The 230,461-nt window shown below is 38.1% G+C and overlaps 8 protein-coding genes across 19 annotated transcripts; 3 read left to right on the top strand and 5 right to left on the bottom strand.

Moving 5' to 3' along the window:
- The first annotated feature begins 8,150 nt into the window (after nucleotides 1-8,150).
- On the top strand, nucleotides 8,151-22,067 carry LOC306860430 (oxysterol-binding protein-related protein 2-like). Of its 3 annotated transcripts, XM_079402147.1 has the most exons (15): nucleotides 8,152-8,237; nucleotides 9,371-9,425; nucleotides 12,986-13,121; nucleotides 14,215-14,338; nucleotides 14,563-14,638; nucleotides 15,405-15,539; nucleotides 15,709-15,806; nucleotides 15,996-16,178; nucleotides 16,991-17,098; nucleotides 17,185-17,274; nucleotides 17,608-17,731; nucleotides 18,613-18,735; nucleotides 19,367-19,490; nucleotides 20,168-20,258; nucleotides 20,336-22,067. In XM_079402147.1, exons 3-15 carry the CDS (start codon nucleotides 13,085-13,087, stop codon nucleotides 20,436-20,438), a joined length of 1,416 nt encoding a protein of 471 aa, XP_079258273.1. In that variant the 5' UTR covers nucleotides 8,152-8,237; nucleotides 9,371-9,425; nucleotides 12,986-13,084; the 3' UTR covers nucleotides 20,439-22,067. The 3 variants fall into 3 exon arrangements, with proteins under 3 accessions (XP_079258272.1, XP_079258273.1, XP_079258274.1); XM_079402146.1 differs by lacking the exon at nucleotides 9,371-9,425 and having other exon boundaries at nucleotides 8,151-8,237; XM_079402148.1 differs by lacking the exons at nucleotides 8,152-8,237; nucleotides 9,371-9,425 and adding an exon at nucleotides 12,834-12,894.
- Nucleotides 22,068-25,477: 3,410 nt separating this feature from the next.
- Nucleotides 25,478-34,832, top strand: LOC306860841 (proteasomal ubiquitin receptor ADRM1). 2 transcript variants are annotated; one of them, XM_079402794.1, is made up of 10 exons: nucleotides 25,478-26,417; nucleotides 26,764-27,008; nucleotides 27,084-27,200; nucleotides 27,369-27,492; nucleotides 32,647-32,730; nucleotides 32,867-32,939; nucleotides 33,030-33,289; nucleotides 33,377-33,534; nucleotides 34,348-34,450; nucleotides 34,599-34,832. In XM_079402794.1, the coding sequence occupies exons 2-10, from the start codon at nucleotides 26,799-26,801 to the stop codon at nucleotides 34,700-34,702; spliced, it is 1,233 nt and encodes a 410-aa protein (XP_079258920.1). In that variant the 5' UTR covers nucleotides 25,478-26,417; nucleotides 26,764-26,798; the 3' UTR covers nucleotides 34,703-34,832. The 2 variants fall into 2 exon arrangements, with proteins under 2 accessions (XP_079258920.1, XP_079258921.1); XM_079402795.1 differs by having other exon boundaries at nucleotides 26,308-26,417; nucleotides 26,825-27,008.
- A 38-nt stretch (nucleotides 34,833-34,870) lies between these two features.
- Nucleotides 34,871-125,531, bottom strand: LOC306860840 (laminin subunit alpha-5-like). 3 transcript variants are annotated; one of them, XM_079402792.1, is made up of 80 exons: nucleotides 125,075-125,531; nucleotides 122,597-122,749; nucleotides 92,878-92,995; nucleotides 92,069-92,187; nucleotides 91,748-91,918; nucleotides 91,534-91,631; nucleotides 86,946-87,061; nucleotides 80,746-80,864; nucleotides 80,463-80,553; nucleotides 78,924-79,058; nucleotides 78,661-78,705; nucleotides 78,409-78,549; nucleotides 77,940-78,077; nucleotides 76,613-76,747; nucleotides 76,368-76,502; nucleotides 76,136-76,273; nucleotides 75,994-76,046; nucleotides 75,596-75,695; nucleotides 75,356-75,408; nucleotides 75,166-75,271; nucleotides 74,988-75,087; nucleotides 74,747-74,903; nucleotides 71,940-72,069; nucleotides 71,335-71,477; nucleotides 71,146-71,249; nucleotides 70,900-71,053; nucleotides 70,083-70,246; nucleotides 69,576-69,684; nucleotides 69,382-69,479; nucleotides 68,743-68,935; nucleotides 68,432-68,558; nucleotides 68,196-68,335; nucleotides 67,998-68,113; nucleotides 66,556-66,767; nucleotides 64,330-64,531; nucleotides 61,798-61,942; nucleotides 61,553-61,693; nucleotides 60,600-60,761; nucleotides 60,084-60,188; nucleotides 59,920-60,003; nucleotides 59,599-59,829; nucleotides 58,616-58,729; nucleotides 58,243-58,373; nucleotides 57,958-58,038; nucleotides 54,565-54,779; nucleotides 54,362-54,462; nucleotides 54,110-54,293; nucleotides 53,876-54,016; nucleotides 53,454-53,605; nucleotides 53,203-53,313; nucleotides 52,967-53,078; nucleotides 52,715-52,885; nucleotides 51,073-51,269; nucleotides 50,807-50,923; nucleotides 50,545-50,699; nucleotides 49,810-49,951; nucleotides 49,632-49,731; nucleotides 49,423-49,536; nucleotides 48,616-48,801; nucleotides 48,385-48,527; nucleotides 48,133-48,315; nucleotides 47,731-47,867; nucleotides 47,467-47,620; nucleotides 46,502-46,644; nucleotides 46,239-46,401; nucleotides 46,023-46,154; nucleotides 45,783-45,925; nucleotides 45,553-45,685; nucleotides 44,257-44,397; nucleotides 44,030-44,160; nucleotides 43,785-43,949; nucleotides 43,526-43,652; nucleotides 38,218-38,366; nucleotides 37,674-37,863; nucleotides 37,435-37,581; nucleotides 37,118-37,265; nucleotides 36,898-37,028; nucleotides 36,609-36,702; nucleotides 35,640-35,759; nucleotides 34,871-35,500 (listed from the first exon to the last, which is right to left on the bottom strand). In XM_079402792.1, exons 1-80 carry the CDS (start codon nucleotides 125,318-125,320, stop codon nucleotides 35,352-35,354), a joined length of 10,974 nt encoding a protein of 3,657 aa, XP_079258918.1. In that variant the 5' UTR covers nucleotides 125,321-125,531; the 3' UTR covers nucleotides 34,871-35,351. The 3 variants fall into 3 exon arrangements, 2 of the variants coding, with proteins under 2 accessions (XP_079258918.1, XP_079258919.1); XM_079402793.1 differs by lacking the exons at nucleotides 91,748-91,918; nucleotides 92,069-92,187; nucleotides 92,878-92,995; nucleotides 122,597-122,749; nucleotides 125,075-125,531 and having other exon boundaries at nucleotides 80,463-80,503; nucleotides 91,534-91,550; XR_013783418.1 differs by lacking the exons at nucleotides 34,871-35,500; nucleotides 35,640-35,759; nucleotides 36,609-36,702; ... (6 more) ...; nucleotides 43,785-43,949; nucleotides 44,030-44,160 and having other exon boundaries at nucleotides 44,259-44,397; nucleotides 45,553-45,678.
- Nucleotides 125,532-133,116: 7,585 nt separating this feature from the next.
- Nucleotides 133,117-141,038, bottom strand: LOC306860332 (microtubule-associated protein RP/EB family member 1-like). Its single transcript, XM_079401980.1, has 7 exons — nucleotides 140,979-141,038; nucleotides 139,869-139,992; nucleotides 139,437-139,582; nucleotides 138,963-139,161; nucleotides 137,038-137,144; nucleotides 136,676-136,828; nucleotides 133,117-135,211 (listed from the first exon to the last, which is right to left on the bottom strand). Exons 2-7 carry the CDS (start codon nucleotides 139,987-139,989, stop codon nucleotides 135,161-135,163), a joined length of 777 nt encoding a protein of 258 aa, XP_079258106.1. The 5' UTR covers nucleotides 139,990-139,992; nucleotides 140,979-141,038; the 3' UTR covers nucleotides 133,117-135,160.
- Nucleotides 141,039-141,473: 435 nt separating this feature from the next.
- LOC306860870 (MYND-type zinc finger-containing chromatin reader ZMYND8-like) lies at nucleotides 141,474-162,171 on the bottom strand. Of its 6 annotated transcripts, none has more exons than XM_079402850.1 (20): nucleotides 162,055-162,171; nucleotides 157,043-157,113; nucleotides 156,463-156,623; nucleotides 154,305-154,526; nucleotides 152,585-152,698; nucleotides 152,346-152,438; nucleotides 152,069-152,156; nucleotides 151,930-151,985; nucleotides 151,206-151,283; nucleotides 150,975-151,090; nucleotides 150,119-150,582; nucleotides 149,920-150,027; nucleotides 149,681-149,827; nucleotides 147,077-147,601; nucleotides 146,566-146,982; nucleotides 145,353-145,483; nucleotides 144,378-144,458; nucleotides 144,111-144,189; nucleotides 143,666-143,905; nucleotides 141,474-142,399 (listed from the first exon to the last, which is right to left on the bottom strand). In XM_079402850.1, exons 1-20 carry the CDS (start codon nucleotides 162,066-162,068, stop codon nucleotides 142,221-142,223), a joined length of 3,384 nt encoding a protein of 1,127 aa, XP_079258976.1. In that variant the 5' UTR covers nucleotides 162,069-162,171; the 3' UTR covers nucleotides 141,474-142,220. The 6 variants fall into 6 exon arrangements, with proteins under 6 accessions (XP_079258976.1, XP_079258979.1, XP_079258980.1 ...); XM_079402853.1 differs by having other exon boundaries at nucleotides 154,305-154,448; XM_079402854.1 differs by lacking the exon at nucleotides 162,055-162,171 and adding an exon at nucleotides 158,890-159,929 and having other exon boundaries at nucleotides 154,305-154,448.
- A 1,899-nt stretch (nucleotides 162,172-164,070) lies between these two features.
- Nucleotides 164,071-166,941, top strand: slc16a7 (solute carrier family 16 member 7; the record flags this gene model as incomplete). Its single annotated transcript, XM_079402233.1, is given in 5 exon segments — nucleotides 164,071-164,287; nucleotides 164,616-164,759; nucleotides 165,760-166,255; nucleotides 166,257-166,591; nucleotides 166,676-166,941. Coding segments are annotated over 5 exon segments (1,458 nt in total).
- A 467-nt stretch (nucleotides 166,942-167,408) lies between these two features.
- On the bottom strand, nucleotides 167,409-174,112 carry LOC306860204 (SRSF protein kinase 3). 2 transcript variants are annotated; one of them, XM_079401776.1, is made up of 13 exons: nucleotides 174,007-174,112; nucleotides 173,563-173,756; nucleotides 172,062-172,165; nucleotides 171,883-171,991; nucleotides 171,362-171,449; nucleotides 171,174-171,261; nucleotides 170,429-170,535; nucleotides 170,168-170,336; nucleotides 170,000-170,073; nucleotides 169,766-169,873; nucleotides 168,670-168,739; nucleotides 168,491-168,583; nucleotides 167,409-168,310 (listed from the first exon to the last, which is right to left on the bottom strand). In XM_079401776.1, exons 2-13 carry the CDS (start codon nucleotides 173,637-173,639, stop codon nucleotides 168,126-168,128), a joined length of 1,272 nt encoding a protein of 423 aa, XP_079257902.1. In that variant the 5' UTR covers nucleotides 173,640-173,756; nucleotides 174,007-174,112; the 3' UTR covers nucleotides 167,409-168,125. The 2 variants fall into 2 exon arrangements, with proteins under 2 accessions (XP_079257902.1, XP_079257903.1); XM_079401777.1 differs by having other exon boundaries at nucleotides 170,036-170,073.
- Nucleotides 174,113-175,759: 1,647 nt separating this feature from the next.
- Nucleotides 175,760-215,922, bottom strand: plxnb1a (plexin b1a; the record flags this gene model as incomplete). The annotated part of the gene is made up of 37 exons (XM_079402870.1): nucleotides 175,760-177,537; nucleotides 178,552-178,626; nucleotides 183,272-183,347; nucleotides 183,430-183,494; nucleotides 183,590-183,737; nucleotides 183,823-183,983; nucleotides 184,059-184,231; nucleotides 184,689-184,773; nucleotides 184,892-184,995; nucleotides 185,181-185,346; nucleotides 185,571-185,717; nucleotides 186,812-186,878; nucleotides 187,668-187,846; nucleotides 187,944-188,161; nucleotides 188,250-188,350; nucleotides 189,072-189,220; nucleotides 189,309-189,485; nucleotides 190,279-190,521; nucleotides 190,642-190,846; nucleotides 192,020-192,199; nucleotides 192,520-192,656; nucleotides 194,134-194,239; nucleotides 194,402-194,553; nucleotides 196,118-196,284; nucleotides 196,360-196,453; nucleotides 197,917-198,039; nucleotides 198,773-198,907; nucleotides 200,729-201,412; nucleotides 202,473-202,581; nucleotides 203,192-203,300; nucleotides 204,793-204,949; nucleotides 206,021-206,153; nucleotides 206,281-206,381; nucleotides 208,022-208,150; nucleotides 209,851-210,033; nucleotides 213,833-214,931; nucleotides 215,909-215,922. The coding sequence occupies 37 exons, from the start codon at nucleotides 215,920-215,922 to the stop codon at nucleotides 177,433-177,435; spliced, it is 6,456 nt and encodes a 2,151-aa protein (XP_079258996.1). The 3' UTR covers nucleotides 175,760-177,432.
- Between the last annotated feature and the right edge of the window lie 14,539 nt (nucleotides 215,923-230,461).

Raw genomic sequence — 230,461 nt, 5'->3', positions numbered from 1 at the left:
TATGCAAAATTTTGTTAACAAGAGAAACTTAATCTCCAGAGATTAATAAATACAATTTGTTTTTCTGTATATGCACTTTTTTTAATTAACAAGTCCAAACAAAACATTTTCCCAAAGTAAAGAAAACTCTTTATCAATATTCTCAATAACTAACAAGGAGAGGTCTTTCAATTTAGGTAATGGCAGTGTGAAAATAAATGCACTATAGTATTAAATGCACTATTAAGTATCAATTTGGAATCAGCCAAACTTTCCTCCAGGCAATATCCGAGACAAAAGCATTCCAATAAACCATAACATTTGGAAGAAATAACAAATGTATTGATTTATTAGAAGAAGAGGCAGAAAAGCACTGCTTTCACTGAAATCGTGGGATCTAAAGAAGGTAAAATAGAAGGATAGGGAGTCATTTGAAAAACAGTCTAATAATTCCAGATAGTATGGCATCAAATCAATAGCAAATTATTTAAGGGTAATGGGAATATTAAAACGACAAAGAAAGAACTAATGGCTCTTATGAGTGGGGTCCTTAAGTGAATGACATAAACATACCGCGGTCCTATGATAGCACATGTAAGAGGACTTCTAATAGACTACATTTACATCTGCAAGACGTATTTTTAGAGTGTTTGCTGCAATACGTCTATAGGACGTTTTCTATCGGATGTCAAATAGACATTTATTAGATGTCTTTTAAGATGTTTATGATTTAGAATGTACAGTATGTAAAACTGACATCTTAAAGATATTTGTCAGATGTTTGTACACAGCAGATGCTTTCCAGATCAAGTGATCTTTAACATACGTTATGTAGATATACGTGTGCGATCTGGGGTGCGTTTCTCAAAAGCATCGTTAGGTAACTATGGTCACGATTGGTTCCATTGAAATCAATTGGTAACGACGGAACTTTTGACCATAGTTGCTTTTGGTAAACGCACCCAGAATGATAAACAGTGTAGTTTGATTCATTAACGAATTATTCAAATGAACTGGCTCTTTTTTAGTGAATCATGAACAGACCGACCAGACCAGTATAGTCGGATTCCCAAACAAATGAGCCATCTCTTTTTAATGATTGAATTAATCTTTTTAATGAATCCAGAAATACAATAGGCTAGTATTTATTTGAGTTTTATAAAACTTTAATAGTAGTGATTATTTTAATCTTTAATCATTTTATGTCCCCATAACACAGTCTGCTTTGTATTTCTTTTGAACTTGTGCAGGAGAGAGTTAGTTGTGATAATTTGGCATCAGTACACATAGGTTAACTTTTAAAAATCAATTAATGTATCCAGTCTTCTTGGCTACAAAAAGCTATTGACACATCATTAGTGCCTTAGAAAAAAGTATCATTAACAGCCTATTTAACACACATTGACCTTTTGACCCCAGTATATTGGATACGTTGCTAGATGTTGTCAGTTAAGTTAACACTGATTTTAACGAATGCCACTTTTTTGAAATATAAAATTCTCTTGAAAAAAAATCTACCACAACTTACTCTATACATTATTTGCATTTGCGTCACTTGATTTTTGGCTGAAACTTTAATAGTTACATGATGATAAATACATTTTTCTGTGCTGAATGCTGCCTCCTGCAGTGGAATGGGAGGCTGAATGATGAGGCAGGAATGTGAGCACAGGTCACATGCTCTATAATTAGTCTGTAACGATGGCTTTATTCAGAGACGGTCCTCCTGGCCGAACACTAGAGCCTTATTAAGAGCCCCTTCTGGCACCATGACAAAGGTGGTGCTCCCCGAACTTCACATAAACACATTGTTAATGGGTTTACCTACGAGAACACCCTGCTGGAGGCAGGGCAGAGAAACCGGTTGCTGTCTGTGTTAACTGAGCCGTTCTCAATGCCACATGAAAGAAAAGGATTGTCCCAATCCTCAAACAGAAGCAGATCAATGAGTCTTTACTTAATCTTTTATTGATTTAAAAAGAGGAACAAGCCTTTTATTCATCTACAGATGATGCATTCCTGTGTAGTGTATGTTTCTTTTTACAACAGAACTGTAGGAAAAGCAAAACTGGCATTGTATGTCAGAAATCAAAATAACACACGTGTGCTGATGGCATTATTTGCTACAAAACTGCTGTGAAACATATAGATATATTTAGAATGGATAATGGAAAATGGACTGCATTTGTTTCCTGTAAGAGCAATTATCTGTGCAGTGTTGAAGCGTTTGGGGATTTTGTTACTGTTATGGCTGTTATGGCTGTCAGCAGCCTTGCCACACTAGACTGAGGAATGCGAAACCCACCGGGAGACACAGAAAATATCCCCTGTGCTGCTGGATATTACATATTCTATTTCATGGTGGGCTTAATTAATGTAAAACAGTATTTTAGTCCCATGTCCTATATACTTGGCCTAAATAACTGTGATAATGATACTAACAGGATGTCTGCTGTTGTTGCTCTGTCTCTGAGGACTGGGACCCCACAGTCCTCTGGTCTCCATGTAATGGTTGTGGTGGCAACAATGACGAAAGTGGGTTCATAAATCCTTTTTGGTCTTGTCTGATGAGAAATACATCTTGTGGGCTCTACATGCACATAGCTTGACTTAAGAATTACTTTAAGAAAGAAATATTTTTGTTTATTAAAAATTATGATTTGAAAAATAATTTTAGATTAATTTAATAATTATTAAAGAAAGAAAGCATATATTTGCATACAAGAAAACACTGGGCAATTGAATAAAAAGTCCATAAAATCACCACAGTGTTGATTATTTTTTCTCTCAGGAAAAGGTCACCAACAGCCACTTTTGATTAATTAAATACTAAAATACTACTAATAAAAATAATACTAAAAACATTAAATAAGATCAATTAAATAAAACTCTTATTTTTTAAAACGGATATTTCCCATAAAATGATTTTTTAATTATTAATTTTATTAAATAAAGCAGTTTGTAAAATACACAAAAACCCATGTTTTTTGTGATAATTGTTATGTATGTTAGATAAACTATAATCTAATGTAAAATTATTTTTGCATGAATATTATTTGCACAATAATAAAGACAAATATGTTTTTATTTTTTTATAATATTTGTTTTAAAGAATGGTGGTTGCAACACTGTTACACATATTTAATGTTAACAATTGACATACATCAGGGTATTAAACTTTATTTAAATATGTGTAGCATATTTTGGTCATGGGGTTTCAGAAATTCAAACCTCACATACAATGAACAGAAAATAAAACATCTCATATAACTTTTTTTGCCCCATGATATCCATGACCATTTTTTTAAATAATAATAATAATAAAAAATAATGATAATAATTGTTGCAACTTTTATAAAGAGTTTCAGGCCCTATGTAATGCCGTCTTTTTCTTTCAGAAGCTTTAAATTTGTACCGATGTGCAAGACCAGTTTCTGTGTCGTTCATGGGTTAAATATAAATTGATTCTAATAAAAACAAGTCTCTTATTTGTATGTCATAGAATAGACATTAATGCTAATTTTACAAACCTTTGGTGTGTTTACAGCTGATGCATCTTGACAAGGGTTGATATTACAACATCATTGTCAGAGACATAAACTCAAAGCAAATCATTCAACAGATGTTTTGTGTGTTTATTTAAGCACTAGTGCCACCTAATGGCCAAATTATGTCATAGAATAGACATTATTCTATGACATAATTTGGCCATTAGGTGGCACTAGTGACACACTGGATCATTGCTACACTCAGTTCAAGGATGCCTACAAAGCCCGCTCACTACCGGCTTTTGGCAAATCGGACCATGCCGCCATCTTTCTAACACCGAGATACAAACAAAGGCTCGTTCAGGAACCTCCGGTGCAGAGAGTAGTGACGCGCTGGTCCTCCGACTCAGAGACTATGCTGCAGGCGGCGCTTGATGACGTCGACTGGGACATGTTCCGGGCGAGTTCTTCTGACGTCAGCGAGTTCACGGATGTAGCATTAAGCTTCGTAAACACGCTAACCGAGCAAGCTACAGAAACAATAACGATAAGGACATTCTCCAATCAGAAACCGTGGGTGGACAGAACAATCCGTGCCGCGGTTAACACACGCACCGCCGCTTACAATGAGGCTCTTCTGTCTGGGAATACGAACGAGTACAAAGCATCGTGCTATGCTCTCCGACGCGCAGTAAGAGCCGCCAAACACAGATACAGAGAGAGAATTGAGTCTCATTTCCAGCTCAACGACTCTCGACGGATGTGGCAGGGACTGAGGACCATCTGTGACTTCGGAAACAAATCCTCCGCGGAGGTGAGAGCAGATCCGTTGCTGGCCGACGAGTTAAACATCTTCTACGGCCGCTTCGATGGCAACGGCGGTGGCGCGTTTCTGCCGACCAGCGCGTCTGGAAGCAGCAGGCAGAGCAGCGATGATCCTGTAATCACCGTGTCGGAGGATGAGGTTCGGAGGGCGCTAAAGAGAGTGAACGTCAGGAAAGCAGCCGGACCTGATGGGATAACCGGCCGTGTTCTGAGGTCCTGCGCCGATCAGCTCGCTGGTTTGTTCACTTCTATCTTTAATGAGTCCCTTGCTACCGCCGTGGTTCCCACCTCATTCAAAAAATCCATCATTATCCCTGTGCCAAAGAACAATAAACCCTCTTGCCTGAATGACTATCGCCCAGTTGCCCTCACATCTATAGTCATGAAGGTTTTTGAGAGACTTGTAAAGAGCCACATTTGCTCCTCCATCCCTGATACTCTGGACCCTCTTCAGTTTGCCTATCGCCCAAACAGATCCACGGACGATGCCATTTCTCACGTTCTCCACTCTTCCCTCACACACTTGGATAGCAACAATGGAAATTATGTAAGGCTGCTATTCATTGACTATAGCTCAGCTTTCAACACTATAGTCCCCATCAAACTGGCATCTAAACTCACAGACCTCGGCCTAAACTCCTCACTCTGTGACTGGATTCAAGACTTCCTCACCGGCAGACCTCAAGTGGTGAAAGTTGGCCAGTTCACCTCAAACTCCATCACTCTGAACATAGGAGCCCCACAGGGCTGTGTCCTGAGTCCCCTGCTCTACTCTCTCTACACGCATGACTGCGTGTCCTCTCACAGCTCCACATCCATTGTTAAATTCGCTGATGATACTGTGGTTCTGGGCCTCATCTCCAACAACGATGAGACCGCATACTTGGATGAGGTAGAGAGACTCACATCATGGTGCCAGGACAACTGTCTCTCTCTGAATGTGAGCAAAACTAAAGAGCTGATCATGGACTTTAGGAAGAGACAGCAGCAGCCCTACTCTCCTCTCAGGATCAGTGGGACCCCTGTGGAGAGGGTGAGTAGCTTCAAGTACCTCGGTGTAAACATCTCCGAGAACCTGACTTGGACTACACACATCCAAACTCAGGTAAAGAAAGCCAGGCAAAGACTGTACCATCTGCGACAGCTGAGGAAATTCAGGGTCTCACCAGCAATCCTGAAAACTTTCTATTCAGGGACCATAGAAAGTGTATTGACTCAGTGCATCTCAGTGTGGTATGGAAACAGCTCCAATCAGGACTGCAAAGCACTACAGAGAGTTGTGCGCTTAGCTGAGCGCATCTCAGGGTCTGCTCTCCCCTCTCTGCAGGACATCTACCTCAAACGCTGCAAAAATAGAGCTGTCAAAATAATCAAGGACTCAAATCACCCTGGTAACCAGCTATTCACTTTGCTTCCTTCTGGTAAGCGCTTCCGTAGCCTGATGACAAAAACTGAGAGACTTAGGAGGAGCTTCTTCCCCCAGGCCATCAGGCTCCTAAACTCTAACTCTGTCATAACATCACTTGACTCCATGTAAATATCACCATATCAATAAGCTATTCATAATTTTTCTCTACCTCATATTGCTGCTATTATATACCCTGTACAACTTTTTTGCACATTATTTTGCACATTCCTCTTAGTACTATTTAAGTCAACAACATACTGACCTGCACATTTATATTTATATTTTTTATCTATCTTTTTATTTTATTCTTTTTATTTTATTTTATTTTTTTCTACTTTTCTTCTCTTAATATTTGTATACTTTATAATTGCACTGTCCTTGGAGCGGACCTGACCTACATTTCACTGCTGGTTATACTCTGTATAATTGTGTATGTGACGAATAAAACTCTTGAATCTTGAATCTTGAATCTTAATAAAACACAACACGGTTATCACTTCCGAGGTTAAATCAAGAGGATTAAAAGATCAAATCTTTACAGAGAAATGACCCTTGCCTGATACCATGAAGTGTATTGTATATATTATTGTTTCACATTTGCTTCCAGATGTCCTATTACTCTTGTCTGACCGTGATATAAAGATTTGCTTTATACACACTGAGTCAAACTCCTGCATCAGCGATGAGAGGGCAATTCTTTCTGTGCAAGGAGAAACAAAGCCATGTTGTACAGGGTCAGTGGGTGTAATTGGCATGTGTAATGCTGGATGAAAGAGTCCTTTTACTGTAGCTGTGCTCAAGTCCCACTCTTTAGTCCTGTGAGATCTGTTGGAACAACAGTGCAGGAATAATTGTACCCTGATGGTGTACAAAACGGCATGGCAGTTTGGTTTTTGATGAAAAGTTTATAATTCGCCTCTACCGCGGTGTTTTATTGCTGACAGCTGACTGGCTGCTCTGTTCTGGATGGATGAATATGTGGCTCTAGGCTCTAGACAGCACAAATTTATCTTATAGCTGGATACTGTATATTTTAGCCATCAAGGCCAGTATGTGAAAGGGACATCTGTTTTCAAGGTGGTTTCCAACACACACATTTCAATAAGTACAATTAAGCAGTGAGGTCAGTGCAGGTCAGCTGTGCTGTACTGAGCTGCTCTGGGAACAGTGGGGTATATCAGTGACGTCTGCCTTCATTATTAATGAGAGACATAAAACAAACAGACCTAATTTGTATCATTAATTCACAAGCTTTTCATTATGCTCAATCGTTTTCGTGCTTTCATAGAGATTGCAGTATTTGTGGATCATAATACACATGCAGATGCAGGTCTCTGTTAACCTGCTTCTCTGTACTATTTTACATTTTCATCAGTGACCTCTAGTAATGACTGCTCAACATTATATGATCACTCATTTCTTGGAATGAACATGTGGCAAAATTGAAACCTGAGTAGCCTGAAAGGTGGTTTAAAGAACAGACTGTAATACATGATAAGCAAGGTTGTGCTGTTCGTTTCAATAATTTGATGTCAAGATAATGTATAATAAATGGCTGGAATGAGAAGCAGTTATGAGTGGGTGTCGCTTAGAGAACTGAATGTTTCAAAAGTAAGTCTTCACCAAGATGTTAAATATATATGCATTCCTGCCATATGGACATCGACTTGATTTTCTGTATTTTAATTTGTATTGTGAAAAGCACTATACAAATAAACTTTAATTGGATTGAATTGAATGATACAATTCAAAATTTAGAAAAATTTATAAAGTTCCAAATTTATATTAGAAATGATATTATATTACAATTTTATATTATAATAAATGCATGCACTCCATGTTCCAATAACAATATGCATGTGAGCAAAAAAGAAAAAACTACCATAACAAACATAACATAAAATAATGTCATGCTAGATATCATAAATAATAAATTACAGTAGTTACATTTTTCTTTTGTCATTGTAATATTAAATTAATGTAGGATTTATTTCATAAATTTTTTTTCTTGAAGCTTCTTTAGATTCCTTCTGCTATTTTTAATTTAATTTAATTAATTTATAATTTAATTTAATTTAGTAACAGTACCAGGTAATAGCTACTTGAAGTTAAAACAATAACGGGAACTACGAAATATTGTGTTACATTTTGTGGAAAATTAGAGTGTCTTTATGGTCCATTTTTGTAAAGATTTTTTAAATGAATTAAAATAAATCAAATCATTAATACGTTCATTCGCTATTATATATGAAACATGTTATTTATTGTTTCCCATATCACGTCATTTAAAAGTAATTGTTATTGAGATTAAGTGAACCAATGCTGCATCATAAACACATTATTGTGCAGCTACAATACAAATGGTCTTGCTCTGACGTAACCCGTCAGGCGACGAAATTCCCGCACTATAATTGGCCAAGAGGCCTGTCAATCATATCGCCCTTCTCGGTCTCTTCCGGCTGTATGTCAGCCCTTCAGCAGCAGCAGCAGCAGCAGCATCCCTGCCCGAGAGAAGCGAAATCCGGCCATCATCACAGGTAACGATTTTCTTATTTAACAGTAACTCTTTGGACTCATTCACGCCAGTATGTAAAGTTTCAACGCAACACTTTCTAGCGGACGAAAAGCCCTCGCGCCGTTGCTTAGTAAGTTTGTCAGTTAGCTGCTGGAGCTTTAGCCCGTTAGCATCTGTTTACAGGCTCTGGCTGTGCCTCCTTAACCTGGGGAGCTGCACAACACTTTTGAGTGAACAGCGATCACTGGAAAAACTCCGTGAGTAAACCAGAATATCTTAGAAATACAGCTCACCGGGTTTTGACACAGCCCAGAGTGATAGTCCTGAATATTTTGGTTTTGTTGTCATTTTTCCACGCAATAATTCACGTTTGACAACAAAGTCATACAAATGAACAACATTATCCAGAAAAGTCTTGTCTTTTGATTCACAGTATTAGTGTTGGAGGTCGAACCCTGTCGTGTTGATTTTGAGGGCTGCTCAGCTGTCATTTCCTCATCTTATTTTCCTATTAGAAGTAAACAGACGTTTTGTAAACGCTATGTTAACATATTCTGCACCGACATGAACAAGTCTGTGTTATTCCCTGGGGCTTTATACACCAGCATGTTACACATTTGAAACAACTTGCTCAGTACATGACTGGGCACTTTATTTACTGTAAGACGATATTTTTAGTCATTCCAAACGTCCTGTTTTAGCAAAACTGTCAGAATGACAGGTTTTGGATTGATTTATTTTTTCAATGGGGTGTGTGTTAGTGTTTGACTTATTTGCATAGTGTCATGTTGACTCATGTAGGTTCCAAGGCTTTTAATTGCAGCAACGGTGTTTATATCTGATAAAAACTAATATAATTTCTGTGTAGCATATAAAAGTTGCGCCAGTCCATTACTGCTGTTAAAGTGGGTGAAAGGGTACAGTATTGTAAAGTGGGTCTGCTACGTGGACCTCTGAACAGTTATTGCTTTATTTCTGTTCCTGAGGTGTCTTGTTGTGTGTAGCTTGGGGCAAGTCTGTAGACAGATATAGATGAGTATCAGGCCACATTCCAGAGAGTAAAGCAAGGTGTCACTGCTTTGTTTTATGTGTACGTTTCATGGAGATTCCCAACACCGCCTTGACTTGCTAACTACTAGTGTGTGTCATTGTCAGGTATGTGCTTGCACCTCACCCAAGCAGACTACATTCTAAAGGCCTCAATCAAACTGTGAGTAACTCAAAAGACTGACTCATTCCACTTCTGAAATCTCGTGGGTGTTTGTGTGTTTCCCTATGGTCACTTTATTATGCAGTCATGCCCCTTCAGGTATCTCCTCTCTGCCACTGGTAGCTATGCGAGAAACCTTCTCAAATATTCACAGATTTGGAATGCCCATCTTGCTTAATAAGCGCTAAATTCTCTTTATGGCTTTATGAAGATTTGTTGAAAATATACTCCCTCTCAGGATATCCAAGATGTAGAGATGAGTTTGTTTCTTCATCAGAACATATTTGGAGAAATTTAGCATTACATCACTTGCTCACCAATGGATGCTCTGCAGTGAATGGGTGCCGTCAGAATGAGAGTCCAAACAGCTGATAATATAATCCACACCACTCCAGTCCATCAGTTAACATCATGTGAACTGAAAAGCTGCGTGTTTGTAAGAAACAAATCTACCATTGTGACCAAGTTTTAACTTTAAACCATCAGTTCTTGCCAAAATACCAGTCTATAATCCATAATGCTTCCTCCTGTGTCAAAGTCCATCTCCTTTTTTACTCGCATCGCCATCCATCAACATATTGGTTTAGGACTTTTTGCTTCTAAATGGTACTTGATCTGTGCATATTTCTCTCCTGATGCCGATGACTTTTTCACTGGAGAAAGCGATATTATGGATTGAGGTGATCAAGATGTTAATTGATGGACTGGAGTCGAGTGGAGTTCTTGTGGATTATATTATCAGCTGTTTGGACTCTCATTCTGACGGCACCCATACACTGCAGTGGATCCATTGGTGAGCAAGTGTAATGTTAAATTCCACCAAATATGTTCCTATATCTGGTATCTACATCTCGGATGCCTTTTAAGCAAATTTTCATATTTGGGTAAACTATTCCTTTAAGAATTTTAGCCAATTTTTTTAAACCATGTTTAAATGCATTTAAATTCATTAAACATAATAAATGCACAATCAATTCTGCAGATTTACCCTCAAATAAGTGCAGAAAGCCCAAGTGATTCTGTCCAGGCCACCTTATGTGCGATATTACGTCAAATCCATTCTGTCTACCCTTTATTTCCCAAATTTCACTTCTATCCCCTGGTTCAATCGAATATGATTTTGTTCAAATGCGACAGGACCTGATTGTGTGCTGGATCTCGTAAGACCCAGCGTTCTCATTACCACGTCTGCACCTGAGTCTTTATTTTTCACACAGACACATTGTGCGTGATGATCAGTTGCCATGGCACCCACAGTCGGTCGTCTCTGATTGTGTTCCTCTCTCTCCTGGGAACCTTGTTCCCAGATCAGACATCATTACTCTAGCACAACACCGTGTCTCAGGGGACGGCTGGGACGTCTGTTATTTTAACTTTTCAGCTGATTGCAGAACACTTGTTTTCTCATGTAGGTGAAAGTGCACCAGAGATAATGTAACAGATTCTGTTGAAAACCTTGAGCAATACTGTCTCTCTCTCTCTCTCTTTGTCCGTCGTCTTTGATTTCAGAGGACTAATGCTGTCTCCAGTTGACCCTTTGCCAATTTTGACATTGGCTGTAATGTGTATTTAAGGGGATAGTTCACCCGAAAATCTAATTTCTGTTATTATTTACTCTTGTGACTTTCTCTCTTGAATGGAACACAAAAGGCTGATCTGATTGCCATTCAAATCAAACTCACAATCTCAAATCTATAATCCGGTCGCCACGGTTAACAGGCCACTGAAGGCGATAATTATCTGTGTGAATAATCTTTTTCTGTCTTTTCATCACACAAAGCTATCAGATGACTTCTATAATACACAAATCAACCAGTAAATTATTCAGGGTTTCTCCTATATATATTTTCATATGCATGCAAACATTTTTCTTCTTACCCAGCTCAATCAACCAATGGAAAAACTCTACATACAGGATACAAATATATTGTTATATTTCATAACTTTTCAAGTATTCATTTATGCTCTGTAATGCCTGTTGCCAAATAAGGTTGTATATGAAAAATGTTCCTATTATGTTCAATAGAGATAAAGTCGTACATGTTTGGAACAACATGAGGGTGAGTTAATGTCAATGACGATGACAGAATTGTTTTTTTTTTTTTTTTTTTTAGATGAACTATCCCTTTAAGATAATATCTCACATCTTCACATCCCTTTTCTTCTTTGAAGCCCAACTGTCTGCATTTTTGGAAAAACAGTTAATGTTAAGAGTTGGTCTAACCTTGACACCGACAGCTGAAAGTTGTCTTTCACGCTGCAGTTAGACTCATTTCCTACTCTCTGATTTACTCATGTGTCATCCGTGTGGCATGACCCCTGACTTTTCCCTCTTTAGATCTCTTAAATAACCTTGACCTGCACTGTTGAAAACAATTCCCAATTGAAAACAAGCATCATGTGGTTTTAGTCATCAGAAACCAATTAGGCCTTGCAAAATGTTGTTTGAAACTCATGCTGAACAATGAGTTGATGCATACGTGCAAGGAAAATATATTTTTAAGATCATCTGAATTTAAAAATCGAGTGATATTTGTTTAATTAGATTTTAACTTCTGGTGGAAATGTCAGACTTCTCCATTCTTTTAGTCCACTTTAACCCCACACCTTTCTTAAAATCGACTGCAAGCTCACATTCATTTTGAGTAAAGCAGCCATATATCAAAATTCAATCAACAGCCGATGGATGACACAATAGAGAAGTCTTAGGTCTGCTTTTTTTCCCTCCAATAATACAATATGCTGGTTGGATTGGTTGGTGGCACTTGTCTAAAGAAAATGTCTGATAAGGTTTATTATTAAAAAGCAATAAACTTTATATAACATATATTTGTACTATGTCACCTAGCTTTGCATATTTGACCTAATAGTGGGTCGGCTCACTGATTTTGATTTTCCTGTGGTACTTAACATTTTCTGAGATGGCCAAGAAGTCTTAATGTAAAAAAAAAAAAAGTGTAGCAGTGAAGGACTCTTCAGTACTGCTTAATTTGTCTTTGCTTTTCGTGTTACTTAAAGACTTCAGAGTTGTCCTGGGGCTGTAATAAAACTGCTAATTGCTCTCCAGTAATTTGTGCTCAGGGAATTCGCCGAGCACAAATGGCAACCTACTAGAACAGACCAGGAAAGATATTTAGTAAGCTTGCTTTAACTCCGCAATAGCTACATAAAATTGCATAGCTGGTTAGTAGACTTTAACTGTGCTAGAAGTGTTCCCTCAGGTCTCGTCTAGACTGAGATGAGGCTGTCCCGTATGCGTCACAGTACAGATCTGTCTGTCAGGTTACACTCTTTGGAAGTAGACAGTCCAAAGTTCAGTTCTATATCAAATGCGTTCCTGCATACAAGCCCATGGGAGGGGACCCATACTTGCTCCACCTTTCAGTTCAAGTGTGGCCGGCTAGTTTCAGTCAAACATGACGGATGAATGAGTGCATGAATGTAGGCTATAAGATCATCGGAGGAACAGGTGAATGATGGGATTTTTGTCCATTTTAGTGTATGTTTTTTAACTGACTCCAAGGTTGAGTTGTTTTCTTGTTTGTTTTGGCTCTCCACAGGTGTCCCTGTTTTGGATGTGGTAACAAGTCTCCCGAGGCAAGAAAGTGAAAGAGAGACCATGTTTTAGAGAGACCCGTGTTGGCAGCCCATAATCTACAATGAACAATGAAGACGAGTTCTATGATGCAGTCACAGGTAAGACATATTAAATGGCACGTCATGGTAGGGCTGTGAAAATAATCAATCGTACATTTAGTATTTAATGAAGTGTCCATTTATGCCGCTTTTTTGCAGCCGAATAGCACAGTAACCAATCACAGACGTTGTGCACATGATTGCAGTGATGATGAATGGATATTTGAGACCAAAAATGTACCTTTAAAATCCTAAAAGAAATATTGATTCATGATCGGAAGTTGTTTGTAACATCACCTCTGTGACACAAGGCCATCCAGAGCTGTCGCATGCCATGAAAACATTGACATTTACACACAGCAGTATTAAACAGCTGTGTTTTTTTTTTTTGAGAACGATCTAATTTGTCCCCTATTGTTAGTGTTTTGGCCACTGTTGACTTTGGCCTTCAGTCTTGTGTGTTTATGACAGAGTGGCTGCGATGTAGCGTGCCGTTCTGGTGTCGGCTTACCGCAGTCTGTTGATGGCTTCAATTATGTAGTGCTGTGTTCAGATGGTCTGATGGCTTCTGTCATTGCTGAGATGAAATGAGATGAAAATAATGTAATGAATAAATAAACAAGGCGATACGGACCTTGACCGGTCATTGTGCTGGGCTCCTGATGTCTGATATCAGCAGAGTCGCTCATATCAGATGGTACAAAATGTGAAGGACCATTTTAGACCATGTTATTAAATAGTGCCATAGTTAATAACTGCATGTTGATATCAGGTGCACAGAAGATGTTTGGTGAGGTGGTCTGCATTAAATAAAAAAAAAAAAAAATTAAAAGTTTTTTACAGACAGAATCCAGGTTTGCTGTGTCTGTTTGCACTATTTCACTGAATCTTTTTTTTTTTTTTTTTTTTTAAGGAAAAAAAACAACAAAATATTAATAAAAAACTATTAATTATTTCGATTCATTATGCAGCCCTGATTTTATATATTTATAATTCATTTTGAAGAGTAAAATATTTATTTTGAACACTTGTTTAAGCAGTATATATTTTTTTTTTAATGTAGTGTTTCAAAAATAATGAACCCTCTTAAGGTTGCAGTCATGCATCTCTGTCTATCTGAATATCTCAAGTAAGACGTGCTTGTGTGTCCCAGGCTTGGATTCAGACGAGTCGTGTGAAGGCACATCAGAAGCCAGTTTTAAAGATGCTGTAGTGTATGGCGGCGCTCAGAAGAACAATGGAGCGGTTCCTCAGGAGAACGGAATTAAGAAGCACAGGTACAGCCAGATTCCAGCGCTGTGACCCATGCTGTGTTTTTTTTTATCATGCTCTTTCTCTGCCTTTAATCTTTCTCACTCTCTCTCTCTGTCTTTTCTTTCTCAAGATTCTTATTGTTCATTTTATCTTTATAGTTAATTTTCGTTCATTTATCATATGCATAGTTCTACATATTAGTACACCTAATGTTTATGAATGGGAAAACATTCTTCTGCCCTCTCAGGTCGTCTCTTCCTGCCCCCATGTTCTCCAGGAATGATTTTAGTGTGTGGAGCATTCTCAAGAAATGTATTGGACTGGTAAGGATAAATAAATAATCATTTTAGCAGCAAGTTTAGCGTGATTTCAATCGTATTTTTGTGAAATATTGGCCTGTTAATTTTTCTGTGAACTTCATTATTTTTTTCATTCATATGCTCTTATAATCTTCAGTCAAAAACTTCCCCTGCCCCTGGAAACGATACCTGTTCTCGCCTCCAGCAGCTGTCACTCACATGAGAACACAGCAATTAGCAAAGGACAGTGACCCAATCAATTCCTGATGGACAAGCCCTGTTTCTTTTTCTCATTTAAGAAGCCGTTTAACTCTGATATACGTCACAGTAGGGAAGAAAAAACGTGTGCACTTTCTTCTTTTTTTTTTTTTTATGCCGCACGAATAGTTATTTAGCTTTTAGTGTTTGTCTTTTTCTTTTGAACAAACAACTTCTCAGAGATGGTGGAATCTTCTAAAGTCCATGACAGATCTCTTAGTCTGTAATTTTCAGTAGTAAATTATGTACATGCAGTCACATTTGACTGACATGTCAAGCTGACATAGTTTAACTTTTAGAAAACATATCTCAGGTCGTTCTCTTCATTTGCACTCAGTCCAGCTGTATTTTTTTCATTCAAGAATGTTGCATTGAGGCCCCTTAAAGAACATGTCTAAACACTGTCTAATGGACATAATCCTGAAGCACTGTACTTATACAGAACTATTAGTAAAGTAGTTTGAAAGCACGACTCGTGAAGTTGTAGTGGTGTTTGGTCCTGCTCAGTCTGTTTGCTGGTGCTGTTCTCTAGGAGCTGTCCAAGATCACCATGCCTATTGTGTTCAATGAGCCCCTGAGCTTTCTACAGAGAATCTCTGAGTATATGGAGCACACATACCTCATCCAGAAAGCCTGCTCACAGTCCGACTCTATAGAGAGGATGCAGGTGAGACCACACACACTTCTTAAAGGCAGATTGTTGTGCTTGGATTTTATAATTCGTTTATCATTTCAATATAAGCTAGGGCTGGGTCAATATCGAGTTGTATCATAATAGACATAAATTGTGAGGCAGTTGATGAATTACAAACCTGTTTGTTTGTCTTTCTTTTAAGACGGTAGCTGCCTTCGCTGTGTCTGCAGTCGCTTCTCAGTGGGATAGAACTGGAAAACCTTTCAACCCGCTTTTAGGAGAAACCTATGAACTCACACGGTAAAGGCATATAAATAAATAAATAAAGTGATTAATAACAAACTATGCTGATAAGATTTGAGGATGTTGTTAAATGTGGGTTAGATCAGAATCGGTCCGGAGGGAAACTGGTCTCTGTCATTTATGTAACTCTACTTCTCCTTCCCCTTAATGCTTCCTTCCTCTGCTCTTGTTGGCTTCTCTTCTCAGAGAGGATCAGGGTTTCAGACTGATCTCAGAGCAGGTGAGTCACCATCCGCCGATCAGTGCGTTTCACACTGAGAGTCTGACTGGTGACTTTGTGTTCCATGGCTCCATCTACCCCAAACTCAAGTTCTGGGGCAAAAGTGTGGAGGCAGAACCTAAAGGGACCATCACGCTAGAGCTTTACAAGTGAGTGTGTCATCTTTAAGTGCACACACATGTACAGAGTAGACCATGATAGAGATATTCCCTGATTTATATTTGTTTTGATCTGGTTTTGCTTTTCATTTGTTATTATTATATTATTTATTTATTCTTTTTTTGGGGGGGGGGGGTTGCTTTTTCTGCCTTTTTTTTGGTTTGGGTTTGCTTTTAATGCATGTTTTTGTTTGGTGGTTTGATATAAAAGTATCCAAATATAAAACAAATAATAATAATAATTATGTAATGGGGTGGGGTGTGTTTGTTTTGGTTTTATTTTTTGTTTTGTTTTTGTTTGTTTAGGGATTTTTTATTATTATTTAGTACTTTGTATTTGTTTTATTATATTTGTTATTTACTTTTTTTTATTTTTTACTTTTTTGGGAGTGAGGAGAATAAGGAGAATTTTATTATCTTTTTTTTTTTTTTTTTGGTTTTGATTTATTTGGCTGCTTTTTCGCTTGTTTTTGTTTGGTTGTTTGATATTATTTGATATTACATTTTAATGTAGCTAATGCTGTTTTTTTTTTTGTTTTTTTTAGAAGGATGCCTTTTTTGGGTTTTTTGTTTTGGTTTTTAATTTGTTTGTTTTTTGAGATTACATTGTTAATGTATAGTGCTTTTTTGTGTACAATTAGCTAACTTTCTTACTACTTTGTTCATGAAAAGGTTTATTGATTGTGTGAGTGAGATTTTTCTTGGATGAGTCAGTGGTTGGATTTGAGAGCAAAGGGTTCTGGGGTTGCCGAGTAACTGCCTGCTCACTTATGCGCGTGTGTGTGTGTGTTTATCCTCACCAGGCATAAAGAGGCATACACATGGACGAACCCTTTCTGCTGTGTACACAATATAATTATTGGTAAACTGTGGATTGAACAGTACGGCACTGTAGAAATTGTCAACCACAGGTAAAGCCAGTTTTTATGATCCATCTATTCTTTTGTGAATTCACATGGATATGTCTGAATGATTAATTTGATGTGTGATTGGTTAGTACTGGAGAGAAGTGTGTACTGAACTTTAAACCCTGTGGGATGTTTGGAAAGGAGCTGCACAGAGTTGAAGGTTACATCCAGGATAAGAGGTGAGATCCTGACTCACTTGATTTAAATGAGGAAATCGTTGCATTGATCAATATATCAGTTGTCTAGGATTTATACTGACGCCTAGCAGCATTACACAAAAGAGCAAATGTTATCTGTTATCAGCTTCATTATAGAAATGCATTATTTGGAATCACTTACCAGAGAACAGATATTAGATATTATGACTGAACATATTACGTAATTGCTTTTTCATGCTAGCTAACAACTAGAATGCCAACATTTCAATGGATTTAAGAAATTCTCCTGTTTCTTTATTGTTCTTTATTTAATGAGTGCATGTTTCCTGTTGTTTTCCTCTGTGTCACATCCAGTAAGAAGAAGCGCTGTGTGATCTATGGGAAATGGACAGAGTGTATGTGGAGCGTCGACCCACAGGTGTTCGAGGCCCATCGGAAGCTCGAGAAGAAAGGAACAACGGACACTAAAAAACAGAAGGTATGAAAGATAATAGTTGACCACTCATGCTGCTTCTGTCCCTGACTGCTAAAGTTTCCGGTAAATCTAATGCAAAAGCTCTCTCTGTGTTCAAGGTAACAGAGAGAGATTTAGACTAGTATCATTAGGAGGTGTAGACATCTTAGACTGTCTGTAGTGATTCTTGCACACGCAGAGAATAATGGAGTTTTGTTTTAGGGTTACTGAACTGTTTTTATTGGTGTGTGTGTGGTTTAAATGTGCTAATTTATGTGAGCTGTGTAGGTGTAGAGAGAGCAGGTGTGTTAAAATACTCATCATGCCTCAGACCTTTGCCTCTGTTCAGGTTTTTGTCAGTTGATTTGTTTATTTAAACACGTGTCTCATTACATGACAACACACCCTGTTGATTTCTATATTTAACAGACGTCTTGTCAATGAGTGTGGGAGCTTCTGTGTGTTTTCTGTATGGATGCATTCATTGTGGCTTAAAAATGGTCACTGTCATTCCAAACATGACTGGCAGTTCCTCTCCTGTGGAACATAAAAGTAGATACTTTGAGAAATGTCTGTGTTTTTATTCACAGGATAGAGGATATAACTTTTTTTGTTGCAAACATTTTCAAAATATCTTCTTTTGTGTTTTGCAGAAGCAACTAAGTAACCATGTGACACTTATTTTAAACAATGCAAGCCCGAGCTGACTTTTCAAGCCAAACATTTTACAAATATAAGTGTTTCATTTTAAACGATAAAATAGTCTATGTACTGGAGGGGGCACTTGGTTTGATATCGTGTCTAATGTGTTTATGCTTTTCCTGAATACCAGGTATTGTGTGACTAATAAAAATTAAAGCATATTAGGGAAAGTTATTGTTTAATTTATGTACTTGCACCAACAGGAGGAGCCAGAAACAGTCAACGAGGATGCCGATGAAATGCCTGAAGTACAGGAGACTGTGGCAGTGATTCCTGGTAGCACATTATTATGGAGAATATCATCAAGACCTCCTCATTCAGCAGAGGTACACACACACACACACACACACAGTTATGTTCATGTGCAGTGGCCTAAATTAGTCAAACAAACGGATGATTTCCGTTGAAGTGAAGTACACTATTGTTTAAAAGTTTGGGTTTGGTGCAGTTATTATTATTTAAGTAAGTCTCTTATGCTCATTAAGACTGCATTTATTTGTTTAAAATACAGTAAGAACAGTTTTATTGTGAAATTGAAATTTAAAATAATTGTTTTCTATTTGAATGCCATTTTAAAATGTAATTAAGATGAATTTTCAGCATCATTACTCCAGTTTTCAGTATCACACGATCCCTCAGAAATCACTCTAATATGCTGATTTGCTCAAATATTTTTCTTATTTCCAATGTTGAAAACTGAATATTGCTGCTTAATATTTTTTGTGGAAACCATGTTTTTTCAGTATTCTTTTAATAGAAATGTCAACAGAACAGCATTTATTTAAAATGAAAATCTTCTGTAACATTATCAATATCTTCAATATGATCAATTTAATACATCCTTACTGAATAAACATAATTTCTTACAGAACATACATTTTACTGACACCAAACTCTTAAACAGTAGTGTAGTAATGGTGGTCTACCTGATTCCAACCCCCCTCTGTTCACTTCTAGATGTATAACTTCACTCATTTTGCCATGACGCTGAATGAGCTGGAGCCTGGCATGGAAGGAGTGCTGGCACCAACAGACTGCCGCCTGCGGCCTGACATCAGAGCCATGGAGAACGGCAACATGGGTAATGAAGTCATTAAAGGAACACTCCACTTTTTTTGAAATAAGCTCATTTTACAACTCCCCTGGAGTTAAACAGTTGAGTTTTACCATTTTTGAATCCATTCAGCCGATCTCCGGGTCTGGCGATAGCACTTTTAGCTTAGCTTAGCATAGATCATTGAATCGGATTAGACCATTAGCATCCCTAGCTGGGGACTACTTTCAGGCGCTGCATATTATCATTGCGCCTGCTGCACCCATGGTACGGCAGCAAAGTTCCTTGATTATTACGCCGGAATGAGAGTATAGTTCTTAGCCATATTGGTCTAGAAAATCGCAACTTTTAATTTTCCATCAGCCTTAGTACACGATGTAACTACAGAAGAGTCAAGCTTTAAATAGGAAAATTATCGAAACTCTTTGGTCATTTTCAAATGCTAATGGTCTACTAATAAGATTCAATGATCTATGCTAAGCTAAGCTAAAAGTGCTATCGCCAAACCCGGAGATCGGCTGAATGGATTCAAAAAACGGTAAAACTCAAGGGGAGTTTAACTCTAGGGGAGTTGTAAAATGAGCCTATTTCCAAAAAAAGTGGACTGTTCCTTTAAAACCCAAAACCAGCCCTACAGCACCCCGTGCTGTTCACGCATGCTAAACCCTAACATTTGATTTCTTTGATTGTGCGTTTTTGTGCAGATGAAGCCAGCAGAGAAAAGGAGAGACTGGAAGAGAAGCAGAGAGCAGCTCGTAAAGAGCGGGCCAAAGATGGTGAAGAGTGGTCAACTAGGTTAGTGCTGCTCCTTTTTTACAGTTTTTTTTTTCTGTTATTTATGCAATATTTTTAACCTCTCCTACTGTTTTTAGGTGGTTTCAGTTAGGCACAAATCCATATACAGGATCACAGGACTGGCTGAACACTGGCGGCTACTTTGATAGGAAATACACAGACTGTCCTAATATCTACTGATGAGGAGGTGCAAGTTCAAAAAGCAGAGGTTTTGTCACTTCCTCCCTCCCTCCCTCTCTCTCTCCCTCCCCCCATCTACAGTAACCCTTTAGACGATGCACCATATCGTATCCAGCCAACAATGATAGCGCTTACTCTCACATTAACATTGAGCTGGCTCCATCTTCAGCACCTGTGTTTATGATTGTGTATTGTCCTTTGGAAGCGTCTTCTCTCACTTCCCATCAACCCTTTAGGTTTTACCAATGAAGGAAAGCATCGAAACTGCAGTAGGAGAACCAATTTGCCTTTTTCTGCCTTTGAACGTACACACACCCTCATCAGAGCTCCAGTTTGTTTGCCGTCTGCAATGCTGGAGCTCAATATAGATGTAGTTATATCACCAATAAAATGTGAGTCTGAAGTGCTTTGGCCGTTTTCATGTACAGTAGGTGTTTAACATATAAAAACTAATTCCGGATGTTTTGACTTGGGCAAGCACCGAGCCACCTCTGATCCAACTGTACGTAGAGCGTGAAGGTGATCAAGCATTAATGAAATAACAACAGTAATAATGTTTAGAGAATGATGAATGTTAATAATGAACTGTGTGTGTGTGCGCACGCTTGAGGCAATTAATGTAAAAAGCCATAGATTTTGTTTTAATTGGTACAATATTTTGGATTTTCTGATTCTGATTCAATTTATGTGAAATAGCCTCATCACGCATTTGTTATGGTGAAGCGTTTTAAAAATGGCCTCAAAGCTCTTTTTCCTTTTTTTTTCCTTTCACTTGGCTGTTTCCACGGAGACTCATTGGATGTAAAATAGGCTTTCAATAAGGCTTTGTTGACATACTGTAAATGTACATATTCATATTTCAGGTTTTCTAATGTATAGGTGTCGCACTAAATTGTTTCTCAAGCACTATCAATTGAATTTGTTTTATGAAAACTAGGTGTCATGGGTTGTTTTAATCGGCAGCATTTGCATCTGTTATCACTGTTCTCAAATATAGACGTGTACGCTGTGTATTTGAGAAACTGGCGAAATCTATGCAACCCATCAAACTGCTCAAAGACCACATAATAATGAACGTACAGAATGGCAGCTTATAGAAGTGTAAATATATAACATGCATCTTGAGAGGATATTTCCTGCCTGTAGATGCCATAAAGTATTTTATACCTTGTCATATATACTCATTCAGACCATAAAAGCGATTATTTTCATGTAGGACGTTCTGAAGCGTGCAGGTCAAATGAGCGGGTTTGAAGCACACCGATGCAACCATTGTTGCTCTTCTCAAGTACACAAACGTGTTTTATTTCCCACAGTGCCTGACTTTCAGTACATCTGTGAGTCATTAGTACTTCATCTTGAGTTGTTTGTTCCCCATTTAAAGGTGATTTATTTGAATATGTTAGACAATTTATTTGATTTTCTAACCACCTTTGCCCTCGTCTGAGTACTAAGTGTCAACAGGGATATCTAACTTTAGTCCGCATCTGTTAGATACACACACAATTCAGTACACTACTTGTTTTGCTTCCTGTATTGTATCGGTTCCTTCATTAAATGTACATTTGATTATTTGAAATCTAGCGTTATAAAACTAATATTCCACAATTAAACTAGATTTTATTTTTATACGGCTTTGTGTCAGTTTATTGTATAAGTGGATGTCATATTTTCCTTGTATGAATGTCTATGTTCCGAGATGTTGCTTCTAGGACCCCTTTTGCCTTCAGATCTGCCTTAATTCTTCGTGGCATAGATGTTGGAAACATTCCTCAGAGATTTTGGTCCATATTGACATGATAGCATCACGCAGTTGCTGCAGATTTGTTGGCTGCACATCCATGATGCGAATCTCCCGTTCCACCACATCCCAAAGGTGCTCTATTGGATTGAGATCTGGTGACTGTGGAGGTCATTTGAGTAAAGTGAACTCATTGTCATGTTCAAGAAACCAGTCTGAGATGATTTGAGCTTTGTGACATGGTGCATTATCCTGCTGGAAGTAGCCATCAGAAGATGGGTACACTGTAGTCATAAAGGGACATGGTCAGCAACAAAACAGGCTGTGGTGTTTAAACGATGCTCAATTGATACTAAGGGGCCCAAAGTGTTTGGCGAGTTGATCGTGCCGGTTCTAAGGCTTAGCAGGAGGAGGAAGAGCAGTCTACCCTCCCGTTGGTCGCCGGCAGATTAATAGCGAGGGCAGACGATAGACCCTGCGGTGACGCCACTGTAGAACCAATCATAGGCGGCGATGTGAGAAATGTGGCGACAGCATTTGACCACTGGATCTACAAAAAATCATTTAAGGTTAAAGAAGGGTTTCAACATTGAAAGACCCTGTGAAAAGGAACACAGGTCTGTTTCCCCAACTGCTCCCCGGGCACCACAGAAATATGGCTGCCCACTGCTCCGGGTGTGTGTTTACGGTGTGTGTGTGTTCACTGCTGTGTGTGTGCACTTGGATGGGTTAAATGCAGAGCACAAATTCCGAGTATGGGTCACCATACTTGGCCACACGTCACTTCACATCACTTTCACTAAAATTGTTTATATCTGGCTGGGCAAATCATGCTCTCTGACGTTTTGTTAAAACGCTAAAGTTCAAGGATGGATCAGTACTTATTATTCATGATCCAGCTGCTCCTCCAGAAGAAGTAAGTCTCACTTTTTATTTTTTATGATTATTTGCTAATTGCGTTTGCTCTTCCACAGAAGAGAGGGGCGGGGTGAGCAGAGCTCATTAGCATGTAAAGGGATATGCACCGAAACGAGTCGCTGTGAACAGAGCTGTTTTTGACTAGGTAAAAAGGGTGTTGTTATACACAACCATTTCAAGAAGACCCTAAAGAATCATACCAACTTGTGGAACATGGGCATCCAATGTCCCCTTTGAAGCACAGCAAAATCAGACTTACTTTAAAATCATTCTGAGGTTAAATACAGATTTAAAATCATAACAAGAAATAGCTTAATAGCTATGATACTGTTTTTTTTATTTTTTTTTATCAAATCTTTGCATAGCCATGACAGGAAAACTGGAATCAAACAATGCCTTAGAAAAAAAACTGTTAATCATGAAAAAAAATAAAGCATATACATAAACCCTATAGGAAATATAAAAGTTATCGGATAAGCATGTTATAAACGTCTGAAACATTGGCGTTTCATATTTTAGAGCAGTCACTGCATATTATATATGCTCCATATTATATATGTATAATATGGACCAAATAGTCGTTTCTCTAAACATCTCCCATACGCACATACCCGCCAATGAATTTGAAAGTGTAAGATCAATAGCTTCTTCTGTTCCTGTTCTTACATTAATCATTGTTCCCTTTCCATCATTTAAACATACTAAATCCTTAATCTCCACTAATTCTTCTATCACTATTCCATTCCCATCATTGCAATTGTCCCATAACGTGCTATGAGCGTTAAAATCTCCATAACATAATTTTCACCCAATACCTCTAGTGATAGTCTTTTGCATGGTTATAAAAGTTAATACATTTTAACATTTCCTTTTTTCTCTACAAAAATTTGATTACTATAGATTACAACTTCCTTTGCTCTAAGACCTTCTTCACTGCTTCTGCATAACTTTTGTTTACCACTTTCACTTGTTCAATTTCCACAGCTCTCTTTCTTTGTTACCCTATGTTGCCCCCCATAATTATAGCACTTGTCTTGTGCATTCTCTTTACAATTTTCAATTCTATGATCACCTCCACACTTTTGTTTTCCTTTGCACACCACTGCTATATGTCCAGATCTCTCACATCTATAACATCGGAGTGGGGGAGGAATATATGGTCTCTGCAAAGCTCATAGACAATTTTGACCCTTTCTGGAAGCACTGAATCCTGAGACTCCAAAAGAACCCTTTCCCCGTTCATTATTTTTTTTTGCAACCTTTTTATTTTACTCCCTTCACCTCCAGAAATACGTTGAGTCTTTCTAGATCTTCTTCGATTGGAATGCTAGTTCTCACTCCCGGTTTCATTCGTATCTCACCCAACATCTTCCTTTCATTCAGTTTTTTCTTGCAAACATTATCAGTTTTTAGTGCTTTGTTTTTTTTTTTTTTGTTCTTCTGTTTTACATATTACTAACAAGCTTCCATCTCTCAAAATCTTAGCCGTATCCACTTCTCCTGACTTTTCCTTCAGATCTCTAGACAATGCTATTGAACTTTATCTTCCTTTCTGAATTTAAGAATTACTTTATATTCCTCCCTTACAATCTTTTTACCCTATTATCTTCATCTGAACTGTTTCCTTCTAATCCCCTTTTGGCTATCTACCCTACTCCCTTCATTTTGCCCACTCTTTCTCTTTTCTTGTCCTTTCCTACTACTTATTAAATTCCAGTCATGTGACTCCATTTCATCTTCATCCATTACCCCAGAAATCACCTCAATCCAGTCACAAACCAGTTTGTCAACTGCTGTAGACTCCAAACACGATGCCAAAATCTCCTGCATTCACTCACTCAGCAAGTCGTCTCAAGTCTCATGTCCGGCAGGGATTGTAGGTGGGGGGAGTGAATGTCCAGCGCTCTCTCCACCCTCAATACCACGACTGAGGTGCCCTTGAGCAAGGCACCGAGCTCCCTGAGCGCCGCAGCATAAATGGCTGCCCACTGCTCCGGGTGTATGTTCACGGTGTGTGTGTGTGCACGGTGTGTGTGTGTGTGTGTTCACTGCTGTGTGTGTTCACGGTGTGTGTGTGTTCACTGCTGTGTGTGTGCACTTTGGATGGGCTAAATGCAGAGCACGAATTCCGAGTATGGGTCACCATACTTGACCGTATGTCACTTCACTTCACTTAAAATATATCAGTGGCCTTGTTTTGTCTCAAGATGCACACCAGTAATGTTTTTTTCTAAGGCACGTTTATAAAATTACTTAAAACTCCTAATTGAACTATGGCCTAATCCTGGTTTAGTCTAAGCCCTGTCTGTGAAACCAGGCCTAGATTTTGTTAGATTTATTGGTATCGATGAGCAATTATATAAAAAGATGTTTTATTTCGATAGCGATACTGAATGTATGTTATAAATGTATTGCATAGCCTACATAGAAATGTGGTTTTGTACTGTTGGTTCTCGTTAATCTCTTTGAACGATTCATCACAACTTTTTCATATACTGCAAATTGGATCTTACTAAAGTACTAAATACTAAAGTCTGAATTAAAATATAGTAAACTTGGTATGCCTATAGGCCTATACAAACAGGCTTCCTGAGGTCAGACTGTCCTCCAGAGGGCCAAATGTAGCATGACACATCATGCTTGGGCTCCCAGAAAACCAAATCACTTTAATTAATAAATAATTCTAGACTTTTAATAAGTCTATAATTTTCCTGCAAATTTGTATCATTTTAATTAGTTTGAGTTTGGAGCCCGAGTTTTAGAAGTGTTCAGCAACAAACACATAAATGGGTATAAATAAACAAATATAAGCAGGTTATCAAAAGTAGGTTAGATATATTTTTTTACAACTTAAACTTATTAATGTTTACATAGAAGAACAACAGAAAGCAGTGCAGTTCTTTACAAATGAATAAATGACTGCTTTCAACCGACTGTTTTCTTAAAGCTCAGTGTTGTATTATTATATCTGCATTATACTGTAATAGATACTGAGCAATAAATGATATCTGATTCCAATTGATGGCCAAGATATCCTCAGGAGAAAGTGCAACAAACGGTGGTTTTTGCATCACTGTAAATCATTAAGTGAGTGTACATAAAAAGAAAGGGGCTCTGTCTGCCCTCAATGACAGCACATGCTGCTGTATGCCAAGAATGACATGTTAATCAGCCAATCAAAAGCTTCCTTACGTACCGACGTGACCAATAGGAACACGGATACAGGAAGTCTCATGCCACTGTTGACTAGTCTCTCTGCGAGTGTCACTAAAGACCCTTATCTGCTACAGAAATCCACGAAAGACTACATTTATCCACCGGTATGATACTCTTTTATTATAATACGTTATTGTCAGATTTATAGCGGCGTGATTCATTTAAATACGCTTCGGAAACAAAATGCTTAGTCACTGTTGAGTTGTTTAAATGGCAGCTAATGCTAATAGAGTTAAGTGCTTCAGAAGCCAAACAATAACAATATGATCATATCTTCAACCTGAGGGTGAAACGGTTAATTATGGTGCTATATTATATCTTAAGATAATATGCAAATGTATATTTGAACAAAAACAAGTCAGTTTTGAAGCTAACTTAGCTAGGTTGCTAATAAATCTTGCTGAGTAACTGTGCTCAAGCTTCATGTTGTTTATCAATCTTGTGATGAAGGTGAGCACTGAGCTCTTTGAGAAACCCGAGTAAGGATGTCATCTGGAGCTCTGTTCCCCAGTCTGGTCTCTGGCTCCCGCAGCTCATCCAGTAAATACCTGGTTGAGTTCAGGGCGGGTAAAATGACCCTGAAGGGCAGCACAGTGACCCCAGACAAGCGCAAAGGCACCGCCTACATCCAGCAGACAGACGACTCGCTCATCCACTTCTGCTGGAAGGACAGGACCTCCGGAAACGTGGAGGATGTGAGGGCTGTTTACTGTTTGCATGCAACCGATGTTGTTTTATATGGATATCAAAGTCTTGATTTTGTGTTTCAGGATCTGATAATATTCCCGGATGACTGTGAGTTCAAGCGGGTGAACCAGTGCACTACAGGACGCGTGTATGTGCTGAAGTTCAAGGCCGGCTCTAAAAGGCTGTTCTTTTGGATTCAGGTGAGTAAAAGATTGCAGAGCAAAGTATTTCTTGATGCTTGCTAATATGCAGCATTTCAGATTTGCTTTGTCAGAATATAACGAAATGATGCACTTAGAGGGAATTGTGGTACCTGATCGGCTCAAGTCACATTTGTGCTTGCTATTCCATCTCCCATCTCTCTAAAGGAGCCGAAAACGGATAAAGATGAGGAGTACTGTCGCAAAGTCAACGAGTACCTGAACAACCCACCCATGCCAGGCACGCTGGGAAGCGGAGGAGGTGGTGGCCATGAACTCTCTGCACTTGGTGGTGAGTGATCGAAGATGGAGAACATGCATCTCACTTTGGGCCTGTCCCAAAACCCACACTTGCATTCTTGGCTACTTGAGAGCATGTGTAGGCTATAAGATTCAGGGATGCATACTTGTCACTTTTCAGTGAAAATCATAATAGGTATTTTTATGGGAGTATGTAGATTTGTTAATCAGTTTTTGAAATTGGGATGGAGTTGGGTTGGTCTTTCTGCACTGCAGGTAGTTAAGACTCAATTCTGTAGCCGCTCTAAGGCCTATATGTGTGTGCACTTTAGTTTCTAATTACATAGGCAAATGTGTCTATTTATAATTTGTTTTCACAGCATCACAGACATGTCAGCTGAAAGCAATGGCCAATAGGCCTGAGGCAGGGTAGCGTCATATTTAATTACTGTCAGGAATGAAAACAAAGCTGTCAGGGATAGAAGTAGTCTGTTTGATGGATTATACTGCTGTTCAATAACATACAGCTGACAAAACATCTTTCTGAAAAACAATTTCAGTAGACAAAAACCTTACGAAACTAAATTGTGAAGTGTGAAAATTTGGGTCTAGGATCTTTATGCAGTCTGTGCAGTTGTAAAGACAGCAAGTCTGTACCTCACAGCCTTGTTTTCAACCACGTGAATTTTAAATATGTTTTCTAAGGTCTATAAGGTGGTTTCTAAGGTATTAAAGTTAGTCAGATTTGCATAATACTGCCCAAAATGCAGAATGATCTCACTGACTGAGTTCTACATGCTTGCAGATCTTTTTGTTAAGATATGATATAAATAAGAGAGAGATTGTGCCGTGTACAGCATGAGCTCACGCTGAAATGAAGTGATTGACAGCTTCTGTGATTTACAGTAGAGTGCTCTTTGCTTTCTTTTCTGTGTATAATGCCTTAGCAATTTATATAAGTTTTGGGAGTGACATCAAAAATTTTTTTTAGATATTATAGTGGGATACTAAAAAAAACTTTAGTCACTCTCATTTTCATTTGTGAATTTACACTGAACAAATTTATAAACGCAACAATTTTGTTTTTGCCGCCATTTTTCATGAGCTGAACTCAAAAATCTAAGACTTTTTCTATGTACACAAAAGGCCTATTTCTCTCACATATTGTTCACAAATCTGTCTAAATCTGTGTTAGTGAGCACTTCTCCTTTGCCGAGATAATCCATCCACCTCACAGGTGTGGCATATGAAGATGCTGATTAGACAGCATGATTATTGCACAGGTGTGCCTTAGGCTGGCCACAATAAAAGGCCACTCTAAAATGTGCAGTTTTGCACATTGCACAAGTGAGTTTTTCCACTTTCCCTTACTTTCCTTTGCTTAAATAGCTTGTTAAAGCACCGTGCACATTTTACTTTCACTTTTAAATTAGCTGCAATTTGGCATGAATTGCTTGAATTCAATTCAAGCAACAACAACAAAATAGCTGCAACGTATAACTTTATTAACAAAACGATATAAATATAAAATAACAAATAACTTACAAATTTTAAATAGGTGTACAAAACTGAAAATCAGTAAAGACTGAGGACCACATTATAAAACGCAGAACGTTTATTAGCAAAATGATTAAGAAAGTTTGGAGGCACGGACTAGTTTTTGCAACTGAAAACTACTGCGTGCGACTATGAGAAAATATTTAGGAGCACCAGTGCGACTGACCCGATCAGCATTTTTGTGTTTGTGCGGAGGGATCTTTAAAGGTTTCTAATGTACTTACGTGTTTTTGCAGCATTGAGTAATGTATCACAGACGTATTCTCTCATTATAACAAAAAAAGTGTAGACGGAGTGTAAATAAGAGATTCATTTTGCAGTGTAAAGAGCTTTGTTGATTATAATGGAGTTTTGTGAGATCACGATGAACTAAGATGAGTGACAGCTTTTAATGATTATTAAGGGAGTTTGCAAATGTGATACTGATTTAATACAACAGTTCATTAAACAAGAATTTAATATTAAGTGACTTATATTGTCTGACTACAACACTATTGCCTTATTTAGCTCTATTTCATCAACTGCGCATATCCATTCAAACACAGCGGTGTTTCATTTATGAATGTACTGTGTTTTTAAATGAATCTAGTGAGTCAATGATTCAATTACGCATTCATAAAGACAGTCACATACTTCATTCCTGAATGAATCAGCCGTTCGAACGAATCAATTAGTTATTAATTATTCAGTGATCAAATCAGCGACATACCGCCACCTACCGGCAGTTTTAGTTTAATTTTTAAAGTATATTTTCTGTTATTTAAATCAATATCTACATTTTTTTACTTTTTACAATTTACTACCAAATTATATGTTGTGTTGGTGCAAAATTGTATATTTAAAACATTAACCTCAACATGAATTTATGGATTTAATTGCACTTATGCAACCTCTGAGCCTCATTAAACATCTGAAAATACAAGCCACTTGTGTTCTTCTGTGCCACCTCTGTAGTACAAATGTATTCCTTAAATACTGATTTCATTCGATTGCTATCTTATTCTACTTCTTATTCTACTTGTTTTTATTCTGCTGTTTTAATTAGAAATGATAAAAAGCTTATAAATATATTTTTTAATTTGAAATAAAAGATTACATACTTTTAATAAAGTTAGAAAAATGCCATTACAAAGGTAAAAACAAAATTCCCTGTAAATAATTTAAGGAGTCAAATATCAGCTCGTAATGGGAAGGTTCATTTTTGATCAGAATTTTTGATTATTGATTTGAAGGTGCTCCTAAATTTTTGACCGTGCTCCTAAAGTTTTTAAATTAGGAGCACAAGCGCTCCTAAAAATAAAAGTAAGCGTAGAGCCCTATAGGCCTTGATGTAAAATAATGGGGAAAAAAATCACACAGTTTAAATAAAATAAAAATCAGCAAATACCGTGGATCCAAATAAATGAGAAACGAATGTAAAAAGAAAAATTTCCGATATCACCTTAGATAAATAGCAGGTCAACAGGTTTTTCAAAATCCAAAATATCTTGCATATCGTCTTGTCTGTCTCACCTCACTCTTCTTGTCAGTCAGCTCGACTCCCTCTCCTCAGGTGATAACTGTGATGTGCGACTGTCGTTCGTTTGGTGTGCTGCATTGAGCAGCCATGTTCAGTTTTAATTGTAGTGTCTGTTCTCTAACTGAACTAAATTATTTGTATTACTATTAAAAAAATCAAAATGACGGTGAGGGACGGTGCCGCGGTGGGCAAGTGACGTAACCGGTGTTGCGGTATCACCGCCAAAACCGTCTATCACAGCAAGCCTACTGGGAACATTGCAGTTGTGTTACTGTCTATGGAGGAATTAATCAAAAATATCTTAATCTGTTTTCCGAAGCCGGGTTTGGAACGGCATCCCATCATTCATTAGGTTCAGGAACTGTTCAGAATGTGCCCTGAGATTTTGAGGAAAATTACATTGAATTAGATATTACATGTAACTTTTTACAATTTACTACCAAATTATATGTTGTGTTGGTGCAGATATGATTGTGTATTTTGTAAAAGACTTGCAACTGCATTTTATCACTTGCAGTATCTCAGAGAAGTGAGTACACCCCTCATTTAAATTTATTATATCTTGTGACAACTGAAGAAATAACACTTTGCTACAATGTAAAGTAGTGAGTGTACAGCTTGTATAACAGTGTAAATCTGCTGTCCCCTCAAAATAACAACACACAGCCATTAATTTCTAAACCGCTGGCCACAAAAGTGAGTACACCCCTAAGTGAAAATGTCCAAATTTGCCCAAAGTGTCAATATTTTGTGTGGCCACCATTATTTTCCAGCACTGCCTTAACCCTCTTGGGCATGGAGTTCACCAGAGCTTCACAGGTTGCCTCTGGAGTCCTCTTCCACTCCTCCATGAAGACATGGATGTTAGAGACCTTGCGCTCCTCCACCTTCCGTTTGAGGATGCCCCACAGATGCTCAATAGGGTTTAGGTCTGGAGACATGCTTGGCCAGTCCATCACCTTTACCCTCAGCTTCTTTAGCAAGGCAGTGGTCGTCTTGGAGGTGTGTTTGGGGTCATTATGTTGGAATACTGCCCTGCGGCCCAGTCTCTGCTTCAGTATGTCACAGTACATGTTGGCATTCATGGTTCCCTCGATGAACTGTAGCTCCCCAGTGCCGGCAGCACTCATGCAGCCCCAGACCATGACACTCCCACCACCATGCTTGACTGTAGGCAAGACACACTTGTCTTTGTACTCCTCGCCTGGTTGTCACCACACACGCTTGACACCATCTGAACCGAATAAGTTTATCTTGGTCTCAACAGACCACAGGACATGGTTCCAGTGATCCATGTCCTTAGTCTGCTTGTCTTCAGCAAACTGTTTGCGGGCTTTCTTGTGCATCATCTTTATAAGAGGCTTCCTTCTGGGACAACAGCCATGCAGACCAATTTGAGACCAGTTTCAGGGTCTTGGCAATCTGCTTATAGCCTAAGCCATCTTTATGTAGAGCAACAATTAATTTTTCAGATCCTCAGAGAGTTCTTTGCCATGAGGTGCCATGTTGAACTTCCAGTTACCAGTATGAGAGAGTGAGAGCGATAACACCAAATTTAACACCTGCTCCCCATTCACACCTGAGACCTTGTAACACTAACGAGTCACATGACACCGGGGAGAGAAATTGGCTAATTGGGCCCAATTTGGACATTTTCGTTTAGGGGTGTGTGTTTAGGGTTTCACATTAATGGCTGTGTGTTGAGTTATTTTGAGGGGACAGCACATTTACACTGTTATACAAGCTGTACACTCACTACTTGACATTGTAGCAAAGTGTCATTTCTTCAGTGTTGTCACGTGAAAAGATATAATAAAATATTTACAAAAATGTGAGGGGTGTACTCACTTCTGTCAGATACTGTAATTAGAAGCTCCGCAGTTACTAAACTGCTGTCTGTTGCATAAGAACTACCAAACAGGCATTGAGAAGTTTACTTTGTTTTTAATTGCTTTTACAACACTGTTTTGTGAGTGTGTCCACTCCCATCAGGTAATCTCTTCTATGCATACTTGTAAGTAGACAAGTGATCAAGTGCAGTGACGGCAAGTGACCGTTTTGGGACAGGCTCTTTGTCAAGAAGAGTACTAAGTGTATTTCCCTTCTGTACATGTAATTCTCTATAAACAGAAGGTGGTCTGCAAAGCCTCTTGGGTAATATGAGTCACAATCAACTCATGCAGCTGATCGGACCAACAGGACTGGGTGGACTTGGTGAGTTATTAGAATATTACTTTAAATAAATTACTATGTCCATGATTGTAAATGCTATTTGAACTGGGCCATATTGCAAATAAATAAATATATAAGTTTGAAGTCAGTAAGTTGGATTTTTATTTTTTAATTAAAGGTGCTCTGACTGGTCCAGGTCTGGCCAGTCTGTTGGGCAGTGGAGGTCCTGCTACCAGCAGCTCAACCTCGAGGTACATCTTTTGATTTCTCCATGCTTATTTCTGGTGCTGTGCTCACACAACTTGCTTATTTTATTTATTATCCACCTTCTGTACGCACAGTTCCCGCAGCCAATCTGCTGCAGCCACTCCCTCCTCTGGATCGGTTGCCCGCATCAGCTCCACCCAGGCACCCACCACACCCGTCACCCCTGCTGCTACCTCCACCAGCTCACCCACGGTGACCCCCACCACCCCTGCAGCCCAGACTCCCTCCATGCCTGCGGGACCCCCCTCCAGCACACAGCCCATCCAGCTGAGTGACCTTCAGAGCATCCTGGCCACCATGAATGTGCCTGCCATTGCCACAGAGGGGCCGGGAGGTGAGACACTGACAGCTGATGTACCTTTGATGTGATCTTTGCCCAGTTTTCCCATTCTCTAATACGCTGTGCATTGCTCCTCTGTAGTGGACTTGGCAAGTGTGTTGACCCCTGATGTCATGGCTCCTATTCTGGCTAACCCTGAAGTGCAGCAGAGACTACTGCCGTACCTGCCGTCAGGAGAATCGCTCCCGCAGAGCACTGAAGAGATCCAGAACACACTGACCTCTCCACAGTTCCAGCAGGTCACACTCATGCTCATAATGCACTCAAATGAATGTCTGTTCATCGCAGTACAGTGTTGATTATAACCGTATTATGTTCAAATTCTGGAAATAATTATGTTGTGGGTCAGACTGAATCTAATGGGATTCAGTATAATTCACCAAAATTACACTATGAAAGAAAAAACTGAAAACCTTTAACCTTGTGGTGCTGTTTGGTCATTTTTGACCAAAAAGTTTCATTTTATTTTATTTGTTTTTGAAGAATTTCTGAATTCATTGGAATGAAAATAAAATAGGTAAATGTTTTGGCACAACACAAAGTAGTATAGACATGATTAAAGGTTTAATCATTAGGTTCAGGAAAAAAAACAAAAAACAAATCACACTTGTACTGTTTATTTACTTCTAAATATTATCACATTGGAAATGAATGTAAAGTGAACTTCATCTAGTGGAAATGTTTGGTACTGCACCCACATAAAATCATACTCATTTTTTTTTATATCAACCTCAAACTTGCTTTGATTTTCACACAGTTTTAGGGTGAAACACTTTTTGGAAAATATATATTTCATATGAAATATTTTGTGCACTTTCCATAATTTTTTTACTTTTTTCACTCCAGCAATAATCTGCCAGCATTTACTCACCCTCATGTCATACCAAACCTGTATAGATTTCTTTCTTCTGTTGAACACAAAAGAAGATATTTTGAAGAACCAGTTGTTGGTCCCCATTGACTTACTTTATGAAACGTAAGCAATTTGTGGGAACCTTGGGCTTGTCCATGTATTCTGCTTTGATGTAAACATGCTGTTTATGTCTGTGCAGGCAATGAGTATGTTCAGTAGTGCTCTGGCCTCTGGTCAGCTCGGCCCTCTCATGAACCAGTTTGGTTTGCCTTCTGAAGCAGTGGACGCAGCTAATAAAGGAGGTGAGATGTGTAACACGTCCATCAATCAACATACGATTTGATTTCAAATTTATATGAACTTCAAGGAAACAGTGTATCTTGAGTATTTGTAATAACTATTTTATGTTCGGTACCCACAAGCACTCATTTGCTTTGCCTTGGTGTTTAGATGTGGAGGCGTTTGCCAAGGCCATGGAGGGCAGTGATAGCAAGACAGATGATGGCGATTCCAAAGACAAGAAAGATGATGACGAGGACATGAGCTTGGATTAGAACAACCTTCTGAACGCAGTCGTCTCTCTGAAGTGTTAGTCTCATGTAGTCTGGGTTGTTTGCCTGTACTCACATTGATTCACGTGTGTTTTGTATGTCCAAAGCTACACTATTAAACAATTGACTGTAATTCCAGCTTGTGCGAAGTTGATCAGCATGAAATCATGGTGACATAAAACAAAGGAAATGTTTATTGCAAATAAAAATACAGCTGAGGGAATCTGACAAAATATAAAAAGTGACAAAAATAATATTTCATGAGTTTTCAACTCCAGTGATTTTAGATAATACACAAATCCCTATGGCGCATGGGACATCCACGTTAAATTGCCATCCGGTGTTTTTATACAACTAAATATTCCCATAAAACCCATTTAATGGTCATATGATTGCATCAATGAAATGTATTAATTAAACCTGGACAATATGATTCTAGTGCCAATCCAGCTCTATATTACTCTGGTCCCTGCCGTTCTGAACATAATAGTTTATCAGTGGCATCTTGGCACTTAGTGCTTTTTAATGAAACTACATACACAGGTGTCATGAAAATAAACAAATATCGGTTTAAATTAAACGCTAAGCAAACCCACCACCTGCTGATTTGATGGTGTGAGTGTAGAGTATGTAGGGTTAATGTAGTTGTGGTCTACAATGCAGGGCAGCCCTGAGTCCCCACAGACCCAGACACTGACAGGGGTTTGGACAGCATGACAGACCTGTGGTTCAGTATGGCTTTCCTCACACATCCGTGGAAAGAGTCTACGGTGGATGGGAGACCTGACACGGCTATAGTATCTGCACACAAGAGAACAACAGGCTTATGTCAATATTGCGCATCACACCTCATTTGTTTATTTCAATGTAACATTTAGCTTTAAAAAATTGACTTGACAGGAATTGTAAATATTGATTTGGTAGCATTAAAATGTCATACCTGGCACGCCGCCCAGATAAACAGTCTCTTTGCCCCCGTTTGATCTGCTCAGTTTGGGACCCCCTCCATGTTCACTCGCCGCATCCACGTGAAGCTGGATGACGTTGCTCGTCTTCACAACTAAAATCATAAAATTGCAAGCGTCAAATACACTGACAAGGTATCTTTATATTTTAACTAGGGCTGTCAGTTGATTAAAATTTTTAATCTAATTAATTACACGGTGTGGCGATTAATTCATCTAATTAATCACAAAATAAAAGTGGCTGTGAAAACACCCACAAAAGATTATTTAAAGCTATTATTGTGTTAAATGAGAAAGAATCAAGTAGACCTTACAAATAGTAGCTTTAAAAATATATACTGTATATTATATTTGATTCAACATAATTTATTAGACATAACGTTTAGGTTACAACAGCCTAACGTAAACTATGAAACAAAAGAAGATAATTTGAGAAACGTCTCAGCATTTTTTGTTCATGCAATATAAGGTTAGTCACCTTGTAACCAAAACAGCTTTGTTACCAATAGTCTTCAAAATACCTTCTATGTTGCACAAAAGAAAAAAAAATTCTTCAGGTTTGAAATGACATGTAGGTGAGTAAATGATAACAGAATTTCCCTTTACTTCCCTTTAATGTTTTCTTATCTATTTGTTTATTTATTACATTCTAAAGAAGAAATATATGTTAAAATATTTTAATTGTATTATTTTTATCTAATAATGCATTAAACTGAGAGCCCTAATTTTAACCCTTCTGTTCTGTGTAGCTTTAGAACCAGATGAAAAGTATGAACAAAATAAGTGATGGGCAACAAGAACCAAGCAAAGTTACTAAAGCTAATAATGATATTAATATTAATAATAATATTAATTCAAATGACTTTGGTTTCCAAATAAAAAAAATAATACAAAGACCACAAGGGTTAAATGCAGTGCGATTGCTTGTGTTTTTAAAGACTCACTTGCAATAGTGTGCCAACCTCCATCACAGAGAGACTCTTCTGGTACGAGACTGACTGAGAACCGTCCACTGCCGCTGTTCACCAACACAGTCACCTGCAAAGAACAAACACACTTCAAACTGGTGTATGGACCCATCCCACTGACCGTCAGGCAGCACCACCGACCCTAAACCACTTCCCTGCCCGCATCTGTTGACACTCCCTGAACTCTCTTTTAAAAATGATTTGACCTGGTAAGAGTTATGGGTAAGTTACTGCGTGTGTATGTGTGAGCGCACAGCTGTGTCACCTGGCCCTGGTTCAGATAGAGACTCAGCTGTTGAGATTTCTTGGCTCCAGTGTGCAGCAGGAGCCCAGAGTCTGAAACCAGACGCACCTCCAGCTGGATCTCGAGGTCCCGCACCAACACCAGCGATTCGTCTAGCATGACAGAGAGGCGCAATAAACCAAGTGTACTGCACACCACCTTTCTGAATTCAATCTGAAGCGTGTTTGATTGATTGGCTCACCGATGGTCAGATATCCTCCCTGACTGGAGAAGTAAACCCCGGGCTGGAGGGACTGCTGATAGCAGGGTGTCACTCCCACACTGTGAGAGGGGCGCTGTGACGGCACCTCGTTCAGTTTCAGATCCCGCACGCAGCCAACGAAACCAGCCTGGAAGAAAGAAACAGAAAGAAAGAAAAGCCAAATCACATCTTTGCAATATTTGTGTGACTCGTTGAGCTGTTTTCCATGTAGAGCATTTAATTTCAGTCACTATATAAAGCAGTAGACAACAAGGCAGTTCACCTGTATTGAACATAATGTGAGTAACAGTGTTTACCATAGCTGCGCTGTGGTCTGAGGGAAGTCCACCGATATAGAGAGGAGCACCAAACACACTCTTCCCTCCACCTGTCACCCTCTTATTCTGGGTGTCGAGGCCATCCACTGTCAGAGAGGCCCTGTCAGCCTCCACTCTCACAAACACCTGCACCAGTTCATTGAGAAAATTAGAGACCAGGAAAATCAAAAACAAAACACAATTGTATATCTAAAAACACGACCCATCCACATACGAACCGTGTGCCACAGGCCGTCGTTGTATTTCTTTTTGCTGCGTATGCTGGTCTTCTTCTTTCCGCCGTTGACCGTCAGCATCAGCTGGTCATCAAACACAGAGAGCGTCATGGTCCTCTGGCCTTTCCCTCCTGCCACGTAGAAAATCAGTCCACTCGAGGAGTTCACACGCACACCGACAGAGATGTGCGGCCTGCAGATGGAGTTATACACAGGTATGTAATTTTGGCATTTTTGGTCAATATTCGTGAAGTTTTTGGTCAGTACTGGGCATATTATAACGATTTTCATGCTAATTTCTCATATTTTTATATTTAGATTACCTTTCTGTCATCTAACACTCACTTAAAAGTTGAATTGTTAGAAACACCAATAATTTAAGAACAATGTTAAATGTAATAGCAAATTGAATTGAATTTTTCATCCATTTTTCATACAAAAATGCAGAATTCTAATATCAGCCATTAATTGGTTATCATCAGCCATAAAAATATAGCAAAAAATTGCTTTGCAGTGTTTTATTACTGTGAGGTTTTTTTATACTCACGCCTTCCTAAACACTTGAGGCAGCGAATCAAATCTCAGACGGCTGTGGGAGGAGCCACTGAAATGATGAGCGTCGACCTCCGGAACGGACATCTCACCCTGACAGGAGTCACGTGCCATTCGACTTCTCGAACTTCCATGAGCCTTAATCTGTATATTCATAAATAGTCCATGATGTGTGCAAAATTTGAGGTGATATGTTCACTTTTTCATAAAAGCATGAAATTTGGTACACATATAGTTTGCGGCCCTAAACATTTTCAGAAATGGAACCACCACAAAAACACCTCGTGGTTGCCATGGCGACCATTTTACTTTCCGCCATAACCAAATTATGTATTTTGTGTCATATCTCCTGAACCAAACATAATAACACAGAAAAGGTGTCTACCCCTATGTTTTGATGGTCAAGGATTACAATGATACCATATACAGCAGCATAAACTGTTCAGGTGAAGAGTTAATGGTGAAATCAGCAATGTCAGAAGGAAATAACAGTATCTGAACATCACAGCATTTACAAAAGTCCATATTATGGCTATTAATTTTTTTCTTTCTTTGATAATTAAATAATATTTTAAAAAAAGTCGTGACGTATTGTCAAGTATGGTGACCCATACTCGAAATTGGTGCTCTGCGTTTAACCCATCCAAGTGCACACACACAGCAGTGAGTAGTGAACAAATGCACACACACACACACACACACACACCGTGAACACACACCCGGAGCAGTGGGCAGCCATGCTGCAGCGCCCGGGGAGCCCGGGGAGGGGGTTCGGTGCCTTGCTCAAGGGCACCTCAGTCGTGGTATTGAGGGTGGAGAGAGCGCTGGACATTCACTCCCCCCACCTACAATCCCTGCCGGCCGGGGACTCGAACCCACAACCGAGTCCAATCGATTACGAGTCCAATTCTCTAACCATTAGGCCACGACTTTCCCCAATATTTTATTCAATAGTACAATAAAGATTGTTTTAATTAATTATTAATCCGTTACATTTATATAGTGCTTTTCTGAGTACTCAAAGCACTTTACACAGAAGGGGGAATCTCAATCTCAACCACCACCAATATGCAGCATCCACCTGGATGATGCGACAGCAGCCATATTGCGCCAGAACGCCTACCACATACCAGCTAAATAATATTTTACTCAATAGTACAATAAAAGATTGTTTTCAAGAATACAATAATTTATTTCAGAGATATAAAAAAATATGATCTTAAGTAAGTGTATTTTTCCTTACCTCTCAGGTAGAGTAAGGTAGGCGGTAGTATGTTTCCAATACATTCTTGTTCTCTCTCAACAACGCTCTAACATCACACACAGACAGCAACACAATCTTGCTAAACTGTGTCTTATCTGCACCTCTTCTGCTGCACCTCTGTCATTTTCTGTGGGTCTCTGGAATTGTCAGTCAGCTGTCAACAAACTTCATTCTGGCCATTGCTTCTCAGTCTACTCTTAGTATCTTGGGCTTGACCGAGACCTGGATTCGTCCAGAAGACTTCGCAACCCCTGCTGTTCTCTCTAACAACTTCCCTTTCACTCACACCCCCCATCAGTTTGGAAGGGTACTGGTCTTCTCATTTCTAATAATTGGAAATACTCAACCCACTCTTCCCTATGCCTTAAAAATGATTTTGAGTTTCATGCTATTATGGTAACAGCTCCTGTTAAACTCCATATTGTAATGATTTATCACCTTCCTGGACATATATAATCCTTTATAGAGGAGCTGGATGGACTGCTGTCCTCATTCTCTGTGGATGGCAGTCCACTTATCGTCTTTGGTGACTTCAAAATCCATCTGGAGAAGCCTTACACTGCAGACTTCCACTTCCACTCCTAGCTTCATTCGATCTCAAATGGCTTACCACCACAAGCACTAACAAATAAGGCAACCAGCTTGACTTCATTTACACATGCAGTTGTATCACAGACAACATTTAATAAAACCTCTAGACATCTCTGCTCATTTCTTTATTACATTTAACCTACATATTACTACCTGTGTGCCACCAATTTCTCTACCAGTTACTTTTAGGCAAAACCGACGCTCCCTTTCACCCTTCCATCTTTCCTCTGTAGTGTCATCCTCTCTGGATGTAAATACAGCAACTGACACTTTATGATCCACTTTAACTTCATTAAGCAAGTGAGGCAAATCAAACACACACCTATAGAGGTGCAAATTGAAGGAAAAAATATGATCTAATTGAACAACTGCACACTCACTTAAGCATAGGCAATTTATTATCCTTAAGTGAGTGTGCAGTTGTTCTCTTTCAATTAGTCCACTTTAACTTCATGTCAAGACAATATCTGTTTAGACAGGCCAGTGCATACTACCCCTTCTAACCTAAAAAGTTGCCCCATGTATCATCATCTTTACTTTATTCTTTATATTAGAGAAATCTATTACATTGGTGAGCCACCCAAAAGACTGCTCAGCAAAAATAAAGTAGGCTTGACCAAAATTTTAGTGGGGAGAAGAATTTATTGAAGATGGTTGTGTAGCAGTTCTTCAATAGCGAGGTTAGCGTGTCTTCCTTCAAACAATCTTAACCCTTGTATGAATCCTAGCTTCTCCCAAAGTTCTGACTGTGGGATATAATTGTATACCTGAACACAAAAGGGCTAGAAACAATACTGTTAGAACTTTCCCGCTGGAGATCCTGCAATCTACAAGACGTTCCCGAGGAATGCTGTTCCTTTGTTATTCTAATGGCATGGACCATTTGGTTCACACCTTTATAGACACAGTTACACTATGTCTTTCACAGAATGACCAACTGAACGTTAACCAATCAGGTTTCAGCAGCGGCCGTTCAACTGAGACTGCTATGCTGTCGGTCACTGTAGCCCTGCAGATAGAGAAAGCTGATTCCAAAATACCAGTTCTTATTCTTCTGGATCTATCTGCCACTTTTGATACTGTGAATCATCAGATTCTCCAGTCTATCATCACTGGATCTGCACTCCTCTGGTTTGAATCTTATCTCACAGGTAGGTCTTTCATGGGTTTCCTGGGGAGGAGAGGTATCCAAAGAACATCAACTGGCCACAGGGTTTCCTCAGGGATCAGTTCTTCACCATATACACTACATCACTGGGACCCATTATACAAGCACATGGTTTCTCCTACCAAATTCAACCATTGATGACACACAACTCTATCATTCATTTCAACCAGACAATCCAATAGTAGCTGCATGGATCTCAAGCTGCCTGTCAAACATCTCGGCATGGATGAAGGAACATCACCTGCAGTTCAACCTGGCAAGGACTGAGCATCTCGTTTTCCCTGTCACTCCGACTCTACAGCATGATTTCATCATCCTGCTAGGTTCATCAAAAATTATTCTTTGGTGACCAGCTGACCTTCAAGGACCATATTGTAAAGAGCTCGATCATGTTTGCATTGTTTGGAAAGGCCTGATCCTCCTGATGTTGTGCAGAGCATGCTGAACAACTTCTTGCCCAGGCCCTTGTCATTTCTAGGCTGGACTATTGCAGTGCTCTTCTAGCTGGACTTCCATCAAGCGCAAACAAATCTCGACAAATGTTTCAGAATGCAGTGGCACGACTGGTCTTCCATGAGCCCAAAAGGGCCCATGTCACACCTCTCTTTATCTCCCCGGACTGGCTACCGGTTGCAGCTCGCATCAAGTTCAAGACATTGATGTTTGCGTACAGAACAGCCACAGGCTCAGCACCCTCCTACTTCCTCCTCACTCTTATGAATCCACATCCCCTCCAGAAGCCTGAGATCTGTAAGTAAGTGATGTCTTGTGGTAACATCAGAGAGAGGTATTTTCGTTCACCTTTCCTGCTGGTGAAATGATTATCCAACACTTGCAGTAATTAACAGAACACCCGACACGTTATCTGACAGCAACACTAATTTAATCCTATACCCGACCCATTTGACATAAAAACTGGGACCTGAACCGCACCTGCATTAAATCTCCTACATGATGTAGAAAAAAATTATTTATTAAAACTTTTATTCAAATTGTGAATAGATTAAATACAGAAAGCAAGCAAAGAGCGCTCCCTTTAATATAATCACTACAGCTGTCAATCAGTGGCAGTGCGATTGGCTACATTGCTCAGCGTGTACTGGACCAAGTCTTGGTTATTGGACCCGCAACCCGCCCATGATTGTCACCGTCCGGCCCGCACCCGCACCACACCATACACATAAATATTATTCCACCCGTTACATCAAATATTAGCAATTCACCTGCGTGTACCCGCCCGCATGCAGGACTCTGGCTTCCCCCTTGTGGACAACATAATAGACAACTCTGGCCCCAAAGAGTGATTGTAAATTAAGTTTACATGAAATATGTCTGAAATGTCATTCTGCATTTTCTGAGATTTCATTGCAATCCTTATCATAAAGTCACTAAATTAACCATTAACTGTTCACCTGATTGCGCTGCCGTCTGTGTGTGATGTTAGAGCATTGTTGAGAGAGAACAAGAATGTATTGGAAATATACTACCACCTACCTGACTCTGCCTGAGAGGTAAGGAAAAATACACTTACCTGAAATTATAATTTTTTTATAGGGCTGTCTCTGAAATATATGATAGTATTATTGAAAACAATCTTTTCATGTATTATTGAAAAAAATATTAGTTAATTATCAAAGAATAAAAAATTAATAGCCATAATATGGACTTTTGTAAATGCTGTGATGTTCAGATACTGTTATTTCCTTCTTACATTGCTGATTTCACCATTAACTCTTCACCTGAACAGTTTATGCTGCTGTATATGGTATCATTGTAATCCTTGACCATCAAAACATAGTTGACATCACCTTTTCTGTGTTATTATGTTTGGTTTAGGAGATATGACACAAAATACATCATTTGGTTGTAGCGGAAAGTAAAATGGTCGCCATGGCAACCACGAGGTGTTTTTGCGATGGCTCCATTTCTGATAATGTTTAGGGCCACAAACTATGTAAATATACCAAGTTTCATGCTTTTATGAAAAAGTGAACATTATTTTCACATATCACCCGGACTAAAACAGATGCATATTTCATGTGTGCTTATTAAAATAATACGATTATCTATTATTAAGATAATAATATTTAATTAAAAAGAAACTGTTTATGTGTCAACGGAAAATGATTTCATACTAGCAAAATAAAATAATATTAAATCAATAAAATATTTAAAATAAAATAAATATTAATGTGTTGTTATACAATTATTTTCCATTTTTAATTGTATGTTTTAATAAAATCAAATAAAATACAATTTCTACATTTTTAAAAATAGTACCTTTGGATTCTTTCGCCGTGGTGAATCCAGTATTTCCAGTGGGACTGAAGAGGAGGGGCAAACGAATGCGTATTTGTGTCCCTCTTGAGCTTTTTTCATATCTTCTACAGTCTGGGGTTCATTATTTCTAAGAACACAATGTAGAAATGATAAAAGCTGATCTAATCGTAGCTTTCATACAGCTTCAAAGCATTCAGGTATAAGATTTATTCGATCATTCATTAGCATTTTGCTCCATGAATCTATTTTTAACACACACCTCTTCATGAAGAAGTTACTGACGCAGCCGGTGAGGTTGGTGAGGCCGTCTGTCTCAGGTGTGCCACCCACATAAGAAATGTCAGATTGCAGAGCCGTCCTACTTTCAGCCGCACTGACATTTATTCCTTGCTTCTCAAGAACATCATCTATATAAACAAGTAACCTAAACAAAGGCAGAAATAGTCACAACCCTGCACACAATTTTTTTTTTATTGTATATTAATATTAAACAGAGTGGCATACCCATCTCCGATGCGGTAAAACGCAACATAGTGACTGTTGTCATCATTGTATGTCTTCTGAGACCTGACTCCATTTTTTTCAGTACTTACTACTACATGGCCTCTGTCTAATACCACCTGACATCTGTCACTCTGAGGGGATGAAAACAAACAAAAATTTGACATAAAATTGACATTGTACGTTCTATACTCAAACAATTATTTGATATGTCAAACTGTAATTTGTACCTGGCCTTGGCGGTAAAACATGAGGCCGTTTTGCTGATCAGTTCTGAAGCCGATGCCAGCATAGAAGTTGTCTGGATTCAGTACATCGTCCATTTTCAAGCCCAGGTAACCTTCACCAGTGAAATGAGCCTCACGAGTAAACTGACACACAACACAAACACACATGAACACGTGTCTTACAGTTTTTCCTCAATCAATTTGACACGTTTCTCCAAACTCAAGTCACTGTTCTCAAAACAGTTAACACAGTGATCTGAACACTTTGTAATTGCATTTTAGCATTTTTACAGTAATAACAATTCTAAAAAAGATCACTTGCTGTAAAAATTAACCATTTAAAAATGATCCTTTGCTTTGTTACATATTTTATCAAAGTGTCTAATCATGTAATATCGACTTGGCCAAAATAATATTCCTACGATTCGGTATAATTAAACAGATGTTACTCGTTGAAAATAAATTTGGTGTAGTGTTTGCAAAAATTCGGACATCTGTGTTGATGGGTGCATTTAAATATAAAATATGGGTACTACTTTAGATTATTAGGGAACACTATTAGTTACTAACTAGTTGCTTATTGGCATGCATATTACTAGCATAATATTGGCTGTTTATTAGTACTTAAAGCACATTTTAATGCCTTATTCTGCATGACCATTTTCTAGACCCCTTACCCAATACCTTAACATAACCGGTACTACAACAACTACCTTACTATGAATAAGCAGCAATTGGGAGGAAAAACTCTTAATTAATAGTAAACGTGTGTTTACTAATCTAATGTGTTACCAAAATATGTGATGGACTAATTATGTTTACATCAAAGTAGGTGGTCAAACCCAACTTCTGAATCATAATTTTGGACCAACAGCAGTTAGAAAGTGTTTAACAGCCAACAAAATAAACTCAAAAGCACCTGTATATTCAGTAGCCCCTCACTGCAGAACACAAGATCCAGGGGGCAAGATTGGATCCACATCTAGGGGGTGAAGATTGGTAGGTTTAGGGGTGGAGATGGGTGGGTTTAGGGATATGTAAGGTGGGAAGAGTTGGATCTGGATACAACCACGCCCCATGGATCGTGTGTTCTGCTGTGAGGACCATCTCTGTATATTGGCTGGACTGGAGGACTGGTTAATTCACACCGCAGATTTTGGAGGCTTTGTTATTTTTTACAATTAACTGAGTGAATGCAAGTATGTTCCCTCATTGCAAAAGAACACAGATGTTCCAGAAACATGAGCAGAACTGAATGTAGATTCCCAACCCTACTGAAACAAGTATGATGATGCTCACCAGCAGGTCATCTGGACAGCCATAGCTGATCCCTGCACTCTTCATGGTCTTCATTTGAACGAAGCTTCTCATGGCCTTAATGGTCCTGAGGCAGCCTTTTATGGAGCTGCGCTTCCCAAACACACTCTTTAAACTGTAATGACATGCACAGACAGTTCATTACACAGCGAGGATCACCAGCCTGTGTACAAGTGGATCTGACTTCTCTGTGGAAATATCTGCATGGTCACCTCTCGGGCATCTGATCATGTGGCACTCCACCCAGGAAATATCGTCCTGTGAAGTTGAGCCCTTTGTTGGAAAGCGTGTAGACCTTCTGACGATCTAGCCTTACTAGCATTTCATTTTTCGAAAGTTGAAAGATAACGTCCAACTTAAAACAACAAACAGAAAACATTAAAATAAATAAAACGTACAGAGATGAGCAGACAGGCAGGAAAATACTGGAATAAATAGAGGGTTTTACTCACAAATTTCGCCTGCGCATTACTGATTTTAATCTTTGACTCTTGTTGTGTGTCATTTAAGCTGGACAACGGTCCATCAAGGTTATGGAGGACTTTCAGAAGACCTCCTTGCACAGCTACGCACACAAACTTATCCTGAGAAGGGAAAAGAAAGACATTAACACATGATAACATGCGTCAAACAATCCCAAATCCTAAGTTTTGCGGTCCACGTCCCACCTCTCTTTGGAACAACATGAGAATGCCATTTTGTGAGATGAGTTTGACATGCTGCTCAAACACACGGTCATCCTTCAGAGTTTCGAACAAAACCTCAACATAGCCCGAACCATCAAAATACACTCCGTCAACTCCCCACTCGGGCGTATTTGCTGGCCTCTTCCTGTTTAAACACATGAAGCGATTTTACAAGGAATGTACTCTCGCTAAGGGGTTAACACCGATTATATGATTTAATAAATAATAAATGAAACCTCTCTGACCGTGAACAAGGGAGGTCAGTTGCGCTGTTCATTTGGAAGGTTTGCTGGAAGTTATAGAGGCTGATTAGTTCTTCATTTAGACTTAATAACTCCAGGCAGCCCTTGAAGAAGTTAGGAGATGTCATGTTCAGATCTACTGGAGGCTGTGTGTGTTTGAGAGAGAGAGAGAGAGAGAAAGAAATTGTGAAATATTCAAATGTATTGAAATGGATGACAAAAAATAGCTGATAATTATTTGAATGTTGTCGCAGATAATCAATACAATTCTATACCAGTTGAGTTTTGGTCACCTTTGGCTTGCTCGGTGGGGTTTGAAAGACAATTAAAATTGAGTAATATTATTGATATGACTGCACTGACACCTTCGGATGAAAACAAAACTTGAACTGAATCGAGCTGGATAATGACACTATTTACCACTGTAAACCTGCTTTAATTTAATCGTATTTGTTTCATAATTGATGAACTTCACAACACTGACAATGCTATTGAACTGAATTGAATCACCACTGAACTGACTCGAGCTGAATAGTCACACTATTGGCTTCTGTAGAGCTGCTTTACAGCTGAAGCTGAATTAGTTTTACAAATAAGGAATTGTACAACATTACTTTTCTATTTATTACTGTGTATCTGCTTTGAAACAGTCTGTTTGTATAATGTGCTATATGTGACTTATTAAATTATTAGTGTTTTTAAAAATCAACATCATGGAAACCATGATACATTTTTTTTCAGGATTCTTTAATGAATAGAAAGAATTTATTTACAATAGCAAATATTTGTAATTATAAAACATCTTTACTAGCACTTTTGATGTATTTAATACATCCTTGCTGAATACATTGTTGTTAGGGTGGTCTAGGTGGTTAGTAGGGTGTTTGCTTATTGGCTCAAGTCAAAAGTGCCCACTCCTAAGTGTTTATTTTATCCTGCTCCATAGATATGGGTTTTGCTTTACTCACAGTGAATGTGCTGGGATAAGATCCAACAAAAAACACAGTCTCGTCAGCTGGTAAATTAAGCAGGCCTTTTCCTTCTCTTGCCGCCATGCTCTGTTTAACTATTTTTGTTTCTTCTGTGTCTGTGGACATTGCCATCTGACCATATTGTAGAGTCCTGCACACAAAGAATACACAAATACAGAGTAAATACAGCTAGAATATAATTTTAGTGAAATCTAAGCTCAACAGATAAATGTCGGTAATGATGGAGTGCACGTTTCCTACCTCTCCAGGACAATTTTGTTGAAGTAATCCTTATTGACGTCCTCAGTCATTAGCACCTGTGCTGTATCTTCTCCCACATTGAAGTACCAGCGCAGCTTTGATTCTTCCAGTGTCATTGCCATATAATCTTTTTTGGACTACAATACACATACAGCACAGACACGGGTTTATATTCACACGTCTTGATCGGAGCCAGAAATTAGACTGCACAACAACAAATGCAAGGCCACAATTTTACATATAAAAATACATTAATCATATTAGAGGAGGTCATAATAGAGAGTACAAGAATGTGCACTAATATAATTAATCATGCACAACTCAAAACAGCTTAATATAATACATGACATACAACATATCATAAAAGTACAAATCACTGTTAGGCTGAGGAGCTTGGCTTACATCCTTGTTTCCAAGGTAGAGGACAAATTGGGGTTTGGTGGTGTCAGTTTGGCGTAGTGTACGTGTGGTACGTGGTAGCTTGATGTACATGTGTAGCGATGAATAGGCTGCCAGGTCGGCCACATTACTGGGCGTCCTCACTTGTACTCCTGAGTTACCATTAAACTGCATTGACACGGTCACCTGAAGAACAGACAGTCGAGTCACTGCCTGCATCACTGGGGATACTTTGAGACTTCTGAAGAGCTGTACCTTGTTGGCAGCATTGCGAGCCTGTTCAATGAGCTGGCGGATTCTCTGGATGCTGTCGGAGATGTTGGACGGCTGAAATGAGGTGTTCTGCAGAAGATCCAACTTCTTCATCAGCTGAGGAAGAGTGTCGCTCAGCGCCACCACTGCAGGAACACAGAAGCACATTGGACTTGATGTGAAAGGCAATTCAAGATCACTCATGCTCACTCAGGAGAGCTTCCTCACACGCACCTGAGGTACTGGCATCATTGAGGGCTTTGTTGATATCGTCGCTGGTGGCGTTAGAGTCTCCGTACTGCTTCTGCCATTCCTCCAGCTGCTTCTGAATTGGAGCCACCGTGTTGCTAACATTAGCCACCGTGTTGTTAGCCTGCTCCACTGCACTCTTAGCTGCGGCGATGTCATTCGCTATGTCTTCTGCATCATTTCAACACATTTGAATGACAGTGTTTAGGTCATGGTTTTTATTCAATTAAGCTTGACAGACAGCATTTATAATAGCAGTGTTTAAAAGTTTGCAGGCAGTCATTTTTTTTTAAAGTAAAATACTTTCATTCAGCAAGGATGCATTAACTTGATAAAAAGTGACAGTAAATGCATTTATATGGTAGCAAAAGATTTCTATTTCAAATAAATTGTTATTTTGAAATTTCTATGCATCCTGAAAAAAAATCTATTTAAATCTCTACAAAAATGTTAAGCGCTGCAACTGTTACATTAATAATTTTAATCAATTTAAACATTAATATTAATAAGAAGAGTTAATAAGACAATTACAATTACAATAAGACAATTACATTTGATTACATTTAATAAGACAATTACATTTGAAAACATTAAAATAGAAAAGTTATTTAAAATTATATTATTATTTTTTACTGTATAAATAAATGATTTTTCATCATTCTTCTTTTCAAAACATAAAAAAAATTGTACCAACCCCAAACTTTTAAACGGTAGTGTATTTATATGCAAGTTTGCTAGCTATTAGTTAGATCTCATTGAATACAATGAAGACTAAGGACTTTGAGCTCTGACCTCGACTGGCATTGAGGCTATTCCGAATGTTCTTTAGGTCTTGGAGCATCTTCTCTTTCTTCTTTTCAGCATCCTGCAAACTTTTCTGTATTGAGTCCACACGTGGCTTTAGACCTGACAAAGATATAGTAATGGCCTGTATTACACCGAGGTTCACAACAACAAAGATATAGGCCTACCTTGAAAGAAGCATGAGTTGCTGTTCTTACTTTGACTGCTGTTATTCAGGTCCTCTGCTTCTCTCACAAGCTCATTACTCTGATTCTTCAGTGCAGCAGCTTGTTGGGGCAGGTCTTTGTCCTTTATGTTCTAGATCAATAAACTTGTGTCACTTACTCATGTTTCCAAAGCCATTAAGATGCATTGATGTGAATGCATTGACTGTACCTCCAGAGCCTCAGTAGCAGCTTCATTGGCTTTCTTAGCTGCAGTCTCTGCTTCCAGCACGCTGTTTATAATGTCAGTGTATGCGCGAGATGCGTTCAGAGCACGCTGTATGAAGCCGTCTTGATTGGAGCCAGATATTAGACTGCACAACAACAAATGCAAGGCCACAATTTTACATATAAACATTCATCATATTAGAGGAGGTCATAATAGAGAGTACGAGAATGTGCACTAATATAGCCAAGCTGACATATTGATTAATTTTCAGGAATTTTAAGATTATCGTATCAGTCAATAACTGTTTCTTCTTGGCTGAGTAACAGACATAGCAGCAAAATTTACCTGTCAATCGATAATAAATGCTTTGCTTTTTTCAGTTTTTCAACTTCCAAATTAATCTTTCTTTTTTTCTTTCCATGGCTATTTGCATGTTATTTTAAAATTGCCTTTACTTTTCTTTGTTTTTATCATGTTTGTGTAAAGCACTTTTGAATTATCATAGTATATGAAATGTGTTAACCATATATAATTGCTTTGCTAATTGCATTTTATTGTGTCCAATAATCACATAAATATTGTGTAAAATCTTTGTTCAGTTCAGCTAGTTTGTGGATTCCTTATGTACAGCCCTTTAATTATGTACACTGGGATACATCAGTCACCCTGCTAGCATCTAGCATCAGAATTGCTCATTAAAAACCAATATAAGTTGACCACAACAAAATAGTCACACACCTGGAAAGATTATTGGCGAGCTGGTCCAGCATTTCAGCGTGTTTCTCTGCAGCCTCCACCAGGGGAATTTTACTGGCGGACGGAGCATATTTCTGTACCTTCTCAGCTAGAGGCTGCCGCGCTCCATCCAACTGAGCAGCCAGACGCTCATAGTCCTGATAGAGATGGCACAACATGCTTGAGTCCAAGAATAAGCTCAATGAGGTTCATTTATAATACACAGAAACGCTATATTTGATTCTGCATACATATGAATGTGTACCTCTTTGGAGTCCTGGAGCATGGAGAGGAGGTCGTTGACCTGCGTCACATCATCCTCTGCCATCTGAAGCTGGTTCTCCACCTCCTTCTGCTTCTTCAGCAGGTTATTTACTATGTTCTAGAAAAACACAACAGAAAAATTCATTTATTCATATTGCAATTCCCAATTCAACTTCCTTTGATGTGTGGCCAACTGAACTCAAATTCTAATACTTAAATTGATATTTTTCCCAATTCTGTGTATGGTGCATGTGTTTATATAAATACCTGCAACTCCTCCATGCGTTTCTCATTAATATTGTTGGCCTCTACGGCGTTTGCGGTGTTTTTGACGGCCTCATTCGTAGCGTCTCTCAGGTCCATCAGCTGCTGATTGAACTGGTTCAATTTGTTTCTGATGTTCTCTGCCACAGCCTCATTATTTAGTGTCCGGTTTGCAATCTCATTTGTCACACGATCTACCACTACAGAGAGAAAAACAACTGTGAAAGACAAGGTCTAGAATCTTAAAACAAACGTAGCACTTTTAAATGGCAATACAAAAGTGCTGGCTTTTTATTTGTATTTGTTCTAGATTGGTGTTCCTTTTAGTATAATGTATTATAACTGGGGTTATATCATATAATGCATTATAATGTGCATTACAAAGCAAAGATAATGCATTAAAAATACTTTTACAATATATGGAGTACAGTATAAAGGCTTCAATCTAACTTTTCCCAATCCAAAATCAAGTATTTATATTAGTGCTGTCAAAATTAGCGCGTTAACGCAGGCGATTAATTTTTTCAGTTTAACGCGTTAAAAATATTTCACACCGTTAACGCGGGGCGGTTTACACAACTGCTGCTTCTGTCTCTTTTTTCGTGACAAGAACAATCATTTATTTAAACACAGAATGTCTTTATGACCACATCAAACAGGAGACTTTTCAGACGCGTTCTCCAACTTCTCTTCAGCTCCAGGAGCGAGTCAAACGAGTGCGGAAACGGTAGCTCTTCAATTGCACGCACAAATGCGCTGTAGCCTGTATCAGTTCATATCAAATCGCGAAAGAAACAACGAGTAAGCAATGTCGTAGTTATGTTGTCAGTTAAGTCACGAAGTTACCAAAAAGGCGATTAAAGCTGCCTAAAAACTGTGCATGAATGTATTTATTTTATTGAGTCACGTTTAAGAACATGTCTCTGAAACGCAGTGGTTTCCCAAACTGTCCTGGAGGAGTACAGCACTGTCTCCCTCATCAAACACACCCAATTCAACTCATCCGAGACTTTAAGACCTGAAGTGGGTCAGAATAGGTAAAGAGATGCGTGTCAGATCAGAGTGATGTTCAGCAGCGGCAGCTCTTAAAGGGACAGCAGACAAAAAACCTAATAACTAGCCGCTGTGATGTCGGGTAATCATAGACCAAAAGAAAAAAAGAGGAAATAAATTTTTTTGCAGCTTTGAGGATTCATCTATATTTAATTTAGAATTTAGCGTTTCATAAATGTATTTAATTTCTGTATATTTCCTACTTGCTGAAGGGCACAGGTAAATATGACATTTATTATAATGGGTTTATGTGAAGATTGTTATAAGTGTTAAAAGATGCCATTATACAAATATTAAAAATATACTGTCTTTATGTTGTTTCTACATTAATTTGAAGATTGAATGTTAAATTATTGCAATGTAAAAGTATTTAAAAAAATGTTAATGTTAGGTGGGATTAATCGTGATTAATTTCAGAAAAAAATTGTGATTAATTAGTTAATTTTTTAATCGATTGACAGCACTAATTTATATAGGGTTATAAGCTTAGAAAGGTTATAAAATGATCAGTTACATGCATGACAGTCCCATGCTGTTACAGAATAAAATGAAAAAGCCTGAGGTTGGTAACTTGGTCAGTCCTGTCACTTACATTTGTTGGCCTGGTCCAGCTCATTTTCTGCTAGTTTCTTCTGGATGCTGAAGCCCCTGAAGCGCATGTCTCTGAGCATGGACTCCACCTCTGCTATATTTTGAGCCAGTTCCTTCTCATCGATTACCTTGGTCCCGTTTTGTGCTGTCCGGTTCACCTGCAGTATAATATCTGAGCAGATGCAGAAATGTTGTCAGTTGAATGTGCGTAAATGGGTAAATGTAATAAGATACTTCTTTATCACACTTGTACCTTGGACATCTCCCATGATGCCTTTGATGAATCCAAGCAGGTCTTGTGCTCTAGTGTGTGTGGAGTTAGTGTTGTCCTCTAAAGCATCGCCTTTCTTTTGTGTGACTAAGGCCTAAAACACAGACACACAAAAGCAAATTATGGTCAAATGGTCCTTTTTACACAATGATGGTTTGAAAACAGCACAAAATTGATTTTTAATCAGACCGAGTTCATCTGATGATATATTCTCATACCTTCTCCTCTAACTCTTTAATATCCAAGTCAATGATTTGCAGCTCTCCCTCCAGCATACTGGCCTGGTTCCTGCTCTTGTCCAGAGTGCTGTTGTAGTTATTTATGGCATTCTGGAGCATAAAGATAGTTATACTTATAATACTACATAACTAAAAGTTAAAGTGAGGCAAATAGTAAAATCTAAAAGTCCTAATAGAGAGTCAGAGAGTGTTTGTGTGTGTGAGAGAGAGAGAGAGAGAGAGAGACTCACAGCAATGTCCAGAATGGATGCATTGAGCCGGTTTAGTTGAGCCCAGGCGACTGAGCTGGCATTGAGGCTGCTCAGCTGATGGGCGATGGACTGATAATGTTCGTTTACCTTGTCCAGATCCTCCAGAAGCACTATCACACAGCTGTCACAGGCTAAAAACAAAGCACAACATCATCATCTGATGTATGAAATGAACTGCAACCCACAAAACATATTGTTCACTTTACCTTTGTATTGACAGAGTGAATGAATGAATTAATGAGTGAGGGAATTAATTATTGACTATAATTAATCCTTTAGTTATTGAGTGAGTGTATATACATTACCATTCAAAAATTTGGTGTTGGTAAAATGTAATGTTTTTGAACATTATTTTTGTTTATATCTGAATGAATTGCGTTGTGCAGTTAAGCAGTACTCACGCTGACAGTGCACATCTGCTCCATGAAGCACAGGGACGCTGTATTTATTAAGACACGTGTCACACTGCTTCCCTGTCATACCTGCTGCACAATGACACTCTCCTGTGCGAGGGTCACAGCGGCCTCCTCTACACTCACACTCTACAGATCACACACAAATACATCAAAATAAATTCAACTGAAAATGTTTCATATTCCATATTCCTGCAGTGTGCTTATGTGTGTTTGACTCACTCTTGCAGCCATTAGGGCTGTAGCCCCAGTAACCTGGAGCACACTGGCGGCAGTTCGGTCCATTAACCCCAGGCTGACAGGCACATGTGCCGTTAACAGGGTCACAAGGCTGAACCAATGCCGCTGCTGCATCACAATCACACGTATGGCAACCAGTGCAGGTATCAAAGCCAAATGCCCCATACTAAACAAAATAAAACATTACCATCAACCTCTGAGACGAAACAATAGAGCAAGACAAAACAGACATACCTCACAGCGGTCACAGTGGGCTCCCACCACACCAGGCTTACAGTGACACTGCCCCGTGTGAGGGTCACAACGTTCAGTGCCACAAGGAGAACAGTTGCATCCTGGGTAATACAGGTGGGAAATAAGGCAATCATGAGAACTCTCTTAAAACAGGAAATACCATCCAGATTGGATAAATTAAATTTTCTCCAAATGTGTCTTACGAGTGCAGTTCTTGGCAGTGATGGCATCTCCGTAGAAACCCGGGGCGCAGATCTCACAGTGTGGCCCGGCAGAGTTGTGCATGCAGCTCTGACACTCGCCCGTCAAAGGGTGGCAGTCGCTGAACAACATGTTGGGGTCTGAGTTTCCATTGCAGTTACACGGCTGGCATGTGCTGCCAATCACCATTGGGTTTCCATAGTGTCCGGGTGCACATCTGTATTAGGTAAAAAAAAAAAAAAAAGGGGTAATTTTCATATATATATATATATATATATATATATATATATATATATATATATATATATATATATATATATATATATATATATATATATATATATATATATATATATATATATATAATTTTCCAATTGACAGTAATTACATTTAATCATTTAGCAGACGCTTTTATCCAAATTAAACATTTAATTATTTATTTAGTAATTCAATAATTTAATTATTTATTAATAATTTCCCTATGGATCCCTTCGACCCCTTCTCCCATCCGGGATATCTCCTCCTCCTGCTGGAGCAGGGGGAGAGGTCGCTCGAGGGCCATACCAGACTGTTTCTGGAAATCGCCCATCTTACCAGCTACCCGGACAACTCGCTCTGTGCATTCTATGACGTCAGCCTGAACCCTGCATGTAGAGCGCCGTCGTCTGAAAATGGCCCTCGAGCGGATTTCGCCGCCTTTGTGGAGTGGATACTGGCGAGAAACAGATAGTTTCAAGGAAGATCTTGCCAGTTCCACTCTGGACCCAGAGCCCAGACCACAATCACCTCGCTGCACGGAGCTAAAGCCCAAGCCCACCAATAACAGAGAGCCCAAGCCCACCGCGACCAACGAGCCATCGCCACATGGAGCGACAGAGCTGAGGATCATCGCGGAGCCGAAGCTGCTGATGATGTCAGACCAGGTGCAAGAGCTGGCTACAAAGCCTGCCATGAGGGAGAATACTGTGGACAGCGAGAGCACAGAGAGGAGCTCCGCCCCCTGCACCATGGCTGAGGGTGAGCTTTTTGAGGAACTGGGACTGTGGAACGCAGAAGGGGATCCCGACTCGTAATTATATGCTGACCTGCCCCCTCTCCTCCCTCCTTCGTCGGAGCCCTCTGTCAGTCCTGTTTCCCTGTCCAGCCAAGTAAGAGACTCTGTTCCCAAGATCGGTGCAGAGAGGGCTCCTGTTCCTGAATTAGGCCCAGAGAGGGCTCCCATTACCGAGTCAAGCCCCGAGAGGGCTCGTGTCCGTTCCCAAGTTCCTGTTTGCAGCCCTGAGAGCCCAGAGGCTCAAAAATGGCCACCCACCCTCCTGCTCCTGCCTCCTCCACCGCTGTCATCTGGCAGCCCCTATACTCACTCTCAGCCCACCATCTGTTCAGTGCGAGCACCGCGGGTCTGCCAGTCTCCATCCTCGGCGTGGCTGGAGAATCCCTTGCCTCCGCCTCCAGCCTCTGAGTCCCAGGCTCCGCCTCGGCCCGTCGACCCACCGGCTCCACCATGGCTCCTAGCTCCCTCCTCTCTGCCATGGCCCATCAGTCCCCTGCGCCTCATCCTTCCAGCTCTGTCAGGCTCCTCCTTCCCTTCGGCTCATCCTCGGTCCTCTGTCGCGCCGGCTCCACCGCGGCCTTCCGTATCCCCACCTCTCCCTTGGTCGCCTGAGCAACCTGTTCCGCCGTGGTCCTCCGGATCCTCTTCGTCACCCTGGCTCATCGGCTCTGCGCCTCAGGCTCCACCACCACCTGCTCCGCCACCGTCGGTCGACCCCTGGAGTCATCAGTCCTTCTTCCACCATGGCTCCTCCCTCCGTCAGCTCCACTGTGGGTCATCGTTATGGCTGTGGCCTAGGTCCTGCTTAGCTCCTCCTGCTGCAAGCCCCTCCTGTGTCCTCCCTGGCTCCTCCCTCCATCGTCTCCACCAAGAACTCTGTCTGCCAACCCCAAGTTCCCACCTGTCCCTCCCTCTGATGTATCTATGGCGCGAGGATGCACCTTTCCGGGAGTGGGGTATATTTCAGGATTAAGGACCTGTTTTGTTGTGTTTTCCCTCCCCATGTGCTCCATGACCCAGTTTCTCCCTTGTTTGATTGTATTCATGCGATTCAGGTGTGTCGTGTTAATTGTCCTCATTACCCCATGTATTTAAGCCCCAGTCTGTGCGTTCTGTCTTTGTCGGGTCTACATTGTGATTTATGTGTGTCTACTCCAGTGCGTGACACATGCTTATATGTATTTCAGAAAAATATGTTATATATATTTAATATATTTATTTATTATAATAAATTATATTAATATAAATATATACTGTATGTGTGTGTATTTATATATACATAATAAATATACACAGAACACACACATATACAAGGGTTAAAGCAAAAACAATTGAGCCTGAACTTTTTTCCGAGGGTTGGGGGGTTGACACATACACAGGGTTATTTGGCGAACAAACAACAACAACAAAAAAGAAAATGATTTTCCTTGAAACTACCTGATAAGTAAACTAATAAAACAAAATGGTACAAATAAAGTGCTGCACAAGAAAAGAACGCAATGACTGTGGCAACTTTAACATTTGAAAGGATACTATGGCAAAGTTACTGCTTTATTCAAACAGATTTTTTTTTCATAAATATATAACTGACCTGAAGAAAGAAAGCTGTGTCATACACTTGGAAAATTATGAACTGAAAAACAGGCTTTAATATGACTATATTTATATATAAAATAATGTGAGATGAACGTAAACTCACCACATATGCAGAGGAAGAGTTTAGCCCCTTTCACACATACAGTCTTTACTGATAAATTAATATCCTTTTAAAAATGACCGGTAAATTTGTTCAGGCAATAATATAGTTCTTATGGAGATGACGTGATTACTTTGAGCTGTTTACAAAGCTCTGCAGCTTTTTTAAATAGCTTTTCTATGTAAATATGGCGCTAGATAGATATCATTGACCATTGCGCCTCGCAGCTTTTCCATTCCTCTGCTATAATGCGCGTCTCGTGTTTATAAGAGCAAAAACTTCTGATGGCTAGTAATGTTAGTTTGGTTGAGAGTGAAAGCTGTGTTCCTCTCATACCATTGGTAGGCGAACTCATGAACGTGATTTCAGCAAGTTTTTTAAAATGTAGGACTTTTATTTTACGCAGCCAAACGCCACACGCAGACATGGTGCTGGAGAACTTTAAGCCCTGCATATATTATGCAAACAAAAACTTTTATTTTGGATGCGATTAATCGTTTGACAGGACTAATAAAATGATAATTGATACATTTTAATTATTTAATTACATTTTTATTTATTATTATGGCAAATCATAATAAATAAATACAAATCTAAAAATTATTAATGATTAAATAACAATAACAATAAGCTTCATAACTGTACCTCTCACACTTGGATCCAGCATAGCCAGGCCTACATAGACACTGCATATGATTGGGCTTCTCCACACAGCGAATGGCAAAACTGATAACAAGATCAAACAGGTGACATCCTTTAATTTGAGAATGAGGCATGCTGGGATATCCAGTACTGAAATCAGCTCTTACTGGGAGTAAAAGCAAAACCAGAAAAGAAACCAGGAAGACAAAATAAACTGGCACATTACATTTCAAGCAAATCAGGAAATAGTAAATTAGTGGTACAGATGATGAAATAAGACAAACTGACTTGTTTGAAGCCACTTGCAGCGGGCAGGGGCAGCTGGAGCAGGACACCGCGTGACCATCAACAGTGTTGTTCCCATGAAAACCGCCCAGGCACTGCTCACAATGATTTCCAGCGGTATTGTGGCGGCAGTTCTGCGTATGAAGAGTTCAACTTTCAGAAAACACTCTAACTGAATCTCCAAGTTGTGTTCCAACATCCATTCTTGGAACTTTGAGAGGTCTTGCCAAGGATCTTAAACCTTAATTAGATTTACGATTTTGTTTTCCATGACGTTTGGCATTTTACTACACCCAGTGGAATCTGAAATAGCAATATATTGCCCATGTTTAAGTCTGTTATGTGAGTTATATACGACTTAGTGAGATGGACTTACTACACATATGCCAGAGCCATCCAGACACTCATCAGAATGACCGTTACAGTTACAAGGGACACACTTCCCGAGGAACAGCCCTTTAGTGTCTCTGTAGTTGCCTGGAGCACATTTCTGAGTGAAGGAGATGAAGGAATGAACATTTTAACAATATCATTTGAACAATTCCACAATATTCTTTTAATAATGCCTTGTTTTCCATTAATCTGTATTTCTGATTTGATGGGTAATAAAATGTAATAAATAAAAAATACCAAATATAATCTTGTATGAGAATTGCTAGTATTCATATACCATTTCCAAAATGTAATTTATAGCACAATTTGCCACACACGGGGTACTTTTTTTAAAAACAATAAAAGCACTTGAGAGAGAAAAATTAGGTAAATAGCCAAGCGTGTTAAATGTAGCTAGTTTTGTCTAGTAACATCTTTTTATAATTTAGAATTGTATAAAAACACAATTGAAATATAAAACAAAAAATATATAACATCTAAAATGAGCATTTTAATTGTGTTAAAACCTTGTATTGAATATTTATAAAATAAATAATGTTAAAATAAATACTATAAAATACTACATTAAAACAAAATGCCCCGAAAGATGCAAAATAAACATTAATACAATATTCTACATTGTTAATCCTACCCAATACTTAAACTTAACAACAACCTTACTAACTATTAATAAGCAGTAACTAGGGATTTATTGAGTCGTAGTTAATAGTTAGTTAATAGTGAGAACAGGACCTTAAAATAAAATGTGACCAATAACTTTTGTGTTTAAACCAGTAATGTTCAAACTCCTACAATACAGCATCAATACAGAACTTTTCCAGCAACGATATTTTATTCCAGCTTTAATAAGCTGACAAATTGGTTTATTTATTAAAATTCACACAGAAGCTCTAAAGAAAAGAGGCATTAAATGATAGTATAGAAAATTGATTTCATAAAATCATTGTTCTTGTTAAAGCACACTACCTGACAGGAGTCTCCTAGATAGTTTCCCGGGCAGAGACAAATTTCAACATTGTTTGCATGGCGACCAGAGGGCAGGTTGTCGGCCTCCTCCAGCACAGCAGCACGCAGCGACACAGACTGGGCAGACTGAGAGTGCAGCGCTCTGATCTGCAGGGACTCCAGCGCCACCAACACCATCATCAGCTCCTCACGGGACACAGAGTTCCCTGTCTGAGCGTGCCTGAAACTCTCCTGCAACAAAGAGGAGACTTGAATTGCAACAACTGTGTATTTGAAGAATTATTTTGTAAAGACATTTTTTTTTGGCAATAAATTCTTCACCTCCACCAAGTGAACGATGCCCTCATGAGGGTCTTCGGGGGAGGAATACTCTCTTTCCATGTACACCAGAGTCATCTGATTCCCCTGCACACAAAGACTTTCAGTGAGGCCTCAAGTAAAAACTCCTGGTAAACTTGACAGAAGGAGACTCTTTGCTCTAGTACCTTGAGTATAACGTCAGGCCGTGTGGTCTCAACTATCAGAAAAGCATCCCCTCTCATGGTCTGCGTATGCAAGCGGTACCGCAAATAGCCTCCGTAGGATGACACCTACACGTACACATAGAAAACACAAAATCAGCTTAAGACAAGATTTCTCAAGCAACACAAGACTGCACTAAGCTTGCGTTTAATCTGATGCTCATCAACAAAATTTAGCACCAGCCTAAACAAGGTGTGCATGAGTTATCAGATTGTTTGTCTCATGTTTCTGTAGCATTAATGTGAGTTATCTGATGGAGATTCAGTTCAGCTGTCTGTCTGGCTCCTTACTGTCTGACCACCGGCTAACCCATAAGCTCGGCAGAAACATATGTCACAGCAGCTGCCATGTTGTCATAATAAGACTCATATAGGATATAAAGTCTAGGTGTAGAAGATCAGAGCACAGAAATGCTATTCACGACTCTGGTTGAGTGACACGTTTGAAATTGTGAATATCACAGATTGTTGTGGACTCACTTTATCGCTGAGGTAAGCGTGAGGAGCGTGCCAGTGGAGGTCCTGTGAGACGTCGGGTACGTCACTCAGATCAGCCTCCACCAGATCTTGATCGAGATACGTGGACATGGGAACTTCCTGTCTGTCACTTCTCATTAGCACCCAGCCAGCCATGTCCATGATCTGTAGAGGTGGCCAGATCAAAGCAGAGACATCAGTTAAATGTTACAGCAGTCGGTTATTAAACTGAATTAATTTTCAGACATCCAGTACACAAATGTTCACTAAAAAGAATGATAACCTGCAGTTCAAGCAAGTCAGATGTTGATTTTGTAACTGCTCTGAAGGATTCAATAGATTCGTTCAGTGAAAGATTTGTAATATGAGGGTCTTAATAATACATTAAAGAGAAAGTTGAAACTGAAAATTCTGTCATTATTTACTCACCCTTATGTTGCTCCAAACCTGTAAGACCTTCGTTCATCTTCCGAACACAAATGAAGATATTTTTGATGAAATCCGAGAGCTTTCTGAAACTGCATAGACAGCAACACAACTACCACGTTCAAAGCCATCGTTAAAATAGTCCATCCATGTGACATTAGTGGTTCAACTGTAATATTATGAAAACTTTTCATATGGATACTTTTTGTGTGACTATTTTAATGATGTCCTTACTACCTTTCTGGGCTTTGAACGCAAGTTGTGTTGCTGTCTATGCAGTTTCAGAAAGCTCTCGGATTTCATCAAAAATATCTTCATTTGTGTTCGGAAGATGAACGAAGGTCTTACAGGTTTGGAGCAACATAAGGGTGAGTAATTAATGACAGAATTTTAATTTTCAACTTGAGAATGAAAAAACATTAAAAAATCTTACCATCCCCAAATTTTGAACAGTAATGTATATGCGCATGTATAAAGGTGAATGATTTCTTTATTTATTAAACAAAATCTCTTTATCTTCAGCAGAGTACCTCACTCCTCCGTTTGTCAGAGCTGTGGCAGCGGTCAGTGGCTCCAAAGCAGAAGCACTTGGTGCAGCCTTTAGCATTCGTGGGGTCCAAATGGAACGTTCCCAGTTTGCACTGGTCACAGCGAGAGCCTTCCACATTTTCCTGAGAGAGAGCAGACACATCACTGATATAGCAGATGAGGGAGATTCCTGAACGTTATATTATAACATTACTGTATATTCACATATAATATATGAGAGGGGCACCTTGCATAAGCAGCGTCCGGTGATAGAATCACAGACATCTTTCTCAGTTCCAGCCTCACTGCAGTCACATGGTCTGCAGTTGGGGTATCCATAAAAACCTGGGGTACACCTGTCACACTGACGGCCAACAATGTTGTTCCTGCACCTGAGGAGGGAGTAATGTGCTTTAGCATGATGCAAATAACACAAACTATATATGTATGTATTGTAGCAGTGTTCCTGTCATGTCTGGACAAAACCAACACGCTTTCATGTGAAAGAGGGAATGTGGTTAAGAAATGTGACAATGTTCAAAAAGCAAAACAACCCTTTTTTCTTGGACCTAATGCATTCTTTCCAACTATACCTAAGCAAACTGCAATAGTTATTGTTAATTTATCCAGTTATAGTTAATGAACGTGACCTCAATGGATGATGCATGAACAGTTATAATTTATGACATCCTCTCTAAGTGCAGAGATGCTGGTGAGATTGTGCACATCACAGTCACAGCAGCTCAAATCCCGCCTCCCTGTGAATTTTAAACAATGCCTAATGAGGGGATGGTGAGGCCAATAGACTGAAATAAAATCTCCTAAAAATAAATACCTCTGGAATTCCTGCACTTAATCCTTATATAGACAGTATTGTCATAACCAGAGACATTGGTTAATAATATCAGTCCTTCAGGCAGTGCTTCACAGAAAAAAGATTGGCTCAGGCGTAAAAGGTCAGTTGTAAAAGGCCAACACTCCATTAACTCCATTCCAATCCAAACGACTTGACTTCAAACAGCAGACACGTTTAGTCTCACAAATTTCAAGAATTTAACAGCATAATTCCCCCCACAATCAAAAGAACAAAATAACAATGCTTCTATTTTCCATTGGACCATTATTTTTATATATATAAAAAGAAGCACATTTTCCCCTAAGTTTAATTGTTCACTATGGTTATGGTTAAAACGGTTTGCCATGCTGACTATAAATGAAAAGAACATGTACAGGATTCGTTTTAAGCTCTAAGATCCCCCTGGACAATTTGACAAAAGAAAGCTACAGATGATAGAGAACAGAGTTATTAACTAAAACTACTTTAACAAAATGTTTTTTAAAATTCTTATTTTTAATCTTAAAGTAAATTAAATTAAAGCTGAAATAAAAAATATATAAATATTAGATTCACAACTTTATTAGAAAAGTTGCCTTGGAAACTAACTGAAATAAAAAAAAGTTTAAGTACTAAAATGACTAAAACATAAATAAATATAGATTAAAGCTAAAAAGAAATACAGATAATGAAGCTAATTCAAATATATTGTGATATAAAGGTGCAGTTAACAGATGTCAGAAGAACTGTCACAGGAGTGAGGTAAATTATAAGGTCGCATATATTATATCCTTGAGACACCATTGAAAAAAAGTGCTTAATTGCCCCCTTAAAAAAATAAAAAAAAATAAAAGAATAACGCGTTAATGCAAATTAATTTTAACGGCACAAATTTTTACGCAGCGCTGATTTTATGTTTGACCCGAGGCCTAGCCCGTAGTTGGACAAATGGAGATGCACAGTGTTGCCAACTTAGCGGCTTTGCAGACCCCTTTAGTGACCCCCCCCCCCTTCAAAAAAAGCACCCAGCGACAAATCTTTAGGGTTTGTCCAAACCTTGTTTAGTTTCTGAGACTCGCCGGTGCTGCCGCGCGAGCACGAGGTCTTGCTGTCCCAGCACACGCACACACCTCTCTCTCTCTGTGCATCTGCATTGTTCAGCGAGCGGCGGAGAGGAGCAGCGCTTTCAGTTAAACACAGATATTATGTTGCTTCTCTAATTTTACATGCAAGCATAGCTGAAATCACAGCACAGCTATTGTCATTATCTTATGTGTATTTGATTTTATTTGTGTATTTGAAAGGAGAGCTGGTTATGTAGCCTAGTCTTAATGGGTCACGTTTCAGTCACTATTTCACATTCATTCTGTTGTCTAACAACAGAAACAGTCAAATATACCAATGAAAACAGTTTTATTGAGAATTTAGCTGCATCAAAATACAGTAGGCCTATGTGGGCACAGAGAGGCAAACAAATGTAATAATAAATAATAAATGTACATTTTGCATTTTCAGAAGAAGTGAGCTGCCCTGTGTGCAAAAATGTAAACAAGTTTGTGTAAGTAAATTGCTCAGTACAAAGAAAGAGAAGTAATTGAAACCTGGAATTTCTTTTTTCATGTGTCTAATAGACATGAACAAGTTCTTTGAAAAACATCTATGACCTTGAAAGTCTAGTCTTCATGCTCTATGTTGACTATGGTTGCAATAATAATAAACAGACATTTGCATAAAGCATCCATAAATGTCCATGCCCATGTTGATTAGAGTATTAAAAACTTGAAAAGTATTAATTTAAGGTACATTTAGGACAAATAAAAATGTGCGATTAAATTGCGATTAATCATGAGTTAACTCATGACAATCATGTGATTAATCGTGATTAAATATTTTAATCGATTGACAGCCCTAATTTATACACATGCGTGTCCTGCTGTACTGTACCTGCACTGGCCATCGTGTGTGTCACAGCCGATTTCCAGTGAAGCCACTCCAGGCCTGGAGCAGTTGCACATCTCACACCCCACCAGAGGATGGCAGCCAAACGTCTGGGGTTCACAGGTGACACAGTCCGGCTGCCGGGTCCGTGGAGGACAGATGCACTCACCCGTCACAGGCTCACACAGACGAGTACCACAGTTACATGCTAGAGAAAAAAAAAATCAGACATCCAATCAATCAATCCATCGTTCCCCCCATGGTTGGTAGGGGTGTAACAGCACACGCATTCGTGGTCTTTCGGTATGTTACGCGTGAAGAGTGAAGAGCATTTTGCAAAATATTAGACTATACTCATATTTTATTTTACCTGTTAGTGATGTCTTAATTATTTAATGTGTGTTAAAATAAATGTTTTATGAAACAAGTTATGACAGCCACTCTGTAAATTATTACAACCCAAATTCCAGAAATGTTGGGACGTTTTTTTAAATTTGAATAAAATGAAAGCTAAAAGAATTTCAAATCACATGAGCCAATATTTTATTCACAATAGAACATAGATAACAAAACAAATGTTTAAACTGAGAAATTTTACAATTTTATGCACAAAATGAGCTCATTTCAAATTTGATGCCTGCTACAGGTCTCAAAATAGTTGGGACGGGGGCATGTTTACCATGGTGTAGCATCTCCTCTTCTTTTCAAAACAGTTTGAACACATCTGGGCATCGAGGCTATGAGTTTCTGGAGTTTTGGTGTTGGAATTTGGTCCCATTCTTGCCTGATATAGGTTTCCAGCTACTGAAGAGTTCGTGGTCGTCTTTGACGTATTTTTCATTTAAAGGGGACCTATTATGCAAAAATCACTTTTATAAGCTTTTCGAACACAGTTGTGGCCGCAGTGTGAAAACAACCAGCCTATAATGTTAAAAATCCACCAACTAATTTTTTATAATAAAACCAATAAATCATAAAGTCTCTCCAAACGAGCTGTTTCAGATTCTCCCTCTGTGCACGTCACTGAGGGGAAAAAGTCCGGCCCATTTGTGACACTCTCTACCCTATTAGCATAAACACAGCCCTGAGTGAGAAGCTGCGGTCCGCTATTATTGGAGTTATATACAATGTCAGCACCAAAGAGGCTTTACAAGTGTTGTGTTTTGGGACACTGTGGTTAAATTTCATTTTCGAACGATATATCCCGGAAAAAAATCGGTAACACCCCCTATATGTTTAGGAATTAATACCAACGCTTTATGCGCGAACGTCAGCTGCAAAGTCAGTATCACGCGTTTGTTTTCCAAATTGCTTTTCTGAAAGAGCTTCTTGGCACTCTGTAAGGCTTATTGCTAAAGCTATCATTGTCTCTGTGTGTTTTCACTGATGCTGCCTTCAAGTGCTAACAGAATGATTGTGAATAGGAATGTGGTAGTTAAAAGTTGCATATGAAAGCAATGTGAGTCGATCACTTGAAGTTGTCGAGCTCATTATCAGAAGTGGGACTTATAAAGTTTGTGATTGCATGAAACCAGCTATGTTGTTATTTTTATCCCGCAGTGCTCCCCGTCTGTGTAATTCATGAACGTGAATGCCCATCTTTACTTCTGAGAGACTCTGCCTCTCTAAGACATCCCTTTTATAGCTAATCATGTTACAGACCTGATGTCAATTAACTTTATGTTATCTATGTTCTATTGTGAATAAAATATTGGCTCATGTGATTTGAAAGTCTTTTAGTTTTCATTTTATTCAAAATTTAAAAAACATCCCAACATTTCCATAATTCGGGTTGTATATTTCAACAACAAATAGAAACTGTATCATTTAGAAGTTAATTTAAAAACAATTTACATGTTTGCATACTATTTTTTTTTTTATTTGAGTGTTGATTATAATAGTTAAAAATAAATAGTAATTGAATTTAAGTTTGGGCTCTGTTGGTAATTGTAACCTATAGTAATGTAAAAGGGCTCCTATAGTTTAGAGAAGAAGCTGAGGTAGATTTGTATCCCTAAGAAAATTGTAATTATAATTGAATTTGTTTTAAAAAAAGAGCAATTTGATCAGTAAACCATTGTTTAATTTAAAAAAAGAAAAAAAAGCAATTTGTGTTTATTTTTTTCTTCCTGCTGTACCAAAACCATGCCGAACCGTGACATCAAAACCGAGGTACGTACCAAACCGTCATGTTTGTGTACCGTTACACCCCTAGTGGTTGGTGATACTCACGTCTACAGTTGGGGAAGCCATAGTATCCTGTGGCACACTGGGAACAGTCTCGGCCAATCACGTTGGGTCTGCACTTACACTGTCCTCCGAAGGCCTCGCAGGTATCGCTCTCAGCGCCCACCTCATGACAGCCGCAGGGCACAGCGCCGTTATTGAAGAACGCTGACAGAGACACGGCAGAATTACGACAGAACGGAGAAGCTGTGGACGGGCTGAAAGGAGAAAGGGAATGTTAAGATGGATGGCACTTAATGTTTAAGTAATGTTTAAATAATCAGGATACGTTTATGAACGATACATATTATCAGACGTATTAGTGATTTTTTATTTATTTATTGGAATCAGCCATATTTAATATTTAATTTTGTGTAATTTCAATTTTTACATTTAAGGTTTTTATTAATTAATTCATTTACTTATTTAAAAACAATCACTTAAAGCTATATTTTAAAAGTATAACACTTAAATGTGATATTTTGCAAATCTCAAATTAAATATACTATACATTACAAAATAATTTTATAAATTTGTATACTATTATAGTATTTATTAATAATTTATAATAGCATTTATATTTATATTATCCGTTTTCATTTTAATTTTAGTTTGTTTTGTATAATTTTGTTTGTGCTTTTGTTATTTTTATTATTATTCTTTCTTAAATATTACAATCAAACTTTAATTCAGTTTTATTTTAGTTTTAGTACTTCAACTAGTAGCCAAGGAAACATTTCTAATTTTCGTTTAAGTTTTTTAAACCTAAGCATTTCATCTCATATGTGACCCTGGACCTGGTCTTAAGTCGCTGGGGTATATTTGTAGCAATAGCCAAAAATACATTGTATGGGTCAAAATTATTGATTTTTCTTTTATGCCAAAAAACATTAGGACTTTAAGTAAAGATCATGCTCCATGAAGATATTTTGAAATTTCCTACTGTAAATATATCAAAACTTAATTTTTGATTAGTAATATGCATTGCTAAGAACTTCATTTGGACAACTATAAAGGCAATTTTCTCAATATTTTTATTTTTTTGCACCCTCAGATTCCAGATGTTCAAATAGCTGTATCTCGGCCAAATATTGTCCTATCATAACAAACCAAACATCAATGGAAAGCTCATTTATTTAGCTTTCAGATTATCCAAATTGACCCTTATGACTGGTTTTGTGGTCCAGGGTCACATATGTATATTTTATGTTATATCAGCTTTATTTCAATTACCGAAAACAATTTTTAATAGTTTTACTATTAAAATAATGGTATGTGTTTTTAGTGTTTTATTTTTATATTTATTTAGACACAATTATATTGAATTTTAATATCTGCAATGTATTTACTTATTTATGGCCTATTTTAGACCTTAACATGAATATAATTATCACCCAGAATTTTTTATATTGTGCATTCCTACGTTTACAAATGTATAAGTATCATACTTTATGTAAAAGCTGTTTTGTCCACAGTTGCTGATGAAGTCGTAGGATTTGTCCAGTGGCTCCTCAGACAAAAAGCTGGGGCTGTAAGTGCTCTCTGGCACCACCAGCACATAGTCCTGGAAAACAAAACAGAGAAATAGAAGTGTCATTGTTATTGTCAATTCTTATTACCTTCAGTAAAACGCCAATGACACTCACCAGCCACAGTGTCTTTCTGTCTGGAACACGCAGGGTCAGGATGACCTCATAGTCTGTCACATCCAGGATAATCTGGTTCTCTGACATAACAACACTACGACAACCATAACCATGGGGACAAAAGGATGCGTTGACGTGGCCTGAAATACAAAAAAAAGACAGTTAATAAAAAAGCATTTTCATTGATAAAAAAAGCATAAGTTGATAAGTGAGTCTGTATTAATCTTTTTGCTCACCCTGCCATATGCGTCCTCCGTTGATGTGGACCTGGACGTTGTAAGTTGGGTGCAGGGGCTGATGGTAATGCAGGATGAACACATAACGACCCAGTGCATGTACACGTGTTGAAAACATTACAGCATTCTGGGAAAGGAAGCAGACAAATAAACAAGAGAAGTGTGCTTTTTGTATTAGCATTTAAATATCAGAAAGAGGAAACTACAAGACAGGAGCAACAGATGGATAAATGGAGGGGAAAATGTTCTTTTAAAGGAAGAAACAGTAAGACATTCAAGACAGCAATGAGAGTGTAATAGCCCTGATGTACCTGATTAGGATCCAGAAGCATGTGTTCACTGTTATCAGCAGCGGTAGGTGGTCTGGAAGTCATTTGTCTGTCTGCATAAAGGCCAGGATCGGGGGCTGAAGCCATAGTCGAATTCAGCACAGAAGAAGCCTGACCCTCTTTTAAGACCAGAGACTGAGGAGGATTCTGGAAACGAGATGGGATGCAGGAGCCGCTGGACAACAGAGAATATAAAACGTGAATAGGATAAACCCTATTGCGATAAATAACACACAAATGTTCTTCACATTGATACCTAAAATAGCTAAAAATCATGTAAATGTCTTATAATCATGGGTACTTATAACTGTAAATATGTAGGATCATCAAATGTCATAATTTAAAAACTAAATGTGATTTCCAGAACAGTCAGCGCTTGCAAGGCAGTGAAAGAATTTTGTTTAGGTAAAATGGTAGTTAGAAAAACTAAATAAATAAAATAAAATAGTACAAATGGTTAGAAAAGTTGAATACCTAACAATAAAAACTAAAAATAATAATAATAATAATAATAATAATAATAATAATAATAAACCTACAAAACAAGTGTTTGAGTGTAATGGCACATGATGCAGCACACAAGACGTAGTTCAAGATTTCCATGTTGTATGTGTTAGTCACCTGTCTGGAGAGAAGCGCCCATGTGTGTTGATGCAGTGAACTCTGGGCTTTAGGTACTCCATGGTGAACTGAGCGCGAGGGATGAGGAACACTTTGTGCTGGAAGGGAAATCAGACACACACTTGTAAATGGCGTGTTTACAGTGGACACAAATAGCTTTTAGGGCAGATTCAAGCAGTAAAAAACTCTCTCACAAAGAAAAAACTGCTTCTGTCTGTGGTAAGCAGGATATCAGCCTCTGTGGAGAGAGTGAAGACTGCCACACGCTTCTTGTCATCTACAGACACTGCACGACACAGGAAACTACATACATACACAGAAAAATGAAGAAAAAAGAAAAAGACCAACTGAAAAATTAAATTGCAATGGCAAAATAGCTCATTTAAACCTCATTGTGGTTGTGATGTTACATTAAATATGACTAATTTAAATGTGCATGCAAAGTGTCTAACCAATCATAAACAATGTCATGTAAAAGTCTTAAATGTACAGTATCAAAAACAGCATGTTTAATTCTATGAGTCAGATAGAGAGTGGAAAATGTAAACTAAATTTGACTGTTCTGATGCAAAACAACCTTGACCAACAGCAGAAAAAAGCTTAGTGTAAAAATCAAAAGTACATATTATGACCCCTTCAGGTTGAGTGTGAATACCTGAAACAAAAGAAAAGGCAAATGTTGCAATGCCACACAAACACACCTGTATTTGCAGTGGAGCAGGGTTATTTGCTCTTGATGAGTGCTTTCACCTGGTGAATTAACAGACACATTGAAAGTTTGAGGGAATTGGTCTTCACTGGCGTACTCGACCACCAACACATACTCTCCAGGAACAGGAACACGACCACGCAGCTGAAGGTTCATCTGAACACACAAATAGGATTTTATTTGTATAAGTTTGATATGGACTCTGCAAGATTATTTATTTATTTATTTTATATATATATATATATATATATATATATATATATATATGACGACAATTCAAGTTGTCGTCACCACATCTAGATGCCTAAATACATTGAGTTACTGCCATGTGATTGGCTGATTAGCAATTTGTGTTACCAAGCAATTAAACAGGTGTACCTAATAAAGTGGCCGGTGAGTGTATAAGCAGGCTACTTTTAAAAAAATTACTTGTTTAAAATAAGTGTTCTTTAAGTATCCGAAAGTTTACAGACAGTAGTTATGTTTTTTTCCTTTTTCCTGTATTTTTAGCTGTATTTTTTAAAGTTTCTGCTAATATAACAGTTTACGTAACAACAAACCAATGATTTTAGAGCGTTCACACTATATTCCTTGATTAGACAGACAGGACAGCTGATTTGGTGGTTACCTAGCAACATAAAAAAACACTGTGCGTCGCTTTTCAAACTTGAAAGACACGTTCTGTCTGGTCGGGGCCTAATGCATCCTTGCTAAATAAAAGCATTCATTTCTTTCAAAAAAGGAAAAAAGTTAACTTATTTTCACTGTCTAAATTTGCAAACATTGTTTCAACGTGTGCACATGCTTACATCATTGCCGCTGCAGATGGCCATGCTGGGATGGCGGGGAGTGATCTTTTCAGTGTGGCAGGGTCTGGGCAGGTGATTATCAGACCTGCAGTTGGCATCATTGCTGGATATGGATGGGAACTCATCCAGAGACAGATACTTGTACTGCAGACAGCTGAACACACCAAAATACAGATTACTTCAGTCACAGTGAATTTAACAGTTATGCACATGACATAATACACAAAAAGTTACTGTACTACCGACTTTTGACTAGCATCCTGTGTGTTGCTGTATGAACAGGGTTCAGTCACTTGAAGTTGCAGGATAGGAGCCTCATAATATGCACTGGGCAACAGCACCAGGTAGTCCTGCAGAGCGAAAGAGACACAGAGTGTGTTTAGGGTTTTTTTATGTAGGAATAATGTTGAAAGCATCTTTAAGAGGGGGTCCTACCAGTAAAATACCCTCTGCCTCAATAATCACAGTCCAGGTTCCTGGGTTCAAGACAAATGGCTCTACAAAACTGTTCTGAGGCACGTTCACAAATGTAGGTTCTGAAGTGGGTGCAAAGACGATCTGCTTGGACTGCTCAGAGCCTGCAGAGAGAAGGATGGAAACCTGTTTTATGGGGATGGAGTCACAGCATTTGATGAATCAATAAAACTACGAAGTTACAGAATTATTGAATATTAAACATATACAACAATGGATCTTATTATCAGCTTTTGGAGTATAGGAGTAAAGGAGTACAGTTATGGAGTCATTTATCAATAGAATTTAAAATATAAACATTTAAAAAAATATAAGAATTTTAAAAAATAAAGCAATTTTATTTCATGTAATAGTTTATTTAGGGTTTACACAATTGGTAAAGTAAATTAAAATCCATATGTCTCGATGAAAAAGTAAATGAAATTGTTGCCCTTTGCTCTAGGTCTTTTTATATGTACAAGAACCAATGGCGTAACCATTATAAGCCATATAGACCAGTCTGTTAAATCTCTCCTTTGGGTTCACTGAAAGAATGAAAGTCTTGCAGATCGAACCATCAGACATACCTCTTCTGCTGTTCTGATAGGCTGTGATTTTACCGTTCGACAAGGTCAATCTTGTGTTTACATATCTGAGGATGAAGCGCGTGAGATACATGTCTGCTTCACGCACGTGCACCATCATTTTAACCGTATTCTGAGATGAAGGACAAGGAAGACAAGGGGAAGAGAAGAGAGGGGCAAAGAGGAGGGGAGGGTGTACAGCACATAACACGGTCTGTGTTAAAGACCTGAACTGTGGCTTTCTGATCAAGATGGGTGTGATCATGTGATAGATCTGAGATGCAGGTTGCGGTGAGAGTCTGTCTTGGACATGGGAGAAGAGGGAGGGTGTGTGAAAAAAGCAGGAAGTCACCAGCTCAGAGAGCAAAGGATTTAAGTGAGGAAGGTAGAAAGATAGAGAAATGTAGATCATTAAAACAGAGGGTGCTCAAAAACTTACAATTCCCACACAGGAAGTGTCTGCCATCCTCGATCACAGAGACCCGCCCCCTCACGTCCATGCCCCCGCGGTTCACATAGTGCAAGACCACATAAAACAGGTCTGGAGAGCCAACCACCACCTCAAACAGAACCCGAGGCTAGAGAGCAAAAGAACGGCCCACAAGAGACAGACACAGACAGAAAGAGAGACAAATGCAAAGCTGTTGCTCAAAACCACCACCAACCAGCACTACAGCCCAACGCAGCAGACACTATATGCAAGCAGCACCAATTCAAAGCCGTGATCAAAGCCCTCAGCCAAGCCAAAGACAGCGCATTTCAATCACACAACGCAACACAACATCTCAGTGTAATTTTACACACAGACATCAACTTGAACATCTTGAATATCTACAAAATGATGATAATGATAACAACATTTTGAAATAACTTGACATTATTATTGAAGACCAGCAATAAAACATAATAATGGCAATATATACATGTCAAAGTCAGACATGCCCCTTTGCCAGCTGTGATGCCTGGTTACTGGTTTAAACTTGGCCCAGTTTTTTTAAATATTTTTGGGTCAGCACACCTTAATACTGTAGCTTCAACAATTGATTGCCAATTCAAAGTCAATGTTTGAATAAACTGACAGCTCGGATGCCCATGTTATGCAGAGCAGTAATAGCTGCTAATGGTGGATATTTTGATGAATCAAAAAGTTTTTTCTATGTATAAACTGTTTATGTAATAAAATATGTTTTCGTATGTCCCTTATCAGTGCAAATTTATCACCAATTTAAACGGATTCATGCCAATATTGTCCAAAACCCCACTTTTTCCAAACTTTTGGAGGGCAGTGTATTTCTGAATGAAAAAACTTTACAAGTGAAATTAATACAAAAACTGCTATAACACATAATATGTAATAATAATAATAGTTATTATACAGTGCCTTGCAAAAGTATTCACACCCCTTCATTTTTTTCACGTTTTATGTTGCAGCCTTATGTTAAACTGCTTTAAATTACTTTTTTTCCACATCAATCTACACTCCATACACCATAGTGACAAAGCACAAAACAGGTTTGTAACATCTTTGCAAATTTATTAGAAATAAAAAACTGAAATGATTCCATCGCATATGTATTCATACTCTTTTCTGGGACACTTGAAATTTAGCTCAGGAGCACTCGTATCACTTGTAAATGTTACTAGAGTTGAGTTAAACTGTGGCAAATTCATTTGAATGAGTATGATTTGGACAGGCACACACCTCTCAGAAAAGGTTTAACAGCTGATAATGCATATCAGAGCAAAGACCAAGCCCTGAGGTCAAAAGAACTGCCTGTAGAGCTCAGAAACAGGTTTGAGTCAAGCCACACATCTGGGGAAGATTTCAGAAAAAAATCTGCTGCATTGAAGGTTCACAGAAGCATGTAGCCTCCATTATCCATAATGGAAGAAGTTTGAAACAACCAGGACTCTTCCTAGAGCTGGCCTCTTGGCCAAACTGAGCAATTGACAGAGAAGGGGCTTGGTTATACTGGTGACCAAGAATCTGATGGTCACTCTAGTTGAGCTCCATGATCATATATGCAGATGGGAGAAACCTACAGAATGACAAACATCACTGCAACACTCCACCGATTTGGGCTTTATGCCGGTGTGACCAAACTCAATCCTCTTCTCAGTGAATACACATGAAAACACACTTGGAATTTGCAGAAAAGCACCTAAAGGACCCTCAGACTCTGAGAAACAAGATTCTCTGGTCTGATGAACCTCAATTCTAAGCATCATGTTTGAAGGAAACCAGCTCTGCTCATCACCTGCAGAGTACCATCCCAAAAGTAAAGTGTGCTGGTAGCAGCCTAATGCTGTGGGGCTGTTTTTCAGTGGCAGGGACTGAGGGACTCAGTTCAAAATGGGAACTGAGGGAAAAGCTCAATGCACAAAAGATATATTGAGATAGCCTTAATGAAAACCCAGTCCAGAGCATTCAGAACCTCAGACTGGGCAAAAGGTTCACTTTCCAACAGGACAATGACCCTAAGCACACAGCAAGAGTGGATTATAGACAACTCTGTGAATGTCCTTGAGTTAAGGGTATGAATACTTATGCAATATACTTATTTCATTTTTTTTTTTTTTTTATAAATTTTCAAAGTTGTCACAAATCTGTTTTTTGCTTTGTGGTGTATGGAGTGTAAATTGATGTGGGGAAAAAAGTAATTTAAAGTAGTTTAACATAAGGTTGCAACATGACAAAACATGAAAAAAATAAAGGTGTATGAATAGTTTCGCAAGGCACTGTAAATAATGTAATTTAAAAAATAGATTTCAGGGTGACAACATAGTCTAATAAGTGTGTGTTTGTGTACCTGTATGGGGGACATCTGGGCATATCCCCTCCAGCTGAAGCTCTCAAACTCCAGAGGATTGTAACCAAACCTCACTGGACGTCCATCCATGGTGGTGCCTTCCTCCACTTCAAATTTCATATGGTGCAGGTCTGGGAAATAATGATCCGGCCGAGGTCTAAACAAACACACCAGAGTCATGACAGAACCCCACACAAACTGCACATTGCTACATCTGTATGTGCTTTTTCCCGTCACTCACTGGTTGCATTTGGGTCCCTCCACATTGGGTCTGCATCGACACCGCCCGTGCCTCTCATCACACGCCTGCCCAACAGAGCCTCCAATGTCACACTGGCAGCCTAGATGCAAAGCGGAAAAGGTTTAACCCATTTCTTCATTTGAGTATTTAGAATGTCTGCATGGAATTGATTTTGTACCTTGGCACCCAAAGTAGTTGTTCTTCTGAAGTTTGGAGTACCCATCTTTGCACACATTACATGTGCCGCTGCACACGTTGGGTTTACAGTAACACTGGCCGGTGCTCTGTTTCAAACACAGATAGAGGTTTGTTAACTATGCCCTTGGAATTGAATTTGTAAGATGGAGTTATCATTGATATTTCCATACCTGAGTGCACTCTGCAACCTCGCTCATAGTTCCTATTTTATTACAGTCACAGCCTGCAACATCAATAAAAATATACATTAGCAGAGATGTATAATGTATTTTATTTTATATACAGCAAACTGCACTGTCACTAGAGTCTGATTTGCCACCAAAGCGAATAAAATGACAGTCTTGTGTTTACATGTTGGCCCAATTACTTAAAATTACATTTTGCTCTGTGTGTCCAAACCTTTCTCTTACTTGAGCATCCATAGACTGTGTCGGGAGAAAGATTCCAGTAGAGAGGCTTGCAGCGATCACACGCCACCCCCTCTACATGCGGCCAACAGTTGCAGGAGCCCTGAGGAATAATAAATAAAAAAAAAGCACTGAGAGTCTGGAATAGGAATGAAAATTTGTAAAAAAAAATACTGTGACTGATCCTCATTTACAGCGGTAGTTTAAAAAAATAATGTAAAAGATACAAAATACTGACTCTGTCTATAGAATTGCTACATACTGCACAATGTTGTTTCACAACATATTGAACATATGTGCAGATATGCACAAATATAACAACATGAATAATTTACAGCACAATATGCATTATCCATTCTAAACGCAGCCATGTTTAATGAAGAAAGCTCAGTTACACTCACCACAGTGGGCAGGATGTCATTATGAACAGAGCCTGCTGGGTTACAGGTCCCGACTAGACCACAGAGAAGGAAAGAAAACCATCCGAACTACTTTAAATGAATGTAATATACAGGACCATGAAGATTGTTTAAGTAAGATCACCTTGGCAGAGTGGAAAGCCATATGACCCAGGACTGCAGCTATCACACCTTTGACCCACAATGTTTGGCAGACAACCACACTGACCAGACACTGGATCACAGGAGCTAAAGCGAGAGCCCTCCATTGAACAACGACATGCTGAAACAGAGAGATTTCAATGTAAAATCGCCTGTTACCACTGACAATCCTTCTCTAGGTAATGTTGGCCTGTGATTAGAGTCATGTGACTTACGTGTGCAGCTGGGATAGGAGTAATATCCGGGTGCACACTGGTCACATTTGGGGCCCCTATAGTTGGGTCTGCAGTTACACTGACCCGACAAGGTACAGCTGGAGTCCAAAGATGTGCGAGGGTCACAAGTGCACACTGGGAAATTGAATCCAAATAGTTATAATCGAGATAATACAGACAGTGAATCTGCAAACATCAGACTGAGCCTTTCTTTAATGTATTAAATCACTGTGTGTGTGTCTTACCCTGGCAGTTTGGATATGAGTGGAACCCTGAGAGACACTGATCACAGCGAGGACCAGTGAACTCCGGCCTGCACAAACACTGACCGGCCGTGTTGCATATCTCAGGCATAGAGCCCACAACACTGCAACCGCAATCTACAGACAAAGAGAGAAATAAAATTGAATCAAATGTTAAGTTTTGAAGTCAACAAGAAATGCTTTCATAATCCATTATACTTCTGTAATGTGACATTTCAAAATGGAAAAGGACATTTAATGAGAAAGTTAATATTCAATATTAACGAACTTGCATAGTAGACACAATTTTGCCTGAATTATTAAGAATTTTTAATCAAATATTTTGAATAAACATTCAGTGACTTGTAAAAAGTTTTGTTCCTCAAAGAGTTTTTGAAGAAATCAATTCGGATAGGTAAATGATTCAAAGACTCGCTTATAAAGACAGTCCCTTTTTTGTTCCTGAATGAATAAATGTTTTTGAACAAATCTATTTAGTTGAGAGAATGGTTCAAATGATTCACTCAAAGACAGTCACTTGTTTCATTTCAGAATGAATCAGTATTTTCAAATAAATCAGCTGAGTGAACAATTCAAACTATTCATGAAGTCCCTTTTTGTTCCCGAACAAATATTTTTGAACAAATCAGTTGACTAAAAGATTAAACGGCTCTTTTGAGGCAGTCACTTGTTTTGTTTCTGAATGAATCAGTGTTTTTGAACAAATCGACCTAGTCGAGTGAATGATTCAATGACTCGCTTATCAAGAGAGTCACTTGTTTTGTTCCTGAATGATTCAGTGTTTTTAAACAAATTTATTTGGTTGAGAGAATGATTCAGTGAACTCGCTCATAAAACAGTCACTTGTTTCACTTTAGAACAAATCAGTGTCTTTGAATGAATTGGACAAGTGAATGATTCAAATGACTCAGTTATACAGACAGTCACTTGTCTCCACCTACTGGTGTAATGATGTAAACTGCAAAGAGAGTCACTGAAAAATCTCCACCACTAATATACACACTTACAGTCTGTAAATGTGCAAACAAACAAGCAGAGTGAAAAGTTACACCACTTAGCCAATCAAACTGGTAATATCAACCAATCAAGTTACTATATTTTATAATGTGCACTGATAAATCAAATGCAATAAGACCAAGAATGTGTGTTAATAAAAGTAAATAGGGTCAATTAAAAATTCAAGTTGACCTTAATCAGAGCAGTAAAAGAAGAGGAAACAGTTATTGAGGCTGCACTGCAAAGTTCATGGTTTGGCAGCACTCATGGGGAATTTTGAAGTTTAGTGAGATTAGAGTTGGCAAGCACTCACATTGGCACAGTGGGTAATTGAAGTAGCCGGGTGCACACTGCTCGCATGAATAACCCTGAAACCCGCTCCGACACACACACTGGCCCGTTAGTGCATCACAGGACCCATCCAGGCAACCCTGGCCTGAACACTGACAGCCTGGGGAGAAGGGAGCGGAACAAGAATGTGGGCATGTTTGCATTGCCTTTGTCATTGGGTGGTGTATTGTGCTCACAAACACTCCAACTATGTGCAAGATCAACAGCAGTTCAGCAGACAGACAAACACTGATGCAACAATCTGCATGTGTTTGCTCAGATGTTACCTGCTGCAGTAGATTACACAGAAAAGACAAAAATGAGCAGAATGGGACAGCTGATCTGATCTGGGACTTAACAATGGACAGGCACACACATATGCTTAATGAAATGACAACGAATTACTGTAATTAACTCAGTGACAATTATAAGAACCATAAAAACCTGCTTACGCTGACAGTTGAGGCTGAAGTGACCAGGAGCACAGGTGTCACAGTGTTCTCCGATGAATTCAGGTTTACACACACATGTATTGGTGCGAGGGTCCGGCCTACAGGAGTTCCCTTCTGTGCCTGCAGCGCTGCACTCACAGTCTGCACAACACAAGAAACATAATAAAATGTTTGAGAAATCAGTGAAGGAGAATAAGAATCAAATCAGATTCAAATCGAGATGAATCAAACTGAATCAATTCAATGTCTTACTAATAATTTCCCCTGCAGGTCTGGCCTCTCCACTGATGTACCCCTCTGACAGAAATAAACACAAGCAACTGTATAATAAACAACAAGAATTTCTTTAAAAATATATATACTAAATATTTGTTTGATAGTTGTTTAGAGATAATTATCCACACTAGATGAATTCAACTGAAAAGCACTGCCTAAAACCTCCATGAAAGCTTCAAAGACACACACACACACACACACACACACACACACACACACACACAGAGAGAGAGACTTACGGTAGCATTCAGGGAAGCCTTCGTATCCTTCAGCACACATGTCACAGTTCTCACCGGTGTAGTTGGGCTTACAGTAACAGCGTCCGGTCAGATCCTCACACGTGCCGTCAGTGAACTCAGACTCACACAGACACTCTGAAAAAAACATGAGAGAATCAGAGAAAACCAAAAAAGAAAGGAACATGCTTCATCAATATCTACAGATCATTTAAAGGTACGGTGGGCAGTTTAAGAGAGGCTAGCAATAGCAAGCTAGCTTTGAAAGCATAAGATCCCACCCTCCCTGCAAATCACTCTCCAAAGTCACGCCTCCTCCAAAACACATGAACGCACTCCGGCAGACCAGAGGCTAATCAGCGACGCAATTAGAGATGGCTATAGCCCCTTTCGCACCACTTTAGTTCCAGAACTAAAAGTACAGTACTAAAGTACTGGGACGATTTTGCGCAAACTATTTCCCAGTACCATTTAAAGGGTTGCATTCGCAGTGGGTAGTAAGGAAGTGGCGTAAGCCGGTCGACTAGGAAGTGACGTAAGCCGGTCGACAGCGACGTCATTTGTGCGCAGCATTCAACAACGAAAACAAAGAACAATGACGTTAACAACAGGAGGATGCTATGATCGGAGCTGTGTTTTTGTTGTGCCTCGCGGGTTTCACAATAATGGACATGGAATGTTTACACAATATGTGTTTACACTGTGTTTTAAATCATGATGGGTGAGGGCGTTTTCGTACGCGTTTAGCCAAACAGCGTACACTTATGTCACGGATAGTGTTTTAGACCCTACTCTGAAGTAGGAGCTAATTTAGTTCCTCCAAACGGAGTTCCGGGAACTAAAAGAGTTCCTTGTACCCGTGGTGCGAACACATCAAAAAGTGGGTAGTTCCACAATTAGTTTGGGTACTATGAAAAGGTTCCTGCGGTACGAAAGGGCCTATTGGTGGAGGGTTGAATGCAGCGTTGTCAGATTACCTCACGTCTCATTCAACAGTGATGAAAAATTACAGTAAAAAGTGCATAATATTACAATAATAAAGCTTTTGAATTTTCGCTCGGTCTGCAATAGCGCAATGGACTGCGCGAACAGGATGCACGGAGTTATGTAAATACATACGTTGACAGGCAGGTAGGAAAGCCTATTGTAATCCTCGGGCCGAGGAATATGATTGGACGAACATTTTATGGTCCTACGCCTTCCACAGACGATATAAATACATATAAATACATTTAGACCACTTAGTGATTGCTTTCAGAATGTGAAGAGACTTTCAACCAGCATAACAAAAAATTTTTTTTAAACCAAATCACCTACCATGTCTTTAAATGCATGCATACAGTTCAATTTTAATTATGTCAATTATGTATGACCAGTGCTGCTTTTACCAAAAATAATTTTCATTAATCGAAATGGGTGAAAAATGTCAACAAACATTAGAAATGTTGCTTCAGCAACTAAAAGAAACCAAATTTTAAGTTGAAGCAATAAAATGACTAAAATAGAAAGAAATTACAGCTAAATAGATCATGGGAGACTCACTTGAACAGGCGAATGGGGACTCAAGAGGATGATCAGGTGATCTGTAATACCCAAGAATGCAGCGCTCACAGTTGATGCCTGTGGTGTGATGCTTTGAAAGAATAAAAATCACCAAAATCATAGAATGTATTTGCTAAAATAATCAACAGTTGTTTCCAAACCTAGTGAGTGTGCAACTGACAACCAAAAATGTTATATGCACTTATGTTGCCCATAAATCTTGAGCCACAGCCAATGCATTCGCACCACTTTCGTGTTAGTGTGTTTGTACACCTGAGCCCACCTGGCATTCAACGCACACTCCTCCACCACTGTATTCTCCCTGCATGCTGAGACTGGCTCTCCGCTGGTCGATCTCTGGATCATAGTAGCACTCTGATGAGTGTCTGTGGCAGTTACATGCTGCAAACACACATACAACACGCTGAGATTAATAACTCATCTGTCAATACAGAGAGAACAATATACAAGCAGGATAGATATAAGCAGGGCAGGACATGCACAAAACACATCAGTGTCCACCGGAAGAGTTCAGACTGTACCGAGAGGAATGACAGCAGAGAAAGGAAAAAAAGAGACAAGAGGACAGTAATCAGCTAGGAGTGAAGTTAGCAAGGGGAAAACATCAGAAAACCATGAGGGAATCAGGATCGCAGCTGGAAATACAAGTTAAAAAATATTTTCAAATAAAATAATTGTGTGTACAATTACAAACATTTACCACGGTGACCAAATTTTATGTTACTACAGTTGTAAATACTAAAATAGAATTAGTCATTTTGGTATTAGATGTGGCATATTTTGGGGAAGGGGAAGTCGTGGCCTAATGGTTAGAGAGTCGGACTCGTAATCCGAAGGTTGCAGGTTCGAGTATCAGGCTGGCAGGGATTGTAGGCGCTCTCTCCTCCCTCAATACCACGACTGAGGTGCCCTTGAGCAAGGCACCAAACCCCCAACTGCTCCCCGGGCGCCGCAGCATAAATGGCTGCCCACTGCTCCGGGTGTATGTTCACAGTGTGTGTGTGTTCACTGCTGTGTGTGTGCACGTTGGATGGGTTAAATGCAGAGCACGAATTCCGAGTATGGGTCACCATACTTGGCAGTATGTCACTTCACATATTTTAAACAAAATCTAATTATGATTTCACAATACTAACAAAAATTGCTGATTTGTATAGATGTATGTGTTTATGATGTGTGATTAGACAATCACAGGGAAACCTGAACGGACAATGTGTGACTAAAGACATTAACATATTGAGATGAGATCAAAATTTGACAACAAATTGTGATTACAAAGTATTTTACATAATGTGACAAATCAAATATTGGAATTATATTAGATATCGGCGTTTGCCTCTTCCAGTATACTCTTCTTAATACTGGTTGATGAATAAAAAGTACTATTTTTATACAGTTACCAATGTTATAAAAAAAAAAAAGTTTACAATTAGTTAAATTATTATATTTATTTCCAACCCGAATTCCGGAAATGTTGGGACGTTTTTTAAATTTGAATAAAAAACTAATAGACTTTCAAATCACATGAGCCAATATTTTATTCACAATAGATAACAAAACAAATGTTTAAACTGAGAAATTTTACAATTTTATGCACAAAATGAGCTCATTTCAAATTTGATGCCTGCTACAGGTCTCAAAATAGTTGGGACGGGGCCATGTTTGCCATGGTGTAGCATCTGGTTATGAGTCTGGGCATTAAGGTTATGAGTTTCTGGAGTTTTGGTGTTGGAATTTGGTCCCATTCTTGCCTGATATAGGTTGCCAGCTGCTGAAGAGTTTGTGGTCATTTTTGACATATTTTTCATATAATGATGAGCAAAATGTTCCCTATAGGTGAAAGATCTGGACTGCAGGCAGGCCAATTCAGCACCCGGACTCTTCTACCACAAAGCCATGCTGTTGTAATAGCTGCAGTATGTGGTTTTGCATTGTCCTGCTAAATACACGTCGTCTGGAGGGGAGCATATGTTAATCTGTTGGCATATGTAAACCTTTATATACCTTTCAGCATTCATAGTGCCTTCCAAAACATTCAAGCTGCCCATAACGTATGCACTTATCCACCCCCATACCATCAGAGATGCTGTCATTTGAACTGACCGCTGATAACACGTTGGAAGGTCTCCCTCCTCTTTAGCCCGGAGGACACAGCGTCCGTGATTTCCAACAAGAATGTCAAATTTGGACTCGTCTGACCATAGAACACTATTCTACTTTGAAACAGTCCATTTTAAATGAGCCTTGGCCCACAGGACACGACGGCGCTTCTGGACCATGTTCACATATGGCTTCCTTTTTGCATGATAGAGCTTTAGTTGGCATCTGCAGATGGCACGGCTGATTGTGTTTACCGACAGTGGTTTCTGGAAGTATTCCTGTGCCAATTTAATAATGTCAATGACAGAATCATGCCAATGAGTGATGCAGTGTCATCTGAGGGCCCGAAGACCACAAGCATCCAACAAAGGTCTTCAGACCGTTACACACAGAGATTTCTCCAGTTTCTCTGAATCTTTTGATCATGTTATGCACTGTAGATGATAAGATTTGCAAATCCTTTGCAATTTGACGTTGAGGAACGTTTATTTTTAAAGTATTCCACAATCTTTTTACGCACTCTTTCACAGATTGGACCGCCTCTGCCCATCTTTACTTCTGAGAGACACTGCCTCTCTAAGACATCCCTTTTATAGCTAATCATGTTACTGACCTGATGTCAATTAACTTAATTAGTTGCTAGATGTTCTCCCAGCAGAATCTTTTTTCAGCTCTTTGTTGCCCCCGTGCCAACTTTTTTGAGACCTGTAGAAGGCATCAAATTTGAAATGAGCTCATTTAGTGGATAAAAGTGTTAAATTTCTCAGTTTAAACATTTATGTTATCTATGTTCTATTGTGAGACAATCTATTGACCCAACATTTCTGGAATTCAGGTTCTATCTCTCTCTCTCTATCTCTCTATCTATCATTTTTGTGCTATGATTATTTATTTTAAAGTCCATCAGGAATTTCCATAGACTTTCCATAAACTTGAATTAGCTGTGATTAGCAAACATTTTTAGGACAAATTTACTATTAAAACATGAACACTTTATTAAATTTACTATTAAAACATGAACACTAGGAGTACTCCTTAAAAAAGCTACAATAAATGATCAATTGAATAAATTAAATTAATTTTAAAGATTAACTAAATATATATATATATATATATATATATATATATTTATTAGGGGTGGCACAGTACATGTATTCGTACCGAGTCACGGAACGGACATCTCGGTTCAGTGCTTGAGGCCTTATGACGAATACAGGCAATTCACCCCCAATCCAGTAGGGGGCGCCCGCAGTGATGCAACGCTGTTTGATAACCGCCAGCAGAGGAAATGCGAATGCCATGTAGCGCCATAGGTATCCATTCACACCAGACGCAATGCAGTCGCAGGATGTCTATTCGCGTCTTTGCATTGACAACATGTAAATCACTTGTGCTTAACGCTTCATTCGCGTCTGGTGTGAACGCAGCATTAGAGTTGCGCATTTGAAAACAAAGCCCACTAGACAGTGACCATGTGCTGATTCTGAACCAAGCAGCAACCTCCTGGTCTCTCTCTTGAAACCAACACGGAAGTGACTTAAACTGTAATCCGTCAACTGGCCGCTAGAGGCTGGCTGCAAAAGGGAGTCAATCCCATAGACTCCACATGCTAAAATGCCCAACTTTACAGCAGAAAAAATACCAACTGCGCTGTCAAGTTAGCAATGCTAGAACTGATGTGTGTTGTTGTTGTTTGTGTGTGTGTGTGTGTGTGTGTGTGTGTGCGCGATCACGTCAACTGTTTCCTTATACCAGCAGAATCAACTTTAAACACTTATTGTCTTATTAATAATCACTGTTTAAAAGGTCTGCTTTTATTTGTGTTCACTCGCAACGAAAACAAAACAGATTTTATATATCACATGTAATAATGTTTAGTATTTTCACATCTTCACACTACTGACTGTTCAAAATAAATTAAATTAAATCGAGCATAGTAGATTTCTTTTTTTTTTTTTTTCTGTTGTACCGAAATAGTATCGAACTGTGACCCCCTGAACCGTGTGGCACGATACACAGATGTCACGGTTCGGTGACATCTGTGTATCGTGATGTCACGATACACAAAAAAAAAAAGGTTGAGCAAATTTAAAATTTTAAGGCAACCAGCTTCAGCAGATTTTTGAGTTTTCTCAAAAATGTTACTCAGCAAATGACGAGTAACAGTTTTTTAGCACAGATTTATCTTGCGCTTTGGACAAGCTCGTGCAGCGCTATTTGAATACATGCAATTCGTGCATGTATTAGAAAACATAACATTCTGCAGTTTATTTACTAATCGTTTGAGGCCATTTCGCGATTTCAATCATCATAGTAACCAGCAACAACCACCTCTTCCTCTTCTCATCGGATATGAGATACAGCACTAAGCAGTCTCTCGCTGTCGGTGCTTCGTGCTTGTAATGATTTTTGCGTCTTTCTCTGACAGTATTAAATACTTTCACACTGCAGACGTGTTTTACTGCATTAGTGCGCGCCTCTATTTGATCACGTCACGTCATTGTTCGGTACAATTTATTCGGTCTTTTCACTTATTCAATTTTGGTAGCCGAACATTCAGTGCATCCCTAATTGTCAGTTGTTTTACTCGTTTTGCTAAAGGTTTTTCTTTATCCACTTGCCAATAGAGTTATAATGTCACTTTACATTTCCCTAGAACTTCAGGAAAAATATATAACTAGGGCTGGGTATCGAGTTCGATACTTTTTAGGCACCGACCGAATTGCCTCGATACCACCGAGTATCGAAAAACGTCTTGTCGTTCGGTACCAAATTTCGATACCTAAGGGGTTAATCTCATCACCGTCAGTGAGCCAATAATCCTGCAGCACTAGGTGTGTTTGACTAGAAAGGGCGCGGCGCTGATTGATCAGTGTTTGACCTCCACAAGAGCGTTTCGAAAGCGCACGAAGCAGTCCGCTCTTTATATCGCGCGGTTTGTTTACTAACGTTACACACAGACTGAAGCGCGCGTGACGCTCGCGGTGATTTCAGCGTCTGCCGTCTCACTAAATGAGGACATAAACACATGAACAACATCTCCAGACCTGCTCTGAGAGTCAATTAATGAGCATTTTACCGTTTGATTCGAGGAAAACTAACGTCATATCATATACACACAGAACTGTAAAGGTATTCCAGGCAACCCGTCAAAATAAAAGTTCGGATTAACTCGGAAGACTGCGGCAGAAATATATTAATATTGTTCAGCAGAGTGTACATACTGCTACTATTAAAATTATTAAAACTTTTTTTTTTTTTTTTTGGAATGATCACACAACAGTTATTCCATGTTTTAATTTTAATAGTAACCCCCCTTTGTTTGCCAAAATAAATAAAACTTTGATTTTCAATAATTTAAAGATAAATTAAATGAATGTTTTATGTCTTCATTTGAAAACCAGATACAGAACACAGAATTTCTGAGGAAAAATAAAACCTTTCATTAGGCTATTTTAAGAATAAATTTAAATAAACGTGTTTTTATGCATTCAAATAATTAGACATACTACACCAGAATTTAATAACAATATAACATATGGTAAAACACCCACTTATGAAAGTGGATGAAGATTTAAAATTTCTTGAAGTCTTTAACAACCTAGAAATGATGATTCTGTCTGAGCTTTGTGTTTTAAAATGAACACGCACTAATGTAAACGTAGCCTAACAGATGTGTAAACTGAAAACTATTTGAACTTTATTAAAATTATTTATTTATTGTGTTGGATATATTTTGTTCCTTTGTGCAGTGGCTCAGGAGATGAGGCTTTGAGTCTGTATAAATATCAACAAGCTAAAAAAATATATTTTTTTAAGATAATGTAATCTTATTAATGGTATCGAAAAAAGTATCGTTCAGGAACCGGTATCGAACTCAAGGTATCGGTATCGAAAATTTTTGAACGATACCCAGCCCTATATATAACACAACAAAAATGTGGACTATGAGTATGATAGTCTCATAGTCTTTTACATTTGTTAGAATGACACGTTGAAACGATAAAAAAGGGAGACTGTAGGTAGAGAAACTTGTGTGATTAAAAGTGTAAAGACAGAGAAAGAGATCGCAGTTCCAGACAGAGATCATTCAAGTTTCTGAGTTTGAGTGAAGATATTCTGAACTTTCTGAAAACGTCACACTCATACTTAGTTAAATGTCACGTCTATTAATCCATAAAAAAGAGCACTGTTAGAAAGAATAAAGAAAATGCTGTTCTGCCATCAAGAAAGGAAAGCAGAAAAAAAATCTCCCACAAGAGAGAAATCATGTTTTGAGAACAATATGTCAAGGAGGGGCCCGGCAGGTGCTAAATCTTTGTTTTGTTGGCTCACTGGATGCAGAGGGAGAGGAAAACTCACATTCACAATCATTGGCACTGTAAGTCGTGGCTGGTTTCCATGGAAACTGGTTGAAGCCGGGGCAACAGTGATCACATGACGGCCCGCAAGTGTTGTGCTGGCAGTCACACTGAAGCCTGAGAGACACAGATATAAAAAACAAATCACAGTTTAACAACCAAACACAATCACACAAGTTCATACCCTAACTCCTAAAACATGCTATATGTGTTTAAGCTATATGAGCAGTTCTCAAATATAACTCTTTTGCTATATTTCTGTGAAGAATATGTGGTTTTTCACGTGAAAAGGCTTTCTAATGGAGTCACGTGACGTGCTCATGAACCTAGTCGCACTTGAGTAGAGCTCCGTACGTTTGGCCTCTTTTTGCTGATTTTTTTTCGTTTTGTTTTAAGTTTTATTCATTGGTGGTGCTTTACCTGATGGTATGCAGTCGTAAACAGCAGGAGTTGTCTCCGTCGGCTTCTCCGATTAAGAAGAAATCCAAGTCACTGAACAAGTGATATGATGGACAAGATGGCGAACACAGTTACACACTTTGAGGACATTCTAAGAACCGAGTTGACGGCGATGCGGAACGAGTTCGCTTCTCTCATGTCAGTTGTTCAGTCGCTATGCTCTAAACTGGATCTTCTTACAGGGGAGATGAGAGAACAAAAGAAAGTTGTCGCAGATCACGATAGGCGAGTAGCCGCGCTCGAGCAACAGGTTGTGGACTTAAAGGATCACAATAGGCGCAGCAATCTGCATCTGGTTGGATTGCCTGAAGGTTCCGAAAAGGACGACCCTATGAGCTTTTTGAGGAGATCGCTACCGACGTGGCTCCCATCTCTGGCGGGCAAAGAGATTGAAGTGGAGCGAGCGCATCGCGTGAACACAAGGCTCTCCTCAGATCGTGCTAAACCACGAGTTTTCATCTTTAAACTGCTGCGGTACACGAACAGGGAGCTCATTCTGCGGGCCGCCAGACTTCAGAAGAAGCAAGAGGTGAATGAATGTTCTCCCACGTATTAATTTATTTTCTTCCATGATTCCTCTCGTTCCACCGGTTGGCTACTGGAATAAACTAGATACATGTGTTTCATGGTATAGCCTATATGGGATGGGAAACGTCCTCGTATTAAATTGACTACCTTACAACGATGTAGATTACATGGAGGTCTTTCTTTCTCTAATTTTAGATATATATTATATACATTTTAGACTGTATGCTCAAGCCTTTTCCCTCCGCCCCTTTAGCAGTTTGGTTTGATCCTGATGCTTCTGTATCTTGGAGAGCAATTGAGGAATCTATCGTTTATCCGTATAAATTGAAGCATCTTGTTTTTTCGGGAGCTCCGCTTAGGCAGTGTAAATCTCGGTTTGGTCCCATTTTAACCCACCTCCTCTCCACATGGAGGGATGTTGAAAGGCGTTCTCAGCTAGCTACAAAATGGCATAGGCATTCGCCTATTTTCCACAATAATAACCTTTTGTCAGGCAGTACTCCATTTCATTGTCTGCAATGGACTCATAATTAAGTAAACACTCTGGGAGATATCTATGATGATAGTGGTTTAAAATCCTTCCAGAATCTTAAAACTCAATATAATCTGCCAGGCACCTCCTTTTTTATGTATTTGTGCATTAGATCGGCCCGACGGGCGTATGGGGTGCCTTGGAACTCTCAACTGCCTGTAAAAAAAACAGTAATGTAAAAACAGTAATGTTGTGAAATATTACTACAATTAAAAATAGCTGTTTACTATTTGAATACATTTTTAAATTTAATTTATTTATGTGATGCAAAGCTGAATTTTGAGCATCATTACTCAACTCAACTATTTTTGTATTTTTAACTGAATACAAACTTTGTTATTAACACTACTGTTAAAAATGTTTACCATTGTATAATGCCTATCGTTTCCCATACTATTTAAAAAAAATATATATTATTGTTATTTTTGTATTCTCATAGCTTCATAATATTACAGTTGAATCACTGATGTCACATGGACTATTTTAACGATGTCCTTACTACCTTTCTGGGCCTTGAACGTGTCAGTTGCGTTGCTGTCTATGCAGGGTCAGAAAGCTCTCGGATTTCATCAAAAATACCTTCATTTGTGTTCCGAAGATGGACAAAGGTCTTACAGGTTTGGAACGACGTGAGGGTGAGTAATTAATGACAACATTTTCATTTTTGGGTGAACTATCCCTTTAACTCCACCCTTTATATAATAAAAGAAAATCACCACAGAAACACTCAGTTAAATTGCCAACACCTAGAAAAAATGTGTGTTGCATGTTGAAATATACAGGTGTGACAGTCTCACAGGAAAGCATCTGGTCTCCTATATCCCCATCGCATGTATATCAGTAAAACGCCACAATATCAGTTACACACGCATGCAATACATTTCATATACCGAGGAAATCACAAAGAACAGCAGATTTAACAGAGATCCATGAAGGTTATGAAAACTCCCCCTCCACTCCAAACGCAATGTTAGCATCTGTTTCTTGTTGCTATGATCTGTATTAACCCTCTGGGTTTTGATAAGTCCCTCACAGGAGAGTTTCTTTTTTCAAACTGACACATTTGACACCTTCCAGGTGGTTTATATTCCTGTTTGCTCACACCGAACGCTGCAGGAACCTCTGGAATGACCAAATACAGTAACAGACTATTTATCACCAGGGACAAAAACTATGACCGGCGGATATATCTTGATTACGACATACAAAGAGTCAGGAAAATCTCTCAAGATTCCTGAAATATTACATAAACAATGTGATCTGCTTTATGTCCAAAGGTCTGCTGCACTAAAGGACCACACACCACATATTTTTGAGGATTTCGCTTAAATGTTTGTAAGATTTCATTACTCTTTAACTTCTGGAACATGATCAAAGTAGCAAAAAACTAAACCCACTGGATACATTCCACAAAAACTTCTGCAAAACGTCCAATAACCTGAGAGAATAAAATCCATCTTTTTTGCGAACTGATACTTTTCAAGGCATTGGTCAATTAGCAGGTTAAGAACAGAGAGATCATTTAGAAGCGCGCTGTCTCATGATACATGGCTATCTTCTGACAAGCTAGTAAGTCCAGACGCCTGCTGGGCCTCAGGACTGAATAATGTCCCTCCCCAGCCACCATCACTCACTGTCCTGAGACACGCGCCTAGAGGAAGCGAGCTGCTCTATGAGCCTTCTAGCCAAAAACCTTAGTGCAAATGTCCTAAAAAACAACCTGATCTGGCATTGGTTGTTTTGTGGCATTAGAGACCATGTGGCTATATTCTAAAATTCTGGATTACGTAATAGCTTGTTAAAATGTTGCGCTTGAGGTAAAATAAGATTGTAAGGTGAAAATATGTGCAAAAATGTGAGAATCAGGCAAGTGAAGACTCCTTGGAGCAGAGCATCAGGGCAGCATGTATGTGCCTGTGCTAGTGGTCTGCTGTGCGATTGAAAACTAAGGGTAATTTTAACACTCTCAGGCTACAGGAAAGAGCAGATTATGAATGCGTATGATTTCAGCCTCCCGCTTTGGCACACACGCACATTTACAGAAAGAAATGGCCCTCAGCTCTTAAGGTCATTGCACACGGAGTCCGAAATTTTCGTCTGAATTTTTCGCACGTTAAAAAATAAATACGACCTCACGTTGTGTCAATCACATTTACACACTGCCTCCGAAACTTTCGTCCGTCATAAGAAAATTCGGATCAGGTTCAATTTTCTGTTTTTTCGCATCCATAATAAGCATTTTGATAGGAAAGGATGACGAATACGATTTTTTTTTTAAAACGCACAGTGTGCAAGGGCCTTTAGTCTTGGAAATATGTGTATAAGGTGTATGGACAAATCTGTGAAATATTTTAATATTAGCGAGAGTGTAGGAATAACATTTGCATATAAGTGTAATTGCATCTTACCACACTTTATAGTTTTAAATGGCATCATTAAGTGGATTGTGTGGCAACAACATGGCAAAATATGTTTAATTGAAGTTTCGGAATGGTCAGATTCAGTCAATATTCAGTCAATATTATTACAATTTAAAATAACTGTTTTCGTTTTGAATTCGTTAAAATGTAATTTATTCCCGTGATGTCAAAGTGATCATTACTCCAGTCTTCAGTGACACATGATCCTTCAGAAATCATTCTAATATGCTGATTCAATGCTCAAGAAACATTTATTATTATTATTATCTTAGTATTCTTATTATAATTTATGTTGAAAACAAAACATTGTTTTTCAGGATTCTTTAAAATGATGGCTCAATTTTCATTTTTGGGTGAACTATCTCTTTAATGAATAGAAAATTCAAAAGAACTGCATTTATTGAAATAGAAATCTTTTGTACGATTATAAATGCCTTCAGTTACGTTTGATCAATTTAATGCATCCTTGCTGCATAGAAGTATACATAAATAAATAATTACTAAAAATTAAAAAACACATGCTGTCCCCAAACTTTTGAACAGTAGTTAAAGTATGAGTACAGGAAATTAAATACTTGTATAACTTCTTGTGGCACATGTAGCCTGGCAGGTGTAACTTCTGACTTCTGATATTCTTAAAAGTCACTTACTTGTATGGGTCGTTGGGATCTTGGGCATTACAGGCCTCAGCGTGGCCATTACACACACATCTCCCTCCAATACTGATGTCCTTAATACTGTAGTAATACTGAAGAAAAACAAATGCAGATAATATGTTACAGTTAGAATAACTGATGGTTTTAAACATGTATCTGATGGAGATTTGTTTGTAACTTCTGTCTATTCAGTAAAACTGAATCGTACTCTTCGTGTGACCGTGGGGTCTCTCAGGGCTTTGCCCATCAGGTGACCCAGCAGTGTGTTGGTGCGCAGGAAGCGCAGGCGGATGTTGGTGGCCTTGGTGAACTCCCTCAGAACTGGAGAGTAGGAGAAGTTCATGGCGCCCGGACGTCCGTTCACCAGAGACACCACAATCTGAACATGCGTGAGAGTGATTTAGGAATCATAAAATGTCAGACATCCCAATAATACCTAAAGTATAAGTACTATAAGTATATATAGGTGCATCTACAGAGATATAAGCAGGAAAATGAGTGTTTGGACAGAGTTTGTCTGTGTCCGTACCTCTCCATTCTCCAAAGGGACAATGCGTGAGTACTCTGTTGTGCAGATGATAGCGTTATCATGGTTGATCCTCTCAATAGTCCTCTGGCCAAACCGCTCAATACAGTCTCTCTTAGAGGCTGGAGCAAAAACAGAGACATGAATAAATCAGCTGAGAGAATGTAAAATCAAAATAACTTTCCCTTGCAATGATAACTCTGTCACTCACATGAGATCCAACGATAAAATCAATTTCCAAGAGAGAAAATCAAGCCCTGCCCTTCACTTTTTCACTTGGATGAATATCTCAATAAGGAAGAAATTATGAGTGATTAGTGGACTTTGATTTGGTTAATATCTTTAAGTCCAGTGTCATGTAGGTTTGTGTAATTAAAAATAATTTAGCATATCAAAGAAAATACTATAAACAAAATTATTATAAATTAAAACATAAACATAGCATAATAATATAATAAATTAATTTAAATTATTATTGTTTATTATATTAATAATAATAATTTCAATTAATACAAATGTAAATTATATTTATATTAAATTATATTTTATAAAATATAAAAATAAATATACCATTCAAATTCATATAAATTAACCTACAGTACCGATGGCCTTTAGTGACAAACAAAACAACTCAATATATGTGTGTTGCAAACACGAATGCCAGAGAACAGAGAGAAATGGCCATACCTGACCTTTCTCACTTAACCCACACTATCATTCCCGTCACTGAAGGCCACACACTCTTCACAAAGTTGGTTACAGTCCATAACACATAAGATCAAAGTTAAAATACTAATTTCAGTATTACTCACAGGCGAAGAACTGCCATGGCTGATATGTTTTCCCAAAGTCAATGGAGCGCTCCAGCACCCACAGGTCCGGCCGGGGCGAGTTGGCAAACTTGATGAGCACATATGCAACATGGAAAAGCTGGAAATAATAAAAAGAATCACAACGGAAGTTGACATATGAATAATGTCTTATTTGCATGAAACTGTAACAGCAATCAGTCAACTTGGTTTATCAGTATCAGCAATAGCCAGTAATAAACCCATATTGATGACATCGCCACCACCTTAAACTTCCTGCAACTTTTCAAATTAAGTCATCAATACAAACTCAAAAACAGCTGAACTCTTCTGTCATATCAGCCCCGTCTCTCACGCTGTCTGATGGGAGTGACCCTGCATTAATAAGCATCAGTTATGACTGTGAGTTCATATTAATGTCAAAGTGATCAAGTTCAAGTTTATTTGTATAGCGCTTTTTACGATACAAATTGTTGCAAAGCAGCTCTACAGGAAATTAAGTTTCCACAATATATTTATATATTGCAGAACCTTAATATATTTAACTTATGGCCAAATTTGGTAATTCTGTATGTTGTCTGAGCATTGGCATCCTCCGAAGTCCTCTGTGGGGTTGGCATTATCTTTTCTCAGGTGTTCGGTCATCTCAGATCATTTAAGGTTTGGATCCAGACTGAAGCTTCTGTAATTCCTAGGTACTACCAAAAGTCCAGAGTTTTGCGACCTTAGGGAGCGGGTTGGATTGTAGCGTGGTAGAAGACAAGTTAGGTACGCAGGAGCTAAACCATTTAGGGCCTTATAGGCAAGTAATAATATTTTGTAAATGATACGGAACTTAATGGGTAGTCAGTGCAGAGACTGTAAAATTGGGGTAATATGATCATATTTTCTTGACCTAGTAAAAACTCTAGCCGCTGCATTTTGGACTATCTGTAGCTTGTTTACTGAAGATGCAGGACAACCACCTAGCAGTGCATTACAATAGTCCAGTCTAGAGGTCATGAATGCATGAACTAGCTTTTCTGCATCAGAAACAGGTAGCATGTTTCGAAGCTTGGCAATGGAACAATGCTGTTTTTGTAACATGGGTAATATGATTTTCAAAGGACAAGTTGCTGTCTAATATAACACCCAGATTTTTGACTTTAGAGGACGTAACAGTACATCCGTCTAGTTGCAAATTGTAATCCAAGAGATTCTGTGTACTGTTTTTTGGTCCAATAAGTAATATCTCTGTCTTATCTGAACTTAATATGAGGAAATTATTGCTCATCCAATCTTTTACATTTTTTACATAATCTATTAGCTTAGATAGTTGAGAAGTTTCATCTGGTCTTGTTGAGATATACAGTTGAGTATCATCAGCATAACAATGAAAACTAATCCCGTATTTTCTAATAATATTACCAAGGGGCAACATGTATATTGAAAATAGTAGAGGACCTAGGACAGATCCTTGTGGTACTCCATACTTTACTGGTGATAATTGAGATGACTCCACATTTAAATGAACATAGTGGTAGCGAACGGACAGGTAGGATCTAAACCATCTTAAAGCCTGCCCTTGAATACCAGTATAGTTTTGTAATCGATCTATGAGTGTGTCGTGGTCTATAGTGTCGAACGCAGCACTAAGATCAAGTAATACTAACAATGAGATACAGCCTTGATCTGAAGCAAGAAGCAAGTCATTTGTAATTTTAACAAGTGCCGTTTCTGTGCTATGGTGAGGTCTGAAATCTGACTGAATTCTTCATAGAGATCATTCTTTTGCAAGTAGGAACACAATTAAGCAGACAACTTTTTCTAAAATTTTAGACATAAACGGAAGATTTGAAATGGGTCTGTAATTTGCCAGTTCATTAGAATCTAGTTGTTGTTTCTTAATAAGAGGCTTAATAACCGCCAGCTTGAATGGTTTTGAATGGTGACCTAAAGATAACGATGAGTTAATAATATTGAGAAGCGGTTCTTCTGCTACAGGTAACAACTCTTTCAGTAGTTTAGTGGGTACAGGATCTAATAAACATGTTGGTTTAGTTGCACTGATAAGTTTATTTAGCTCTTCCTGTCCTATAGTTGTAAAGCACTGCAGTTTTTCTTTGGGTGCGATGAATGAAGCTGAAATACTGGACGCAGTAGAATCTACATTTGATATTGTATTTCTGATGTTATCTATTTTACCAGTAAAGAAATTCATAAAGTCATTACTATTAAACTGTGAGGGAATATTTAGATCGGGTGGCGTATGTTTATTTGTTAGTCTAGCCACTGTGCTAAATAAGAACCTTGGATTGTTTTGGTTATTATCTATGAGTTTGTGGATATGCTCTACCCTGGCAGCTTTTAGAGCCTGTCTATAGCTGGACATACTGTTTTTCCACACAATCCTAAAAACTTCTAAGTTAGTTTTTCTCCATTTGCACTCAAGATTACGAGTTTCTTTCTTGAGAGAATGGGTATAACTGTTGTACCATGGCGCAGTACGTTTTTCTCTAACCTTTTTCAATTTGAGGAGGGCAACAGCTTCTAATGTATTAGAGAAGATAGTGCCCATGTTGCTAGTCATTTCGTCTAGTTCATGTGTATTTATGGGTACACAGAGCAGTTGAGATAAATCAGGCAGGTTATTTGTGAATCTGTCTTTGGTGGCTGGAACAATAGTTTTGCCCGGACAATAACGCGGAGCCATATAATTAATATCAGTAATACGCAGCATGCACGATACAAGGAGATGATCAGTAACATCATCACTTTGAGGTACGATATATATATCGGTAAGATCAATTCCATGCAATATAATTAAATCTACAGTATGATTAAAACGATGAGTGGGCCCGGTGACGTTTTGCTTGACTCCAAAAGAGTTTATTAGGTCAGTAAACGCAAGTCCTAGCACATCATTTGTATTATCAACGTGAATGTTAAAATCTCCGACAATTAGCACTTTATCAACATTGACCAATAGATCTGAGAGGAAATCTGCGGTCTATACACAGTAGCCAGAGCATATCTAACAGTGTAACAATAAGCAGAAGTATTTCAAATTAGTTAAACCTCCTGTATCCTGTTTTCTGAGTAACATTGAGAATATCACTATATATTGTTGCCACAACGCTGCCACGACCAGTCTGACGGGGCTCATGTTTATAACAGTAGCTTGGTGGAGTAGACTCATTTAGACCAAAATATTCATTTTCAAAGATGTTGTTTTTACATGACTGATGGATTGATAAAGTCACTGAGGCTCACAGATGTTTTCCCACAGTGACATGACATAATTGGACTGCTTTCCCTGAACTCACTCCATTAGCGTCACTCCATCAACACACAGTCATTCTGCCCCAGAGAGAACGCAAGGTGGATGGAAGTAATGACAAGGTAATGTTGAAATTTATCATTAATTATCAATGATCACTACAAACACATCCAAATAACTGATCGTGTTATTTTATGCGTGTGAGAGTGTGTGTGTACAGTGTATATATATATATATATATATATATATATATATATATATATATATATAAAAAACAAAAAGAGATAAAAATGGAACAAAAAATCTAGCAAATTTATAAGTTTTTTATAAGTTTATATTTATTAAGTCTAACAAAATAACTTTTTTCTTTATTATAATCTCAGGACAGTTATATCACCAATACACTTTTACTTTAAGCCTCAGAAAATATTTTAAAATGAATTTCAATTCAGAAATGTAAAATCATAAAAAAAGGTGTAAAATCATTATGGAAATTGCATTTCTAACATTTCTAAATGCATTACCAGATATGCAAGATCTTTATCGTTCTTCTCTGAAGATAAATCATGGAATTAGATCAAAAATATTTATTTGAAATACTGTTTACGGCACATTTCCCTGTAACAACTCTGACGAAGGCTAAAACTGTTCCACCTGACATTCATTTGTGTTCGTTTTACTATCTCTACCGCTCCCAAAACATCAATGCCACATTCTCATGGGAACGGCTGATCTGTCTAGTAAAGAGAAGGAAAATATCATGGGGAAAAAAAAAATAAAAAAAATAATGCACATATAAAACTATAAGAGCAATCCATAGTGGAGCATCCTACTATAAACATCAGACATTCTTCATCTAATCTCTCTGGAAATGTGTCTTCCTTAAGAAAGCCAAGGGCTTAATGCTTAAACATCCATCCACTTCCTCTCGAAGCCCCTCAGCTCTGACACCACATTATCCCCTTCAACACACACACACACACAAACCATCCCCCACCATCTATACTAACTTCCACAACCCCTCAATGCAACGCAACCCCAAAGCCCCTCTGCTACAAAGAAGCACTTCAGCCACATCAGGGGCCTTTGTCAACGCAAGCCTCCTCACAGATACACAGAACAAAAACACATCTGTGGAAATATCTGAGGGGAGAGGAGAGGTGGAAAGGTGGGCTCTTTAAAATGGGGATCAGATGCTCTTTCTTCCATCCGTCAGACGGGCGGTTGGTCACAGGGGTGTGAATGAACCTGAACTTCAGACAGCAGAGAGATCCCAGCAGCCTGTGTGTGTGTGTATGTGCCCACACTGCACGTATATTAGGAACTTGGCGAAAGATGCAACATGAGGCAGGAAGATTTCGATGAGGATGAGATTACATCCAGTTTGATGGTTAATTATTGGCAAAAATAAGTTGCTGTGACAGAGTTTTATTTGGTTTGGTTGGGTTTGCTGCAGCGTGAGGTAAGTATGTTTGAAATATTCAATAAAAGTCTAGTTGTGTCCAGACTCCCTTGGGGTTAATGATTGCATAAATTCCTCGCTTTCTGCATTTCTTGTGTTTCCATAGCGATAAGAGTGGAAACACACATGAATGCTTGGCCAATCATTAAGCACCTGAGAAACCAGCAACACCTTAGTCAACAGGGCAAAAGAAGACTGTTAAACAAAAGGTTTCATTCTGGATTAAGTTGTCATGTATTACTTGGGCATATTGAATTTGAGATAGAGATATTATTTTATTGGGCCCCTGATACACTCTTGCTTGTTGCAGGTATAAGTGAACAGCATCGGTGAGGTGATCTGTGTGTGTCTGAAGATGCTTCAGCCTGACAGAAATCCAGTGTGTAGAGGCACATCACATTCATTCCATTCCCCTCACCATCATCTATATTCTTTTCCCACTCATATTTTCTTCATAGTTTTCCTTCAGGGCTTTAAATGTTAATTGGTTATTTATTTTCATATTATTATGTATCATAATATTCAGAGACAAATCGACTTACACAAAGAACAATGCAAGCAATTTTTCATAAATCAAAATATTCACATACAAAAATTTAAGAATATATTAGGATACATAAGGAAGAAGTGTAAATAAATAAATGAGATTATGAATTCATCAACCCCTTTTGATGATATTTTTATTAAAATGGAATAACATTAAAAAAATTGAGAAAAATGTAAACAAAAAAATTTGCAAAAATAACACAGAATTCAGAAAATAATCCTAAAAATGTTCCTTCTTCAAATGCTATGCCAACACGACAAAACAAAGCTATGTAATTTGATGCCAAAATGTCACTTGTCTGAATGAAATTGTTACAAACTTCCAAACAATTAAAATAAGCAATATACCCTCAGTTTCACAGACAAGGCTTAAGCCTAGTCCTAGACTAAAATCTAAGTCTGAGCTGTTTCATCTGAAAGAAACTTGCTCTGACTGATCTTAATATATATCAATGCCTTTGTTTTGTCTCAAGATGCACCCCAGTAATGTTTTTTTCTAAGTGCGTTTATAAAATTACTAAAATGTCCTAACTGAACTATGGCCTAATCCTGGTTTAGTATAAGCCCTGTCTATGAAACCGGGCCTTAGTCTCAGAATGAATAACCAGTACACAGTTCAAAGAGAGGCACCATTTTATTTTAAAAACGCATGTTTTTTTAGTGTGCAAGGAACTCAGACGGTGTGAATGAGCCTTACAGAGCATGTACAATACTAATAATAATGAGCAGTGGACTGCACACCCACTCAATCCCTATGGGCTTTTCCTTTTCCCTCTCTCCCTTTACTCCTCCTATCCTACTCCATTTTTTATCTCTACACCACATCCTGTCATGATGTAAGCTTCTGTCTGAGTACAGACATCAGTGTTGCTCTGCAGGAATTCAGAGGAAAGGAACTGATCCTCCGCAGACGTTCCGCATCCTCAGAGTTCTGATTCCGGAATAATGGCCTGCTTATGGGGAGAGCAGGAGAAGGAGGGATAACCATGACAACAGGGGATGCCGTAACAGCTGCAAGAGTCCGGTAACACACGTCATAAATCCTGCAACATGGTGAACTGGTATGTACATGGGTGGCTGAAGTGAACCTGCGATGGGTCCCTCTAGAGTTCAAAGCTCAAACACAGCTGCTGCCCCCCAAAGACAGATTGTGATGGGAGTAACAGATCCCACCCTTACATGCCTATGAGAGCTGTATAGATCAGCCTATATAAGACCCCAACAAAACAATTTAAGACTTGAAGTCAAGAGGCACACCACAGGTACAGATAAGGCATTTTTGGCTCCTCAAGGCGATGTCAGTAAGAGAAGACAAAATAGTGAGTTGAGATAAGAGATTGAAAGGACAAGTAATGCAGAGGAGACAGAGGACAAGACAATATAGAGAGAGAGAGAGAGAGAGAGAGAGAGAGAGAGAGAGAGTAATGTAATCTAAATATGTCTGCAAGCCAGGATTTATGCTTACATGTGCACAAATGTGTGTCCTGACACACCGTGCTGCTGAATGCTCTTTTTCCTGGCTGAGCTCTAGCTACTGTAAGCGTCTGAGCAAGTGTGAACATGAGTAGACACTGGTAATCTGCACTCAAAATACCACACCGTGACAAAACATACAGCACTGAAGAAAAAGCCTGCATAACTTTCCGCCACGCTGATCGGAAACTCAGCATACTGCCAGAAAAGGACATGAGGACAATGTTAGACTGAATGTTCTATAACTGCAGCTCAAGGAGTTTAAAGGAATAGTTTAGTAAAAAATCTAAAATGTAATTATTATTATTTTGAGTTTTTAAAGGGGTGGTTGTTTGCGATTTCCCTTTTTTAACGTTAGTTAGTGTGTAATGTTGCTGTTTGAGCATAAACAATATCTGCAAAGTCGCAGCGCTGAAAGTGCTTTGCAAACGGAGATATTGTCTTCTTTCTGGTAGTTTAATGCCAACAAAAACGGCTGGTAGGGACCACAACGAGCTACTTCCGTCACAAACCCAGATAAACCCCGCCCCCGGGAACAAGCTACGAAGGGCGCGAGGTCATGCTGCGCTGCTTTAGAGAAGAGGAAGAGAAAACTAGGGGTGCACGTAAAAATCTATTCATATATATATATATATATATATATATATATATATAAGATAAGATAAGATAAGATAAGATAAACATTTTCAGTTCATAAAAAAAATTCTTTTTTTATGTTCAAATAAATTTTACTGTTAACACTTTTTTATTTTATTTTTTCCCTCAAACATTCCGAGGACCCCCCTTGTGTGTGTCTAGTTTAAAGGGGTGGTTGACTGTTTTCTTTCTAGGCTTGATTGTGTTTATGGGGTGCAGTCTAACATGTGTGAATGCTTCGTTTTTAAAAAAACGCTTTATTTTTAACAATTTCAGGCATTATAGGTTTATGGATGAGTGAGGAGAATTTTCCTTGAACCCCTCCAGAACAACATGTGGTGATGTAGGGGATGTAGTTTCTGACCCCAAGACTCAACTAATCTCTACAATTCTCCAGCTGTGATCCTTGGAGAGTCTTTAGCCACTCAATCTCTCCTCCTCACCGTGCATTAGGACGATATAGACACGTCCTCTTCCAGGCAGATTTTTAACATCTTTAGTTGATTGGAACCTCTTAATTATCCCCCTGATGGTGGAAATGGGGATTTTCGATGCTTTAACTCTTTTCTTACAGCCACTTTCTATTTTGTGATGCTCAACAATCTTGTTCTGCACATCAGAACTATATTCTTAGGTTTTACTCCTTGTGATGGATGATTAAGGGAATTTGGCCTCTGTGTTCCTCGTATTTATAATCCTGTGGAACAGGACGTCATGGCTGGACAATTTCATGCTCCTAGTCACCCTGGTGCGCTAAAAAATGTAAATATGAATGGGAATATACTTCAGAGATATTTTACTCATAAGGATTTCTAGGGGTGCCAATAATTGTGGCCAACACTCATTGGAGAAAAACATTTATTTCATCATGAGATTTTCCCCCCACTTTCAAAGGTTAGAATTTTGTGGATTTTTTGAGTGAAAGATCAAAAGGATAAACAATGCAGATTTATTTTCACAGCCGCCTTTGCTTATATTTATCAATTATTAGTGAAGGGCACTGTATATATTGGGTAGATACATATATATCTGGAATATATATATCGCGTAGAAAAAAGACAGTTAACTAGACACTAAAAAATTCTCACATAATATCCCATTATTATATTTTATATTTATGGAAAAAGAAAGCATTTTGTAAATAACAAGTTGCCTTTGTAGTATCACACTTACTGCTGTATACAGTATATGTTTGGGGCCAGTAAGATCTTTTTGTTAAAAAACATGGATGTATTAAGTTAAGTTAAGATTAAAAGTCACTGTAAAGACTTTTACATTGTTACAAAATATTTTTTTTTATTTCAAATGAATGCTGTTTAATAAATTAATTAATAAACAAATATTTTAAAAAATTATTAAAATTAATAAAAGATCATTTCTATTCATCAAAGGAGTCTTAAAAAGTATCAGTTTAAAAAAATATTTAGCAGCACAAACATTTTCAGCATTGATAATAAATAAGAAATGTTTCTTGAGCAGTAAATCAGTATATTAGAATGATTTCTGAAGGATCATGTGACTCTGAAGACTGGAGTAATGATGCTGAAAATTCAGCTTAATCATTGCAGGAAAAAATTACTGCTGAAATATATATATATATATATATATATATATATATATATATATATATATATATATATATATATATATATATATATATATAATATCTATTTTAAGATTAAAATATTGTAAGACTAAAACATTTTTATATTTAAATATCTTTTATATTTTTATAAGTTTAAAATCCTACTTTAAGCCATGACCATCTAAATGTATCTGAGATTGAACTGACCTATAGTCAAATTTAACAGTCGGCTATACAGCTAAACTACTAAACCACATGCTGTAAAAATGTCCAGAGGTGCAAACATCTCATAAAAAATACCAACATTCACAAACAGGTGTGCCTCACCGACCCAGTGCGGGAATATTCAGGAAGCACAAAGCAACTGAAAGAAATCTATACTGCCATAAGCCCTCACTGACAAGAGAGCTCTTGTGCTCATATGAGCTTACATCATTCCTGCTGACAGTATGAAAAAACAACATGCTGTTCATCAGTTCTCAACTTCTAGACAGACGTATGTCAGCGATGACATGTATAATCACACCTCATTTCCTGAGAATGCTGGATGGGCAGCTTAGATATAAGTGTGTGTGTGTGTGTGTGTGTGTGTGTGTGTGTGTGTGTGTGTGCATTATCAGCCCTAAAGCACATGAGGAGGGGTAAGATGAGTTTGCCTGAATCCTATCCTCCTCTGCTGCAAAAGCACTACTATCAGTCCGGGCTAATTTGAGCATTCCAGAAGTATTGATTAGGGATTCCTCTGAGGACCACGAATGGATTTGGGAATGCTTGCTACAAGGTATGAAGGAGGGTTGAGATGGTGGGATTTGTAAATTCCAACCATAATTAACTCCTGAACAGGCATTTTTATAATTATAGTTCCTTTGGAATGACATGGGAAGATCAGAGGGAGTAGGCTATCTGTCTTTGTCTTTCCTAAACTGGGAGGTCAAGTGGATAATTGTTTCTAGTTCAGTGTTCAACCTGATGGTTCTGCTCTTAGCTTCTCCTGTGAGTCTCTGGGAAAGACCGGTGGGTGTTTTCTGTGTCACCGATGCTAAATTCCAGACTCTAATTAGATATTCCTGCCAGAGTGTTTAATCTGTGTTTCTCCCATCTGCTCTAACACACACACACTGGACCCAAAGGGAGTTATCATGGCTCTCCCAAACAAATGAAACAAAGTGAAATATGCTTCAGGTACTTCCATGTAGTATTAGTATTTGAAGACCGCAAAGGGAAAAGAAAGAATGATTCAATGACTCAATCATAAAGACAATCACTTGTTTAATTCCTGAATGAATGAGTATTTTTGAACAAATAAATTGAATGATTCACTTTTAATTCCTGAATGGATCTACATTTTTAAACAGATCAGAACAGAATGAATGATTCAGTGACTCAAATGATAAAAACAGTCACTTGTTGCCAAATACTAGCGTATTTATGTAACCTGCAGAAAGAAAAAATAGAATAGAAATAGCCTAAAAAGGACAAGCAGAGACTGATAAATGCAACTCATGAAGTAACCTCTGAAGTCTCTCTCCCTGCCCTGCTCAGTGAAGTCTTTAAGTAAAAGTGAATGTATGGGCTCTGTGTATAGCCTTGAGAGTCTTGAATCATTGGTGGACCCCCAGCTCCTCTACCATTGAAAAGCCCTGAAAGAGGAAGCAGGAAACAAGAGGCAGCGCCCTTCTGCCCAGCGCAGTCGGAAAGCCTTTTGTGCTTCTCTGGGAACTCACTGAGAGGTTAGATGAGGTGAAGGCAGGTGCCCTCTCATTCAGCACCATGAATCACCATAGCGCTATATTAGACATGGTTCAGTCTCAACTGTGACCAGTTTTAATTTGGGGTCATGATCCACATCAAAACGGAACAGCTATGACTGACCACTGAAATGACACAAGAAGATCTCAAATCATATGCTAGATTTGTATTAATTATTAAATCATAAAACTTATACAATTTAACAACAATTTAATAAAAGTTTGTATTTAGGGCCAAATGGAATCTTTAAATTCAATGTTTTATTTTCATTCGATAGAACAATAGTTTGGGCGTCACATGTGCTTTAGTATGTTCTTTAGTTTACAAAACTGCATGTCTCATTTATTCATATAGAGACAAGCAGAACATGCAGGATTTATATTTCAATAGCAGTCTTTTTGTGGTTTAGTATTCACAGACTCGAGTCCATATCGCATCATTAAGTGTACAGCTGTACTTCTGATTAATTCATTCAAAATTTGCCGAACTTCATGACATGCTGCGCTACACAGTAAATTCCATCATATCGCCCCCTAAATTAATTTTGCGGATCCATTGGCAATGTGTTATGTGTTAAAAAAACACCATGTCTTATTTATGGAGACCTCCTCGGTTTTTGTTCTCTGCTTTTTTACCTGTCAGAACTCTTTCTTTTTCTTTTTAAACCCGGTCTTGCCTCGATCTGACTATCTGAGCTTTGGTCAGAAGGTGCTCTGGATCCTCCAGCTCTGGCTTCATTACTGTCTTTGACAGAAGGTTCAGGCTGGTCATCATTTGAATCAGAACCAGAGCGGTGGTCTATTCTCTCTTTTTTTTTCTTTCTCCACTTTCTGACCTGTCAGAACTCTTTCTTTTTCTTTTTAAACCCTGTCTTGTCTCATCCTGACTATCTGAGCTTTGGTCAGGTGCTCTGGATCCTCCAGCTCTGGCTTCATTGTTGTCTCTGACAGAAGGTCCAGGCTGGTTATCATTTGAATCAGAATCAGAGCGGTGATCTATTGTATTCTTCGGACTTTCTCTACTTTCTGACCTGCTAGAAGTCTTTCTTTTTCTTTTTACTCCTGGTCTCATCTCATCCTGACTGTTTGAGCTTTGGTCAAAAGGAGCTCTCGATCCTTCAGCTCTGACCTCACTGTTGTTGACCAGCTGAGACAGTTCATCATCTTTGTTGGATGATTTTGTCTTCCCACATTCTGCTGGTGGTGTACTAATATACATTTGAGAAAACTCTGAGATCAGGGAATCCATTAAAGAATCAGACTGGTGGTCAGAAATATTTGCCCCCTGTCTCAACTCATCCTGGTTAATCTGGTCAGCAGATGCTCTGGCATCACTGTTCTCCCTGTGAGAAGGTTCAGGCTGTTCATCATCACTAAATGTTTCTTTAAGTGATGCTGGAGAAGAAAAGCCTGAGCTGAGGGAATCACTTGAAGAATCAGAATTAGAATCAGACCAGTGGTCTGGTCTACACCTTTTCCATTCTATCCTTTTTGACCTGTCAGAAGGTGTTCTGGATGCTCCAGGTCTGGCCTTACTACTGTTGACCAGGTTTGAAGGTCCAGGCTGTTCATCATCTGTGCTGGATCTATTCATGTGCGTCTCCCAACGTGTTTCTCGTGAGTTATCGATAAGCATGGGAAGAGAATTAGGGTTGTGGTCTAATCTTCTCTTTTTCCGTTGTCGGCTCTCTGACCTGCCATGCTCTCTTTTTATTTTAACGCCCTGTTTTGTCTTAACCCGACTGTCTGAGCTTTGGTCAGCAGATGCTCTAGATCTTCCAGCTCTTTCCTCATTATTGTTGACCAGGACAGAAGGTCCAGGTTGTTCATCACCTGTGCTGGACTCACTCGCAGATGATCCTCCAGCTCTGGCCTCACTGTTGCTGACCAGATGAGAAGGTCCAGGCTGTTCATCATCTGTGCTGGACTCACTCGTAGATGGGGTATTAATATACATTGGATAAAATGCGATTTCCAAGGCCTCACCTGATGCATAAAAAGCGATGGACCAGTAATCTGCATTCCAGGCCAGCATGTAGAGCAACGGATTGTGGTAAGGACCAGGAGTCAGGGGATATCGAGCAAGTTGATTGAGGGATCTTCGAAGCAAGTCAACAAAAAATCCTGCATTAACAGCAGTGAAGCGACGTGGTATGCGTATTTGTGGAAGAGCCCTACGGATATCCCCGTCTATGACTGTAGCGTTAATCACATATTGTGGCCAAAATTCCATCAAAAATAACTCATCGACTTCATTGAACTGAATGACAATTTGAGCGAGGTTATCATCAAAAAGGTCACCTTCAGCCATCTCAATTAGATACTAATATACTAAACTACAAACTGCTTTTTTTTTTATCTGTAGAAGTCATAGAGCTGATGCCCTGACTCAACTCCTGCTAGTATGAGCCTCTGCGGAACACCTGCTCTTTTTAAAGCTTCTGCTTGGAATCCTGGCTGTGATGTCATTGGTGTGATCATTTGAATATTCTTCATTTAAAAAACAACAAATGCTGCACAGCTGTGAATGTTCTAAGATACATTAATTATTATAAATGAATTATTATAAATTATAAATGAATTATCCAGTAAGCCTGTGTGTGTGTGTGTGTGTGTGTGTGTGTGTGTGTGTGTGTGTGTGTGTGTGTAAAAATGCTTTACATAAATACATAATTTTATGTTTAAACATATTATCTAATAAATAACATAATAAATATATAATTTACATACACAAGATTCTGCTGAACTACTACAGATATTAAAGCATGCTCCTACAGAAGAGCATTCAGAAGTCGATTGGGAGTGACTGGGAGTGACAACAATATTTAAATTCTGGGTTAAAACTGAATTTGCAATGATTTGCATTTCTATGGTATCATTTGCAATGATACCATAGAAATGTATTGAAAAATCCCTGATCATTCAAACTCGTGGCACCTGAAGATTACTGAGGCTTGATGGAATCAATACAAGGAAGAATAGGCACTAGAGCAATGTTTTGGTGGTGCACAAATATTTTTTTCAATAATTTTAACGTTTGGAGTCCCACCTAGAGAGGAATAATCTCAAGACCCAACAAAAACATTTTAGAGTGAAATACGGGAAAAACGCATTTGCTCTCTTTTAGTTTTCATTGCAAAACTCCACCAGGAATTAGACAAAAATGCATGCTCTTGCTCTTAAGGTAGCAGCTCAGTCCTTTTTGTGGAAACTGCCGTAAAAATACACAAAATACAAGGTTTGAGGAGCGATGGGCTTTTACAAGCATTTTTGGCTTGTTTATCTGCCCTGTTTATCTCAGATGGAGTGAGGGATGGATTTATCACTCTTTCTGTCATTCCTCTCCTGGGTTCTCATGCTTGGGGGCAGAGTTTAGAAATCTTCTTAAAGGACACCCTGGAAATTTATATCAGAATTGTGGCGCCATGTTTTAGTGCATCTATTGTATACTATATAGATGGCATACAGAATATAGTTGCTTTCATGGGCGTCAGTGGCATGCTGAAATCTACTTATGAGACTTTTAAAGTGCCTCCTTCACTATTTTCTTGGCTGCCCAGATTCTCTGTCTCTTGATTAAAAGTGGGGCCTAAAAAAGCGGAAAGGCCAGTGAAAAAAGCCTCCTTCAGGGCAAAGGGAGGGGGGAATGGTATTTAGATCCCTCTATTTGCCCCCTTAACCAAAGTGACCCCCTCTCCGCAACAAACACACTTCCCCTCCCCTCTCAGACCCAACCCAACCAATGAGCCACTGAATGGATGAAAGCTCTTGTTGACCCGAAACAAACATTTACTCTCTCATTAACAAGGCCAGCGCTCTGTTTTCACGTTCACTCTATCCTTTCCCATCTTTTCAAGATCCTGTGCTTTAAATTCCCCCCCAAAACACTATCATCTAACAGTGTGGACTGGAGAGGAAGGATTCAAGAACAAAAAAGGGAAAGAATGAGAGAGAGATGAAAGGGAAAGAATGCCCACAAGGAGCTAAAAATTTAACGCAGTCAGTCAAAAGCGGAATAATTCTATTTCTATGTAATTATTCCCTGCGTACTTGTTACCATCAACAGTGCTGGGTAAAGCTGCCAGTTTAGCTGAGTGTGAATTCGCATCTATTCATCAGAGGAAATAAAATGAGACATCAGGGCTTAAACCACAGACTGAACTTTACGGCAATGTGCACAAAATGTACAAAGAAACTTTTGTGCATGAACCGATCACATTAGCATTAAACTATTAATAGCCTGACTTCATAATGTCCCCTCATTCAAATGACTAAGAGCTGCTGAGAAATGAAATATGGAAAATTCAGATAACACCACTAGTCATCCTGGAAAATCCAGATAAAAACATGGCAGCTGGTTTGACAGTTTTTAGCTGAATGATGACTGAAGATAAATTTAACAATATAGCTATGAAACGTCTGATGGGCTATCAATATTTTTATTGTTCATCAATGTAATTCCAATGATATCGTTCCTCTGTGTCATTGTTATAGTTAAAAAGTTGGATATCAATATTCACACTGTCTTACAGCAGCCCCAAAATGTCTTTGGACACTTTAGCCACATTTTAAAAAAAAAAACATGTGCTTTACATTTGATATCAAAATATCAAAACAAGACAATTTTATTTTAAATAAATATAGCACAAGCACAATTTTCAGTCAAAACATTTCACAAAATAAGGTTTGTTAGACATACAAATTTGAAAGAAATGTAGAGTTCAAATGAAGATAATGTGTTTTGGACATTATATATTAATATAATGAACTACACCAGTGGTTATTCTTCTAAATCTAAGACACCTGCGTGAACTTACTAAAAACATCCACAAAAAATAACCTTTTTGAAAAAATTCTCTCAGAAAGTGAAGACAGTTCAGAAAAAAAGCTCTGTTAGCAATTGTTTGCTAATGCTAATTGTTATGTTGTATCTAGTGCTATGGAATTCCGGTATTTTCAGGTGTCCAAATAGTTTCTTGGGCTCCTACATATTGGTCAAACACTAAACTGGTTCACCAGCTTGACCGGCACATGCTGGTATGAGCTTATTTACAACACAGCATTAAGATCATCCTCTGACGCCAGCCTGAACTTCCCTTTTAAGAAGAATCATCACTGAGCAGAAGATTGTACCTTGCCAAAATACACATCATTTTCCTTTATTCACAGCAAGTGAGAAGCCACAGCTTTATAGTATAAAGATTGATAATGAGCTCCTAATGTGTGATCATGAGCTTGAACTCTGGTTTTATATCTAACAAACCAAATAAGGAACATATTAGATCTACATATTCTTGACTGACCATTCCATCAGTCAACTTTGTTTTGCCACTGGTAGTTAATCAGCAGACTTATGAAGCAGCGATAGGTCTTCAAACCTAAACCTTCAAACCTAAAGACATGTTGCCTGCAAATGAGAGCTACCTTGCACGCAAAGCTCAGATAAGCAAGGTCACACTGCAGGTTTGTGTACCTATCCCATGAAAGGCTGCAGGACCTCGTGAGAGAGGTCTTGGAGACGTGGAAGTGGGTTTCTTTCTCTACAACATGAAGGAACAGGTTTCAACAGGAATCAGGGGCGTTGCTGAACTCTGCCACATTTCTGTTTGAAAACCACTACGACAGCCCCCACAAGCCATCTCAAAATCTCCCGCCTCGTTTTGGGGGTTAATTGTTCATTTGGGTTTGACGTTTTTTCTTGAAGGCTACCTCCTGGCCAGAAGGAGGGGAATGTGAGGATCCCTGAGGAGGTGTGAATTGTTCTCATTCATTCCTATGTGAAATTAAACAACAGCTTTCAAGTCCAACAAATCTACATGCATGCTTTTGTTAAAGTTGGTGACTAAATATTATTCAGGAAATGTACTGGGCATGGATATAAAATTAACATGCTAATTTAATGTGATTAATCAAAATAATGTCATGAAAAATCATATAATCATATTAATCAGTGTTTTTGTCAGCCAATAATTCAATGTCTCTGAATTATCTTCACTTGGGAATTTAAATAATGTAATTATTCATAATTATGATTTATTGTAATCAATTAATTAGCAATTAGCCTAAAAAAATTAAGCAATCCCAGCATTAAGCAATAACATCACACAAGTGTTTCCTCACAATGCTTGGAATTTCTGAGCTAAATGAAAGTAAACAGAAATTAACTATTGACCCTGAAGTTCAAACAAAAATCAGCCAATCTTATCTTCAGCTTCACTATTCCTGACTATTGTCACGTTAACCTCACTTATTTGTCAACATCCTCTCCTTGAACTCCTCGAAGTTCACTGCTTAATTATGAAGACGAGTGATCTACTCCTTATCCTCGCTTCTCACAAAACGCTGTTGAAATGCTCTGCTAATATTTGAGAGGGGAGTGGAGGAAACTCCGAACTGCCCTGCGACGCTTACAGCCAATAAAGGAGATAAGAGCTGTCTGTTCAAGACCGAAATCAGGAAGGGAAGAGACAGAAAAAGCAAAAAAGCAAAATCAGTGCTACTATTTGGAGAATACATGGTGAGATGAAGGCTGTGGACCGGTAGTGACCTGTAGATACACTGTGAGCAAAACTGGAACACATGAGGAACCAAACTAACAGAATGACTGGAACATGCCAATAAGAAACTCACACTGCTCAATTATTATTAAAGCATAAATGTAGGCCTATATGGAGAGGTTGTGTCTGCTGATCCTTCCAGCAGAGAAGATCCTCCATGTCTCCAAAAAAGTCTTTCCAAACACCATCCTTTCCAAAGAGGGAATTTTTAAGGAAAAAGGCTGTTGAGAAGTTGGGATTGGATCATTCATGATCTCAGTTAGAAATGCATACAATGGCACAACTCCTATAAATAGGCAGTAAAATCTAACAGAATAAATTCTATAAGACTCTGCACACACATGCTTACTACCCAATGCAATGAAGATTATGCCAAGAGAATATGCAAACAACAGTTAGACTAGAAGTGTCTAATCTTTAGATCTTGTTTACCTACTAGAGAACCTTCATCCATGGAAATGAAGTGAAGGTTCAGAATCAAACACATCTGCCACACAGGGAGATGTGCAAAGTTCTCCCAGATGTTCAGATGATCCATTTAGTAAAAACACCTTACAATGAAACTCTAGCCCAGAAAATAAATAATAAATATAATAAAATACAATAAAACACAAAAGTATTAAATTGTATTATTAAAAAAAATATATATATCACAATGTATCATTTTTGGGGCCAGTGAAATCCATGACATCATCACAATCATATGCACATTAACATACGAATGCTTGTATTTATAGATTAACCCCTATTCAGTATTCAGCAACTTGACCAGCCCTGATGAATGATTTTGTGAGCTACGTTGATACACAGAGTTTAGCAAATCATAACAGATATTCACAAATAGAAAGGGTTTTGTTTACCCTGTGGGTTTGCAACTTTTGGATAATGTTTATCAAAATTATAACTGTTTTTGGCACCAGAAGCATTTCTGAACATTAAAAGACATCTGGGAAATAATAAACTGCTACAAAAGTGTAGAATATGGCCCCTTTAATAAATAATAGGAGGTAAGCAGAGGTCAGCAGTGTGTTCGGTGTCAGTGAAGATATATGCATCTGGGATTTAAATGGGGCCGCTGTCAACAGGGATGCTGGGGGAGAGACCACAGACAAAACGTCCGTCATGATCGATGGCTGAAGTCGAGGTAGAGGGCTCTGAAGAATCTAGGCCAGGAGTTCAGATCCCTGCTGTTTCTGAATTAATGATGGTTCACACTCGTGGTCGAGACACTATCATGGACGTCATGACCTGCCATGTTATGTACAAGCCTGCTCATATTAAAGGGAAGGGCAACTAGGGCTCTGACTAACAGGAAAGATTGGATCATATAAAGTTTTTCCTTGTGCCCTTGTGTCTTTTCTTCTCTCTCCCATTAACAGGCCCATTTTCATGCTTGGTAAACACCATGAAATCGTGGGTGAGAAAAAGTGCGGACATTTGTATATGCATGTTTGCGTGTGCATCTGTTAGCATGTGCATAAAAAACAGGAACGAAACAACTTCAGTTTAAACAGAAAACGAGAAAGGAGGAGGAATGCAAGAGGAGAGGAGCATCATAAGATGCATGCATAAGAGCAAGAGTATCTCAGAAGAGACATTCATAATATCAGCTCATGCTGGATATTGATCTTCAGGTCTGACAGATAGAAAGCATATTGTGCTTTCCGGTGGAAAAAGTAAAAGAAAAGCAAGGGAAGATGCTGAGAATTGCACAATGGGAACTGTAGAAAATTATACTGTGATCTGATTGGTTGACTGAGTCCTGATAAGATCACCTGTGGTCTTTTACTAATCAAGCCTCTGTTTGTGTGAGAAGCTGTCTCTCTACTCACATGGCCTGTGTTGAATTGTTGTGTTGATGACAATGTAAGTTTCTTTTGATTTACTTGATTTGTTCAAACTGATTTATGTATGATTTGTGTTAATGTTATATTGTTTCTATTTGTTTATGGGTTATCAGAAAGCAACAATTACCAGCACTTGGTATCAGAGAAATGTCTACTCCTACATGTTGAGAAATAAACTGGAAACATGAGATTGATGACTGAATGAGTTTTAATGGATTCACCATTCCGGTAGCAATAGCCAAACCAGCCTAAAAATCCTTTCAATTTTGTACATGGTCCTTCGAGCCGGAATAGGCTGCTAGAATGGATACTGAGGATGACTGTGTAAGACCTAAGCGTTCGTCAAGGATTGTAAAGCCTCCAAGATGGCAGCAAGATTATGTGATGGCTCAGTCAAATCTTTCAAGAGGGCAACTGGCACAAGAGCCAGAGGATTTGAGTCAGCAGGTTACATCTCAAGGAGTTTCCATTACTGCAACTCAAAATGAGGTGAAGTCTTTATCTGAGGAGATTAAGCAGATGAAGGGAATGTTGTTGGATATGGGACAAATGATGAAGGATATGCAAAGGAAAAGATCTTCATCTTCTACTAGCTCTGAATGCAGTTCGAATGAAGAGTCGAAAGTTCCAACCCAACTGAACCAACAACATGAGGTAAACCTCGGAAATCCTATGGTGGATGAGTTGAGTGAACGTATACGTCAACATGGAATTGAGCAGGGAAATATGTCTTCTATGCCACCAAAGTTTAGTGAACCAATTACCATGCCTCCGTCTCAGGATGTGCCGCTTGTCTCTCCAATGCCTATTTTATCCGCACCTTTTGCTACAGAGATGCCACCACAGCTTTCTAATCCATGTACCCCTATTAGACCTTCCTTTCGTCCCTCAGAAAACCTTAGGTTCCAATCTGCTGTGGATCCTGATGTAATGGGTGCAGGTTTGACTCAGCAACGTAATGGTCTACCATGGCTATCTTCAGTCAGTCATCAAATTAATTCAGGGTTTGATTCCAGTGATCAACAAGTAGGAAGGGATCAAAGCCTTTTTCCAGCTGATCAAATGCAGGGAAATGTGTTCCTTATGCCTGGGAATCCATGGATGCCTCCAAGTTGGCTGCCGCCCCCCCTCTATCCAAGTGGAGGACTAAGGCATCCAAACCTGCCTGATTTTCCTTATGCAGTATCGTATCCATCTCTTGGCCAATATACTTCACTGAATTGTGATCCATTTAGAGCTGCAACATTGCATCCAAGAGATCTATTAGTTGGACATCCCTATGCATATTTTGGTAATCCTCATCAAATTTCCTTGCAACATCAAACTGGAACAGTAAGGGAGCAGCAAGCTAATCCTTCCACTATGCCTATCTCGAATCCTTTTACCTCCAGAGATATCATTGCTTCAGTACCTCAAGAGCAGCAACGAGATATGAATCAAACATCTGCACTTCCTCCAACTGGAGTACAACAGATGGTACTTGATCAGTGTACGTCAATTCCAACAGCAGTGACGGTGCCTCAGACAAAGATGCCTGCTTCACAGCCCTCAAGGTCAGCCCTTATCGAAAGACTTTCATTTCCGTATTTGAAGAGTGATGACCCCTATGAGTTTGCCATGTTGAACATGGCTTTGAAGAATTTGATGCCCTTAGAGGAAACTGAGCAATATAAGTATCACATTCTTCTGGATCATTTGAAGTTTGATGCAGCCCGACATTTAGCCTTGGCTTATGCCTATCATTCTCAGCCTTACACTACTGCTTTGAAGGCTCTCCAGAAAAGGTATGGCCAACCCCATCAGTTGGTGCTTCGGGAGATTGCTGCTATTAAGAACTTGTCAGCTGTACGATCAGGAGATCCCGATGGGTTTAGTCAATTTGCTGTACGAGTTCAAGCTCTTGTTGGCATGCTTCAGTCCTGGGATCATGAAGGAGCAAAAGAGTTATTCTGCGCATCACATGTCCATCAATTGCTTAGTAAGCTTCCAGCTCAGCAGATCGCTAGTTTTGCAAGATATGCTAAAACCACTCGACCAGATGAGCCCTATGACTTGGTTAGTTTCTCTGTTTGGTTGGAAGAGGAATCAGAATGTCAGAATCTAGCTGTCCAAGTATTTGAACAATCAAAGGGTGTGAAGTCCCAGATAAGAGAAGGGAGGCCTACCAAGTCCCAATTTCAGTCAGCTGCTTTCCTTCATAGGGTAAGTCCAGAAGTAAATGTACCCACTCAGAAAAGGAAGACTGAAATTATTAGATCACAGGAAAGGAATGAGGGCCGTAAACCATCTTGTGCCTACTGTTGTCATACTGATCATCATCTTAGTCAATGTTCTGAATTCCAGAATTTTGATACAGCAGCAAAACGGAAGTGGATTGCTGATAACAATCGTTGTTGGAGATGTGGTTGGGCCCATAGAGCGATTAGTTGTGACCTGCAAAGAAAATGTCCAAAATGTCAGAATCGTCATCTAGGAATATTGCATGATGTGAATGTACACAAACCTGATTCTGGGATATATTATTTGAGCAGACCAAGTGGTCTTAACTCTGTTCTTTTGAAAATTGTGAAGGTAGTTCTAAGCCATCAAGGAAAGACTCTGGAGACGTATGCCATATTAGATGACGGTTCAGAAAGAACCATGCTTATGTCTTCTGCGGCAGAATTTTTAGGTCTTCATGGGGAGGCAGAGTCATTGGTTATTCGAACCATCCGGCAAGGCTCAGAGAAAATTGAAGGTGCAAATGTTTCCTTTTCAATTTCGTCAGCTGATCATAAGCAGAGTCAATACCAAATACGAGGAGCCTTTACTGCTCAAATGCTTGATCTACCTGAACAGACTTACCCAGTGCAGATGCTCCAGCGACGCTATCAACATCTAAGAGGCATCCCTCTGGAAGAGTTTCAGAAGGTGAAACCTTTGTTATTAGTGGGAGCTGATTATCCTCATCTTCTTTGTTCCAAAGAGCGAATACGTTTCGGTCCTCCTGGAAGTCCAGCTGCTTTACATACTCGCCTGGGGTGGACATTGCAGGGACCGACTTCTTTGGGTGAGAAGACTAATTCAATCACGCAGTGTTTCTTCCAAGCTTCACTATCCATGGATCAGTTGCACCAGGATGTGGAGAAATTATGGAAAGTTGATGTACTTCCTTTCTCTCAAACTCCAAAGCATGCCCTGCGTTCTAAGGAAGATAAGGAAGCTCTCGAGTTCTTGGAACGGGAAACAAAGTGTGAAGAAATTAATGGAATTAGAAGATATGTGACTCCTTTACTGCGAGCTAAGAATGCACCAGTACTTAAAGTACCATCCGAGGCAGTAATGCCAGCTTTGCGTCGACTGGAAAGACAGCTGGCTAAGGATCCAGATCGTGCGGTTATTTATGAGCAAGAGATTCAGAAACTCGTTGAAGCTGGATGTGTGAAAAAGCTGGAGCCTAATGAGATTGAATTCAGTGATGAAGCTTGGTATATTCCTCACCATCTTGTGGAACATAATGGCAAGCACCGTTTGGTATTTAATTGTTCCTATCAGTATCAAGGTGAGAGTCTGAATGCATATTTGTTACCTGGACCAGTGTTGGGTCCTTCCTTGATTGGAGTCCTACTACGGTTTAGAGAACATCCGGTTGCTATCAGCGGAGACATCAGGTCTATGTTCCATCAAATCCACCTCTTGCCTTCTGATTCATCACTGTTACGTTTCTTATGGCGAAATATGAGAAGAAATGACTCCGCAGATGTTTATGAATGGCAGGTTTTGCCATTTGGTGCTACTTGTAGCCCTTGTTGCGCTACGTATGCCCTTCAGAAATGTGTGCAAAACCTTCCGGTCGAATTTCAAGATATCCAATCTTCTGTTCTGCATTCCTTTTATGTGGATAATTGTTTGCAAAGTTTCCCAACGAGTCAAGAAGCAAAAAAGATGCTCATGGATTTGCGTTCTTTGTTAGCTGAAGGTGGGTTTGAAATTCGGCAATGGGCCAGTAATCAAATCCCAGTGGTGAGCCATTTACCAACTGATGCACGTTCAGTAGACACTGATCTATGGTTGAGCCGTGACTGCACCGATCCATGCGAGAGTACACTTGGATTGAGTTGGTACTGCTTGCAGGATACTTTGAGTTATAAGCATCGTCCAGTGGAGTATGATGTTCTAACGTTACGTGTTTTGTATCGAATACTTGCTCGTCAGTATGATCCACTGGGTTTCATCATTCCATTCACGACACGAGCTAAAATTCTTTTGCAACAGTTATGGATGAAGCCTACCAGAGAATGGGATGATCCAGATATTCCAGAAGGAATAAGGGCAGCCTGGTTTGCATGGGAAAGTGAGTTACCTGATCTGGTTAGAATCCAAGTACCACGGTGGTATGGTCCAAGAAAGAACTGGGAAGATCCAATTAGAAGAGAGCTTCATATATTCTGCGACGCATCTGAGAAGGCGTATGGCTCAGTTGCCTACATGCGACTGATTAGTGGAGATGGTCAGATTTCTGTTTCTCTTGTCATGGCTCGTTCAAGGGTAGCACCAAAGAAGACCATTTCTATTCCTCGTTTAGAACTGTGTGCTGCTCTGACCGGAGCTCAGCTAGCAAACTTGTTGCAACAGGAACTCACTTTGGATATCAAAGCAGTGACATTATGGTCCGATTCTACAACTGTGTTGACTTGGATCCAGTCTGAATCCTGCCGGTACAAGATCTTTGTGGCCAATCGCATTACAGAGATTCTTGAATATACTAGACCGGATCAATGGAGATATGTTGACACTGCAAACAATCCAGCAGATGACATCACTCGAGGCAAGAAGCTTTCTGAATTGTCTGCTACAAGTTCTTGGTTTCAAGGACCTACCTTTTTACACTTGAACTCTCAGCAATGGCCAAAATTGCCAGCTTCAAGTCTGGATGAGGTTGGTACAGAACTTAGAAAATCCTTGTTCTGTGGACTTAATCGGGTACCAGTAAACTCTCCAGCTTCTGATAAGCTTCAATTTAATACCTGGTCAGAGTTGATTGCAGCGACAGTTGAAACTCTCTCTTTGGTTTCTGGCGACGACACTAAACCTTTCCAAACGCAAGCAGAATTGCATCTCCTGCGTCAAGCCCAGATGGAGGATTTCCCTGAGGAATATAAACTGCTTAAGGATGGTCATGAAGTTCCTCGACAAAGCCGTTTAGTTCACTTGGCACCCGAGTATGATCCAGTGACAGAGCTGATAAGAGTGGGTGGACGACTCCGTCAAAGTGAAGATTTGGATTCTGAAGCTATACATCCCATTGTTTTAGACCCAAAGAATCATATTACCAAACTTTTAGTTGCTGACTTTGATTCAATTTTGTGTCATTCAGGACCACAAAGAGTGTTCGCCCATCTTCGTCGGAAATACTGGGTTTTGAGAGGGCGACAGTTAATAAAGAAAATTCAGAGGTCATGTCTTGAGTGTAGGAAATGGAAAGGTATGCCCTCAGTCCCTAGAATGGCTGATCTACCGGTGTCCAGACTACGATTGTATAAGCCTCCCTTTTGGTCAACGGGTATGGATTGTTTCGGGCCTTTAAGCATCAAAATAGGTCGCCGTCATGAGAAAAGGTGGGGCATTATATTTAAATGCCAGACAACACGGTGTATTCATTTGGAGCTACTTTCGGGTATGGACACAGATAGTTTCCTTTTGGCTTTGCGAAGATTTGTAGCTCGCAGAGGTCGGCCCTATGAAATATTGTCTGATCAAGGGACTAACTTTAAGGGAGGAGAAAGAGAACTTCGGACAGCATTTTCTCAGCTTAGTCCCTTTTTTCAGGAGATGCTTGCCCTCCAACAAATTAAATTCTCCTTTAATCCACCATACTCTCCCCATTTTGGAGGTACTTGGGAAAGAGAGATACGATCTGTTAAGACCGCGTTACAAGTGGTTCTGGGAACACAAGTTGTTTCTGAGGAAGTTCTGTATACTGTGCTTGTTGAAATTGAGGAGTTGTTAAACTCAAAACCTCTTGGCTACGTATCTTCGAATATTTCAGATCTTGATCCCATTACCCCAAATATTTTATTGATGGGGCGGCGAGATGCATCTCTCCCGCAAGTGATGTATGCAGATTCAGAGCTACTTACCCGTAGAAAGTGGAGACACAGTCAAGTTCTTGCAGATCGATTCTGGGCCAGTTTCATTAAGGATTATCTTCCGAATCTTCAGATTCGTCAAAAGTGGAAATTTGATGGCAATCCTATTGTGCCTTTGACGAAGGTTATGATTGTGGACCCCCAGCTTCCTCGTGGACGCTGGCTGGTCGGGACCGTTAGTAAGACTTTATCAAGTTCTGATGGGAGAATAAGAGTTGCTGAAATTCTGAGTGATGGGAAGCATTTAATTCGTCCAGTCAGCCGTTTAATTGTTCTTCCTGAATTGATTGATGGTGAAAGTACAGTAGTATGAATTTTCTTGTATGCAAATGTTAACACATTTGGGGGCGGCTGTAGAAAATTATACTGTGATCTGATTGGTTGACTGAGTCCTGATAAGATCACCTGTGGTCTTTTACTAATCAAGCCTCTGTTTGTGTGAGAAGCTGTCTCTCTACTCACATGGCCTGTGTTGAATTGTTGTGTTGATGACAATGTAAGTTTCTTTTGATTTACTTGATTTGTTCAAACTGATTTATGTATGATTTGTGTTAATGTTATATTGTTTCTATTTGTTTATGGGTTATCAGAAAGCAACAATTACCAGCACTTGGTATCAGAGAAATGTCTACTCCTACATGTTGAGAAATAAACTGGAAACATGAGATTGATGACTGAATGAGTTTTAATGGATTCACCATTCCGGTAGCAATAGCCAAACCAGCCTAAAAATCCTTTCAATTTTGTACAGGAACTTTGTTTGCCACGGTATGCAGGCCACACATTGGGACGTCCCATACCCGAGACTATGGAAAAAACACACACACACAAACTTTGACAAGGTAGATCTTGTACCTGAGGCATAATGCACTGTCAGTGGAAATTTAGTGTGATTGTACATATAAAAATTTTTACATTTTCCTATCCTTTCCAAACCTGTATGACTTTCTTTCATGCGTGGAAGGATCCCAAAAGAAGATATTTAAAAAAAAGATTATACAAAAATAAATAAATAAATCATACATTTAAAGGAATGACTTTTTGGGTGAACTGTCACCCAAAGCTAAGCTAGCTCCTGATCAGATGATCTCTGCATAATGGCAGGAAAACTGATGCCAAGCAAGGATAGGGAGAGCAACTGACTGACTTAATAGACCAAGAGAGAGAAAAAATGAGTGAGAGATCAATACATCCAGCTCTACAGCCTTGCCATCGGATAAACTCAGTCCTTACTCAATAAGAGGAAAACTTTAGTTCGGTCCGGCTCTCACGACTGGCATCATGCCCATCTCCGCGCATGGCACACAATGGGGCACTTTAGTCCCCATTGAGTCCCCCTCAACCCCACCCCCCCACAATACACTCAAACACACTCACTCAGGGTACGGTGCAGCTCTGGATTAGACTTCGCCTATTTTTAACTATTGTTTCATATGCAACAAAAGGGCCCAGAAAAGGGCACAGGAGTCCTGCTATGGTTTAGAAGAAAAGTATTTTTAGGTATATTTAGGTATTTAGGTGAAATATACTTTAGCATAAAGTGAAAACATCTGCACAGGCAATTTTACTTGTGCACACAAGCATGTTTAAGAAATAGAAGGAAAATAAGAAATAAACAACGCTGAATATTTCAAGGAGCAATGAAAGTCTCCCTGACAGGCTTGATTATTGTTTTGATGCAGTGTGGGGTATAATTTAGACCTGTTTCCTGATGGGACGGGATCCATCCATGAGCTTCCACAAATGATTACAGGTTGATGTCTGAATACTTCAGACAAGAGATTAAGTAATGAATCATCACGTTAAGCTTAGCTAAGTACATTAGTGGTTATTTCCGAGGCAGTTATGTGCTATTAACAGCAAGAGTTTGTTTTTGTCTCTAATACTTAACTCTTAGTGATAAACTAATGTGCCCTGAGGGATCACACACACAAATGAGGTTACATTAACAATGAGCATTTGGCTAGGAGAGGTCCTGCAATAAAGTGGAAAACAATTTTTGGCTTAAAGGTGCTGTAAGTGTGTGTTCCATTCGAATGAATTAGACTGCTGCCCTGCCTTCAACCGCATAACTTTCTCCAAAACCTGCCCTAGCTATGTCAGCAAACCTGAATACATCAAATATGCCATAAGGCAGTCCACATTATCAAGTCCTGCATATATTTTGTAAAGATTTCATTTTGTTTTTGCATGAATAATATAATAATTTTACCCAGAGAAAAATTATTAAAATAATTAAATTCAGCCATTTACAACCTAAATCTAGTTTTTGTATTTAGATTTTTTTTTTTTTTTTTTTACTTAGCTCACTTATCGATTATCAGCTCACTATCAGAAAAAAGTATGTTCAAATGATTTGATTTACTGAAACCAAACCTGAAATGTGTTTCTTTTAACTTTTTCAGTACCTTTAAAGTAAGCTTGTTGACATGAACGAATATGCGGGGAAAAAAACCTGCATAAACACTGGTTAATACTCCATTGCATATTGCAGAAAAAATGTGCAAAAAGTGTTTGGGGTCATTTAACAGACAGAAAAAGAGAGCGAGGGAGAGAGGCGAGACATGAATTTTGGTTGTGATGGGAAGGGTCGTTTTCTGAACAGGTTGAGACAGATATTGAGTAACTTACATTGCGATCTAATTCATCTGCTCTGAGGGGTCAGAAAGACCCTCATACCTGTGTTAGAGGAAGCCTCTAAAGCATCATCACTATTACTGCTCCTCATACTTCAGTTATAGCTCTGAACAAACCCCTAACTATACAGTATTAGACTTGTGGTGTTTAACTAATCCCGCTCTGCTTGTGGTATTGACAAGAATGATATTTCAAACCATGTGGAATGATCTCTTACTCTAAGAGATCTAACATCTGTGTTAAACTTAAGACACACTATAACGGGTGAAAAATCTACTTGGGCCGAGCAACCATCTATTAACCATTATTCGCTCATTAGTAACTACATAGCAACATGCTAAAAACCACTCAGATCACATAGCAATGACTTGTCAGCCACCTAAAACAACTGTGCAACTCACATTTTCTACATATGAAGATTTGATGGCATTAATATACGTAGCACATCTCTCTCACTCTCTCTGCTCAATGGAGTGTGTATGAAAGCTCATGTATTGCTTCTTAACAAGCTGGTTTAAGTGGCACTTAAAAAACACCAGCCACATAAAAGAACTCAGTACAAAGCCAGTCACTGCTTTCTGCCTCGATTCAGAGAAAGAGAGGGGGGTGAGAGAGAAAATAAAGTAGGTTGCACACATATTACAGCCATGTTCAGCTGAATGAGACCAAAACTACATAGCCAGGTTATACATACAGCAATACTGCTCTGAGAGACGAGACTACATATATAACAGCTACTCAACTAATCAAATGTTTAGAGTCAGTAAGATTTTTTTAAATGATAGAAATTTATATTTTTATTCAGCATGGATGCATTTAATTGAATGAAAATAAAAGTGAAGCATTTAATATGTATTATAAATGCATTTAATTATAATGATACAAAAAGATTGCTATTTCAGATGAATTTAACTTATATTTAAATTTATTTTCATCAAAGAATCATGGAAACACAAAGAAATGAATCAGCACAACTGTTTCAACATTGATAAATAAGAAATGTTTCTTGAGCATCAAATCAATATATTAGAATGATTTCTGAACTATCATGTAACACTGAAGACTGGAGTAATGATGCTGAAAATTCAGCTTTGCATCACATAATAAATTAATAATATGTAATAAATGAATATTTAATAGGGAATCTGTATAACTTGACAGCCTTTCAGGTTTTTCTGTGTGTGCAGATTCTTTGAGAGCCAAGGTAATACACAAAAATACAGTCATTTTGAATATAGTCATAAAATAAGATGTGATGCCAGCTTCTCATAGCAATGCTTTGTGGCTTGATCACTAATTGCTTCCCATTAAATCCAGACAAACCACTTCTTGAGACACGAGGCTAGACTGTGTCTAAAGAGCCTGGAACTCAATAGAGAAACTTCAGTTGGCAGATAATTGCTTCCCTTCCTCTCTTTCTCATTTGGGCAGCATATAAGCTATATGCAGCAGTGCTGGCTGTTTATGTAGAAGCCACAGGGAATGCTGGGTGAGAGCATGAGTAATGTTTATTTACCATGACAGTTTAGAAAGTAATAATCTTAAATGGCCCCTGGCTGTTCTGCTATTCACAAACAACAACCTTTACTATACAAGACCAAGATGTGAAATGTTCAGAGCAAAAAAACAAAACAAAAACACCTCTAGACTCAAGTATGAATAGATGAGATTCAACTTAGGGTCCACCCTTGAAATTCTACACTCATGTGCAATCCACAAAAGCGCCTGCTGTAGTCGAGTATCAGATGACTCTACTGTACACTGAATAATCTGAACACGATATGTGCGTGTGGGTGTGGGTGTGATAGAGAGTTGACAAATGTAAAGAATGCATCAAAACATACCTGTCCTAAGTCCAGAGTGACGTTGACCTCGTTGTATTTTGTACTGCGGGAGAGAGGAGGGCTTTGCCACCATCGCTCGGTGCCATCGATGGCATTGTTGACGGGATGCGCTCTGTTAGTGTCTTCTGAGGTGCAGATGTCACAGTACTGGCCCTGATAACACAGGAAGTTCAATTAAACTGTAAATTAAGTTCCTGTCATAATAAATCCTTTGAAACGGTGATCAGCAAATAGACACGTGTTGCTTAGCTGGATTTGTAGGAGTTTACTCTGCAGGACATTTTAATGAAAATATCAGAAGAAACCAAAGAATTCACTCCCTTCGTTATCCAACTTCTGGCAACCCAAACCCATTTTTATTATTATTTATAGCTATTTATACTTGGCTAGGAAAATAGATTCATATAACAGTATAAATGAACTAACAGGAGAGAAATCGATCAGAAATTCACCTAATTATGTTAAGACCACCCATGTGTGAAGGTTTCAGAAATTGCTGAGATAAGATTTCCTTTGACTAACAATTAATTTAGCCTTTACTTACATCCAATTATCATGGTTACTATAGCTGCTGTTATTACTGTGAAATAATCATCAATTAATATGAGATCTCCTTCAAATGGTGCTTCCAAAAATCTGTGTTTTCACTAGTTTTACTGTAATACGTCATACACATATAAAATAATATTTCAAATACCTGAATCATTCTGACTATATTTGCTGTAGCATTTTTCTTCAAAAAGGTAGAAATAACACCCTACACAAGTGCACATCAATGTTTTTACTGCATAACACAATAACAGAAACTAATAGTATAACTATGGACAAGCAAAGTTTGGATACTGATGAATATAAAATGATTGTGACTTTAGTTAAAGTGCAGTAAAAATGGACTGCAGGCATGTGATGTTGTGTCTTGAGAAGATAACCACAGGAGATGCCTGCAACAACTGATCAGGTCGCAACATTTTATTAACATATTCTTTGAAGTGTGGTGCAAATCTGTGTGTGCCTCCCACAAGGTCTTATATGAAATGCCACACATTCCTCTGGGAAAATCCCAGTAGCAGTGCTACACAGGGGTTGCGTTTTACTCTTTACAATGTTTAAACATTTCATTCACTCGCCAACAAGCAAAGTTGAGTCTCCTAAGCCTGCTGAGGAACCATAGCGCTTTATAGGGGTCTCTGGCCTTTTCATCTGAAGCAGGTGCTCTCTAAAAAAGATCAAGATATTGCACCGTTCCTCAGCCCCAAAGCACTGTCCTGATTTTACAAAAAATAAAATACACACACACATATATATATATATACATATATATAACCATGTTTTTGGACAGGGTACTAATAAGTCCATTATATATGATAAAAAATTATGGTAATAAAACTTTAGGATGTGTATTATTGCAGTTGGAATACTAAGTAAACTAATATGTGACCCTGGACCACAAAACCAAGGGTCAATTTTTTTTTAAATTGAGATTTATATATAATCTGAAAGCTGAAATTAAAAAAAGCTTCCCATTGTGTAACTACTCGCTGGTCATTAAACAGTCCACGCTTCCAAGATACTGATGTCCATATGTTTTATTTTCCTGATATGGAACACCGTGAAAACTACATGCAAACAAACACAAAGAAATAGTTTTACACACAACAATTCGAAGGACATCAACGCAAATAAGGAAATATACAACCATTAACTCTTTTACCGTGTTGGCCTGGTAACCAGCAGTAGAACGGTAAGGAGCTCCAACATGTGTCTCTGAATTCACATCTCGCCATTCAATTTGTACCAATACTTCCAGGTTAAATTAATCAGGAAGGGTCATGTGACATTCATTTTAGTCACACTAAGAATACAGCAAAATAAAGTACAATACCAACAAAATTAGGAAATTAATACGCACACAAAAATACACACTTAAATCGTGAAATCATAAAGATACAAACAATATAAACATTAATCCCTAAAAATCGCAATACGGCCGTCATAACTCATAACTGACCTATCAGCGTCAGCTACACATTGATGTATGGTTTGTTTGGGATAGGACAATATTTAGTCAAGTATTTGAAAATCTGCAATCTGAGGGTGCAAAAAAAAAATCTAAATATTGAGAAAATCGCCTTTAAAGTTGTCCAAATCAAGTTCTTAGCAATGCATATTACCTTTCAAAAAATACGTTTTTATTTATTTACGGTACGAAATTTACAAAATATTTTAATTGGAACATGATCTTTACTTACTTGGCATAAAAGAAAAATCTATAATTTTGTGGTCCAGGGTCACATATGGTAATTCAGCACTATGGTAGCATGTATTTTGAAGCTACAAAAACGATCAAAAGTGCATTTCACTTTTGCAAGTCAAACAGAGTCCAAAAGCTATAACTAAAACAAACTAACATCAAAATGTGCTTTTATCTATTTTTAGTAAAGTAAACCTAAGAAAAGTAAGTATGTCCCTCATCTTTACCTGAATAGTCTGGCTTGGGTCCCCTAACATGGGCCCCCCGACCAGTTTGCAGTACAGGTCTTGAATCGGCTGCTGGCTCTCGTCCACTCCGCAGGTTGCCGTGGCCGTGATTTTAGTCCCCTCCGCTAGATTAAAATACGGTGGGTGCAGACTGAATCCGTTCACGCCGTTGATGTGCAACTCCTGCGCCGGTAAAGTTTCAGTGAGCAGCAGCGACAGAAACACCAGCACCGGTCCCCTCGCCATCTTCACCTGTGCCGCACACTCAACGCTGATACAGCCGGTCAAAATATCCACGGAGCGCTTGCTGTGGGGTTAGTCACGGACATCTGGAGAGACCCAGTACACGGAAAGCAGTTTCGGTCTCTATGTGTGTGTAAGGCACAATAATAGGCAGATACACAGCTCGGTGGGCACCTTCTCTCTCGGTCTCTGCTTCTGTGCTGCTGGGTTCAGTTCAGAGAAGGCAGTACACTGTGTGTGTGTGTGTGACTGTGTGTGTGTGCGTGTGTTGAGCTGTGACAGGGCAGTGCACTGTGTGTGTGTGTGTGTTGACCTGAGAGAGGGCAGTGCACTGCGTGTGTGTGTGTGTGTGTGTGTGTTGAGCTGTGACAGGGCAGTGCACTGTGTGTGTGCTGAGCTGTGACAGGGCAGTGCACTGTGTGTGTGTTGAGCTGAGAGAGTGCAGTGCACTGTGTGTGTGTGTGTGTGTGTGTGTTGAGCTGAGAGAGGGCAGTGCAGTGTGTGTGTGTGTGTGTTGAGCTGAGAGAGGGCAGTGCAGTGTGTGTGTGTTGAGCTGAGAGAGGGCAGTGCAGTGTGTGTGTGTTGAGCTGAGAGAGGGCAGTGCAGTGTGTGTGTGTTGAGCTGAGAGAGGGCAATGCACTGTGTGTGTTGAGCTGAAAGAGGGCAGTGCACTGTGTGTGTGTGTATTGAGCTGAGAGAGGGCAGTGCACTGTGTGTGTGTGTGTGTGTGTGTATATATATTGGTGTACTTTCACTATATAGGCCTATATGTTAACTATACTAAATACATATGTTAACTTTCATATATACATATATACACACACTATATATAGGCTACAAGTTTATGTTTGCCTGCAACATACATCCCAAGTATTTTACCAGTTTTTGAATGGCTTTTGGTGCTTTTCTGTGGTGTTACAAACAGCAGAGCCAAGAGAAAGATCATCAGTTTTAATGATATAGGCCTGTACCAGGTAAAACACTGTTGGGCTTTATCTTATTTTTGGTGCTTAAAAAACTCTCAGAACCTCTGCTCATACTTTAAAATGACATTTTATTGCAACACAATACATGCTATGCTTTTTAAGAGTTGCAAAGGTTAAAAGTCTCCAATCAGTGTCACAGCAGACAAGTAACATTTGTAATAGCAAGCAGAGACCCATTCAGAGCGTGCAGTATACTCCGTCCAGCGCTGTGAGATTTCCCACCAGAGCTCATTCACATTCCTCCACACCTCAGGCTTTCATTTTCCTGTCTGCAGAACCTGAGGTTTAATTAAATGGCAACGCTCCAAAGAACAAAGTGAGAGAGGGGACAGAGGGAGGAGAGGAGCAGGTGTTTTCTTCACTCATCATTTTGTCCACCTGAAACACAGCCAGCATGAAAGCGCCCCTCTGACTACGAGTCATAAAACACACAAACACGCACTATTATTTACACTCCTCTCCAGTCCAGCAAGCTTATCTTTAACTGCTGCAGAATAATAAGCTTTAACAAGTCTTTTTTTTCTGTAGAACATAAAAAGACATGATGTCCAGGCCGCTCTTTAACATGCACTCAAAGTAGACAGCACCAAGTGGCTGTCAAACTGTAAGGATAAGATGGCAGCCAGATGTCTGAAGACATTTAGTAACTCTCCATTAACAAAAACAGACAAACATGGCTTGTTCTTACCTCCCCTGCTGATTCATGCCACTTTTAATGAATGAAGCTTAAGGCTGACACTAATATTTTCATCTGTCCTACACATGTTGACCTCTGAACTTTGCTCTCAGGGGAGTATCTCAACAAACTGGCAGGGGTCAGATCGGTGTTTGACTTTGGAAGTCTAGAGTCCTCCTGCTAATGCAACCGAACTCTCATTCACTTCCAAACAAGAACACATTCCACACGGCAGACCAAAACTAAAGAAGAGAGAGACAAATCTCACAACAGAAGGATGAAGGAAATGCCATCCGGCTGTCAGATACTTCCTTTATGGACAAATGAGTCAACTGGCAAGACAAGAGATGAAAGAGAGAGGGGGGTTTGCTTCTTTTTGTCTGAAGTGTCTGTGTCAGTGTATTAGTCTCTAATCTTCTTAACCGAGGACTTAGTGACCTCCTGGTTGCCAGGGATTCCTTTTAAAGAGTGCGAGTGATGTGGAAATGCCCCGTTAACTTACACCCTTACAGACTCAGAGCAGGTCAGTGACTAAACTAGGGTTGTTCTTATTTTACAAGATGGATATGTTCTAGTCACATGTTTTCCTTCTCAGATAATCTTCTGAGTGACAGTGAGATTGTTTGATAAAGTTCAGAGGAAGCCGTGTTGTGTCTAAAACACAGTTCTGGTGTGGCATATTCATATACTTTAAACACAGACGTGACCAGACAGGCCTGATCTTAACTGGGGAAGTCGTGGCCTAATGGTTGAAGAGTCGGACTCGTAATCGAAAGGTTGCGGGTTCGAGTCCCCGGCCGGCAGGGATTGTAGGTGGGGGGAGTGAATGTACAGCGCTCTCTCCACCCTCAATACCACGACTGAGGTGCCCTTGAGCAAGGCACCGAACCCCCAATTGCTCCCCGGGCGCTGCAGCATGGCTGCCCACTGCTCCGGGTGTGTGTGTGTGTGTGTGTGTGTGTGTGTGTGTGTGTGTGTGTGTGTGTGTGTGTGTGTGTGTGCATTTGTTCACTACTCACTGCTGTGTGTGTGCACTTGGATGGGTTAAACGCAGAGCACCAATTTCGAGTATGGGTCACCATACTTGACAATACGTCACGACTTTAACTGTGATGTGGTTCTTCTTAGCGCTTTTTCAGCTGTCCAAGCTGGACTGTTCAGGATGAGCTGAGTGATTGTTTTGTGCACATGAGAGATGGTGAAAATAAAACTGTAAAAAAAAAAAGTGGGTGATTCTTGACAATGCTAAACTCTTTATTGCATGTGGTTTCTAGGTAGTTGCCTATAGGCCCAAATCAAAAGAATATGAAGGAAAGTTTATGCCTTAGAGTGAAAAATAAAACCAGTAACTGTGAGATAAAGTTTATAAGAAATAAAATAATAACTGACCCCCCTTAGTTACTGTTGCTGCATCGGACAAGCCATGCCAATCTTAATGCCACACATCATGTTCTCACTCAGTGAAAAATACAATGCTATATAATATAATTATGATATATACATTGTGAGATTTAAAGTCTCAATTCTAAAAAATATTGTTGCAACTTTTTAGATTTTTAAATTGACATTTTTAGATTTTTTTAGTTGCAATACAAGATATGAAGTCACATTTACGAGAAAGTCACAGCTGTGAGAAATAGTCCTAATTAAGATTGAAGAGATACTATATACAAATATATATGTTATGAGATATCAAGATAATTATGAGAAATAAAATTACAATAATGAGAAGTCACAACGTTGAAATATAGTCACTTATTTATTATAGACATTTGAAGACAATTAGAAAGTCACAACTTGTGAAAAATAGCCATAATTGAGATATGAAGTCACTATTATGAGATATAAAGTTGCAGATATGAAAACAATTATGATATATGTGAAGATATGAGACTTGAGAAATAAAATTAGTATTATGAGATACACAACACTGACAAAGTTACAATTGAAATATTAAGTCACTACTTTGCGATATAAAGTTGCAATCATGAGATTACATAATGTGATTTTATTTCTCATAATAATAATGTGATCTAATAACATGATTTGATTTCTCATTGTCTTCATTGTTATGAGAAATAGTCTCAGCTGTGAGAAATGGTTGTAATTAAAATATGAAGTCAAACAGAATTGTGATATACAGTCTTAAATATGAGAAATAGTTTCAAATTTGAGATATAGTCATATTATGTTCATATATTATTAATGATGGTATTTTTATATTATTTTCAATATAGAATATTCATGGCTACTTTACATTTAATTATATATTTCTAACTAGAATTTATACTCTAATGGAAATGAGCCCACACTAAGCCTCTGTGATATTCTGATTTAGAAAGTTTTCTTTCAGCTGTTTTGTATGTGTGTGTTTCAACAAACACCACTAATAGATTATGAGATAGTGAGGAGCATGTTGATGTGAAAGAGACAAAAGCACACTCAGCTTTTGTCTCCCTCTACACAAACACACCACCTGCTTGATGTGTCAGACCCCTCAATCCACACGTTAATAATTACAGCAGGATCTCAACACCTCCGCATTAATACAGACAAAGAGACAGATATCCCATGCTAAACATCCACCAGCATCCTGCAGCACCAACAATAAAGAGCAGACAATCCTCTTGAAACCAAACTCATATTAAAGGAAATAGCAAAAGACAGGACCTCAGATTATTGGCCCCTAGCAAAGACGTGAGTGAGGAGTGCTGCATTAAAGTTTCAACAACAAACTTGGTTCCAGTTGAAACAAATGGAGTTTAAATCCTAATCCCTGAGTCAAACAGGCATGATGGGTACTAGATTAATCTCTCAAGCAGCCTAAGCCTTTTTTAGCAAAGAGCGAATAGCTGGCACCGATGACATTTATAATCCAAACAAATTTTATCACAGATATGGTATATATAGCCTTCAGGCATATAGTTTTATTATACTGGCATCAAGCCCAGAGAGGTTTTGTGTTAGCATGTGAGCGTCACGTCTGACTGGATGGCAAGTTCATACAGGTGTGTAGCATCTTTCGCACTCCTTCAAACAGTTGATTTAACAAAACAGTGCTTCCTCTTGCTCTTCCCACAGTTTTGTTAAGATCACATGCTTCAGTCTGCATGAAAGGAGAAAATCTGAGCGCTAACTCTGGATAAGGAACAAAAGGTGAGCAGTGAAGCATTTCAGCCAGACGCTCTATAGCCCTTGTAATGATGAGAGAGTATATATCTCACAAAGAGCACGCAACAGACATGTGATAAACCAGATGTGGATTTCCACACACATAACGAAGTGATTAGCATTAGCAAGTGATTGGTGTTTTCAGACACAAGATGGTAATGTTGAAGGGCTATAATGGTTGCAGCTCTTTGGTGTCTAAGAGGAAGGAAGGCGAGTCTTTTGTCATGGGTATAATGCATAAATTAATTGGGCAGAATAAACAAGGATAACTCTTTTCACCCTGCTTTCTCACTGAAACTCTGCATCACTGGAGCCACTGATGATGTGTAACCGCAGATTCCTCATCATTAACATGAGAAAAAGAAAAGAAAACATGGCCTGTTCAAACCAAGGGTAATGGTGACACTTTACAATGATATTCCATTCATTAACATATGTGACCCTGGCCTGGACCACAAAACCAGTCTTAAGTCCCTGGAGTATATTTGTAGCAATAGCCAAATATACATTGTATGAGTCATTATTGATTAATTATTTTCTTTTATGCCAAAAATCATTAGGACATTAACTAAAGATCATGTTGCATGAAGATATTTTGTAAATGTCCTACTGTAAATGCATAGCTAAGGACTTCATTTGGACAACTTTAAAGGCGATTTTCTCAATATTTAGATTTTTTTGCACCCTCAGATTCCAGATTTTCAAATAGCTATATCTCGGCCAAATATTGTCCTATCCTAACAAACCATACATCAAATGAAACTTATTTATTCAGCTTTCAGATGATGTATACATCTCAATTTTGAAAAATTGACCCTTGTGACTGGTTTTGTGGTCCAGGGTCACAAATAACTACTATATTGGTTAACATGAATGAACTATAAAAAATGTTTCCAAGGCCCTTATTAATAGTGGATGTTAATGTCACCATACTATCAAAGCCAAAAGTTGCATCTGTTAATATTATTAATGTATTAACTTATGGAACCTTTATTGTAAATTGTTAACAAGAAATTAGCAAGATATTAGCATAGGACGATAATGTTGTGTATTATGTGCGGCAGTGCAGTTTTGTCGTCTGGTGTTTTACACACTCTTACAAGCTCTTTAAGGGCAGTTGTGGCCTAATGGATAGAGAGTCGGACTTGACTGAGGTGAGACCCTTGAGCAAGGCACCATACCCCCAACTGCTCCCCGGGCGCCGCAGCAATGGCTGCCTACTGCTCCGGGTGTGTGTTCACTACTGTGTGTGCACTTGGATGGGTTAAATGCAGAGCACAAATTCTGAGTATGGGTCACCATACTTGGCCACACACCACTTCCCTTTCCCTTTCCCTTTTTTAAACTTGGGTTGATTCTGATTGGCTGTCAGTTTTTTTTTTTTTTTAGCGCTCAGATTTTCTCTATTTTTAAACATCTTTTATCAGAGATGGTCTTAGTGTTTTTTTTGTTGTTGTTTTTTTTTGTCTCGTCTACATGATATCGGGATGTTGTGTATCTCCATTAAATGAATGAATCCAGTCATTATATCATTACACGTTTTAGATCTTTCTGTCTTTTTGAGGAAAGGTCACGGGCATTTTGTGACCTCTGTAACTGAAGGGAGATAAATAAGCTCTCTAAGAAAAGCTGTGTGCCCGGCGCTGACAAAGCACTGAGAGACAAGTAAGAAAGATGGGAGACATAAACCCCTAAGTGTCTGAAAACAGCATGTCTTTCTGATAAACAACAGACTGTCAGAAGCTAAAAGAAGAAGAGTGAGACACTAAACTGAACAGGACAACGACTGCAGCAGGTGAAATCACAACAGTTGTCACAAATATACAGCAAAAAATACAATTACTCTGTCAAAAACATACTGGAGTGAATGTAAAAATTTCCACATTGTACTTATGTTGCTACTGAGCAACAATTGAACAAGTCTTTGTTCATTTATGTAACGCTGAAATCAAATCAAATAAAAATATTACATGAAAAATTTAAATGCTAAATGAAATTAAGAGCTAAACTCTGCAGGACACCGGCCCTCTGGGACTGACCCCTGATTTAAATAAACATGTTAAGCTAAATAACTAAAATTACTAAAACTAAAGTTGAAGTTAAATGCTAATGCTAACCACTAAAAATTAAAAACTGAAAATACATACATAAAGCTAAGAAATATAAATTTAATATTAAATAATACTAAAATCACATCGGATTTTTACTTTGTATTAAAATAATATTAGAAGGATTCTTAGCAATAGCTCTAAATGATAAAAACCAAAGACACAGGAGATTGTCTTATTAAAGTAACTTGAAAAGCTCAGTAGCTCAACTAATTTTACAGTTGTTTGTCATTTTGACCATAGTTGTTTATACGTAAGTTTTATTTTGAGATCATATGACCAGTTACGCATTAAAATACATTTCAGAGGTTGTTTTAAATGAAAACATATTATCTGAGTAAATGTATATAAAAGTATAAAAACAAGTTATTTTATTTGGCTTTTTTTTCCAATTTAAAGAAGACTAAAAAAAACTTGAAATGAATGTCTTAGTATTATATGTCCCCCTAAAACAATATTTCCAGACAAACTCAGATTTTCAAGTGGTATTAGACGTTTTGTATCTCATTACATATTAAAAGTAAAAAGTTTTTCAATGACAGTTACCCTCTGACATGCAAGAACATGAAGTAACCAGATTTTCCTCCATATCTTCTATATTGTAACAGCAACTCAATTTCAGCATTCTTCCAAAACAAGCGTTGTCAGACAGAGGCACATCTGTTTCAGAGGTGTGTGAAACAGTTATTAGAGTTCGACACTGAGAGGAAGAGCTGTAATCTGAAACAGCCCCACGGTCTTAACTTTTGATTAGCATTGATCACTAATGCCACCTGCTGGTGATGTGTTTCCTTACAGAGCAATAAATCAACATAAACAGGCTTTATACAACACATCCAGTATACAGACTCAAGTATTATATCAAATTATTTATTTTACATATGCCATATTTAATAGTTTGAGATCTTTACTATTGTTCAAAAATGTGGAAAACTGTAGGCCGTTCCTCATCAACAGAAATGAAGACACAAACAGAAAGACATGTAAATACTGTTTTATTGTAAGAAATGGACTTCAGTTAAAAATGTGGAACTCTTAACAGCCTGCAAGTACAAAATCAGGAAGAGAGAGACAGTTTGGTCGTGGTGCGGGGCCCACAATGTACTGAGTACCTTCGCTACAGATTGCTCTTAAAGGCCACAGAGCATTGAAAGAAAGGAAGGAAGGGTCAATCACTGCCTTTAACAGACATTACCTGCTTCCAAACTACTTCCTTCCACATTTTTACTTGCATCCACCTTGAGTCAATATTCAGCAGTTCAGCTTATGTGAAATTACAATGGGATATTTGTCAATGCAAGCCCAGAAATGTGAGTGTCACTTGTTTTCCTATTGTCTCCTATTTAGATCAGATCCAGCACTGTTATAGTCACCCAACTGCAGCAATATTTCTAATCCAGTGAACCAAAACATCCAGCAAAAAGGCTTGTCTAGCTCAAACAGGCAAGTTCTTAAGGGTCAAGGTATTTGATAGCACCAATAACAACTCTGATTGCCGGTTTTGCATGTGCTATTGATGTAAAATGCAACATTGAGAACTACACACAGGAAAACTGCTAGTGATTGAGAATGACCAGTGCACAAGAAAACAATGAAGCTACACGTCGGAGAAAATCAGAGTTGGCACAGTGATCTAAAGTCAGAATCATGTTGAATCTTCAAAAAATGACAAATGAAGTGAGCGAGCATTGCCTGGAAAGATCAAATTCAGAACTTTCCGAGAAGTAAAGCTTTCATCTACAAAGCTCATTTAGTCGATTTGTTTTTTTTTTAGTGTTTTTGCATTTGTATCATCAGCTTGACATGGTTATTTGGGGAATGGTCTTGAAAGAGTGCAATATTTTAAAATAACTCAAAAGATTTCACGTTCTCATCTTGTGTATTTAAAAGATGCAGGTCTGAAATAACCAATATTCTGCTGCTGCCGCTGTCTACAAATAATAAAAGAAAACTTAAATTTAAAACTTTAATAACTTGAATTACAAACATTTGCCAAGAGAGACAGTGCGAAGGAAAGGATAGAAAAACGCATTAAATATAAGGCAGTAAAACAGGTAGAAAACGGGCTGTGTTTGTCTTGACAACTCAAATTTTGGCCGAGTCTGCCAACGTAGTGGCTACTAAATTCATACGGATAATTCTTTAAAAGGAAAGCAATAAAATTATAATAAAAACATTTAAACTCGTGCAACCGTGGCTCCACAGTACATCAGCGTCCTGTAGGCCGAAGCGCACGACTGAGTGTTAGTACGTGCGTCGACTCAAAAACGACGCTTCACTATATCCATAAAATAAAGAAAAGACAAACGTCAGACTGGGTCCACTCCCTCCAGACAGTCTGTATAAGGCACAGTCACTGAGGATAGACTGGAGCGGTGGTGACTGCTACCTGCCTTATGCTAAAGCAAGCACCAAAACCATGAGTGGAAACTAGGAATTGAGAGGGTTTTTGCAATGAACTAATGCACGTCTTATCATTCCGTCCCTTGGTTGTGTGTCAGTAAGGTACGGTTCTAAATAAGACGTGATCACAGATATGTACCACAGCAGTGAGGGGGGAGACGCCGCCTATAAATCACTACAGAGGATGTGTCCAAGACATTTCAAATAAGATAAATACATTTGCAGGTGTCTGAAGTTGCTGAAAGAGGAAAGCAATATTAGATTGTATATTACAGACGGGAAACACACTCTTCCTCGGAGAGAAACAGGAGTATCGTGGCAGCCAGAGGTCTGAGGGCATTAAAACGAATGAAGTGTGTCTATGCATGCTTTAGCAGACACAATGGGATTCAGTATGGAGTTTGTTCGGAAGTCCAAATGCATAATATGGTGGTGACTGTGTGGAGAGGACGGGAATGGAAAGGTGAGTGGAGGGTAAAACTGCAGCGAGTCACGAGCATTAGAACTCCTCCTGGTCCTCTGACTCAGCATCTGGTATGACAAACCCATCCTGAGCGAGAGAGAGAGAGAGAGAGATTGAGTCATCTGATAAGAAAAGTCTTGGCATTTAAAGATTGTTCCACTATTTTCAGGAAACATTCCCCAGAACAGCACTAGTCTGTGTTTACAAGTTCAGTAAATTAATGAACAAGACCGTCTAATGTGGACCTGCAACATGTCTATTCATACTTTCTCAAGACTGTTACTTGGGAATTCTGTGATGTCCATTAAAAAAAACATCATTTTTATTTAATCATTAGAGACTTTCAAGGTCATGTAAAAACTGGACATATCTGAGCTTTTCTAAATTAATGTAAAGCTGTAATATACAAAAAAAAAAAAAACACCTTAGCTCATTTCACCAATAGAATCAGTTTAAAGGGACAGTTCCTGACAACAAACAGCCAGTGCTCCACACAGAGATCTAATCTGATCACCATCCAGTCTGTCTGGAATAACATGAAGAAACAGAACAAACTGAGACAGACTAAATCCAGAAGAACTGTGGCAATATCTCCAAGATGCTTCAAGAAACCTACCTGCAAAGCTACAGTACTGTTAAAAGTTCTAGGCACTTGTAGAAAAATGCTGTAAAATGGGGATGCTGCCAAAAATAATGCCATAAATAGATTTTCTTTATCACTTAACTTTAAAATAAATTGAAATCAACATTTGGTGTGAGCATCCTTTGTGTTTAAAGCAGCTTTTGCCCTCAGTGCACTTGTGCATAGTTTCTGAGGAAGCTTTGCAGGGAGGTTTCTTGAAGCATCTTCGACACATTGCCACAGTTCTTCTGGATTTAGTCTGTCTCAGTTTGTTCTGTTCCTTCATGTCATTCCAGACAGACTGGATGATGATCAGATTAGATCTCTGTGTGGAGCACTGGCTGTTGTCAGACTCCTTGTGCAAACAAAAATCTCACTGGATTATTACAATTAACGGCACACTACAGCAAAAGATAGAAATAACTAACTTAAAACCATTTTTTAGCTGGTGAAAATACTAATGTTCTAATAATTTTGGCCAACATTGTAAATGGAGAGATTTCTAATAAATCATGAAAGATTTCTGTCCCTCTGTTAAGCCATTAAGCACATCCAATATGGCAAACAGAAGCTCAAACTTGCTTGCTCGTCATCCAAGAACTATTGAGGTTGTAGTACGGTTATGCTTTGCTTTACCATATTTGATGAGCTTGGTGTATTTGCGTTGATCAATGTTTATGCATGATTAAAATCCCAAATTAAATCTGTTCATAATATAAAATGAGAAAGAATTCTCATTTTTGGGTGAACTATCCCATAAGATGCCATATCGGCCAGAGAACATAACATATATTAATATATGACTGAAAGGGTCATAAAGAAGTCATGAAATTCATTAGTCAATAAGTATGGGAACGCGGTTCATTTCTAATAAGGTCTGTTGTGACAAATGTTTCTCTTTGGTGAGACTGTAGTTGTGTTTGACTCACGTCTGTGGCATAGAGAATATCCACAATCTTCTGCAGGGTGGGGTCTCCCTCCCCCTCCTTCTCTTGACAGATCAGCTCAATGTTCCTCAGTTTGCCAAAGTAAAAGTCCCGCTCCTTCTCCATGTCCTGGATTGTAGACTTCAAGATGTTTAACTGAAAGTCAACAAACAAACATTTTAGTCATAAAACCCAAAGTACACTTAGTTTTTATGCATTCGTTAAATTACTAGGTACAATGCTGATGACAAAAAGTGCAGACACTAGACAATGAAACTTGAAAGTGCACGTCGAGTGCCTTTGATTGTTTCATACAATAAAAAGTGACAGTCTCACAATGTGAGAATGTATATAGTATAACAAACCTCTTGAATAAGCTCTGCCCTTTCCTCATCACCACCAGCACCAGGTCTTCGCGCAGAGCCAGGCGCCACCTTGGGTGTTACCTTGGCAACGGCTGCTCTCTGTGGTGCTATTGGGAACAAGTAATAAGTAGTAAGATGCCAACAAACTAGTTTGAAATACACAAAACAGAGACAAGTAGTTAATAACATTCTGAGAGTATAACAGAACATCACTGGACCTGTTATTGAAATGCACTGAAGTGCAAGTCATTGCGTTGATAATGAAGTAATTAACTGCAGTGAAGTGAAAGCAGCAAGCTGGCAATAAAATCAACATGTAATCAGAACAGACCCATTTACTTCTGGTATGTTGATGCTCATTTTTCACGATTCAATTAATTCTCAATGAATAAAGTCAAGCACACCCCGTTTTTCTACTTGAATAGCCAGCTTCATTTAGAAACATGTCAGATTATGGAAGCAAGATGGGTGGTGAAGACCATTTCATACTGCTTTTATGCCCATCTATGCCTACATATTAAAATGACTAACAGTCTAAAAGCATATCAGGCTCATCACATGTTCCCTTCTCAGAATAGTTTCTGTCCAGCATTTTCCATGTGGGTGGGTTAGTTGACACTTAAAACTATTTAATGTTGTGACTTTTAAAAAATCATTTAAACGTTCAATTTACTAGAATGACTGCAACAATGTCAACTTCTCCAGCAACCAAAACCATGTGCATTTCTTATCTGACACCTCTCATTGTCTATAATGCCTAGACTTCAGTGAGCAGATGGTGACTAGTCAGTAAAGACGGAGATGTATCAGCAGAAACGGGACCAGGCTGAAACGGTTACATAAACTAAAGTGTACAAACTACATTCAAAGTGATCCACCATTTGAATCCCCTACAGACACTGAAGACATTTAAAAGCCCAAGACACATCTCAAGCAGCTGGCGTGGCAGTCTTAACAGGAGAAGACTGATGGACTGCAGTAAGCCAATGAACACAGATGTTTTTGGCAAGTCAAAATGAGGCCAAGAACAGAATGATCAGTTCATGTACATCTTACCAAAGAATTTATGTAAGTGGACATGAAAATAATGCAATGCCTGGTGGATATCAATAAAATGGGAAAATAAAATATAAAACACACTATCGTTCACGATTTTGGGGTCAGTAAGATTTTGTTTTAATGATTTTGACGGAAGTCCCTTATTCTGACCCAGGCTACATTTATTTACTCAAAACTACAGTAAAAATAAATATTTTTAAATATTACAGTTTAAAATAACGGTTTTCTACTTTAATATATTTAAAAATGTAATTTAATCCTGTGATGGTAAAGCTGTCACATGATCCTGCAGAAACCACCAATATGCTGACTTGGTGCTCAAGAAACATTGTCGCTTCCTGTGGAGATCACGCACATGAACGTCTCTTATTTTATTTAGGTTGAGGCTTCCAGGATTAGCACAAGTACCATTTTGATGAACAATACAACACAGGTATCCTCTGTTGTAAACAAACACAGGGTCAGCTCACATGAGAGTTTGCTTCATTATGCTCCAGACTGCTTGCCTGAGGCTATGAATTGCACGTAATGTTGTAAATAATTTTAAGTTTCTAACACAGAATTACTTTTTTGTGCTGTCTGATATGCTTTTTTTGAATTTCAACGTGACAGTAGTCATTGCCAAGGACCATGTTTTAGCTTAAAAAAAGTCGTCTTTACTGTTCTACTGAAGAAACATCTTGAATGGCCTGAGGATGAGTAAATTAAAAACAAATTTTAATTTTTGAGTGAACCTAGTGATAGCCTAGTGGGCAGTGCACTGACATATGATGCTGTTGCATTATGGGTGTCCTGAGTTTGAATCCCAGCTGGAGGACCTTTCCATCAAACTATGAGGTGCAAACAACTGGTGCAATGTAACCAACCTGCATTCAATATCTTCTTGGGCTTGCTGAGGGCAGACATGGAGGGGTTGGATGGAGGCATGGTGTCCTGGCCCTGTCGTGCTTCCACTGGGTCATAGTCTTTTCCATCGTAGTTGGCATCAAAGAACTTCTTAAACCACTGAACAAATTCAAAATTGTCTTGAAATTTGCCCTTCACCAACTTGTCAACCGGGATAATCTGATGGGAAAAACACATTCAAATATTATTTCATGGATTTATTAAGGTCATTGTTTTAGTGGTGAAATCAAGGAACAAAACCAATGTCTACATGGTATAATTAGTTCCAAACTCCAGTAATGATAGCATATTCTAGTGAATAGAATTTGTGATAAAATGGAAATAATTAACCTAAGTGTCTCTAAAAAGTAAAACTTAAAACTGTTTTGCTCAACTTGATCAGACAAATATTGCCTGTGCAGACAAGCTTGAGGAAAAGAAATTAAGCAACTCACTTTGTCAACACCCATTTTCTTGAAGGCGGCCTGCAATATCTTAAAATTGTGAATGTATTCATGCTCTAACTTTGCACCAAATTTAATTTTCTTCAAAGGTATGCAGCCTGGAAACAGCATGTCCATAAACTGGCAGTAGGCTGCACCTGTAGAGAAAATCAGATTACAGTTGATAAATTGAAAAAATGCTTCCATTACTCCAAAACATATCCATAATAATAAAGTGCATTAGTGCACACCCATTTCTTCAGCAGCATTTGTTCTGGAAGTATTTTTTCCAATTCATCATCTCATTGGGATTTATAAGAAGTCTTTGAAAAATCAGTGTAAGCCAGAAACCAAACCAACCAGCTATTTCCTTAAATTTCCTTGTGAAAGAAAATCAATTTTTACTTTCAGAACCCAGCTGTTGCACTCTGTACTACAACTCACCTGAACATAAAAGCTCGATCTTGGTAAAGTTCATCTGTAGAGACTCATTGATCCATGCGAGCATGTCATGGCGACTCAGATTGTCGCTAGTCACTGAGGTGGAATATACGTTCACAGCCATGTTCTAGAATGGAGCAAGAGATAAATGAGACATCATGATGAGTAACTGTGCAGCTGACACAGACTGAAAATTCATAGTGCTGAAACTAGGGCATATAATATTAGGTTATTATAGATCAACATAATATTATAATAACATAAGAGACGTATTCAGTCTCAATTTCACTATAAAGGATGCTCAATTATTATCATACAAAGACACAATGAACGTATTTCATTACATGGGTGAATCCTAAGGGAGTGTATCACGGATGTTAAATCTCACATTTCCTCCTCTATCCTATCTAAACCTAACCATCAACAAAACACAATTCTAGATTTTAATAAATAGACTTTATAGCCAACAAAAGCCATAATAACCTATGAACAATGGAGCTGTAATACATCGTAATGGCATTAAGCCAGCCAGAGTCTCAAGACAGCTAAGCAGATGCTGAGAAAGACAGCAGTAATGTCAGTCACTTAATCTGTGCCTTAAAACCTAATAAATTGCCCTACCTAGACAGCAATCCATTCGAAGTCATTTTTCATTATAAGCATGTTTGACTCGAATGAGCCTTTGACGCCCAAAATGCTTTTTTTTAAAGCAGCTCGCAGGGTTTTGATACAAACACCGCCTCAGCTGCTCTTCTACATCCAGGCCTCGCCTTCCACACTATAACCCTTATAACAGACGTCTTTACCGACACTTATTAAAACAAGAAGGCTACAATTAATATATGTATTTACTTAAACCTCAAAAATCGGCCTCATAAGCCAGAGTAACGACGCAATATAAGACAAGCCTAGCTAATTCTTTGTCCCATAAAACATCATCAGCTTCCGTTAGCGGCCGGGCTAACCGTTCATTTCAGCGCACTCTTTAAAATAAACCATTCCCAATGGCTATATAACGCTTTAACGACGTTGTCTCATTGCTTCGTTAGTTTATAGAATAAACGAAAAGGAAGAATATCTAACGGTATTTGAGATGTCTTAGCCGAGCTTTACCTCTTGTTCGCCGGCGCCTCTTTCTCTCAGATCATGCGTCGGTTTGTTCTTAGGGCGTCCTACGTCATGTCGTACAGATACTTAGGAAAAGTGACAAAATCCTTGGCAAAATAAGAGTCTTTCCGTCTCGTAGCTTTTATTTGGTAATATACCGAAGGAATTGTATTTATGTTAAAATAAGATTTTATTGGTGTACGCTAAATAATATATAAAATAATAATAATAAACAATAATTGATGTAGAAAAATGTATAGACCATAACTGGTCAAACGAGCAAAGAATGTGTAATGTGTCACTATTAACGTCTTTTGTATGAATAAACTCCAAATTTGCTGCTTATTAGTAGTTAGTCAGGTAGTTAAGTTTGAGAATAGGGTAGGATTAAGATATGTGCTTTGTAAGTACTAATAAACAGCTAATATGCATGCTGATAAGCAAAGTTGAATTGGTCCCTAAACTAAAGTGTTACAGTAAGGGAAATGCATACACAGCTATTCTTGACACCAAATATTTGTCTCATGAAGACTTTATTTTTCTTACAGATATCATCTCTGCTTATTCTTTTGTATTTACAGTATGTAAACAAGAGAGTCCACAAGACAAGAGAAAAAAGAAACATGCCCACAATAAGTATAATCTTTTCCTTTACTCCTCTAGACTTTTGCTCGTTTTTGTTTTTCAAAAAGCCTTTCACGGGTGAAAGATATTAAAGAATTAAATCTTTGAATCTTTCCAAAAAAAAAAAAAAAAAAACCCCAAAAAAACGTAGTGACAATCCATTAGTACTAACAATCATATTCCATAAGTTTTTGACCTTGTACAAACACGCTCTTCATTTGATAAAAATGAACGTACTCTTTCGGAGGCACTTCTAAGTGCATCTTTCACATAAAAAAAAAAAAAAACTAGATATCGATCAAACGCATTTCTTGAAGTTTACAAAAGTTGATATGTATAAAAAAAAAAGGACAACAGTTTTACAGTTGCATATTTTATATCAAAGGGTGTTTCTGTCTTTGTACTAAACAAGTCACAAATTCAAATACGAAATGTACGTAGAAATGAATCAAACTTTTATAGGCATTACCCTAATGTTGTGTTGGATGTAGTGAACAGGAAGTGACACCATGATCACACTGAACAAGGAACAGTCTGTTCGAAATGAGTCAAGGTCCTTTGGTGTTAACATCTGACTCTCTTTGAATGGCACCGTTCTGATGATAAAAAGATTTCACACTCGGGTTATGAGACAGCTACGGAGGAGCTGCCTTTAGTGTTGTCCGTGGAAGGGGAGGGTCCTCGGTTTGCGGGTGATGTTCTTTCTCCGCTTGGTGAAGGTTGGGTTTTAGGGGACTGTCCTACAGGTTTTCCGGCTGCATCTGAACTGGCTTCTGCTTCAGTTTCCTGCTGAGATGCTGTGGCTGAGATGAAAAAGAGAAAGTTATAACTCAATTGCTATTCAGTAATAAATGCAAAAGAAAACAGAGAGTGGCTATGCTTAGAATGGAATACTAGCTTGCATACTGGATACTGTATACTAGTTAAAAAAGGACCCTTTTCACAGACTGTTCTGATGCATTTTTACAGTTATTAACACTGTAAATCTATCTTTAAAAACATATTAAGTACATATATAACACTATACTTTTGTGTTTTATTACCATGGTATTAATTTACACACAAACACATGTTAATGCTGTTGTGTGAGTGTTTCTAATACAACAGCTGAGAGAGTAAGGGCAAATTTGACAGCTTTCTCTTTTATGACCAACAATCTCTCAATATTTCTTTCCTCTTTTGGAAAGTCATAGAAACGCTATTGTGGATATTTTTTCTTTTGCTACTGGGGCAAAACAGAATGCAAAAATTATATATGTTAAAGTTTTTATTTACCATTACAGAAGTTTATCCAAATATGACAACCACTTCAAAGAAAACCCCTAACTTGAAAAGGGTCTCTAGTAAATGGTAAATAAAATGGTAAAAAGAAAAATAAATAAATAAATAGTACCTATTCAATGACGCGAGTGGCTTTCAGTTATCTTTTTGCAGTTAAAATTTGTTATGTCGTATTTTTTATTTATGTAAAAGGTCTTAACATCACTTAAATAATATTAAATCGCACTACAAAAAGTAAAATAATAACAATTACACGTCACAATGCTGGAAATGAAAATTCAATGTATACTGCACTTTTTGCCAAATATATTCCATTCCATGTATACAAAAATGGGCATTCTGTGCACAGTATACACACTATATACACGGGAGAAACAGTATAAGTGGTATATTTGTATGCTATTAGCCATTCAGAGTCTTGCATTTGGTGTATACTGACACACTGAGCTTTGGTGCTAATTTGGGCAATAACAGTTTGAATCTGGCCTGTTTCTTGATCCCTGTCATTTCTTGTCCTCTCTCTTCTAGTCTTTTGGTAAAAGTGGTACACTCTTGGAAATTAAACTTCTAAAAGCAGGTTTTCATGGCATTGCCATTGACAGAACCACTTAGTGCGAAGAACATAAGGATTATTTCATTATAAAGAACCTTTAATGCAATAGAACGTTTTCATTGATGATAAAGGTTCTTCGTGGAACCATAGACTCATTGAACCATAAAGAACCTTTATTGATAAGAGTGTAAAAAGCCAAAAACAGAAAAAGAGAGTAAGATATAGAACTGGTTACCTGACTGTGTGCAGGATTTCATGTGTTCGGGCCAGTGTGCCTGCTGGCAGGGGTAGTCGCAGTAACTCGTGTTCCAGCAGCAGTAGAAAATGGCCTCTTTTTTGCAGTTGGCACACCACTGCTTCTTCTTGGTCTCGTCCACCGCCTGCTGTTTCTCCATCTCCATCTGTTTCTTCACCTCTGACACCAGCCGCTCTCTCTCCTGCTCCAGACTCTGCCTCATTTCAGCCATGGTCAGCTCTACACACACAAAAATGCACACATAATAATGATATATCAGTGGCTGAAGCTCTGGCTTGGTCATCTAGAACTTATAAGAAGGGAGTTTAGTGATCGGTTCTCTGTAAATGTTCTATTCATTGCATTAGATAACAAAAGCATTTGCTATCACAAAACTACCATAAAGCAGTTTGCAGGGCTATTGTAAGTCATAAAGGAGAGTTACCGAGGTTATGTTTCATCTCTGATAGCTCCTGCTGATGCAACCACTGGAGTTTCTCAATCTCAATCCGCAACCGCCGGATCTGCAACAAAATCCACAGGGAATGTCAACCAAGAGAACCATAAAGTATTGCCATTATAGAAATTCAATCTGTCAGTCTGCAACCTATAAGTGTACAACCTATAAAGTAATTTTTTTTATAAAATACATATTGAGAAGGAGTATGAATGGTGGAACAAATTCAAGCAGAAATGACATAAAAGCACAAACCTCTGCAATGGTGTTCCCTGTCGTGCTCTTAGAAAGATCATTGTATATCTCTGTCATTGTCCCCTTGATCACGTCCATCATCTGCCATTGTGATGGAAAACACAGACAACAGTCAAAATCAACATTTAAAAAAAATTAAGGCACAGTTTAAGTAACAGTAGTTCAGCAGTAGAATTAATAAAAGATCAATTAAAATAATTATCCAAAAAACATCTTAATTCATTCCATATAATGAATTTACACACTAGAATGTATATATATATATATATATATATATATATATATATATATATATATACACATTCTAGTGTGTAAATTCATATATATATATATATATATATACATACACACACACACACAGTATCTCACAGAAGTGAGTACACCCCTCACATTTTTGTAAAACTTTTATTATATCTTTTCATGTGACAACACTGAAGAAATGACACTTGTGAGGGGTGTACTCACTTCTGTGAGATAGTATGTATATATATATATATATATATATATATATATATATATATATATATATATATATATATATATATATATACATATATATATATACATATATATATACACATATACACATACATATACACATATATATATATATATATATATATATATATATATATATATATATATATATATATATATATATATATATATACACACACACACACACACACACACACACACACTAGTGTGTAAATTCATATATATTGTGTGTGTGTATATATATATATATATTATTTATTTTTTTTATTTAATTTTTTTTTTATAATGAATTACAGCACAGGGAGCTGTATCTGTGGCCTGCAAATGTGGCAGTTGAGGCTTTGTGTTTGAAAACAGACACAAACATTTGAAAATGTTCTATTGCTTTTTATTGCTTCATTGCACTATATATGCTATTTAACTGAATTGTTTGACTGAACAGTAGTTACATCAGAAGTGAGTGAATATTGGACTCACCTTAGTGGTGTATTTGGCAATATCAGCGGCGACATCAGCAGAGGCCGGAGGGGTGAGGAAGTCTCCAGCCAGACTGGAGGCGGGCGTACCTGAGCCCATGTTAACAGGTGAAGTGTCTTTGTGTTGAACAGCTGGTGAAACAAGAAAAAGGTTTAATGCCACCTCGAACCAACATTATGGGTTCAGTACAAATTGAGCTGCATAATGTCGATCACCATAGAAAATACATTTGTCTTGTCTTTCAGTTTTATAGTTGTTGTTGTCGTAGTTGTTGTTTTTAAAAGCAAAAATCACTTTTGGAAGAGCGTGAAGCTGGAATGTGAAACTATACAGTATATAAATTATTTTTTTGGTAAAAGCACGCACTTAATTTTTTTTCATAAAAGAATGTATTATTTGAGCTTTAAAATGGTCATTAGCCTCACAAGGATGGACAGATGATGAGCCATGATGTCCAAATAAAGTTGTGACTTATTTAATATGGTGTGCTGACACTAGCATCCAGTCGACCTAGAGGTCTCATTGTTTATGTCATTTTCTATACACTCTTATATCTGATTTTTAAAAATCTAATTAAACAGATAATTAATCTAAAAGTTATTATACAAATTATAGTCAGTAAATAAAAACAGATATTTAGATATTCATCTAGATTATAAAAAGATTATTTTTATAACAATCCAAGACTGTGTGTGTGTGTGTGTATATATATATATATATATATATATATATATATATATGAAGAGTTTATTTGCAAAAACAGATAACTCAGTTTCTAAAAATATTCAAAAATCATGTTTTTTTATCCTGCTTTACAATTAATATCAATCAAACTGCAGTTGTGTTGTTTCGATTAAATGATAATAATAAAAAAATACAGCTAACTAACATTATAAAACACAATAAAAACATGATAACAATAAAAAAAACATTTATGAAAATTAATAAAAACGGATTTATCATATATATTTCATATATATTTTTTATTATTTATATAGATTATTTCAGGGCAGGGATTTTTTAATCTAGGGGTATTCGTCTAGATCAGAAAACAAATTAATATTTTTTTATAATCCATTAAAAAACAAATTTAATTCTTATATATACACACATATATACATACATATATATATATATATATATATATATATATATATATATATATAATTTAAATTATTATGGGAATAAAATTTCTGCACTGTCATGTATTTACCTTTGACGGACTGTCTGGTCTGGTAGCGTGTGCTGGAGTTGTTGGCTGAGGTCTGGGGCTGCGCTTGGCTCTGCGCCACTATCTGAGGAGCTGTCTCACCTTGTTGCTGTCTCTGCACCTTCTGAGACGACGTCTGCAATTTACCACCAGCTGGGTTCGTAGCAGGCCGCTGGGCCGGCTGTGTGCTCTCCTTAGGCAGCAGAGGGCGCTGTTTTTTCACCATATTGGAAGCGACCGGGACAGCAGACATGGCTTGAACAGCCGAGGTGGAGGTGGCTTGAGTGGTCGATGCAGTTGTGACGGTGGCTGGAGGCTTGATGGTTGATGCTGCTGCATCTTTTGGACCGGGACTGAAGGAAGATGAAGTGTTATCTGTGGATGAAGGAGCTGATATGCTGGTAGATGCAGAAGTTTTACCTAGACATAAAGAAGAACAAAAACAAAGATTCAGATTAGAAACTCTAAATATAATGTTTTTACAGAAACAAAATCCAACCTGTTAGGTACATACCATCTGTTTTAATGCCTGTCTGATCTTTAGTTGTGGAGATGGGGGCTGATGGGGCCTCTCGCTTGGCTTTCTTCTTTTCCCTCCCACCTTGTTCTTCACCGAGGTCAATCACCAGCTCCCGCTCGGAGTCAGAGTCCACATCCAGCTCTGATCCAGCAGGCCGAACGTCCTGCCCAGGCTGTGACCTCTCCTTCTGGGTCTGCTGCGAGGGTTTGCTCTTCTCCTGGGAGTCTTTCTCCAGACCACCGCTTAACTTCTCTTTGGTCTGGGGATCTGAGGATTTCTTGTCTGCAGCTGGTGTTCCTCCAGCTGTTGATGGGGCAGTGTCTTGGTCTTGTTCTTGAGTGGATGGAGGTCTGGGTCTCTTTTTGGAGTCTTTGTGGACACTGTTGTTGTGGTTAGTGTTCTTAGGCTTATGTTCATCCTCAGACATGTATTCGCTGTCGCTGGAGTCCGATTTGTCCGAGTCGTCCGAGTCACTGTGCTCAACCCCACGGTACACATCATCTGAGATCTCATTGATTCCTGTGGATAGAGAAAGAGACATTCTTTTCAGTTTTAATTTGACAGACTCCATAAGCTCAAAAGCAGGGTTTCAGACAAACAACACTGTTCAAAAGTTTGGGGTCGGTAAGGTTTTTCCACATTTTTGAAAAAGAAGTCTCTTATGCTCACCTATCCTCCATTTATTTGATCAAAAATATTTGTAGTATCGTGAAGTATTATTAGAACTAACAATTTTCTATTTCCTGTGAAGTACAAGATTACTAGTAATACATAACCCACAATTCCTGAAGCACAATCCACCAATCAACAATAAGTGAAACAAAAATCTAGGCAATATTTGCAGGTTACCTTCATAACTTTAGCTAATAGTAGCCACCTTCCCTAGTAAAAAAATATATATATATATAAAATACTTGTATTTCATACTAAGTAGGCCTATACTTCAAATCCATGAACATCTATTGACATATCTCTTAACAATTACTAATATAAAATTATAATTCAACTCTATTGAGTATTTCTTTATTGCACAATGCACATTACTTAAGTTATTAAGGATTGTATGATCTCTTCTTAATATCAGTCTTTAAATGCAAGATGTTTAAAGTGTACCTGATGTATACTTGCAATAGTTCCACTTTCACAATCTTTAGCTGGACTTCTGCACAATTAAAGTGCATTAAGCACAAAATTAGTTGTTCCGATTTAGCAGACTTTAATTATATCAGTTTAGTATATCAAAATAAATGTATTTAAAATACTATATCCATCCCGCTTAGGGTAGTTAAATTGCTAGCTACCTATGAAATGCTAATCTATACAGAATTCTGTAGGGTTGAGCATAAAAACAGTAGTAGTGTTTTCTGATAAGACAATAAAACTACACAAAAACCCAGACAGATTAAATTATCATTCACAATGCTTTATGGGAGTTATAAGTGTAGTTTATTGCCTCATACAAAGAATGTTAAGGTTGTACAAAGTGTAGAATTAGAGATGGAATTTGAACTGAGTTGTTGAAAACTAACAGGAAGTTAAACTGGAATATGAATTGGAATAACAGGAAGAGAAATTTAACGGCAGTTAATGGCATTCTGGGAAATGAAGATTTCTTCTACCCTGGTTTATAAACCTGTTTGTCCATCTGTCTGTAAGGCCTGTAAAAACACCTAGCATTTATTAAAGTTTCTTTTTGACTCTCAAACAAGGCTGTCAAACTAACATTAAAAAATGGTTTTGACAAGCTTTCCCTTTTCGTGTTAATCTTACACTTTTCAATCCATTCAATCAATTATATAGGATTAATTTGAATTAAAATTAAAGTGACATGCGTCCAAGACTGACAGAAGAGAAGAAATTTAATTTCTTTGTGCACAAAAAGTAGTCTTGTAGCTTCATAACATTAAGGTTGAACCACTGATGTCACATTAACTATTTTAATGATGTCCTTACTAACTTTCTGGGCCTTGAACGTGTCAGTTGCATTGCTGTCTATGGAGGGTCAGAAAGCTCTCGGATTTGTCAAAAAATCTTAAATTGTGTTCTGAAGATGAGCGAAGGTCTTACGGGTTTGGAACGACATGAGGGTGAGTAATTAATGACAGAATTTCCATTTTTGGTGAACCCTTTAATTTTAATTCTACTCTTTTAATATTTAAATTTCAATGCTAGCTCCTTTTGCTACCTCAAATTGAAGAATTGAACTAGAAATGAAAGCTAGTGCTGTCAAACGATTAATCGCGATTAATTGCATCCAAAATAAAAGTGTTTGTTTACAGAATATATATATGCGTGTACTGTGTATATTTATTATGTATATATAACAGGCGTGTAACGATACGTGTATTCGTATTGAACTGTTCGGTACGAGGCTTTCGGTTCGGTACGCGTTACAAACCGAACGATTTGTTGGACAAATCCTATTACGTTTGGATAATAATAGAGCTTAAAGTGTGAGAAATATCAGTGCCACTGCGCTCAACAACGCAGCCCAAACGACGTAACAGGCAACGTGCTGTCTGCCCCGTGAAAAAAGCGGATGATCTTTGTAGAAGTTTACTGCTAATCATCATTTGTGTGCATGCACATGTTAATTACCCAGCTGAGCTTTGCAGCTCTCTATAGTTTTATCCAAACTTCTAGTAGGTTTTTTGGGAGAGTTGAGGAGAACCGACGTCCCTTGCTGCTGCTGTTGTTGTACAGTCTCACTCAACTCCTTCAGGTCCATTTCAGCTTTAATGCGATCTGAGGGAATACATCCAACACAAATATTCAACAAACACAGAGAAATAAAGCAGTGGTCATTTCTGTGAGCCTCAGGTTGATTCGAGACTCACCCAGATTGAGGTTAAGGATGCCTCCCGTGCCCGAACTCCTCTCCTGTTTCACCGGCGTGGGCAGGAGAGGCTTGGGGCTGTTGCTTGTCTTTAGAGATGCAGGAGATGCTGTGGGCAAAAACTTTCAAACTTTAATCACCCACTATTAATCGTAAAACAAAACACTAGCCATTTTAAGGCATTAAATCTAATGAATCACCTGTATAATCCATTGAATCTTCACCACCGCTATAGTGACTCGATGACACTCTCGCCCCTCGTTCGTCCTGCTCGAGGTCTGACCCCGTGTGGACTGAGGAGTTGGTACTCATTGGTGATCTGGGCACGTCCGTCACTGAGATCCGCCGTCCCGCCCCTCCTGACTTACTCAAGAGCATCTTGGGGGATGCGGTCATGTCGAAGCTGAACTTGACTTTGTCCTGTTTCTCAGGCTTCACCGTGCCTTTTTTAGGGTTATTAGGATCCTGCAGCATTTGGAACTGGTTGTTGGGTGTGTAAGGTGTCCGGAACGGGGCGTAGTTGAATACGCTGTATTTCTTGCGCACGTTTTCCACGTAGACCTCCATTTCTTGCATGGCGCTGTTGAAGATGCTTTTGGTCTTCTTCACAGAGAAAGGGATCTCCTTAGACATGAGGTAACAGTTGTTTATGGGCACCCAGGCTCTGAAAGGCAAATGAGCAAGAAAGTACACATTTTAATGGATATAAAAAATTGTGTATGGCAGTAAAATTCCATAATAATATTGATATTGTTGTGAATAAAACAAGACTATTAAGAATTATTAAATTTGAATGTACATATAAATATAGATGAAGAAATACTATATAAATATAAAAAATAAATTCATGATATTCTTGAGTCTATAACAAATCAATTATTTAATTTTTACTAATACAATAACACTAATGTTAACCCATTTTTTAAAACGTAAAACTAAACAGACTAAACACATTGTGGCAATTGTAGCCAAAATGAGAATTTGATTTAGATTAGATTTGCTGGATGTTGTTGTTTATATATTTTGTAAATGTCATTAACAGATTAACAGTCTCACCTGTCATGCTGGCCAAAGAACCGTGCGTCCACCTGACCCTCCTTGTCCCTCAAGGCTTTAGCGGGCCAGAAGGGAAAACCTTTCAGTTTGGCCCACACTAAAGGATGAGGCTGAGACTACATGAAAACAACAAATATGACCATGAAATACAGCCCAGATATTTAACTAGATGATTTAAAAAATATATATTACAAAATTATAATTTTTTTTTTTAAAAGGTCATCCTCTTACACAAGGTTCACAGAACCAGTTGTCCCTCTTCTGACAGGCAGACAGGTAGCACTCTGGACAAACCTCAATTTCATTCATCTGTGGATGATTTATTAACACTGTAATTTGTTTTCTAGGACCAGCTTATCATAAATAAATTTGTACAATTTGTACAATTGTACCGTTCAAAAGTTTGGGGCTTATTTATTTTTTGGAAAGAATTTAATGCTTTTATACACCAAAGATGCATTCATTTAATCAAAACCGACAGTAATGGCATTTATAATGTTACAAATTTTTTTTTTTTTAAATAAATGCTGTTCTTTCAAACTTTCTATTTATCAAAGAACCCTGAAAAAATGTATTACGGTCTTCATAAAAATATTAAGCAGCACAACTGTTTTCAACACTGATAATAATTAAAAATGTTTCTTGAGCAGCACATCAACATATTTGAATGATTTCTGAAGGATCATAATGTAACGATGAGTAATGATGCTGAAAATTCAGCTTTGCCATGACAGGAATAAGCTATGTTTTAAAATATATTCAAACAGAAAATGTATTAAGTTATTTTGCATTGTAATAATAGTTGCTTTACTGTATTTTTTACAAATTAATGCAGTATTTCTGAGCATAAAGAGACTTTCTACATTAAATCAAAACTTACAGACCGAAACTTCTGAAAGGTAATAAATAAGCATGTATAACTTGCTTTATATATTGTAAGGATTATAATACTCACCTCATGTTCACAGATCTTGACAATAACTTTAGCAGTTGCTGTTAGCTTATGGTTTCCTGAAATAGAGCCATTGAAACTTCATGAATGTACAGATATGAGTCAAGATACATGCACACTGATTTCCGAGACCGGCACTAACCTCCATTATATATGATACAGTTGTGTAGAATCCACTTCATGTCAGCCAAAAATGCTTCTGTGCAACCGTACATTTTCTTCTTGATATTCTACAGACACATATTTCTCAGTTACATTTTTCTCTACCTTTAGGCACATACAGTGGCCTCAATCTAAACTTTAAACAAAATGTTGATGTTTACTCGGTTTTGCATGATTAAACAATATATATACTCTTCAAAATCAACACAAAAAAAATACCTGGACACTTGTAACACAGAAAGCTTGGCCTGATCTACCTTCTCCAGAGTGGACAGGTCCATGGGGTGAAATATATACTCGGCATAATCCGGGTGCTGTTCTAGTGACACTGGCTTCTGAAATGGTTCGGTCTGCAAGATAAATCATTCATAATGATACACCGCAAAGGTTGAATCGATGTAACCTAATCACATTAAAACTGAGACCACCAAAATGAAACTATGGTGTGATTAAATAAATTTTGAGGGTATGGTGAGGTAGGCTATAGTTGACTCACCCCTGGCTGTTTCATTTTCTGCAAAGCGAACTTCAGCAGGTAGGACAGCTGCTCCAGGTTCAGCATGCTCATAGCTTTACTCTGAGTCTCTATGCACTCAGCCACCGTTATTTTCTGAAGTAGAGAATGGAATGACTACTATATTCATAAATCACCTGCATACAGTTCATAATCATTCATGTGCTCTCTAACATTCTCAAAGTGACTGTTGGTTCAGTTACTGTCTATTTAACTTGATAAAATGTATTCAAATAAATTCTTTCTAGGGGTGTAAAAATGCATTGATTCAATTTTCAGTGGTAAACATATTACTTGTGCCGGAATAAATTGATTTGTCAACAAATTTCAGATTTTATGCTGCATGACAAGATTTGGTAAAAATGTTAGCAAAATTAATTGTTGTCAGAGCAAATATCTACACCAATACATAGCAATTTCAACCTGTTTAACTAGTTTCTGAATGGTTTAGTTGATTCTAATCCAAACAAAAGATTTAAACTCTTACTCTTAAGTAAGGAGTAATGAAGCACCCGTATGTCACACAGAAGGTTCCAAAACCCAGTAAGCTTGTGTCTACTGCATAGAACGCATCCTAATTGCTATGGAACCTCATAATTCAAAAGCAGAAAAAAAAAAAAACAGCGAACGGTCACGCAAAACGCTCAAGACATTCTCCTCAATGATTCTAATAAAGTTTAAGGTTAGTATGTCACTAAGATAACAACACAATTATACTGATACGCGATAGCACGATAAGCATAAAAATATATAATCAATATGCTCAAATACTGGTCAAAATAGTCCATTTAATTACACCGGGAAACAACATTTAATCAACACTAGTATGGTCTGAAATTCTGCTATTTTGGATTTTAAAAAAACTAAAAACATCCAAGGATTCTCCAAGACACTGTGATATTTTGGGCAAAATGATACATCTTTAAAGGGATAGTTTACACTTCGGGAACACAAAAAGAAGATATTTTGAAGAATGTTGGGAATCAATCAACATTCGAGCCCGCTGACTTCCATTATATTAGACAATTCTCAAAATATATTTTATGTTCCACAGAAGAAAGTCATGTCAGTAAGTGTTATTTTAGTACTATTTACATAATTTTATAGTATTCATTATTTTATTTTATTTTTTTATTTTTATTTTAATTTTAGTTTAAGTTTTAGTATTTTTTTTGCGCTACATTTTGTGCTTTTGTAATTTGTATTAGTTTTTAGGGTTTTTATATTTCTATATAGCTTTTATTTATTTTTATTTAAGTTTTAGTAATTTTAGCACTTGTCCACTTGTCTTCAGTTAGTTAAAGCAACATTTAAGTTTCTATTTTATTTCAGCTTCATTTAAATTAACCAAAAAAATAAAAAAATAGATACTTTTAATGAACATTAATAAGACTATAGGCTACAGTTTTGGAATGACACGAGAGTGAGTAAATAACCATTTTCATTTTTAGGTGAACTACCCCTTTAAGACAGACCAATTTTGGTTACTTTTTGAAACAATCTTCACATCAGAACTGTGCCTGTCCCACATAATAATCAGGCAGCTCACTAGGTTTTGGAACAGATCTAAAGTTTCCATTTGCCTTGTTATGGCCAGTATTTATTGCTATTTAGCGGCGCTTCAGGTTCTGAACATATTTAAACTGCCAGAAGGACAGTCCCATGACATAACAGCTGACATACAGTATACAGTCCTCAGTACCTCGCACTCTGGACAGAACCAGTCGCCCTCAGGCTCTGCGGCCAGTTTGAGGCACTTGGCGTGGAAGACGCGCGGGCAGAGCTCACAGCAGAGCACCTGGCCCTCGCGGTGACACACCCAGCAGTAGAAGTCATTCCGCCCGTCCTGCGGTACAACATCAACAGGGTCTGTGGTGAGTGCGGGCTGCTTGACATAGTAAAAGGGACCATGTCTGAGCTCACACTGAAATGCAGGCAAGAGAGACAGGGCAAGGGGTCAAATCACAAGCCACAACACTCGCTGGGGAAACGTAGCAAGGCACTGCAATAAATCAAGCACGGACAGGTAAGCAGTCACATGACCACTGGGTCAAAAGCGGCACACTGGGAAGACACTGTAGGATTTCATTTAACATTTCTGTAAACACACATCATGACCCATGTGTGATCTGAAAAGACACGTGGTGTCTGAGTTCAAGTGTGTTTGAATGAAATCCTAAATTATTATCAGATGCCAAATACAGATTAGCAGGATCAAGAGACGGGCAAAATATACTTCAGACCAAGTTGTGAATTAATGGAAATAGAGTTTTTCAATTGACAGCTAATAATTAGTTTTCAATATCTGTAAGGTAATCAAAAGAAATCGATTAATATAAATGTGCTTAGAGTTTTTAAAATAAGTTCAATAAGCAAATCAACACTTGGCATCTTTCATGAAACATTGTTCATATGCATTGCAACACACCACCAAAAAGACAGCACAGCATTCAATAAAATCAGTGCACTTCATTTTTAGCTGTAATAAAGTGAACATACAGACAGTGGGCCCAAAAAGAAGCATTTGGACACGCGTTTTTAAAATGTGTCATCTTAAAACAAATTATTAGTAACGAAAGCAACAGCTTTTCTCAGAACTAACTTCCCTCTAAGCTATTTTTGCAGTGACATTAAACAGCTGGAAACCACAGGTGCAAGTATATACACTACAGTTCAAAGGTTTGGGGTCAGTAAGATTTAAAAAAAAAAAAAAATAAATAAAAAAAAAAAAATATATATATATATATATATATATATATATATATATATATATATATATATATATATATATATATATATATATATATATATATATATATATATATATATATATATATATATATATATATATATATATATATATACACACACACACACTTTTACTCAGCAGTGATACATTAAATTGACCAAAAGTGACAGTAAATACATTTATAAATGTCACATTATGTTCCATTTCTATCTATTTCTAGATTTCTATTCCAAATAAAATGCTGCTCTTTTGCGCTTTGCATTCCTCAAATAAAAGAAAAAAAATGTCTCAGTTTCCACAAATATTTTAACCTTGGTGAGGATAAGAGACTTTTTTCAAAAACATCAAAAGACCTTATCGAATACCGACCCAAAACTTTTGAACGGTATATAAATTTCATTTATTCAATTAATATTAAATATTCTATTTTGTATTATTTTACTATCTAATGCAATGACATAAAAAGGGGATAGTTCCCCCAAAATTAAAATTCTGTGTTCATTTATTGACCCCCGTCTCTTTCCCAACTTTAATGACGTTATTTATTATGTGGTCTTTTTGTCCATATTTTGTCCAATGCTGTTTGGAACCCATTCACTTTCATTGGACAAAAACATGTTCCACTGAAGAAAATGATATTTAGAACAACATCGGGGTGAGTAAATGACGTATTTTTTGTTTTGGAGTGAACTATATCCTTTAAATATGCCTGTGGTGTCCAAATGCTTTTTGAGGCCACCCTGTAGCTTACAAGACAGAAATCCCCACAAGGGGTCGACTTTGTTCATGCAAATCAGTAAAAGCATTCGGCCCTTTCAGTGACCCACTGGTTTTATCATTAAAAACTACACATTGAATGAAAATTAAAATCAAACACACATTTACAAGCCACAATCAATCCTGATTATTCCGATTGGCCGTTTGAATAGAAAAATGCAAGATAATGTAAAAAGGACACAGGAAGAGACAAGAGTTTGATTTACAAACCAAAGGTCTGTTTTGGATACTACAAATGCTTTTAAATTAATTTGAGCAAGAATTCTCAGCTCAAATCAGTTACAATTCAACAAATGGGCATCGGGAAGAGAGGGAAGCCTAGGAGGGAACATACTTGGTCTTTATTGTTGCTGATCAATCCCGGTTTCTTCTTCTTCTTTGTGGGACTAGGTGACGTGTCAGAAGGAGAGTGTCCGTTTGAGGAATGTGGAGGACTGGGTGCTTTCCTCTTCTGCACAGCCGGTGCCTGCTCCACTGATCCTAGATCAGGGACTGCTGATGAAAAAACCACAGCTGCTTTATTATGCAAAGCCTCATGGATAATACAACACCTCACCCAGCTGGGCCTGTGATTGTGACCTTTCAAAGCATCGACAACACAAACCACCATTGACCTCCACATGCACAAAGAGGGTTGCCTTTTATGCACATCTTCAAAAATAAAACAAAAGATGTCGTATCAAACGTCTTACTGACCTACTAACACGAAGCACCAGATAGCAGCAATCAGTCAGCATAATGAAAGAGAAAATTAGGTTGCATGCCACATTTGATGTGGTTCAGATTGACTTGCTTTTTATTCATTTCAGCTGAATAACTGTACTCTCACAATCTGAATCTATTTTTGGAGTCTGTTATGTAAGATTAAAGCATGAACTGAGAAGCTAAAGCAAAAGAATCAAAGAAAAAAATACCTTTGGGTGGCATGGACACCTCCATCCCATCAACCGCATCAGACTCCGTCTTTATTTCCTCCACAGCCAAACTAAATGAAGAAAGAAAACACTGGAATAAGACACTGAAATCTCATGAGGTCTCCCCCTGAGATAAAAGACTTGGGTGATGTAATCTAATCTCCAGAGTTATGTTGTTGTTGTTCATAGCAATTGTCCTCCATTCCACATCTGAAGCACTTTTGCTTGTGCAATGAGACCCTTGCATGTGTATTGCTTTGTCTGAACTGTGCTGCAACCAATCATGGGCCTGTAGAGTGAATTTACAAGATGATATTAAGCCGTTTAACCTTACGGGGGAAACTCATCTGATCGAGACGCGCAAGGCGTAAACTCTCTCTCTCTGTGTCTAGTAATAGATCAGCATCTCCTTCAAATGAAGCAAACATGTTCATGGGAAATACCGCCGGAAACAGGTCCACTCACACAAGGGATTATGGAGTAGACGTCTGCTGAGCACTGGAGAGTGTCTCATTGGTCTACTTCTTGTCTGAGAGGATTTGGCCTCTTCCAAGTTCAGGTGTAATCGGTACTAAAATACCATCAGCTACTGACATGGATACATTCAAAATGTGGCCTATAAAGCATAACATTTACATTAGGCTGCCAGGCTGAGTAGTAGGGCTTTGCATCATATAATTTAGCAAAAACAAAAGAAATGATAACTTCACTTGTAAGGAATTTTAACAACAATAAGTTAAAACAAAGCACTTGCATTATTTTGAAACCCTTCACACAATATGTGAATAAAATTCCTTCACATTGATTCATTTTTGTTGTCCGCTCAGAAAAAAAATAGACGTAGGCCTCAAAAAAGACCCGTACTATAACACAGTGCCCTAAGTCACTAAACAAAGCGCTAAAGTGCTAAAAAGTGAATTTTCTGAAACAAAACGAGTGGACATTGTAAAAGGTTAAATTGTTATTAAAAAAGCGATTTTCAACGAAACCGCAATTTACGCAAATAAACAGCGACTACCAATAGGAGCGATTCGCCACATGATACATTTGAATACTGCTGCAGAATAGGAACGACTAAAAAAAAACTGTCAGATCAGAGATTCGAAGAACTCCAATGATTTAATAATTGTCAGCGTAAATGCCATTTAACCAGCCACCACTGCAACGAGCGACATCACATTTTTTAATAGTCACTTGGGTTTAGTTTTTGTGGCGATGTACTGAGTAGCCCCACCTATAATGAAATCTCATCGAACAGATGAAAATTTTGGTCAGTGCAGTTCAAATTTTAACATTGCGTTGTTTTTGGCATGTTAAGGCCTTTAGTATGTGCTTCTGAAAAAACACTATTTGCACAACCCAACATATTTCGCAATTGATATATCCAACAGTTTTGTGAAGTGGTATTTCTAACCAGTGAAAATTCAGTGGATAAGACAACCCAAAACAAATTTGCTTAATTTGCGCTTTTAGTCTTTCGCGATCAATGTGACAGTTTTAAGAAAAATTTCAATAAAAATTTGTTCTGTTCAAGTTTCTTGAATGTGGCCCAACACTTGCAAATAAAGATCTATGCTTCTAACTTAGCATTTGATCTTGTTGTGCTACTATTTAATATTATCATCTGATAAAATGTAACATCTAAGACAGAGGTAACAAAATAGATGCAATACATTTAGCGATAATTTAATTTGATCAGAAACATTTAACAATTAAGAACAGTTAATAAAAATAAACTGATAAGCCGAAGAATTTAACAGCAACAAAAAGACGTGACTACTTAATATTCAACCACACGTATATTGACCACAATGAGGCCTTATTCACCCCATACAGAGGAAACCCACCACGGTCAATCAATCAACAAAAATCTTCTCAACCGCAAGGGTAGGACGGAAATGACGGGAACCAAAACGATGCTCGTAAATGACAGGTGAAAGAGAAGAGGCCAACGGTACAAACAAAATCCTACGACGACGAGGCCTTGATTCCGGTCTTTGTGCAGAAGAAAACACCACAAAAGAATAGAAGCTGGCAACGGTTCTTCATTACATGAGGTCAGGATTAGGATCAGTGTTGAGAACGACGAGCACGATTGAGAGGATTGATCATCAGGCCACAATGAGGCCTTAGTCTTTCACTAATTCCCATTGACGGGGCCACGGCTTGACATCGTAAAAATAAATCCATGTACTGTCACTGTTTAGATATTCAGAGACTTCCTCCAAGAGGACAATGAAAAGGAAAATTCATCAAATAAATCCAAAATGGCACATAATCCTCTGTGGAGATGAATAAAACTCACCTTTCTCACAAGAAAATATTCCAGGTTGTTCGTAAAAATAATAAATAATATGTCAGAAACGACAATAATGGCATTAGTCTGGAGAAAGAATATCCTAAATAAGACATGCAATGTCTGAGATGGGAAATGCACATCTATGCGTGTAGCCCAGGGCCTGAGGGCTCTCCATTTTTTACTTTAATGCGAGGCCGAAAGGAGCCGCATGGATGTCATGTCACATTATGGCCACGTCAGGTCAAAAACTCCCATCCACCAGGCCTCTCTGTTCCTGCTCGCTTCAGAAAGGTCAAGTAATGTCAAGCCAGCTGCGTGGGTGAAGATCCAGATCTCTACACTAATATCAAAGAAACAGGAAGTCCTGAAGCTGATCCAATGAAGAGAAAGAAAACCACCGCTCTGTAAGCAAACCGGCCTCCAAAACTGGGTCTTCTAGAACGATCTGAGCAGAGAGACAATCAGAGGTCCTCGCAAACAGACCAAATAAAGAGAAAGGCAGCTGTGAATGTGGAGATAACTGGTCAGAGACTGAGCCGAGGTCTTTTTTTCTCTCCTCGCAGGAAATGAGAGTGCCTCCCTTCCCCCACCGCTCTGCTCGAGCTCCCCTTCCCCCTCCCTCTAGGCCAGAGACGCGGGCTCTGGCACGTCCATGGCACAGGAGCTTACAGTAAACAGGGAGAACGAGAGAAACCTGTGCATACAGGTCAGTCTCAAGGGCCACAGCTGAGAAAAACAAGTGAAGTGGTAATGCACTTGAGTATCAACATGCAAACAAACGTTTTGCCTTTCAGACAAGGCAAACCTCTCTCCCAGATTGTAATCCTGAGCTATTAAAAAGAGCAGCTTTGTGGTTGGTGACTCTGTGAATCATTTCAAGGGCAAGCAGTGACTTTACAAGCACACCGTTGTTTCCTGTCACAGATGTCGATGTTGATATGATTAGAGTTTTTTTCTGTTGCTCTCTGCTGATATAACGCAGGCAAAATAGCCTTGTCAGACCACTACCGGTCATTTCCTCCAAATGGCACGAAGCCAATCACCACAATCCTTTATAATGTTGTTTCCTTGACAAGAATCCCAAATGGCAGTGGCATAATCTCCCCGGGAACACACAAAACGTGAGCTGTACCGTACCGACGTAAAACCCTCCAGTCATTTTCCCATAAAGAGTAGTTAGGCTAATAATATATAAAGATCTAGTCGGCTGTATTGTGATTGCAATTAAATTAATTGTTCATAATTACAACAACTAACTCACAAGCCATTTGTTGTTGATATACGGTGAAATTTGATACGTATTTGATGGGGGGGGGGGATGAAACGCAGCCATAAATATCATTAGAAAGGCCAAGGATCCATTGGGAATGCGGCAGGAGGCTTTTGGTCCCGTGTGGTTTGCGCTCGCTTGTTTTGTCTTTGGGAGCAGCTGTGTGTGTATGTGGCAGTGCTATTTTATTGTTAACTTCAACATAAATCTCTGAAGAACATAAAGGAGATGAATAATATGTAAATATCATCCAAATTACGTTTTACACTATAGGCAGTTCTATGACAAGAATCGGTTTTGTTTCTACATAATTAAAAGTTTAAAAAGAAACTGAATTCAACATTTATATTTCAAAACTATTTTAGAGGCGATGATGCTAACTTTGCAGTAAAGCAATGGAAAACATATCTGATCATAAAGAAAACGAAAGTCGATCATAATTCTGATGAACTCGATGGCTTTTTGTCATGTGGCTGTCTGTGGGCATTACTTAAAGAGTATGTATGCTAATTATTGGCCTAAGGAAAAAATTATTTCCCCGTTTCCTTATTATAAAGTTTTTGAATGATTTGTATAAATTTGATAAAATCCTTATCCAAAAATAATTAATGCTAGAAAAAGCAGCATAGACACATGAAAGAATGGTGTCTCAGACTATTTTTAAACTCACGCTTGCAAAAATGCCAGCAAAAATGCAGATAGACCAATTATTTTCTTAAGGATGTGTTCAAAAACAGCAAAAAATAGCTTTACCACCAACTAAATGAAGAATGACACTAGAATGTCATCAAACATCCCTCCTGAATGAAGCTAAAAATATAACCTGAAAATATAAAACAAATACGAAAAATGGAATTTAAAATAAAAAAATTGAAGTTTTAAATTCAGCTCTGCCCCTCATTGGTAGCTCACGTCCTGAATTACCCATCCTGCCCCTGTGTAAAATGACCACAGCTGGGGCTCTCAGCTCTCTAATAAGGCCCTAACAGATGCCTCCATTTTCTATGGCGTGGCTTGTGACACAAACAGACAATGAGACAGGCAATCAGCTTACAAAAGTACATCACCCGAGCACCCCACCCCCCTGATCCTCCACCCCCTACCTGGGGCAGATCAACAGAGGGCCCTACATAACCAGAAATGACTGTCACTGAGCTGTTTGTCAGTACAGCAATGAGTGATAGCTGACTTCGTCTGCCGTGTAACCATGTGACCGAGCAGCACACGGGCCAAAGCTCAGGAGAGCGAGAGGGAAAGAGCCTGACCCCCTTCTCTGGCCCTCTCCCCCACCTCCTTCCTCCTCTGCCCTGTTTTTCTGAGGCACAGGCCTTTGCTAGGCCTCCCCAGTCACTGGAGAATCAAATCTGCAATTCACAGTGTTAGCAGTGGATGAAAACAGTACAATGACAAGAAAGGACAGACGTAAGAAAACATCAGGCTTACCTCTGTGGATGCATGGCTGAAACAGTGTAATGTCAATACTTATAAAACATGGAGGACTGCCTCAGCCTTTAGACAAGGGAGGGCTCTCCTCTCCACACTCAGAGCTCAGGCCTGTCTGATCAGAGCAGGGCCGTGACTGGCTGCCCTCCCACTAGCAGGATGTAAGGCCTCGTCTGATTGGCCGAAGCGCTTCCTGAGTAATTATCTTTGTTCGGCACTGGCAGGATCAGCAGTGAGTGCGGGAAAGAGCACAGAGGAGAGGGAGAGAGATATCTAGGCCTCACTCGCTCAAAAAACCTGCTTGCTTTGTGCAGAGCCGCTGCGAAATGGCAGCAAAATGTCGCTTAGCTGTAGATGTGGTGAAAATATGGTGGGATTTTGCATTAAAGCTCTTTTGTTTGTCTCGCGTCCGTGTGGAGCCATAGGCCTTTGTTTAATCCCTCCCCCCACCGGAGCCGGTTGAGAAATAGGAGACACTCCTTTAGTGAAAATGAGCCCTAAGCAAAAATAGTGCAGCCACCATGACTTCCTGTGCATGAACTGCAACCGATTCTTGAGCAATATGTAAAGCAGATGTGATAATCCACCTAAAATGAGACAAATCAATGTACTATATGTCAATAATCAGTGCAAATCCAAATGAAATACACTTGGACATTATATAATGAGTGAAGTAACAAAACAGATTGCATTAACTAAAACCTGAAGCACTGAAAAACAATTCATTATATTCAATGAAAACTGTTTTTTAGAAAAAGCATAATGAAAGATATCTCTGACTAAATTCACAAAGTAGAAGAGCTAGACAGATGCCATAGAGTCATAGCAGTATTGGTGCTGCTAAAGTAAAATTCTCTGAACTGCAATGAAGTCATTGTTACATTTTAAGGCGATTCTATATCAGATAGATTAGCAGGAATGTGTTTAGGCCTTTATAGCAAGAGCTTCCACTATAGGCCGCAAACAGCGCCGCCTGCTCTCTGTGACATTAACACAGCACTGACATCTACTGGAGAGACAGGGAATCGACTTCCGTCTCAAATCACCGTAGATGAATTCTCATACCTGCTTATCAAGAGAAAATCTGTCTGCAACTGTGGTGTTTTGTGTGCCATTTTTTAAAAAGTTGAAATAAAATAAAACAAAACATGAATAGTAGAATGTATATCATAAACTAAAAAAAAAGGTAAATAAATGTTGCTTTGGCAACTGAATGACATCAATACATTTAAGTTAAATTACTGGAATTACTAAAACTCAAGCAAAAATAATTTAATCTATATACAAATATATAAACAAATAAAATTAAAAATCAAATGAAATATAAATATATGAAAAATTAATTGAAAATTTTAAATGTTGTATTGCCAACTAATACAATTTTACTAAAACAAAGCTAGAACTAAAATACAAGTAAAAACGAATAAAAATGACAATAGCACAAAAAAAAAATTAATGTTAAAAATAAAAGCTTCTTCAAAATATTAATAAATACCATTAATGCTAAAACAACACTGGACTGGAAATCCTACTATTAATATGCAATTTAATAATTTGCTATTATTTATTTATTTTTAAATTCTGTTAAATGTGTATATAAAATGCTACTTATATATTCATTAATGTATTTAATTTTAGAAATTTAACCACACTTTCTCTCTCTCTCTCTCTTAAAAAAAAGGGCATGGCATTTCACGTGATATAGAGCACTACAAAAAAAGAGAACTCATAAGAAGAATAAAAAAGAGATAACAGGACATGAAGAACATGTAGCGATCTGGAAGCTTCACCAGCTGTCTCTCAACTGATGTAGAGAGGTAGGCTCATTTATCATGTCTCTTATACTTTGCAGACATTTGCAGATATCAATAAATAAATGTGTACCAAGATTTATCAATCAACTAGAAAGTTTCAGAAGGATTTCTGAGTGAATGTAGACAAGTGTTCTGTTCTTTTAATGAAAAATACTGATGATATCATACTTTGTTTTTATTTTAGAGAGGAACTAAAGCAAACATGCCCCCACCAGCTACCACAAACCTGGGCTACACCCCTCCAGATGGAGGTTGGGGCTGGGCCGTGGTGTTTGGATCCTTCATCTCCATCGGTTTCTCTTACGCCTTCCCCAAATCCCTTACCATCTACTTCAAAGAAATTCAGGAGTATTTCTCCATCTCCTACAGTGAGATAGCCTGGGTCTCCTCCATCATGCTGGCTACCATGTATGCAGGAGGTTAGAAAGCATATAACTTAGTTCTGCCTGATAATATATCTATGTACGTCGTTTTTGGAAAGCTGCGCCATTTGCTTGGTATTCTAGGTACTCCCACAATCAGGCAGAGCAGTTCAATGTGTGCAAGGAGTATAACAGCATGAGCCCAAATCAAAGATTACTTTGTCCCCATGGTTGTACAATAAACCAGAGCTGTGATCTTTTTAGTCTAATTTTGCATAGTCACATGCAAACCAAGGTTAGATTTACAAGTCAAGGTTTAAGTATTACTTTTGGGTTCATGACAAATAATACGAGCATTGCATCATCTTTCTGTCTCACCTTACAGGACCTGTGAGCAGTATTTTGGTGAACCGCTATGGGAGCCGCCCAGTGGTGATAGTTGGTGGGCTAATGGTTGGGGTTGCTATGGTAGCGGCTTCTTTTGGCACCACAATTTTGCATTTGTATTTATGCGTGGGAGTCATTGGAGGTACATATTCCAATGTTTATAACATTTACAGTTTCCTGCTGGTGATATTGTTCTTCTACTAATAAAAATCATGCTGGATTGTGATTGGTCAGTAGAGTGTACTGGAGTTCCTCCCCTACATGTGTGTGATCAAAGATTCCAACCTCAAGGTCAAATCTGTCTGTTTGATCTTTTAACTGATCTGAGACGTAATAGAGATTTTGAATGAATTCTTGTCACAGATCACATTCTATGATTTATTTATCTACACTACCGTTCAAAATTTTTACTCCCCAAGGGTGCATTTATTGGATCAAATATACAGTATAGACAGTAATACTTTGAAATCATTACTCCAGTCTTCAGTGTCACATGAAATTATTATAATATGCTGATTTGGTGCTCAAGAAACATTTCTTATTATTATCATCAATGTTGAAGACAGATGTGCCACTTTATTTTTGTGGAAATTGTTATACATTTTTTGATGAAATTTGAGATTTTAAAAGAACTGCTTTTATTTGAAATACTGTAGAAACATTTTGAAACATTATAAATGTATTTTCTGTCACTTTTGATCAATTTAATGTGTTCTTGCTGAATAAAAGTATTAATTTCTTCCACAAAAGTAAATAAAAACTTACTGACACCCCAGTCTTTTAAATGGTAGTGTATGTCAGTGTGACCAAACCATTAGACTCATCTCTCTTTAAATAGGTATTTTGAGCATTATGGAGGGTGTTACAATGCTGGGTTATTAACTGCTGGTTAAGCCTGTTGGGTTATTTTTTTTCCATTGTTGGGTAGTTTTTGTGTTACCCAACCACTGGGTTGCCAAACAACCCATGGTTGCTTTTAACTCAGCATTTTTAAGAGTATATATACATTCAGAAATAAGTACTTTTAGAGTACTTTTACTGGAGTAATATGTTATCAGGACAGCTGTACTTCTCAAGTAGAGGATTTATTTGTACATTTGTACTTCGTCATAAATTCACATAAAAATGCTTTTGTTTTACAGGCTTTGGCTTAGCTTTTAACCTACAACCAGCTCTTACCATAATCAGTAAATACTTCCTTGTGAAAAGGCCAATAGCAAATGGCCTAGCAATGGCAGGTAGCCCAGTCTTCCTATCCACCCTGGCTCCCCTCAACCAGTTTCTTTTTGACCATTTTGGATGGCGAGGAAGCTTCCTCATCCTTGGAGGAGTGGTGCTCAACTGCTGCGTGGCAGGATCCCTTATGAGACCCATCAAGATAAAAACCAAACTGCCAGCTAGCAAAACTACTTATAAGAACGATGCAGGAAAACTGGACATCACACCTCAGACAGCTGGACAAAACAAGTCCAAGCAGTCAGGCTGTGCTGCAATTGTCAATCAATTCATTGATGTCTCCCTCTTCAAGCACAGAGGCTTCCTGATCTATCTTGTAGGGAATGTGCTCATGTTTTTTGGATTTTTTGCTCCAGTTGTCTTCCTGGCACCATATGCCAAGCATCAGGGGATAGATGAGTACTGCATTCCTGCTCTCCATATTCGCTCTAGTAGATATGTTTGCACGTCCAGGAACGGGTTTGGTCGCCAACACCAGATGGATCAGACCCAAGATCCAGTATTTCTTCAGCTTCGCTGTGACATATAATGGCCTGTGCCATATGATGTGTCCGCTCTTACCAGGTTACAGTGGCCTGGTGGTGTACGCAGTGTTCTTTGGCCTGGCTTTTGGGATGGTGTGTGCTCTTCTGTTTGAGACGCTCATGGATTTGGTGGGAGCCCAGCGGTTCTCCAGTGCGGTTGGGCTTGCTACCATTATAGAGTGTGGGCCTGTCCTGCTGGGGCCACCAATCTCTGGTAAGTCCAGCAATGAGATCCTCACTGTTATATATCTCTGTGTTATAATGTTCAGGATGTTTATTCACAGATTTTTATCCTCAGGTTTGCTGGTTGACATCTTCATGGACTATAAATACATGTACTTTGCTTGTGGCATGATGATGCTGGCTGGAGGTATCTTCCTCTTCATCATGAACTATTACAACTACAGATGGTTGGAAAAGGAACAGAAACAGAGAAAGGTGGAGGGGCTAGAGATCGGCTCAGCCAAAGAGTTTGCTGCCATTGAGGAGGACAAAGACAATGAAGAAGAGATCAAACTCAGCACAGAGGAGGAAGTAGGAAACTCCACCTGCAAAGAGTTATGAATCTGTCTTCTTTTGTTAATATCCATCAAACTCTATCTGTGTGTCTGCCATTCTATCTGTCTATCGTTCTACCTGTCTATCTATCTGTCGTTCTCTGTCTACTATCTATTGAGAGAGGCGGCGATTGAAATTATTTTATAATCTTACCTGTGCATTATGTTAAAGCTTCCATTGTGACAAGAGACATGAAAGTAGTGCCAGTAGGATATCAGAAAGTATTTGACTGCTGAATGCCGTGATTGACCAATCAGAATCGGGTATTCTGGAAATCTGCATTTTTATTAACCAGCTGTTCTTTGCATTTTTGTCTGTTTTTGTAATTTGTTATTAAGATCTATTGCTTTATTTTTAGATTTCTTTGTATATTATTACTTTAATAAATTATATAGGTTTAATTTCAATCTGAAAATGTTATGCAGATGGGCAAATAGATGAGTGGGAAAAAACACACATGAGTGTACATTATTATAACAGACGTTAAGATTCACCATGACAAATGAACATAGTGAAACATTTATTTATCTAAAGACATAGCACTCACATAGAACACATATAGAACTGCAGGTTCATTCTTTACACATTGATTAAAAAAAACAATTGGTTTGTTTAAAAAGTCAGAACACACTACTTACATCTTAGAGCACCAATGTTACTCAAGTCAGGAGAACTGATCAGTCATGTGATCATCATAGCTTTTAGTCTCTGATCTATGCTACAGGCCTTATTTAAGAGTGGAATGTATGCACCAGACGATTAAACACATTCCAAAGCTTTAAATGCATTTGCTGTGCAAGCTTTGCTATGTACATATCTATGTTACAGACCCAGCCATCCTTGTTTAAAGGGATAGTTCACTCAACATTTACTTGCCCTCATGTTACCTGCATGCCTTTCTTTCTACTCTGGAACACAAACAAAGATATTTTGAAGAATGTTGGCTCCAAACAACATTGGACCCCATTGACTCCTAATACAGAGACATTTATCAAAATATCTTTTTGGTTTTCAACAAAGGAAAGTAAGTTATACAGATTTGGAACATGACGACATGAGGGTGAAGACACAATTTTCACTTATATAGACTTTCACTAAGTCCTATTTGGAAAAACACTTTGGAAGCATGGCCTTTTTCATTCAAAACAGACACGAAAAGAAACCTATTCAAGTAAAAAAGCCAGAGATGGTTACAGCTTTAGCCAGGGATGTTTGAGACACTGGGCTGCTGCTGCCCTCCGCTCTGGCAGGAAGTCCAACATCTGTAACAGGAAATCAGAGAAAAGTGATGCCTCTCTCAGGAGAAAGTGATATTTCTCTACCAGCACTTCATACAGCCCCCATGGACGGAGGACAGCTATTCGACGCAGGTCACCTGTGCAAAAACGATCATAGTTAATAATAATAGTAGTGCAGAGACTGCTGTAACACTCCGGTTGGAGAATAACACATTAATTTTATTTCTGTAATAAACATAAAATCATTCTTGGGTTAAATTACGAATTTACAGTAACCTGTTGCTACACCAAGATTACAAATATAGTATTGTACTCACCCTTGCGGTTGAAATACTCATAGGAATATTTCCCAGACAGAGCCACTGACACTGGGATCTTACCCAGGAGCTCAATAATATGAGCCAGGTGGTCTAAAAATAATAGAAATGGTCAATCCCACAAATCTAAAAGTATGTTCTCTAATAAAAAGACTGATGATGGCTATTAAATAGTTTACCTTCCTCTAAGGAGAAATTCGGCCCTGCTTTTGGTTCAAATAAGGAATCACCAGTAATAAGCTCAAATGCCTGTTGAAAAATAATACAGATAAGAATAAACAGTGTTGGGTAGTAACTGATTACGTCATCTGGATTATGTAATCAGATTTAAAAAAAATAAGTACTTGTGATTAGAGTATATTACATTTTAAAAACGCTCATAATTAGATTACAGTTACTTTTTAATGGATTACAAGATTGGTTAGTCAATTATTCATATTTTTTAATCTCCCTAATTCTTCTTTGTTTTTTTTTTAGAAAATTAATTTTAAAAAATCGTACTGTGTCATACCATTTATCTTTGACTATGTTCACAAATGTTGTGTAAATAAACCATGTATGAAACCATGCTTCTAAATTTGGCTGAAAAAAAAGCACCTCTCAAGCAATTAGATCATGTATGAAACAAATAATTATGCAAGTTACTAAACACTGGTGATGTACAGCTGTGAAACACTATGTCTTCATTATATCCAGTGACCTTTAGTTACTGTTGATTCTTATAATAAGTTTGGGAAGCCCTGGTGTAATGTAATGTAGAATTAATTTTATGATGTTGCTATAAAAAATAAATACATTTTCTTTCTCTTTCTTTTTTGCTTTTTAAGATCAGTATGGTTTATTTAATTGTAAATTTAAAACAAGTTTGGAAAAAAAAGTAATCTAAACTTAATCTAAAAAGTAGTCAGATTACTTTACCTGAAATGAGTAACATAGATTACGTTACTAACTTGTTTTCATCATGTAATCTGTAACCAGTAACAGACTACAATTTGTAAGTAATCTACCCAGCTCTGAAAAAAATATGAATTATACATATACAATAAAAAATACATTTATATTAATAATAAACATAGATTGATATTAATATAATTATAATAAAATACAGTTTTATGTTCTATCATTCTAATATAGCAAAACTGAATCAAATATTTGAGAGCAATCAAGAATTTTGTCACTAAATGTGTCTTAAAACTACAAACAACAAGATCAATGCCTGTTTACAATTAAGTAATCCAAGTAATCCAATCATGTGCTAAACAGCTGTAGACTCACCAAGCAGGCCACACTCCAGATGTCAGCTGGAGGACCATATTCAGAACCTAGGAGAACCTCCAGAGAGCGATACTGTCTGGTCTGGATCTCCTGACAAAAGTGTTTGTACTATAACAAGAAGAAAAGAGGTTAAGTAATCCAATCAGGTATAAACATCAAGTAATTGATTCATATGCTTCCACAAGACCAGGCTGCTCATTCTTTGATTATATGACTTCACTGAATGTGTCGCACCACCCAACATGAGCTGCCAAGGTCTGCAATCTTCACCGTGATATTATCCAAGTTTCCAGGTTTTCTAGCTGCTTCTGCATAAAAGTAGTAGATGATGACTCAATGCCACATTTATTACAGTGATTCAATGTAATGATTTACTTCATTCTCATTTAACGATTTTCTTACCGGGATCCTGGAGTATGGTGGTTTTAAAGGTTGAAGGGTAAGTTTGTATGGCGCCTCCTGGAGGATGAGATGAGGACTGCGGTGTGAGACACAGCAGGATGTTCTCAGGCTTGATGTCTGTGTGAATGATCTTGCAGTGTTTGTGAAGATACTCCAGACCTTCAAGCACCTGAGACAGATACAGTTTTTCAGGTCTTGTGCTGATTTCTATGGTCTTGTTGGTCTACATTACAGTTTACACACACATTAGAAGTTTCTGACCTGAGTGATGACGTGCTTGACACAGGTGGGAGAAAGACCTGGATTACCAAAACACACTTGCCAACAGCGCAAGTCCGGCCCCAGCAGCTCCAACACCAGACAAATATCTACATAGTGGTCAAGAATCAACTCTTGATATGTATTTCTCTATTATATAAAATACTAAAATTATTATTTATCTTCCCACAGAACAGATCTTGAAATTAATTTTATATAACAGTTCCAATACAGGACTTTTCTCTGTAGGGTTCCAGATGCGGTCACATTTATCATTTATCTGTGAAATTTCACAGTCAAAATCCATGCGTTTTAATGCATGATCAGAAGTATCATATGAGGGAGTTCAAACTGTTTAGTTTGAAAGTGACTTCTTTATTAACAGGGCTTCATACATCGCCATACTGCTGTACTCACAATTAATATATCTTTCTTGCCTACAAATTTTGCCTGAAATTCTGCAAATGAAAGGTCACATAGAATCCATATTAGTGTGCGTTGAGATTTTTAGTGACTCTCAGGTACACCATTACACCAGTAGGTGGCAGCATATGACTGACTTAATGAGTCATTCGAGTCATTCACTCAACTGATTCATTCAAACACACCGATTTAATCAAAAATGCAGCAACACCAAATCAAATACTTACACGTGAAGTATTGTGATGAATGTGATGAATAACATTTGTCTAGTGTTTATTATTGTTGTAGTGCTTCATTACACATACATGATATTATGAAAGGATACGAATGCCGTTCACACCAGCTATCTTAAACTCATCCAGTAACTGCACTATACGTCCTTTAAGAGGGTTGTGGGCTGTGGGACCACTGGCCTGGAGAGAGGCAAAAGGTTTTGAGATGTACAACATACAGTGGAAAAGAGACAAAGAACCAGAGAGAGAGAGAGAGAGAGACTGAGTGAGAGGCACTCACACATCGCAGTAATGTCAGTTCATCTTGGCCAGCCTGAGTGAATCCAGCTCCGCTCTTCAACACCTTCACTGCCACATGCCTGCCTGACCTGCAAAACCACAAAAACAAACACTTGAGGACTTTTAAACACACACACACACACACACACACACACACACACACACCACGTTGGTTTTTGTGGTATATGGGGACTCTCCATAGGCGTAATGGTTTTTATACTGAACAAACTGTGTGTGCTATTGCCCTACACCAACCCTACACCTAAACTTAGCCCTCACAGGAAACTTTGTGCATTTTTAGATTTTCAAAAAAACACCATTTAGTATGTTTTTTAAGCCTTTTGAATTACGGGGAGGCAGTGTCCTCATAAACCACCTTCATATTGTAATACCTCTGTCATACCCATGTCATTATACAAATGTATGTCCTCATAAACCACATAAACATGCACACACACACACACACACATACACACACTTCAATACACACAAAGCAACAAATAGGACACAAAGTTTCAGTACCTGAGGTCAATGGAGAGCCATACAGTAGAGAAATAACCCCAACCCAGCTTTGACAAAACCTTGTATCTCTTATTAAACACATCTCCCACCTGGACTGGGTGATACCCACCTATAGAGGGAGATAAGTCAATGAACTTAATTGGCATCTGCATTTTTATTACAGATTTATAGAGGCTCACCGTAGCAGTAATCTCTTGGATCTTCATTTTCCTCTGTGTAATCAGGTTCAAGATGTTTATAATTCCTAAGTGTTTTCAGCTTAGAGTCCATAACTACATCAGACCTGCATTAGAACCCAACATATATTATCATTTTAAAGTGACATCTGACTATTCATTCATGCATATTCACACACATATGATGCAAAAAATAGAGTCATAAATCTTTGCAAATGTAAGCATAAATAATTCAGTGGTTGCTGATGTAATGGAGCATATACAAAATACTAAATCTGTGCTGTGTATTCTTAGACAACCATAAACGTCCGTCAGAGGTGGAAGCACAGCTCTTCTATCCTGACACATTTGGCTCACCAAGGGTCACATAAGCCAGTACCGCATTTAGATCTCAGCACTCGCTGCTGTAGGCTTTCCTGTAGCTCAAATAGTAGAGCATGGCGCTAGCAACGCCAAGGTCATGGGTTCGATTCCCAGGGAAAGCAAGAGCTGATAAAATGTAAAAACTGTAACTTGAATGCAATGTAAGACCCTTTGGATAAAAGTGTCTGCTAAATGCATAAGTGTAAATGTTTACAGCAGGATCTGAACTGTGACCTGATTATATCATGCCTCTGTCTGTCACACAAGACTTTGGAGGGGAATATTCTCACAGTCAAACTCACTGTAACTTTATACTGACACGTGTGAAAAAGTACCATGATAATAGCATTGTATGAATATGGTACTCAGTACCAGAGTATAAATCATAGTACCATTTTAATTACACCTGTTACCATCACTGTACCATGCTACAACCAACCAAACCTTTTTTTTTACTAAATATATATTATTAATATTAACTGTGGTACAAGTGGATTTTCAAACTTTACAATATGCTATGAATAATATAGAATTTATTTTAAATTCATATAGATTTTTTGTAATTTCTGATTTTAAGCAGGATTTATAGGTAACTAACCTGACAGCAGTATATATAGTATATATAATTTATAATATATACTAATTAATTAATTTATTAATTCTAAACTTATAATTCTATGATTATTGTGATATGTCTGTGTTAAAACAATGAAGACCATACCAGAAATATTGATATCAATAAGTATGTCATTATGTCAAATACTTATAAATAAAAAAAAAGGTACATGACCTGAAGTCTGAGAACGAGTGCTATAATAAAGCACATACTATATATTATCATAACTCATCTAAATATAAAGCAGACATTTTCATTATATAAGGATTAACTTTTGCCAACACCAATTAGGCGGGTCCTGAAGACCAGTGTTTACTGTCATACAAGTGCAGCCAAACTCTCTCATTTAAAATCTTTATAGAAGAACTGAAAGACATTTACTATACGGCTACCAAAGGCCACACATAATCTCTGACCCAATAACAACAACCCAACAGCAGCAGCAGATTTTAAATATTTTTTATAAAGCATTTCAAGTAAAATAGATACAGAAGCATGCTGAGTAAAGAAGCGGGATGTACTCACGATTTGGTGCAGATCATGTCCTTTGTGTTTGTTTGCATGATTTCATCAGAGGTCTGGAGCTGCTTATAGATGCTCATCCTGACTTTATGATGGGGGGACTTCCTCTAAACCCTCTCAATTTCCACACCTCTCTCCCTCTCTCTCTGAGTTGAGAGATATTCTGAGGAGACATGTGGCTGTGCTGCTCACTTTAACTAAAGCATAGAAAGCAGAGAAAACACTGAAGCAGACAAAAAACATTAACAAGAAGCTACTGTTGGAACACCCAACTAAAATGAGCACAAAGAAACCAACATTTTAAAGAATAAGATTACAATACTCTGCATAGCAGCAATAATTAAAAATGAAAACACTGGAGAGGGGGTGAGTGTTTATCAGTAACATATTTATGGCAGTAAGTATTATGCAGTTTTTGGAATGGAATGTAAAGCACATTATACTCACACATGACATCACCATCTATAAAAAGACAGTGGTATTCTCAAAAACACGATCTGTGCAGTTTGGAGCGTGAGTTGCTGTGGTTTCTGTGCATTGTCTTGCATGTAGTGCTGAAAATACCCACCAGTTATCTAGGAAAGAGAGAGAGAGAGAGCGATAGCAGCAGTCTATGAGCTTAATAACACTTACTAGTTACAGTGATAAATACTGTAGAAATGGGGTTATTTATGGGTGTGCATGAAAGTAGATGAACGAGAGAAATCAGATAGCAATATATCTATATACATTTACATAAATGTAGATGTATGAGGATAGTAAATTGCATGTAACTTAAAAATGTGTTGTAAACAAAAATTTAAATGAAAGAAAATAAAACTTTTCTAACATTTAAATGAATGTATAATAATGAGGGGAAAGTAAATATCACAAAATGCAAATAATAGTTGTGTAAAAAATAAAACAAACCAAAATAAGAAACTTTTTTCACATTTAAAATTGTAATAATTGGAGAGATGTATAGGAATGAGAGATAGTAAATAGCAAAAGATGTAAAAATTAGGAATATTTCCCAGACAGAGCCTCTAAAAAAGATTGTATAATTTACATGTAAACTTATTAAAACTTATTAAACATCCATTTGGGGGTGGATGTTTATTTTAAATACAGTCTATAAACTTATTAAATGTATTAGAAGCATTTTATGGAAGACACTGTGCTATTTCAGTCTGATCACAATCAGATGATTAATAAACACTGCTAATTAATAAAAGGGAAGCTTAATGGCAGGCTAATTCTCTTCCTAGCGTTCTCCCCTGGGCTTTGTACTCTAAATGGGACATGTCTCTAAACTGCATCATGGGCCATAAAAAGATCACAGCTATTCTCATACCACCAACTGCCAAAGTGATTTTACAGTTTGACTGTAACACAAATCAAAAGCAATTATCTGGAGGAGAGCATTCATTACAAGGCACATAATAACTGAATGAAGAGTTCATTAGCAATGAGAAGGTTTCAGCAGGCCTTGAAAAGCTTGGAGGGAATGAGCTTATATGGGCTTGAGTTGAGGGTGTTTATCTTCTATTAAAAGTGTATTGAGCTTTCCATTGGCCTCAATAACATCAGCTGTTGATGCTTTGCTACTGTTCTGTGCTAAAACAGCCACCAGCATATATCATTGTTCTATAAGAGTAATGTAGGCCTATTTAAAAACAAGTCTTGTTTTAATCAATTTCTACTTCATTTATAAAAGGAATAGTTTTGTCTCTAAAACATCAGTTATGCTAAATGTGATAAACACAGAGAATTATGGGAGCATTAAAGGTGGTTTATAATGACTAATAATTAGATTACAGCTACCTCACACAGGAAGCAGAAGTTTTGATGTTTGTCACCTGGAGAAGATACTCCTGAGGTCTTTTCTCTAACAGGGATTGAAGGTGTGAGGATAAATATACACAGTCTTTCTGCTGCTGTCCTGCAGAGGCTGGTTTTAGACTTGGCAGGTGGGCAGATGCACATATCCTGGCTGGAGTGAATCCTGGGCAGCAGGACACATAGAAAGTCCTTATAAGGTAAACCTTTACTTTACTGCGTGTACGGAAGGATGTGATGGAGACACTTCTTTTCCAGAGATCCAAGAAATTAATTCAAGCATTACTTATTTATAACTATTAAAAATTGTTCCTTTAATACAAATATGCAATCATTTTATCTTAAAATGCTGAATGTCCAACAAATTCAGAAAATGTTTTTTGCGTTATAGCAACATTTTATTTACAACAGAAATGCACAGGTAAAAGAACAACAGATGGTAGAAACAATTTACAATTGCTTCAAACAGCGTGTCCTGTGCAAGACTTACAAAATAATCTATAGTGTATCACAGCCACACATACGTACAAAACACTGAGCACAACAGTGAACTACAGCAAAAATAAGACCAGTAAATCTGCACGAATGCTTAAGAGATCTGAACAAACACTGAAAACTTCAGTCAGTTCGCTGTAGATTACAAAGAAAAAAAAATTAAATTTTAAATTTGGGGGTGGATCATAATTACCAAATTTGGTCTGTACATTAATCGAACACAAAATAAATAAATAAATACATAAAAATCAAGAAGAACGTAAAACCTGCGAGCAAGGCACACGACAGTTATCGCAGCAGCTCACAATATAATGTGCATTCAGTGTTCAGAAACCGAAAAAAAAAAAAGCTAGTTTATGTTAGCCATGATCTGATCACCGAAACAAATCAAGAATAAAGAGTGTGACAGCTGGAGAGTAAACTTACAAAAAAACAAAAACAAAAAACTAAAAATTAAATTAAACAAAAAAACAACTGTGAAAATAGTTATTGAAACATTTGAAAGGATGGTCATGATCGCACAAAAAAAAAAAACCCAGCATAAATTTGGGACAATTGGGACAGCCACGGAAACGTTTTTTTTTTCTGAAAGCTAACCAAAAACAATGAAAAGCACACTTTAACACTGAATCCTTAATGAGTATAAACAAATGCACAACTGAGCATTGTGAACGTTACATGAAACCTATTCACCTAAATCAAGTGTGTTAATCGGGTTAACCTGCCATTTACATAATCAGAATCGACAATAAAATGCACACGCGACATGCATGTGCCAACCTAAAATCTCTGAATTCACGGTGAGTATCCATGCATGTTAATGTATATAATACTGTAGTCTGTGACACATGAAGACATCTCAAATGGCCCTGTTAGGTTGAGGTCCCTTAAACCAATGTTTTTCATTTAAAACAAAACAAAAATCTGGATAAAAAAGGTTTACAAGAGAACACTCAACAAAAGGGGGTGTTGAGCAAGAAAATTCATTTAGTTGTCCTTAGACGCCATCCTTTTTTTTTTTTTTTGGAATTCTTTATTATTAAGACACAGGCTGCAACATAAAGCACATCACACCGAATGCATGAATTAGCGGTTTTCCAAGAATCCGACAAACAGTAAGACTTCTTTTTTTAAATACAGGAAAGGTGGTGCTCAAGCATGCTTGACACGCTGAAAACAACATTCTGAGCTTCGGGCCGCAAGCCGCAATGCAAAAAACCCTGTAGAACTAGCGCATCTCTCAGAAATGCCCCACCAACAACAGTAGTTTTACAGGCACTGTAGCGTGTTGGCGAGTGACGGCTGTGCAGATGAAACAGAGAGCAGCTCTACAGACCAGCAACAGTGGACGTGTAACATCTATGAGAGATTCACGCTTTTTGAATCTGTGAATGCTGTCTTTAATCGTAACCATATTTCTCAAATAACTTCTGTTCTCCTCTGTGCTCTGGAGTCTTCAGGATGTAAGAGTTCATGCCTTCTGGCAAGGTCTCTGGTCTCTTTCTGTCACTGGCTTTGTCTCTTGTACAGTCTTTTCAAGCGTCTGTCTGAGGTTACAGGTCAAAGGTCAGTGACTTTATTCTCCACAGCTGCAGCGATCTGTTGGAGTCTGTAGCCCAGCTGCATCTTTTGAGCAGTGGAGTCCTCCTCTAAAGCTGTGATGATCTGAAGAGACCAAAAAAAAGTTACAGACATGAAGAAGTTTGAGAGTTGGTTGTTTAGTTTCAGATAATGTAAAAAGGGGTAATATTATGCCATATTTAATTTAATTTCATACTAAGTTTCTATAATATCACTTAAGTTTAATGTTGTGATCTGCAGAGGTGTAGGTGCTACACCGAAAAAAAAAAAGCTAGGAAACAATTTCCACTCAAAAATTGGTAGTAAATTTCACAAACAATTACAAAATGGCAAATATTAAACATGATATTTTGTCAAGCAGAAAGACTAAAGCTATTTTTTTTGTAAAACATATTCCTATATATAGTTTTAAATTGCACAACAGCAAGAAATGCAGATTTTCCACATTTTACTCTTATTTTTAGTTTCTCTGGTTTTTGAATAACAGTATTTATTCTACTTCCTCTGAATTAACTGACAGTGTTCATATCCATCTGTCTGACATCAGAAAGTTGCAAAGGCACAGTGTAAGCTTTTACAAGAAAAGGTTAGGTTTTTAAGTGACCTAAAGTGACATGTTAATAGTACAACAAATACTTTATTCTCAAAAGATCAAGAAAAATGTGATTCCTCATGATAAAAGTAATGTCTACCAGCAAACACTGCTCTACTTTCAAACGTGGGGCAGGAGATGTTTACAACAAGAGTTTATTTTTGTCACTGTTAATACTGTGCATCATTGTTTTGTTACTAGGTTGCTATAAAACACATGCCAAAGCATGAGTGAATGACAAGAACGTGCTGTCAAGCCCCTTCATCACTATTCACACCAGAGTATGCAAATATTAATAACTCATCTAAAGGGCAAAGCACCCAAAACAGGAAAAAGATGACCTACCTTTAAAATATGATTTCAGTTTAATAATAACAATTTTTTTATCATACACTTCCTGTTTGATATAAAACTTTTTATTTTTTAAAATTCTTTTAATACAATTTTAAGGTAAAACATAAACATACAAACATACAGAGAGAGAGAGAATATACTGAAGTTCTCACCTGATCATAGTATTTGTTGATATACTTGTACAACTCATGCAGTGCAACTAGATGATTAACTTCATTCGAGTAGTTCTGTAAAGGAAGCATAGCAGAGGGTAAATATTAATATTATAATGAAGTAATTACAATAAAAATGCGTTACACCTATGTCCTACGTCATCCTCTGGAATGCCACTTTCTCTTGTAAGCGAGTACCACAGTTAGTGGAAGCTAAACATTACAGTTTATAAAGTTTTGTATATGGATATTTTTCTTACACAAACGCATCGACTCAAGAAAAGGGCTGGGTATCGTTCAAACATTTCCGATACCGATATCGATACCGATACCTTGAGTTCGATACTGGTTTCTGGACGATACTTTTCTCGATACCAATTTTATGAAATAAGTTTTAACAAGATTACATTATCTCAAAAACTTTGGTTTTATTTTTTCAGCTTGTTGACATTTATACAGACTCAGCTTCATCTCCTGAGCCACTGCACAAAGGAACAAAATATATCCAACACAATAAATCAGTGCAAATAGTTTACGGAAGTTAAAATAGTTTTCATTTTACACATCTGTTAGGCTACATTTACACTAGTGTTTTAAAACGCATAGCTCAGACGGAATCATAATTTATATTAATTTTCCACAGATTTACTGATGAACATTAGCAGCTTCCAGCGGTCAGCCTGTATTTTCTCTTCCACGATCGCAGTTCTGACTAACATAACATATTTCAGCAACATTACATGACCAACACACATTAGATGGCAATCGGAAGTTATTACAAACACTCGATGGTGGTTTGAAGTGAGTTTTGAGTAAAAGCGGAACATAAATCTTATTTATTGTCTTATGTAGCATGGTGCTACAGTATGCATGAATAGTCACGTAACACGCGCTTTCGGTCATGTAGTATTGACGAAGATCTTTTCTGAAACGCAGTGGAAACGCCAGTATGGACGAGGATCGTTTTCATTTTAAAACAAAAACGCACCAGTGTTAAACGTTGTTATGCGTCGGTGGTTGTAGCAATAGAGGCGCAATACGAAGGAGTAAACAAAAAGGAATATTCTTTAATCAATGGCATCAACACACGTAAGACATTAGTTAACTTAAGATCAGACAAACACAAAGGCAAAACTGAGGACTTATAAAGGGGCTGGAACAAACGAGGAAACAAGGTAATTGAATCAAACACAGGTGAAGACGATAATTAATTAACATAACTAGGTCAGAAACTAAAACAGGAAGAACCAAATAAGGACAAAAAGGAAACTAAACAAACAGTTCTGTTACAGATATCGCCCCCCTCCCGGAAGGTGCGTCCCGCACCGTAACAGTAACATCGGGGAGGGGGGGCGGGCGTCCTGGAGGCTGGAGCAGAACCAGGCTAGGATAGTGAAGCCTCCAGGACGGATCAGGAACCTTTGGAGACCATGTCAGGACTGGAAATTCGGGAGGCCATGGCGGAACTGGAGACTTGGGAATCCATGGTGGATCCGGAGCCTTAGGAGGCCATGGCAGGACTGGAGATTCGGGAGACCATGGCGGATCTGGGGCCTTGGAAGGCCATGATGGGTCTGGGTCCTCGAGAGACCATGGCGGATCTGGATCCTCGGGCGGCCATGGCGGATCTGGGTCCTCGGACGACCATGGCGGATCAGGGTCCTCGGGCGACCATGTCGGATCTGGATCCTCGGGCGGCCTTGGCGGGTCGGGGTCCTCGGGCGGCCTTGGCGGGTCGGGGTCCTCGGACGACCATGGCGGATCAGGGTCCTCGGGCGACCATGGAGGATCGGGGTCCTCGGGCGGCCTTGGCGGATCGGGGTCCTCGGGCGGCCTTGGTGGACCGGGATCCTCGGACGGCCATGGTGGATCGGGGTCCTCGGGAGGCCATGATGGATCTGGGTCCTTTGTGGCCTTGGCCTTTGGCCTGGCCACACAAACTGCGGCTATATGGCCCCCCCCCAAAATTTCTTTGGGAAAGTTCCCCTCTGGGGCCCACCTTGGAGGAGAGGGTTCTTGCGGGCGCTCTGGCGGAGCGGACTCTTGGGGGCGCTCTGGAGGAGCGGGCACTTGGGGGCGCTCTGGAGGAGCGGACTCTTGGGGGCGCTCTGGAGGAGCGGGCGCTTGGGGGCGCTCTGGAGGAGCGGGCGCTTGGGGGCGCTCTGGAGGAGCGGGCGCTTGGGGGCGCTCTGGAGGAGCGGACTCTTGGGGGCGCTCTGGAGGAGCGGGCACTTGAGGGCGCTCTGGAGGAGCGGGCACTTGAGGGCGCTCTGGAGGAGCGGGCACTTGAGGGCGCTCTGGAGGCGCGGAGCTGGACGGAACCAGCGGAGACGAAGGAGAGCTGGACGGGACCAGCGTAGATGCAGGAGGGCGCTCTTGCAGCGCGGACACTTGAGGGCGCTCTTGCAGCACGGACACTTGAGGGCGCACGGGAGGCGCGAATCTGGATAGAACCAGCGGAGACGAAGGAGGGCTGGATGGGACCAGCGGAGACGCAGGAGGGCGCTCTTGCAGCGCAGACATTTGAGGGCGCTCTTGCAGCGCGGACACTTGAGGGTGCACGGGAGGCACGAAGCTGGATAGTACCAGCGGAGACGAAGGAGAGCTGGACGGGACCAGCGGAGATGCAGGAGGGCGCTCTTGCAGCGCGGACACTTGAGGGCGCACGGGAGGCGCGAAGCTGGATAGAACCAGCGGAGACGAAGGAGAGCTGGATGGGACCAGCGGAGACGCAGGAGGGTGCTCTGGCAGCACGGACACTTGGGGGCGCTCTTGCAGCGCGGATATTAGAGGGCGCGCTTGCCGCGTGGACATTAGAGGGCGCGCTTGCCGCGCGGACATTAGAGGGCGCTCTTGCAGCGCGGACATTAGAGGGCGCACGGGAGGTGCGGGGCTGGACGGGACCAGCGGGAAATCAGGTGGGCTGGACGGGACCAGCGGGAAATCAGGTGGGCTGGACGGGACCATCATCGCCGTAAACGGCGCAACGTTCATCGCCTGTTGCGGCGGTTTCCACATCGCCGCGGGCGGAACATTCTTCGCCGTGGATAAGGCTCCGGCTCGGGGTCGGAGACTCTCCAGACACCGGATGATGGCTTCTCTCCAAGTGAGGTCGGAGGTGTCTGGGAGCTCTCGCTGCTGGTGGAGCGTGAGCCCGAGCCGGAGCAGCATCTTGAGGGTTCCGTCTTCCAGAGTGCTGGCGAGGGCGAGAGGCGCAAACGCCAACATAAAGCTCACTGGGTCCCGGTTGGCGTAAGCCAAATCAAAAAATCGCGCCGGTTCGCCCATCTTCGGTTGCGGTCTGATCTTCTGTTATGCGTCGGTGGTTGTAGCAATAGAGGCGCAATACGAAGGAGTAAACAAAAAGGAATATTCTTTAATCAATGGCATCAACACACGTAAGACATTAGTTAACTTAAGATCAGACAAACACAAAGGCAAAACTGAGGACTTATAAAGGGGCTGGAACAAACGAGGAAACAAGGTAATTGAATCAAACACAGGTGAAGACGATAATTAATTAACATAACTAGGTCAGAAACTAAAACAGGAAGAACCAAATAAGGACAAAAAGGAAACTAAACAAACAGTTCTGTTACAAACGTAGCCTTAAGGGTGTTGGGATGTTTTCACACTACCACCTCACGTGTGAGCCACATCTCTGAGTGTAACCGGTGTAAACTAGTAGGTGTGTTCGACTTGACGTGGACCGACTGTGCAGACCGATCGGTGTATTACAGTACCACGAGAGCTGTAGAGAGCAGACTACTCCGTACGCTTTCGAATCGCTCTTGCGGATGTCAAATGATCAATCTCCGTGATGCCCGTTCTAGGTGAACACACCTAGTGCTGCAGGCTTATTGGCTCACTGACGTTGACGAGATTAACCCCTTAGGTATCGAAATTTGGTACGACAAGACGTTTTTCGATACTCGGTGGTATCGAGGAAATTCGGTCGGTGCCTAAAAAGTATCGAACTCGATACCCAGCCCTACTCAAGAAGGCCTTTATTACCCCCTGGAGCCATGTGGATTACTTTTTATAATGGATGGATGCACTTTTTTGAGCTTCAAAATCTCAACCACCACTCACTGCCATTATAAAATTTGGAAAGAGCCAGAACATTTTTTAATACAACTCTTGACTGTATTCGTCTGAATGAACCCCCCCCCCCCCCCCCCCCCCCCATTGATGCAGTAATTCATGCAAAAGGAGGCCCAACCAAGTATTGAGTGCATAGAAATGAACATACTTTTCAGAAGCCTGACATTTCTGTTTAAAATATCCCTTTTTTATTGATCTTATGTAATATTCTAATTTTCTGAGACTGAATTTTGGGTTTTCATGATCTGTACGCATAATCATCAAAATTTCAAGAAATAAAGGCTTGAAATATTTCACTCTATGTGGAATGAATCTATATAATTTATGGGTTTCACGTTCTGAAATGAGTGACAAAAAATATTGACCTTTTTCATGATATTCAAATTTTTTGCGATGTACCTGTAGTTATATAGTACAATATTATATAGTACATTTATCAGAAAATGTAAAGTGGCCTGGAAAATTTTATAAACAGAAATGAAATCAGAGATATACATTTTGTAGGACTTGACAGAGGGATTCATACATAAACTTAATCTTAAAACATTCCCCAACTTTACAGAGGCAAATATGGTAACCCGAGTATCACAGACTAGGTAAATGTCCCATAACTCACCCTAGAGAGTTCAGCTAGAGAGGAGTTCATCTCTTGGTCACTGACAGGGATGGTCTGTCTTATATCTGAGTAATATCTGATGAAATACGATCAACAAAGTATGGTGAGTACATATCATTAAGCATATAACTGCATTAATATGAGCTAACTGAACTCACCTCTCCACCATTTGTTTGTAGCGTGGGATGTCCCGAGCATACAGGAGCTTGTTGATTGGGGAATCCTGTATGTACAACACAGAAAGTCATTAGCAGCTGATCTTTCTATTTGGATTCTTCCCACAATCCATCTCTTCCAGGTTTATTTTGATTGGCTTACCCTGCCCAGTTTGTGGTCGGCGATAGTGCAGGAGTCCATGAAGGTTTGAGCGATGACTGACAGCACCGCGTCTACGTTGTCAGAGGCCTGAACATCGAAGATGAACTGAGGGTTCTTCAAGATATTAATCCAGAATCTCAGTGGCAAGCTGCAAAACAAAGTCAAAACACAAGTTGTGACCAAATTACCCATAACTGATGGTTTATCCTTAAAAGAAATAATTATTTACCAACCTGTTTGTTTTCCATATGTGGATTGTCTCTGGGTCTGTAATGTTGTGCTGTGCAGCCTGGTCATCCAACATATCAAAGAAATATTTGACAGCCAGAGGAACCGGCTGACTGGTGCTCAGAATCACAGTGAACAGATCGTCTACGAACTTCTGCAGTGTACCCTGAAACACACAGTACAGGTGATCCATCTGGCCCCATTTAAAGTGAAGTGTGACAGTGGAATGTGTGTGTGGTACCTTCACAGACAGCAGGCGTGTGAGGTAGATCTCTGGGATGGCCTTGGCTCTCTCACGCTCTTTGTCTCTCAGACTGCCCCGTCTATGTTTGGGTAGCTCCGCCTCCTCATTGGCCTTCACCAGGTGCCACTGCTTCACTCCTCCTTCGTCTCCGTCCTCCAACATCGGCGTCTCTGTGAGAGGATAGAAAGAATATATGAAAATATGAGAAGGTCTGTAATAGAGGTATGACCAAACGGTTTTCTTTGAAGTATTTTGGTTTGTACGCTACAGTTCAGAGGTTTGGGGATAGTAAGATTTTTAGATGGGTTTTTTTTATGCTCACCAAGGCTGCATTTATTTGATCAAATAAAATTGTTACAATTTAAGATGCAAAGAACTTCATGGATATAAATGAAAAGATATTACTATTCATAACAAATAAATCATTTTAAGTTAAGTTAGTAAAACTAATATTTCAAAACTAACAACTAAGATAGTTGAACTCTATATTAGATTAGAACTATCAGTATATGCAAACCTGCAGATCAACTGAATTCTATCCTGATTTGGTAAATGGATGTTTTAGCACTCTTGGGGGAGAAAAAAACAACTATACACCATGTCATGCTTAAAAGCAAGGAAACCTACTCTCTCCTGGTATGTAGTCATGGCTGTCGTGGTGGATTTGCTTGGATTGTCGTGACACCAGTGTTACTGTGGCTCCATCTGGGACCTGCAGAGGTATAGGAAACAATTACAAATCAACGATGACTCACAAAAAAATAAAAAATAAAGAGCGAAATTTCACTCCACAAAATGAAGTCATTAGATTGAGGGACAACTTGAGAGACCTTGTAGTGTTGTAAGGTGTTGAGGCGTTTCCAGGACCCCTGAACCACTGATGTCAAGTCCTGATCCGACAAAATCAGATGACCAGCCGTTCCCGCCCTCCACTCTATAAAACACAGGATCAAATACATCTTATTAGTTAATTTAAATATTAAATATTTATTTAAACAGTTTTAGTATTATTTCATTAATCTTTAAGTATTGCAATTAATAAATACACAGTAAATATACATTTGTTTGAATATTTGGTTTGGTTTTTAAACATTGTATCAGCTTGTATCAGGCTCTTACCCAGATGCACAGAGTCTGCGGAGGGTCTCTGGAAGTATGACGTGCCCTTCCATGTCTGCTCCAGAATCTTCTCCTTCACCTGTGTGATGGTGTCACAATCCAGCACTTTAGTGGGGACCGTCTGAGACTCACCAGCACCTCCGTTGCTCACCAGAACATTCAGCGTCTACAGAACATGGAAAGAAGTTGAAAAGCAGTTGTCATGTTACATGTCATGTGTGAATGAGCAATCAGATTAAAAACTATGAAACTGAGCAAAAACACAAACAAAGAAACAGTAAAATATCAACCTTTTTCCTAAAAGTATAAATAATGCATGGCACTTTAGAATAAAGATAATTTCTGCATCATAATCATAATGTAGAGAGTGTGTGTGTGTGTGTGTCTCACCAGTGTGCGGTACTCCACGTCTTCCCGCAGCAGTCGGTTGTCGTTGAGTGTGTATTTGGCTTTGCCTGTAACAGCATCTACTGGGCCTTTATCCACCTGATGCTTTATGGCTCTGAACAGCATGTAGAACGCCTCACCTGCTGTATCCTATACATAAACACATGGATATATAAATAAATAACAATTTCTAATATATAATATAAAATATATATATATAAATATGAAATAATAACCTGATATATGAGATAATAGTCAGGAAAATCTTTTTATTTACTTTTTTTTTAATGGAACAGTTCATTGAATCTTCATACAGAATATTTTTTTATGAAAAAAAAATACAATTCTGTTGAGTATAATATTTGATACATCAGGTTTATATAGTATGTATGACACAGGAGAATATGAAGCTCATTTGTGACAAAAATTTGCAAAAATTTGCAATTTGGTGCAGTTGCTTATTCAAGATTTTTTATTATATTTTTATTTATATATTTATATGGTAAAACAGATGAAATTCTGATAGCTTATAATGTAAGAAAATTAAATCTTTATAACTGTTTAGCAGACTACTTATATAAAATGCATTTAAATATCAATTGTCACTATATTTCACAATAATATGTTTTAAGATGATATTTAAATGCTTTGTTTTTTCTTTAAAGCTCTGTTTTTATTGTGGGGGTCAAAACATATTATGCAATGCAATACAATAATGACTGAAAGATGAACAAATAAATGTACCTCAAAAGCCTGATGTATCATATTTCATATTCACATTTTAACATGATTTTTCTAAAAAAAAAAAAAACAATGCATGGATAATCAAATAAACCTATGTTAATTCAGTCCATTAAGTGTTCATCTTTCAATACTACTAACAATATAAAAGGTATTCTTACATTTACTGTATAAATTAAGTAAAGATTTCACAGCAAAAAGACATATGTACTGTAACATCACCTGAAGGGGCAGAAAGCATGTTTGAAGGCATATAGACACAGCAAAGTTTTGATTATGTTGATCATTTAGAATCCTTAGAAATGTGCACATCAGACATGATACAGTAGGCTTTATAGGGTTAATCTGCAATCCAAGTTACTTTTTCTATGGACTAGTTACATATTTAACTGCAATTACTGGCACATTTCCCTCTATTTTAACTTCTCTCTCATCCAGTTCTTTGTATCATTTCCTGAGTCCTTGTGAACCAAACCTGAAGCAAAAACAAAAGTGTGACTCACCCTGAGGAAGGTGTAAAGACATATGGACATCCAGTTAGTCAACAGCTTCTCCACCACAGACTCAGTCCTACAACACATGAGCGATTTCCACTTAGAATCGATGATGCTACAATTATTAATTTAAAGGATCTACACCCAGCTCATGTGATTTAACAGGGATTCTGAGATTTCAGTCTACAGTAACATGAATTCAGTGATATTGTTTAAAGTGCCCCATTATGGATTTTTGAAAATGACCTTTCATGCAATGTGTAACACAGCTCAACTCATCCTGCAAAGTTTTAAATCTGAAAGTGCACCGTGTTTAAAGTTATTGTCTCTCAAAAGAAAGAGTTGACTCTGAATCACTGAAACAAGTCGTTTTTAAAACGAATCCCAAGCCGTTTCATGTTGACGTCAACATGAAACATTAACATATTGCCCGCCTACTTGTTGCGCGCACAGACCTGGGAAAACTTGATTTTCGCATTGGTCTGAATAAAAATGCAAATAAATTTTTTGACACTAGGTGCCGCTTTTGGAGCGTTAAAAGTAGCTGATTCCCCGGTAATGGCTGTACGCAAAGCAGCACTGCGCTTACAAACACTGCTTTAAATGAAATCGACCAATCGGACCAATCACCGCAGATTAGCGTCACGCAAAGTAGGGGTTTGGAAAAATTAATTGTTGAGCGAATCGTTTGGGAGTCGTTATAAGGTAAGCAAATAAGGTAAAAATAAATGCATATTATAAGAAAATGAAAGTGTTTTTTGCAAGCATGTCGACCTGTTGTTGGGGACTCCCAAAACCAAAATATGAACCTTTCATAACCAATAATAGGGGCACTTTAAAATCTGAGAGACTCATCACTACTGACCTGCGCAGCATGAGTTTGGGGTTTTTAGTGGTGTACTGCTCCACCAGGTGACTAAGCAGAGTTTTTAGGATGTCTGTGAAATACTCCAGCTTGCCGTGCAGCGCCACCGTGAGGAGGGAGGCCACATACGCCCTGTCCCTCGGAGAGAAGGTTCGCTGGGCTTCCAGAGTGTGGATGAACTGTAGGGAAGTATATAACGTATAAATCCTTAATGGTCCATATAATCCTGTTTGGTTGATTGAATAATTCTTGCTCACAGGTTTAAGGAAAGCCCACCTTGGTAAGGAACAGTTTGCTGTTCAGCAGGTTAGAGAGCTGAACCAGGCCTTGCTCCACTGTGGCTCGGCGACAGGCGGGAACGTCAAGGTCCCGTCTCAGAGGAGACTCGCGGTGACCAGGGAAGAAAATCCTCTCTGAGTATTTACGATAATCCAGGACTGGAATCCCAGAGCCCATGAGATCGCTGGACACATCCATCATCTCAGTCATCAGATCTGCACATAATACACACACACAGTTTGTCATGAGGCATTGCAAGCATGTCGGCAGAGTCTGGCTGATGTTTATGTCGGAGCGTCTGACCTGTGAACTCCTTTTTACAACGGTCTCTAACACTCGTCTCCAAATTCTCCAGTTGGATCTGGACTTTCTTATAGTCTCTTAGTGCTTGCTTGCTTTTCCTCCTGTTAAACACACACACAAACATATATTAAATACAAATATTAAAAAACGACACACGGCTGAGTCTGGTAATGTCTGTTTATTCTCAACTGCATGTCCCAGTCATCTGATTTGTTGTAAGTTTTGACAAGAAAGCATATCAAGCATAAACATATTCACTGTATGATGGGGTCCGGATATCTGAGAAAATACTGTAAATCTAAAGTTTGTGTATGGTCCCATGCTTCATATAATCAGATTTTAAACTGTGAGGGTGGACTTGTGGAGCATAATTATTGACAAATATAAACATGATATAACATAATAATATATGTTTTAAATTTTTGACACTGTTTTCATAACGCATTGAAATAATATATATATTTTTATTTAAATTACATTTAATTAATTTTAATAAAATTTACATTTATTGTAATTGTAAAAACAATCTAGTTAGGTACTATGGTGTTACTGTGTTACATTACATTATATTTATTTTGGGGCTATGAATTCTAGAGTTATGCAGCAACGGAATTTTTTTTTCAGAATTAACCTTTGCAATTGCAATCAATGACAGATGCACATAGGTATTATAATTTCAGTAAATAATAACTTTATAAAAAATATATAAAAATAAAGATAATATAATATAACAATAAAATAAAAATCACTAGCTTTTTCAGGCCTTTGATCCCAATGCATGTCTAAAATGAGTAATAAACGGGATAATCTGTATGGATATACCTGTATATGAGTACGATAACCAGCACAATAAGAGCCACGATGGAGGCTCCCACACCAACTCCCACCTGGGCCTCCAGAGGGAAGGCAGCCGGGCCCTGAGAATCATACTGCACTCGTCCCAGAGAAAAGTTCAGATTCCCCATCCTCACCTACACAAATACACAAAAAACAGCTTTCTATATCGCATCATTGGGAAACACCACAAACACAAAAGAGGACAGATATAAGCTGACGTACAGTGAACTCTGGGAGCGTGTCAGCAGCCTCTCGTTTCTTGGTCGCTGTAACTGACGGATGCTGTGTCAGAGGCTCACAGTACAGGTGGTTTCTGGTTAGAGTCTTCACAGCACACTCTCCATCACCAATCAGAGCAACCACCTCGTCCTTAGACATGGCCAGGTCCAGATTGTCCCCCTAGAATCCAAATTCAATCCCAACGCAATCCTTTTAATGCATAATTTCATTGAATAACAAATATATACTACAACATAATATAACAATATAATTCATTGTAATCAATTTTTTAATTCATTAAATAAAATTTTGGTGTAATTGTAAAGAAATAAATATTGGTAGTTATTATAGTTTTAATATAATATAATATAGTGTAATTCATTGTAATTACAATTTTTAATTTTATTAAATAAAGTTTTCGTGTAAATGTAAAGAAATAAAATCTTGGTAGTTATTATGGTTTTAATATAATATAATATAATACTTATGCTGCTGAGGAAGTCTGGTTTCTGGGTTATTTTATTTTAATTGAGATACTATTATAGTTTTTTTAATTATTTTGAATTAGCTTTAATTTTTAAATTAGCTTTAGTTTTCCATAAGTAAAAGTTTTAGTGCCTTTGTTGTGTTTTTGTAATTTTTATTAGGTATGTTTTTTTTTTATTATATACTATTTTATACTATACTATATATACTATTTTTATTCTATTCTATTTTTCTAAGTTTATTTCAGTTATGTTGAAGTCATTTTAATGAAGTTAAAGTTTTTTATATTGTATTGTATTTAATTTAATTAACGGTTTCAATGCAAACCTGCCAGCCAATCAGAATCCAGTATTCAGACATAATATAATATTTCAGTTACAGTTCAGTTATATATACTATTATTAGTTTTGGGGATCTAAATTCTATAGTTACACTATGTTTTTGAACAATCTTCAGTGGATTAATATACAGTTGAGAGAGGACTGACCTCCACAGAGATGATGCTGCCAGGTTTGTGTCTGAAGGGTTTGCTGGGGTCGTGTTGATTGAGGCTATGAAGAACGGGATTGGGCTCATAACTGAAGGAGCTGCCACTGACCACCTCAAACTCGAAGTGGAGGTTATCCAGGAGGAAATGTACACTGACGGCAGCACGCAGGGCCTCAGGCCCCACCTCCGGAGTGGGACACAGGATCAGAGTCGAGCTGTTCACTGTGCACCGCTCCTCCACCTGATCAGGAACAGGACACGAGGAAACCAACTGTGTTACAATAACTGACATGTGACTATTGGACAGTTTGTTTAATGCTGTGAGAAAGCACAAGCACAGACTCACTTGTGTGAACTCTACCTGTTTGACGACACAGAGACTATCTTCAGGACAGCTGGGCTCTGGGACGATCCGCCGAGCTCTTCTGAGGAGACTGTAATCCACACTGCTCCTCCTCCTCCTCCTCTTCTGTGAGTGTGACTCCAGAGGCGTCAGGGTCACACGGATACGAGGTTCCTGTACCACGTCCAGATGCTGGCCAGACACTCGAATGATACGACCCCCGCTTAGACAATCACAGATGTTGGTTCTTATGTATGCTGGACTAATAACCCCTTTATTTTCTTCCAAATCTCAGATTATGGAAAAAATATAACAAATCTTTCATTTGCTAATTGGTGAAACTGTGCATGTGCCCAATATATTACGTTGCTAAAACCATAATACCAATCTAAAACCCTTCTGTAAATTCTGTAAACCCTTTTTTTTTTTTCTTTTTTTTTTACTTTTGAAGAAATATTGCATAAAATTACATATTTACATACTTTACAAGTTTACATACTTTAATTTTGAGAACAATAAGAATTTATATAAAAATTTCTGACATCAGATAAATACATAAACATATGACTGCTCACATTTATGGCAATGCCTATCTACATAAATCAGTCCTAAATCTTAATTTCGTCTTAAAAATAAAATAAAATTTAAAAATCAAATAATTAAAATGAGATAAATTTACTTTATTGAACTGTATAAGACTCAATCATTACATTATCAAAACGTTTTTTTTATTATTTGAATCATACATCTCGTTAAATTTCTTTCTTTAAGTCACTAATGTTAATGTAAAAAATATATTATCTATATATAACAACCTTTTACATGTACCTTTTGCAGTTTTGTAAAATACCAAAAAATTATATATATTATATATATATAATTATATAATATTATATATATATATATATATAAAACGGTAATAATATTAACGGTAATAATACAGTTATACAATTATACAATTATATATATAATTGATTTTTATAAGACTATTTTTGACTCCATTGGAAAGTTGTAAAAATATAATGTTACTTACCCGAGGAAGCTTTTGGAGCTTTTTAATATAAATAAAATGAAATAGGCTACAGTATTTCCCTGACATAGGACAAGCAGATTTGATCAAATAAAATAAAATCTTTAAAACAACATAACCTTTTGATTTGTATAAGATTTGTTTTCAGAGAATATATTTTTAGCACTCCATGGGTAAAATGTTGTTTTCTTATTTGAAGCATAAATATAACAAATTTTCCTTCTTTAATTTACTACAAAAAAAAAAAAACTTAATACTTACTACAATTTTGTAGAAAAAAAACAAAAGAAATAAAAATAAAATAAAGTTAAATAAAAAAAATACAACTATTCTTAAATTCTTTAGAATACATGTCATGCTCGTTACCTGATGAAGCTTTTGGAGGGAGCGACATGTGTTACGTTGGGGTCTGGGGTGTATTGATAGAGGACTTCCTGTAGATGACGCTCAGCTCTACCGAAGCGTACTTTAACGCCGCTCTCGCCGGTTCTGTTACTCCCTCCAGTCACACATTCAACACGTTCATTGTTGTACTGCTCAGGAGAACTGTTAACACACAGCCTGTATTAAAACTCTAAACAATCTAACTTACTGTTACCAAATGTGAACAGTCATAAAAGACAATAAATCCTGTGTAATGTATGGAGTATATTATATTCATGAATTGATACCATAATAAATTCATGAATTGTTTTAGGACACAGCTCACAGTTTTAGACTTCCAGCGTTAACAGAAGGATGATGAATTATTTATAACATAATCAGCTGACATTATATGAGTTGTAGAGATGATATCATAAAGAGATTAACTGATGACTTCTGTCTGACTGGATGGCCGTAGAGGACGATGCTCTACAGTCACTTACATGTAACATGGGACTCCACCAATCAGGATGCTGATCTCATTGGAACGGCCCGTCAGAAGGTTCCATCCCGTGATGGTGAGTGATGTGCCTCCTGACATTGGGCCTTTCAGTGGAGACACTCCCAATAACACTGGGTCCTTGAGTTGAGGAAAACAGAACACACACACACACACACACACACGCACGCACGCGTTACAAAACACTGTTCTATACATGTGTGCTGTTAAACCAATGAACTCATCCTGTTAGAGCCCTGAATACAGTAAAACTATATAAAAATCCTTAAAATAAGATATATTTATGTAACTAAATTATATATGATTTTTACATTTAAAAAATATTTTTTAACACTTTACTTTAATACTTTCACTTTACTTAAAGCCTTTATATGTAATGCATTATAAAGGGTTATTAAAGGGTATAATGCATTATAATTATTCATAATGTGCATTGCAATACATTATATCTTGTCATAAATAGTTATAACTGAATTTAAAAAGCATAGTGTAACAATGAACTGAAAAGTGTTATAATGTATTAACTGTGGTTATAATTATGTATGAGATTGTACAATGCATTATAGGGTGATTACAAGGCATAATTAATGCATTAAACCTATTTTTTATAATGCATTATACATAAAGGGTTTAAGTAAAGTGTTACCATTATTTCTTGTTTTAACCATAAAATCTCACTATATTTCCTTTTGTTTCCTTCTTTCTTCCCTTTACATTGTGTGGTATTATTATCCTGTTAACCTATACACTCCTACACACCATTAAAAAAATCTTATTAAAGCCCCTTAATAATGCATAATATTTTAGTTGTGTTTTCCAGTACAAATATCTAAAAATCATTCAAATAAGATACATTTACTTCATTAAATTGTATAAGATGTACACATTTAAAAAATATTTTTTAATAACATTTTAAAAAATTCACTCCATTAGCAAATTGCTTATCATTTTTTCCTTTTCCTCATTTTTGTGTGTTATTAAAGCCCTGAAAAATACATAATATTTTGGTCTCGTTTTACAGTAAAAATATCTAAAAACATTTAAAATAATATAAACTTACTTTATTGAATTGTTTAAGACTTAAACATTTAAAAAATATTTAATAACATTTGTTTTTACATTTTCACTCACTTTTTAATAATTTTTTTAAGCATAAATCTTTCTTCATCCTCTTAAATATTTCTTATTTTCCAGTAAAAACGAAAAAATCTTTTAAAAACAATATACATTTAAGTTATTGACTGAAAAAATATTTCCTTTTTACATTTTTAGCTTTTACAATATTGCCAAATCTTCTCGTTTGAACCATTAATCCCACTATATTTACTTTTTTAAAAATGTCTTTTAAACTGAAAATAAACATTAAAATATATACTCTGAAAACAACGCTTAATACCTTTCACAATTTTGTAAAAAAAAAAAATAAGTATGACAATACAAAAACACTTTTAAGAAAATTCATTCCGCAGTGTAAAAAGTTTTAAAATGGCCAAATACCTCCCTGCCTTTGAATAAATACAGAATGAATTCCTTGCATGTTATTCATTCTTGCTAAACCACTTTTATCCCTTTAGTGGCCCGTTGGATTAATGGTTACCTGGTAACGGAAGCGCTGGGCAGATTGCCCGATTCCGCCGCCTTTAACCTGCACCGAGACATGGCCGCTCTGCTCCCCTGCACTCGCTGTGGTCTCACAAACAATACTAACAGGCACACAAAGAGACCTCCCATTAATCAGTGCACTGGGTCAATACTCTTCATCACACTGTGGAGCTGAATTGCCTGAAGCCAATTATACAGTGTCATTAGCGTGTAGCAGTAATATCCAGCATGCCCTCACTCACATACTTTATAGTCTGATTTACCTGGAGGACACCTCGTATCTGTCGGAGATGACCGTGCAGGGGACTCCGGCTACAGTCACCGAGTGCTGGATGTCTTCAGCTCTCTGACCCAGATTAGAGCCAGACACTGTGAGCACTGTGCCACCCTCCACTGGACCAGAAAGAGGCTCAATCTGCAAAAATGAAGCTACTCAGTGATGACAATCCCATAGATTTGTATTTAATTAGAGTATCGAAACATGATACTATTGATCAAAACCAAGACTACATTTATTTGATTAAAATGCAGGAAAACAGTAACGTTGTTAAATATTATTACAATTTAAAACAGCTGTTTTCTATGTGAATATATTTTCAAATGTAATTTATTCCTTTGATGCAAAGCTGAATTTTCAGCATCATTACTCCAGTCTTCAGTGCCACGTGATCCTTCAGAAATCCTTCTAATTTACTGATTTGCTGCTCTAGAATCATTTCATATTGTTATTGTGCTGCTTAATATTTTTGTGGAAACCATGATACAGTTTTTCTCACGATTCTTTGATGAACAGAAAGTTTAAAAGAACAGAATTTATTTGAAATAGAAATCTTTACTGAAAAATGTCACAAATCTCACTATATTTCCTTTATTTCCTTTTAATTCGTGTGGTGTTATACCATTGATAACATCCTATTAAAGCCCCAGAAAAAATACTAATTCATAATAATAATTTTGTAATAATTTTAATAGTAATTTTGTCTCGTTTTACAGTAAAAAAAATAAATTCTAAACATCCTTTAAACAATATACATTTACATTATTTGAATTGTATGAGACTTACAAATGATTATTATACTTTTTGTTTTTTATCTAATGGCAAATGTTTTTTCTTGTTTGAAATTCTCTTTTAAAATTAAAAATAAATATTAAAAGCTATACTCTAAAAAACAATAACTTTCACATTATTTTTAGTTTTAAGAAAATTTATTTTTGCAACATAAAAAGTTGCTTTTTCAGTGTAAAATTCCTTGCATTTCATTCATTTTTGCTCACCATTTATTATCTCTTTTAATCCTGTTTTTATCGCTTTGATGAACAGAAAGTTTAAAGGCACAGCATTTATTTGAAATAGAAATCTTGTAAAATTATAAGTGTCATTACTGTTACCTTTGATCAATTTAATGCCTCCTAGGTAAATAAAAGTATTATTTATTTTCAATAAAACTATTTAATTTAATTTAAATTTCCACCTAGCCACCACCAGAACACCTTAGCCTTATTGCAATGGCATGGCCATAACACCCCAGCAATATTGCTCACATTTTCTTCAGTAAAAAGCTTGAGTTCCTGCTTGCAAACATCTATGAAGTGATTGAGTTAAGGTCTAATAACGTGATCTGTTATACTATTGTACAAACACACGGGTCAGTAAGGAAAAGCCAGCAATGGAAACCACAGCATAACTACATTTAAAAGGACAAGGGTCACTCCTTCAAGGACAAAGTTTGTATCAGATAGTGAAGAAAAATAATTTTACAATGCAGTTTATTCTGGCAGGTTTATTCCAAGTTCTTAAAAGGACAGTTCACACAAAAATAAACAACTGATGATTTTTCTTTTAAATGAAATGGAGGGAAAAAATACAGAATGAGGTCAAGAATTGATGACATAATTTTCATTTTTGGGTGAACTGCCACAACACTAAGTATAATATTAATGGCTCACAAACAGCACAAGTTAACAGACGAGTCCCTCACCATGTGTATGTGAGGAGCAGGACAGGTCTGCTGGACGTGCTCGGGGCAGGAGCTCCTGTAGACGCAGCTGGAGCGAGACCCCTCACACCACACACACTCGTACTGCTGATCGGCCGTGTGACAGCGACTGCAGTCAGACCGGCCCACAGAGCAGTTATACAGCCGAACTGCACAGACAAAACACACGTGACACAAACAGAGTACAGCACATTGAAAACCTCAGCAAACAACGGGTAACGTACCATGCAGGTCTTCTGGGTAATCCATCTGGAAAGAGTCCCTCCTCCTGACTGAGATCATGCTCCTGTATTCCTCCACGGCAGCTGAGTAAGAGTACTTTGAAAACGAAATGCAATCACAATCACTTTAAATACTATAACAAAGCTTTACAGGCACTTTCAGAGTGTAACAGTTAGCCTATATACACACATATATATATATATATATATATGAAGAGTTCAGATGCAAAAGCCTCTAAGTGCCGTCTGAAATTTTCTTCTAAAATGAGCATTTTTATCAGGCTCCTATATTTATGTTCAATTGTTTCACATTAATTGCATAGAAAAGGACCTATACATTTCCATTAGAATAAAATTACTGAACCTATACATAGGAACCTGATAAAAATGCTAATTTTAGATGAAAATTTCAGATTGCACTTAGAGGCTTTTGCATCTGAACTATATATATATATATATATATATATATATATACTGTATATATATATATATAGTGATGTCAAAATTAGCGCGTTAACGCAAGCGATTATTTTTTTCAGATTAACACGTTAAAAATATTAATCGCGATTAATGTTAGAAAAATTTGCAATTAATTTATAAAAAAAATGTAATCGATTGACAGCACTAATATATATATATATGTGTGTGTGTGTATGTGTATGTATGTGTATATATTAGTGCTGTCAATCGATAAAAAAAAAAAAAGAATTTATCGCACATTTTTCTAAAATTAAATTAAAATTAAAGTTTTTAAATATACTTTTATATTGCAATAATTTCACATTCAATCTTCAAATGTACAATGTACAAACAACATAAAGACAGTATATTTTTTATATTTCTTTAATTGCATCTTTTTTATGACTGAAGGCCAGCATCACTGATATCAATACTACTGATGTCTCTATAAAATAGTTTTTACATATTCACCTACCTGTGCCCTTCAGCAGAAATATACAGAAAATTAATACTTACCAAACACTAAATTCTAAATTAAATATATGAACCCCTTAAAGCTATAAAAGTTATTGATTTCCTCTTTTTTCTTTTATTCTTGGATTAATAGACATCACAGCAGCTGGTTATTAGCTTATTTGCCTGCTATTGCTTTAAAAGCTGCTGCTGTTGAGCGTGACGCGGATCTGACATGCATCTTATTTTCTCACAAATCTCTTTACCTTTTCTGACCCACTTCAGGTCTTAAAGTCTCTACTAATGAGCGGACGAGTTGAATCGGGTGTTTTAGATGAGGGAGACAGTGCTGGGGTGCCTCAGGACAGTTTTTAAAACCATTTCAGAGACATGTTCTTAAATGTGACGCATATATAACATTGCATGCATGCACACAGTTTTAAAGCAGCTTTAATCGCCTTTTTGGTAACTTCATGCCTTAACTGACGGCATAACTACGACATTGCATGCACGTAGTTTCTTTCGCTGTTTGCTATGAAATGATACAGGCTACAGCGCATGTTATTTATATATATATATATATATATATATATATATATATATATATATATATATATAAAAATAATAATTTTTTTTTTGCTAGCAGACCTGGTGTAGCTGGCAGGTAATGAAGAACCGAGATGGCTGAGTGTCGTCCACTTCCACAAAAGCGTCCACCACCACCGATCGGCCCTCGATCAGCAACACACACTGGTAATCAAGATCTTTGTCCTTAAAACACACACAGATATATTATTTTCATGGCCTGCATATTTTCAAATATTTCTTAAATAAATCAGATAATATAATACACCCAATTATGCTATTCTTCTAAACTTTCTATTCATCAAAGATTAAAAAAAAAATATCACAGTTTCCACAAAAATAAGCAGCAAAACTATTATTTTTAACACTGATTATAATAAAATGCTTTTTTCAGCATCAAATCAGCATATTAAAATTATTTCTCAAAGATCATGTGATACTGCAGACTGGCGTAATGATGCTGAAAATTTAGCTTTACCATTACAGGAATAAATTACATTTTATTAAATATATTCAAATTGTAATAATATGTTTTTTTTACTGTATTTTTGATTTACTGAACTTTTAAACGGTAATGCAAGTTTATATTAGTCTGCAGGGACTGCCAAAATTAGCACTCTTAAGTAGAACTATTCACATAAACATTCAAATCTATTCATTTTATATGTTTTATAGCCCTTAAGACTTAATTTTTCACTGAGAATGCTGTGCAGTTTCCATATCGTTGCACATCAGTCAATTAATGAGATAATTTGTTTCAGATTTACTCTCCCCTAAATATCCCATAAAGAATCCGCAGTTGATTGTTGTGCAAGTCAGTCAGACAGACCCTTGCTGTCTATGTGAGCATTACCAGATATTGTGCTCAGAGTCACAGTCTGATTGTGCTACACTATCAAGCCTCAAGCCGTTGCGTTACCTGATAGAGGTGTAAGTTGCGTCCCAGCAGAGTGATCTTCCTCTCGACATTGACAGGTAGGAGGGAGCTGCCCTGGATGCCGTCCACACACGGACAGGCGTGAGAACCTCTGCTCACGAGTAAACTCTCCTCTTCCTGATCACACACAGATGGACAACACACTTCATTACACACACCTCTGCTCTGAAAGGAGCAGATGTAGAGTATCTCTCAGCTTCTGCTATTTTAATATATATAATAAACAGAATGACAGCACAACAAAAGTGAATGTGTTAGACATAGATTTAATGAAAAACAAAATGGACAAAAAAGACACATGGGGAACAGCCACCAGAAGAAAATTAAATGATTAAAGAAATGTTCTGGGTTCAATACAATGCAACAGTGTCCCTCCCACCTCCTGGAACTATTTTTTCTATTAATTGTTCCCATAGAGATTTTAAAAATGTCTTTGTTAAAGAATTATAAGTCATGAAACAAATCAACCAACTATGAGGTGAATCACAACATTATAATCTTTGATTTGAAGCAAAAAAGTATTTGAAAATTGAACATAAAGACAAATTGAGGTTTAATAAGGTAAAGAACTACAATCCCAATAAGCACTGTGAATGACACCATGAAAATGATGGATGAATGGATACATTTATAGGCCTGTAAATTCATTCATACACATGGAAATAGTATATTTTACAATTATTACATATATTGAACTAGTTTGAGAAATTGAGAGCATAGGGACTGACTCTATTACGTGATTTGTGGTGCTTCATGGGAGTGTGCAGGCACTGAAGTGCTCTTTTGGTTAAATTTGCTTGCTTCAATTCCCTGATTGGTGGAGAATTGTTGAATAATGGGTAATGTAGTTAAGTTTTTTACGGGAATTTCTGCTGCTAAACAAGATTTAAAAAATAATAAGGGCTGATGGCTTCAACAAAAGCATAGACCATTGGTTAAAAACGTGTAGCTCACACTAGATCGGTTTTCAATGTTTTTTAATTTCTGTTAAAAATTGCGCCATAGAAGAAAAAAAAAGGGATTTATACTGCTAGAACCTGTGTTAAACAGATAGTTCACCCAAATAATTTACTCATCCTCATTTTTTGTGGAATAAAAAAAAATTCAGCTGTTTTTATCCTAACAATGAAAGTCAATGGGGTCCAAAAAAACATATTTGGACCACACTGACTTTCATTGTTTGAACAAAAAACTTTTTTAATTCAACCAAAGAAGTCATCAAACAGGTCTGTAGTGTTGTCAAAAGTACAGACTTCGGTACCAGGCAGTACTGAAAACGTAAAAATGTGGCGATACCAGCATTTCCTGGGAGCGTCTGAAAACCCGGATCAGCGGATCTCTAATTTATAACAGATGGATCCGCTTATAAGACGCGGCTTTTAAACACTTCCTTGTGTATGTGAAGAGCGTGATGATCATTGTAGCCAAACAGAGCCTTATCTGTTGAGTGTTTGAACAAAATGGCCAATCAGAGGTGTTTAGGAATCCACTCAACAGCGCTCAAAATGCTCGCAGGAAATGCTGCTATAGTCACATTTTTAAATTTTCATTACTGACTGGTACTTTTGACAACACTAGTTTGTAATAACACGAGGGGTGGGTAAATGACAGAATTTTCTATTTTTGGGGGTGAACTATCCATTTAAACTGCAATAGTGTTACTGTAACCCAGATTTTGGCTTGTTTTTACAAACTGATGATGTATGAGTCAAATGAATTTCTGTGCAAATCAACATCATCATGAACCCAGAACGTTGCTTTAATGCTGCGACATTAAATGACTTTAATATATAATTATGGTTGAATTAGTAATAGAGCAGAACTGTTTTCATCTATTTAATTATATATCCAATCATTCACGCATGGAATTTACGCTTTAGGTACATTCAATCTCCAGCATCTGCAGCGAGCAGAGTTGGTCCGAGGAACCACACTCACCAGGAGGAAAAGGTCAGCCGAGTCAGACTGGTAGTCTGTGTCTGGAGCAATGGGGAAAACGGATGAATCAGGCCCTGCCTCACCGTCGCCAGAGGGGGCACTGGCTGACGACACAGGGACGCTCGTGTCTATAAGAGCATCTATATCCATCTCTGCCTGCGAGAGGGTGACCACTTCAGAGGAAGATGAGGGCAGCGCTTCAATCAATGGCTCCATCGTCACCACTTCCCCAGCTCTCAACACAGGCAGCGTCACTTCAGCGGCCTCTTCACGCGATGAAGGTCCCACCAGTTCTTCGTATGATTGCGGTGTCAGCGTTGACAGCAAACCTACCTGGATGCTCTCCTCCACCCAAGAGGCATTTTTGGATAGGGTGGTGGTCTCTGTGATGGTATTGGTTGACTCTGTAGTGGCACTGGAGAGGTGCGTAGAGGAGGTTGTAGCGTGGTTGGGGGTGGTGGGTGGAGGGTCGAGTGGGGTTGTGGTTTCCAGAGGTGTGGTGGTGGGGGTGGCGGTGGGCTCTGCAGGAGTGGGCGGGGTCATTGAAGGGGTAGTCATAACAAAGGCTTCGGTCGTTTTGGCAGCCTCAGTGGTCGAGAGGGTTGTTGTCGTGGGTATGGAGGTGGTGTATGTGTGCGCGTCAAAGTCTTTTATTGTTTGAGGAGCAGACGTGGGGAGCGAAAACTTCAGACGAACATAGGACACAACAGAAAGAATGAGGGGAAAAATGAAATAAATGGCAAATGAAAAATGAATATCAACTCAAATACATAAACAATGGTGCTGAATTAAACACATTAAAAATCATAAAACACACAAGCAAGCATTATGTGTACTGCCATTTAAAAGTATGGGGTTGGTAAGATTTAAAAAAAAAAAGTTACTAAGCATTTATTTAATTTAAAAAAATACAGCAACATTGAGAAATATTATTATAATTTAAAGTTACTGTTGTCTATTTGACTATATTTTAAAATGTAATTTATTCCTGTGATGCAAAGCTGAATTTTCAGCATCATTACTCCAGTCTTCAGAGTCACATGATCCTTCAGAAATGACATATGCTGATTTGTCAACATTTATAATAATCAATGTTAAAAACAATGGTTTTGCTTAATAATTTTGTGGAAACTGATCCTTTTTTCACAAGATTCTTTGATGAATACAAAGTTCAAAAGAACAGCATTTATTTAATAGAAATCTTATGACACATAAATGCATTCTTGCTAAAAAACTTTATAAATTAGTTAAAAATATCTTACTGACTCCAAACTTTCAAATGGCAGTTTATATGAACCAAAAAACGGTTATTCAAAGCAAAAAGGAGCCAAAAACACATACAGTAGGGTCTAAAAGTCTGAGGCCACACTGAAAACTGTGATTTACAACTTTAATTAATAGAAATAAATGTTTTTGGGAAAAAAATAAAAAAAATAAATGACATATTTAATAAGAAATATTTTACAATTTCATATTCTACTATTTATAGTTCACTAATCAAATGAGTACACTTGTAACAAAAAGGGGGCAAAATCAAATACCTTTTTCCAAAATAAACTTTCCACAAATTGTTATGCTGATAATTCTTTTTTACTAAACATTAGCTAAAAAAATATTTTTAAAAACTATTGTTTTAAAATATAAACATGCACTTTTACTGCTGGTCTCATACTTTTGGGCTCCACTATAATTGCACAGCATACCAAACTCACAGATAAGACCTCACATATCAACAAAAACTTACATGCTGGTTGTAGATGATCGCACCACGGTCACACATGGACCGGTGAGTGCACACATGCTGGTGGATGCACCAGTTACATTTCCAGCGGCTGTTCACACAGCCCCTACACCTAAAAACACAGCAAGACAGAACATAATGGACCAAAAGTCTAGTGCATAAATTAAACCATCTACACCCCTCTGAGCATTTAGATGAAGACAGCAAAGTAGCCCAGCATCCAAAATAGCTGAGCTCTAGAATTACACATGACTCCCCTAAACTCATCAAACAACACAGAGCTGAGTTCACAGCTTTCCCACATCGCAAATCAAAACAGCATCAGGGAGAGCCGCCCCATCAGCGGCTGTCTGCAGGGGTGCATGGGTAAGGGAGGATGGTCAGGGCGGAGGATATGGCAGGGCTGTGGAATGGTGGAATGTGGGAAACAGCTGTTAAATCATCAGGGATGTGTTAGTGAGGTCCGGAGAGAGAGACAGCTGCCCTGCCCCTCTCACGCCTCTGGGACATTCTTCAACACATGATAGTCGCTCACCAATGGATGTTTTAATATTGCTCTTGGATGATGATGGCATGACACTAATAGAGGTTAAAACTTTTCCAATTTACAATAAGGTTTCGTTTGTTAATATTAGTTAACTACCTTAGTTAACATTTTCCAGTATTTTTGTGATTGCTTTATTCATGTGGCATTAAAACGTAGAAGAGTCCATGTGACTTACGGCTTGGTGCCAGAGAGCTGCTGCACCACAGAACAGTCGTAGAAGGTGAAGTCTGCGAGTGCTATGGTGACCGTCCGAAAGCGCAGGGACAGCGTGACGGACACAGAATCTGTTATAGAGGACAAACATGAGAGGAGTCTGGGTCAAATGGTTAAAAGGATATTATGGCACTGGAACATCAGGTCACACATAACCTTAAAAAAATTATCAGATGAAGTTAAATGCGCCATCCACAGCTTATTTTGCCATTCATGTAATATCATTCACTTTTTCAGTGGAATGCTTCCATGGAAGAGTAATGATGCGGCAAAACCAACAGAGAACCAACAACAATATTATGAAATATTATTACAATTTAAACGGACTGTTTTCTATTTTTAATATATTTTAAAATGTAATTTATTCCTGTGCAAAAACCTGCATTTTCAGCATAATTCCTCCAGTCTTCAGTGTCACATTATCCTTCAGAAATCATTCTAATATGTGGATTTGCTGCTCAAGAAACATTACTTATTATTATCAATGTTAAGAACAGTCGTGCTGCTTATATTTTTGTTGAAACCTTGATACAGTATATGGTTTTTCAGGTTTATCTGATGAATAGAAACTAAAGAATAGCATTTGAAGCAGACATTTCTTTGTAAAATTATAAATGTCTTTACAGTCACTTTTCGAAGAATTAAAGCACTATTATTTTTATTATTATTTATTTATTTATTTTTAAATATTATTGACCCCAAACCTTTTGAATGGTAATCACTCTAAACGGTGAGAAAATGTCACATTGACAATCATGTGAAAAAGATTTCCTCACTCAAAAATGGGTAAACACACATCACAAACAGTCTCTTACAGATGTAAACCAGTTCCTTAAAGGTGGGGTAAGTAATTTCTGGTAGCCAATGTTGACATTTGAAATCACCAAAACAAACATGCCCCAACCCCAAAAGGGTCTCGCCCCTATTTTGATAGCTCCTCCCACACACACTTATGGCTAAGATTAGTTCTGTGAAACAAAGCAAAACCAATGTTACTCACCTCTCGTGAAGAAACAAAGCAACCTTGGCGTGCGATCGCAGGCCTTCCCGCTCCTTGAGTTCTCTCCAGCGCTGGAAAGCTGATCCGATATTTACATGGGTCCTACTTCTTGCGTTATCTTAACACCGTGTCTACACTGGAGTGTGAGTGGAAGAACTATAGAACTCATTATAATCAGTGATGCTGTCTACACGGGATGTGGCTTCGCGACACGACAAATCCCTGACAGTAAACTGCTGCCGAGTTCTATTTATGACGTATTGACACAAATTTCACATTTTCAACGGTCGCTTCCAGTGTAGACCGACCGCCGATGTTTTCCTCTTTTGTTTTTATCCGCCATCTCTATCTTTCTGTCCGTTATGTGCAACGATGAGCGCTCTCTCCTCGCATCATGAGTAGACACGCCCCTTACTGCTGATTGGCTAAAATTTGTTTTGGTACTGGACCCGACTCAGTTTGCTAAAGCGTTTCTGAAAAAATACATACCCCACCTTTAAGGCCAGTTTTAAGTCGTTTCACAGAAAAAGATTCAAACATCATTAGCGTGTGGGTTGTCTTACCCTCTCCCTGTGGTACCGGTGGAAGTCTGTGGGCCTCAGGAGTAGCACAGGTGACTGTGGCGCCCTGGACCAAAGCAGCTGTTTCAGTGTATGCAAAGAAACATGAGTACTTGTCACCCTCTGACAGACTGGGCAAACCCGGGACATTCACAGCAATCTAAACACACACACACACACACACACACACACACACAAAAGAAACATATTAACCATGGTTATAATCTTGCAATCATTATCCAGTAACTCAAAAAAAGTTTGTGTTTCAATAAGCTTTATAGATTTGATTAATTCATTAGAAAAGCACCCCCTAAGGAAGAGTTAAATGAAAATGACAGTGATTGGGAAAAAGCTTTTAAACATAAAAAATGAGACAAGATAATGTGTGAATTATCCCATTAGTGAGTGCTGTGGCAGAGTCTGCTAGCTTAGAGACTAATTAGTAACTGAAAACACAAATAAACTATTGTTTAATTTGACCATTTATAGCTCTGGATATATATTTTGTCTTTTTTTTGTATGGACAAAAAAATACAATGGAAGTCAATGGGAACCAAAACTGTTTAATTACCAACAATCTTCAAAATAAATTATTTTATGTTCAGAAAAATAAACAAACGAATACAGGTTTGGAACAACACAAGGGTCAGTTAATTATTTCACAATAATGCAGCAATTTGATCAAAAGTGACAATACAGACATTTATAATTTTACAAAAGATTGCCATTTCAAATAAATGCTGTTCTTTTGAACTTTCTACTCATTAAAGAATCCTAAAAAAAGGTATCACAATTTCCAACAAAAATATTAAGCAGAACTGTTTTCAACATTGATAATAATAACAAATGTTTCTTGAGCAGTAAATCAGCATATTTTCATGGTTTCTGAAGAATCATGTGACACTAAAGACTAGAGTGACGATGCTGAAAATTCAGCTTTGACATCATAGGAATAAATTACATTTTAACATAAATTACAATAGAACGCAGCTATTTTAAATTGCAATAACATTACACAATATTACTGTTTTAACTGATTTTTGATCAAATACATGCAATAATATGAGACAAAAAAACAACAACCCCAAACTTTAGAACGCAAGTCTATGAAAGATATTAATTGAAATATTGCAGGGTTTCCATTTAGGCTTTATGGTTGAAGTAGGACTGAATTTTGATGGTGCTCTAAATTTCCCACTTTATCACAATTTCAGACTGAATGATTTTATACCTGTTTCTGTTGTCCAAGGCTGGCGTTATATTGGCTCAGTGACTCCACTCTCAAGCACTGCTGCTGCTCATCAAAACTCCACAGCCAGTGACCTTCGACCGAGCCCAGCCGACAGTCTGAACGCATCCCACACCTGGAGGAGCGAGGAGAAAAACAGACCAGACAGGAGGATGAGTAAGATAACTGACAGACAGAGACAAACAATCCTAAAATAAACTGAAAATTGCAGTCCAAAGCAGGAATTACAAGATGAAACTCACCGGCCGTCAAGAACACACCAACCGCAGTATGGGTCCTTCACTGCCAGACAGGAAGTGCAATCAGTGTGCTTGTCACACTCTGCCACAGGCCTCTTCTCCACCTGACCACATGGCACAGCAGGAGAAATCACTTATTCACACATCACACACGGACACAGAGATGACCCAGGGTTTCCACTCCAGGCATATGGGTGAATGTGATCGTGACCCATATCAAATCTGCACTTTTCCACATTGTTGTGCCCATTGTGAGTGGAAATTTTGCAGTATGTTATTATGAGTGACCATACGTCCTTGTGATAGAGAGACCTTAAAGTTGTCTTCCATCACTGTTTTACTGTGTTCTGTTTCTGGTGTATTGTTATAATGTATTTCCTGTTCTAGCTGAGTGCGGCAATAAGTGCAAACTTGAGGGGAATTTGAGCTAATTTATGGAAATGTATGCCCAATTATGCTTTGATTTATCCGTCCTCTTTTTCTTGTTATTATTCGTATTTATTTCACTCGTTACTTATTTTCACGTGTAAATCATATATTGTTTACTTTATAAAAAAACATAGTATGTTCCAATTAGTAAAGTGGGAAAGATGTGTATTTAAGATGTGCGTCACTAGTAGTAAGGGGGAGGTGAATAGGATAAGAGCTCGTTATCAAGATTGAGATGCTGTGCAAGCATAGAAAACTCCAGCCTCAGTGTTGTGGAGGGGAGTTAGTGCTGTTTGAAGTACTTAGAAGTTCTAGTTTTGGACTTTGTTTTTGTCAGCAATCTGTGTTTTAAGCTCTTCAACATATTTTTTTGCACATCTGTTAGAAATAAACAACCTTTTGGACTCCAACTTCACTCCTTTGATGTTGATCTTCCTTGTGACTGCTCGGGTCATTTCCACAGTCCTCTTTTTCCAAATTCCAAAGGTTTTGGCATTGTTTTCCTATTGACATGTTCTCTACAGTCCTTCTACATTATATGTAAGTATTAAATTGCTTTGACCGTTCACTGTAGATCCCACTTTTTCGTATACCACGATTGGACGATTATGTACAATACCTGCACGCTATTGGTCAAACTAGTTTTTTTGCTTTTATTTAAACAACATTTTCAAAAATCAGGCAAAACTAAAATGATTTTTAAACATAATTATCCAATAATTACTACAAATATAGTTTTACAGTTTATATAATTACATTTATACTTGCGATACATCAGAACAATGGCAAAAAAACCAAAACAAACAAAACAAAAAAAAACCTAAAAGGTGATTACCAGTTACAGCAGATAAAATATGCAAATAAAAAATGAATAAAAATAAAAATGTCATGCTACTGGCCAACTACAAGACCTATATTATCAGTCACAAGTTTGGAATAATTACGAATTATTTTTTAAAATGTTTTTGAAAGACATCTATCATTCTCACTAGGGCTGCATTTATTTAACAAAAAATACAATGTTATGAAATATTATTTGAAATAAATGTAATTTATAGCATCATTACTCCAGTCTTCAGTGTCACATGATCCTTCAGAAATCATTCTAATATGCTGATTTACTGCTCAATTATTAATTATTAATAGGTTGCATCAATTTTGCAATTATTTGATATTATGAACTATTACCACAATTTAAATTCACAATATCTAATAAATACAGCCTTGGTGAGCATAAGCTACTTAAAAAAAAAAAAAAGTAATTATTATTATTATTATTTTTGACTGGTAGTGTACTAATGATGTTTGAACTCACAGAATGGCTGGTCATGATGTAGACGTGTCTATGGGTGGAATCCAGCAGTAAGTCACTGTTGATGGCCAAACCAGGTTGGATGAGAAGGGTGGAGTACTTCTTCACCTCTCCTGAGTTACCCAGGAACACCTAACATGAGATAAATAAATAAATAAAAGTTTCAATAAGTAACCTGACAACGGCTCCTAAGAACTTCCTCAAGGTTTAATTGAACATTTAGGCTTATAAAACTACATCAGTTGCAACAGGACACCTTAGAGATACGAGGAGAGCTGGATGTGGACAGGTCTAACTAAAAGTGCTGAAAGTGTCTGCTGAAATGGTTCAGCACTAGAGCCCTTCAAAGTCTCATTAAAGGAAAATGACGTACAAGGATCTGAGAGAGGTGCATAATGCCTCTTGAATTCTATCACGACTGGGGTCGATTTCAGCAAACCAGATTAGAATAGTGAGAATCCCATCAGAAGAGCAGGTATCCTGCTTAAGAGTCTCAGACACCTTACACCGCGAGCTGCTCACACACTCCACCCATTCAGGTTTGCGTTTTAACTAAATTTACATTGACAAACTGTCGGCCACGGTCTACTGCGGGGGGAATCATGCATTGCAACATTATCGTATCATGAAAGACTGAATAGCAGTGTAGATGTAGGGTTAGAGGAGGTGTTCCTGCATGTGTGTTTGTGAGGGAAAATACAAATGTGATTCACCAGTTAGCTTTTTTCAGTGCATTTCAACTAAGACGATCTTTCATCTGTGTTAAAGGGCTGGTTCACCCAAAAATGAAACTTCTGTCATAATTTAATCACACATATTTACTTATGCTGTTGCGCACCCGTATCTAGCAGCATGTGTTAGCTGCTGTTTTTCATGCAAAAACAGATGACAGATGTGAGATTTGTATTTTTATACATACATTTATATGATTTTATACGAATAACAATATATGTATGCGTGTTATTTATAATACACTTTTCTACATTACAATAAACGTTTTAATATTGCTAAATATTTATTCATTAAAAATAAACTTCACACATGTGTGTGTGTGAGTTAAGTGAAATTAATATATATTAATATTTATATTGTGTGAACGGTTTTATTGTCACATTTCAAATCTCCCTGCCTACATATATTTATATAAAATATACTATCTATTTATATAACAATACATAATACATATGTTGATCTATAATTACATTTAATAAAACTAAATATATTAAATAGCCAAACTTTAGATCCTTATGCATATTTAATGCATCACATGTCTTCCACTGTGAAAATGTCACACATGCTTGTGAACAATGACACTGACTTGCCAAAATGTGTCAAAACAGCAGAGAACAGTGGATGCTGTCAAAGGGAGGCTTGGGTCAGGCAATGTCGTTCAGATTTAACCAAACACTACGGTTTAACCTTTGCCCATTGCGGCATGCAAATCCAGTCAGTGCAAGGCCTAGACGCAACTTGGCCTGTGTTTAAATTTCAGCTCACGAGCCCTTTGAATTTACAAGCGGTGTCAAACTGAGTCTCTGGTGGTCTCTGAGCAATCACTATCCCTGCAAATACAGTGTTTCATATAGCGTGGTTTGTGGTGAAGACTGCTCTGCGCTCCGACTGAGAAACACAGAAAGCCTTAGGTATGCTGTTTTAGCACTGTTGGGATATGACACATTCACCCTGCAGGCAAAATCTCTTTCCATCTGCTTAAGTAGACAGATAATATTACCACATTAAGTGGACTAATATTTCCCTAGTGGTTTACTATAAATCATAAATAAATTGTTTTAGATATGACCAGTCAAACGGCTAATTTTCATGTCACATACCTTATGCAAATTTCCTTTGGAGTCACCCAAGAAAACAATAGTATGCCCCTCCTTTACACTAACGGTGACAGCAGTGAGACGGGCGGATGGGCTGTCCCATACGACTTTAGCTTCAACCGGCTCCTGGCTCGCCATTGGACTCGGGGTGTGGTCCGAGCCACAGGGATAAGCGTTCAGGGTGTTCTGTGGGAGATAAAAACAAGTTTTCATGGCTTTGGTTTTGGCAAAACCATTGTGAAATAATCCAGTTTCATGCTGTATAATAATAAACTCTGCAAATCTCAGTTTTTTTGTACCATAGTGGTTTAGTTCTCAGTCTATAGCCTCAAGGCTGTCAATCCTCTTAGTTGAGAAAGCCAGATTAGATGAAGATTATCTTGGTCTCACACTAGGATGGCAAGGCTGCTCCTTTCTTTGAGACTAACGCTATCAAATCTGCTCCAGCGGTCTTTGATCAAATCTAGCTGGCATGTCATGCCATGTTCCGTCATTATCAGAAGTGATCTGTTTGTGTAGCAGACTAAAGAACATATGGGGATCAGGAAAACGTGTTTCAGTGTTTGAGGATTTGCAAGAAACACAAAGAATGTTGTATTTGGGTGGATGTGTTTGTCTGTGGATCTGTAACATCCTACTTAAAGGGATTGTTCACGCAAAACTTCTGTCATCACTTATTCAACCTCAAGCTGAAAAAACCCATATGACTTTCTTTCTTCGGTGGAACATAGAAGATGTTTTGAAGAATGTTCAAGCTGTTCGTTTTCATTCAATGAAAGTGGAGCTCCAAGCTCCAATACAGACAAAAAAGCACCATAAAGCATCATAAATGTACTTTGTACTTTGACTTGTGCCATATGTTTAATGTCCTAAGTCATATTTACAGTACATAATTATTTTAGCAAAATCAAAAATGAAGTTGCCACAATAACAATAAAGCTATTGTACTACTTTAAGAATCTGGTAAAAAAAACATCTCATTTTATTTCAGGAGAATGAGCATTCATCCCAATTCACTTTCATTTTATTTAAAAGAGCAGCATGAACATTATGCTGAATATCTCCTTTAGCATTCTACAAAAGGAATAAAGTCATATGGGTTTATATACCATATTGTTGAGTAAATGATGACAGAATTTGCATTTTTAGCTAAACTATCCCTTCAAAAGGCAATTCTCTCCTTTCGATAGGTCTTCTAGACATCTAACCCTCCTCAAACTTGTATTTCTCCTTCCTACCCTCTTTTCTAGCAGGCATCATTAGTAGTTTAAGCTTGGGGGTTTATTGATCCGAATAACCCTGTTTAGGACTGAGCAGGCCGGGTTCTGGATGCTGAATAGGCAAATATATGGAGGTCATGAGGAGGTTGTTTGCCTGTGAGCGCGCATCCTTGAGTTCTTTGATTTGTCTTAAGATCTTGTTAGGACTAATGCTAGGTAGGCCTGTCTTATGCTCATCAAAGAGTCAAAACATAATTCACTCAGATCATGGCAGGCAGAATCGTATGAGCTAAAGCAATTTGCCTGAGAATTAATGATGAGCAATGCATCTAAATTAGGATAAATGTTAGTTTAAATACACTGTTGGAGGAAAATGATGCGGCCCAGTTCCCTAGAGTTACGTTGTGGGCATCCTTTCCCCAATTTTCCCATGCTTTTCAAACAAAGTTAAACTACTATGATGATTATGTGTAAACGGTTGACCTCAAAACCTAATTATATGGATAATTTATAAGTATAGGGTTTCAATGTGAAGACAGTGTATAAGTGAACAGCATCTATCAAATACTCCTGTAAAAGACTGTCATTATCAATTGTGACAAAACAAATACATTTCTAGCATCAATAAAAACTTTTGACCTCTTTTTTCTAACCCTCTTATTTATGCCCAGGCGCAGACCACTTTTATCACTGGATTACAATTTTTGCCTAACAACATATAACAGAGCCATATATACAGTTTATACTAACAATGTCTAAAAGCATCACATCACAGAAGAATTCTGTCATTTTTGTCTTTTCTATTTATTGATTTTTGAAAATTGTGTCTGTAATCTCTACCATATCTTACATAACATATAGTGTTATATGTGTTGGAAATTACATTTTGGAATAACATAAAATTCCTGACTCCTTTGTCTTGCTAAAACTAATTTCATGACTAGGGATGGGTGGTATGATTTTGAATTTTTTTTAATAACAAAGATAAAATAAAATATACATAACTGTACTGTGATATCCAATGTTATAATGTAATAAAAAATAAAATAACTCATATTAATAAATATGATTTTGATCATATTGCCCACCTCTATTCCCAATCCAAACTAACATTTTATATATCCTAAAAAAGTGAAATTATATTTACATCGACTTTTCTTGTTTTCTTCATATATATCATGTCATATTTCATCTTAAGCACTTATATGACCCTGTTGTCTCCAAGTACAACCAAGTACACTAATTAAAAAAATTAATGAAAAAAAGTATTAGCGGCCAAAACTGTTCAGTGTTTGAAATGAGAAATTGATAGAAATCTGTTTCACAAAATAAACATCAAAAGATTTATTTTTTAAAATGTAAAAATGATTTTATATTAAAGTAGTGATGAAATGGAAGTAGTGAAACATATTTTCACTTGTATTGTGATATAAATGCAAGTAAAAAAAAAATCTGGAAAACAGTGGGACTTGCGTTGGTTGTTGACTGGATGTTGAGATTTGGGAGTGTGAACTCAAAAATGAATGCAGATGAAGGTGAGCCTGCAAAGTCTGTGTTTAAGCAATCTAAATGATTAACTGATAGAGTCCTGCACACATCACCAGGTTATTTTGATTAAACATTACCAGGTCAAAATTGTTTTGTTTTTTTAAATGAAACATATAAATGCATGAATCTTTTACAATAAGATCTATAACTTGCATTTAAAAAATAGATAGCATGAATTTTCATTTCATGCTGAAAAAATTTCCATTAACATGGAACAGTTTAAAGCAGGCTTTCTCAACCCTGGTCCTCGAGGGCCACTGTCCTGCAGATTTTAGCTCCAACCCTAATCAAACACACCTGAACCAGCTAATTAAGCTTTTCAGGATTACTAGTAAGCTACAGGCAGGTGAGTTTGATCAAGTTTGGAGCAAAACTCTGCAGGAGAGTGGCCCTCCAGGACCAGGGTTGAGAACCCCTGGTTTAAAGGATACATCATTAAATGATAGTTTACCCAAAAATGAAAATTCTGTCATTAATTGCTCACCCTCTTGTCGTTTCAAACCCATAAGACCGTTGTTCATCTTCAGAACACAAGTTAAGATATTTTTTATTAAATCTGAGAGCTTTCTGACCCTGCATAGACAGCAATGCAACTGACACGTTCAAGGCCCAGAAAGGTAGTAAGGACATCATTAAAATAGTCCATTTGACATCAGTGGTTCAACCGTAATTTTATAAAGCTACGAGAATACTTTTTGTGGGCAAAGAAAACAAAAATAACGACTTTATTCAACAATTTGTTCTCTTCCATGTCAGTCTTCGACGCATGCGTGTGTATTCCTCTGATTGTAAACAACATCCGGTTTCTACGTCAGAACGCTGGCTCCTGCGTCAGCAGCATCATTACGCATGTACCGTGTTACTCTCAAGATGTGCAGCAGAGACTGACATGCAAGAGAAGAAATTGTTGAATAAAGTCATTAGTTTTGTTTTCTTTGTGCACAAAAAGTATTCTTGTAGCTTCATAAAATTAAGGTTGAACCACTGATGTCACATGAACTATTTTAACAATGTCCTTACCATGTTTCTGGGCCTTGAACGTGTCAGTTGCGTTGCTGTCTATGCAGGGAAAGAAAACAAACTTAATTTGTGTTCTGAAGATAAATGAAGGTCTAACAGGTTTGGAACGACATGAGGGTGAGTACTTCATGACAGAATTTTCATTTTTGGGTGAACTTTAAAATAATATTTAAAATTTACTCCATCCATTTACTCACTGTAGGCAGGTTGGCACAGTTGGATTTAACATCATACTCAATGTATGCCACCTTGTAGCCATCTTTCACTCCATATTGCGTGTAGCACAGATCTCGTGTAGCATCAATACCGCGGTCCACTTCATCCAGAGAGTACACACACAATGCAGATTCTTCACCGGGTCCATTAGCAGCACTAACCGCCGTAGAAAAAACTCCCATCAAAACCTGCGAGTCTCCAGATTCTTCACAGCCCACCTGCGCCCCCTGGAGGAAATTGTAGTTCCTTCCTGTTGAGCCCAAGCGACACATTAGCGGTACCTCAACGTAGGAGTAATAAGCCTGATCGTCCAAACACACCCGTGCCACGTACGTACGATATTCCCTTGATGTAGCTTTCAGGTCGCGCCTATAGAACAAAAAGTAGACGTGATTCCGTCGCGCAAAGGTTGCAACAAAATTGTGATCGTACTCTGAGAGGCGCCCGGCTACAGCGAGCTTAGCGGTTTCCTCATAGGAAAACACCGGCTCTGTTGAAAGTTGGCGAGTGGAGACCGGTGGGTGACTGCTGGTGTAGCCTCGTCCCACATAAAGAACAGGATCCTTGTCTTGTGGTTGCACCACGAGCCCAACCGTTGATGCCGTAGGGTCATTTGCCGCCACATATTGTGTATCAACAGGTCTCTCGGCAGAGAAGAGGACTTCATTCACATTGGCTAGGCTGCGTTTCTGGCAGGTGCCCTGGTGTACGCTGCCACAGGTGATGAGCTGGAGGGAATATGGATCCACTAGCAGAAGCTTGTTGTGATTGTTAACGAGCCCAGCCTGAGGGCAGTTCTCCAGGGTAACCGGAGGCAGACAGTCCTTGCTGTCTCTCACGGGGCCGGTTCTCTCATCCACTTCAAGACGGAGGCCATCAAGGCCAGCAAGCTGGAACAGATGGTCCCGGGCCCCCACATAGACCGTTCCTATGCTGGGGTCAGGGTGCAATGCCAGGTGCTGGAAGATCGTGTCGTTGGAGGAGAAGCGAGGGTAGCTGCTGTGGACCCCCAGAACACCCAGGATGAGGGACTGTAGCAGGGTCAAGATGAGGGCCATCCCACACTGCACTGCAAAAACACTGATCGCATGTGACATGAGTCAGTATTAGCTCACAGAACAGAGCCAAACACAGTACAGCTAATCAAAGACATGTTAAAATTAAGAATAATTTTCAAGGTTTTTTTTAGTTATATTAGACAGGGCCTGTCATGTGCAAAACCAAAGAATATGTCCCTGTAGAAAGGAATATAGTAAATAAAATAATATAAGAAAAAAAATATATATAAAAAAAAAAAAAAAAAGGAAATACTATGGCATTTTGATATATACCAAAGTACTAGAGGTCAATAGTGGATTTTTACCAATAACTAGGTTGGACCACACTTACCAATAACCAATTAATCAACCAATAGTTTTTGGATACTGAATGAAAGCCAACATAATAGAAAAATAGTGCTGCACTTTATTGCAAAATAAAAAAGGACTGAACCATGAAAACAAACTGTACTTTTAGGTGAAATATATAAATATTAAATATTGATATAGTAATTATACTTTGATAATTCATGTTAGTCCATTGTGCATTAACTAATATTAAGTGATACAACTGTCAAATTAAAAAATGTGTTAGTTAATGTTCTACTTCTCCAGCAATTTGTTATGGGTGCCGATTAATCAGCAAAATTGATCGGTTAACCTCAATGGCCCAAATAACACTAATAAGGTACTTAAAAGAATACCACAGTATCACCATGTTATATGTACAGCAACATAATAACACCATGCATTTACTAGTGGATACTTATATACAGTAGTCATTTGAAGTGGATCAAAAAAGTTAATCAAAGCTGTCCTAAGACAAGAACGCATTGTGTTTTTTTGGTTTTAGGACAACTTTGATGACAGGTTTCGGTCCACTTCAATTGTTGACTACTGTATAACAAAGTGGTTTACTACATAAATGAATTACCACTTTTACCCAGGGTATCAATCTTTAGACAAGGCCTGTAAAAACACCCATATTTAAGAAATACAATGGGAAAATAGCACACATACCATTTGTCAGACATATAATGTTCGGGAGGCTGCTGTCCTCTTGGTTATCCAGTGGCATAGCACATGCCTGTGGAGACAGTCTGTGAGGGTAGAAAAACATGCCGATTAGCTCTTACACAGGGCGGCATTGAGCAGTCTGAAGAGAGGAGGCTTAATGCCATTGTGGCTCATGGGAGACACAGCTGTTGAGCTGAGCAATCCTTCCCTGACAGGAAATTGGATGATATAGGCCCTAAGTCACCATCGAAGCTCTAATGCATTGCTCTGCAGTAGCAGATTGGCAGAGATCCTGTACTCTGAGGAGGCAAACTGTCGATGATGTTTTATATGAATTAGATGTGATTAATAAGAAGCCATTATAGGGTAGTAGTCTCCGCTTTCTTGAGGCAATTCAAGCTGACCTAAACAATCAATAAGTTAAAAAGTGAAATAATGTGATTTGATTACGTGTGTTATGGCTCAGCATCACCCCTGAAGTGGAGCACCTTTTGTTAATTTTCCACATTCACCCGTCCACTACTGAACTCTTTCTTCAAGTCAGCATGGAATAATTGGGCACAGTTTAAATGCACAGTATAGGGACACACACGAAACTTACTGCAGGTAAATGAATAAGATGATTTTAGGGTCTTATTAAATATGACATGTTGGCGTTGCTCAGTTACCTCTTTTTGGCTTGGCCATTTCCTGCTAAAAATTGATCTGTGTGATAAATGATTAACCAGTAATGACTATGCAGGAAATCTGGAGTATAATCTACCAACTTTGAAACTGTATTTTCTATACTGAATGATTTTAAGATAAAAGTGGGGGTTGAATCAAAAGGAATCAAACAATTCTGGTTCAGATTCCTTTTAAAGATTCTAACCCTATAATGGTTCCATTAACGATTCTTTTGAATTTAAACAACAGAAATACTGGGATAATTTCAATATTGAATGTGACATTGTGCATTTGTGGCGGCGACTGACACAGAAGAGAAGAAATTGTTGAATAAAGTTATTTTTGTTTTCTTTGTGCACAAGAAGTATTCTTGTAGCTTCATAACATTTAGGTAGAGCCACTGATGTCAAATGGACTATTTTAACGATGTCCTTACTAACTTTCTGGGCCTTGAACGTGGTAGTTATGTTGCTGTCTATGGAGGGTCAGAAAACTCTCAGATTTCATCAAAAACATCTTAATTTGTGTTATGAAGATGAACAAAGGTCTTACAGGTTTTAACTGACATGAGGGTGAGTAATTAATGACAGAAATTTAGGGTGAACTTACCCTTTAAGTCTGATTCCTGATCAGTAGGATCACAGGTTATTTTAGTGGCCATTCTGTAGGTTTTTATTCACTAAAAAGAAATGGCTCATATGAGTGATTTGTTTAGCAAATTCTAATTCTTGATCAAAGGACTATTATGAGCAGGTTCTTATTATTGACTGGACCACTGATTTCATTGATGTTTTTGATTCACTAAAATGAACTGGCTAATAAGAGTTATTCTCTTGGCAAGTCTGATTCCTGAGCAAAAGACTGTAGTTTATGAGCAGGCTCTTTTTAGTAATAGCACTGCATGTATTTACTGAAAAGAAATGGCTTATAAGAGTCATTTATTTGGCATGTCTTATTCTCAATCAAATGAAAAGACTCTTAAAAGCCAGTTATTTTAGTGACCGTGCTGTATGCTTATGATTTACTAAAAACAACCAGCTCATGAAATTCATTTGCTTGGTAAGTCTGATTCCTGATCACTCTTATGAGCCAGGTATTTAAGCGCATGCAGTATGTTTATGATCCACTAAAAAGAATCGGATCATAAGAGTTACTAGTTAAGGAATCAGATTCTATAGGTCACGCTCTATGTTTTGATTCACTAAGAAATAAGGGCACACAAGAGTGATGAGAAGTGAAAAGTATTCAGTTGGTCATGTGACCTCAGCATGGTGGCCACCCAGAGAGAAGACCACCCTAATGTAGAATGTTTCTAGCTCACTGATACGACCTGACCTGAGTCAGCTCATGTGCCAAATGTGAAACACATAGCAGCATTTAAACATAATTTGTAGAAAGTATTTCGTTAAGTGTCAAACTTGCAAGACAAGGTTTCAAGCACCAAAATAGTCTGCAACAACTAAACGACTAAAGTTGGCAACTAATGACAGGCTTGTTAGCAACATCATGCTAAAGCTAACCGACTGTGTGCTTTTGCCAAGCCCTATATAAAGTAGGGCCCTATGAAATTCATTTGATTTTTTCCCAAAATCCATTCTATTTATTATTATTTTTTTCCAAATTCCATTTTTTTCCATTTAATTTTTCTGGATTCGTTTTTTTTTTTTTTTTAATGGTTAAATTAAGCATTAAGCATATCTAATTAATAATGAAAGCCTACTAATGAAACTTACACAATTTAGCCGCAATTTATTAAAAGTTTAACAAGAATAACATTTTTAAGGTCCTATGAAATTTTTTTCCCCTCAAATTCAGTTAAATTTTTTACCAGATTCTGTGTTTTCCATCAATTTTCTGGATTCCATTTGAAGGGTTTTATTACATTTTAATAAATCAAAAGCATCTCTAATTAATTGATTTTATATAAAAATATTATTATTATTTATTTTTTTCTTCAGAAATGCTGTGTTATGTATTTACATTTTTTTAGTAAATGTTTTGTTCTGGTAAATAATTTTCTGATAAATGTTCTGTAAAAAATAATGTTTTAATAATCATTTTAGTAGTAGTAGTACTACCATTACATTAAGTAATATATTTCTGTCACATTTTCTTCAAGTTAAACCAAACTTTTATGTTGACGGGTCGATGTGAAGACCTTTCAGTTTCTTTTTGTATATGATATGATGGTAGATCTGCTCAAAAGAAATAGTAAAATGCTCCTGAAGGGACTCTCAGGGAAGTTCTAGAGACTATGTTAATGTGTTCATGCACTCATACATTGAGGTGGCAGCATTATACAGTAAATTCCATTTTTATGACTGGATTCCATGTTTCCGTCCGCTTTTTCCACATCACAGAAATCACAGGAACCTAATAAAGACATACCGACGTCCAATTAATTCACTAAATTTCACCCAAGTTAACAGAGAATGACTTAACCCCAATAGAACTGCTATTAACCAAACCAAACAAACAAAAGTGCCCCAAGCTGAACTATTACCAGATTTTGGAGATGTGTTCCAAGAGGTCCTGTTAAGCATTTAGAAAACCCCCCTCAACATTAGGTTGTACCCTGAAAAGCAGCACAGACAAAAGGTCTCAAAAAGAGCTCAACCTCCACAGTTAGCGAACAGCAACCTGAATAATAGAGGCTCGTTAGGCTGACTGCTTTTAAATCTTCACTAGAATAGACATGCAGGTGGTGTTGGTTTAACACCAATGACAGTTAAGGCCAAAACAATGCAGAGTCTCCTCTTCACAGACCAGTCATAGAGAAGGGGGGGGGACTGAAAGAGTGAGAGAGCAAGGATTCCACAAAAATGACAAGCACTTCACCCTGTATTAAAGGATAAAACTCTGAGCTGGCCCCTCTGAATCGTCCCCGGGATAAAGGGAGTGTATTGTTTGGAAGCGTTCCCAGGGGCACAGATAGATGCCGGGACCGGAGGGGTAACGTCAGGCCGTGAGGCACGGCTCACACATCAGCGCAGAGAGGAGACTGACCCCTCTGTCTCTCTGGGAGGGGTTGGCAGTGACCCCACATTTTTATGGCCTCTAACAGAATGTTACGCTGTCACGCCTCATTGGGCATGACAATGAACATGAAAATTTGCCACTCCGGATGATTAAGAAAGCTATTTATCCATCTCTGGGGACAATGCGGCCATTCAGCAGGACTGAAACATAATTCAGAGCATATGAGACGTCTTTTCAGATCTCAAACCGATGTCGTTAGCCTCTCTGCGAAAGGAGATTTGTCTGTAAAATATGGTGAATGGGTGTTGCAAACAATCCTTGGTTGTATTTCTGATTTTTCCACGAAGGCGTGAGAATTGAAAGAGAAATGAGGGAGAGTGAGAGGGTGAAACAGTGGCATGTTCATGTTATTAATAGAGCTCTTGAATGTAGAGGAGCATCACGGCATACCTCGTATTCCAGACGCTATTGTTGACCTTTCCAGAGTCTTGAGTAGCCGGACTTTATCACTGATGTCGGTCCAAATTTGTAGCTTTCACAAGCTAAGAACTGCCCAACTAAAAAAATCTGATCTAAAATGACCAACCATATTGTGTTTTGTTTTAGGTGGTGTTTAGAAGGCGGGGTTATCTGATTTGATTGATAGATTAGCGTGGAAAAATAATCAAATTCAATTAAGGTCACAGATGTGTCCATCTATGGCTAGCTGTACGGACAACTCTACTGAACTTTACTTGTACAGAAAAAATTTATGATAGCATGATAGCATGCTAATGATAGCATTTCAAAGAAGCTTCAAATCATGTAATAGCCTATATATTAATGACTATAAAAATGAATAAATAAATAAATATATTATTAATATTATTATTACTAAATTAAACGAAACTAGAAAAATAAATATTATTATAATATTTCCCTATAATATAAAAACAGAAAAACATAATAATAATAGTATAGCAACAACAACAGTAACAACAAAAGATTATATTTTACAGAACAACTGTAAAAGTACAATAGTAATATTTATGGCTGTTTCTGAGACACTGAAAACACCAGATCATGTGCTGCTCATGTGTAAATGAACACAGTGGCACACTTCAGTCTGAAACACTTTCCCACATATATGTATTAATTAAAACACATCCTTTATGATTTGATAATTGCAAAACACAATTTTTGATTTATTATATTTTATTAAATTATTATACAAATTATTTGTATCATTTATATATATTTGATTGCCACAGAAATAACAACCCTTTCCACTATCTAACAAGTAGCAAATCATGATTTGACAATTAAATCCTATTAGATATTAAAAATATATAAATACAAGGATGAGCTCTTGCAGCCCATATAAACTTCATAAAGTAGTAGGCCTACTGTTGTGGGTGTTTTTGTAAAAACATTAGGATTTCCCAGCAACCTGTCTGTTAGGATCAGCCATAAAAACAAATAAATAATCCCTCAATCCAAGAGTTCTGACAGAGTGTCCCACTTCCTTCAAGCAGATGAACTTCCCATGACAGCTGGACCCTCGGCACTATAAATATCCCCATCCTAAAACCACTTATGTCACAGTTGCAGATCGGGTGGAGACACTAGCAAACGAGCACAGCCAAGTCTACTGTTTCTCAGCACACTCACTGTATCTGTCTGCGCCGTCGCTGTCATGCTGTGGTTTCTCTAAGTCTCTTTCACAAGCTCGCCTGTGCCCACAATTATACTTGGCACACAAACCAATGCGAGCAACTCAGTATTTGTGGCTCAATGTGCCAGTGTACTGACAGAAACCAGCTCAGAAACTCTATGATGCCCTAAAAATGCCACATCACATTGCAGAAAGCTACTGCTGCATAAGAACAAAACCACATGTGAGATAAATGTTAACATATAATTCATATCATGAATTGTATAGCAAGCTAAATGCATAGTATGCTAAATTAAGAGTAATGTGTCTCAGGTCATAGTATGGATTTTCATAGTATGCAACCATGCATGCTTTTATGGCTTATATTGCCCACAACCCCTTGCTCAAGATCAAATTTATGATGCAATGGTGTGTCCCAATGCTGGATTACTTCAGACAGAAATATTCTCCACATGAGTATGCAAATGAAGACACGAATGTCTAGCCAAAATATTGCGACTGTGTGTGACACCATACTAAAGGGTACGATAGAGTTCAGCTGTAACTAAACCAGCTATTATTCAGCTAGCTACTTTTAAAAGTGTTTGACTGTAATTCAGATACTTATAATTTGAAGTATTTTGTAACAGTATCAAAGTCGCCCCATCCCAATGTTACTTTAAAGCCCAGTGTATAAATTATGTACTATTTATTAATATATTGAATTATCTTTTATTTTTGTATTTTTAGTTTTCATTTTAATTTTAGATTTAGTTTCAGTAATTTTGTTATGTGCTTTTGTCAATTAAATCAGTTTTTGTTGTCCCCGTCCCAACTATTTTGAGACCTGTAGCAGACAAAAATTTTTATTTTGTGCATACAATTGGAAAATTTCTCAGTTTAAACATTTGTTATGTTATCTATGTTCTATTGTGAATAAATATTTGGTTTATGTGATTTGAAAGTCTTTTAGTTTTCATTTTATTCAAATTTAAAAAACGTCCCAACATTTCCGGTTTCAGGTTGTAGTTTTAGTTGCCCTAATCCTGACATTGGCAGTGCAGTACATACATTTTGTGCCAGCAGATGCAAATTGGAGTCGTTTTGATCATGTCCTTCTCAAGTGATCAATAATGCAGAAGCACAACTGCTGATCTGAATCCTGGTTTATGTGGCAAAGCACTGACTTCTGGGCAGCACCACAATAATTGACAGCAGCTGCCAAACAGACCACCAAAAAACAACTGGATGCTGATCCAGAGAGGAAGGAAGCAGAATCAATGATTGAGTATGAGGAAAAAGAAGACATCTGCCAAGATTAATTACTTGAAATTATATGCAATTACAATTAAACCGACTGCATTTCAGGATTTGGCAAGGCATCGCTGACCGGCGTAGAAGTCAGTCAGAGTTCAGAACTGATAAATCACATTTAACAAGGCACATGTTAAACATCATTTCAACACAATGCAAGTCACTTTGTTTGAGGAGCATTTAAAGGGCCCCAGCAGCTTCCGAATATGGCTGCGTATCATGACGTTTTCATGGGTTTTCCCATCATAACGTTTTTCAGAAGGGTGATGTCCGCCCCCCTCTGAGAAACTAGCCTTTGTCCTGCCTGACTGACTAGAAAAGAAATCCCACAGCTTCAGCTGAGCAGTAAAAAACAAAACCGGGGGGGGGGAGGACGAGCCGCACACCTGCAGGTGAGGGTGAACAGCCACTTTTGGAGCCCTATCCTACATTCAGATGAAAAGAGGGCTCACGTGGCTGTAGGACGTGTGTTTATCAGGGGAAGTCCTGAAGTGGGCTTGAGGTTTGGGGCCTTTTCAATTATTCAACACACTCTGAGCCCTTATAGCAAACTCCAGATTCTTTCTGTGTGCTGCTTCGATGAATCGTGCAGTGATGGAACAAGGAAAGAGTGTCTGAGTGACCCAGTTGACAGGGACTCAGTTGGGCGTCGTAGGATGCTGTCAAGCTGAGGTCAAGGAAGGGTCATGAGAATCAAGTCATTGTTTTCTAACATGCCTTCAAGGACATTTGAATATTAAGTGATAATTCATCCAAAAATGGAATTTACCCATCATTTACTCATTATTACATCATATAAATTATTTTTTTTTCTTAAGTATGATAAAAACAGTAGCTCTTTTCTATGGGATCAGATTCCCACCAAAAGTATTGCAGTCACGGATAAAAAAATAACAAGCGTGAAAAAATTAAAAAACGCAAGTAAAAATATATTGCAAAAGTTTTCAGAATAGCAAACAATCGAAAAATAATAAGCGTGAATCAACAAATTAATAACGCATTTAAAAAAAAAATAAGCATGAATCAAAACTTTAAACATTTAAAATCATATTGCACAAAATTTAAATATTAACACAAAATTATCTGACTTGCGCACAGAATCATATTTTCCTTGGTTATATTTCTCAGTTTTTTTCTGCTCTCAGATATTTTCTGCTCATATTTTGTATTTTTTGTATGCTTAAGCTGTTTTTCCCTTCGCGCTTGTTTCCACGTTCTGCGCTTGCTTTTCCAAATTAGAGTTTCATGTAAATGACAATGAGCAGTCACTGTGTACAAAAGATTGTTTAAAATTCCCACTGGGAAAAAAAGGCATGGGTTTGAGCTCGGTTTCATTTTGCCTCCTCTCCTGTGTGCTGTCCTGTATGAGTCAGGGGCATGTGCTGTGTCAGTGACTGTACGCATTAGCCTGTAGTAACAGTATTGAGCAGCAGTATGATGAAAGAGCTCTGCCCTCACATTCACACTTCCCTGAATTATGTCGGCTGCTCGTACGAAATCACATTCCTGCAGCACAGCATCATAAATGGCTCACTGATTATGGCAGCTGAACAGGAATCCAAAGGCCTCAGCGTAATATTGACCATCCATATATAGTTAAAGCCATTACCATCAACATGGATAAACACTTTAGAGCCAATCAATAATCACTGTATAATCTATTAACCTTATATTTATTTGTTTTTGTGTTCCTATAGACCACAATTCTGTACAGCTTCTAATAATAACAGAACAAACTGTATGGAAAAATGAAAATTCAGGCATTAATTGCTCACCCTCATGTCATTCCAAACCCGTAAGACCTTTGTTCATCTTCAGAACACAAATTAAGATAGTTTTGATGAAATTCAAGAGCTTTCTGACCGTGCATAAACAGCAACACAACTGACACATTCAAGGCCCAGAAAGTTAGTAAAGACATTGTATACTGAAGATATTTCGACAAATGTGTTTTTGTTCATATAATGAAAGTCAATGGGGTCCAGTGTTGTTTCTAATGCATACAGCTTTGGCACGACATGGTTTGTATACTTACATAGGTAAACAAATGTAAATATAAGTAATATTTTTCATGGAGGATCTTTGAAGCATGCACTCAAGTTGTAATTTTGTTTATAATAAGTTATGGCATGATTGTAAGTCAAAAAATAAATAAAATTAAATTAAATAAATAATGATTGTGTCCAACAAGTTTCCAGGAAACTTCCTCCATCTTCAGCCATTAGTCAGAGAAAACGATAGTACTGTCTCGAACTCACGTCTGTGGCTGGTCGGGTTGCTCAAAAAGACAGAATAATATTGTTTTCATAGCGCAGCAGTGTTTGTTTTTTTTTAGTTTACAAATGGATTCTAGTCACTGTGCATAAAGTTCAATTTTAGAGTAATTAATCTCTCAGCTGTCGGCTTCATTGTGACATGAGTTCATGTACGGGTGTGTGAGTATGCATCTGTGTCCATATGTAATCTATATGACCATCTTCAGCCTTAATTCATCTAGCTGACAAATGGGACCTATGTTTGCGGCTCACAGATATGAAATGCAATAGAGAACAGAGCCGAGTTAGCATGCTTATTCGTCTGTTTGCACACTAAATGAATATATTACTTCCCACCCACAACTCCAGCACAAAAGCCCCTCTCTCTCGTGCCTCTGAAAAGGCCTATGAAGGCTCTTTGTAGCGTGAGGTTGTCTTGACGACACCCCATGGTCCAGCGATGAGAGAAGTCTACATGGATATACACTCCAGTCAGGGAGTCTATTAGCTCACACTAAAACAAGGCCTAAAAAGACCTAATATTATTACCCAAGTTTACACCCACTGAGAATGACTGACGCCTTTAAACTGAATGAGTAGTTTGCTACATAACCAAACCCTGCATATTTTTATAAGTATGCAAATTGAAATTAATTGATTACAAATTTAATTTAATTTAATCAATAATTTAAAAAAAGCATAGTGGAAGAAGAGTAAACAACTGAACCGAGGTTACAAAAAGTGGGTCAGTCTGAGTGCCAGTGTAAAATTATAAAAAATTCATAATAGGCCCTAATGAATAAGTAAACTGAATAACATGGAAATATTGCACGATCTGCAATATTGAGTTCTCTCAACTTGTTGTTTTAAGTTTATACAACAAAAAGTTGAGAATCTCCTACAAAAATAAGTTGAGAGAACTCAAAAACCTGCTGAAGCTGGTTGCCTTCAAATTTTAAGTTGGCTCAATTTTTTTTTTTTTTTTTACAATGTAGACCAAAAATGTAATACACACCACAGTTCCGGTTACAATGTCCCTTTTGGTTATAATAGGTCAGTGCACAACAACAGTTCAATCGCATGTGGGAAGAAAAAAAAATACGACATGCATAAAACCAAGCATACAGTTTTGTTCACATTTAGCCTTCTGTTTGATTGGCTTGTTTTGAAAAAAACATTTAAAACTGGGAAAATAAAACACAAAAGGTAACACTTTGAAATAAGGTTTAATTTGGTTAGCCATATTATTTTAAATGAACTAACAATGGAAAAAAATACCACACTGAAAAAGAATTAAAAGCCTTTTATTTAAGATTTACGCAATTTAATTAACAGTAAAATTCCATCAAATTGAACTGAATAATGAATTGTGTTGTGTATTGTTTCAACATGTATTTTAATTGAATAATTGATAGGGACTGTTCAATTATTCAAATAATATATGTAAGGATTATTTTTAGTTTAAATTAAACTGCGTAAATCTCAAAGGCTTAAAATATATATTTCTTTATTTTTGAGTACACTAAACATTTTTTAATTCTCAGTTGTCAATTTCAACCATTTTTACTGATACATTATTAAAATAAAAAGATGTACATGTTAATACTATTTAATGCACCTGAGTTATCATGAACTAACATGAACAGGTGCAACTAATGATAACAAAGATGAATAAATACTTGGTAACACCTTGAAACTTAAAGTGTCACCAAAATATTAAATTGTAAATAACCCCCAATCTAAAAAAGCTTAAGCAAAATACATTATCAGTCAAACATAAACCCTCATTTTTATTCTCTCAGCAGAATAAAGATATTTTTGGCTGAATTACAGCAGCAGGTCTGGTGTGACTGCCCTGTTCTCACCCGTGTGGACTATAGTTTCTCACCCATTTGTCCTGTGTGTTGTTTGATCCAGTGCCAGAGAAGCCATGCTGAAGTAATCATAAAGGGGCTTCAGTCTTCCATGCAGCTCACCACAACCAGCCTTTTGTTTTAATACTCTTCATCCTATTTTTGCCAATCCAACCTGGTAATAAATTCACACCGAACACCGTAACAATAAAATAACTAAAAGTGTTAGCAATAAAAATCAATACTAACCCCCCAAAACAGCCCAGGGGCTGCACCAGCACACATCCTGAATGAATTAAGATCAAATCAACTCAAATTGACTCCGGAGTAATGGCTGGGAAGTCAATTTGAAGCCAGTTGTTAAGCAAGGAGCCAAACAAACAGTCAGACACCGCCACTCACTGTGAAAATAACAATCTATTTTTTCCTGATTGATTTTTGAGTGGGCAAAACCTAGGGGAAAATAAGCATATATTGCCAAAGCAGCCATGCAGCTGTTATCGCATATGGATTGCTTTAAACAAGGGAATTACAATCTGACGACATATGAATCGCAATCAATACTAGTTTTTAGTTCAGATAAGACTCTCACGTTCGCCACATGAGTTCATCATTTTTAATATTAATGAGCACGCAGAGGGAGTGAGTAGGCGTCATTGATGAATTACTCCAAATACAGGACGACGGCGGTCTAGGACAAGGTCAGCGTAGAGGTACTGAGAATTTTGGACCTGCATCACAAACAGCAGAATCTGCGTCAACAAAGAGGTCCACCCACAAATGAGCTTTTCAAGCGTAGGACGGAGGAAGCTTTCATGACCTTCTGTTCCAGTTTTGGAAGGGGGACAGCTTCATTTGAAAGACAATGGACTACCCCCGGACACACACAATGTCCTTGCTGGCAGATTGCAAATGAGAAGAATCTAAGCCACAGCGTTTGGAGTGGGAGGTCTACAGTTGTCAAGCACTTTATAAAATCCCTTCTCTTTGGTTTCATTCACTCACTTGGATGGAAACACAAATAAGCATGCGCGCAATCCCACGCCACACAATTAGACAATTGCGAGTGATCAATCTCCAGCCCTCTCAGTCATCGCTGACAGGAAATCGTTGCCGATCGATGTCCGCTTGCCAAGTTGAAAAGCCCCAGTGTCACTGACTGTGGGCATGAACGTGGGTCAGCAGGAAGATCGACCCCGGTGGGTGGGTGGAGCTCTGCAGGTGGTAGAAAATAAGACATCTGTCTGTTTGTTTCCTCAGTGTGAGAGATGGCACGGCGAGAAAGGGGAAGAAAGCGAGGACGTGAAGAGGTGACAAGTTCCGCCTGGGTTGAAAAGAGAGGGAGACTGGAGCTGAGGAACAAGAGGTGGTCTCTGAAAAGCGCAGCAGATGCCTCCTCTCTCAGCAAGGGCTCTCCACGGTGCTGTCCACCAGGATGCTCACATCTGCCCTCAAACTCAGGACAAAGGACACACATTTGGGCATCTGCATCTGGCTGTCATTCCATAAAATCGAACATTTATCAGCCCACACGTGCTAGTTACCCTTTAACCTCGCTCTTAGACCCGTTTCACATCACAGGCAAATCCAGATTGAAAGAGAAGGTCAAAGTATCAGCGGCTCCTCACAGAAAATAAAGACATTTCTGCATTACTAGATTAATTACAGTATTTCCTTTAATCACAAACATAAATTATAAAAACCAGAGTGGGCTATTGATAATTACAACAAATTTGATCATCATTAAATGTATTTTACATGTGGAAGGGAATCACATTTGCATCCAAAAGTTCATTAATCTATACAGATCATAACCTCTGCTTCAACTCTCAAGATTCTGGCAGATTTACTGAATAGAAAGTGATGTTTTTGCACGAGTCCCTGTGCGTTTAACTTGCACCAAGACTGAAAGCAAGGAATAAAATAAAATTGTAGCTTTTCTGAAGGAAAAGTTGCCATTGCAATCATAGGGAGTTGCTAAAGGCTAGAATACACTACACGACTTTTAAAATCTTAAAAGATTTTAAAACACTTGGCATCATACACTTACTGACTTTGTAAATAGTCATTGAAGAAAACTGGCCATCATACACTAAACGACTGAGGATAACACATTACCAGACTTTAAAGTCGTTCCGATCACAACAAACTCACGCATAAATGTGCACCTTGGTTGACAATTGTTAACAATATGTGTTCTAAAATCGGCTGAAAATATTAAATGTATGATATCCTCCGACTGGATTAGATTCTGAAGCTAAAAAATCAGAGTCAGAAATCAGTCAACTGGCTTTGACTTTCAGCAACTAGCGCCGACTTACTCAAAATGTAAAGCAGGGGAAAAACGGGGCAAAAGTCGTGTAGTGTATTCCAGCCTTAAGATGTTCTGAGTGGGTTCTACTGTAGAATGTTGCTAGATGGTTGCTATGGTATTCCAAGTTGTTGCTAGGTGGCTATTTAGGGCTGGAATAAAGTATGTGACTTTTGGCCAGATTTTTGTCCCAATTTGCAGTCTGGTCCATTCGTTGCTAGTTGCTGAAAGTCAGAGTTAGTAAACAGATTTTGGGCAGTCAGAGTTGGCCAATTTCATAGAAAATTGTGTAGTGTATGATGGATACAGACTCTGATTTTTTTCTTCCAGTAGGAGGATATTAAACATGTTGGATATTTTGAGCCAATTTTAGAACACACACACAGTTTTTTCATTTGAGTTTGAAACATGACTTGTGTTCAGAATGTAGTAGTGTGTGATCCTCAGTCATTCAGTGTGCGATGCCCAGATTTTCTCTGTAACCATTTACAAAGTGTAACTTTTCAGAGTATAAAAGTCATACACATGGTGTATTCCAGCCATTTACTGGCTCATGTCAGAAGAACCCAATATCTCAATTCAATTTTTGTCCCTAGAGACTCCAATTTTCGAGTTAGTTTAACTGCCACTAGGTGAAAAATCTGATTTGCTTTGAAAAGTAGCTAATCTTTAACATCAAGTATGATCAAAAATAGTATTGAGAGTAAACATATTCCAATCCATTCTCTGCATTGTACCCAATAAATCATACACACATGTATTATTAGCATATGATTTCATCACTGATATTACTATCACCACATTATTGTTTCTAAAGCAGAACTATGCAAAGATGCCTAAATAAAACCAGAGCTGATATAAATAAAATCCTGAACAGACACTCATCCAGCCTAATTAAAAAAAACAACAACAACAACATTGGTGTTTCCATGTGATTAATATGAGCGCTTGAGACATGAATAACCAGACAGTGTACAGACAGCAGCATGTGGCTTCCTCAATCTACAGGGAGCAGAGCGGAGATAGACAGCACACGGCTTCCAGCAACACGGCTAATGGCTTAAGGAACCCCACCGTCAGCTTAATTGAAGCAATCTTTCCAAAATCAGGGATGGAAAGAGATAGAGCGTGTCAGAGGGTGGGAGAACGAGGCCGTAAACCCTCAGCTGGCATGAGTGGCCCCTTGAGATTAGGTGAGAAGAGAAGCAGAGAGGTTTTGAAGGATGGAAGTGTGCAGAGGAGGGAAGCAGTAGGGTTCTCCCCTGTGGTCACTGCAAGTCAGTTAACAGGCCAGACACCTGGGAACCACATAAATGATTAATATGAGCAGAGTCACTCGCAGGACAAGCTCCGCTGGGCCACAGACACAGAGATGCTCTGTTCTCCCTGGAATCAATCGCGAGAGCCTGATCCAGACAGCCTGATAAAGAACGCCATCGCAGTGCAGATTCTCTGCTTATCTATTGGAGCTTTGATGAGGGCCGACACTGAATTAACAGACCATTATTCTGTTCTGCTCCATTAAAAGACTTCCTTGGCATTGAC

The sequence above is a fragment of the Barbus barbus genome, assembly GCF_936440315.1.
Source record: "Barbus barbus genome assembly, chromosome: 41".
NCBI lineage: Eukaryota > Metazoa > Chordata > Actinopteri > Cypriniformes > Cyprinidae > Barbus > Barbus barbus.
The sequence above is the reverse complement of the archived record's forward strand: the minus strand, read 5'-3'. Positions and strand labels throughout refer to the sequence as shown.

Excerpts from the sequence above, each read along its gene's own strand:
- LOC306860430 (XM_079402146.1), top strand. The coding sequence starts at position 13,085 with ATGAACAATGAAGACGAGTTCTATGATGCAGTCACAG. Across the intron at positions 16,179-16,990 it reads ATCACGCTAGAGCTTTACAA|GCATAAAGAGGCATACACAT; the intron begins GTGAGTGTGTCA and ends TATCCTCACCAG. Across the intron at positions 17,275-17,607 it reads GGTTACATCCAGGATAAGAG|TAAGAAGAAGCGCTGTGTGA; the intron begins GTGAGATCCTGA and ends TGTCACATCCAG.
- LOC306860841 (XM_079402794.1), top strand. The coding sequence starts at position 26,799 with ATGTCATCTGGAGCTCTGTTCCCCAGTCTGGTCTCTGGCTCCCGCAGC. Across the intron at positions 32,940-33,029 it reads ACCAGCAGCTCAACCTCGAG|TTCCCGCAGCCAATCTGCTG; the intron begins GTACATCTTTTG and ends CTGTACGCACAG. Across the intron at positions 33,290-33,376 it reads TGCCACAGAGGGGCCGGGAG|TGGACTTGGCAAGTGTGTTG; the intron begins GTGAGACACTGA and ends GCTCCTCTGTAG.
- LOC306860840 (XM_079402792.1), bottom strand. The coding sequence starts at position 125,320 with ATGGCGAGGGGACCGGTGCTGGTGTTTCTGTCGCTGCTGCTCACTGAA. Across the intron at positions 75,409-75,595 it reads CACAGTCTATGGATGCTCAA|GCTGTGACTGTAATAAAATA; the intron begins GTAAGAGAAAGG and ends TTGATGTTGCAG. Across the intron at positions 60,004-60,083 it reads GGCCTGACGTTATACTCAAG|GGGAATCAGATGACTCTGGT; the intron begins GTACTAGAGCAA and ends CTTTGTGTGCAG.
- LOC306860332 (XM_079401980.1), bottom strand. The coding sequence starts at position 139,989 with ATGGCTGTGAACGTATATTCCACCTCAGTGACTAGCGACAATCTGAGT. Across the intron at positions 139,583-139,868 it reads GATCGAGCTTTTATGTTCAG|GTGCAGCCTACTGCCAGTTT; the intron begins GTGAGTTGTAGT and ends TTTTCTCTACAG. Across the intron at positions 139,162-139,436 it reads AGAAAATGGGTGTTGACAAA|ATTATCCCGGTTGACAAGTT; the intron begins GTGAGTTGCTTA and ends TTTTCCCATCAG.
- LOC306860870 (XM_079402850.1), bottom strand. Across the intron at positions 152,157-152,345 it reads ACCTGTCCACTCTGGAGAAG|AATATCAAGAAGAAAATGTA; the intron begins GTAGATCAGGCC and ends ATGTGTCTGTAG. Across the intron at positions 143,906-144,110 it reads AGAGATGAAACATAACCTCG|AGCTGACCATGGCTGAAATG; the intron begins GTAACTCTCCTT and ends TTGTGTGTGTAG.
- LOC306860204 (XM_079401776.1), bottom strand. The coding sequence starts at position 173,639 with ATGAGCATCTATAAGCAGCTCCAGACCTCTGATGAAATCATGCAAACA. Across the intron at positions 170,536-171,173 it reads AGCTGGTGTGAACGGCATTC|ATATTTGTCTGGTGTTGGAG; the intron begins GTATCCTTTCAT and ends ACCACTATGTAG. Across the intron at positions 168,740-169,765 it reads TCTGGAGTGTGGCCTGCTTG|GCATTTGAGCTTATTACTGG; the intron begins GTGAGTCTACAG and ends ATTTTTCAACAG.